General features: G+C 40.0%; 2 protein-coding genes and 1 long non-coding RNA gene across 8 annotated transcripts; 1 reads left to right on the forward strand and 2 right to left on the reverse strand.

The window, feature by feature from the left end:
• Nucleotides 1–23,070: 23,070 nt before the first annotated feature.
• On the reverse strand, nucleotides 23,071–92,647 carry LOC103280107 (uncharacterized). Of its 4 annotated transcripts, XR_001730795.2 has the most exons (5): nucleotides 92,508–92,637; nucleotides 88,656–88,716; nucleotides 81,829–81,929; nucleotides 25,535–25,631; nucleotides 23,071–25,436 (listed from the first exon to the last, which is right to left on the reverse strand). It is a non-coding gene; the product is annotated as an uncharacterized LOC103280107 (long non-coding RNA). The 4 variants fall into 4 exon arrangements; XR_507182.3 differs by lacking the exon at nucleotides 88,656–88,716 and having other exon boundaries at nucleotides 92,508–92,638; XR_010006849.1 differs by lacking the exons at nucleotides 23,071–25,436; nucleotides 25,535–25,631 and adding an exon at nucleotides 78,657–79,567 and having other exon boundaries at nucleotides 92,508–92,647.
• Nucleotides 92,648–92,659: 12 nt separating this feature from the next.
• On the forward strand, nucleotides 92,660–230,309 carry mcph1 (microcephalin 1). 3 transcript variants are annotated; one of them, XM_008118033.3, is made up of 14 exons: nucleotides 92,660–92,757; nucleotides 94,981–95,072; nucleotides 99,604–99,722; nucleotides 104,717–104,801; nucleotides 105,690–105,804; nucleotides 108,203–108,343; nucleotides 110,334–110,429; nucleotides 111,378–112,379; nucleotides 121,254–121,348; nucleotides 132,495–132,532; nucleotides 133,433–133,595; nucleotides 139,278–139,355; nucleotides 228,243–228,480; nucleotides 229,805–230,309. In XM_008118033.3, exons 1-14 carry the CDS (start codon nucleotides 92,739–92,741, stop codon nucleotides 229,864–229,866), a joined length of 2,343 nt encoding a protein of 780 aa, XP_008116240.1. In that variant the 5' UTR covers nucleotides 92,660–92,738; the 3' UTR covers nucleotides 229,867–230,309. The 3 variants fall into 3 exon arrangements, with proteins under 3 accessions (XP_008116240.1, XP_062838976.1, XP_062838983.1); XM_062982906.1 differs by having other exon boundaries at nucleotides 228,243–228,354; XM_062982913.1 differs by lacking the exons at nucleotides 132,495–132,532; nucleotides 133,433–133,595; nucleotides 139,278–139,355.
• angpt2 (angiopoietin 2) lies at nucleotides 139,554–197,779 on the reverse strand. The gene is made up of 9 exons (XM_003215442.4): nucleotides 197,017–197,779; nucleotides 168,239–168,394; nucleotides 164,443–164,564; nucleotides 161,141–161,373; nucleotides 152,308–152,438; nucleotides 149,081–149,182; nucleotides 147,920–148,086; nucleotides 142,568–142,698; nucleotides 139,554–140,447 (listed from the first exon to the last, which is right to left on the reverse strand). The coding sequence occupies exons 1-9, from the start codon at nucleotides 197,302–197,304 to the stop codon at nucleotides 140,287–140,289; spliced, it is 1,491 nt and encodes a 496-aa protein (XP_003215490.2). The 5' UTR covers nucleotides 197,305–197,779; the 3' UTR covers nucleotides 139,554–140,286.
• Nucleotides 230,310–264,178: the final 33,869 nt, after the last annotated feature.

Here is a 264,178-nt window from a genome sequence, read left to right on the forward strand (position 1 = left end):
GAATACATAAACCTTTTCTATCTTGGCTGCAATCACCCACAATGTGTAGTGGAAAGTACTCAATAAATGAGTCGAACCAAACCATTCCAGATGAACCAAGTTAATAGTCCCCACTTGACATGAATTTAACAGGCTTAGAGAAAGGAAACAGTGCATAACATTGATACTGCTCCATTGGGCAATGAGCAGAAATCACTTGCCAATTAAAAAGGCCCAATGTGGCAATGTAATAGCACAGTAATATGGCCAACCTACAAAGCTGAAGTGCATCCAAGGCTACGAAAAGTAAAACAAAACATTTTCTTGAAGTAAGTGTTATCTCCTTGTTTTTTATTGGACTACTGAATTTCCCAATAGGGTGATTATTGTTGCTTTATATATTAACACACTTAATACGGAGTGAGAGTATTGAACCTGAATACATCACCACTTGCTGATTTGTTGCTTACAAATGGCATTTTATCAGCAGCCATGATGCAAATGGCTCTTGATTTCAGCATTTTGGGCAAACTTGTGTTTCACACCCAGTACTATAAAAACAGATATAACCAACAAGATGTTACCTGTCAAATAATAGAAAATGTGCTTGTCTTGAAGCAGGTGTATGTGGTCAATTTGACCTCTCTTCCTGTTCCCAGGGATAGGTAGAGATATAGGCATACTATAAGTTTGAGAAGATTCTTTTTCTTTCCACCTAAGTTATTTAGCACAGGCAACAAGAGGTAGGAACAGAAATAAATAGTAACTCCAAAATCTAATTTAGGTCATTTACTGTTGCACAAACTCATCAGCTCTTTAAAAGAATCTTGCTTTACTCTTGTTGGGCAACAAGATATTTCCAAGAAGCCCACCCTTGATGCTGACCCATAGCAATTTGTGACTTTACACAAGGATGCAAAATTGAATTTTATCCGGGGCCAAATTCTCTCCCTTCTGGTTCCAATCTGGTCACTCACCTCCAATATTGCCTCACTTCCTGATGCTCTTTTGAGAAGGACTCTGATTAAAATTAGATGTATTTGTTGAGAGGGGGGGCTTTCTGGGTAAGATTAGAGAGTTTTTGCGTGTTTAGGGAGGCAAATGCCTGGACATTGCATTAAAAATGATGGAGGAGAAGGATTTGGACACTATTGTGGGGTTTTAGAAACTGTAAACTGGGATCCAGGGGCTTTATGCAACCTCTCAATGACTTTAAAACATGAGGATTCTTATGTAGTGTAACGACACCACCAGTTGAAGAGACGATTTGTCAGGTTCTCCTACAATTTGTAATGAATCTACAAAATCGATAACACAGCCACTAGCCTGTAATATGATGTTTATCTTCCTTTGATGTGTAGCGCAGCTTGACTCGAAAGTATAAGAAACAGAGATTTGAATTTAAGAGGAACTGTAATAAGTTTATTGAAGTATAGAAGCTTAATGGTTTCACTGTTTCTTAACTCCTAGAGGTACATTCCTTTAGTGGTTACCTTTACAACCTTTCATAAAACAACTCTTAAGAAGATTGTTCTTTCCACTAGACAAATTTTATACTTATTTACTTCAGAATTGTTCCTTCTTTTATAGATCATTCCAGGTTCTAGCCTATTCTTTCCCTCTGTTATTTCTGTTACAATAAAGACACTTACTGGGTTTTCTCTTCCCCTTTATACTCCAACCCTAACTACTAATCTAAAGAAGTCAACTTGACTTATCTAAACCACAGAGACTAAAAGCCTAAACCTTGATTCTCAACACAGTAGAATTGACTTTTCCTACGGTTCTCTGACCACAGACTGCCTATTTTTAAAATGCCTCCCTTGCCAAGTGGCAGTTGGCTCCTCCCCTTTTCCATGGCAACCCATCTCAGAATGAGCTGAGCTGGCCACCATCCCCTAGTCATGCTATTTTAAGTACTTACCTCTTTAACCACCTACCTATTAAAATTCACACTTCACCACACGTAGCTATCATAGTGTCAATAGAAACTGGATGATGTGAGCTGTGGTCAAACACATTTGCACAATGCAAGACTAGAGAAGTACTCCTTGGATGATAAAACAACATTGTGTGACATGCACATTTGGAAGTGTTATAACTTTCTCAGGAAATGAACATTTTACTTCACCCATATGTTCTTGTGATACATGCTGTGTGATCCTTCTGACAGTAATTCTTGTACAACTTGCTAAGTTTATGACTAGCCCCAGTCTTTTGGGGTATTGGTGAATGTGTACCTTTTTACTTCCTTGAGAATGCATGTACATCGCGGAGAAAGCCATTTTTTCCTGTTAACAAAGTGCTATAATAATTTATTTCTTGCCTAAAAGTGTGTGAGTCTTACAAGGGGTGGGGTATCAAAGCTTTGCTTCCCAGCTTTCTATGATGAGCTCCAACCCCATTCAAAGGCTCCTTAATTCCTTTTCCTGTTTTTTTTTTTTAATCATGTTTCCCAGCTCTGAATTACTTAGTTCATGCAGACATTAAATTCATATATTTTTGATACCTCATTATGGGGTATCAATGTCCCCCATTTTATCTTCCAAGTGAAAACTTACAAAAAGAACAATATGGCTAAACCTTAGAGGGACAAACATATAATTTGGTTTTATTAAACCAAACACATGCACACTTCTTTTTCTGTGGACCACAATACACATTGGGGTCTGCACTGGTGTGAGATCCAACTTGCTTAGTAGTTTTGCTGATGAGTACAAAAGAGTGGTTGTACTATAACAAACATGTGAGATCACGTGTGATAGACACCAGGTCAGTTGCCTTTTTAAAAATCACCTTTTATGGACTGCTATGTGGACTTCCATTCATCAAATACAGTCACACCCCTGAGGCTTCCAAGAAAGCTAGGTTTGATGGAGTGCAGCCTTCTGTTGTGAGTCAACAGTTCATTCTTAGAAAGATGGAAGAGAGCAGCCACTTTTATCATATCTTCACCATTGTACAGCTAAGGTGAGCTACAAGTGGAAAATGATTAGATGGAAATTAATGGATTTCCTATGGTAAGGCAGCAAATGTGTTGTTTGTGGTACTTATTTTAAAGTAATGCTGAACAAAAAGGCATTTAACCTTGAGCTATAAATGCTTCTGGGAAGCTCTGATCATTATGCCATTCAACATAATATTAAATGCTTAGGTATTTGCCTTGAATACACAATAAAACATAAAGGAAGATATTCAGTGAAAAAGCAGCATAGGAGGAGAAACATGACATGACTAAGCCAGTCTTCATATTACAGCTGGTGGCTTTTATGTCAGCAGAACTGTGAATCTGTTCCAGTTTTTAGTTCAAACTTCAAAAGAGTCATCCAAGGTGCTACACTTATTATCCAGGTCTGTTGGATAGCTCCCTTAAAGTTTATATTAAAACCGGTTTCACTGAAATGGAAGCCACAAGCTGCTACTGACAGTATCATAATTCTTAAATACTTTATCAGAACTTCAAACATTTCACAAATAAAAACAGACATGCAGGTGATCGAAAAATATTAGAATGTGGTCAAAATGGCAAAATTATTAATGAAGAGCAACACACAAACTAGGAGGGACTGCAGCAGTTTGCTTTAGCCTGACCCAACTGGGAATAGCAAGATTCCATATCATCTTCTCCTCTTCCAGCTACTGAGTTAATTAAGTGCAATCTACTTTTGTACATTGAACTCAGTTTGCAACAACTGAAGAAAGTTGAGGGCAAAGGGGAAAAGTAGGCAAGAGAGAATGCAGCTCTAAAAAATTATATGGCAGGGAATTACTTGGCACTGTCACTACTAATTCAGGGCAGATGGGTGGTGTGCGTTATTCAGTTATATTAGTTGCTGCACATATAGAGTAGCTTTGACAACATATGGGTGACATACATCAGCTAGATTAGCTATCATTCATAATTTAATTATGGGCAAATGAGATAGGTGTGTACTAACTAATCAGGATGGACATGTGAATACTTATAGCAGAACAAGCTGTAAGGCTCGTTGTGTTAAAGGATCAAAATGGCACTCATCTGAAATGATAGTATCTTGTAGCTGGACTAGAGAGTTTGCAACTGGTACTGGGCCACAGAGGAAGGGAGGAAGGAGGAGAGGGGGAGAGATTAAATTTAAATTAAATTTCAATTCAGTGTTGTAGTTCAGCCTGTGATTGTGTCTGATGTCAGTGGGGACGATGATGGTTTTCCTGGGCCTGTGTCTGCTGTCACTGGAATGAGGGTTTTCCTGGGCCTGAGTCAAGTGCAGACCTTGCTGAGAGGCCCAAGGAACAGAGTGCTTCTCCTGCAGATGCTCAAGGTCAAATTCCTGAGAGAGGCCCACAGCAGCCTTTCTCTGAGAAACTATCTTCTAAGGATGATTTGTCAGGTGCAGAAGTTAATGAAATTCAAGATAGAAGACAAGACTTTTGCAAACTAAGGGAAAGTTCACAAGCTCATTTTAACTCAGTTTCAGCAACGTTGAACCTTCATGACAGTCTTGTTTCCAAGTGGATTTCTAGTTTCATGTTTCAGGTTTTGCCAGGTTCCTACTCTGCATATTGGATCTTCATGCTGACTTGTTCTTTTGGATTTTGCATTTTTGTTTATACTTTTGTCCCTTGAAGTTCATTGGTTACCTATGGAAAATACTGTTTTTGGACTGAACTGTTTCTTTCAATTTAATTGCTTTGCTCACATATATTCTTCAATATACTGCTTGCTGATTTTACTATACTGGTGTGGTGTTTAAGGTCAGAGGTGTGCCTGCTCTGGATCACAACATTCAGAAACATTCTTTTGGGGTGGTATTGCAACAGATGGAGCCAAAGGCAAAAGGGTCAAGTTGAAAATACTAGAATATTTTAGGTTAACACTTATATAGTCAGCAATTAGTCTTTATAACAGGCAATGAACAAAGCTTTTGAACAAAAGATTCAGAAAACAATAAACAATGGTGACATTGGGGAAATGTTAACATTATCTTGAGAATCCCAGAGGGTCAGTTTCTTTAAGTAAAATATTCCTATTTCTACAAAACTACTGTATGTAAGAGGACTACCCTCTGCCCCAATGGGCTTTCATTTGCTTCACATAGAATCAGAATAGGCACATTTTTAGACCTCTACATTTGAGAAGACAAAAGATACATCAGGTTCTCAGATACAGTACTGTCACTGAACTGGTGGTACCACTATCAGTAGACAAGGGAACTAGATGGAACTGGGGGCATTTTATGTAAAAAACAAGTATTTATTTGTTTTCTTCATCAGTGTCATTTGCCTGAAAATGTTCAGTCCATGAACACACAATTAAAATCTAATTTTCTTTTTCTTTTTCATTAAACTAGAAGTCTTGCAGGTTTCTATAGGTAGTCACTACTAGGCTTGTGCAGTTCGGCTGGAGGGTGATCCATTTTTGGTATCCAAATTTTGTTGGATACCCAAAGCCGTTTTTGGAAGCCTCCCAAAAATCAGCTATTGGAAAAATCTGTTTTCAGCTATGCAGCCGAAAGATCCAAGAAGATCCAGTCCATTGGCGGGAATGGGGAACTTACGAGGCTCCCTTTTCCATTCCTGGCTTCCTTTCCTTCCTTTCTTTCAGGGGAGCCTGGGTTTGAGGAACAGGGTTAAGGAAGCATCCTTCCTGGGATTCTTTCCTTTCTTCCTTTCAAGGGAGTCTGGGTTTGAGCAACAGGGTTAAGAAAGCACCCTTCATGGGATCCTTTTCTTTCTTTTGAGGGAGCCTGGGTTTGAGGAATGAGGTTAAGGAAGCATGTGCTGTGTGCTCCCGAATAGAAGGGAAGCTGCACCCAGCAGCCACATGGGCTGTTTGGCCAAAAAAACTTGGAGGCTGAACCCTTACTATTACGAGCAGCCAAACAAGCCGAAAAAGCCAGATTAGCTAAACCGAATCTGTGCACAGCCTAGTCACTAGTCAAAAATGTTGGCATAGGATTCTGTTAAGTATGAACTCTATGCTATACTCAATGAACTTTATTTGAAGACAGAAAAGGTAAAACCAAAACAGTGTTGTGGGGCTACGGTTCCTTGCTAAAATGTGGACTCGTTGTTTCCATTTTCTAGACTCATTTTCTAGATCCAGAAGTGATCATTACAGATGTCATGGTATATGCATTCAGGTTGCCTGTCAACATATGGTGACCCCATGAATATCACAGGTTTTTTTTCATGCAAATAACACTCAGAGGTGGTTTTTCTGGTTCCTTCCTCTGAAACAGAACCTACATCCCCTGGTCTTCATTCTCAGTCTCCAATCCAAGAACAAATCAGAGCCTTCCAGACAGGATCTGCTGCCTTTAGTGTATTATATCAATACTGTTTCATAGAAAGATTCCACACACAGCCCCAATTGCCATTTTTAGATGCTTGGTATTAAGATTAATGTTAAATAATGATGAATAATGTTCATAAAGAGTTGTGTTTAAGGATCTGATTCTCATTGTTCTAAAATATATCTTGCTTAATGGTTTATTGATACTGTAAAATAGAAATCCCTTTTAGCTTTAGCTCTCTTCATGAAACTCTGTCATGATTGCCAGGCTTCTTAATTCATATGCTCAGTACACAGCAACCTTAAAGACCAGAACTATTGCTTTTGATTGCGTGCATCTCCCATACTCCTAGTTCTGTTTTGGAAAAAATGATTTATGATTTAAAAAGAAAGTTTGTGCGTATGCTTGATGTAATGGTCAATAATATCACTTAGGAGACACATGTGTGCATTGGGTGATATTTGGAGCCCCACTCAAATTATAAGTGAAATCATAAATACCAATTGAAGTGATGCAGGGTAAATTTATTACTATTCATCATATACTGTAAAACTAACACAAAAGATATTTGTTGAAATAATTCGGCACTGGGTGTTAAAAATAAATGTCATTCTGTTTGCCATGATAAATGATTATCCCCATCTGAGTATCTTATCATCTCTGTTTTGTGTATTTTAATATGTATTTTGTGGAAATGTGTTTTAATATGTGTGTTTTAAAGGATGTTTCAGGTGAATGTGTGTTTTACAATGTTATAAGCCACCTCAAGCCATGAGGAGAGGTGGGCAAGAAATAACAATTATTATTATTTAGCATGCCTTCTTTCATTAATGACCATTAGAAGGCAAATACAGGATTAATTTAAAGCCTGAGAGCTAAACCTTGTTATGAGAAAGAAACCCTGATGACCAGAGAGAATGCACATTGCTTTTAATGTCTATTTTGACTTTCCATACAAAGAACCACATCGGGGGGGGGGGGGGGGGGGATGATTAGCAATGCCTTACTATATATGTCTGAATGCATCAGTATAATAATAAGGAATATGTGGCTTGAACCATATCAGACATAACCAATTCCCATTGACCAGATCAGGTTGTAAAATGTAACTCTCAATCGTGCTTCTAAAGTCTCATGCATTCAATAAAAACAGGGGTTTTAATGGCATCCAGTGGGGCAGTGGTTCTCAACCTGTGAGTCTACAGATGTTTTGGCCTTCAACTCCCAGAAATCCTAACAGCTGGTAAACTTGCTGGGATTTCTGGGAATTGTAAGCCAAAACACCTGGGGACCCACAGGTTGAGAACCACTGCAATAGGGTGAGCATGTGTTCTGTTTTTGAAAGGACAGTCTACTGTCTGAAGGGCAGCCTGATTCAGATGCAGTAAAAACCAAGAATCATGAGAAGGAACACCTTCAGGAGATTTCAGAGCAACCCGTTTATACCTAGATAGCAGATTAAGCCATTTGCTCTTTTCTTCACTGTGATAAGAGATGTTTCAAATTGTCCTTAAATCTTGGTAACAAGCTTCTAAATTTGCACACTACAAATTTTCTTGCTTGACCACGTGTAACTGATGACCACATCCTTATGCTAATTGTTGCTATCTGCTGATGAACTGACTTTGACTTATGGCAATTCTATGAATGAGAGATCTCCATGTCATCCTCTGTTTGTCATGCAAATTTAGAGCTGTGGCTCCCTTAGTTTATTGTATTTCACCTGCCATTTCTCTTTTTCTTCTGCTGTCAACCTTGACAAGTTTCATGGTCCCTTTTAATGAATCCTGTTTCTTCATAAAGTGTCCAGATTATGAGACTCTCAGTTTAGTCATCTTGGTTTCTAGAAGAATTCAGGCTTGATTTGTTCTAGGATCTATTTATTTGTCTTTTAATTGTTCAGGATATCTGCACAATTCCTTCACAGAGCTACCTTTCAAGTGAGTTGGTTCTCTTCCTATCAGCATGTTTCACTGTCCAGCTTCCATAACAATACATAGAAACTGGAAAATCATGGACAATACTGACTTTGGTATTGAGTTATGTATCTTCAATGTGAAGGCCTTATCTAGTTCCTTCATATCTGCCCATCCAATTCCTAGTCATCTGATATCTTGACTACAATGATTAATGACTGGGCCAAAGTATAGGGAATGCTTCATTATATCTGTGGTCTGTCACTATCTCATGCTAGGTTTCAGGTCTCATTTTTGTTAGTGATGTTGTCTGGCTACTTCAGTGACTCGTTGTACTTAGTGTAGTGAATCTCAAATTAAATAAGCTCAATCATGGTTCCTGAACAATGTGATTCAGATTGGTTCAATTTATCCATCTCTATAATCACACTAACACACAAACACACACACACACACACACACACACACACACACATTTTACTCCTTCAGATATGAATAAATCCCAACTGCTGGCAAAAATAAAAATATTAACAGCTTATCTCCTCTGGGTCAATGACTTTACTAGGTTGTTGGCTGAAAATCATAGACTTTTAGCTCAGTTTTTAAGTTTTACATTTATTTATTTCAGACATGGGCAATGGCACAGCATTGTTAAACCTAATATTTAGCTCATTAATTTGGAAATACTAAAGTGATAGATGGATGAGGGTGGGGGGTGGGCTGACCTGCAATAAATGGATGGAAAGAGGACAAATTAACCTGAAGCTGAGAAAGAAAACCTAGGAAATGACAAGGGACATTTAAAGATCATGCTGGAAAGAACTGTGATCCCTGCAAACTCAATGCAGTTCACCAACAGCTATGTAGTACATTTTGTTGATTAGCCCATCGGCCGTATCAAAACACTTCACACACACATTTAACACATGCACATACAGCATACAACCCACAGTACAACAAAAGTTAAAATAAACAGGCTATTAACAAGGGATTAAGATCCCAATCCAGATCAAATATCCGCATCAACCCTACAGTTTACCCCCAATCGACTCCAACTATGCAGTTCTCAGCTAAGTTGCTTTATATAGAAAAGGGGCCATTTTTAATGTTATTTTAGCATTCTGGCCAGCCAACAAACTGTAGTTTTAATATAAGAATCCCAGTGTGTCTTTTGTATAATGTATGGGCTGAGGTATTGGTTTCTCTCTTTCTTATACAAGTTACAACTAAAAGTACATGTGTGAAATATTATTCCTCTGATGTTCCATAGATACCAACAGCAATGTATTATGGATAGCCAGCATGCTAGACTGCCATGCAAAACAGGCAGGATAATGGCACGTCTATCAAATGCATTATTACTGTTCCGAGTCAGACACCAGCCAATATAAAAAACTCAGTTTATTGCAAAACAACACAAAAGAGCCTAGAAAGTAACCAAAAAGGGCTCAAAACACTTTCTCTTCAGTGTGAAATAACAATGTCCAAAAAGAACTAAAAAAAACCTCAACTTGGGATATAATCCAGATTATCCTGGAAAATAATCCGGATTAAAACAAACTACGCTGAAACGGTTGGAAACTCGCTCCACCTAGTCGTTGGAGCTTGGCAAACCCAGGAGAGCAACCAGCAACAACCTGCAGCGACCAGCGGCCATACCATGCCCCAAAATGTCCTTGAAGCCAATCTGTGTCGTAAAGGAGAAGTCACAGCCATCACGTCCAGTCCGCGTCGTTAGGGAGAAGTCACAGGCATCGAGTTCCAGTCCGCGTCATTAAGAGGAAGTCACAGGCATCGAGTTCCAATCCGCGTAGTTAGGGAGAAGTCACAGACATCGAGTTCCAATCTGTGTCGTTAAGGAGAAGTCCCAATCACTGAATTCCAGTCCAAGGTCAATCACAAAGAGCCAAAGCAACGGAGGCAAGCCGGCAGCTAATGCATAAAACCAACACAGGACAATCCAGCGCAAACCCACACAATGCCAGCCCCCATTGCCACTAAAAAACCCAGGTTAACACTTACGTCCCAAAGCAGTCTTCCAAACACGTCTTCTGAAACAGAGATCCTGAAAGCGCCCAACAAACACCTTGCCGATTGCAAGGTTACATTAGCAACAAATTTATTTTTATTTACAAGTCCTCCTCTGAGCTTGAGCCAGCTAACGCCCTATCTACAGCTGAACCTTGTTGCTGAAAATCCTCATCTGAGCTGGAGTCGGCCAACGCCCCACCAATCCCTCCTGCAGCTGCTGCCCTTCTATGATCTCTCCAGCCAGTCCACCTTCTATCCAAACCCATAAACCCCTGATATCCAGCTGTATCTTCGCTGTGCCATCCCTCAAATGTACCACTGCTTGTGGGTTCCTCAAAAACATCCCAGATCTCTTGAACCCTAGTCCAATCCATCACTTCACTCCCAGAGTCCGATATCCCATCCTCCTGACTCCCAGCCCCATAATCCCCTTCAAAACCTTCAAAAGATTCATCATCAGTGGGTTCCATAAGTATTTCCCAGATTCTCTTCCTTTGTTGCTCCTCATCGGAGTCTTGCTCACGAGCAGTCTTCCTGCCTCTTCTAACACAACTAGTAGTATCTCTACTTGAAGGCTCCATCACAACAATTAGTAATGATATCTCTGGTGACCATGGTCCAAGTGGAGGAGACAGTACCTTAACTCCATGGTATTAGGCATCCCTTCTGATTGAAGTATCTTTTACCGATGGACTGTGTTCACATGCCCTTCAACAAGTCACATATGCAAACTGGATCATAAGTCATATCAGAGTGTGGTCAAGACAGCAAAAAAATTTCATGGGGAAGAGCATATAGGCTAGGATAGTTTGCAGCCATTTGTTTTTGCCTGAGCATACTGGGAGATGCAAGACTCTGCTTGCTCCTCTCCTTTCTCCCCAAGTTAATTGAACATCACCTGTTATATGTTTCACAATGAACTCAATCTGCAAGAAGTAAAGTAAGCCGAAGACAAAGTGGGGGAACAAGTGAGAGAAAGATAAAACAGGACATTTTAAAAGCATCTAAAAATATAGGATGTCAGAGAGTTTGTTGCGACTGTCCCTACAAAACTGGGATAGTTGGGAGATATGTATTTAATATTCCAGCTGTATTCCAGAGCTTTGAAGACAACAAGAACTCCCATAATAGCAGTCCAGGAGGAGGAGGTGGGGGAAAAAAGAGGAAGATAAATGGGAGGTGGAAGAAGAAAAGGTAATCCCTCCCACCAAATTCTAGTGTATCTGAACTTTTTTTCAGGGCTTCAGACAACCTACCCTAGGTACCTGTATCTGATTCAATTTCTCTGATGCTCCAGTAAACATAATACTTGCTTGGAGCTGACAAATCAACAATACCTCTGCGAAACTGCTAGAATTATAAATAATTATACAATAGGTCAAAGCCATTGCTATTTATTTAAAAATTGTCATTGCTATCATTCATCCACCACATTTACTCAATAGAGGGCTGACATTGAAGGAGATTATTAGAAAGCACTATGCCTAAGGACTGCTCTAACCTGGAACCTATCTGTGTACTTACTGGTATATGTACACTTACCTCCTGATCTATGAGGGCAAGAAGACATGGGTGACCTGCAGCCAAACTACACAAACAGTTGTGTAAGTTCAAGCCACACAATGGTTTTACTATAATTCTGAATATTAAAAGGAATAGCACAAAATATTTGGAGTACAGATGTCAAGAGTCAGACGCCAATTAACGAACAAAACAGAGTTTATTCAGGAGATAAGCCAAAAAGTAAACATAAACACAGAAGATGTCTTGAAACACTTCACTATCAATGTTTCAAGAGCAGTTCGAACAAAAATATAACTCAAAAGTATGTCTTAACAAGCCAAGCTGTTTATCCACGCAGGCATTCAAATAACACTAAAAAGACGCTTCAGTTCAGCTTAAATCCGGAACTCCAAGCAGGAAAAACAAAGCTAAACAAACTTAGTGCAAAAGGCACTTTTGGTTCCAAGCCGTTACTGTAACAGCCAGCCGGCTCTGTGGATTTAAAGGGACAGTTCCCAAAAGAAAACACCAAACTGGTCAGAAAAGAAACAAACTAGAAATGCAGTAAACTGCTTCCACGGTGCAGATAAAGCCAAGAGCTCCAAGAGGAGGGTGAAGAGACGTCGTCAGGAGGATCCAAGGTCAGGTCAGGAGGCAGCAGCGAAATCCGGAGGGCAAGCCAGTAGTCAAAAGCCGAGAGTAGTCGTCAATCAAAGGGCGAAGAAAGAAGCAAGGTCAAATTCCAATCCAGGGTCCGAAGAGGGTGCAGTCATCAAAACCAGGTCCACGAAAAGGCACAAAGAGCCAAGCAACGATGGTAACAGCAGCTAGAAATAGTAATCAGAGTGCAGTCCAGGGAAACCCACACAGTTCCATCCCTCCGTTGCAGAGCAATCCCAGATAACTTACATCAGAAGCACAGTCCCAGTCCAGTCTTCATGGATGCACAGAAATCCCAATGGCGCCTCAGCAACACCTTGCCACACGCAAAGTGAAGTGGCCAAACATTCCCATTTTATTCCCCTTCCTCTTGGGTGACCAAACACTCACACCCACACACCAGGTGTCCCAGATCTTACTCAGAGTCCGAACTCCACACAGCTAGGGCTCGTGGATCAGGAGTGCCTAATAGTTCGTCGGAGTCCCAATCATCCTTCCCATACTTAGCCCCATGAACACTTAAAGAACCATCCTCCCTTCTCCAAGCATCCCAAGTGGGATCTGCTCCTGCAGACACCCCAGGTTCAGTAGTATCCATAGGCCCCAAATCCCCAGACATCTCCGGTGGCTGTGCCCATTCAGTGCCCACTTCCCCAGCCACCACCTGTTCCTCAGCATCCATTTCTTCCCCAAACTCCCCATCTGAATCTTCCTCAGAAGATTCCCCATTGAGCTCTCTAATCCATTTCCTGCACAACTCCTCCAATGAACCCTCATCACGAGGGTTTTTTCTTCCTCTTCTAATCCCATCACCATCAACCATAATCCCCAAAGGCGCAGTCACAACAACAGAAAAATATCAAGATCCTTGAGCCTATGTTTATTGTTTGCTTGGAAGAAGAGTTCAGGAATTATTGTAAATCCCACAGAATGGCTGATACTGATAAGTGAATCGTGAAGTTAACATTCTCTGAGAACCTGATCTTTATTTTTCTCCTGTATCTCTTCCCTGTGCCTCATCCTCTCCTCCTCCCTCATTTGAAACCCTTTTTGTTTTGTTGCCGTATATCGAAGATTAGAATAAAATAGCTACTAGCACATGTATTGGTGCAAAATCTCCTCAACTCTGCCCTAAACATTTCCACTTTTAAAAGTTCTCAAACAGGGAAGGACCCTGATCAAAATTTAGGAGAAATACAGCTCCTAGTCAGTTGAATGTATCAGTTGGGTGGGCCAATGAATTTCCTCAGAATATGACAATTGCATATATTTAATCTTATTTGAAATAAAACAACTCTGTAATGTAATCAATGCCTTTTGGAGACTGGGATAGTTGGGCTGCTGGGAAACGTTAAGATCAATTTCAGACGCATTAAGGCTTCCTGTTAGCAGCAGATGTTGATAGCAAACCACTCCAAGTTTTATTCACTTGGCATTTATTTGCATGCAGTCAAAAGAGAGAGAGAAGCATTAGGAAAACAGGTGTGCAAATAAAGTTCTCATTATAAGAAGGACTTTTATTTGATTGCACAGATTAATAAACATTCTTGATCATGAAACAAACACTCTCTGATGAATGTAGAAAATGTTTAATGATAAAAACAATTAGATACAGTACAGATTTCTTATCACCAGTTCTATTTGCTTCTTGTTTGTTATGGAATATTTCATCTCGTTGGCTTATATCATTGTTTCATGCAATTGGCATGATTTTTGTGTGCTGATATAAATGGAGAGCCGTATGGTGTAGTGGTTTGAGGGTTGGGCTATGACTCTGCAGACCAGGAATCAGCCCCCTAGTTGGCCATGGAAGTCCACTAGGTGTTGCACCCTAGGCTGCATAGGCACCTCAAAGTCACACTGAAGCCCCAGAATAAAAGCGAACAAGCTGTTTATTGAAGGTTATAAGTAAGCACAAGCAAATAAAGTTCAGAGTCAACAAAATGGGTTTAAATCCACAAGAGCAATGTACTTGAAAATCTTAAAGCAAGCCTCTAAGAAAGTCACTCAAAAAACAGTCCAAACCGATATCGAACTCAGTCCCACAAAAGGCATCATGAATAGTCCAATCAAGATTCAATTCCAAGGCATGAGACAAACTAGGACCACAGGAAAGCAAGACTAGATTGCAGGTACAAACTCCAAGGTAATCCAAGATAATAGAAATCCAAACAGCAAAGTTACTGGAACATTCAACTAGATTCAAAGGCAAAACAAGGCTGGAACGTGAAGCAAAATCTACAGCTACAAGAATATACAGGAACACGAAGCAAAGATCTTTCTCTCTTGAATTGCAATGTTGCCACCTCTGCTATGGCAGAGAAGAACCAGGCATTTAAGGAAAATCCAAGGTCTTTCTTTCATGAGAAAACTCTTTCTCTCATGAGAAAACTAGTCATTAGAGCACTTCAAAAGCAGTCGTTTACTTCTAAGCAAACATTCTAGTTCCCTCCTTTGATGAGTTATCGCTCCCCTCCTGTCAAACTCATTATCTTCCTCTAAACTAGAATGTCCATTTGGCACCTGGAGATCTGGCCTTGACTGCAGGGAGGAATGTGGTTCACAATGCCTGCTTGCAACCATTCGGTCTCTGGTCCCAGAATCCACTGGGACAAACTCTGCTGCATATCAGGCCCAAACCCAGAGTCCTCTGGCAAAGCAGGTGCAGGGACAATTATTTATTTATTTATTTATTATTTAAACTTATATGCCACCACTCCCCTAGGGCTCAGGGCGGCTTACAAGAAAGGCTAAAATCTAACAATTTAAAAACATCTTTAAAATATATTTTTTTTAAATCTTAAAAACACTCCCCCAAGGCTCAGAGTGGCTTACAAAAACAAGCTAAAATCTAAGCAATTTAAAAACAGCAATAACGGAGATCAAAAGCCTGCCGAAACAGGTGTGTCTTACATGCCCTGCGGAAGACTGATAAGTCCCGCAAGGCACGAACTTCAGGCGGCAGAGTGTTCCAGAGTGATGGCACCACTGATGTAAAAGCTCTACGTCTAGTTGCTGTTAGACGCAAGGTCTTAAAACTGGGAACTTCCAATAGATCTTGGTCCTCAGAACGGAGGGATCTCTGGGGTTGGTAGGGGGTGAGGTGGTCCCTCAGGTATATTGGCCCTAGACCATGTAAGGCCTTAAAGGTAAGCACCATCACTTTGAAAGTGATCCGGTGCTCAATTGGTAACCAGTGCAGCTGTAGTAAGATTGGTGTTATATGACATCTCATCGGGGCTCCCGCAAGAAGTCGAGCAGCTGCATTTTGTACCAACTTGAGCTTCCAGATCACTGACAAAGGAAGGCCAATGTAGAGGGCATTATAGTAGTCCAGTTTTGATATGACCGTGGCCTGGATCACTGTAGCTAGGTTATCCCTTGACAGATAGGGGGCCAGCCGTCTAGGCTGCCGCAGGTGAAAGAAGGCGGTTCTACTAATGGCAGAGACCTGGGCTTCCATCGTCAGCAGAGGGTCCAAAAGGACTCCCAGACTCTTTACCAATGGTGACGGGCATAGCTCCTCGCCATCCAGGGTAGGCAACTGGATATCCCCACTGCCCGGTCGACCCAGCCATAGGATTTCCGTCTTTGCTGGATTTACCCTCAACCTGCTGGCACGCAACCATCCAGTAACAGCCTTGAGGCATTGATGAAAGTTATTGGGTACAGAGTCCGGTCGGCCTTCCATCTTCAACATAAGCTGAGTGTCATCAGCATACTGGTAGCACTCGAGCCCGAAACCTCGAACCAGCTGAGCAAGTGGTCGCATATAGATGTTAAACAACAGAGGGGAGAGAATAGCCCTTTGAGGAACCCCACAAAGTAGAGGGGACCTTTCAGAGACCAGGCCTCCCCTCTCCACTCGCTGTCCACGGTTGTGAAGAAAGGAGGCCAGCCAATTTAAAGCTGTCCCCCTGACAATTACTAAATGGGCTCCATCTCAGGCTCAGGCTGAGGTACACTAGATGACCTTGGGCAAGTCACACTCTTTCAAATTCAGAAGACGACAATGGGAAACTTCTTCTGAACAAAACTTGCCAAAAATAAAATCTTGTCATAAGTTCATGTTAGACCTGCTGTAGGTCAGAAATTACTTGAAAGCAAACAACAACAACAACAACAACAACAAGAAGTTGCCCCCTCTTATTGGCTTTGACTGGGGGTGGGGAGGTATGAAATGATATGTGCAGAGACTTTCTCAATAGGAAAGAAAGACTGCATTTCCTAAAGTGACTGAAAGAAACAAAAAAATTAATATGCACAATTACATAATGACTGAAAACTTTGCAAAAGGATGTCACAGGAGAAAAGGTTTTAAGCAAAGAACTTTGACACAGAGGAATTAAAGCAGTTGCTGCCAGAGGCTTTAGTTGTTTCTTGGGTCCTCAAATGCAAGTTTTTCAGGGAACAGGCATCCCTATCTGATTTCTATTTCACTTGAAGATGCTGTTCACAGCATTATAACACTTTGGGGACACAAGGAGAGGTATTTTTTCCCACAGAAAATTTGTCATGGAGATTAGAGCCAGATCATGAACATCCTTGAGGATACAAGAGCTTCTCTTGCTGCAGAATAAAAGAATGTAGGTAGAGGATGTTTCTTTGAAGACATGATTAATGTCATTTGGCCTTTCATCTTACTCTTCACACATAGCAGAGACGAACTGCTGGTACCCACATGCCAAAACTATATCAAATCAGATTGCTTCTAGTTTTTCTAGATATGCTTCATCTAGAGATTCATTTATATATATTTATCACAGTTCTGAGAGCCAGCCTAGCTGAGTGGTTTAAGTGCTGGGCTGTGACTTGAGAGACCAAAAGTCAAATCCCTGCTAAGCAATGGAAATACACTGGGTGACCTTTACCAAGTCACATTCAACCTCAGAGAAAGCATAAGAAAACCCTTCTGAATAAATTCCACAAAGAAAACCTAATGATCGATTTGTCTTAGGATTGGCATAAATCAGAAATGGTTTGAAGGCACGCAACAACAATTCTATGTGAAGCTGTCTTCAAGAACCTCAAGGCAGCATCTAGGTTCCCGCCTCTTCTTTTTGGTCCTCGCAAACACCCTGTGAATTAGATTTTGCTGAGAAAAACAGACTGATCTAAATTAACAAAGCAAATTTCATGCTGAATGGGAATTTTTATCAGTCATTCTGCATAGAAATGCTGGTCACTTTGCCAAATGACTTGGCCTAGATTACCTAGTGGGCAACGGTTCTCACATATTTAGGGGTGGAAATCATATGTGTCTTCTGATGATTTTGGATTACAACTCCAATAAAGCCAAGCCTACATAACAAGTAGTCACAAATACCGTGAAATTCAGTCTAACATATGGATAATTTGAACCTCTCTCTCCACTTGAAACACTTCATCTCCCTAACAGAAAAAAGGAAGAAGTGACTGATGGAGAAGTGATGATCTGGACAAACAGAATAATAATAAATCCCAAGATCTCATACCATTGTCTATATATGCACATTACATATAAATAAATAGCAAGGCAAAAGTGTCTTTTGAAGAATTTGGAAAACAGTGCATTCTGAATGTCTCATAAGTAAATCTTCATTCCTGAATGTAATATTACTGGACAGGTTCAGACATACATTAGGGAGTATCCCTTGGCCACCCACAAAGGCCCTTTACTTCAAATGCCCCCAAAACCTGCTATGGGGACATTTAAAATTCTTGACATATCCTAAATGCAGAGAAAATACTACAGGTAACCATCCTGCTTGAACAGCTGCTTTGAGTCTCCTTATGGAACGAAAAAGTGGGATATTAATAACAACAACAACAACAACAACAACAACAACTCTATGGAACTAACTCTTCAGTAACCATGCAAAGAATTATGCTGTCAAACCATCTGGTGAAGTCACTTTTCAGAAGGGGTATGTTAACAGGATCTAAGTTATTTGCATCCACTAATGCTATTTTATAGACACAAATGAATAAGCACACAGACCTGCTCATACTTGTATATGCTATTTTAGACACTTCTTAAAAATCAAAATATTGATGTGAATTAAAACCCAAGAGTTTGAGCTGTGGACAGGGAAAAAGCCAAATAAAACTAAAAGTCTATTGAAGTATTAAAGGTGATAGAAGAGAGCATGCAAAATATGTCACCAGATAATTAGCTTTACTCCAGAGTTCTTCAGACTCACTTTGAAATGCAGGTGTTCAACTCTGCCAAAACATAGTCTGCAACTTGAGTAGGAGGGAGGTGAATGCCATTGTCATATCAGGGAGATATTATACTATACATTGTGGAGGAGAAGAATTGGAAACTGAAGCAAGAAGTAGCTTATAGGAGGAGGACTAAGACTATCCAGAATGGCAAGGGGGGAGGAGAGGCAGGGGATATTATGAAGAGCTTTGGTGCACTCATACCCTGCATCAGCCATAGGAAATGCAATGGAAAGAGTTTTGTTTTGTTTTTGTTTCTTTGGCTCAGACCAGCAGCGCAACTACAAAGACATTACTAAAATCTTATTATGAAGTTATAACGGGATTTTCCAACAGCAGCACGAAAGTGTCTCTGCAAAAGATAGTAACTGATTCAAAAGTATGTCCTAAGGCAGAGGGCTCTGAGCAGCCTCACACATTGCGAATTTCATTTATTTTATATGTTTTAAATAAGCCCGTGACAGCAAAGTTAAGCTTCTCATGAGTGTGTGTTTCATCTGAGGCAGTCTTCTACTGCTTATGAACTAGTCCTTTGCGCTTCTAGCCAAGCAGCAGCTAAATTAATTTTGCTTGTACGCCATAATTTAAAAGAAAATGTGGTGAAAAGCTGATCTTGGTACTGTTTTCTATGTATGTTGAGGCTAAGCACACTGAAGAGGAAAGAAAAATAAATCAAATACTTTAGATCAAACAATATAATCAGAACAGGGAATTGTGATATCCATGTTTTAGAATTATGTTTTAGAATTATATAACAAACCAAAAGAGTCTTTCTTTTCACTAGTTCACCTTTGCCCAACTTGATGGACTTCAGTTCCAATTACTGTACTGGGTGGTGGATGATGGGAGTTGGAATCCAACACATTCACACTGGGAAAGGTTTAGAGTTTTTTGAAAGCAAGGAAACAGTCATGATTTTACTCAACACCCATTGATTTCAACGACAGCCAAATGCAGCACAGCATGGATCCAACTCTTTGAGAGAGAGAAAGAGAACTATGAATGCAAGAGATGTTGTCGTAAGGAAACACACAGCTGCTGAAGGATGAACCATGTTCCCCAGTCTGCCCAGTAAGGTGCTTTTGCCAATTGGGAAATTACTTATATTTGTGCCAAGAAAATTTGATTCAGTAAAGAAGGAGGGGGGGCCCACTTTCCTCCTTGTTATCTCTCTTACTTTCCTTTTCTATTAGAATTGAGAATAAAAATAAAATACTCCAGAAAACTGGCTTTTTCAGAAAGAAGCAAAGTGAATAACAAAGCAGGAGAACTAAGAAATCAAATAGCTTTTATTGAGGTAAAATTGTGGGCCTTTTTGAGAGGGGAAAAATTGGGAGAGGGTGAAAGTGGCACAGAAGGAAACTGGAAGGGAGGAAAAGTATTTCAAAGGCAATTTTGATGATTGCATGAATTGTCCTTCCAAATCAATTTGCAGTTTTATAAGTCAAGTAATGTAGGGCAAAGTACATGAAGCAACTTGTTAAAAATGCTGCTGGAATGCTTTCATCAGTACATATGAAGAAACAATGAAAACTAAAAAAATTATTTACACATAAGTCAGACAGTTCCTGTACTTCCACATTTGGAAGATCAAGCACTATTGGTTCATGTAACATCGGTTAATCCCTCAATAAATCCTGCTGGGACGTTACTTTGGACAAGATATAGAAGTTCATGGTTTTCTGAATGGTTTGTGTTGGAAAAGAACAACTTTCTTTCTTGATGTATTTGTTATTTGGTTCTTTATTTTTAATGCCCTATATCAGTGGTTCTCAACCTGTGGGTCCCCAGATGTACTGGCCTTCAATTCCCAGAAATCCTAACAGCTGGTAAACGGACTGGGATTTCTGGGAGTTGTAGGCCAAAACACATGGAGACCCAAAGGTTGAGAACCACTGCCCTTATATGGTAGCGGTAATGTTGCTACATAAAGGTAAAATAAAGTCTACCTTTAATTTCTTTGATATTAACATACGGATCTTAGACTAGTAACATTTTGCCTTTTTACAAGTCCACCATGTAAGAAAAGGGACCCCTCTTACTTTGAAATTCTCAACACTGGTTTGAAACAGCCTTGGGGCATTTTCAACAGCTTATTTGTGGTGAAATACCATGCCTATATTATCTTCTACAGTTTTTCTTTTAAATTATTACACAAAATACATTTGATGTCTTTGAACCACATTTCCCTCCTATATCCATGCTCAAAATGCTGGACCCGTGACTCTTTTGCAGGTTCTCTAGATTCAAAAGCCATTTATGCACTTTTTGATTTGCATGGACATGGGCTCATCTGAGTCTTGTTTTTTTATTGCTGAGCAATATCTGAGCATATTCTACATGACAGTCCAAGAAGGATGTGTTCTCTTTTCATTATTCTGCATTACCAGTCAGAACGAATAACACACACTTTTCTCCTGACTGCAAGAGATGCCTCAAAACCATGCAATAAGCCTGTACAAGCACCTAAAAATGGATTTTCTGTACAGGAAACTTGGTTTGCAGTTGTAAATGACATTTCCTGCACAGCACGGGAAGTAAGACTTCTACATAGAAAATTACCTCTTTCCGTACAAGACCAAATTTGCTATCCAAAAAGCCTTTGCTTTTGACAGAATGAAGAATGACAAATTGTGTAGATGCTCTAGTGACAAGGTATCTAATTATGACCAGCACTCTCCTCACCAGGGTTTCTTATGCATGAAAAAAAAATCATAAATATTTGCAAATACTCTTTTCATTCATACTGTCCAGCAGGAGCATCCTATGTTAGCCACCCATTAGAGTTATCTTCATTGTTTGGACTTTATTTCATCACAATCACACAGAAGCCTCCAATCTTCACTTAACAATCAGGCATTTCTTGCAATCGATTGGCATCTGACTCTTCTGTCATTGAGGAAGTAGCTGACTGGTGTTCTCACATGCACACACATCCCATGCAAGCAATCTTTGGTGTGAAGGTAATTGTCACAAAGTCCATGTTTTTAACTGTCACAACAGAGATTGTTTTTATGAGGAGGTGGGAATCTTAGCCTCCTGGGCACTAGGCAAACAAACTCCCATTGATCACCGCAACTGAACTGAAGGGGAAGGTCAGTGGGTGATTTATTACATTACTACCATGGTTACATAGCAATGTAGTGCATTAAGGATTTAGATTATTACAGTTTAAAATGAAGCTTGAATTTAAGGGTGTATTCATTAGGCATGGGCAAAATATCGAAATGATTCTTGTATCGGATTAAAATCGGATTGTTCCTGCTTTTTGAAGTGGTATCCAACTCGTGGTATCACGGCCCATCAAGCTTGTTAATTCGAGGCATTGTAGCCCTACTCTCATTATGTCTCTTATATTTTTTCATAATTTTTTTGCCCCAAAATATTTTTTAAATATTTTAAAAAAATTTTTTTAATGAAACCGAACTTGTTTGGGAGCGCAGCACAGTCAAACTTCCTTCCTTCCTTCCTTCCTTCCTTCCTTCCTTCCTTCCTTCCTTCTCTGCAGCTCTCTCTCTTTCTTTCCCCTCACTACCTTTCCGTGATTTCTTTTTTCTCTTTCTCACCCTCTCACTGTCTCTTTCTCTCCTTCTCCTCTCCCTCTCTTACATTTCCATTTTCTCCTTTCTTTCCTTCCTTCTTTCCCCTTGCCTTTGCTTTTCTCTCCTTCCTTCCCTCTCCCCTTCTCTTTATCCTTTTTTTCCTTTTCCGACATCTTTCACTTTCTCTGGTCCTTTCCACACAGCCATGCAGAATCCAGATTATCTGCTTTGAACTGGATTATATGGCAGTTTGGACTCAGATAATCCACTTTAAAGCAGACAATGTGGATTTTGGGTTGTTGTGAGTTTTCCAGGCTGCCTGGCCATGTGCCAGAAGTATTCTCTCCTGACGTTTCCCCTACATCCATGGCAGGCATCCTCAGAGGTTGTGAGCTCTGTTGGAAACTAGGTAAGTGGAGTTTATATATATATACCTGTGAAATAATGTCCAGGGTGGGAGAGAGAACTCTTGTCTGTTTGAGGCAAGTATGAATGTTGCCATTGGCCACCTTGATTAGCATTGAATGGCCTTACAGCTTCAAAGCCTGGCTGCTTCCTGCCTGTTTTTTTTTCACAACTGCGCATGCACGTCCACCATTAATGAACCAATTTAGAGCATTACAAACTTTCAGAAATATCCGAAATTTTGGAGGGAAAAAAAATCTAGTTTCTAGGAAATAGTTTCTAAAACGAAGTGCTGGCGGCCCCTACTTTAGAAGCGAGTTTAGAACCATTTTTTTCATTGATCGCTCATGCCTAGTATTCATAACAAAATCTGGGGGAAAAATTATGTTCCTGGTTTTAAAGTGTTATTTCCTGATTGTGTGGTACATAGTTTGAAAATAGTTGTTATACTTCAGAAACTTCATTTTTGTGACTGCCATAAACTATGTTGAATTGGTTCAGTGAGATATTCATTGAAAAACTATAAAAAATGTATTACAGAATGTCCCACAAAAACAAGGTTTTTACAGTTTAATAAACTTTTTCCATATTTTTATGATAGACTCAATTAGAAAATGACATTTATAACCCAGAAACAAAAATTGTGGTACATGGTTATACAACTGTACTTCCCAAATGGAGTCACAGTGGCGCAGTGGGTTAAACCCTTGTGCCGACTAGACTGCTGACCTGAAGGTTGGGTTGCTGACCTGAAGGTTGTCAGTTTGAATCTGTGAGACCAGGTGAGCTCCTGTCTGTCAGCTCTAGCTTGTGGGGACATGAGAGAAGCCTCCCAGCAGGATGGTAACACATCTGGCCGTCCCCTGGGCAATGTCTCTGTAGATGGCCAATTCTCTCACACCAGAAGCGACTTGCTGTATGTTCTCAAGTCATTTCTGACATGATAAAAAAACTTCCCAAATAATTTAATTTAAATCAGTTCATGTTCCAAGCATGAGTGCTATTGTTGCTTTTGTTTACTTCATATCATAGCTAATATAAAAAAGACTCTGTGTATGTGTGCATATATTCAGAAGGCTGTGGATGTAAACATGATTCAAATCTTGATCAACACTTCATGGAGTTGCTGTATTTTGTGACATACCTCCTTCACTATTCATGATTATGTCATGGCAACATGAAAATGAAGCATGCCAAAGAAACAGTAAAGATACTAAGCATCAGTTGTTCACGGTGAACACTTTTTCTGAAAGAGAGACTAAAGGATATATTTATTCTGCTTCACCATGCCCTGAAAATCACAATAACATAAATGTACCATCACCCAATGATGAATAATTGTTGTTCAATGATGTGTATGAGGAAATTGATGGTTTTAGGAGTATGTCCTGAAAGGGGTTGTTTTAGAGGCTTTGATGATGGAAGAATGACTGGTTTCTCAGGTGAGCTTAAACCTGCCTGTAAATAGTTCATTTTGGCAGGTGCTTTGATATGACTCTTAATGAAATGTCAACTTGATTTCAGTCACATTTTGGCTTGACGTAATGATGATCTAGTTTCTGATGGAAAACTAGACCACATCTCAAAAATTCTTGATCAAATGGATGTTGACATTTGGTATTGCTATTTTACTGGAAAACAGCTTGGAAAATTTAATTATTTGGTGTAGTGGCCTCCAGCCATGCTGAATGTGACATTCTAGACCTTCTTTCCAAAATATAACTTTTCCAAATTATGCCCAGAAACTAACTGGGAGTTCCTGCAGTACAATACAACATCAGCAACTCTTGATGTTATATTTTGATCCTTTCTACTACAGTACAAATACATATCCTGTATTTGTAAGAATCAATTACAAATGGGATAAAATAGATTTAGCAAACCGGAAAGATTTTGCTTTGGGTATTACAATAGGAAATTAACATGATCACAGTACATGATAGGCTCAGTACTACATTGTTTAAATCATTACTACCACTCAGTTCTGGCTAACTGAGATGTGTTTGATAGTGCTCAGGTTATGGATCTACCAGACAGATGCAACCCCTCTGTACTGTATTACATTTTTTATAATATAGACACTCTTCTGCTGGTCTTAATTAATGAAAAAAATTCCTTTGAAGTTCAGTACGTTAAGACACATGAACAGTTTATTGAAAAAATTGCAAAGGGAGCCTATATATCATTAGGCATACAATAAATGCCTACTACAGTGGAATCTTCTTACCTGACTGCTTCTTCTCCATTACTATACTGTGAAAAACTATTACTGAACTAATAAAATATGGATGGGTTCAGTGAATGGTCTGCATACAGACATATACTGCCATATTACTGAAGCCAACCAGACACACTGAGAATCATTAATCCACCTGATGCTTCCAACTTCTATGTAATAGAAGGATTTAGCTGTATACTGCATCCTGACATGGGGTAGGAAAATTCTGCAAAGCTGAGGGATAATTTTCAGATCATGGATTGCACTTTCTTTTGATTGGGATTTTAAAGAAAATAGTTAAGGATGTGAACCAGCATGCTTTCAGTGCTGGACCATCAATTAAATTGACCAAATAAATGACAAGGTTAGGAGTTTTAGTACTGCAATTACTGACTTTGTTTCAAGATTCAGACAAGGCATTTGTAATTTTAGGATGTTTCAAGCTTTTACCCCTGCCTTTTGTCCCTACCAGCAGAAAAGGCTTTAAAAACAATGTAGCCACCCCTCCACCTTCATAGGGGTTAGGGACACTGCCACTCAACAAAAGTTGAATACTGTGAAAGGGGAAGGGTGGCTCTGCTGTGGTCCCTGAAGGGGCTACCTGCAGTGGTTTCAGGAGGAAGAGCCAGCCTCAAACACCATTTCACTTTTCTTGCAGATTCCAACTTCTTTTCTCCTTTTCTGTGTGCTGTGTCTGTTTTGCCTGGACAAAGAAAGGTAGGTAGCAGGAAAAGCACAAATATTTAGCACATAGGAAAAAAGATAGAAATTGGCTATGCATGTGCCCACAAAGTCACTTACCTTGCAGATTCAGCTCCATTGCATCTTCCTATGTCATGAATATTTCTCTTTCCTCCAGTGCCCCTCGTCTCTTGCCCAGGTGAAACAGATATATCATCTAGGAACAAGAAAAGGAAGTAGATCTACAATATAATATATCAATCAATCAATTTATTAATGCTCTGACCAATGGTCATATGCATTTACAGAAACAACATCAAACAAACATCTATACAATATAATATAAACATGGGGGCGTGCCCTTCCTGCATGCTGCAAGATTGTTTCACTTGGTAAAAGGAAGTACAGTAGAGTTCTGGTTATCCGAGATAAAGAGGCAGGCCCAATATCGGATAACCAAACTGCCCAGATAACACGGAGGCCCGGTTTAGAGAAGCCCCGGTGCATGCTTGCTGCCTAGCAACATGCACCAGGGCTTCCCCAAACAGGCGCCGCGCGCTGGGCGAAGGGATGAGGCACTCTTTCCTCCACCCAATGCCCCATTCAGGGAGGCCGCGGTGCGTGCTTGCTGCCTAGCAACATGCACCGGGGCCTCCCCAAACGGGCACCAGGCATTGGGCGAAGGGAAGAGGCACTCTTTCCTCCACCCAGCACCCCGTTCAGGGAGGCCGCGGTGCATGCTTGCTGCCTAGCAATACGCACTGGGCCTCCCCAAATGGGCGATGGGCAAAGGGAAGAGGTACTCTTTCCTCTGCCCAGCACCCCATTCAGTGAGGCCCTGGGGCCTGGCCTGGTGAAGAAGTGAGCGAGCGAGGGAGGTCCTTTGCCACCCTCCTTCACTCGCCTGCCCTCCGTCCCTCAGCTCCTTCGCCACGCCGGGTCCAGCATCGTCAAGGCCTGGCCTGGCAAAGGAGTGAGCAAGCTAGCAAGCGAGGGAGGGCCTTTGCCGCCCTTCTTCGCTCGCCCGCCCTCCGTCCTTTGCTCACTCACCCGGCTGGGTTCCGGCAGCACCAGGACCCCAGGGGGTAAGTGAGAGAGAGAGAGAGAGAGAGAGAGAGAGGCGGGGAGGACATTTGCCTCAGATAATACAAACGCTCAGATTAGCGGGGCTCAATTAGCAGGGTTATGCTGTATTTGATGAAACATAATTGTGTGCCCAGCTCCCAAATACCCCCCTTTACTTTCTGATGGGGCTGCCTTGTGAATTTTCACACAGCAATCCCATCTTCAAGAGCCAGGTGTTGTGTGGGTAGTAATCCTGTACTTTCCCCCACTACCTTCTGAGAACAAGGTTGACACAGGAATGTTTACACAGCAGCCCCAACTTCAGGAGTAAGGGGCCATGTTACAAGCTGGCAAATAATCAAACCTTTACATGTGTAAGAGGAAGCGCAGCAGACAGAGGAACAAACAGCAGCAAAGCAAATGGGTTTGTGCTGCTTTCACTTTCGTTTCACTGCTTCATCCGTGTGGGGGGGGGGGGGGGGAAGGGAGGTGTCTGCTGTACCATGCAATATGAATGAATGCTATGGTACAAAAGCGCGAATGAGGCATATGAAACATCTGCAATGCCATGTTTCCCCATTGTTTTACTAAATTGCGGGCGGAGGGGGGAGGTGATGGAAAAGGAGAAAGAAGTGGAGATTCTGTGTTCAGTTTAAATATCTGGGAGACTTTTTTGTTTCTGTATGTGTATGTGTATGTGTGTGTGTATGTGAGAGAGAGAGAGAGGAGGGGGGAGGAGAGAGAGGTCGTTTAACATAATCATTAACAAAGAACAGAACATTTCATTTATTTACTTTTCTTTTTGTATTTATTTAAAGAGTGTGTGGACATGGAGAAAATAAGAGGTGGCCCAAAATGACATTATATGTAGTGATTGATCAGCACTAGTTGCAAGTTTGGACAAGCCTAGGTAATTAAGCTTAATAGTGCAAATCTATTTTTGCAATGTATTTAAATTCTACAGTGATTTTCTTCAGGCTGTATTTTAGGCCAATTGTTAGTTTAGTGTTCTTCATTTACTCTAATGACCCCATCACTTTGAGAGGGGAAATCATGGGTGACTGTCCATTTAAGGGTTACTACCCTTTAAGAGTAGAGAATTACCCCTCTTATATTGCCAGCAGTCCCGTTTCGAGTTTTGCCTCCCCATCACACTCACATATGGAAACTTAAGAGCTGGCAATACATTCATCACAAGGTCAGTATTAACTTTTTTGTTTTTAATCAGGAGAAGCAACAATATCCAAAAACCAAGAGATCCCTTGCTCTACACAAAGTCATTTACATTAAAAGAGACTGACATCAGTTTAAAACTACTTCTTTCCATGAGATAAAATTGTTCTACACCAAACCCCATAGGATACAAGAGACAGTAATCCAGGTTAAACCCATTTATTTCCATGGGATCATACTGCTCTGCATCAAATCTCATAGGATACAAGAGACTGCTGGTGGCAATGCAACAGGAGAGGAAACTTTTGATGGTTCCCATCCCACCTGTTTTTCAGTTGTAACCATGGGAGTGAAGCATGATCAGAAGTAGGAACTCTGAACACGATTGCTGGCCCATGTTCAGGGCTCTCTCCTTTCAGGACATTTCAGCCTCTTTTCAATCTCCATGACTCTGCATGCTTGAAAAGAGGTTGAAATGTCCGAGAGGGGGAAATTTCTCAATGTGATGAGGTTGATTGCTGGAGTTCCCTTCTTTCAGGACACTTCTGCTTTTTCAACCACTGAGGGCTATGCAAGACAGCTGGAAGTAGTTTAACTCATGTTATGAACTCAGTGCCTCTCCATGCTTGAAAATAAGCTGAAGTGTCCTACGACTGGGAAATTTCTCAATGTGATAAGGTGGTAATATTCGCAGTTCATAGTCTGTGCCAGAATCTACTCCTGGCCTTGCTTTTGCAAAGAAAATTGTGCTTCTCTGCCTTTTGCTTCCCATTATGTAGTCTGTTTGGTCTCTATATTGGTCATCAGGTGATGTCCATATATACCATTGATACTTGAAGAATGTGTTTTTGATGAATAAATTGTTGGCTTCACAAAATTCAGTCATTCTCCTGCTTCATTTCTTAAACCTGAGCTGAATTGTACAATCTTTTATTCTGATTTTGGCAAGAGAATTCACAACTTCTCTTTCCCAAGCAAGGGAATTCTCCGACTGACACTTTTACACTCATCACTCTACCCACCTTTACTTTCATCTTGTAAATTAATCCCATTTTACCAAACTTATTATTTAATCAAGTATTGTATTTTAATTTATTTTAGTAAACTGTTACAGGGATTTTAGGATAGGGATTAGTGTCTATTGTCTGTGTATTTTTGTTTTTGTATTGTATTGTTGATATGGTCAGTGGACAAATCAATAAACCGATCTATCTATCTATCCAAGCAAGGGGAACCTTTTGCAATGTCCAAAATGGAGTGTTGCATTAAGTTTTGCATTGTTTCCATTCACACTGACCCCACTTTTTCATGGAAGTACTTAATTACTGATATATACAGTATAGGGATGTTGCTTTTGAAAAGGAGTAATATTAGGATAGTCCACCCTGCTAAATTCTGTCTTTCCACTAATTTTTCCTTCTGTGCCCAAATTTCAAACATTGCAGAGAGTAAGACTTTGAAAATTGTTCATAGGTAGAACTCTTATACTTGCCTTCGATGGATTGTCACCTTGTCATGGTGAAGGGGTTTGTGTGTTCCAATGAATTTGCGGTTGTAACCACCGGAGTCGTGCACTCCTGGGGGAGGAGACACAGGGGAGATTGCAGACTGAGCACAATCTGAAGACCTCAATGACGGATCAGGAAGATGATAACATGAAACATGTTACAATGGCTGTGAAGGTGGAAGAAGGCTGCAACAGACTGAGAAGGCACCATTGTCATGTTAACCACGCCACTGGTTGAACCCTCACTCTGTGAAGAGTGTGTTGATCGGCTGTGCACCGACCTCCACACATTAAAAAAACTCATGAACAGGCGTCTTCCAAGAACTTGGAAAGCCATCATACTTGGATAATGGGGGATCGCCTAAGTAAAGTACTTGCTTTGTCATCATTCCCTTGGTATTTTGCTTGCACCCTTCTAATATATGTCTAAACTATTTCTAAAAGCCTAAGTGGAGTTTGAAATTAGTGCAATGCTAGATGTTCAAACACTGAAGGAAAATTTCACTGGGGGCAGAATTTTTGCTGGGACCCACATTTCCTCTCTATATCTACCCCCTTGTCAATATAGCTAAGACAAACTATTTTGCATTTTTAACTTAAAACTAAAATGAAATAAAATATCTTATACTAATGACTATTTAATATAAGAATTCTGCATTCCAAATACCACTTGTGGCAGTGAAAGAAAAAGCTCTTACTCCTGTTTCGCCTGTTGTGATGGTGGTTTGGAATTGTAATGACACCTCTGCAAGATCTCATGAGGAAAGGTAGAGAAAGATTGACAGAAATCTAATGACTTTTAGAGGCTCAGATAACAAATTTGAGACTTTAGGTTCTTGTACAAGCACTGTATGTTATTAAACTGAATGGACAGCCTTAATCAGTCTGGTACATCTTTAAGGGAAGCAGAAAGTGGGTGGGGATGCACTGTAAAAGTAGCATTATTAAATAGAAGTGTCTCAAGGAAAACAGCACTTTTGGGATCCTGGGGATCAAATCTAAATATAATTGGTTTAGTTGTAAGCCAGATATTGAAAACTATGCATGATTAAAATGAAATGGAAAAAGCTTTATGGACTGAAATCTCTTGAAGGGGCAGCTAAGCTTTGCAATAGAAAAAGAAAGAAAAGATATATAGTAGTTGCCATGAAAACATATATTTTTGTAATTGAAGGCAGATGAGTCAAGCTTTAGATTAAATACACAAGTTCCATGAATAAGCAAATGACAGACGGTGTTTGTTCTGCTCTGAAGATATTTCAAGGAGTTATCTCTGAAAAAAATGTACAAAGTGAATTGATAGCTGGTGACTGAAATCAATTTTGGCTATGATTTTTTTTAAAAAAAAACACACTAATTTTATACACAAACATCAAGGATCAAGCATGACAATATTTTCTGCCTAAAAATGGGCTTCAAACCTAAAGAAGCTCTTGGAGGTGCTCTTCAGATCAGAATTAACTGTAAGCAATGAAGCTGCAAATTTCCCCCCTTTTACTAATGTGTGAATCCAAGAGCACCCATTTACTAGCAGAACAGACATCATTTTGAAAAGTCGATTCCTCTTCCCTTACAACTCCTTTGTTCAACCAAAATTGGGAGATTATGTGGAGTAAATATGGGTAGAGGGGGACAGTCCTGTTGTCACTCATCTGCCATTGTCCGTTAGCCAGCCCTTTTTCTCCAAACCTAGCAACATGGCTGCCTACAAAATGGTCTCTTGCAGGACAATTCTGTAAATGTCTGTTCTGAAACTGAACTTAATTACAGGTAAGTAAGTACAGAATTGAAGCTTAAGCTGGTGATAATATGTTCAAATATTCTGTAGTACTAATGGGGATAGTGCATATAGGTGATGATATTTCTCACTTCATAAGATGAAATGAAATTGTGACTAAAGTAAATTGTTAAATGGGTGTGGCCCTGGAGAATCAAGAGACAAACACATTATTAAATAATTATTATTAACATCAGATTAAAACACATTAAAAATATTCATACCGATACAATGTGTACTGAAAATGCATAGTTTAAAATGGAGTGGGTGGGCTCTCTTCCAATGAGTCATTCCACAGTTTAGGAGCAGCCTCAAAAAGATCCTCTGGGTGATAGTTGTGACGTTTTGAAATAAATGTTCCTCGGAAGATCTGAGTGTACAGGGCTCATTGTATGGGAGAAGGCGATTGTTGTGACTCAGCTTGGAGTCTCAGAGTGACTCTGATGGCGATTGTGGGATTCAGGTTCAGAGTGTACCTGTTGTGAGAGATGAGGAGCAGGGAGGCATTCCCACAGCAGGGAATGGTGTTGATGATACCGAAGCTAGCCAGGTGCAAAGGGAGGATAACTCCCAGTTAGATAGCATGCAGACAGAGGCTGCTGCTAACGAGCTGTCTGGCCTTGACAAAACGACATCTCTGGATCGAGCTGGCTATTTGGAATTTCGGGTTCACAGGAGTGTCAGATTAGCAAACAAAAAAGAGAAATAGGTCAGAGGGCAAAGAAATGCATTCATGCTGTGCAGAGAATATTAAAGGGTGTGCTGAGTGAGAAACCTTTGTCAAAAGCAACGTCTCGTTTGAGTAAGAAGCAGCTCTTGCTTTCAGTTAAAATATAGATTAAAATATAATGAATACACTGAAAATAGCATTTAAATCTCACAATTCCTCCCCCCCTCCCCAAAAAACCTCCCATACCTCCCCAGCAGCATTACCAGCACATGCACTATTGGTTTTAGATCTTCCAATTCTAGGAAAGGGCACAACTGGCATATCAACCAAAGCTGATAATAAGCCCTCCTGGCCATCACATGTATCTGGGCTGACATTTGGAGAAATGGATCCAAGGGTACTCCTAAGCTGAAAACACTATCTTTCAAGGGGGGATATTCAGAACTGGTTGACACACTTCCAACCGTAGGTCAGGACCCTTGATGCCAAGCATCTCTGTAATATCTCGAATCAGTTTCAATTTGTTTTTGTTTTTTTCATCCAGCCAATTACCTCCTCCAAGCATCCATTCAGAGGAGACACACTTAGCAAAGCCTGTTTTTGAAAGCATATATTTGAGTGCCATCAGCATACTGACAGCACTTCGTCCATGCTTCTGGATCAAAAGAAGGCTTTTTCAGCAGTGGTCTAACTACTGTCTAGGTAAAAAATCAAGAGCAATGGCAGCAAGGGATCTGAAGCCAATGGCAAAGGCATTTTGAGTTTAAGTTTGAATTCTAAAGGAGCTGTCCAACTGCTGAGTTCAAGGTATTAGATTGTACCTTCAAAGTCTGGACTACAATCTAAAGCAGATTTATGACCTTCCTGACATCAGCTGCCAGTGCCAGAGGAGAATAAGTTACTGTCATTACACTGAGAGAAAGAAAATCAGATAAAAATAAGTGAAAAGAAAAAAATTACAATCTTTTAAGATACAACTTCAAGTATTTGAAGGGCTGTCACATAGAAAATGAAGACCTTTTTTCTGGTGCTCTAGATGGCGGAACCTAATTACAGGAAAGGGGTCAAATTACAAGAAAACAGTTCTCAAGTAAACATTAGATCCCAATAATCAAAACTATAAGGAAGAGCTTCCTAACGGCAAGAACCTTTTGATAATGAAGAAGAAGGCATCCGCTATTGATGTGACCTACTTCACAGGAGGGATTTTAGCAAACACATCTCTTGAGGGTACTTCAGCTATGGGTTTCATGTGCTGACAAAGAGTTCTCCTACATAACTCATGAAATCCCCCCCCCCCATTCCCCAGTTTATTTACAGTATTTACAGTATTTATATTCCGCCCTTCTCACCCCAAAGGGGACTCAGGGCGGATCACATTATAACACACATAGGGCAAACATTCAATGCCCATAAACACATCAAACAGAGACTGAGAGACACACGCAGAGGCAAGTTAACCATCTTCTGAGGGGATGTTCGATTCTGGCCACAGGGGGGAGCAGCTGCTTCATCATCCACACTGACGGCACTTCCTCATTCCAGGTCGTAAATTAGTTAATCTTGCCTCCCCACTTTTATAAGTGGTACCTTATCTCCTACTTGATAGATGCAACTATCTTTCGGGTTGCTAGGTCAGCAACGAGCAGGGGCTATTTTTTTTTTTTAATTGACGGGTGCTCATCCCGCCACGGGCTGGCCTCGAACTCATGACCTCATGGTCAGAGTGATTTAAGGCAGCTGCTCAACAGCTGCGCCACAGCCCGGCCCCCCGATTCTTTAAATTAACAAAGTAATACTACTTTTAAATGTGTATTAAGAATCACACTGAAGTAGGAACATACTTTCTAGAAAATCAATACTATTGTGATGGAGCTTTCTGAGTTAACCTGCTCGGAAATGAATCTAGTTTTTACCTTCAAAACCCAATATGTTTGTCAGCTAAAATAACTATGGCATGCTGAATGTAATAATCTACTGTTGGAGAAAGCATAATCCTTGGCCATAGATGCCTTTTGCTGCAGTTCTTTTTATATATCTGTAAACACACTTTACTTAAATAAGTGAGATATCTGGGGATTTGGAAGCTATCCACATGAAAAGGTAACAAAAGACAGTATCTGTGACCACATATAGAAACAGAATTTTTTTCCTTAACTCTTGGCACCTGTGATCACAGCATGTTTAACTGCTGACAAAATGGCAAGCTATAGAAAAATATAACACCCTGAAGTATTGACTTCCATCAAAGTGTCAACTTTTGCTTTCACTTCTTATTAAAAACTAAGCTAGTGCCATTGAAAATGACCTTATTAAAAGCAACCAAATTCAGCTGGGGAAAAATCCTTCCTCTTGTCACAAGTTAAACCTGTAAGTACTATACTGGAAATCCTGGTTACTGAGACTGATGCTTTCTGAAATGAATCTGGAAATAGGTGTATTCAAGTTAAAGGTGAATATATATTATAGATACTGTAAACCATCTTTTAATGAGGGCAGTCATTATTTCCCATTCCATTAAAGGTAAAACATAGCAGCCTCTACCTCTAGAGATAAAATAATACTATATAAAATAAGCTGGGAGTGACTTTGGCTAACAAATTTATTAAACACTAGCTGTGCCCGGCCACGCGTTGCTGTGGCAAAGTCTGGTGGTATGGGAAATAAAGTATTGAGGAATTGGTGGTAGTTAAGGTAAAGGGTAAAGGTTTTCCCCTGACATTAAGTCCAGTCGTGTCTGACTCTGGGGGTTGGTGCTCATCTACATTTCTAAGCTGAAGAGCCGGCGTTGTCCGTAGACTCCTCCAAGGTCATGTGGGATGACTGCATGGAGCGGCGTTACCTTCCCGCCAGAGCAGTACCTATTGATGCACTCACATTTGCATGTTTTTGAACTTCTGGGTTGGCAGCAGCTGGGGCTAACAGTGGGGGCTCTCTCCGCTCCCCCAATTCAAACCTGTGGCCTTTCGGTCCAGAAGTTCAGCAGCTCAGCGCTTTAACACACTGCGCCATCAGGGGATATTATTTCCTAAAGGTTGTGAATATACAATATTTCTGAATGGTTTATTTTTTCCTGTTGGAGGCAAGTATGAATGCTGCAATTAGGAAAATGATTAGGATGTAATGGCCTTGCAGCTTTAAAGCCTGGCTGTTTCCTCCCTGAGTGAATTTTTTGTTGGGAGGTGTTAGCTAGCCCTGATTGTTTCCTGTGTGGAATTCCCCTGTTTATTTACTGCCCTGGTTTTAGAGATTATATTGTTCTGCATTATTCTATCCCAGTAATTATTTCATATTAAAGTAGAATCTCACTTATCCAACATTCACTTATACAATGTTCTGGATTATCCAACGCAGTCTGCCTTTTCATAATCAATGTTTTTGTAGTCAGTGTTTTAAATTCATTGTGATATTTTAGTGGTAAATTTGTAAATACAGTACAGTAGTCTCTCACTTATCCAACATAAACGGGCTGGCAGAATATTGGATAAGCGAATATGTTGGATAATAAGGAGGCATTAAGGAAAAGTCTATTAAACATCAAATTAGGTTATGATTTTACAAATGAAGCACCAAAATATCATGTTAGACAACAAATTTGGCAGAAAAAGTAGTTCAATGCTATGTAGTAATGCTATGTAGTAATTACTGTATTTATGAATTTAGCACCAAAATATCACGATATATTGAAAACATTGACTACAAAAATGCATTGGATAATCCAGAACATTGGATAAGCGAGTGCTGGATAAGTGAGACTCTACTGTAATTACTACATAGCATTATTGCACATGGAACTCCTTTTTCTGTCAAATTTGTTGTATAATATGATGTTCTGGTGCTTAATTTGTATAACGATTACCTAATTTGATGTTTAATAGGCTTTTCCTTAATCCCTTCTTATTATCCAACATATTCACTTATCCTGCCGGCCTGTTTATGTTGGATAAGTGAGAGTCTACTGTTTATTGATAATCTTATATTATCTGCTTAGAACTGGATTATATGAGGCCCCTTCTTCACAGCTGTATAAAATGCCCAATGAAGTGGATTATATGGCAGTGTGGAGTCAAGATAATCCAGTGCAAAGCAGATAATATAAGATTATAAATGGGTTATATAGCTGTGTGGAAGGGCCTTGAGTCTACACTGCTATATAATCCAGTGCAAATTAGATAGCCTAAGTCTGCCTGTCCCCTAACTGAACCCTGGCTGTCCCTTGGCTTGCTAGGAGTTGGTTGCTAGGAGACGAAGTGGGCAGAGATTAGCCCTCTAAACTGGCAGCAATTGGATAAAAAAAAATTATTGCTCTCCCTCTAATTAGGACTTTGTTTTTCTTTTCTTTTTGTTGTATCAACCTGGAGGCATGGATGATGGGTTGTGTTGTCAAATTTCGAGGTTTCGGGGCCTGTACTTTTGTTGTTTTGTGAGTCGCCGTGATGCCATCACTCTTTTATATATATAGATGTTAAAATGAGAAATCTACCAAACATTTTTTTGACTTCAGCTTACTTATTGTTCAGCCCATGGTGGTTTGAAATCAAGAAGTGTACTGGACTATTACATGAGCCAACTTGTTTACTCACTGTGATCATAGCTTCCTCTAGGATGGCTCGTGGAGGATTGCTCCAAGACTGAGGTTTTTAACAAAACCTAAAGATATCCTCCGGTGATATTATTAAGTGTAATGCATTAAAACCAACCAGAGATTAAAGAAACACAATGACCTTCTGAAGAAGCTTTGCAAGTTGCAACAATACATTAACTAATGCTTGGAAACTGTAGCAAGCTACCACTGAGCTGAAGACTTTGTAACAATAATAATATTCCTCATTTTGCCAAGATCATACAAATCAGTATCTTCGAAGATGAGAGCAAAATCTGCTGACCCACATTTCTTTTTCTCAATCACCTGAAGCATGGCAAATTTTAATGGCCCATGAAATATTACTGTGGGAAAGAAAGTTAAAAAGAGAAATACACATTGGTATCATGGCTCCTTTCATTCACCCATTCCCTCCCAGATATTTTACATCTCGCCAGATCTCATGGAAGGTGACTCTTCCTCTAAGGGTTCAAATGACAGAAACACAAAAAGGATGCCATTATCAGGTTTTATGAGGCTATCAGCAACTCTTCAATCAATAAGCGACTTCAAAAGTAGCCTCTTTAAAGAAACAGCTTCTAGCTGTTAAGGTGTACCTGTTATGCATAATGCCTAAATGAGTTGGGAATTCTATGAATCGGATACGAGACTAAGGGATATATTTTCTAAACTCAAAGCATGCAGCTACAAGTGTCATTGGAGGCAATCTATAATGTCTTTCCCCTGTCACAGAGAGCACTTTCAGAATGACTTGTTCAGAAAGCTAATGGTCCCAATAGTGCAAGGAACAAAATGAATGTGCTGCTAACCCCATCAAACATTTTAACAAACACCTTGTTTAATTGGCGGCTTTGCTAGGATTAATCTTTTCAGAAAGGGGTCAGTTTTTAAATGCATTGGCACCAAGTGGCCAGCAAAAGAAGGGGACAGGTGGGTATTCTGTTCAGCATGGGGAAAAACATATTAGCACTTCCCTCTTTTTCTATAAATAGGAGCCTAGGTCTCTACAGATATTAGGTCTTAAACCATTGTTTCACAAAAGGAATGACAGATAACTTCACATATGATTGATGGCACCACTGAACTGCCTATTATCTGGTTCTAGGCTTGGATTGTCATTTCTGACAAGCTGTTCCTTTTTTAAGATGGCAAAACCTCCAGCCCTTTCTTAAGGACTATTCTTCCTGGCAAGGAAATGAGGAGAGCAAACAATTTATTAAGCCCTGTCCAAACAGATCTGCAGTCCTTCCCCTCTCTCTTTCTCTTTGTGACACATATACTTAGTAGTGACATTTATTTCAGTCTCTCCTCAATAAGCTATGCATAGGCAGCCTGAGCTCTCCATTTTGACTTCTTCATTTTCTGTTTTTTTAATTGCATTAACAGTGATATCCAGTTCCCAATGTCCAAGATCCTGCATATAAATATACAGAAACATATACAAGCAGAACACCACTCTCAAAGGCTTGCACTGATACATTTTCTTTCAACGGTAGAAGAACTTTCATCAGCAAAGGCTCAGTGAGCATTTATTTGCTGGAACACAAAGTCTGCTAACTGAACTGTTCATCTCCAAAGGATTCAGATTAAAATGTAGGTGAAAGCAGTAGAAACAGATTTTGCTAGCCTTCATGTTTTCCCAACACAGAAACTGCAAACAAAGGAATTATGTTATTGACACATTTCTCTATGCACACACACCACTTCAGTAAAATGTCTGAAGTCACCGTTACCTTCAAGCAGATTAACATTCCATTCCTAGATGCACTTACTATAGAGTAAATCTCATCACGTAGGCCTGTCTATTCAAAGAAAATAGAGATTACTTGCAATACATGGCAGCATGACTTACTGTGTTGGGAAGTTTGCAGGGTTGGGTCATCCAGAGCATTCCGCCTGCAATTATTTTACTCCAGTGGCTTGTGTCCTCCTCCTAGAGCTCCATGCTTAGCAGCTGATGATCAGTGGACTAGTTCAACCAGAGTAGTCTTCTCTCCAATTGGGTACAAAGAATTATAAGCAACTGCCTGAGCGATCTCCCAGAAGGTATTTGCTGAGTGACATCCCACCATTCCTCCCCGCATTATGGTTTGTTGTGATATTGCACTCGTGCTACTATGTCTGGTTCAAGTATCATCACAACTTTGGAGGTAGTTGACTTAGCTTTGCATCCAGGACATGAATTAGTAGTGCCCCTTGGAAATTGGTCTTATTGTGGGATTTGTGTGTGTGTGATGGAGGTACGTTTGACCCAGCCTTGGGGTAAGGCACCTTTACACCAACCGTTGGTGGCAAGAATGGTTATCACCACAGGCCTTAGGCTCAGGTAATTCCCATCCTGTCATCCCTAGGGTCCCAGCAGAGCCAGAGCATTGGGCTCATTGATTGACCAGCAGATTGGTCAATGTCTGGATCCAGGGCACATGTTATTGGGCCAACCCTATTCAGAGTTATAACCAATAAAGTTGTGACCTTTTTGTTACATATTGTATTGTGTATGTTTTTTTATATATATCACAGAGAGGAATCCACCCTGAACAAGACAGGACTGTGCTTCAAATTATTTGTGAATGTGAGGTGCCGTTGGGTATGCTAATGTTATCAGGTAAATTGGAGCAGTAAATTCTGCATATGCATGTATTATTCTGCACAGGATAATCTGTGTTTTTCCTTGAAGCACATAGCAATATTGGAAGAATCCCAAACCCAGAACTGGAGGTGGATTCTCTAGAGTGATTCAAAAGACATCTGAACCAAAGTGAGAATCTTCTGAAGCAGACTGAACTAAATCTGGGTCATTGTGAAGTTTTCTTATGAAGTCAGAGGCCAATAAGGATGTTAAACTGTAGTCTTATTCCAGTATTCAAAAAAGTACTTTCCTGAACTTATGACTGGGGGTGAGACTATGCTATAGGACTAGCCCTCTTCCTTCTCCAATTTGAGGCATTTTGTGGCTTCCATATCAATGAGAATCTGTTCTGAGATTTAGTCAAAATTCTCTTGACTCATTAAAAGCCCTATTGTCATTCATAGAAGATAGGTTGCCATTCCAAATTCACAGCAAGAGACAATCCAAAGGCCCAGTTTTAGGTATGCTCAAGAATGGCATTACAAAAAAAAAGAGTTTTGAGAACAGGGGCTGTGAATATTTTTTGCATTTTTAAATATGAAAAAGTTTGTTATAATTAAGTATTATAATAACACATTATCTCCTGACTGACATTGCAGTTTAATTACAAATTAAAAGTTTGTAATAATTAAAGCAAGGTTTCTGGGCACAGGGTTAATCATTACTCTTTTAGAAAGGAAAATATGAGTGCTCAGATCAAACATGCACTTTGATTTAGAGCCATATACCGGTAAGTGTTTATGACCAAAAGCAAAGCATAGAAACAGACAAAACTTTACTTTTGTGGGGGTGGAAGGAGAATCACGTGTTTTCTGAAATGGACTAAGATTCAGGGAATGACTGCTCCCATTCCATGCCTTCAGAGCCCCTTCTACGCTGCCATACAATCCAGATTATCAAATCAGATAATCCACATTATCTGTTTTGAACTGGATTATATGAGTCTACACTGCCATATAATCCAATTCAAAGCAGATAATCTGGATTGTATATGGCTGTGTAGAAAGGGTCTGAGGAAGACACATCTCAATATACTCATTTGTTACCTTTCCCACCAGCAGCCAGTATTCCCTAAATTGTGCAATAAAGTATGTCTATGCATTTTTAAGATAGCTGGTTTCCTTTTAATTAATATAGTTGATTTGCCATAGGATTTTCCTCACTTTGTCAGGCGGTTTTCATTTGCCTGCTTGTCTTTTTGTTTGTTTGTTGTCCATTAGAGTCTAAATTGTTTTGACCACACTACTTGCATTGTGCATACCAAATCTGGCCTCCCTGGAACCACTAACGGACAGAAACATTACTATTTCCAGTGATGAAATGCTAGAGAACTTGCATTCCTCTACCATTTATTGATAGCATAATTCCTTGCCAAATTCTCAAGCAAGTGGTTTGAGCATTGGTCAATGACCCTGGAGAACTGGATTTCATCCCCTGCTCAGCCAAGGAAATCCACTGGGGACATGGTGAGTCATATAACCTCAGCTTCAAAGAGTCCTGTGATATGGTTGCTTTAAGGTCGACATAAGTCAAAAATGGCTTAAAGGCACAGAACAACAAATATATCAGACAGGAGAATTCAAGCTCTTTCATAGGGATTAATGATTGGGCAAAAAAAGGTGCCTGCCTCTGACAATGAAAGGGTTTTAAATTGTGCAATAATGTGTGCACACACAGAGAGAGATCAGAGACATGGAGAAATAAAATATGTAAGGGGCACCTCTCGTCTCAATGCAATGATCGAAACTCATTGGCTGAAATGATTGGCACATGGGTCTTTCTAGAGTTGACAATGTTCTGGATCTCTAGATTGCCTTATGATATTGGTGTTACTCTAGAGCTCAGTTAACTCTCAATTTTCTCACTGAACAAAACAGAAGGTACGAGCAGCAGTAATGGAGCACAGCGATGCTTCTCCTGCTTTGAGTGTCAATAAGATTGTACTATGAGTGTGAGGATATAATGTGCATTGATGGGACAACAGATAAATGACAAGAGATGATGAGATATTTATTCACAGTGTGAAATTCTCAAAGAGAAAACTGTAAGAGCCACATGAGCAAAAAAAAAAAAAACAAATTTGGAGGATAACATTATTTTCTCCAAAATAAATGTAAAAGCACACCACAAGAAAAGGCAAAACTGTAATTTTGCAGTACAGTGCCAAACAAGGACCACAGGATATAGCTGTGTAGAAGTCACTTTTCTACAATTTAGTATGCTATTCTATATGCTCTTCCCTGGGAGAAAGCCCCATTAAACACAGTGGGAAGACATGTATACAATTGCAGTGTTAGTGAACTAAAGCAAAACATGGGAAAATATTGACCTCAGATGAAATTATAGGGAGGATTTACAGTAAGTGGCAAGATAATCATTAAGCTCAAGTAGGCATTTGGCTAGGTCTCCAGGACACTACCACTGAAAAATATGTGATGCAATCAGTATTTAATAGAAATAAGTCCAGAACCTTTGCTCTTATGAGTCCAGGAGCCTGTTGTTAGAGAAATATTAGCTTAATGTTGGTATAAGCTATGCTTTTGCAAAAACTTGGGATTTACTCCTACTTGTACCATGAGTCTAGCCCTTGCCTTCTTATATAGTACATAAAGCTAGAACTCATAAATCTTTTCAAGGTTATGATTTCCCCTCCAACAGGTTTCTTAACCCCCAATTAACATCTACACTAAAGAAGGCAGTGTTTGCGTTAAAAAAAAACTGGCAAAGGGCAGTGTTCCACAGTACAACCATAACTTTGAAATATGACATTTTTGGATTGCAGCTCCTACACTTTCCCTGAGAGCACAGCCACTAGCAGACTGTGGCCAGGATCCTGTAAGATGCTCTGTGAATGCAGATACGAGACCTCTCTTCCACCCCTTCCAATGAAAGTTGGGGTGTCACCATCTTTGGTGAGCCTGTGGCAATCTTGGATGGGGATCAGGATGAGGACATGCTAACTGTGTCCAGCTACATTTCTGTAACCTGGTAGCCCCGTGGTATGCACCTACACTGCAAAATTAAAACAGTTTGATAACTCTCTAACTGCAATGGCACACTGTTATGGAATCCTGGGAATTGTAGTTTGGTGATGCTCCAGCACTCTTTGGCAGAGAAAGCTAAAGACGAGGTAAAACTACAACTTCAATTATTCCATAGCATCAAGCCATGTTGCTAAGGTAGTGTCAAGCTGCATGTCAAGAGTCAGACGCCAATTAGCGAACAAAAATAGAGTTTATTCAGCAGATAAGCCAAAAAGTAATGTTAACACAGAAAAAACCTTGAAACACTTCACTATCAGTGCTTCAAGAGCAGTTCAAACAAAAATATAATTCAGCAACACAAGCAGGTAAAAACAAAGCTAAACAAACTTAGTGCAAACTGCACTTTCTGAGTCCAAGCCCTGCCAGCCGGCTCTGTAGTTTTCAAAGGAACAGTTCCCAAAAGAAAACACCAAATTGGTCAGGAAACAAACAAACAAACTAAGAATGCAGTAGACTGCTTCCACAATGTGGATAAAGCCGAAGGCTCCAAAAGGATGGTGAAAAGAAGTCGTCCGGGATTCCAAGGTCAGGTCAGGAGATAACAGCGGTGTCCAAAGAGCAAGCCAGGAGTCAAAAGCCGATAGTAGTCATCAATCACAGGGCGAAGGCAGTAGTAAGGTCAAATTCCGGTCCAAGGTCTGAAGAGGGTGCAGTCATCCAAAACAGGTCCACGATAAGACACAGCGAGAGCCAAGCTAGGTGATAACAGCAGATTCAAATCATAGTCCAAGTCCAGTCTTCATGGAAACACAGAGATCCCAATGGCGCCTCAGCAACACCTTGCCACACGCAAAGTGCAGTGGCCAAACATTCCCATTTTATTCCCCTTCCTCCTGGGTGACCAAACACTCACACTCAAACACCAGGTGTCCCAAATCTACTCAGAGTCTGAGCTCCACACAGCTAGAGCTCGTGGATCTGGAGTACCTAGCAATTCGTCGGAGTCCCAATCATCCTGCCCACACTTAGCCCCATGAACACTTAAAGAACCATCCTCCCTTCTCCAAGCATCCCAATTGGGATCAGCTCCTGCAAAAACCCCAGGTTCAGAAGTATCCATAGACCCCAAATCCCCAGACATCTCCGGTGGCTGTGCCCATTCAGTGCCCGCTTCCCCAGCCACCACCTGTTCCTCAGCATCCATCTCCCCATCTGAATCTTCCTCAGAAGATCCCCCATATAGCTCTCTAAGTCGCTTCCTGCGCAACTCCTCCAGTGAACCCTCATCACGAGGGTTTTTTCTTCCTCTTCGAATTCCATCCCCATCAACCATAATCCCCGAAGGCGCAGTCACAACACTGCATTAATTCTACAGTGAACATGGACTCCCTAGAAAAAATATGCTAATTTTAAATTCAGAAAAAAGGCTGTAATAACTTGGACAATTGGGCCTGAGTAATTTTTGAAACAAAATCATATTGACTTTCAGTATAGTGGTTTATTTGTTATAGAGAACATTTCTGAGAAAAGATGGCCTGCTTGAAAGTTTTTTTAAAGAGTTTATATTCAGCTACTGTGGTCCTTGTTTAATATTCTCCTCAAAAACCTAGTGTGCAAAGGCAAAAATCATGCATAATCTGACAAAAAAAGAGTGCCAAATTTGCATCAACATGATAGATAGAACCATGCTTTAGCATTAATTACATGTCTAATTCTGGAGGCCAGTAAATTTTTGCAATTAGACAGGATGATAATATGGTCAATGCTATCTCTTAGATAATATTAATCAGCTTAAAAGGATGGTGGTACACAACCCTAGGAGACTTAAAGCAAGCCATAACAACCAAGAGATTAAAAGAGAGCGTAACCATCAAAAGAGTAGGGACTCATATGAAAAAGTCACAGCTTTTCCATAACAACTCGAGTCTTGTGACAAGTTGAAAAGGCATCACAGAAAAAGAAGGATGATAACATTTCTGTTTTCAAGGAGGGTTCTGAGGTGTTGACCAGTAGTGGAGCCATGAATGTACTAGTTATCCTTATCGCTGCATCTCTACACTAGAAATGTGTACCACATTATTATTTCTATCCTTCTTCATTAACACATATTCTCCTTAGCAAAGATACTAATATAGGCAAGTGTTATACACAGCATACAAGTATGTCAGCTGCAGTTGCCAGATAAAATCAAGGACAAAGCTCCTGTATCTTTAACAATTGTGTAGAAAAGGGGATTTTCAGCCCTGTTGAAATTCTTCCTTCTCCACAAACATACAGAACCTCATCACACTAGAGCATCTATCTACATTAAATCCTGTGGCTTGTGTGGCTTCTGAGATTTCTAATTTAGGAAGGAACCTTTAAACTGCTCACTGGGCCTCATTAAACTGAGCCTCACTGGACAACAAACCCCAGAATTCTGCAGGAAGCAGCCACAGGATTTCAAGTGGATAGATGCTAGTGTGATGAGGTTCAAGAAGTTATAGCAAAGCTGTCCTTTATTTCCCCTGGAAGCCATAGTTGCAATTTGCTTTTATAGAAATATGCCTAATAAATTATGATTAATAGTGATATAAAAGCAATATCAATCACTGCTCCTAAGTTGCAAAACTGCATCCCTTGGAAGGTCTGCTTGGTCCCCTCCTTGCTATCTTTCTGCCAGCAAGTAAAGCACTAGTTTTTAAAATGAAGCATGTTTATTGTGTTGCAGAAACAGAGCTTTGAAGGAGGGCATGTATTTATTTTATTTGCTACATTTCTACCCTGCTCTATCTCACCCCAGAGGGGACTCAGAGCGGTTTCCTGTTTGGCAATTCACATAGCACTTTAAAAACTTGTTTATTATCTTTTTAAAATCTTTTTAATGCATTCAATTTGCTTTTTGAACTTCTGAGTTTTTAAAGCGACATTTAGTTTCTGTTTTAATTTTTTGTGCTAAGAGATTTAACTGTATTGTGCTTCTGAAAACTGTACTTCACCTTGAATCCTATGCTAGGAAAAGCTCCACATAATAAAACACACAAACAATGCCAGAATTAAACCAGGCAACAAAAGCAGTCCGGAAGGGACCTCTTTTCAGTTAATGCTGTTCCATCAATACTTCAGGTTCCCTGCATGTTCTCTCATCACCCCCACCATCCTATACTCCTAACCAATCTTTCATCAAGCTCTAAGAATTGTCCACCATGGCTTGGCGGAGGTCCAATTTAAAAAACAAAACCAAAAAAAAACCCAATAAGAGTGACTTTTGAGCTCTAGAGTTTAAAGCCCAAAGTGAAAACTTGATTACAGTGGTATTTAACACATTTACAGAAGAGAAAATCCAACTGAACATGTACTGGATTATACTGTAAATCTCCAGTTCATCTTGCTCAATGTTACCTGAAAGGTTTTAATCAAGGTGTATTATATCTTGATGGAATATATATACACACACACGCGCGCACGATATAGTATATTCCCAAAAGAAAGATATAGTCTATTTCGTTTAAGTTTACTGCAAGTACTATACAAATCTATTAAGTTCTTCCTATTTTGCCCAAGTGACATTAGTAAAAGAATGGTAGACAACACCCCAGTAAACAGTGATGCTTTTGCTTTTAGGAGAATTAAATAATAAAAGCACACACACCTGCTTCCATAAACTTAATCTAAACAGAGCGAATCAGACAAAATGCAAGGCAAAGTCAAGAAGATGCTCTCTCTCAAGAAATACAATAAATACAGGGGTCCCCACATGGGAGTGCCACCAATTTTTATGCCTCACATCTGTCACCTGCAAATGTTTCTTAGAAGATGACAAAGTGATTGGCCTGAAAAATTACAGTGCTTACTCGAGAAATATGGTGCAACTATCTTACTTCAAAAACAATCTCGCTGGGTTTTCCGATGAGGTACCTGAGCTGTTAATGAGCTACAGGAAATGCAGTATGGACAGAGGGAGCAGGGAAGATGTTTACAAATCAAGTGAAAGACTACAGAGGGATGAAAAACTTGCAAGGCTGAAGCTTTCTGAGGCACAGTGTTTGTAAGCCACATTTGTTATGCATGATATTGCTGCAATGAGTCCTTAAGGGTTGCAAGATCTGTAGTTATTTTCTAGGCAAAGTCAACCAGTCAAGTCTGTAATCAGGAACTCTTTTTTTCTTCCTCACTGCTGGTCTCCCTTGCCACTTGCTCTTGGCAGAGTTTCTCTTTTCTCAATCCAGCTGCAATTTGTGTAGTCGAGAATGCCAATGCTAATAACTCCTGTCTTGATTTTTTCCTTCCTTGTATTTTTCCCCGCCAACACATAACAGCACTTAGGTAAGGTGAATCATGATCTTATCAGTGGGGTCACTAGGGTTGGTGTCACCCAGTGTAATAATGGACCTCCTCTCATACCAGACCAGACCACAATATTGTAGCTAAAATACCAAAAAAACAGAAAATCAGAAACTAAAGAAAATGAAACCCAGAAACAAGAAAACCAACAGTGTTGTAGCGAGTGTAGGTGAAACAATGTGATTTAAAGTAGTATTGTAACTGAGCAATAATGATAGCTCTGACTGGAGTGAATACACGTTAGAAGACTCAAAAATCCTAATCCACACAGCCATTTTGGTTTTTCAGGCTCCAAAAACCAGAGAGGGCACCCACCCCCTCCCCCAAACCCCAAAATAATTTCTTAAAACTTACAAAAACTTACTGGTCTGCCATTACAGTGGTACTTCTGTCCTCCTGGCTTGATTTTCCTCTTCACCCCCCGCCCCCAAATTCTCCTGGCATGTCATTTCTTAATTCCAGATGGACTCAAGGAGTACCTTAACGGTACCCTGGTAAGATTTTTTTTTAAATTTTAAGGATAATTTTGAGAGGTTTCTGGGTGGCTGGCTGCCATCCTGGTAGTTACTGGGATTGCATCTAGATACCCTGCCTGGGAAAGCCCGGGTTTTGGTCAGCTTGTGGGAACAAAAACCCATGCCAAAGAAGATTTTTTAAACTCGCTTTGGCGTGGGTTTTACCCCTGTCTGAAAGCACCCATAGACAGTCATTTTGGTGTTATCCCCTCTCATGGGTTCACCCAGAGTGGTTCACACACCTTGCATCCTAATAATGATGCCACTGATACTTATGTCTACCTGGGGATTGTTTTTGGATAGCAAAAAAATATGGGTATTAGGTAATGAGAGAGATCATGATGCAGTGGTTTAGTGTTGAGCTAGGATTCTGGGGGAAAGGGTTCAAATATTTGCTAAGCTATACATGTCCACAGGATGCCCTTGGAGAATTCACATTCAATCAGACTCAAAGGAAAGGAAATAACAAACCTTCTTGGAGCAAATCTTACCATGAAAACTACTTGATACCTTTGCCTTTGGGTTGTCTGCTATAAGGTGGAAACAACTTGAATACACAAAACAAGTTGTGAATTTCTGAAATAAAACCCATCTATGATGTAATGACTCTCCTGGTGTTCAAAACTCAAGATTTCCCACCTGCCCCCTCCCCATGTGCATAAGTTTCATTGCCCACATAGCTCAAAGGACATCCGTACCATTAAGAAAGGTACAGACAAACCAATTATGCTTAAGAGCAGGGAATATTACTACAATCAGTGGGATTGAAGTAAACTGCCTCCAATAGACAATTTTCCTATGGATAGATTTGCTGTGATATACCAGGTAAAACAAAGCAAAAGAAAGGGATTAAATTTAAGGGCCCTTCCACACAGCCCGATATCCCAGAATATCAAGGCAGAAAATCCCACAATATCTGCTTTGAATTGGGTTATCTGAGTCCACATTCAGATAATGTGGATTTTTTTGCCTTGATATTCTGAGATATAGGGTTGTGTGGAAGGGCCCTCTGTCACTGAGGCCCCTTCCATGCAGCTGAATAAATTCCCACATTATCTGCTTTGCATTGAAATATATGGCAGCATGGATTCAGATACACCCAGTTCAAAGCAGATATTGTGGGATTTGCTGCCTTGATATTCTGGGTTATATGGCTATGTGGAAGGGTCCTGAGATGATAAGAAACAAACCAAGAACTATGAAGATGAACATGTTTGAGCCCTGGAGTCAAATCTCATTTGAAGAAATATCTCAAGTCCCTTCCACACAGCTGAATAATTATTCAGCTGTGTGGAAGGGGTTTGAGAGTGACTTACCCAATGTCAACCAGTGGCTTTCCATGGCCATGCAGGGATTCAAACCCTGCCCTCTCAGAATCCTAATCCAATGCTCAAAGCACTACACCACACTCTCATAAGAACAGAATAGATAAGACCAAAATAACTGCTCTTTGATGGTAAATCCCAGTGCACAAACGTTTAGATATTCAAAGCACATATCAATTCTAAGTGTGTGTGCACAGCAGCTTAAATATGCAGTGATTTGAAATTTAAAGACATTTAAAATAATTCCTGGTTGAGAAGATGATTGAGAGAACGCATCATTGGCCTCTTTGGCAGTTGTTGCTAGGGAGATCCAGTCCCTAACACAAGTTAAGGTCTCACACATTTATAGGAATCAAAGCTTAGTCAAAGCCTGCCACTTAATGAAGAAAGGCTGTTGGTTAGACCAAAAGAGCAAATTTTAATTCTTTTCTTCAGAATTACTGGGATGCAGCTGTTCCATATGTACTCGATTGTTTTCCTTTGTAGTTTCCTGGGGAGCTATTTTTGAAAACATCCACTTCTCCTTACCAGTATGGTAAAAAAAAATATTGTAATTCTCTTCAAACTGTTGAAATTATTTCTCAGTTTTTATCTACAGCAATTATTTTCATTTTGCATCTAACAATTAGCATGTGCGCATTGTGTGGGAAACTGTGTCTTCTTTTTTTCTGTTTTGGTGATGCATGTCCTCTTTTGGGGAAGGAGTATATAAGTAGTTATCCTACATTTCTGTTTAAAATGAGTTGGTCACTACCAATGAGCTAAAAGATTGTGGAAAAGATTATCTCTGGCAAAAGCAAAGTCATAGAATTTCCACGCTAAACTGTAAGCGTTTAATATATCCGACAATATAGGATTTTTAGTGGATTGGTTAAGGCACATGGAATACAGGAGTTCATTATAATGGCATACCTCCAAATTGTCCTAACTTGGCAAGGACAGCCACAATTAATCCTCTGCTGACCCACTTTCAAGCTGTTTTTAAATTGTTCCAGTTTCTTTCTTCAGGCCCTTCCACACCAACAGATAATCCAGTTCAAAGCAGATAATGTGGATTTTATACAGCTGTGTAGAAGGGACCTTCCTCTCGCTTTCTTCCTTTGTCCTTACCTCGGTTATTGCAAACTGAGTTCAAATGAGAAAGCACTTTGCAGTCAACTCATTATGGGAGAAAGAGGAGTGAAATCTTGCCCTTCCCAGTAGGTTCAGACAAAAGCAAACTTTGGCAGCCTCTCCTAAGTTATGTTTCCTTCATTTATAACTTTTTTGACCGCACTCTGATATTGCCTGGCTACATGTGTCTCACATTTCATCAGTGAAATGTTGGAGAGTATGAAAAGAATGAAAGGGACTTCTCACTATGCTCATCTCTGCTGTTTTTGCTGATCCTCACTCAAACCATGGATTTGGTGAATTGTATACTCATGGAAAGCTTAGTCTTCTCAACATCATTGGCCTGCCAGCAAACTAGTAAAACAAGAAGGTATTGTACTTCTTCCAATATAAATCAAAGTCTCAGGCCTACAAGAAGCCGATGTGGGAAAACCACCATCGATTTCATTGGATGCCTAGAGCCAAAACATTTGAAGTGTCTAAAAGTAAATTTGGAAATGTGTGCATCTGGCAGGTTAATCCTGCAGGTACTGTCCCGTCCCTCAAGGCTTATGAACTATTATAGAATTCTACATTTGGATCCAAGCCAAATTGGCTTCTTTTTGCTGGCAGTTATCTTCGCTGAATACATTGAACTAATGCAGAGCCATTATTCATGATCCTCTGAGAATTTTTTTCAGCCTTGTACTGCCTTAAAGGCCATCAGTAATTGCTAAAGATTGTAAATGATAGTAAGATTTATGGAATATATCCTGAAAACAGTTATTCATGTGCATATGATTACTCAGTGATTTTCAATGGGAACGTGCACAAACAGGAGCTGAGGGGATTTTCAGAAGTGATGGTTCAACTTGTAAACAAAATCCAAAAGACTTCAGAAAGAATGGATTCAGTTCAGTGCTTGATGTCCGTAGGACCAAAGCTATATCATTCCAAAGACTTCAGAAGATCTCAGCTTATGATACATGGAGGGGGTAAAGCTTATAGAAACAGTAAGTTTGACTCAACACATGGCTTCAGCTGTGTTTTTCCTTGGATAAAAAGAAAATCTCTTTTTGGTTTCAGTGATACTGAAAGGCAGCATGCTTGAATAAGTTTGGAAGTGGAGCAAAAGCCACTTAGTTCATAGAAGTTACAGAGGACAATAATAGATTACACATTCCTATTATGGAAAAGTATAAAGATTTGAAGCGAGCCAGTGTGGTTTTGTGGTTTGAGAATTGGACTATGACTCTGGAGATCGGGGTTCAATTCTGTACTTGGTAATCAAAGCCCACTGGGTGACCTTTGGCAAGTCACATACTCTCAGCCCTACAAAACCCTGTGATAGGATCACCTTAGAGTTTGAAAGCTCACACAATACATTAAGTTCACATTGATATATGTTCACATTATAAACTGTTTATTGGAAAATTAATCCTCCATGCTCCTTTCTTTCTGCTCAAATACAAAACCTGAGTTGCTAGTTACTAAGAACTAGTCCCTAGTCACCTGGAATTAATAGTCATCATTGGAATACTGATAGTATATCATTACCTTATGAAGAGAAATATCAGATGGTCTAAAAGCTGGCAAGTACTGTGCCTTGTATTCTGTTGTGGATGTTGAGGTGGAGGAAGATGAGAATGTGTTTTGAGTTACTGAGCAGCAAATACCAGCATTCAAATTTTAAAGTAATGGGGGGGAATGATCTGATTTAGTTACTTTTGAACAACAAAGAGTTACTCCTTAAAATATCTCTATAGTAGTAAGTAACAACTAACTTTGGCTTTGGAAGTATAACTAACTACTATAGCCTTGTTTAAACATTAACTATGTATATAGACAATAAAGCAAACTTATTTTCTACTATTTTGGAGACTAGGACCTAATCATATTGATGAGCCTCTCCCCTCGCTATTGTCCCATTTCACCAGTGACACAGAATCACCACTGACACAGAAAGGCATGTGTGGCGCCTTGCAGCAAACTACACACCCTCCCTTCTTCCCTTGTCATGTGGGGTATTAGTGCCCTGACCCTTCCCCTGTCAAACAAGGGAAAGTGTGGCAAGACGCCTTGGCGCGTTGTCATTTCCCCCAGCAGATGGGGGAAAGCCTGAAAATTGTGAGAGCTACCCATGATTGACAGTGGTGGCGAAAAACCTAGAATGCAATACTTCCTCACTATTTCACAGAGATGAGGCAGGGCCTTGGCCTGTGTCATCATGAGGTCCATCAAAGTCTGTTGCCGAAGAGGAGTTCCACATGGTAAGGGGGGGGAAAAAAACAAAAAAAACAGTATGATGAGGTAATAAAGATGGAGCAATAATTTCAACTGCAAGAAAGGAGGTTCTGCCAAAAATTTTGGAAGAATGTCCTGACAGTAAGAACTGTTTGACACTGGACTATGCTGGCTTGGAGCATGGTGCAGTTGTCTCCTTTTCTGGAGGGTTATGAAAATAGGCTGGAAGGTCATGTGTTAGGAGTACTTTGATTGTTTATTCCTGTATGGCAGGGGATTGGACTGTTGGCCTTTCTGGCTTCTTCCAGCTCTTTGATTCTATGATAATTAATTTTTAAAAATAAAATATCCAGCCTGCCAAAAAAAAGGGGTCCCACCTTAAGTTGATGCCAGATCATTTAGTGGGATGTCCCTATACTTTTATAGCTAGAATGGCGGGTTGAGGGGGGGCGATATACTAGTGAGCCATTTTCAGTGGCAGCTCAGGAACATATAGCTCTGCCCAGATTAAAAAGTCCAAGGAATGAAAGAGCAACTGGGAAGGAATTCAGAAGATCTTTTGGATTCTGAAATAGCACAACTATTTGCACAATTATTGTAATTTATGTTGCTGGTCACACTACAAGTGGTCACACAATCCCATTCCACCTCCCTTCTTGTTTTTCGTTTTTGCGTAAGTGAGAAAAGGAAACAGATGCTTCAATTTTAGAAAGCCTTATTTATTAAACACCTCAAAATGAAAATGGAATGAGTGAAGATAAAAGTATTCATACATTCAAGAAGGATGAAAGAAACAAAAAGATCTATCTGCAAATGATAAGTCAGTCCACTATTCATTTTAAATCCTTTTTTTAAAAAAAAATTGATAATCTAGTTAAAGAGTCCTGCATGCACTTGCTCCTTAAATACCCTTGAAGTTGAAATTAATAATTAAGTGAACTACCCTTAGCATATGGCTTTTAAACTGGATCCATATTATTTTCAGAGAGGGCAATATTGTAAATCAAAACTATACTGAAATCCTCCTTAAGCCTCAAAGAAAACACAGTTTAATTTAATAATAGTCATTGAGTAGCAAAAGTGGTTGAAAATAACTAGTTTAAGCAGTAGTTCTTTTACCTAGAAATAGTTTAAGACTTACAGGATGGGTATACATGTATAAAAACTTGCATGTGTGAAAATATTTTTAATATTCTGTTCTTTATTTCTATCCAAAAATTAATATGTTGAAAATTAATTATGTTGTTCACAAATCCTGATGATTAAAGGGGGGGAAATCCTGTAATGGGGAGTGGGGGATCAAATGATCTTTGAATTCTTCCTTCCCCTCCATTTCTTCCCACCTGGTCAGCTTCCTTCTCTCTTGTTCTTTCTTTTTCTCCCTCCTCTTTCTCTCTATTTTTATCTTGTCGTCTCTTTTAAGTCTTCTTTTCCTCCAGCATTGTCTTTGGATTCTCCTTTCCTCTGTCCTCCTTAACTAGTCTCTCTGATCTATTTCATTTATTTAAAATTTATCAATATCTTCTCTTTATATCTAATCATTATTTTTTCACTCTCCATTTGCATCTCTCTCTCTCTCTCTCTTCTTCTATTTTGTCATCATTTTCAGGTATATATTTGTTTCAGTTGTGTATCTTCAAGCAATTTCTGATTAATGGCAATTCGAAGGTGAACTTATCACTGTATTTTGTGTGTCATGTGATGAGATACGGCAGGCTCTGTCCCAGCTACGTGGATGAAGTGTTCTACAACAGAGAATTTTCCCCATATGATGAGGTCCTCGGCTCAATAATGGAAAATGGAAAGCTGATGGACAGCAAAAGAGATTTAAAGATGGTTTTAAAACTAACCATTAAAAATGTGACAAACACCAAGAACTGGGAAGACCTGGCCCTTGAGCATTGTAACTGGAGGTCAGCTGTTACCAATAGTGCTGTTGATTTTGAAGAGGCCCAAATAGAGGGCAAAGGGAGAAACATGCCAAGAGGAAAGCATGTCAAGCAAACCTTTCTAGGGACCTCCTTCCACCTGGAAATCTATGTCCTCATTGTGAAAGATTATGCAGATGCAGAACAGGTATCCTCAGTCTCCACAGTCACTTATGGGCCCACTACCAAGCTGCCCTTAGTTCAAAATTCAAACCACTACACCAAACTGGTTCATGCGTACATCCCTTGAAAGACAATCATACTCTGCCACAAGTGACCACCTATAGTAGTAGTATTTTATCCATAAGGCACTACATTACTGCCTTGGATTTCTGTTTTCTGTTTCTCCCTCCTTTCATCCCTTTCACTTTGCATGACTCTCTGCCATACAGCATGAGAAATTCTAACAGGACCAGCATCGGAATGGCATACAAAAATACAACACTCCTCTTTGTTCCAGGGAGAATTCCCTAAAATGACATGGAATTAATTTTCCAAACAAAATTAAATTGTATTTTGTTTGGAAAAAAGCTTGAAATTAATATCAATCCACTCTAGTGCAGAATTCTATTACTCCATCATCTAACCATAAGCTTGTGGAAAACCAACAAGCAAGACAAACTCAGAAGCGCACTTTGTTAGACTTGACTTCCTAGAATCTTAAAAACATTATGGCTACAGACACATTTGCTGGGGAAAATTGGGAATTAGTCAAAATAAGTAAATTTTTGAAGTTCAGAGTTAAGGTGCATTGCACCATAGAATGAATATAATTTAACACCCTTGACTTCTAGGTCTCGATGAAATGGAACCTTAGGAATTGTAGTTTGGTGAGGCACCAGAACTTTTGAACAAAGGAAAAAGGTCTTGTAAAACTACAACTCCCCTAATTCCACAGCATTGAGCTATGGCAGTTTAAGTGAAGTCAGACTGCATTAATTAGTATTGTAGATATATCCTGAATCTCCTGGGTTGAGGTTTTCTCATCCAGAACTTTGGATTTGAGATATCATGGACTGAACAAGGGGATTTTCAACTTGCATGGAAAGCATGCAGTTTATAACTTCGACTAACTAGATCAAAGTGGTGTCAAACTGCCTTAATTCTGCAGTGTAGATGTACCCTAAGACATAATGGGTGTAACAGATGTTTCCAGGATCAAGAAGCAAGCTGGCTCCAAAACTGCAAGTAATGTGTTTAAGATTGGTAACTATTAACAGCCTAATCCTACATATTTTTTTCTAATCTATATCCAGAGTGGTACACTTGGCCATCGTTACATCTAGTGGCACCAGTTTCCATATGTTAACTTACAAAGAAGTTCCAGAACTTTACCTTCAATTCCTTCTACCTGATAAAGAAAACAGCCAGTTTGTGTTGACAATTTGATATTTTTAGAAAGAAGCCTGAAGCCATAATGTTGATTGGTTTATCCAAATAGGCTTGAAGTATAGTTTGCTCAGAACTCATGCCAGAAGAAGCTTCACATAAAAAGAAGGACTTCAATTTCACTATTTGTAGTTGATATCACTGTATGCTTGTTTTATATCTGTGAGCCGCCCCGAGTCCCCCTGGGGAGACGATGGCGGGGTACAAAAATAAAATTATTATTATATTATTATTATTATAAAGAAAAAGAAGGATGCCGTTTGTTTCTCGAAATCATGACAACTGCATTGAACATTTTTTAAATGTACACATCAAGCATATACAAGAGTTTTGAAGGATTTTTTCCTAGACCACTGATGGACTCTTGAGATACTCTTGGACAGTACAGTCAGTCCTTCACATTTGCTGGGGTTAGAAGCAAAAGTCCACCATAAAAGTGAAAAATGCAAATTCAGGCAGTCCCCGAATTATAAACATCCAACTGGCAAATTAGAACATTAAGAACGGATGTGAGACAACAGGAAGTGAGAGAAATCTACCCCTCAGAAGGGAAATTCATTCCTGAAAAAGTGATCATGGGAAAAGGTGTCTCCACTGAAGCTTTCTAACCAATCCTTGTTTCCATAGCAAGCCAAATTTTTTCAAAATCCAATGATCACAGGGACAGAAAGTGAGATGAAATCTTCTGAACAGGAGCACAGATAGCAAAACAAACCTAGAGAATCTATCTTGTTCATAGTTTGGGGACTGCCTGTAAAGAAATTCAATTCTTTTGCCTGAGAGAGAATACCACAAAAGTCAAAACTGCAAATGTGAGGGACAACTGTAACTACCTTCCACCTTAGCCAGCACAGCCAATGGTAAAGAATAATGGAAATTGCAGTTCAACAACTTTTGGAGGGGCACAAGTTGCCACTTGATATCTATACTATACTGTCAAAAGCTCTTACCCCACATCCTTCCATACGTATGCACCTTTCGAGTAGACTCCACTACCATATGTGCAATGTTTTATAAATGGGTTTGTTATTGCAACATACTTACACATTAACTACAACTAATGGCAACCTTTTCATAGGGTTTTCCTGGTAAGCTTTATTCAAAGGGAGTTTGCCATTGTTTTCATCTTACGCCATGAGAGTGTGGTTTTTTCAAGGTGGTCCAGTGGGTTCCCAGGGTTGAGTGAGAATTTGAACCCAAGCCAATTACAATCCTAATCCAAATTGCTGGGCTCCTATAAAATGGCAATTTGCACTAAATGCGAAATTCTTTCTTTTCTCCTACATTAGATAAGTGACTGTCAACAGTAATAAAGAAATTATCTCACTAAAAGCCAAAAGTCTGATTTTCAAGGAAGATTCTTGCTTTCATCTATTAATTCACCCCCTCAGGTCAATAGGAAAAAATGTGTCTATTCATTTGGCTCCTAGGTACTAATCAATTGTTAATTATCTTTAACCATATCGACCTTCTCAGAGTGTTTCTACCTTATAGATTAATGAATGACATTATGGGGAACACAATATCACATTCAGAAAGGGATAGATTCATGCATTATTCACACCACATAAATAATAGGCTTTTACGGGAACTCTAAAAGATGTCCCAAAAAGCCACTAAGATGAGAGTTGCATAGGACAAGGAGCGACACTTGATATAAGAAAGAAGCCAAATGGGAGCAGGGTGGCAGAAGAGATGGAGGAAGCACAAAGGACACAGCCATCTCTCCATAAAAGTTTCATTCTAAATAATTAACAAGGGATGTACATCTCGGCTTCTTTTGGTTTTACATCCAAATATTTAAAAATTCAAATGTTTTTCCTTTGTAAGTTAAGTTACAGGAGTGTTGAACATTTTAATGGTTTTGTGTATCTCAGATCTTGTTTGTGAACATTTCTTTGGCACAAAGCACTGGGTTTTGTGCATTGTTTTTACTCTTTGTGCCAACACTGTTTGGTACAAAAAGCAACATTTTTACACAGGAAATGGGATATTCTGTGCAAAAGCCATTGCTTTCCAAACAATGTTTTTCCACAAATAATTGTAATGGCACTTGGTCATATTTCTTCAACACCAAAAATGAGAAGTATGTATGTGTTGTCGAAGGCTTTCATGGCCGGGATCACAGGGTTGTTGTATGTCTTTCGGGCTGTGTGGCCATGTTCCAGAAGCATTCTCTCCTGACGTTTTGCCCACATCTATGGCAGGCATCCTCAGAGGTTGTGAGGATGCCTGCCATAGATGTGGGCGAAACGTCAGGAGAGAATGCTTCTGGAACATGGCCACACAGCCCGAAAGACATACAACAACCCCAGAAGTATGTATGTTTGAATTCCTGTTGTAAATGGGGAAAATTGGCTTTGTCTTGGTTCAGCCATTTAAGTATGTGACAAAAAGGATAGGCTCTGCCCATCAGGCCGCTGTGGGAGGAGTTTCTCAGTGAAAATGAGGACAATGATGTTCTGAATGCTGTAGTCCCCTGCAGAACCAGAAGCCCAACTCCTGAGGAAACAGTCCTGAACTCTGTCTCAAATGAGCACAACCAACACACCCCCGCCCCATCAAATAAAGACTGAGAATCTCAGATTAAGTGTAATACTCCAAATAAGGTCTATTCTCTGGGAACAAACCAATTAAGTGAGAGCATGCCACTGCCAGAAAGAAGGCTTGCAAGGAAGCAGTGGTGGGAGCACCAAAAACCGGGGATGGGCCATCAGGGTCAGTGCAGTGCTCTCCTGACTAGTTTGCATGAACAACAACACAATGTCATGAGTAGCTTCAGTGCATGGTCATCATCATGATCAATCTGGAACCAATCTGGAGCATAATGCAGCCAGTGTAGACAAGCTCCTAGAGTGGGTTCCCAGCAGCAGTACATGAGATACTGATTAAGTAAAACTCAGTGCTGGACAAAAATATTTGATTTGGCTTGAGGATAGTCAACCCCTGGTTCTGTAAGTGTTCTAGACTCTGAACTGTACCTTATTGTGCCTTGTGCTGAATCTAATTCTTATTTATTTCTGTTGGCTATGGCTCTTTGATTGCATAACCTCAACTTTCTAAAACTCTTGGTTGCAAAGGCATGGTTCCTGCTAAAACTTAATTCTGCCTCTAGTTTTTACCTGGACTGAACTATGGTGGAAGCTTCCTAAAGTGACATAAAATCAAGTGCTGCCTATTCTGTGAGAATAATGTAATTGATTAACCAGATCACTCAGCATTTGAAAGCCCTTTAACACTCTATAAGAATTCACCCCCATTTAAGCACATGCTATTTCATAGAATCACAGCGTTGAAAGAGACCACATGGGCTATCCAGCTCAATTCTCTGCTATGCAGAATAAACACAATAAAAGCACCCCTGAGAAATGGCCATCCAGCCTCCGTTTAAAAGCCTCCAAAGAAGGAGCTTCCACCACATTGGATCACAAAGTTTTTTCTAATGTTCAGGTGAAAACTCCTTTCCTGTAATTTGAGCCCATTGCACCAAGTAGTACCATAAACTTCAGGGCAGCAGAAAACAAGTCTGCTCCTTCTTCCTTATGACATCATTTCAAATATTTAAACATGGCTATCATATCTCCTTCTCAATCTTCTCTTCTTCAGGCTAAACAGTGCCGCTTTTCATAAGGACTCATGGTCTCCAGACATTTGATTATTTTAGTTGCTCTCCTCTGGACACCTTCAAGCTTGTCGATCAGTATATATCTTAAATTGTGGTGCCCAGAATTGGACACAGTATTCCAGGCGAGGTCTGATCAAAGTAGATCTATGCACAAACTAAAAATGAGGGCCTCGGATTATAAGGGGCTTACAAAAGCAATTGTTAAATTGATAATATAGTTTGGGGCAATGTTGGAAACTACACAGTTCAGAGTTTCAAAATACCTTAATCCAGCCACATATCAGGTAATGATAAGCCAGGCCTACATTGGACACTTGATAAATTAAATCAGATTTCTTTGGGATACGAAAAGTATTAATGAGTTTTAAATCAGCTGGTAATTGTTCATGACATTTACCACTAAGAGAAAGGTGCTGTTAAAGTGCCATTGCAGTGGGAGATAGGCAGAGTCTATACATTTCATTGCTTATTGATTACAGTTATTTACATCCTACCTTTCTGGATATAGATGCTTTCAGGGTGGCTTATAAGTAGTACCATAATTAATTAGATCATAATAAGCAAAAGTGATCAGGTTATTTTTACTGTGAGATCATGAAAGATGATCATATTTGTACTGAATAGTCCAAGGTGGTGTTTCCTAGTCTTCATCCTTCTTTAAATAACTATGCTTATAATTTCTTATTTATATATTGTATTGCCTTTATAATCCCTTTAAATAATCATTGGTTTGGTCCATGGCTTATGTATTGTATTGCCTAAAGTCACTATACCCCACATTCTTCTCAACTTGTGTCATTTATTCACAAAAATGATGAGATATGTTATTTTCCCTGAAGACAGTAATATAGATCTAGATGATATAGGTATAAATTCCTCCCTTCAGGGGGCACAATAATTTCAAGGCCTTTCATTGAGGAGAGAATAGGCTTACAATGATTTTAAATAATATATGAGAATCTAAGAGGTTCCCCTTTATTTTAATATTTAATTTCCTTTTGTAAAACAATATGTAGTAGCTGGGAAACAACACATTACAGCTAGTCCCTGAATTACAAATATCTGACTTACAAAAGACGCCTAGTCAAAAATGGGGGTGAGACAAGAGAAAGTGAGAAAAATCTACATTTTGGAAGGAAAATTCACCCCTGAAAGGGTTTTCAGGGGAAAAGGTGTCTCCACTGAAGCTTTATCATCAATCATTGTTTCTACAACAGACCAATGTTTACAAAATCCAAAGATCACAAGGACAGAAAGTGCAGTAAAATCTCTTGAACAGGGGCACAGACAGCAAGACTAACACCACAGGGATGTTAACCCTTCCCTATGCTGTACAAAACTATATATGTATGTGTGTGTGTGTGTGTGTGTGTGTGTATGTGTGTGTGTGTATGTGTGTGTGTGTGTACACACACATACATAAACCATGGATACACACACATACACATATATTTGGCTGGAGTTACACTTTTAAAAGTATCTGTTCTGACTTACATACAAATTTATCTTCAGAACAAACCTACAAAAGCTATTGTTCGTAACTTGGGATTACATGTATACCATTTCCCTTTTGTTGAAAGGATCTTATAACTTACTGGCTTTCTGGATACTCACATGGTAAATAAGTTACCATTCACAACTGAATGGTTCTCTTATTCCTCAGTCCAGGTTAGATATTAAGGTGCTGTTCCATTATCCAGGTGGAAACCAAAAGGGGGCGACAAAGAGACAAGGATAGCCCATTGTATTTGGGGGGGGGGGGAGGTTGAAGGAGGAAAACCATTTCCTCCATTTTCACTGGATGTGGGGAATAACAAGAAAATGGTTTTACTCCTTCAAACCCCCTCCCCCCATAAAATGGACTAACCTTCTCTCACTAGGGCCCCTTTGGCCACCATCTGGATAATGGAACAGTACCGATGAAATATATTTGCAGATCAACAGCTGTAGTTTCCAGACAAAGTTGAACCTGGGAGCTCTGTTTCTAAAAAATTAAGCCCTGGTAGCAGGGCCATAGCCAGAAGAAAATTTGAGGGTGGTTTAAAACTTTTTTTTAGCAAATCATGAAGAGTAGTTCCATAACACAAAATAATTTAGAAATCAGGCTCCATCGATAAACTTCAGTGGACACTCAAGCCAGATAAACTTCAGTGGACAGTCATGGGGATTTGGTTAACCAGTTAAAATTCATGAGTAAACCAGATTTTTTTTAAAAAAACTGATTTTTTTTTGGGGGGGGGAGGTTTGAACCCCTAATCCACCCCCACCCCCTTTGGCTACAGCCCTGCCTGATAGGATAGCATTTCCCAGTATAATGGTTGTATTGATCTTGGTCATAAACTGTCTTTGGATGCCATCCTTGTAGGTCTTTTTGATTATTTAAAGTACCATTTATACTCATGTGTAAGTTGCCCTTATATATAAGGACAAGTTTGGGGGCCAGAATTATATATTTTGATATGACCTGTGGATAAGTCAAGGGCCATTCCATCAAGAGAGGGGAAAGTACCAGCACAGTTTCTGGAAGTCATCCATTCCTAGCCGTGAGCATTTTTCCACCCAGATGTTCAAAAAGGTCAGAAGTGGTGCTGCCACACAGAGAGTAGAAAGGGTCACTGTTTCTTTAAGACACACTTCCTTTCAGCACTCTTCTCCGAGGTAGTTCCCTTTGTGATAAGTTTAAATCCCATGAGTAGACTACCCGTGCATAAGTTGACCCAGGTTGATGGATTAATTTTTGAAGTATAGACTAGTACATGAGTGTATATATAATAGGTTTTGTATTTACACTAAGATAAATCTGATGTTCAGATCAACAGCTTGAAATTTGTGTACTTTCTCAAAATGGATTGATATGAACCCACTTAATTTTCTGAGTTATTATTAAGCCCTCACCTTACTTAATGTCGGTTCTTCACAACTAAATATAAATCTATCCATATGTTGAGTGATTTCACACATCCCTTTGAAAAAGTATATATCCTAGTGCTTAATCCAGTGTGGTTTTAAATATTCCAATTAATATTTTCCTGGCAGGACACTGAACAGTCCAAAGTGGTTTTTGTTAAAGAACTTGTCAGGTCTCAGTCCTACATTTTTGATCTTCATGTTCCTGTAACTGTTAATTATGCTTCATGAGATATATCTTAGTCTCTTGGTCTCACTTCTTAGGGCCCTTCCACACAGTCATATAATCCAGACTATCAAGACAGAAAATCTCACAATATCTGCTTTGAACTGAGTTATCTGAGTCCACACTGCCATATATTCCAGTTCAAAGCAAATAATGTGGGATTTTATTCAGCTGTGTGGAAGGCGCCTTAGTATTACTGATAAGTTTCTGTGGCTGATCTAGTTGCCAAAACTACTTTACTTGCAGTTTAACTATGGGTGTCTAATTCCTAATTTATCCCTCAAGTCCTTAATTACTTTCACTGTAGTTCTCTAAATAATGTCCATTTGATTAACATCTGTCTGCTATTATAATTTGTATAATTTGGAGAATGAATGCAGTCAAAAGTTAGTTTTCATTCAAATCATAAACCAAGCTGACTAAAGCAATCAAGTTATAATTTGATCCCATATGTATATATGTGTTTTTTAAAAAGATGGCTCTATTTTTAAAAACTTGTTTCAGATACCAGATGGCAGAATGTTCAGCTAACTATGAAAACAACACTGTGTGTTTCCTTTTTAACTGTATTTATATATTTCTTTCATATAGTATCCCTTATTCGAACTGCTTGGAACTAGAAGCATTTTGGATTTTGGATTTTTTCCCCCCAGACTTTGGAGTACCCGAATTTGTAGATGAGTACATAATGAGAGATCTTGGAGATGGAACCCAAGTCAAAACATGAAAATCAAACAATCAATCTGTACACATTGAACCATCAATAAGCCAAGGTGTCCTGATATCTGCCACCTATATGGACAATTTTGGGATATTTCAGAATTCTAGATAATGGATTTTCATCCTGTACCAATTTTTCTTTTTGGAACTCTGGAAAACATTGTATTAACTCGAGTATAACGTACTATCGAATGTAATACATATCTCAATTTTGAAGATGTGCATAATAAAAAAAGGATTTGCTGTCAAATGAAATGTGAGGCGATGATGTCCACAAAAAGCTGGGTGGGAAGTGGTGGTCTGGTCTTTCCACCAGCCTTTCGCCACGGCTTCTTCTCTTTCTTCTGTCCCCAGCTGGGATCTCTTCTTCAACAACTCAGACAAGTTTAGGTGCATGAGTCTAACATGTCATCAAATCTAATGTACACTTCAATGTTAGTGATGTAATTTAGGCAAAAATATGTTATACTCAAACTCAAGTAAATATGGTATATGGTTCTAAGTTCACAATCTGGCCCATTTTAAACCTTACAATTCTATGAGGTAGGTTAAACTGAGAGATCATGATGCCCCTAAAGTGGTTTTGTGGCACAGTAGGATTAGAACCAAAATCTCCTGAATCCTCCGCAAACACTCCATAACTGTGATCCACATTGGCTCCCACATTTCTCAACAAGAAGAAATTGTCAAGAAATGACAAGTAAGATCTCTGCCCCTCAGCTTACTGAGTTACTTAAACATCACTTTTTAAGCTGCAACTCCCAGAATCCGACCACCAGCTTTTCTCACTAAATAGAATACTATCATGCCATTAATGATAATATATTATTCCCAGGGCCATAGCCGGGGGGGATGTTTTTAGCAAATAATGAAGAGTAGTTCCATAAGGCAAAATAATTTAGATATCAGGCTCAATCAATAAACTTCAGTGGACACTCAAGACAGATAAACTTCAATGTATACACATGGGGATTTGGTTAATCAGTTAAATTCATGAGTAAATCAGTTTTTTTTAAATTTGGGGTGGGTTGAAATCCTAACCCCTACCCCCCCCCCCCCAGGCTACAGCCCTGATTTTTCCCAAGCTCTGATGACAAAGTTTTAACTGGATCATAAGGAGACATCAGGCTAGATAACATGTCCCTCTGGCCCAGCTTGGTCTTTTCTAACTTGCTATACTGTACTTCTATGTGTTGTAGGCAGTGTCATTTTCTTACTTTTTCCCCTCAAACTGGAGTTATATTGGATTTGGGACTTTATATATGTAAAGCACATATTCTACCATTAAAGTTTCTAAATGACATAGTATGTGGTCTCCTTCAAAAAGCAGTAACATAGAAATATTTTTCTCTCCCCCCCCCCCCCAAATTTTCTGTTCAGACAAGCATGGACAAGTCTCTAGTATCCTTAATATAGTAATCTATATGCTTTAATCCTGCTGAGATATGGATCTTTTTCTCAAAGTTGGAAGTGCCAAAATAAACTCCATCACAAGTTTCAACGTTCCACTAGAAGCTGAATTGCAGTCTCATGAGATCCAAGACCAAGACAAGGATTTCTATTTATAAATTGAATGTTCAATAACCTTTGCTCTGGGCTAATGATAACTGTCAGGAAGGTGGTACTTTCAAATCCCTATCAGAGTTCACGCTTCTCTTATGATAATCTAGGCAGGACTTCTTTGACCACTGGGGAAAACACTGATGAAATGGTCAGAAAACAAAGCAGGACTTAAAACATTCTTCGGGGCAGTTTAATTGAACAGAACTGCATACATTCACTTTGTTCCTGAGTTAAGATGAAAAATACAATGGCTGACAATGGCTGCTACCTATGTACTTACTCCCTGTAATGTGGCAGAAACTGATTCTTCTAGTGGAGTTAAACCTTGTTGACATAAAACATAAATGAAGAAGGGATCTGTTAATAAATAATAACAGCTCAGACATAAGTGCAGTGATGGCTAAGGGTTCATGTCAGATATTTCAAAGTAGGGTTAGCAAGAAAAAGAGAGATTTAATGACTACCTCAAACTAATATTGTTACGACTCTCACTTTAAATACACTTTTTCCATTTTGTTGTGGTTTATTCGTTCAGTCACTTCTGACTCTTCATGACCTCATGGACCAACCCACGCCAGAGCTCCCTGTCGCCTGTGGCCACCCCCAGCTCCTTCAAGGACAAGCCCGTCACTTCAAGGGTAACATCCATTCATCTTGCCCTTGTTTGGCCCCTCTTCCTTTTTCCTTCCATTTTCCCCAGCATCATTATCTTCTCTAAACTTTCCTGTCTTCTCATTATGTGTCCACAGTACTTCATCTTTGCCTCTAATATCTTTCCCTCCAGTGAGCAGTTGGGCTTTATTTCCTGGAGTATGAATCATAGAATCATAGAGTTGGAAAGACCTCATGGGCCATCTAGTCCAACCCCCTGCAAGAAGCAGGAAATTGCATTCAAAGCACCCCCAACAGATGGCCATCCAGCCTCTGCTTAAAAGTCTCCAAAGGAGCCTCCACCACAGTTTGGGGCAGAGAGTTCCACTGCTGAACAGCTCTCACAGTGAGGAAGTTTTTCCTGATGTTCAGGTGGAATTTCCTTTCCTATAGTTTAAAGCCATTGTTCCGCATCCTAGTCTCCAGGGCAGCAGAAAACAAGCTTGCTCCCTCCTCCCTATGACTTCCCTTCACGTATTTGTACATGGCTATCATGTCTCCTCTCAGCCTTCTCTTCTGCAGGCTAAACATGCCCAGCTCTTTAAGCCGCTCCTCACAGGGCTTGTTCTCCATACCCTTGATCATTTAAGTCGCCCTCCTCTGGACGCTTTCCAGTTTATCAACATCTCCCTTCAACTGCGGTGCCCAAAATTGGACACAGTGTGATTCCAGGTGTGGTCTGACCCAGGCAGAATAGAGGGGTAGCATGACTTCCCTGGATCTAGACTGATCTGATTTGATCTTCTTGCAGTCCAAGGTACTCAGAATTTTCCTCCAACACCATAGTTCAAAACTTTTTATATAAACTCCAATAATTTCTATTAGAAATATTCCTAACTATCATTGTACTAAAATAACAATTTTTGCCTTTCGTTTTTGGCTCCCCCACCTCTTACAACTGCTATTTCAATTTCTCTCATCTGACTTTACTTACTTCTACAAGTATATCACCCTTCACTTTCTCCCACCCCTCATTTACTCCCTACTTGTCTCTATCTGTGTCTGAGTGTTCTGCTAGGCAGGTCTCCATCCATTCTTCTAGCACTGTTATTGATGGAGCCATTGAGTCTGCAATGAGAAGGTGAGATTGGCAGGCAGGAGGCAAAACAAGCAAGAGACAGTTTACTAATCTCCTGACATTTAAAAAAAACTTCCTGAGCAGAAATGTTAGCTCTGAAAAAGAGGACATATCTGGGAAAAGGATATGTGGAAATTCCTTTCCAGTTCCAATCAGTTTTTTTCTAGTTGAGATCTCTGACCTTACTACTTAAAAGCAGCAATAAGTTTGCTGCTGTCCAACTGCATTGCAGAGATAACCAAAGCTTTCTGGCCATGAAACCATTACAGCTGGGTGTTTATGATTGCCTTGGCCAATTCACACAGGTATCTGCACCACTTGCTTTCTCCCCCATTTGATGACAGTATCTTCGGAGCAAGTTCACATAGGTAGAGGCTTTAATGGCTACACAATCAGTTCCTGGCCTGCATATAACTGACAGAGAAATCTTTCAGAGGTTTTCTTTACACAGCTTCAGATGCCATGCTTTTCAGTGAAGTCAATTCCTCAAGCCCTTAATCCATCCACTCCTAGATCCCATATGATCATTTGTATGAATGTATGAGGTCTTATACCTGGATAGGAATTATGTACAGAAGCAATCACGCAAAACTTTTGCGCAAAATCAGAAGACAGTTCATCTGTTCCACTATTATGAGAGAAGGGAAAACCACAATTGTGTAGATAGGAAGTGTATTTACAGTCCTACATGGTTTCTGTGTTTCATGTGGGTTTGCGAGGTTGTGAACCAAAGGAATTTGGCTATGCATGCTCCTGCAAGTGGTTGGATGGTAAGTTTATGGACTTCTTCAGAATAGTCAACTATAAGAAAATAAAGTGACCCCAGTCATGAAACCTCTTTCCAAAGATGTTTTCTAGTTTTCAAAATTTATATTATATTGTATTGAGAAGTTACCATGTCTACCCAAACAGATCCATACCAAAGTACAATAATTCTATTCTTTAATATATATGTGTGTGTGTGTATTATATGAAGTCTTCTAATCAGTACTCTATGTTGATGATCCCCAGGTCTATTTCTCCTTTCCATCTGATGACACCCAGGTCTATGACTAATTTCCATCTAAAACAGGAAGCTGTTTTAGTGCTAGACCAATGTCTACTGAGCTGTAATAGACTGGATGTGGGTAGCAAATGGAAACTCAATTTAGACAAGAGAGAAGTGTCCTAGTCAGTCAAAAGACCTGGAAGCAGGAGTTCAGCATGTGTTGGATAAGGTTACACTTCCCCTGAAATTTCCTTTGCTTGTTTGTACTCCTGAGTCTGAGTCTCAATGCCTAATTTTAATGGCCAAGTGTTTATATGCACAGCTAAAACTTGGGTGCCAGCATCACTCATTTCTGGAAACATCAGATCTGGCTACCCATGGAGCACCCTGAAAATGCCTGACTATTGAGGCACACCTGCTGAAGTCATTATGGGGCACCAGTATGATTCGCAAGGAATGATTACAGTGACCTCTTCTTCTTGCTGATCCCCCATGTACCTTATTTTGACCTAAGCAGAAAAAAAACCAGCAATGGCCAGGCATTTTAGGGAAATTCATAGCTTAATGGAGTGAAGCGGTGACACAGAGACAAGCCATCTCCTACCTTAAAAGGCTGACTGCATGGTGCATGTGTGGGAAATAGATCGAACTGCAAGGGACCCAGTCAAGTTGTTTAGGTGGCCACAAAACCCCATGACACTCCATAGTTTCCTGAAAATTCCAGAGTATCCCTCCATTTTTTTTAAAGTGTAGCAAAATCAGGGTCAAGGCTTTAAAAAACCTGAATACTTACCGGAAGTCCCTAGGCATTGTGAAGACTGACAGTGCTGGATTCAAAGTGAATACTAATAAATTAATTCATGTAGACAAGCTCTAAGTTACAGCTAAAAGGCAATCATTCCTTCATTATTAGAAATACGAGATAGGTAATTGATTACAAGAAAGTGATTATTTGTAATTAGTGACTTTGGGGTCCAAGAATGTGCATGTATGAGCCAGCCTTAGGTTTAAATGTCTTTTTGTTTAATATTTAATTGGATAAGCGATTTAATTGGATAAGCGAAAGTGTTGGATAATAAGGAGGGATTAAGGAAAAGCCTATTAAACGTTAAATTATGTTATGATTTTACAAATTAAGCACCAAAAACATCGTGTTTTACAACAAATCGGCAGAAAAAGCAGTCCAAGGGATGGTAACGTTACGTAGTAATCATTGTACAGTAGAGTCTCACTTATCCAAGCCTCGCTTACCCAAGCTTCTGGATTATCCAAGCCATTTTTGTAGTCAATGTTTTCAATGTATCATGATATTTTGGTGCTAAATTCGTAAATACAGTAATTACAACATAACATTACTGTGTATTCAACTACTTTTTCTGTCAAATTTATTGTATAAATTAGGCACATCCTGAGAAACAATTTCAGTTTTGTCATTTGAAAAAAAAAGGCCCATGCGGCAACAAACTAAGCCTGTCATCTTCTATTCATTTGTCAAACCTTGCAGCCCATCTGTATTATTCTTGTGTTTCAAGTTATAAAAGATGATTGCAACTGTCACCTAGAAATTAATTCATGCAATGCATCAGGATTGTTTGGGGCTGGTTCCCCCCCTCTATTTTTTTAACAAAGCTTTTTTGAGAATGCTAAATAAAATAAGCATAAAAGCAAGCCAAGAGGTCCCCTGCTGGGCCCAGCCGCTAACTTGGTTCATTGCCATGCTCAATTACCCACTCAAGTGCTTATTCCTTTTAGGCTGTCGCGGCTGTAACATTGCTCCTAACCAACTGGATTGCCACCATCTTTCGATTAGTGCTGGAAAGTGGACTGACCTGTTTCAGCTGCTCCCCATAGAAACCCATATTAACAAGCTCCCTTGTTACACATTTTAAAACTATAAGCATCGGAACACAGAAAAGGCAAAATTGGAAACAATATTGTACCATGAAGGGTCCTGTGCAAGTTACACGATGAGCTGGGTTTCGATTTGTGCAGGTAACACATGATGGGGGATTGGCCTACTATTTGTTCTTATTAGTTTAAGTGTGTGGGGATTTGAGGGGTTGATTTATGACAGCCTTTTCAAGGGTTTCTGTATTTGTTTCTTTTATATGCCTTTTCTTTCTTCTTTTTTCTTTTACTTTAGTGTAAATGTTATTAAACACAATAAGCATTACTATTTTATTTATTTATTTTTAAAAAACAGCTTCAATAGCCTTTTCCATTATTTTCCCAGTTTGGGACTCAAGGCAGCTTGTGTGTGTGTGTGTGTGTGTGTGTGTGTGTGTCTATGTGTGCTTTCAAGTCACTTGTTTACTTATGGCAACCCCAAGCACTTAATAGGGGGTTATGGAGAAAGGAATAATCAGAGGTAGTTTTGCCAGTTCTTTCCTCTGAAATATAGCCTACAGCATCATCCAGCATTCATTGGTGGATTCCCACTCGAATGTCGATCAGGGTAGACCCTGCTTAGTCTCCAAAATCAAACAGCATTATGTGCCTTTAGAGTACCAGGGAAGTTTTAAACAATACAAAATTAAATAAAATATTCTAAACACAAGTATTCAAAATACCATTCAAATTTCGACACGTACCAAATATCACCCTCCTCCATTGTTGCATGGGTGACTTTGCAGATGTTAGCAAAGCTCCCCAGCAATGGCCAAGAACTCTCCTGGAGCTCTATGGCCATCCAAAAGTGGTGCCAAGGGGCAATGTGGGCCTGATCAATCCCCTTTCTCCTGCACTAATGAGTGAGGGGACCAGGGGATAGCAGCATAAACCTATATACAGTAGAGTGTCACTTATCCAAGCTAAACGGGCCGGCAGAAACTTGGATAAGCGAATATCTTGGATAATAAGAAGGGATTAAGGAAAAGCCTATTAAACATCAAATTAGGTTATGATTTTACAAATTAAGCACCAAAACATCATGTTTTACAACAAATTTGACAGAAAAAGCAGTTCAATATGCAGTAATATCATGTTGTAATTACTGTATTTACGAATTTAGCACCAAAATATCACGATATATTGAAAACATTGACTACAAGAATGGCTTGGATAATCCAGAAACTTGGATAAGCGAGGCTTGGATAAGTGAGACTCTACTGTAAACAGTTAACTGCTTCGCATTGGAGCTAGTCATGCTGTCCACACTATGATGCATCCCTCAACTTTCTTAATATAAACTGGCTAACCCTGGTTTACCCAGCATTAGAAACATCCAGGAGCAACTAACTATCCACTTCAGGATTTAGGGAGAATGTAGTCCAGTCCTAAATTAGCCACAAACAAAAAACAATATTTCAAAAAAATGCTAATGAAAAGAAGAACCATTAGACAACTGATGGGCTGATCAAGTGTGCTGTTATTTGTACACATAAGGAAAGGCTCAATACATATGCTCTATCATTTTGCAGTAAGTTATTTATCTGTCCACCTATTTATCTCCAGGTCAAAGTGGATGGATATTTTGTTGTTTTCTTTCTCCACTTCCCCCACAACACACATATTGGGTTACAGTGTACAGTACATGTGCATAAGTAATCTGAGTATATGTTAATGCATTTATTAGCCCATACTACATCTGTTGTACCATCAGGTTGACCAAACATAAGATTCATCCATGATTCATCCATATGATTCCATCTATTGTAAATTAATATCCAGATCAATCAGTAACTGTATGTGGGTGTGAGGATTTTGGATTATACTTGCAAATGCAACTTGTGTTTTACAGGCATCCATCTTAACTGACAGGTGCCCTGTGGGTAGCTGCCTACAGAAGTCTCTCTGGGAGCATTCAAATGGGAATAAATGAAAGTGGCAGCAGGCTTGCTGAAAGAAGAAACACACAAGGAAGCTAGATAGAGCACGAGCAGAAGGCTGGGGAAGAGTTCCAAGCACATTCATTTACAGCTTAAATATTTTTATTTTCCTTCTGAAGAAGTATTTATTTTGAGCTTTTGAATGATTCCTCATACCATCAGTGAGGGAGGTGCAAATCTATAAAAGCTACAACCTCCCTTCACACTCCCATGCCTGGTTCTTTCACACTTTTTGTTCTTTTTTACAAGTTGAAATGGGCCCCTCTTCTATTTTTCCACCAAATGTGCACATATGTATGCACATATTTTAAAGTGTACACATGGCTTCAAAACACTGACAAAAATGTATTCCAGCAGCATGTAGTATGCTTTTGAAGTATTATGTATAAAATCACTAAAAAAAAACCTTCGTCACTTTATCCATTAGTCAATGTACATGCGGTGTGGTAACTCTAATCAGGAAAGGAACCATTCCTGAGTAAGGTAAGAGCTTAGTTGTCTTGGGAGAACCAAACAGAAGGTGCAATACTAGTGCCTTCCCTTCTCTGTGGAATGACCTTTGACTTATCTACAGTAAAATCAAAATCCATAATTTTGGCCTCAAAACCTGCCATTGACATATATAGGAGGTCGACTTATACATGAGCATATCCAACAAATGTACTTTTCTATACATGTTTTTAACATTGTTCTTTCTGCCCCAGGAGCAGTGACACTTATCCATCAACATGACAAGAACCCTGTCACACATTGGACTGAAACTAGGTTTGTCAGACATTCCTAGGGTCAATCCATTAGGTTAGATGGCCCAACTCATAACTGCTAAAACATTACACATTTTCCTAGCTACAGTTGTAAATGTCCCTTCACACAATCCAAGGAATATTAAAGTTTCTTAAGAAAAACTCCCATTTCATTTTGTTACACAAGGACTCATTCCCCAGAGCAAAACTACTTTCTCCATTAGATCTTCCTCAGGTTTGAGGTGGCCCCTCAGAAACATAATTAAATGGACTGGTCTCAAATACCATATCTATAACTGTCAAGGACAGAACGCCACAAGGTTCAAGATAACAGAGTTTATTTAATTACAGAACTCAAAAATGCCCGTAAAACACAAGGGCCAGGCAATTTTAGCCTTTAGGAGCAAAAAAGGGACAAGGAAAAAACGTACCAAAGATAAACCGGATTAAACCGAAGTTTAATCCGGGTAAAAACAAACTGCTTGCTTCAGCCTAGGGGTAAACAAAACAAAAGCCGAGGAACAAAAGATACAAAAGAATGCAACTAATTGGCAGCAGATTCCTCTCTGCTGCCAACACTGTGCTTAGAGGAACTTGCGTCGCTCCCACACACACAGCAGACAGGATTTCCAACACGAACAGATCCGCCAAGGATTGTAGCCGAAGAGTAGACCCAGTTCCTTTCCGTAGTTCAAAGCCAGAAGCAGACGTTTGTAATTTCCAAGTCCAGAAGGGGGAAGACAAGCCGTGGTCAGTTCAATCCGAGTTTTCAAAGCAGGAGATGGCGTCCGTCAAGAAGACGACGGAAGGTCAAGCTAATAAGAGTAAGCACAGGTTTGCACAAACAAATGCCCACACAATTCCTCCCGCCGTCTGACCCTGAATTCCAAAACAACTTACGTCTCAGCACAGGAAAACACACCAGTCTTCAGGAAAGCGTCCCACACAGATCCCAAGCGTTCGTCCAGATTACCTTGCCCAACGCAATTTGCAATTGCTCCCAAGCCCCATTTTATGCCAGTTACAAATCCTCATCACTGTCAGCTGTCCTCCTTAACCCGGGCGTTTCCTCATCACTTTCCTCATCAGAGCTGGAACACCTCTGACTACGCCCCACAGCATCTCCAGCTGTGGATCCCGTCCCATCCCTCCAGCTAAGCCATGGGTCTAATCCTGAAGGTCCCCATTCATCTTCTATCCCATCATGACCAGTGGCACCCAATTCCTCCCTTACCCGAGTCCAATCCATCTCATCCTCCTCCGAGGTAACCAGCCCCTCTTCCATTCTCTCCGTAAACCCCTCAAAAGACTCTTCGTCAGACGGTGCTGCAAAAATGTCTCGCAGTCTTTTTCTTTCTCGCTCCTCGAGAGTATCTGACTCTCGAGGAGTCTTACGCCCACGTCTGTCAGTAACAGAGCCATGAGGCTCAATCATAACAATAACATCCTGTTTTATACAGCTTCTTCAAAATAAGATCAAATAATACAGATATACTTTTTAAAAAACTCAGAATAAGCCCAAAATGGTTATACTGATAGGCTTTGAAGTAATTTCGGGTTCTGAACTTCAGGGAGATATTCCATGATACTAAATTAAATTGGAAGGACAAACCTTTTGGATGGAACAAGACAGTAGATAAAAAGAAGACACACATACATTCTACCAATATTACTTTCTGACCATTAGTAAAGGCATTGCATAGTTTGAGTCAAAGGCCGATTAACAAAAAGAACGTTAGCGTTACATCCATTATATACTTTTCTTGCTTTAAAAAGGAAGAATGTTTGATCTTTTATCTTATCTGGTTTTATCAAACAAAAGATTCTAATTCTAGTATTTAATTACCACATTTTGGCACCTAGACTTAAATAATAGGGTAAGGACGAAGAGACTTAGGACTCTGTGTATAGAAATTTTGACTCCCCTCATTTGTCTCATCTAAACAGTTTACATGACCCAACATCAACATCATGCCATATGATAAATTGCTTTTAGAAGTTTCTGTTTCAAAAGCAGTTTGGCATGGGATGTTCAGGCTGGGTGCTGCTTGAGAAGAGAAACATCTAAAGCTCTGTAAACCATTTGATCGATAGCACAGCTTGGTGTCCTGCTTTTTAGGCTTGTTCCAGGGGTTATTTGGAGCACTGATTCAAAAATTGTATTGGATAGACCACATCAGCCCTAGTTTCTTAGATATGGTTGAATTTATGAAATTAAATTGAATTTTTTAATCCTTTTGGTATGAAATAGATTTTGATGTAGTATAATTTTCATCTAATTTTCTTTCTTTTAAGGTTTCATCTACATAGGCACGAAAACCCAGACTATGGACTTCATCAAATGCAAGATTCCTCCCCCCCCCCCCCCCCGGCCCAGTTTCCACACACTTCTAAAATAATTCATAGATAAAGCAACACAGATCCCATCATACGATACAAGGAGACCTCAACCGCTTGTCCATGCTGCTTAATCTATGAACTGTCTCTGATGTGTAGGGAAACAAGGAGAACTGTAGATGGTTAGAAAGCATGTTCTGAGCTCCCAATGTATGTGGGAATGGGAGAAAATGGGGAAAAAACACTTGATCTGGGATTTGTCAAATTTGCACAGGTTAAATTGCTTTAGTAATGTGGAATAATGGGCATTCCTATGGGCGGTCTCCTACCAAGTATTGATGCTCCATTTTTCTCCCAAGATCTGGCTTAAGAGTGATGTCACCTGTCTCCATGAGAGAGTAAGAGTATTGGGAGGGAGAGCAAAGGAGCCCATGGAAAGAAAATGTGCCTGTCTTAAGATGACATCTGGATCCTCTAAGCAAATAGTTGAGCTGGGAGGAAGCGGCCCCGCATGATGGAGGTAAGGAAGTTTTTCTTTAAAGATGTCACACCATGCAAAAATGATGGTTTTCCCCAATTTCCCCCTGCTTCTCCCAGCTCCAATTGATGAAAACCTATGAGTTGGCTCCCAATTGTCTTCACAACATTCCTCCACTTACAGTGAGAATCACAGCTTATACCAAGTTAAACCACCTTTGCTCTAGTCAGAGGATGCTCTGGAGCATCCTGAAAATGTAGGATAGTATGAACAGCTAGATTCAGGGAAAAGAGGTGGATAGTGCCTGTTTTCCTGTGAACTCATAATGGGATACATAGGACAGCCAGAAGTTCACAGCCAGCCATAGCTGTCACATGTATCCCATTCTGGTATTAACAGAGGCACAAGGTGGACCAGAAAGAACATGGGAAGCATGACAAGGAAGTTTGCTCCCCTTCTTCCTGGTCATGCTTCTGCCTCTACAGATGTCAGCACAGGCTGTTCTCACAGAACTCTGTGGCCTTCTAGGAGAGGCTATGGGGACATGGAACATCAGGTGACAGCCAATGCAATTTCAGTTTGGCTGGACTGTGTGGACTCTGACAACCTACTGCTGCAGTGGGTTCAGAAGGGTGCATATAGTCCTGGATTTATTGACCAGTGTAGACTTGTCCTTAAAAAATCAGCATAGATGAGGTACCCAACAATCCTTTGGAGAAGCTTTAAGCTCACAACTTGTGCTGCCTCAAAAGCTCTATGGCTGTGCATGGATTGGAGTCCAAGTCATTTTAACATAAACTCTGTGTCACACCAGTTCATGGACACTAATCCAAAAGGTGCCTACTGCTTGCATCCTGCCCACTTCCCTCCCCTGCTCTCCAAAACTAGTTTAAATATGCTTTCTGGTACAAGAGATCAGAGCAAAATGTTCTTTGTTCCAGAACTTATTTTCTATATTCAAATGTTGTAAAGATAGTTATGTTCAGAAAGAACTAAACATTGCATTTATGTTCTCTTTGTTGAAATAAACATTTTGTATGTTTTTAATCCTTGAATTAAAAAATGATTCTATTCATGAATGTTGGTGGGAGGTTGGCTTCTTTTGTGATCTATAGAAGAAAAGCCTTGGTAAGCTGTGATCAAAAGAATGAAAACCTCTACAATCATTCATTTTTTAAAAAATTAATAAAACTATAAACTCAAAGAAGACAAGCCAGATGAAAAATAAAAAATACATACATTAAATAGTAATAAACCTAGCTCTGAATAGGATCTTTCATTCACTTCAGAGACTCAAAATCAGAAGTAAAATGTTATTTAAATCCAGCAGTATTACATAAATAAAGTATTCTAGTACAGATTTAAATAACAGGATTTTCAAAGGTATATCTTAGTAGTGCATATAGACTTGAAAGTCAGCTTATTCAGGCTTAGGCTATTTTTTATGAAATATCCTTAGATGTTGAATATGGCACAACCATCCTTTGGATGCCTTTAGCGCAGAAATGCATTTGTTGGGAATGAGAAAGAGAGAATGCTTTGCACAAATCATAAAGAAAGTGGTGCAAAGGACCAGAAATGTCTTGGTTTTCAGGTTTTGTTTTTAGATTTTGGAACATCTCCGAAATCTAAACCTAGTGCTTGGTTAGAATCCCTATTTCGCAGATCTTCGTGTCTCTCTCCAGCCTCACATCCTGTTCAGTCGCTATGTTCTGCTGAATCTAGGACTCAAGGCTGTAGAGATACCGAGGATCAAAGAGACTGGGGACATAAGAGGACTGATACAGGTTTCTAGAGGGAAATGCAGTATCTGTACTATACAGAAGAGCTCCAGGGAGCCAGCCAGTTGCCTTTTTCAACTTTGTGAATGAACAAGTAGGAGCTCTGCAGCCTCAAAGAAGGAATCAGGCGGCTGGCAACAAAATGTTTGGGGTTTTACCTAGACCTGCTTCGGGTGGACTGAGTGTTTTCCATAGTTCGTTTGCCCTGGCCCCATCTGTAGTAGAAACTGATACCCTTCCATCCATCATTTGTCTTCCAACTCACTCCTTTGAATGTAGCTACATTCACAGAAATTCCTAAGTCCCATCCTTATTCTTAACATGGTGTTTCTCCAATAAAGCTTATTTACTTCGCTTTACCTAATCCAGTCTCTTTGTTCTTTAATTGGACCTCACACACAGAACCCACACTCACTCTTTCATCAATCACTACAGCTATATCTCAGTTAAAACAAAATAGATATGTTCTTGGGAATTTCTTCTGTAAGAGGAAATTGTGTAGCAGAGGCAGACATAAAATAGGAAGGCTCCCTGGTTCACGGAGGAGCTGGCAGTGATGAAACGCGCGAGAAGGGGGCTAGAGTGCGTCTGGCGGAAAACTCATGACGTATCTGACCGAGCACAGGCTAGAGCCGCTATTAGGGCCTACTCCGTGGCTCTGCGGACAGCCAGGAAGATCTTCATGACTGCCCGCATAGCATCTGCAACAAATAGACCTTCGGAGTTGTTCCGGGTCATCGGGGAGCTCCTTCACCCTCCTGAGGGGGGAGGGGCACCCGAAGACTCGGCAACTCGGTGCAGCGAGTTCACGCACCATTTTGCAGATAAAGTCGCTCAGATTCGCCTTGAGTTAGACGCTAGACTTGACTTAATGCCAAATGAGGTAACTGAGGCACCTGTCTGTCCGAATTTGTGGGATTCATTTCAGCTTGTTCGCCTGGATGACATGGACAGGATCCTTGGAACTGTGAGGGCGACCACTTGTGCCATGGATCCTTGCCCCTCTTGGCTTATTAAATTGGCTGGAGGAGGATTGGGAGATTAGTTTGTGAGTATAATCAATGCTTTGTTGGCTCAAGGCAAATTTCCATCTGCCCTAAAACAAGCTATAGTGAGGCCAGTCTTAAAGAAAGCCTCTCTTGATTCAACCATCTTAAATAACTACAGACCAATTTCAAATCTTCCTTTCCAGGGCAAGGTCCTGGAGCGGGTGGTTGCTTCTCAGCTCCAGGAGTTCCTGGATGACACCGATTTTCTGGACCCGTCACAATCCGGCTTTAGATCTGGGTACAGTACTGAGACGGCTTTGGTTGCCTTGGTGGGTACAGTACTGAGTACAGTACTGAGACAGCTTTGGTTGCCTCCGCAGGGAACTGGACAGGGGGAGTGTGACCCTGCTGGTTCTCTTGGACATCTCAGCGCCTTTCGATACCATTGACCATGGTATCCTTCTGGGATGGCTCTCGGGGATGGGCCTTGGAAGCATGGCTTTGTCGTGGCTTCACTCCTTCCTGGAGGGCCACTCCCAGTTGGTGAAGCTGGAGGACACCGGAGTTTTGGAGTCTGGTGCCATCTCTACGCAGGTGACACCCAACTCTACTACTCTTTTCCACCGAATTCCAATGAAGCCCCTCGGATACTGGACCAGTGCTTGGCCGCTGTGATGGGCTGGATGAGGGAGAATAAGCTGAATCTTAATCCTGACAAGACAGAGGTCCTCCTGGTCAGTTGTACGTCCGATCAGGGTATTGGGTGGCAACCTGTGCTTGACGGGGTCGCACTCCCCCTGAAGGCGCAGGTCCGCAGCTTGGGGTCCTTCTGGACTCAACACTGACACTTGATGCTCAGGTGTCGGCGGTGGCTGGGAGGGCCTTTGCACAATTAAAACTTGTGCACCAGCTGCGACCTTACCTTGTGAAGTCTGATCTGGCTACAGTGGTCCATGCCTTAGTTATCTCTAGGTTGGATTATTGCAATGCACTCTACATGGGGCTGCCCTTGAAAACGGCCCGAAAACTTCAGTTAGTCCAGCGTTCGGCAGCCAGGCTTCTAACTGGAGCAAATTACAGGGAGCGGTCAACCCTCCTGCTTAAGGAGCTCCATTGGCTGCCGTTCACCTTCCGGACCCAATTCAAGGTGCAGGTGATCACCTACAAAGCCCTAAACGGTTTGGGACCTGCCTACCTTTGTGACCGCATATCCCTCTATGAACCCACACGATCTCTTCATTCGCCGGGGGAGGCCCTCCTCTCACTTCCGCCGCCGTCACAAGCGCGGTTGGTGGGGATGAGGGAGAGGGCCTTCTCTGTGGTGGCCCCCCGGCTCTGGAATGCACTTTCAAGGGAAATTCGGCTAGCTGCCACCTTGGAAGGGGTTAGGAAAAGCCTGAAAACTTGGCTGTTCACACAGGCTTTTGAGTAAGTACCACCCTCTGAATGTTAAATTCTTGTATAAATGTTTATCCTTGATCGGTTTCATCCGCATGGATAATTTCTCTATATAGCCTCAGGGTTCAACTCACTTTTGGGTTCTCCCCCACGTTCTTATAGCACTTTTAACTTCCTCTATGTTTACAAATCTCACTTAGTGCACTTTGATCAGCCCATCCTTATGTTTTATTGCTGCGTTTTAACTTTGTCTTATTAATGGTTGATTTTAATCGTATGTTTTAATTTTTCATTTGTGCGTTTTCAGTATTTGATGTTTTATGTATGTATACTTGTTTTGTATTTGTAAGCCGCCCTGAGTCCCTGCTAGGAGATAGAGGCAGGGTACAAGAATAAAATTATTATATTATCTGCCTTTGTATTGAAGGGACACAAGGGGCCTGATTTAATTTGATTCAACCTGATTCATAAATAGCAATGGTATTCAGAATAGTTTGATTAAATAAATAGTCTTCTTAATAATTAGAAGATGTCAGTAAGAAATGTTTGTCACAACCACCACCAAATGGCCAGCAATAAAACAAGCCGATTGCCTTCCTGGGGATGCAAAGGAAATCAATTGACCAGGAACTCACACATGCAGGCAGGGCAATAAAACTTTAGAAACAGTCCTAGACGTGAGGATCAGAGACGGTGTTTTGTTTCAGTTTGATTTTGATAGATAGACATTTATTGTTTGTTGTTTTGATAAATGTCAGGATGAAACAAGATGAAAGAGCAAGGATGTTTGTGAAATGAATTGTACCTGGAAGATTATAAATACCCCATGTGAAATCTCAGTCGGTGTGCCACTCCTTTTCATGATGGTCACCCACAACTCTATTTACAAATAAATCTGTGTATTTCTATCTCCTTAGCCTCCTAGTTCCTTTATTGGAAAGGCGATACTAGGGTGTTCTGCAAGGTTTGCCTTCTTTCAAAAGGGGTATCACATCTGAGCCTCAACAGTATAAGTAAATAAAAACCTTCCAGAGCATCCAGTGTTGACTTTTTATTGTACAAACCTTGACTTTTTTCAAGGTTTTCATTTTAGTGTTCTAATGTATGCACCCACACAATTTTTCTAACTTTCTGGAGGCATCTGGTATGGCTCACCTCCTTTCTCCTTTATATTAGGATTAGCTAGAGGAGAATCCAGTTTCTTCCTAGCTCAAACTTTTACTACATGATATGTTAAAGAGATTCTGTTGCAAGACAACACTGAATTTTTTTAAAAAAAAATTGTGAGCCACTTTAAATCCCAATTTCTGAGAAGGAGGCGAGTATGATTATGATAATGTCAGTTTTTCTTTAACCTTCCTTCACTGTTTACCTATTAGAGATGAAGCAAAAAAATAAACACCTCCCAGCTAGACAGAGAATGAGAAATAAGTAAGGAATGGACGGGAACAAAAAAGTTTTGTAAAATGGAGCTCCTTTCTTAGGAGCTTTGTTAAGTATGCCTAAATTTAAAGAAAAAGAGCACCATGTCCTGTGTAGATAAGTTTCCTGGCATGCTTGATATGCTAGGAAAAAAATTCTGTTGAGGTCTTGGAAAGCAACTTCTTTCTTCTGTCACCTAATGGAAGAGGTAGAATATCATCAAAGCCTGGGCTTTTTCATTCTTGTTCAGTTTTTTTATCAGCTCAGTGATATTCTTATAATCACAGAAGCAGAAGTTTGGAAAGGGTTCCACTGATGCCCTTCCAGCCCTATGATATTATAGTACTAATCGGCAATTGGAAATATCGTATTTTGGACTCCTAAAAGGATAGTGGAATTGCAATCTTGAAAACATGATTATATATTATTTCTCAAGCAATGTACTTAAATTAATGCATGTTGTATCAGAACCTGCTAATAACATAGTACAAAATGCTGGCAACAGGACTGCAGAGAACATAGTCAGAAGGAAACGAAATCCAGAAAGTACTGACAGTAACAATTACATTATAAAGACTAACAATTTCCCAAGCAGTTTGTTTGCAAATACTTGCATATCATTTGTACAGCAAAATTCCAAGCAGTGTAGATCAATAAAATTTAAAGCATACACAGTACACAATACAAACCAATAATTGCTTTTAAAGTTCAAGAAACAAATGTCTGATTGGACAAAATAGCAAAGGTGTACTCAGAAAAAAGGGTATTCTTAACATGCATTAAAAAATTTGGGCAGTCAGAGTGTGTCAGAGTCCTGATGGAAGTCACATCATGCAGTAGGTGGCGTAACAATGATTGTCCTCCTCCATGTGACTGCTGAGTGGACAGTTGCCAATAACAGAAAAATGTGTAGTCGATGAGCCAATTAGCATATGTGGTATGGGGAAAAAAACATTATCACAGCCGCCAGTGATATACTGGAACTTCCTAATGAATTGTAACTCAGCAATTTCTCTAATACATCTGCATGTATCAGAATGTAGAAAATCTGTCAGTATGACCTCAGTAGTGCAAAATCCACTGCACCAGCAATTAAATTAGATAGTTGGGCTTAGGCAGCTAACTCATTAGCTGAAATCCTAGACTCCTTGTAGTTGAGTTTTGACACTGAACAACATGGGACCAGCAGTTTGTCTTCTCAATCTTTTCTAAGCACGTTTAACAAACCTGCCAGTCATTATGTTATGCATGGAAATCAGCCAACACTGAACTGCACTGCTATTTGCCTCGTGCTCAGGACTGGCAACAGCCAGAAAAAATGTCCATGGAGATTTGCTGAGCTGCCTCAATTATGTCAGCCTCCTGCCTCCCAGCTTGCTCCATTCAAAACTAAAAAGTAAATAAGGGCTCTACATATATAGTGAAAGGGTGTATGTATACTGTGTGGGTGCCAGTATTAATACATATAAGGAAACACCCTATGTGTGAACAAGCTTATGTATGTACGTTCTGCATTTGCAGTGTGTGCCATATGTGACATCTTGTTATACCAGCAGAAGAAAATCTGCTCAACAGGTATGTCGAAGAACAGGTGGCCTCTCTTTGAACATTTAGCCATGAGGGGAAGTCATATGAACCTCTTTCTTTATTCCCAGTTACTTTAAGGTACACAGCATCCAACCTACCTCCCATTTTATGCTGACCTCAAGAAAAGTCCATGCCATGACTACAACTGTGACCAGAATATCTCCAGCTTTTCTTCCATTAACTTTGTTGAACTATCTGCTGCTACCACACTATTGTTGCAATTTCCACAACAAACATGTATGCAACATGAGATTTCCTAAACGGGTCAATACAAAAGATCTTCCTCAAGAAAATAGCAACTTTAGAGGAAATCTTTCCAATGGACTGTAGCAGATAATGGGAGGTTTGGATTTCTTTCTCCCCCTTCAGCTTCTGGTATCTCAATCATTAGCAGCTCCCCAGTGTAAGCTATTTGTATGTTTTTCATTAAAAGGGAATTTAAATGGAAAGACACATTGAACATCACACCTTGTTAGGGATATAATTATCTCCATGTCAATCCATCAAGAAAGAGGCACACTTGGAAATACCAATAAATCTCTGCAAGTCAATCTTTTGGATCTGAAACTAAGTATTCCATCCAACATTGAATGCTACCATAGTTTCTCAGCACTGTCCAATAGTAATCATTCATTTTGGGAAGAAGCAGAATACAACTTTCTCCCTTGGAGATGGGTAGAAGGGATTAAAAACAGGGATCCTATTTTTCCCATTTACTATTAATGATTTTGAGAGGTCAACTTCTCCTAGTTTATTATTTTCATCTAAAAGAAAGAAATATTTAATAGCTAACTCCTTCAAAAGAATTGACTTCAGTGATACAATCTTCAAAATTCAACATCTGCTGTGTGGGGGGAAAGTGGTAAATACCTTTCTTTTCCAATGCTTGTTTGGATTTCTTCTATTTTCTTCTATTACATGTCATGCAATGTTCTGCGTTTGGTTCCAGTGGTATCTTGTTAGTAAAAGCTCTGTAAATAAAGAATAACATTTCTCAATAGTTGGATCTTCAAGTGAGACAGATATTGGACAAAAGGGATATTTTGGCTCAGAATTTAGGGACAGGTAGACTAGCTTTCACCTGCCCCTAAAATGGCTTTTTGGTCAAGACAGAAGCAGCCTTCGAGATTTAAAGGATCCATCCAAAGTTCTAAAAGCAATACCCCAAAAAGGTTGGGAACCCCATATAACTCCTTCAATGCCTCGATCCAAACAGATCCACTATATTCCTGTCAAAGAAAGACTAGGTGCCTCTAAGAGGGCAGGGTATTACTTCTTACCTTATTCAAAGTGACTGAGTTATCTCTAATTGGTGTAAGATGATGTACAGCTGTGACTCAAACAAGAAATCCCTGGATTTATCATTGTTTATATAATGCTCAGGTGGGAGCCAAAAGCAATTCCCCCAGGAATGGAAACCTGGGGACCCACAGGTTGAGAACCACTGCTTTAACCCTAGGCAAACTGCCCACCATCTGGCCTTTCAAGGCTCCTGCTTCAAACTATCTTCAAGGAACTGGAGACAATAGATTCTTAGTTGCAGGTTCACCTGGTGGAGCTGCTACCATGGAAGTGACAAATCTAATCTTGATTTCATTACTGTTATTCCCAGAGCCAGCCCAAATTAAAAAGGACACTTTCTAAGAGACCGTCCCTCTAATCACAGTTTTGCAAAGGCCTCCTTTCCAGTATCATCAATTGTAGATTGTTTACCAGTTATATCTATATACTTAGCTATGCAAAGAAGAATCTTCAGGAAATGAAAGGGTCTTCGCTCTGCAAATATGACAATCACTTAGAAGATCAACATCAATACTGCTCAAACTCTTCCCCAAATGTATAAATGAGCCGTCCTTAAGATCCTAAATAAAGTGATCCTCTCCAATCTGTTGGACTGCAACTCCCAGCATTCTTTACTATTGGCTATGCTGTCTATGGCATATAGGAATTGCATATCCTCAACATCCGGAGGACCACGTGATTTGCACTCCTGGTCTAAACAAATTAAACTTGAAATCAAAGGGTCGAAATACAGCTGCATATTTTTAAAAATGCGTTATTATATATGTTACAAACACAGAGTGAGAGAAAAAGTTTACTCTTCTTAGCAAGCAAAAGTGATTCCCAAAGTGGGCGGTACCGCCCCCTGGTGGGCACTGCAGCGATCCAGGGGGACAGTGATGGCATATATTAGGACACGGGGCGGGGCCAGGAGAGGGGCGGGGCCTCTTCCCAAGTGCCGGAGACAGGGCTGAGCACCTGACGCGCCTGTCAGGACACGGGGCGGAGCTAGAGGAGTGGCCGTGGCTTCTTCCCAAGAGCCCGAGACAGGGCTGAGAATCTATATCTCTCTGGAGCCACTTGTTAGGACACAGAGGGTGGAGCTAGGGAAGGGGGCGGGCCTCCTTCCAAGAGCACAAGACAGAGCTGAGCCTCTGTATACTTCCCTTGAGGCGCTTGTTAGTACACGGGGGCGGGGTATAGAGGTTCAGTCCCATCAGGCACTTGGGAAGAGGCCCCACCCCCTCCTCTAGCCCCACACCGTGTCCTGGCAGGCGCCGCAGGACAGGGATAGCTCAGCCCTGCCTCAGAGCTCGTAACTCCGCCCATCTCAGTCTTGGCCGCCCATTTGTGGCCCCACCCACCTCCCCCTCCCAGCCCTGCATCTTGGACTAGGGGAGAGGCTCAGCCCTGCCCTCTTCAGCAGGAGCCATGCCCACCCCTCTAAGCCACGCCCCCCTTTCCAGGGGGCGCTGAGTAATATTTTTTCTGGAAAGGGGGCAATAGGCCAAATAAGTTTGAGAACCACTGCCTTAAAACATTGTATTTTTAAAACGATGCCACATTTGCATGGCTGTTTGCATGAAGATGATAAAAAGTATCATCAAGGTTCACAGCTTCATTCATTTTAATCTTAGAGAGACAGGGAGGGAGGGAGAAACTTCAGTTTTTCCATATGAGTCATTTTGGCCACCTCTGAATTTGCTAAACAAGATCTTTATCTCTGTTGGCCAGATAACCTACTTTTGAGGTGGGGTGGGGAGGGCACAAAAGCAGTGTGCTATAACATGAAAGAAAACAATTAGAAAAACTGCTAGCTGCATATCCTTTTAAGTTTCTAGGTGACTTTTCCAACTCACATTAGATCAGAAGACAATGTAAGAAGTAGAGGCAAAGGGCAGCTCTTTTACAGCACCATTGGATTTGTCTGCACAGTTAATGACACTCTGCCTAATTTTGTAGTCAGTAAAAATAGAAAGTTTTGGGAGAAGGAGCAGGGTGGGGATGGTGAAAATAATGTAGAACTTGAAATAAAAGTTATGTCTTATGCCAGGAGTAAAAATCAATGGGCCCACTAGGTACTGAAGTAACTCCCAGCCACCCCAGTTAGGGCCAATGTTGAGGAATCTTGAGAGTAACACCATTTTGAAGGCCGAAATATTGCCTAATTCTTGTCTTTTACCTTAGAAGCCTTTTACCTTAGAAGACCAAGATGGTGATAAAAATGAAGAAATCGCACTCAAGGATGAATGCATGTATCACAGGACTGAGACCAGTAATGAAAATAATTTCTGGCATAAAACCTACTTGACAAACTCCAGTCTTTCTCCCAGCTGGATTTCTTTCCCAACACTCAGGTTGACTTTGGAACAACTTGAAGGGTGAAATGGAGAGAAGCTTGGAATGTTGTTTTGCTCATGTGAGATCCTAGACATACATCTTTGAGTCTAGGTTTTTCAAGCAAAAGACTCAATTCTCTCAAAAATGTCCTTATGTGTACTGCATTCCCTAGAAGTTGTATTCCGAACAATATCTGTTCATACATACAAGAGAATGCATATTTTCCAAAATATTTGAATTAGAAGCATATTTGCACAGCCACTCGTAGGATGAAAGAGTAATAAATTAATTCATAAAGCTGGGACTCTAAAGCTATTTCCCATGCTAAATGTAGAGCCGTAAATATGCATGTAGTGACATCTGGGAAAGTGGCTGAAAACTCAGCTGTCATGTAAACCAGATTCTATTACATTGGGAGCTTTTTGGAGTTTTTTACAGCGGCACAATTTCACTGAAGGCCAAAATACAGGTGATTAAATATCACTAAGGGAAGCAATTAGGCATATGCACAACTCAGATGCAAAAAAAAAAGTGACCTTTGTCTTTTATCCTGAAAAAAATGTAGCCCCCTCTTGTTGCTGCTGTGCATTCATTTCTGGTAGGTTAGCCTTCGCATTCTCCTATCCCAGGGACAGAGGCCCTGCTTCCCTCTAGAGACACCACTGAATTAAATCCCCTAGCATTCCTCATCACTGGCTATGCTAAAGGTGTGTATACATTACAGAATTAATGCAGTTTGACACAACTGTTACTGTCATGGCTCAATGCAATGGAACATGGGAGCTGCCATTTGGGTAGGCACACTTTGGAAGAGAAGGATTTTCCACAATGTTTCCAAACTACACTCTCCATGATTCCAAAGCACTGAGCCATGACAGTATAAGTGGTGTTCAATTGCATTATTTCCACACTGTAAAAATATTACTGAGTGCGAAGACTTCTGCAATTGGAGTCTAGCAAGATCTAAAGGCTTCCCTGCCCTACCTAAATGGTATTCTTCCTCATTCTTCATAAATGCAGAAACATGGAGAATTATGTTGACTCTTGGGAAATGCTATGCCAAAAAGGTGTATTATTACAGTATTAAGGCTATGACGCTCTTCCATTATCTACAATCCATGTACTAAATAAATAAATAAAGCTATAGCAGAAAGAGATGGTTTGTTAAATGATCGGGGAACAAGAGAAAGGAAAACTGGGGCACTAAATTCAGAGAAGTATAATTACCATGTGTGTGCCTTCCCTCCCCCTGCACCCATTGCCATTGAAAAGTCACACATAGTCCAGTTGCATTTTTAAAGGTTAGTAATACCCCAAACCGATCATACCTTGAATTTTAGCCTTTAAACATCACTATTTTACATTGCACTGTATTGCATAAGACCCTGTCAGAATGACCCAGAGAGAATTGAATAGAAGTGTAAGGTTGCCCAATTCATGCTTGCAGGTTTTTCTTACCTCTTTAAGGTGATCTATGAGATGAATAAAGTATACTTACTCGTAATAAATATCAGTGATCGTTACAGATACACACATGGGTCCACATCATACTTACAGCCACTCACAGAAATACTGAAATAAAAGCCCTTTTCCTCTCCAACAGTAAAGCAAATGAAAGTAGCATTTTCTCATTTGAATTGTGTTGTTTTATAAAATTAGACTTTAAAAGGCAAGGGATTTCTCACTGATGTGCAACATTCATGCGAGGAAATAGGAAGCATAAAGTAGGATACTACACTACAGGCGGTCCTCATATATAAATCAGTTACATACTTCTGGCAAAACCAGAATGGAATTGTAGATCTTTTTTAGCACAAAGTAAATCTCTGCAATTCTTGCCTTGTGGCGCCACCTATTGTATATATAGGTAACTTACACATAAATGATGCTTGCAGCAACTGGAAATGAGACATTTGTGAAAACAGGCCACTTACTATCTGTCTCTTGTCTCACTTTACATAAAGAATGAGTCCATTGCATTTTAATTCCACTGAAGTTCTCCATTTCAGATAGGAATGTTGTTGCTCCAAATTTTGGTAAATTCTTCAAAAATAAACAGAAACAAAATGCTTTCTCCCATTTGCAATTCAATAGGAAGAACTGCTCCCAGCATAGGAAAACCATACTTGCCATATAGCTGTTAAAGATAGGGAGCCTCTCAAGAAAACAAAGGAAGTGGCAATCCTGATAACTGGAAATTGATAGAAAGTCAGACTTTAAGAACTAAAACAGGCATGGGCAAACTTTGGCTCTCCAGGTGTTTTGGACTTCAACTCCCACAATTCCTAACAGCTGACAAGCTGGCTAGGATTTCTGGGAGTTGAAGTCCAAAACACCTGGAGGGCTGAAGATTGCCCATGCCCAAACTAAAAGCTCGAACAGCCTTAACATATGAATCTGTCTGTTTTTGGTTTTTGTCAGCAATCAAATTTTCAATCTTTTGGTAGATTCTTTTGAGGAAAAAAACCCCATCCATCTTTATTTGTCAACAATCAAATTAAATAGGTGTACTCCAGATTAAATTACCCAATAAGACATCTTGGGTAATTCAATCTGGAGTAGACTCATTAAATCAGTTGTTCACTATTAAGTCAGCACATAGTTTGGAAATTGCTTGGAAAGTGCAGAAGGTCCAAAAGGATGTGGCTGCTGAAACAGCTTCACTACCAAATTGACCTTTCTATTTAGGAAGAGGGTTTTGCTTATAGTTTGTGACAAAAATAATCTGTTTTACTACGTTTAGTTCAGTTTTTAAATACTTTTCTCAGGGATACTCATAAAAATACCCCATTTCCATCCATTTTGTTCTATTCAGGCTTTTACTCACTCTTGGTGCCATGTACACGTTTGCCTCACCTGGGCTGCTCCTGTTAATAACCCCATCCGCCTGACTTTCATTCTTTATTATCCTCTTCTTTTTCTCACCTTGACCTAACTGCACATTTAAAGTACTGATGGCTTTGTATTTAATATGTACAGACAGTCCTGGAGTTACAAACATCCAACTTACAAAAGATTCAAAGTTAAGAACGCAGATAAGATAACAAAAAGTGAGAGAAATATATGCCTAGGAAGGGAAATTTACTCCAGAAAGAGTTATCATGGGGGAAGGTTGTCTCCACTGAAGCTTTATCACAAATCTTTGTTTCCATAACAAGCCATTTTTTTCAAAAATGAGGAGAAATCTTCTGAACAGGGGAACAGGCAGCAAAACAAACACCACAGGGGTGTTAACCCTTCCCAATGCTATACAAAGCTTATGCTTGTGTGTGTGTGTGTGTGTGTGTATATATATATATATATATATATATATATATATATATATATATATAAATAAAAGCTTTGGATGGAGATGCAAAGGAGAAAGGCATGACAATGCAGCAAAGCAAATGAAGCTGGGAAAAGGATAGGGTGTAGGAAGTACAGTAGAAGGTTTAAAACGAGATACATAGCAGCATGAAGTAAGAGAAAGGAGGAAGGACAAGTCATGTAAGTGAGTAAGAAAAGGAAGGAGGTATGGCAAAGATGCTGAGTGAGAGTAGGGAAGGGGAAAGAGGGAACGGATTGTGAGAATTGCAGTGGGTGAATGAAAGAAGACATAATGTGAGAGAAGGTGGACAAAAGGGTGGAGGGATAGTCCAAGATGAGACAAGGGCTCCATCAGCACAGATCATTTAATGCACTTCAAAACTAGCTTCAAACTACAGTGGCCAGACAATAAATCCCCATAAAAGCATGTGAAAACAGCTCCCCATTAGCATAAGGGCTCTGTGGTTTGTGTCATCACCATCTCAAACTAGTTTCGGGATTTGCTATGTAATCAGCTATATAGCGAAACCACTTTCTTCAACACCGATTTGGAACTGCATTAAATGGTCAGTGTAGATGTGCCCAAGGAGATGGGAAATGCAAACACTGGAGTGCAAGAATCAAGAGAGCGGCATGGCAGAGGTACATAGTAAGGTAAAGAGAGAGAGATGTTCATGGAGAGGCAGGCACAGTGAAGTGATGAGGTGAGGCAAGAGAGGAAAGAGGTGCAGTGCAAGATTGAAATACGCAAGAAAAAGAGGTACAACCTGAAGCGGAGTGCAAAGAGAGATGTCCATTTCGCAAATGTTTCTTTACTTTCCACTGCAACTTTAAAAGATAACAATAGCCCAAAGTCATTAACTGTTCCAAGCCAAATACTATAAAGTTTACTTACCCTATATACTCATGTATAGACCTAGAATTTTTAGCCCAAAATCAACAAACTGTTGACTTATCCATAGATATTGACCTTACTGTACTACACCTTAATTCTTATCTGAGTAGCAAAAGTGAGAGATTAGTCCCAGGAAGACCCAGAACAATCTAAATGAAGTATTATGTCCTCTATTTTCTGCCACAGCACTGCTTCTGTCTTTTTGAATGCCTGGGCAGGGAAATGGCAGGGGAAACCAAGGGACTTGGCACTTGTGTTTTCCTCCACAAAAAGGGCACTCAACTCCACAAATCATATCAAAATCCTGAATTTTGCCCCCCCCCCCCAATCTGCCCTTGATTCCCAGAAGAGTTCTAATGGTACTCTTGGTACTAAGGATGATACATGGTGATAAGAATGCATATTAATATTGACAATATTTTAAAGAATGATCAAGAACCCTGATCAGTCATGGAAACTCAGGGCCCGTCTACACTGCCATATAATCCAGTTCAAAGCAGATAATCTGGAATCAGATACTAAATAATATGGTGGTGTAGACCCCAGCCTCACTGAGGCTCCATTTACACTGTCAGCATGCCACTGAACTGCATTGAATTGGATTATACGAATCTATACTGCTATATAATGCAGTTCAATGGCATTCTGAAACTGGCTTATATGGCAATATAGGCATCTTCTACACTGCCATAAAAATCCATACTATCTGCTTTGAACTGGGTCACATGGCAATGTAGAACCATACAATACAATTCAAAGCAGATAATGTGGATTATCTGATTTGATAATCTGGATTACATGGCAGTGTAGAAGGAACCATAGATGGGGCCTGAGGCATCATCTATGGCCCCATCAACACTATCATATCATCCAGTTTCTGAATCCAGATTATTGGTTTTGAACTGGAATTTATAGCAGCATAGACTCATATAATCCGTTCAAAGCAGATAATCTGGATTCAGAAACTACATTTTGGCCCCTTCTACACTGCTATATAATCTAGATTATTAAAGGGGATAATCCATATTATTTGAGTTGAACTGGATTATATGACTCTACACTGCCATATAATCCAGTGCAAATGGGACCTACATGGCGGTGTCGATCAAGCCTACACTAACCATTTAGTGCAGTCCATAACTGGCCTCAAACTGCTGCAGCCAGACAACAAACCCCCAGAAAAGTGCTGAAGAGTTTTTGTCATCACCATCCAGGTCTCATGCTGGTCAGTGCTGATGACTTCTGAGTGACACTTTCTCAACTTCAAAGGAAAAAAGGTTGATAAGCAAGCCATGCCAAGAAACCCCAGTGACAGGTTTGCCTTTGCAACAACTTGTAGTTACACAATAACCAGCACAAAGCTCAGAGGCCTTTCTGATTTAAGAGTTCTCTGCCCTTAATTCATTTATTGATCTTTTTAGCTAGCTGTTTACTGCGACACTTTTAGTGGATCAGTGTTCTCTGGCTGAAACAAACACAGCATTCCTTATTAAACATGAACTTCACTCCTTATTAAGCTTTGCGTGCTTGAGGAACAGATAAGGAGCTCTGCATGTAGCAGGGACAGAGGAGAAAAATGCAGACCAGTGACATTGTTTCACAAGTTGTAAGATCATGTGTTGTCATAGGCTTTCATGGCCGGAATTTCTCGGTTGCTGTGTTTTCCGGGCTGTATGGCCATGTTCCAGAAGCCTGTTCCTGACGTTTCGCCCACATCTATGGCAGGCATCCTCAGAGGTTGAGAGGTCTGTTGGAAACTAGGCAATGGGGTTAATATATCTGTGGAAGGTCCAGGGTGGGAGAAAGAAGTCTTGTCTGCCTGAGGTAAGTGTGAATATTTCAATTGGCCAGCTTGATTAGCATTGAATAGCCTGGCAGATTCAAAGCCTGGCTGTTTCCTGCCTGCTTCCAGACAAGTTTCCAGACAAGAAACAATCAGGACCAGTTAACACTTCCCAAAAAAGGAATCCCCCAGGCAGGAAACAGCCATACAACCCAGAAAACTCACAGCCATCCTGAGATCTCATGCTTTGAGGTGGGCATTCCCGACTGGACAGCCTCCAATAATACTCGGTTCCCATTATGGGCTTTGTAGTCCATCTTGATAATTATCCATTTGAGGGAAAGGCAATCTCAGTGGTTTGCCTTTTCTTTGAAAGACCAAGCATTTAAACAGTTCTTTCAGTGCTGATATAGAAGGTCCAAATGGTGTTACTGGGGATCCGAAGTCCTTTTAACCAAACTATGTTATTTTAGGATGCATCTACATCAGGCATGGGCAAACTTTGGCCCTCCAAGTGTTTTGACCTTCAACTCTCACAATTCCTAACAGCCAGTAGGAATTGTGGGAAATGAAGTCCAAAACACCTGGAGAGCTGAAGTTTGCCCATGCCTGATCCACATCGTGGAATTGATGCAGTTTGACCTCGCTTGAACTGCCATGGCTCAATGCTGTGAAATATTGGGAGATGGAAATTTTACAGGGTCTTCGCTTTCTCTGCTTTACCACAGATCCCATCGCATTGAGCCATTAAAGGTATCAAACTGCATCAATCCTACAGTGCAGATGCACCCTTAAGAATCTCCAATCTGGGTTGATGGGAGTTTTCCAGGCTGTATGGCCATGTTCCAGAAGCACCGTCTCCTGACGTTTCGCCCATATCTATGGCAGTCATCCTCAGAGGTTGTGAAGTCTGTTAGAAACTAGGCAAGTGGAGTCCAGGGTGGGAGAAAGAACTCTTATCTGTTTGAGCCAGGTGTGAATGCTGCAGTTAATCACCTTGATTAGCATTGAATGGCCTTGCAGCTTTTAAGCCTGGCTGCTTCCTGTTGGGGGAATCCTTTGTTGGGAGGTGTTAGCTGGCCCTGATTGTTTCTTGTCTGGAATCCCCCTGCTTTCTGAGTATTCCTTATTTACTGTCCTGATTTTATAGTTTTTAATAGTGGTAGCCAGATTTTGTTCATTTTCACGGTCTCTTCCTTTCTGCTTGTGGATTTCAATGGCTTCTCTGTGTATTCTGACATGGTGGTTTTTAGAGTGGTTCTGTGTTCTCAAATAATACACTGTGTCCAGGTTAGTTCATCAAGTGCTTTGCTATGGCCGACTTCCCTGGCTGAATTAGTCTGCAGTGCCTTTCATGAACCAACCTGGGCATAGTATATTATTTGAGAACACAGAAATGCTAAACCATTCTAACCACCACCATGTCAGACTACACTAAGCCACTGAAATCCACAAGCATGTGGACAATTTCAACAGAAAGGTGGCACAAAATCTGGCTACCAGTATTAAAAATAACTCCAAAATCAGGACAGTAAATAAAGAGCAACACTCTGAAACCGGAGGATTTCAGACATGAAACAATCTGAGCCAGCTAACACATCCCAACAAAGGATACCTCCAGGCAGGAAGCGGCCAGGCTTAGCAGCTGCAAGGCTATTCAATGCTAATCAAGCTGGCCAAATGCAACATTTACACTTGCTTCCAACAGACACGAGTTATTTTTCCCACCTTGGACATTCCACAGATATACAAACGTCAGGAAAGAACAGGCTTCTGGAACATGATCAAACAGCCCGGAAGACTCACAGCAACCCAGTGATTCCGGCCATGAAAGCCTTCGCCAACACAATTTCCATTCGGCTTGGTCGAACGGCCAGGAATTCTGGGTGATGAACTCCACAAGCACTCAGAGATGAAAATTTAGGGAATCATTGGCTGCACCTGCACTGGAAGGTTGATGCAGTTTCGCGCAGTTGGAACTCTGTGCCATGCCAGACACATCTACAGCTGCGACCATAGAGGCAGGCATGCTCCTTTTTGTACCTCTATGGTGCTCGCTCGGCGAGAGCGGAAGAGGGCAGGGGAAGGAAGCCGTCGCCCGGGGACGCGCACGTGACCGGAAGCCACTGGTTTAAACAGTGGCGCGCGGCACACGACGGCAGTCCCGTTGCTATGGAAGCTCTGCTGGCAGGTACGGGACCGGTTCTCAAGGGCAAGGAAGGGCAGGGCAAGGAGAGGGAAGAGGAGGAGGAGGAGGAGGAGGAGTGCTCCCAGACCGGATTCCATCCAGAGCTCGCCAGAAACATATAAAATAGATGAGAAATCGCCCTGGTTACATGCAGGCCACATGGAGGAAACCATGAAAATGAGCAATATCTGGCTACCAGTATTTTAAAAACTCTAAAATCAGGACAGTAAATAAAGAACAACACTCTGAAAACAGGGGAATTCCAGACAGGAAGCAATTAGGGCCAGCTCCCTACAAAGGATTCCCAGACAGGAAGCAGCCAGGCTTTGAAGCTGCAAGGCCATTCAGTGCTAATCAAGGCGTTGAATTGCAACATTCATACTTGCCTGAAGCAGACAAGAGTACTTTCTCCCATCCTGGACCTTCCACAGATACATAAACTCCACTTGATTAGTTTCTAACAGACCTCACAACCTCTGAGGATGCCTGCCATAGATGTGGGCAAAATGTCAGGAAAGATTGCATTTGGAACATGGCCATACAGCCCAGAAAACTCACATCAACCCAGGCCACATTTCAATCCCTTGTTGAATTCACAACTTGGACTTCTTCTCCCAGAATTTTCCAGCAAGTAATTTTTAAAGGGAGGGGGGACTTCCAAACATCCTAGACTGCATTTAATAGCTACTTCTGTATTTGTTCAATTCAAAGTTCATTCAAGCAGCATAAATACCTCAAAGATATCAGATCTTATCTGCCCAGCTCAGTTCTTGGATTTTTTTATTGAGTCACAAGTGACTTGAGAACATATTGCAAGTCGCTTCTGGTTGAGAGAATTGGCCATCTACAGAGACATTGCCCAGGGCATGCCTGAATGTGTTACCATCCTGCTGGGAGGCTTCTCTCATGTCCCCGCAAGTTAGAGCTGACAGACGGGAGCTCACCCTGTCTCACGGATTCGAACCGGCAACCTTCAGGTCAGCAGTCCAGCTGGCACAAGGGTTTAACCCATTGCGCCACTGTGGCTCCTTGGATGAAAGACCACCAATGAAGGCTCTGTTTCAGAGGAAAAAACACGCTAAACCACCTTTGATTATTCAGGTTTTTTAAAATAAAAAACTATGGAAGGCAAGCTGAAAGCATAAAGCATGCATATGGGCCCATTCATCTTTGCATTATCATCATAAGAAATAAATGTACTGTAGACATAAAAACAATGGAAAATGGAAAGATCAACACTTTACACACCTTTTAATTACTTTTTTCCAGCAGTAATACATTACAATATCAGATATTTACTTCAAGGCAGTTTCAACTGAGTGCTGTAGATAATTTTAAAAATAATGTTAATAACTACAGAATATAGCTTACTTATAATAATTTTGTATTTGATACCTGCATTGCTACTGCACTGTCTTTTAGAGAAAGTAACATATTACCTTGCTTCCCTATATGACACATAAAATCTTTCCATCTGTAAAATGCGAATCATAGTGGCATGCATTGCAGTTGTTCAGATGCAAAATGAACACTAGGAAAGCACAACCATCCCGGCAAGAAACAACCTGTCTACAGCTGGAAACTTTGTAAAAGCACAGTGTTGGTACTACGAGTTATGCAAACAGAATTAGAGGGGAAAGTTTAGGTATGTTTATGAAAGAAATTTAGGGTTATATTTTGAATGCTATGTGCTGAAAATAGAAAATTGTAGCTTAATTGCCTTACATTGATCCTGTAATATTTCCATGGCAGAAATGGCTCTATATGACACTAGGTAACAGCCAGTCGCTTTAAAATTGAAGTCTAAGACCCCTGCTATATCCCAGGATCTGATCCCAGATTATCTTCTTATCCCACTTTATCTAGCAGTGGAGATTCATATAATCCAGTTTAAATCAGATAATCTGGGATCAGATCCTGGGATGTAGGGCAGTGTGAAAAGGGCCTAAGGGACACTAAACTGACAGCCAGGTACAGGTTGGCTGTTAAGGTGAATTTTAAGGAAACAAAGTAGTAGCAGAGTTTCAGATATGTGTATCATCTCATACATGTTAGTTTAGATGTTGAAAATCAACATTTCTAAAACTGAGAAGGCATCCCTGAACACAGAGACAGTTTAAGGACTGTAAACAAACCATAACAGAAATTATTGCAAATTTGACAGTCTAAAGTAAATATTGACCTTTTTCTCCCACCATGCAAATTTATATTTTCTTTGTTTCTTAGGTGTTACAGCATATGTTGAAGTATGGTCCTCCAGCAGAACAGAAAACTATTCACAAGCTTTTACCCAACAACTTCTTGAAATGGGGGCAAAAGTGGGTAATATTTTGCAAAGGAAGTTTATTGATTTATTTTAAACTGCAGTTTGCTTGCATTGTAATTCTGGTTTCACAGTTTTTTTTGTAAATTACCACCTTGGGATTTTAGACCATCAGTGATTCAGGCTTTATGCAAAAATCTATGAATCAGTACACTATAATTAGATAATATGTCTGTTCTAAGTGAATATTTTTATATAATTGTGTGATTGCAATTTTGTCAGTCTGTTTGAAATAGGGTTGTTGTAAGTTTTCCGGGCTGTATGACCATGTTCTAGAAGTATTCTCTCCTGACGTTTCGCCCACATCTATGGCAGGCATCCTCAGAGGTTTTGAGGTATGGAGAAACTAAGCTGGTAAACTGGCTGGGATTTCTAGAACAATTCCCTCATATGCTTCCTTTGGAAGTTATCATAAAGTTGTGCCTGAAAATTCAGCCAACTCATAGAAAACATATATCTCCAGGAATAGTTAGGTCCTCCAGTGCAACTCTAATAAAATGCTGTATACTTATTCTCTTATGATGTTCTTTGCTACCTTGAGATTTTTCATCTGTGAACTTTTATAAAAATAATTGCAAAAACATAAATTTTATAAAATTAAACTAAACTAAAATATTCAGTCCATGGTTAACTTTGTTCCTCATGTACAAGTTAGGCAAGCCAAACATTGGAGGAGGCAAAAGGACATTGATTTCTTTCCCATCTATATTCAAAAGGCTGGATCTACACCATAGAATTAATGCAGTTTGACACCACTTTAACTCACATGTCTCAAAGTCATGTCAGTTATGGGAATTGTAATTTTATAAGATCTTTAGCCTTCTCTGCCAAGGTTTATATATATCTGTGGGAAGTCCAGGGTGAGGGAAGGACTCTTGTCAGTTGGAGGCCAGTGTAAATGTTGCAGATAATCACCCTAATTTGCATTTAATGGCTACATCTACTACCTACTTTCTGCCTGGGGGCATTCTTTGTTAACTGCCCCTAGTGCCCATGTCTCAGGATGTTGCTTCTTATTTACTGTTCAGATTTTTGAGTTTTTTAATAGTGGTAGCCAGATTTTGTTCATTTTCATTGTTTCCTCCTTTCTGTTGAAGTTGTCCACATGTTTGTGAATTTCAATGGCTTCTCTGTGTAGTCTGACATGATAGTTGTTGGAGTGGTCAAGCACTGGAATAGCTTCCAGAATGACTATCATTCAGAGATAGAATCAGGAATGTTTTCTTTTCCTAGAAATACCAAATTTTGATTTGTTGGTTTCAATATTTCATATTTTCAATCTCTTTGTTTACAATTCTGCTGTCCTCAGGGATTGCCCCATCTATAATCCAAACTTCTTTTTTCTCAATAACTTATATCTGGCTTATTGGAAGCTAATGGTTTATTAGTATGGACAACAACTTGTTATCATTTGTGGACTTTTCTAATATAAACATTGCAATATCAGCACATGTACAAATGCATGAAGCCATTTTTTGTGAAGTCTTAAGCATGACTCCTAATACTGGCTAAGTAAATACAGCATTTTAATGTAATTTCACTTACGTTTCTCTGTTTTCATATTCTTTTGTTGTTTATCTCTTCATTTCTTTTCTTGTCATTTATTGCATCACCACATTTTCTAAATTGAAAAAAGTCTTCTCATTCTTGATAAAGCATCATCAGTACAGCTGTTCAATGATAATATAACATTGGGTATTCATTAATATTCAGTGAAAATATGTAAAAGGTGTTAGCTGTTTTTTAAAATCATAATTCCACAGATTCCATGCCCTCTTTTACTTTCATTGCTGCTGAGCTGTGAAGAGGTTCATCTCAGCTGTGAAACAAAGGGCTGTTGCTCATTGTCCCCAGGGATCTCATGTCAAGATCATTCAACATGTAGAAGTAAAGACAGTATCAATCCCCCAAGGCTTTGTATTCAGAACAGCTGTCTTGGCGATTAGAATTCAGCCAAAATGTACAAAAGAAAACATTCCTGCTGAGGAGCATGCACAGGTTGTGAATTCTATCTATTTGTGAAATCCAAACATGGTTATAACATTGCAGGCATTATTATGCAATAGTCAAATCACTTTATTAAGCAACTTTAAAAATAATCTTAAACTTTTTGAAATATGAGAATTTTCCCCTTCAAATCATTTATTTTAAATTATAGAGTGGCTTTATTCATTTATTTTCAGTAGCTTTAGTAGCAGCAGCTCTGGATTGAGAGGATAGGATCATGATTAAATATCTACTGAAATAGATCCAGAGTCATGGATTTTATCATAAATTGTTATTATATTTTGTTGTTTAGAGGGTCACTGTTAACTAATTATTTTAAAAATATTTTCTCACTTTTCAACCCAAAAAAAAGTATTCACATTAGACATAAAATATTACTTTAAGGCATGCATGTCAAAGTCATTTTCACCAAGGGCCACATCAGACGTATAGTTGCCTTCAAAGGGCTGGTTGTAATTAGTTATATAAATGTAACTATGTTGCGCTGGCATTGAAAGCCTCATGGGCTACATAAAAAGACGTGGGCCAGATTTGGCTTGTGGGGCTTGTGTTTGACACATGTGCTTTAAGTTAATATTGTCAGTTTCTCATTGGACTGTTACTATTTCCATCAGCTTTCATCTTAATCACTTGTGAGTTGTAAGTTGGGTATTTAATTGCCTGCTTGCATCCTTCTTAGGCTTTTCTTCTGATGGTTGCAGGCCTTTCAGGGTCCAAGAACAGGAGGGGATGGAAGGCATGTCCAGTAGGTGTCAAGAGTCAGACGCCAGTTAACAAACAAAACAGAGTTTATTCAGAAGATAAGCCAAAAGTAACATAAACACAGAGGGTGTCCTTGAAACACTTCACTTATCAGTGTTTCAAGAGTAGTTCGGACAAAAATATAACTCAAAAACAAGCCAAGCTATTTTTCCATGCTGGCATTCAATAAAAACTAAAAGACGCTTCAGTTCAGCTTTAGAGAACAAATTGAGTTGACTGCTAGAAAATATGCAAAATAAACAAAGACTTGAAACCTTCCCGAAGCTGCAAAGTATAACTGAAAGTGCAAAAGCCTCTTTTGGCTCCAAACAGTTTCTGAAACAGCCAGCCGGCTCTGCGGATTTAAAGGGACAGCTCCCAAAAGAAAAACACCAAACTGGTTTGAAAACAAAACAAACTAGAAGTGCAGTAAACTGCTTCCACGGTGCAGATAAAGCCGAGAGCTTCAAAGGGATGATGAATAGCCGTCGTCAGGAGAATCCAAGGTCAGGTCAGGAGGCAGCAGCAAATTCCGAAGGGCAAACCAGTAGTCAGAAGCCGGGAGTAGTCGTCAGTCAGAGGGCGAAGACAGAAGCCAGGTCAAATTCAATCCAGAGTCCAAAGAGGGTGCAGTCATCCAAACCAGGTCCACGAAAAGGCACAAAGAGCCAAGCAACGATGGTATCAGCAGATCCGAATCACAGTCCAAGTCCAGTCTTCGCGAAAGCACAGAGATCCCAATGGCGCCTCAGCAACACCTTGCCACACGCAAAGTGCAGTGGCCAAACATTCCCATTTTATTCCCCTTCCTCTTGGGTGACCAAACACTCACACCCAAACACCAGGTGTCCCAAATCTACTCAGAGTCCGAACTCCACACAGCTAGGGCTCGTGGATCAGGAGTGCCTAACAATTCGTCGGAGTCCCAATCATCCGTCCCACACTTAGCCCCATGAACACTTAAAGAACCATCCTCCCTTCTCCAAGCATCCCAAGTGGGATCTGCTCCTGCAGAAACCCCAGGTTCAGCAGTATCCATAGGCCCCAAATCCCCAGACATCTCCGGTGGCTGTGCCCATTCAGTGCCCACTTCCCCAGCCACCACCTGTTCCTCAGCATCCATTTCCCCAAACTCCCCATCTGAATCTTCCTCAGAAGATCCCCCATTAAGCTCTCTAAGTCGCTTCCTGCGCAACTCCTCCAGTGAACCCTCATCACGACAAGGGTTTTTTCTTCCTCTTCGAATCCCATCACCATCAACCATAATCCCCGAAGGCGCAGTCACAACAGTAGGTCAGCGGATGAGGAATGACACTGAGATGTCACAGTATATGCCTGTATGCTGCTTACTCATTCCTTTGAGGAATGTAAGCATTAATTTCATTGTCTCTGTAAATCTGTGACTAGAAATATTGCAAGATCCAAAATACTTTAGATATGTGGGATCTGAGCAGCCAAACGCCCTTGAATTTTAAGGCATTTTCCCAATAGTGTTTCTACTTAAGTCATTTATATAAATGAAGAAATAAGATAACAGGGTTGATTATTTTAGGCAATGTTGCTGACAGAGGATGCCAGTGAACTTGGAGATTTCCATCGGACTGCGTACAACTTGCCGGGGAAGAATAGTAATTGTAACATTGTTTTGAAAGCTGTAGATACTTTGACAAAGGAATAAACATGTATTATTTTTAGTATATCCAATGACCTTAGTTTTGAGGAAGAGTTTCTAGGTAACCTCTTAACGTTCTTTATGTTCTTTCCTTTATGTTCTGTAGGTTTCCAAGCATTTCAACAAGCAAGTGACTCATGTAATTTTTAAAGATGGGTTCTCGTCTACATGGAATAGAGCACAAAAGGCTGGGATTAAATTGGTGTCAGTACTTTGGGTTGAAAAGTAAGTCTTAATACATTCTTGAAATGTGCCAGAAAAGATCATGTTGAAAGATGTTAGTGCCATCAACATGAATATTTTATATTTGAATAAAATAATTACAGGCGAAAACAGCTGGCCACAGTTATGTCAGATTCCAAACTGAGTATCCCAAAGGAGGCTTATATTATAGATTGCACATAATTCAGAGGTAGAACATATGCTTTGCAAGTGACATGTCCTAAATTCAATTTTTATGATATTGCTATTAAAAGTATGCTTAAACATTATGGCTGCATGACACATCAGAGACCTGCTGTCTGTTTGTTACAGTGGTGGACATAATTGACAGTAGGAAGATAGAAGGAAATAGTGGTCTACCAGCGTGTAACAACAATAAAGGAAAAGACAAACCAGATATTGAAAGAAATATGTAAGTGGTTACAAATAAAATCCAACTAATTCTTAACAAACTGCCCACATAACTGATAAATGAATCAACATTAAGTACATTTTATAACTATTCAGAAAGTTATTTTGATCATCATTTCCAGACGGAACATGTGTGCCACCTACAAAATTAAATAGCTGATCTCTTTTAATTTGTTTTATATTGTATTCCATGAATGGCCATGGAGCCCCCGGTGGCGCAATGACCAAAACTGCAGACCGAAAGGTTGGTGGTTCGAATCTGGGGAGCGGGGTGAGCTCCCATCTGTCAGCTCTAGCTTCCCATGCAGGGGCATGAGAGAAGCCTCCTACAGGGTGGTAAAACATCAAACAACCGGACGTCCCTTGGACAACGTCCTTGCAGACAGCTAATTCTCTCATACCAGAAGAAACTTGTAGTTTCTCAAGTCACTCCTGACACGCACAAAAAAAATTAGCAAAATATTATCAAAATGCTGATAACTATGACACTGATAAAGAAGTCTTCATTATAGAGATTTACAACAAATATGCAAGGGAAATGACAGTTGTCTGACCTATACTGTCCTTCCAAAATATTTAAACTTTGAAATTTCATCTCACGGCACAGCTAACAAATCAGACCAGTATTTTCATGACAAATACAGTAGAGTCTCACTTATCCAACACTCGCTTATCCAACGTTCTGGATTATCCAACGCATTTTTGTAGTAATGTTTTCAATATATCGTGATATTTTGGTGCTAAATTCGTAAATACAGTAATTACTACATAGCATTAATGTGTAATGAACTACTTTTTCTGTCAAATTTGTTGTATAACATGATGTTTTGGTGCTTAATTTGTAAAATCATAACCTAATTTGATGTTTAATAGGCTTTTTCTTAATCTCTCCTTATTATCCAACATATTCACTTATCCAACATTCTGCCGGCCCGTTTATATTGGATAAGCGAGACTACTGTACATTTTCACCCCCATAATTGAAAGAAATGCCAAATATTGAGGATGTTAATATAATTTGTGCTTTACAACAGTGATCACTAGGTGTCGCTAAAATCATGCAGTTCTTCTGAAAGGAACACTTAGTGTCGATATTTGTTGTGGAACTCCTTTTCTTGCACTGACATCTGGGACATTTGCACATGCACTCTCAGTACTCAAGTGGTAGTGTCTAAGACTATCACACATTCATCAATATCCTAGAAATTGCATTTCAGGCTATATGTAACCAAATGTTTCATCATGGAATGTGCTCTTCCTCAGTGTTCAAGCTAGCTAGTCCTGCTCTTTTCTAATATACCCCAAAATTGTCTGTATGGGTGTCTGAGATAGTGGCACGAAACAAAGTTTTTTCTATGAAATAAACTTTACATTGAACCCACAGAAAGCAAAGGTGAAATTATCTCAATCACCCATGTGAACAATTTTGGGGTATTGGTACTTGTATCAGGCTGTTTTTAAGATGTGTATACTGTATTATCGGTGAATTTGGGTCTCATCTTCAAGATACCTCATTATGTACATATATGCATTAAAACAAAAAACAAAACCTGAAATCCCAAACACTTCTGGTCCTAAACAAAATATGTTAGCTAAGGGATATTCAGTTATACTTCATTCTGTTTCTTGTCCCTTTATCCATCCCTCCACCCTCTGCTTCCAATAGCTATGGAACCTGAGCAGATTTAATCTATGGTAATCTAGTTTAGGAGGTTTCTACCTGCTTAATTCATGTTTTTTTCTACAAATGCATTCTTCTGCTTTCTAAAATCTTGCATTCTCCCAAGTTTGCTAATATTCCTTCTTTCTTGGCATAGTTATTTTTATTGTGCAGTAATTACAGTTTATGGTTTGCTATTAGGATATACAGACAGATTTGCACAAAAACTTTACAGTCCAGAGTGCTTTGGTTCAATATACCAGTTATCCATTTTCCCTTCTAGGAGAATGGTCTCATGCCCATTGGGTTATTCTCAGTGTTCTAAATATTTTTTTTCTGTTTACACATTTTTTTCTGAGTGTGTTGACTGTTGCAGCTTTTTGACTGGTACCATTTTGACTACATTCCCCCAGGGAATGAATTTGCTACTAGGATTTATGATAATTAATAGTAAACCATCTCCAGGAAAGGTTAGTCTCCAGTGTCATGCTTGTCATTAAAATATGTTAGAAGAAATGGAATGGTACTTAAAGTGGAGGTACCTGGATCAATGTTCATCACATAGCAACTGTGGCAAATTTCTAAGAAAGAGAGACAGAAAGACACTTGTATCCAATAAGGTCAAATTTAGCTGAAGAGGGAAAATATAGTTCCTTGAACATATACAGAAAAACACTATTTTAAGGTAACACAACAAAGCTAGCATTAGAGAACTGTTAGATCAAATGCGAGGAATGAAGTGTTTGGGTCTTGTGATGTCAGCGGGGAGAGGGATCCTCTTTACTGTATACCATGCAGCTGTGGACAAGTCTCCATAGGGGCTGCCAATTGCAGCATTGACCACACACCAATCAAGGAACATGAAAGGCACTGCAGACTAGTCCAACCAGAGAAGTCAGCCATAGAAGAGCACTTGAGGAACCAATCTAGGCACAGCATATTATTTGAGAACATAGAAATGCTGGACCACTCTAACAACCACCATGTCAGACTACACAGTGAAGCCATTGAAATCCACAAGCATGTGGACAATTTCAACAGAAAGAAGGAAACCATGAATATGAACAAAATTTGGCTCCCAGCATTAAAAAACTCTAAAATCAGGACAGTAAATAAAGAACAACACTCTAAAAACAGGGGAACTCTAGACATAAATCAAACAGGGCCAGCTAACACCTCCCAAAAAGTATTCCTCCCAGGCAGAAAACAGCCAAACCTTGAAGTTGAAAGGCTTTTCAGTGCTGATCAAGGTGGCCAGTTGAAACATTCACACCTGCCTCAAACAGACAAGAGTTCTTTCTCTCACCCAGAACATTCCACAGATATATAAACCCCATTTGACTAGTTTCCAACAAACCTCACTACCTCTGAGGATTCCTGCCATAGATATGGGTGAAATGTTAGGAAAGAATGCTTCTGGAACATGGTGATACAGCCCGGAAAACTCATAGCAACCTAGTGATTGGGTCTTGTTTCAGACAAAATTCAGTTTACAAAATTGTAGGTTGTTCCTTAAAATTATGCATTAAAAGCGTCTTGATTTTATGCCAAGCCTACCTAGGTGTGTGTTTAGGAAATAGTAAAGTCATCGAATCTACAGTGAGTTCCTGGTATTCCTAGGTTCCAGGACCACCACCCCCATCCCCAGAATGTAAAAAATGTGCATGTTCAAGTCTCTATTAAAAATAGGGTAGGGCATTAGTGAAGGTAATAGCATGGTAGGCAAGATAGTCTGAAGAAGGTCAGGGTTGTTGTCATTTCCACAGCTGTCCTGCAACCTTTTTAATCAAAACATATAAGCCTCATCTTGCATTTGCAGTCTCATTACCGGATTTCTGTACTTTGCAGAGAGGTTGAGAATATGAGGCTATATGTCCCGATGAAAAATGTCTTATGTCAGGAGCGGAGGTGCAGGAAAGCCCTGCCAGTTTTTGTTTTAAGAAAGAACCCCACTGCCTCAAAGGCAGAATTGAACAGCTGATATTTTCCTCACCATGAATCCATATGCATAATATTGTGTATGCAATGGATTGAATCAATTGTGAGCCCACAGGTACGGTGGGGCCCACTGTGTAATGATGTTGTGTGCAAACATTTTTTTACATTTTTATATAAGACATAATGAGTTAGCAGAATTCATCGGGAAGAAGCCATGACTAGGAAAGAATAATAGGTTTCATTGCTATTCAGTTTATTTGCTTTCTTTTACATTCTACCACATGCATTTTTCTCCCAAAAGTTGTTTTGGTTGTTTTACTCGATTGTGCATGTCATAGAGGGTTGTGATTTCTTGGCATGCATATGGAATACTCCCTTCAGTGTTTGGAAAAAGTTTCTGTAAGCATCTGGATAATTCTGTATGCTTGAGTTTTCAGGGTTTGGAAAATGAGCCAGAGATCTATCAGATTTAGAACTGGCTTGGTATATGCTACTAAAATTCTAATACTTTCACAAAAAAGTTGGGGACATGAAGGGTTTTGCTTCTCAGAATGTAAAACAAAGTGATTGACCTGAATGACATTTAAGACTTTGCTTTGCTTGGATTCTGGCTGCCAGCAAAACTCAGGAATGTGACCTTTGTCCTTAAAGATTCTCTGTTTCTTCCCTATCTTGTGTCTAAATTATTAGCTCTTTACAGTTTTGTGCTCTATCTTAATTCAGATGAATCAAAATAGAAACTGTGGCATTTCAAATGTGACTTTTACAAGCAAACAAGCGGCTTATTTGATAACCTTCTGTTTTTTGTACAAGATATGCTCCATAGAGATTTTGGATATTGTAGGGAAAACAGATGAGAACTGATCTGAAGATAGTTCACTTCAACTATCAGAATGAGCAGGAGTAATTTGCAATATCAATTTGTTCTCAAGTACAGCAATAAATCCAACTAAACCACTGCATTTAATAACATTTTTATTCTCTTCAGATGCCGAGAAACTGGTTCTCATGTTGATGAGTCATTGTACCCAGCCAAAAATAGTAATGAAGGATTACCTTTGTTTATTAAAAAGGTGTGTATGTCACTTGAAATCTGTAATTCTTCTTGGTCTTTAGTGGACTCAGATTTGTTGTTACAAATGTCTATTAATTCATCTCAAGGTCCTCTGTAAACAAATCCCAACCTATGTATTAGAGATTTGAACCCAACTCCTTTTTGAAACTAGGAATTTTACAAATGCAATCCAAATACTAGTAGCATGTAGTATAAACACCAGATTCTTGTTGGTATTTTTAACCACAGCATACCCAGGGAATCACTTGTTGAATGGTTGAGTAAGTACACATATAATGAATTCATTGGGTCTGTTCTGGTTGAGACTTGCAATAGTATTCAATTCAAAACGCATAAGCACAATTAGGTATGGTAATATCTGCCCTTTATTTCTATTTGTTTTTCCAAATTGACGCCCTTTTTCTCCTATCTTTGAAAAGTTCAGTACGTTTCTGTTTCTGAACAACTGTATACCTTGCAGGTTTCTTATAGTGCTGCTAACCCCACCTCTCTGAAAATGAGAAATGATTGTCTTTCAAAAATTTAAAATTGCTTGCCTGCAAAGGCCCTTTAAAAATAAAGGAGGTCCATCACACTCATTTTCCCTTAGCTGAAGAAGGGAAGTATGTGGGAAACAATTGTGGAAAAGGCTGAAGGTCATCTATTTATTTCTCCGGATTATCAAATCAATTGATGGTTTAACACTTTATGTTTTTCTGATTGACTTTATTTACTAATAAATATTCAAAATTCAATTTGGGAATTAATATGTATCTCCTGATTTTTTGTAGAACTTTTATAATTAATCAAATTGATGGTTAACAAATCTGGTTCTTAGATCATGTGCCAAATGTGGATTGTTATTGAAAGATAAATAGATCGGTGTCATAAATCTTTTTTTTTTTAGCATAAATGCATGCAGCCCAAAGATTTTACTGAAAAATCTCCGCAAAATGATAGGAAACTACAGAAAAGGTTGGAAATTATGGCTAAAGAATTAGCAGTACAGAAAGCAACAATAGGCAAGTATATGATTTGTTCACATTGTTAATTTTTGAAACCATTCACACAAAAATGCTGGGGGATTGCGAACCTTGACAATAGAATTAAGATACCATTCTGCAATTGTGTTTCCAAACTAATATTGGTTTGTGTAAACATCTGTGAAATTTTTAAAAGGAGATAACTGTGGATAGATAAAAGGAAGAGAACAAAAAGAACTTTATTCTATCTTTTTTCTCTTTTCATTGATTGATTCCTTCTGGAGGGAGGCGTTCAAAAAAATGGAAAGAGAGCACTTACATTTTTCTGTGCAGATATTTCCCAAATCCTCCTTTGTAAGGACCTCCCTTTTGTTCCCACAGTTCAATAGAGGGATAGATTAGGGATCAAACAGTTCTTTCATTCCATTTGGTTGGGCCAGGAGAATGCTCAGTAAAATGAGTTCCTGATCTGCTGAGGATTCTTTGGAGGCAGCAAAAAGCACATCACCACTACCATGTGAAGAACCACCTTTGAACCTCTCACCCCTCCAATATAGTTCTGAGTCAGAACAAAACACCCTTCTATCCTAACCTCTGACCCCTCCCCAATTTAGGTTTCTTGTCTTTTCATACTGAGGAATACACTGGAGTACTATTGAATTTGAAGCCGTATGTACTCCTAAGGTTGCTTAAAATTGGCTTCCTTTAAATGCAGTACTTAATAAGAGTGACATCACAGTTGAACAGAACAGGACATTGACCAGGGGATGAACTTTGGCAATCCACAGTTCACAAACAGAAGTGCCACCCACTTACCATTTTTGGTTAGTTTTGTGGCCAGATTTATGTGATATATATCCCAAACATTGCTCTGTAGGAGATGTTGAGTATCAATGTTGCACTAAGAATGTTCTAGAGCAGAGGTTCTTAATGTGGGGCCATTGAGAAAAGTGAGACTTTTTTTGGGTAAGGAGTACAATATCTAAAAAGTTTCCACAGCTTTGAGGTAAAGTCAAATTTTTCATAACATTTTCTATTTCATATTTCGTAGAATCAGGTTTCAGTTGTGTGAATTAGTTACTCAGCCTAATAGGTTTAGCATAATGGACAGGAATGATCTTTGGTTATCCCTCAGAGCAATAGAACCATATACAAAAAAAGCTTGTTTCTGGTCATCACAAAGGTTACATTAATCAAGAATTACTTAAAGTATAAACTTTATTGTTTTTTCTATACATTAAAACAAATAAAATAAAACTTGTTCTGTTTACAAACAAAATGTTTAAAAACCTACTTTGCCACCAGGAGGATGGGGGGGGGGGGGCACAGGGAGGAAACAAGGTCAGAAAGGGGCCACGGTCCAAAAATGGTTGGGGAACATTGGTCTAGATCAGGCCTCTTCAACCTGTAGCCCTCTAGGTGTTTGGGATTCCAGCTCCCAGAAGTATCCCTAGGCAGCTTGTCCAGTGGTCAGGAATTATGGGAGCTATACATTAGCCAGCAATCTAATGGATCTAATTTAGTGTCCTGGTCCTCCTCTTCTCCAAACGCTAAAGTGCTTATGTGCATTTTCGAGCGTTTTTTAAAGGAGAGAAGGGTGGGGGCCATTTTTATTTCTTAAGGGAGGAAGTTCCAGAGATGGGGAACAATCATGGAGAAGACCCCCCTCTCTTGTTCCCACCAGCCACACTTGAGACGCGTGGGGCCGAGAGCAGGGCCTCCTCCAAACACCGCAGCGCTCATGATGACATAGTAGGAGATGCAATCAGACAAATAGCCTGGACCTGAACCAACGACCAGCACTTTGTATTTAGCCTGGAGGCAGACTGGCAGCCAGTGGAGCTGCTGCAGCATGGGAGTCATCCTGTCACGATATGGCGCTCCAGTTAGCAATCTGTTAGAAATTTCCTCTTGAAAAAGATCCTATGATCCCTTTAGGCATGGTGGGAGCTGTACCAAAATGATTAAGGGGGGGGTCGGGGTCTCCTAGGGCTTTTTAGGCCCAGAAGAGGCCCCTTTTCACACAAAAAATAAACTATGTCAGCATCCAGTTTACTTCCAAGTAGAAAAATGCCTTTCCTGGGCCTCAAATAACCCACATAAGGCTAAAAATATGGTGTCATTGTCTAAGCATTCTAGGCAGCATGTCTTTGAGTGTCCCCACCCCCCTTCTCCCTTGCCAGCCTTCACAGAATGAGGAAGTATGGCCTGACTGAGTCTTTGCCCTCCTCTCTATTGCGAGGATAGTGCAGAGTTCCCCCAGGAGAACCAGTAAGAGTGGCTACCTCCTCAGGCCACCCTGAGGGGTGCATGTGGCCCATGGGCCATATGTTATGCAAGTCTATCTTAAGCAATCTCTGGAACAAATTTGTCTGCTGTTGATATGGAGAATCTTTTTAAAAACCTATCAGTTTATACTTTAATCCATATTTTGCAGAAATTGATACACCAGTTTTAGTATTTGAAGACAATGGTTCGTTAGCCTACAGCCCAGCAAGTAAAATAAGGAATCAGTGCAGTGCAATGGAGAAGAGAATAAAGGATATGAAGGAGAAACGGGAAAACCTGTCCCTTACAGGTATGATGAAAAATGTAGTTTGCAATTTGCAAAATAGCCAAAGTAATTTATCTCTTTATTGCTGACAGTTTCTTTGCATTGCCACAACTCTGTCTCCTTCCTTTCCAAATATTTGGTTTTATTGGTGTTTAAAGCCTGTGGTCTCCTTTCTTATGCCAGTTTTGTTGAACAGTCATCTTTGCTCTTCAGTTTGTTAATGCATATCTTTTAGACCTTTAAAGATATTTATATGTTGTTCACCATGAATCCTGCCAAAGGCATACAATCTGAAATATATGTGTATGCACACACATCACACAAAGGGAATGGAAGAATAATAACATATAAAACTACAATGCAATTGCAAAACAAATTATCCAGATATATGCAAAAAAAACCCCAATATAATAGAAATCGAATTGACCAATACATATAATCAAAATATACAAGATTATAAAAAATACTGTACTTAGCAAAAATCCCAAAAGGTTTGAAAAACAAGACAGTTCTTAATTGAGATTTTAAAATAGCAATGGAAAAAGCAGTTCACAAATGTTCAGGGAAGCAAAGCCAAGACTCTGCTACAGCAAGTGAAAAAGGACAAAGCTGAGCCAAAGAAGAAATTCTTGGTTAGGTAAAAAGTCTAGAATTCATAGTTTGCTAATCACAATCAGGCCAGTAAGAATAAACAAGGAATGAAAGATAGGAGCTATGTTGTGTAGGTTTTTTGATGTTAAAACAAGAAGTTTGTACTGAATCCTAGAAGGAATGAATGACTAATGAAGATATATCAAAAATGAGGGACTATGATCAAAACAACAGACCAAAAAATTACCTTAGCAGCAGAATGTTGAAGCAAAACCAGAGGACTAAGGTAATATAATGAGCAACCATTATATGCTACAACTTCATTGTGAGGAACAAAAGGCAAAGGACTAAAAAATAAATGCAGACATTATTATCAGTGGTGGAGAATGACTGTTGTAAATTTTTCAGAGGAAAAGTAAGTACCTCTGTCTTTGCCATGTTAAGTTTTAGGTGGCAACAAAGCATCCATGCTAAAATAGCTGGACAATATGCTGTAATACAGTGTTCAATGTCAGAGTTGAGAAATACAGCTCATTATCATGATCAAAAAACTGATATTGAAAACCATTCAAAGTGGTGAGGTAGCCTAAAGATAGTTTATTAAAAAACAACAACTCTGTGGAACCACAGGGGAAAATACATGATTTCCAGGTACCACATTAAATGACCAGTTTGAGAAATAAGATGTGAACCCAATGGCTCTAGGTCATGACATAAATACAACAAAAGTGCATGAACAACTGAAAAGGCTGCAGTGAAATCAAGGAGAATAAGGACTGACTATAAGCATTTTAATTTGGCCTAACTAAGATAATCTGTGTTTTCCTTAAGAACTGTCTCTAGGGCAATTTCCAAGATTTTCAGGGGTCTATTGCAAAAAATTTGAGAAAGAAAGATTTCAGTTTGCATGAACAGTATGTTCCAAAACTTTCTAGAAGAAAGGCTACCATGAATTAGATAGACAGGAGGCACCAATTGAAGGCTTATGAAGAATTGGAGAAGCAATAGCAGAACCAGTTGAAAGCAACAGAGCAATAATATGGAGAAGAGAGGGGGAAATGGCAGGGACAGCAGTTATTAACAAGAGAAGCAAAAGGACCAAGAAAGCAAGTAGATGAATTTAAAGACATGAACATTTTGGATACTTTATCTGACAAGGCAGAGAGGAAAGTAGAAAATATAGAAGAAAGATGCAGTTTATCCATTAAATAATGAAGTGTCAAGCCCAAATCAACATGTATCAACGTATTAGTTTAACTTGAAGTTCATCTATCCAATGTCATATATCTAAAAGTCCAATATCTTCTGGAGATCCCCAGATTCATCACTCTTTATTTAAAAGTGAAAACCAATTTTGTCTTTTTGTATTATTTAATAAATAATGGCTAATATTTTGTCTCTGTTCCCGTCCTCATCCCCCCAGCTTCACAAATGTCTCAAGTGTCTAATCCCAGTTCTGTTCCAACATTGCAAGAACAGAGTCCTTTTAGTACCAGTGCAACTTGTGAATTGTTATCAGGTAAATATATATATATATTTACACCCCATGCTTTATATTTTGAAACATAAATACTAACAATAAGTATTTAAATATAATATCTGAAGTGAAATCTATACCGTATGTGACATCATAGATGATTTTGGAATATGCCGTAAACTATGCCTTAGCCCAAGGAAATGGAATGTGAACCTTCTTGTCATTTCAGTTCAAGAGCATATTCTCCATCACATACAAAACAAGCAAATTTAACAGAAAATCAGATACTTATAGATCCCATTAAAATGTGTACTGTTTTACTGCTTAAATGCATGTGAGTTCAGTGAAACTTAGGGATGCCCATGTTTTCCTGAATATTATTCTATATCTTTAGTTGCAAACAGTTGCTGTATACATGTAACATGTTCATCAAAACTAAAGTCATTACAACCAATGTCCCACATAGACTTAGTTTCTCTGTTGGGCAGGGGCACATTTATTCTGTTACTATTGACAGCTATATAGATTCTTTTTCACCATGTGTGCCTATGGGATACTGTTATGGTGAAAAAGCATTATACAGATAATTGTGGTTTCTTGGGGATTGCTTAATTGTAGTCACTTGCACCGCCAGTCTTTACTAAAGACATACTTACAGCCATCCCTTTTTACTTGGTGGGCGGGGAGCTAATTGACTGTTGTTTAATGGATGAATGCAAGGCCCTGGCAATCATTGTGCAACTGTGGGATCCATTTTATTTATGCTGGCATAAGATTGTACCACATTTGGAAATGTATAGAATCTTGCTCTGCATTTCTGTTTAGTACAGTGTTGTTCACTGTATTAAAATCAGCTTGACTCTTAAACTAGTAATAATTGATATATTATTGAAAAGTGTTGTCTTTAATTTTATGTCACTTTTAAGTGGTTAAATTACTGGTGGGATTTTTTATTTAAATTGTTGTTTTTGGGTTTTGTTTTGTTTTTAGGAGAGAGTAATCACATTTTAAGCCCAGGTTTAGCCGACGTGTTGGAAAATATTGATACAAAGGGACCTGTGAAAGAGTCAAGTGAATTAATATGTGAAGTTGACAGTACTGCAGATATTTCCACTGCTGCATTATGGAACTCTCCGCTGTCTGCAGATGACTTCAAACATACAAGCAGAAAACAACCCAATGGAAAACATTTGAAAAGAGAACTAATTCTCCGTAACAGCTTGGAAGATGAGTGGCTTGTTGAAAAGGCAAGCTGTGAAATGACCTCTACACAAAAACACAGTGGGAGGAATGATTGTGTTAGAATGCTAATTGGAAATCACCTTTCTCAGCCAAATAATTTGGATTATAGTGTTTCTTTAGAAAGAACAACCCATTCGAAAGATACAGAAGAAACCAGCAGGAACAACTTAAATTCAGAAATCAACGTTCCTTCCACTAATCCAGTTCTTTCTCCAATAGTAACTGGTTGTTCTTCAAAAGAACAAAAGAAATCCAGAAGGAGATCAAGTCTTAGACGGAGCACCACAGCTTTAAGTAAGAAAGATTCTTGTAATGACTTTTTGCAAGCATTGCTTAGTCCTGTTCAGGCCAACAAAGACCAAGACACTTCTTTTGAAGATTATTTTTCACCATCTAACTTTAATAAGACTAAAGTAAGGTTGAGCCTTCCTTTTTCATGCCTGCAGAAATCACAGAGTCCTGATGAAACAGTTTGCAAAAACAGTTCATCAAAAAGTGAACCAGAGGAAATCTTTAAAAAGCATAGTAAAATCAGTGCAATTCACAGCAGAAAGAGAAAAAGAATGACTGAAATGAATGAGTGTGTGTCAAGTACAGACTGCGTGCTACCTATAATGCCTCAAAATAAAGAATATTCAACTCTAAATTATATGTCAGAGAACGAAAAAGGAGACACAAGTGAAACAGACTCTCTTCTGAATCTCAGCATTCAGGGAAAAAAATCTGTAAATAGATGTTTTCCCCAAACTGGTAAGTTGCTCTTGGAAAATAATACTGAGCTACTTCAAGGCACTTGAAGACAGGCATTCTAAAGGATAGTTAGGAATGACAAGGAAGGAAAACGTGTGAGCATTGTCAGTGTTATTATTGGAGGGGGGGGGGGAACGTATCCAAGATATTGTTTCTGAGACCAAGATAAGAAATTTTCATGCACAATTGGATAGTGGCAGGCTTTTAAATGCTCACTATTCCATAAATGTATTTCTAACCTAATTGATTGATCAATGAATACTCTCAAGTTTTCAGAATCATAGAACAAATCTTATGTTCATATTTTTAAAATGGTTAAAAGCAAATCAGAAGACATTAAAGATGGATATTCCCAAGAACTATGTAACTTGAAAATTCATATCCCTGTAAATCTTATATGAAAAATAAAAGGAATCTCATATTGTATATTTGCATAAACAACTATGACATTCTGATACTGGACTAACTTTACATGAGTAAATGCTGTTTGAGAACGTTGACATAAAACACAAGAATCTCTGTTGGCCATTTGTTAACAATGATGTTATGTTCAAACTCACAGAAGCAGGTTAATATTCTGCAGTGAAACTTGCATATAAGATTTTACATTGAAAGTTTATGTGGTTCTGTAAGTTGATGGAACACAGAATGTTTTATGTAAAACCAAATTCTTTTATGGAAAATTTGATTAGTTATTTAATTATGTGACATGCTATTGTGAAAGCGTATATTTTATCTATGGAAGATTTTGTTAAAGTTTAGACCATGCCCAACGAAGAGGGTTAGATAAAGCAGGACTCTTAACAAAGTAATTCACATAATATTGAATGAACCTCTGTAATATCAATATGAAGGTGAATGCTGTGGGTTTTGTTTGGTTTTTTTTCTTTCCCATTTCTCTATTGCAGAGTATTATACCTATAATATTTGTTCTAGTGTGAAGCAAGCTGTATTTTTTTTTTAAAAAAATTATGTCTTCTTTAGATTAAGTCACAACTGTTAGCTCCAGGCCTTGGTGATGTTTTAACTCAGCGTGGTTGACAGCTATACCTTTTTTATTTTTAAAGCTGAAAGCTGTTCACTGTGCTTCTGCGAATCATAATTTTTGAATACCCAGCATTTCAAAGACAAAAAAGTTTAGTCATTTAGTACAGCTAGGTCTACACTAAATGCCTACAATTCTAAGCACATTTATTTTATGGCTTGATTGCATAGATACATTTACTCAGAAGAAAGCAAGACTTTAGACAACATTTTTGAATGGCAGAGATTTTTTATCTGAAAATGGGTAATTTAAGTTAAAAAATGGAGTTGGGGCATGGGTGGAGGAGGTTAGAAGAGTCTGTGGCAGTCCCAAGGAGAGCGCTAAAAATCCCCCAACTCATGCTGCTACATGATTCACACTTTAGAGGCTCTTGTTAAGTGCATGATTTGAGATGTAAAACCCTGATAAAGAAGAAGGGGTTTTACTTAGCTGCATGGAAATGATGGCTGCTAACAGGACTATTCATTGCACAGTACTTTGGCCCAAAGACCTTTCTAAGACACTTCTCTTAAGCCTTATTCATATGTATCATTGGTCTGTTTCTTATACAAGCAAAAGAATGTTGATTCAGATTCCTTTTCCATCAAATGTTTACATTTTTTGTGTTCCTAAATCTTGTAAAATAAAATTGTTGAACATTTCTACTTGTTTTTTATAGCACACCATGTTTTTCTCTAGTTAATGGCTGTCTTGAATTTTAAAAATGTAGATAAATCCAAAGTTATTGAAGCTGTATGCTACTGTACTATAGGGTGTGTATAGGTAACCTTTCTTTGAATCATTTGGGGCCCAATGAAGAAACATCTGTTAAGTCATTTTGAGCAGGTGCTTGTGTTGATCAACAAACTTGCTCTTATACTTTCGCAGAATAGCAATGTTAAGTAATAATATCAAACTAGCAGCATCCTTTTATAAAAGGTCCTGTCATGTTGATAAAAAGAGTACCATTCTTAAATTATTATGCTTAGAGTAATCTATTGCTTTAGAGAGAGTCTTATAGATGGTAGTCTCTTTAACATCTCCCATTCATCAGCAATTTCCAAATCAACTATCCAAAAACTTGTAAACTAAGGTTCAATAATATCTCAGTGAAGGACCTCTGTATACCACTTTTACTCAAATTTAATGCTCACCTTTTCAGGCTTAATGACCTCCCCAAACTTAGGGTGCGCATAAGGGTGTGTCATAGAGTAATCTTAGTGCTGAACCAAAGCCAACGGGGAAAGTGCTCCAGGAGCTGCACCTGGAGCTCCTATTTGAGGGATTTTATCTCATTTAATGGTCATGGCTCAACGCTGTGCAATCCTGGGATTTGTAGTTTGGTGAGGCATCAGCATTCTTTGGCAGAGGTGGCTCAAAGGTTTGTCAAACGACTGCCCCCATGATTCCATAGCATTGAACCATGATATTCTACAGCACAGATGTATCCCAAGGTTTTCCTTTCCATTGCTGGAAGCTTTGGTGCTCTAACAATTTTGTTTTTTAAGAAGGAATCCTAAGCAGGCAGCAACTGTAATGTGCATGCTTTTTGCCAAAAAGACCAAGAATGCACTTTTTTGTTGCTGCACATTAGATTAACCAGAAAATACTTTTTTTGTTTTGTTTTTGTATCAGGGTTTTGGAAATTGAGGTTTGCTTTTAGATTCAATGGCACATTAGACTTGAGTAAATACGGGTATGATTTGGAACTAGAACTAGAAATTTTTCAGGATTTGTAGTTCTAATCTGTAGTTTTTAAGTACAGTAGAGTCTCACTTATCCAATACATCGTGATATTTTGGTGCTAAATTCGTAAATACAGTAATTACTACATAGCATTACTGCATATTGAACTACTTTTTCTGTCAAATTTGTTGTATAACATGATGTTTTGGTGCTTAATTTGTAAAATCATAACCTAATTTGATGTTTAATAGGCTTTTCCTTAATCCCTCCTTATTATCCAACATATTTGCTTATCCAACGTTCTGCCGGCCCGTTTATGTTGGATAAGTGAGACTCTACTGTACTTTAAAGAGTTGTAATGTCAGACCTTGGAGAGGTTGTCGTTTTGGGCTACAACCTTCAGAATCCCCCAGCCAGCGTGAAAATCACAGTCCAAAAATAACTCATCTGAGCTCTGTATAATATTGTTAAACCATCCAAGCTGCATGATTGATCTGTCATGCTTTCACATAATACTGTACTTTTTCCTATTTAAATATCCCTAAAATGAGTTGCATCTTAGAATCACAGGCGAAACTTATGTATTTCCAGGCCCGGCCCAACACGGCACGCTGGCCACGCCCCCGCGTTGGGCGCCACCTTCCCAGGGGCGCTATTGGGCCCCTGGGAGGCGGGGCCACACCTGGCGGAGGCGGGGCCGTGTGACGCGGAGGCGGGGCCAGGTCTGGCCCCGCCTCCTGCGGGGCGCGCCATGGCACAGCCAGGCCAGGGCGCACCCCGCGGGAGGCGGGACCGGCCACGCCTCCCACAGCGCGCGCCCGCTGCAGCGGGAGTCCTTTCAGGCTTCGGCCTGGAAGAACTCCTGCCGCAGCTTGGCATGGCTGCCCGGCGTGGGAGGCGGGGTTAGGGTGCGGGAGGCGGGGCCAGTCCTGGCCACACCTCCTGCGGCGCAGGGGAGGGGGCGCAAAAAAATATTTGCGTACCCCTTTGAATTTCCTCGGGCCGGTCCTGTGTATTTCTAGTAATGTTTGTCATGGTTTGCAAAAGCACTGTGTTTGTGTGTGTTAACTGGAAAATGAAGCACATGAAGCTGATTGGCTGAGCCTGCAAAAACCTGGGGATTGATTTGATACTGTTTCTGTTCTGCTGCTACAGAACCAGTTTGGACAAGTTTTCAGTGCTGATTGAGTACTGCTGGATGGCCTTGCTATTTTGAGGCCTGTTGCTGCTGAGAAAAGAGGGAGAAGAACCAGGACTGTATTCTCTGAAGTGGTTTTGTGGACCAAGAAAGGACTGTTTATGACTGTAGACTTCTGTAAGTGATTAGAAGGACCATTGTAAATACTGGTTTTTTTTTAATCTCTTAGAATTAGTAAAGTTCCTGTATTTTTGTTCTGCAAACCTGATTGGCATGTTATTGTTCTGCGGGTAACTGGATCATGGGCATACGTAAGAGCTTCCATTTATCAGCATCAATCCGTAATAGGTTATGGGCCCAGACTTACGGCCTGTCTGATCCAGTTTCACACCTGCTTGTGTTAGTGCCACTGCAGAGACTATTTTTTAAAAGACTGTAGCTGTGATTTTGTGAAGCTGTGCTTTGGCAAGAGGAATTGGAAGATGGAAGTTAATCTTGCAGCTTTTCCCATGGCCAGGCTTGGGGCCGATCACTACTCCACCTGGAAACTGAGGATGGAAAGTTATCTGAGGAGTAAATCCTTGTGGGAATGCACAGTGGCTCTGGTACAGGAACAGGCTTCAGAGGAACAACGCAGAGCAGATGAGAAAGCAAGATCAACCCTCATTTTGAGTGTGGTTGATGACCAGTTAATCCACATTGGCAGCCACAACAGCCCATGAGATTTGGGTGAGGCTGAGAAGTCCATGCTTCAAGTTCAGCAGCGTCAGTCGCTATTCTTGCAAGGAAATTATACAGAACACGTTTGCAAAAGAATGGAAATTTGAAGGAACTTTTGCAAACACTGCAGACTTTATTTTTGCAGCTGGGGCAAGAGAGGATATTATCTCACAGGAGAACAAGTGCGATTCTTCTGATGGCATTGTTAACTCATTAGAATCGCTTCCACAGAGCCAGCTAAATCTGCAGTTTATCTGTGCAAGACTAGCAGCCGACTAGGAGAGGAGAAAGGATTGTGGCCTGGAGTTTCAGGGGAGGCGATCAACAGGAGCAGCTGCAGCAGTTACTGAAGAAGAGATGGAGAGTCTACATGGTCAAGAGGTACCTCAACCGCAGATCTCCTGGACATCTCAAAAGAGACTGTCCTAAGCAACAGAAGAGGAAGATGAACTAGAGGAGGGGTTCATCACACGTCAAGATGGTGCAGTCCCAAGGAAGCAGAGAAGATGAGGACATTTTTCTTATTGACTCTGGATGCTCTCAGCATGTTGTGAATATTGAGAGAGCTAATTTCTAATTTTGTCAAACCTGAATGTGCTAAAGTTTCCCTTGCAGATGGTGTTTGTTACCATGTTGAGGGGCAGGGAGATGTTTATGTTAAGCATTCAGGTAGAACATTGAAAAATGCATTATTTGTTCCAGAGATTGAATATAACCTGTCAGTGAGTTCACTGGATAAGGAGGGGTATTATTAAAATATCTCTGGGGGTGAGGTTAAAATCTTAAAAGGGAAGAAACTTTGTGGGACTGGAAAGTTACAAGGAGATTTGTATGTGTTAACTCCAAGAGGTAGTCAAAGTGAGGTTAACATGATTAGTAAGAATACTCCCATTCACCAAGGGTGCATACATGAATTGCACAGGGCATTGGGACATCCAAGTTTTAAGGTGTACAAAATGCAGGAATTTGGTGAAGTTGCAAATTTAAAGGATTGCCAGAAATTCTTAGATTGCAACATTTGCAAGAAGACTAAAGCCCAGTCTGCACCAATCTGCAAAAAGAGCTTGAGGAGCCCAAGCTGGTTCATGCAGATCTGATTGGACCATTTAAGCCTAGTAAAGGAGGGGCAGTTTTCTGTTTATGTATTTTAAATGACTATTCCAATTTTGCTTGGAATTTTGTTTTAAAGCAGAAACGTGAAGTTTTTGGCATATTCAAAAACTGGGTAGCCTACGTTAAAAGGCAATTTAATGCTGGGATTAAGGCATTGCAGACTTACAGAGTGGAGAGTTTACCTCTCCACTCTGTAAGTCTGCAAGTTAAATATGAGCCTACAATGTGATGCGGCTGCCAAAAAAGCCAACAGGATTCTGGCCTGCATAAATAGGGGTATAGCATCTAGATCCAGGGAAGTCATGCTACCCCTCTATTCTGCCTTGGTCAGGCCACACCTGGAATACTGTGTCCAATTCTGGGCACCACAGTTGAAGAGAGATGTTGACAAGCTGGAAAGCGTCCAGAGGAGGGCAACTAAAATGATCAAGGGTCTGGAGAACAAGCCCTATGAGGAGTGGCTTAAAGAACTAGGCATGTTTAGCCTGCAGAAGAGAAGGCTGAGAGGAGACCTGATAGCCATGTACAAATACGTGAAGGGAAGTCATAGGGAGAAGGGAGCAAGCTTGTTTTCTGCTGCCCTGGAGACTAGGATGCAGAACAATGGCTTCAAGCTACAGGAAAGGAGATTCTGCCTGAACATCAGGAAGAACTTCCTCACTGTGAGAGCTGTTGGGCAGTGGAACTCTCTCCTGTGTGGAGGCTCCTTTTTGGAGGCTTTTAAGCAGAGGCTGGATGGCCATCTGTCGGGGGTGCTTTGAATGCGATTTCCTGCTTCTTGGCAGGGTGTTGGACTGGATGGCCCATGAGGTCTCTTCCAACTCTACTATTCTATGATTCTCTCACAATCTGGAAAATTTTCTCAAGAAGGAGCATAAAGCACAGGTTGACATGCGGGTATCAGAGCCAGAGAATGTAAAGATTGAATGTTATGTGAAACAAATCCAAATTGTTAAAGACTCTATACTAGAAGACTCAGGCCAACCTCAGGATCTTTGGGGAGAGGCAACACTGACTGCAGGATATTTGATAAATAGGCTGTGGTCAGAGGCAAAGCAAAACACTCCTTATTTACTTTATCAAAAGAAACCACCTCTAGGGCATTTGAGGACTTTTGGTTTAGAGGCATGGGTTCATATACCCAAGGCAAAAAGGAGAAAAGGGCAGGATAAGGCCCAGACGCTGACTATGGTTGGTTATGCACGGGGGCAAAAGCCTGGAGATTCCTAGACAAGGATGGCAGGATTGTAATTTCCACGTCTGCTAATTTTGCAAGAAGTCAGAACTGGTAAAGGTACATGCAAACAGTGAGGTTTTCTTACCTGTTGTTAGTAAGGGAACTCATGAGGATAGCAAACAGCAAGAACAGAGGACTCCTGTTGTTAAGCAATATAAGTCTAGGGAATCTGATGTGCAGTCATCTGAGGATGAAATAAAGAAAAAGCCAACAGTGCAGGAGGATGGCGAGTTGCCTAGCACTAATCAGGATGTGGACCTAAGACCAAAAGGTTCATAAAAAAGCCTGAAAGATACAGGATTTAATGTGTTGTCGAAGGCTTTCATGGCCAGGATCACAGGGTTGTTGTATGTCTTTCGGGCTGTGTGGCCATGTTCCAGAAGTATTCTCTCCTAACGTTTCGCCCACATCTATGGCAGGCATCCTCAGAGGTTGTGAGGTATGGAGAAACTAGGCAAAGAAAGGAAAATATATATATATATCTGTGGAGAGTCCAGGGTGTAGCAAGAGTCCTTTGTCACTGGGAAGCCAGCATTAATGTTTCAGTTAATCACCCTAATTAGCATTGGAAAGGTTTTGTTTCTTGCCTGGGGGGGCATCCTTTGTTCAGTCATTAGCCGTCCTTGGGGCTCCTCTGCCCTCAGAGTGTTGGTTCCCATCTACTGTTTTGATTTTAGAGTTTTTTTTAATACTGGTAGCCAGATTTTGTTCATTTTCATGGTTTCCTCCCTTCTGTTGAAGTTGTCCACATGCTTGTGGATTTCAATGGCTTCTCTGTGTAGTCCGACATGATAGTTGTTGGAGTGGTCCAGCATTTCTGTGTTCTCAGATAATATACTGTGTCCAGGCTGGTTCATCAAGTGCTCTGCTATGGCTGATTTCTCTGGTTGAATTAGACTGCAGTGCCTTTCATGTTCTTTGACTCTTGTTTGGGCGCTGCGTTTGGTGGTCCCTATGTAGACTTGTCCACAGCTGCATGGTATCCGGTAGACTCCTGCAGAGGAGAGAGGATCCCTCTTGTCTTTCGCTGACCGTAGCATTTGTTGGATTTTCTTTGTGGGTTTATAGATAGTTTGTAGGTTGTGCTTCTTCTTCAGTTTGCCTATGCGGTCAGTGGTTGTATGGTAAGAACACCTTTCCTCTGGGTGAATCTTTGTCTTTACTCTCATGGCTTGTTCTTGGCCTTGCAGCTCTTCTGATGTCTGTGGTGGAGTATCCATTGGCCTGTAGAGCCCAGTTTAGGTGAGGTTCGCAGATTCTTTGTGCACGGTCTGTCAGGGCTTTGATTGTGCTTCTCTTTTGACTTGGGTGATGGTTGGAGTTTTTATGAAGGTATCTATCCGTGTGTGTAGGTTTTCTGTAAACTGTGTGGCCCAATTGTTGATTGGGTTTGCAGATGACCAGAAATTGCAGTTTTTCTTCCTTTTTTTTCCCATGGTGAATTGGATGTTTGGGTGAATGCTGTTAAGGTGGTCCAGGAACTTGCTGAGTTCTTCCTCTCCATGGCTCCAAATTGTGAAGGTGTCATCTGTGTATCTGAACCAAACAGTTGGCTTTTTGGCCATGCTTCACAACCTCTAAGGATGCTTGCCATAGATGTGGGCGAAACATCAGGAGAGAATACTTCTGGAACATGGCCACACAGCCCGAAAGACATACAACAACCCAGTATTGATACAGTTTTTGAAGATACTTGGGTTTCATGGTTTTGGATAGACAACTCAGACAGAGGCACACACTTTTTATTACAGAAATAAAGGAGGACATAAAGATTATGAACAGATCTCTCCATGCATCTTGAAACAGAGTTATTAGTCACATTTTGAAAAATGTTTTATGTTGAGAAAATCTCAGACTATAGATAAATGTCTACTCCTTTAACTGTTACCTTTTGTAGCGTACTGCATCGTATTTTCCTCCTATTGCAAATTAATTCTGAATGGATTTGACTTTTAGGTGATGACAAGGTTTCCAACTTCAAAAATGATTCTTGTGAACTTTGGCATGACCTGATGAGTGAGAAAGTAAAGAATACGGTAAAAATCACAAAGGTGAGTCCATTCAGATTTGCCTTGATCTGATGAGAATCAAAACTGTGGAAGTTCATATCATTTCTTCCCCGACCCCTAGTTCAGCAGCATCTATACCAGGACTGAACAGCACATTGTCTTCATGTAGCAATCTTCCTGAGCTTGTAGTTCTCCTTTAAGGCAAAAGGCGCCTTCCCCCTTCCCAAATGGTGTGGGGCCTTTGGGGTTAATTTTGTTTAGTGATTTGTTTTTGGGTTTTTTTGGCGGGGGGGAGGGCAATAATATGTAGTTCCGGCCACTTCTGGTTTTATTTTATTTTTTGCTGGGATTTCTCATAACACATTTGGAGAGGCAGGTTTCACACCTAGACCTCCAAAGCTTGCCCACCCATAGCGTAGCAGATTTGTTTATTTAATTCATTCATTTATAGCCCAAACTTTTCCCCAATAAGAGGATTTAAAACAGTAGTTAGCAAGTACAAATTCAAAATGATAGCAGCTGTGCCACTTTCGTGAGAGTTAGGAACATAGTCCTGCCATGAAAGGAGAAAAAATGTGGGGTTTTTTTTTAACTTCCTTTTCATTAAACATTTCCAAATAAAAGTAAAAATAAAATGTTTAGGGAATAAATGGGCCAGTATTTCTGTGATCCTGGGAGGAGTGGAGGCTACCCATCAAGGTGGAAGGAGGCTGCCTTGCTCTTCTGCCTTTTCTCACACCAAGAGTATCTCATAAAAATAAGGCAGGGACAATGAATAAAGAAGGGGGAGCCCTCCTTTCTTCATTGTCCCTGCCTTATTTTTATGAGATACTCGTGGTTCAATGTTGGAGTCCCCAAAAAATTGACAACAGTAAAGGGTTTCTGAATGCCACTCATTTATACAAATCTGTTAGCAACAACATACAGTGTTTACAGTGGACTCTGCAGAAGATGATCTGGCTGAGTCCACAAAAAGGAAAATCAGCCTGTTTAGCAGGCTTTGCACACGCCAATTTCTGATCAATATATGTTTGGTTTTTATGCATATTTTATATACCTTGGGTCATGTAAACATTTCTCAGGTGGAAAGCGGTCACAAGTGGAAATGTTTTAAAAGCCATGATCTAAAACAAGGTGTCTGTTCTGCCCCCATGCTTAACTAAAAGAACTGGAAGGCACCATAGTACGAAGGAAAGATTGGAGACTGTATTTGGTAAATCAAAATACTTTATTAATAGACAAAACTGATCTCTTTTCCTCTTGTTGCCACTATAAAGTCCCTTGAGAGGAAAGAAAGCTTTAAGTCTATGCGGTTCTGGATAGATATTGCCACACAGTATAAAGTCTTGTCATGACTGGATTCTTTGTAGCTTTGAGGTGACTTTAATACAATGTTTTCGTGATTTTATTGCTGTATTCTATGGCCTTTTAATCTGCTCTAAATACAGTTCTGACATGACGTGAATTTCTGTGCTCCTTTTAGCTTCCACTCTTCCTTCCAGTGCTTCACCAACTGACAAAATCTAACTGACAAAAAATAACTTCCATTTCCAGGTTGGCAGGAGCCAAGGCTAAGCTTCGCCCCTTTAGAATCTTAAAGGAACAGGGCAGCAGGTGATGCTTGCCTCCTCATGGCATGACACTACCCACCTAAAACTTATTAATACGTTTTACCTCTTATTAATAACAAATTGGGGCCCCTGGTGGCACAGTGTGTTAAAGCGCTGAGCTACTGAACTTGCGGACCAAAAGGTGCCAGGTTCAAATCCCGGGAGCGGAATGAGCGCCCGCTGTTAGCACCAGCTCCTGCCAACCTAGCAGTTCGAAAACATGCCAATTTGAGTAGAGCAGTAGGTACCGCTCCGGCGGGATGGTAATGGCTCTCCATGCAGTCATGCCAGCCACATGACCTTGGAGGTGTCTACGGACAACGCTCTTCGGCTTAGAAATGGAGATGAGCACCAACCCCCAGAGTCAGTCACGACTGGACTTAACGTCAGGGGAAAACCTTTACCTTTACCTAATAACAAATTAATAACATACAAAATATAAACTAATCTAAAACAGACTATAACTGTTCTAACTTGTAGATTCAGCATCCCTTTGTCTTCAGTGTTTCATCCTTCAGCTCTCCTACAGTCTCTAGATACATCTAGATGAAATGGCAGGACGAAGTATGTTGTTGGCCTTTCAGAGTCCCACACTTCTATGTCCTTGTGACCCTCCTTCATGTGGACTAAATCCTCTTCGGTCAAAGCTTACCTTTAATTCTGGAACATGGAAGGCAAACCTGTCCTCTGCGACACTGCAACACTCCCCTGAATGGGTACAAGCTCTTGTCTCAACTCCAGCACCTTCACTCTGCTGGGTGCTCTACCGAAGGCTCAGACGATCCTGGCACTGCTGCTTCACCCCATTTAACTGTTGCTGCAGTTTGGTTACCATTGCTGCTATCTCCCTTAGCTCCCCCTCAGAATATGAAGGCTTTATTTGAAGATCAGCAACCTGCTGTTCTTTGACCAATAGATTTTCACTAGACAACTGTTCCTGCTCTTTTAGCCGACCATGGGCTTCTTCAAGTTGATACTCTGTTTCCGGAAGTTTCTGAATTTCTTGCTCATGTACATCATCTTGTCGGGGTCCTTTGGCAAGCTCAGATCTTAATTGATTGGTGGTAGCCTGTGAGGTCATATATTCTGCTTGCAAATGATTACACACATCTGAGCCATCAGGGTGGAAGTTTGTATGACTCACTACCATTTGTGATAATGTAGGATCACTTCTAGTGTTCTTGTGGCTATCTGTATTATGCTCACTGTCCTTTTGAAGTTCTGCTTGGCTATGATTTAGACAATTAAGACTCTTTGCGACCAGCCATCCATTCTTCTTTAGTAATCTTTGCTGGTGGGGCAAAAATGTCAACATCAACATTGGTGGGTGGTTGCACTATTGGAGATGTCATTGTCTCATCTATAGCTTGCTGTACAGACACTTGAACCTCTGGATGGTCAGAAGGTATATCTGATTATGTTCTTTGAGTTGAGGAAATGGTTTTAAGTGCAGTCTGCAATGTGGATGTATCTTCAATTTCATCTTTTATGACAGACCTTGAAGCACTAGGCTGCACGGAACTTTTATTATCAGTATGATTGCTTTCTTCATATTAGACAATATAAGACTTGTCTGCTGGTTCTGGAGTACTAACACTGTTTGCATGTGAGAAAAAACCTATAAGAAGTTCCTCCTGTTGATTATTTTCTTTATAGGTAAAGACTTTTTGCCCATGTTTCTTTTATTGGATGAGGCAACTTGTCAACAGCCTCATGTTGTATCAGATGTTGATCTAGATATGCACATTGTGGTTGCTCTAGATTTTCCTCTTCTAAGAACAAGGGTGCAACCCAGTTACCTTTTTTATCCTGGATGCACTTTTTTTCCATTACATCTAGGAGATGCTTGTTTTCTTTGGACAAAGCTATTAGGTTGTCATGATCTGTAGTCCGAAATACTGAAGACTCTGAACCCTCGGTATTTCGGAAACGTATCTGGATGTGATTTAGACAATCTAACATCTGTGTAGGACAGGGGTCCCCAAACTTTTTAAACGGGGGGCCAGTTCACGGTCCCTCAGATCATTGGAGGGCCAGATTAAAGTTTTTCTTTAAATTATGAACAAATTCCTATGCACACTGCATATATCTTATTTTGAAGTAAAAAACAAACAAAAAGGAACAAATAAAGCCTCAATGTTAATAATAATCATCATCATCATCATCATCATAAAAATAATGAGGGTTGGAAGAAACCCCTTGGGCCATCTACTCCAACCCCCTTCTGTTTTTGTGCACCACACCATAATCAAAGCACCCCTGACAGATATCCATCCAATAATAATAATAATAATAATAATAATAATAATAATAATAATACTGCAATTAACATGGTTGGAATTAACATGGTCCTTCGGCCATCTAATCCAACCCCCCTTCTGCTTTTGTGCACCAAAACATAAAGGACCCCTGACCAACAACAACAACCACCGTTGGAAGAGATTGCTAGCCTTCAAGAAAAATGAATCCACAACAGGGCTGAAGAGTATTCTTTCAATTATTCACATTGGAATGACTGAGGAGGGAGAGAGGCACATGCGGACTCCCTGCTTGTCTTGCCTTGTCTCCCTGCTTGTCTCCTCAGCGGCGGCAGGGGGTGGGGAGGTGCATGCGAGATGAGGAAAAGGTGTTGTGATGACTCATGGGCCTTGTAGTCCTGTTCCTAGTACTATTGTGGCAGACGAAGAGGAAAACATGGGATTTCCGCTGTTTCTGCCAGAATCGGAGCCTCTCCACCTGGAGGATGTTTGTCCTCAAGGATGTGGCCAAACAGGCCTTGGGCAGAATTCCCCCCCGTTTTCCCGGAGGGACAATTATAATAGAGATAGGGGAGCCAGGGAGGCAAATCGCCGGAGCCTGAGAATCGCTGCCAAACAATTAGCTGATTAGGTCTGCTTCCCTTGGGAAATTCTAAGGAGTCATGCATCTGGACAGAGTTGGGTTTCGCTTCTCGTTCTCTAGGGAAAGTGTTCTGTCGGCGGGAAAACAAGACCCAATATAGGTGCTGCTCACAAGGGGAACTTTGCGGAGTCAATCGTTCAGCTTGAGGAGTGAGATCGTGTGTGGACTTCGTAACCCCAATTCCTTGTTTCCCGGATCAAGTTTCCAGCCTTGCCTTGTTTTCACGGACTTCCTTGGACTCTGTTCATGTTTCGTGTTTGCCTCGTTCCAAGCCTTTGATCTAGCCAAGAATCAAGTTATTTTCTAGCCTAGTTGTCAAGCTTCATTGGACCTTAAAGACTCTGTCATTCCCCACACTATTGCTCGGCAAAGTGTGTGTTTCGGTCAAGTGGATTATAACTTTGGACTCTAATATCTTATATTGGACAATACATTTCTGGACTATATTTGACCTCATCTGGAAGGTCTGCTTCTGAACTTTATTCTTCACTTGTTTTTATTGACTTTATATATTTCTATAATAAAGATATTAGATAGATTCTGGCCTCTGTGTAAGGTTATTGGTGCTCTGCAGCCTGGGTCCTGACAGGTGTGCGCTTTCCTCTCCTCCCTCACCCGGCACGCACCTTTCCCGCTGCATTCCTCAGTGGCAGGGGCGGGAAAGATGCCCACGGGGCAAGGGAGGAAAGGCGAAGGCCTTTTACTTGCCCCGTGTGCATCTTCCTCGGCGGCAGCAGAGGGAAAGCTGCTCGCGGGGCTAGGAAAAGGCATGTACCTTTCTCTCCTCCCTCTCCCAGCACGCACCTTTCCCACTGCCTTCCTTAGTGGCAGCGGTGGGAAAGCTGCCCACAGGATGAGGGAGGAAAGGTGCAAGCCTTTTACTCCCCCCCCTGTGCATCTTTCTTAGCGGCAGCAGCGGGAAAGCTGCCCACGGGGCGAGGAAAAGGCATGCGCCTTTCTCTCCTCTCTCGCCCAGCACACACCTTTCCCGCTGCCTTCTTTGGTGGTGGTGGCAGGAAAGCTGCCCGTGGGGCGAGGGAGGAAAGGCACAGGCCTTTTACTCACCCCCTGTGCATCTTCCTCGGCAGCAGCAGCGGGAAAGCTGCCCGTGGGACAAGGGAGGAAAGGCGCAGGCCTTTTACTCCCCCCCTGTGCATCTTCCTTAGCGGCAGCAGCGGGAAAGCTGCCCACGGGACTAGGAAAAGACGTGCGACTTTCTCTCCTCTCTCACCCAGCACGCACCTTTCCCGCTGCCTTCCTCGGTGATGGCGGTGGGAATGCTGCCCACGGGGCAAGGGAGGAAAGGCGCAGGCCTTTTACTCGCCCCATGTGCACATTCCTTGGTGGCGGCGGCGGGAAAGATGCGTGCGGGCCGGATAAATGGCTCCAATGGGCCGCATGTGGCCCGCGGGCCGTAGTTTGGGGACCCCTGGTGTAGGACATCCATTTGGCATAAGCTTGTGCAAAAGGTTTGAGCATGAGAAGGCATCCTTTTGTAGTTTAAGCATACTGAACCTAGGATAGTCCAGCCTATCTCTAGCTCTTGAACAATTAATGCTCCTAGTCAACCTTTTATTTGCTTTTTAACTCAAAACAAGTCTAGACAATCTATGCCAATAAGCAAAATAATCTTTGCGCTAAGGTCAAATCTTGGTAACTTATGTGCTGTGGATATTAGATGTGCATGACTCATAGCAGTTTCTTTTGTAGAGATTTGCCTTTCATCTTTAGGTATATTTTGGCATTCTAAGAATGTTGGTAACCTAATTTTTTTCATGCCATCAGTAGTCTGGAGCATGAATCCAGATGCTACTCTCCCCACCATGACCTGATCTCTCCCACAAGTAGTCATAACGTATTCTACATCGTTTGATTGAATTTTAAAGATGTTAAAGAATTCAGGTGTTGCTAGGGAGGTATCACTTTGGGAATATAAGGTAACTTATATGCGTCTAACTTGATCTGGAGAGTTCTCAGGATAGGCATCTATCAAGCAGATAGGATGACACATAGCTAAAGATTGCAGTTCGCTCTTTTTCTGCTTCTCCACACAAAGCTGTGCAAGTTGATGTTGCTATCTTAATCTCCTTAGATTGTGGTGTTTCTACAAGAATGTGTTCTGACTTTTCAGAGTTCTTTCCTTTCTGCTGAGTTGTTGTTTCACGGTGTAGTGCAGAGCAGTGTTTTTCACTAAAGCATTCTTGACATTTCACCTTACTTCTGCAGTCTTTAGCTATGTGGTTTGTAAAACCACATTTAAAACAAAGCCTTTGATCTCTGGTGAAGGTTAAACTTTCTTCATAAGGCTTACTCCTGAACTCTTTGTAGTTATTTAGATTATGTGCTATCTGGTATACTGGACATATTACACCTGCTGATGTCTTTGGGTAATCTTCAACTGTTTTTACCTTGGTTTCAGTTTTTCTAACCATGACTTGTGGTTTGCTTTTGATTTCTATGAAATGTTTCTTATCCTTTTTGATATAAAAGAGGAAACCCCGTTTGCAAATCATTCTTCTCTCTAGCTGATCTTAAGAGAAACCTTACAAGATGTGCAAATGGTGGGTATTTCCGTTGATGAGCTTCTTTATAAGAGAAAGCTTCTCTACCCCATGCCTCCTTCAATGGAAAGGGTAGCTTATCAATAATCTCTTGTTGTGTTAAATATTGATCCAAACATGCAAGCCCTGGTGATTCTGGATTTTTCTTAGCTGCTTCCAATTCTTCAGGCAAATCTGCATTATCACATAATTTCTCATTTTGTAAATGCAGGGAATGATCTAAGCTTTTGCAAGAGCAACATTTCTATTTGTGTAGATGATCCATAACGTTCATTGAGACAGTCCCATACCCGATTTAAAGCTGCATGTGGGTTGTTTATGTTTGCTGCATAAATTCTCTTCACCTGTATGGAAGAAGTGGGTTCCAACCAGGCCATCAATAAATTTAAATCTTCCTCTACAGGTAATTTTAGTTGCTTGAGAGCTGACTGAAAGGTATTCTTCCACAACATGTAATCTTCTGGCTTATCAGAGAATTTCTGAATGCCTGTCTGCTAAGTCCCTTCTTGGGTTTCTATAGAAGGTGTTATTTAAAACATCAAGTAGGACTGAGGGCTGCTGTGGAATTGGTTCAGAGTTAGTTTGGATCTGGGGGTTCTCTGGAACCTAACTAGATGTTTTGGGATTGAGACTGAATGCAGCCATTGGCATCGTGCAGTTTGACTGTATCGAGTCCTGTGTGCCTACTGGAAGACTTTGCTCTAACTTGGTTTGAGATATATCATGCAATGAAACTGCTGCTTAACTTGTTACTTCTGCGTATGGCAAATAATGTTCTTTGGGTGCAGAAACCTCTGTGATTTCTGGTTGTGACACAAAAGGAGGATTTGCCACTGCACTTTCTGTTACCATAGGAGGGGCTGCGATATTGACAATTTGGGTGTTTAAATAAGAATCCACTTTTGCTACAGGATCTTCTGTTGTAACATCTGGAGGGGATGCATTTCCTAAGAGATCTTGTTCTAGGACTGAAGCTTTTACTTGTAACACCTCAGCCTTTGCAACCTGTGGTAATGTTGCTTAGAGCAGCTTCTGTTTTTACTTGACATCCTGCCTGCTTGGCGGCAGCTGTGGCCTCAATTTCTGCCTTCTTGGCAGTGGCTGCGGCTTCCATTTCTGCCTTCTTGGCAGTGTCTGCGGCATCCAGCTCCGCTTTCTTGATGGTAATTGCAGCTTCCATTTCTGCTTCTTCTGCAAAAATTTGTCTTTTCTTAAGAAATTCTATTTGTTTGGATGCGGCAGCTGCTTCGGCCCTAGCATTTATGACCAGACTAAGGGATTGGCCAGAGGAACCACTATGAACAGACGTCCCTCTCATTCTTTCTGTTCTGGGATGTGTGAGATGATCTCGATTTGCCTGCTAATGTACACACAGACCTGTTTGACTTTGTATCTGTGCCTTTACCAGACATATGTAACCCTTGTTCTTCATCAACAGTTTCTATAAGGGAGGCAGGGTCTGCTTCTGCCTGACCTAATATTTTGTTAGATAAATCATTCATTATGGTTTCAAATTCTTTCTCTCTTCTCTTTCCAATAACATTTCTTCCTTATTACTTAAAGATTCTGATGTTTTAATGTGCTCAAGCAAAGATATGTTATCTGAATGTTATCCACTCACAGCATTGATGTTGTAATCTTTCCTTACAATTTAATATTTCTCTCTGCTGCCTGAAGCGATGGCTTGCTTGACTCATGTCTAAAATCCTCTGCCATGACTTCTGATATTTGGGTTTTAAAGAATTTGGTTTGTCTTGCCAAAAGGCCATCACCTTTGAAGTAGGCTTGGTTATTCTGCTCTTTTGTGAGGAAGAAGCAGACATCTTTAAGTCTCCTGAAATTTGTATCACTTTACTTATATTAGACTGAAATACTTTTGGACAGAAAGGGCTGAATATCCTATTCTCCGTTACTTTGGATTATAGGTCCTTATTCTCCTGTTGCTGTCCCTTATTAATAGACTCTTGAAAATAAAGTGATCACTAACTTTTAAAGGTTCTCAGTCCTTTTACTGAGACTGTAAACCTTCTACTTAGACTTAAAAATAACTATTGTGGCTCTGAAAGCCATATTTTCCTCAGATAAGGCTTCCCTCAAGAATTGTTCCCACAAAATGGCACCCTCTAGTGACTGCACTCTCTGCAGTCAAAACGGCTGCTGAACTGCTTCTCCTTCTGAGGTAGTTTTCACTTCTCCTCAGGAAGGTCAAAAGAACAAAATTGCTATTCGGGAAGCTCAAAGGAAAGAAATTCACTGCTGCTCGGGAAGCTTAAAAAAAAAGAAATGTACTGTTAATTGGGAAGCTCAAGGGAAAGAAATTCTGCCTCCATGCTTAACTAAAAGAACTGGAAGGCACCATAGCACGAAGGAAAGATCGGAGACTGTATTTGGTAAATCAAAATATTTTATCAATAGACAAAACTGATCTCTTTTCCTCTTGTTGCCACTATAAAGTCCCTTGAGAGGAAAGAAAGCTTTAAGTCTATGCAGTTCTGGATAGATATTGCCACAAAGTATAAAGTCTTGTCATGACTGGATTCTTTGTAGCTTTGAGGTGACTTTAATACAATGTTGTCGTGACTTTCTCTATTGCTGTATTCTATGGTCTTTTAATCTGATCTGAATACAGTTCCGACATGACGTAAATTTCTGTGTTCCTTTTAGCTTCCACTCTTCCTTCCAGTGCTTCACCAACTGATAAAATCTAACTGACAAAAATAACTTCCATTTCCAGGTTGACAGGAGCCAAGGCTAAGCTCCACCCCTTTAGAATCTTAAAGGAACAGGGCAGCAGGTGATGCTTGCCTCCTCGTGGCATGACAGTGTCCAATCCCAAAAGAACCTTTCTTAGCACAAAACAATGCTTTTTGTTCTTTCAGGTGCTGATGTTCTAATGAATTTAGTGTAGCATCACCAATTTTGCAAACAATGGGGCAAGCATCCTGTCCACAGGGTGCAAGTATCCCTGCTATAACATAACAATATTGCTCAATGAGCCTGGGGGGGGGGGGGGTGATATCTGTAATAACCCACCAAAAACAAATTTTGTTTGATCATGAATGATTTGGGGAATGGGTGCATCATTTACATAGGTAATGGAATAAAGTTCCCACTAGGGCATTTACAGTTAAACATAAAATACTGGCAAGTTTAAGCTAAATACGCTCAGAAGCTATTATTAGGCAATTAATTGCAGTAATTTTACAGTGAAGGTGCTTCTTTTGTCATCAGCAGTCTTGTTCAAATCTTACACACCCAGAGCTGAGGCTTCATCTTTGAAGCAGCTCATCTGCAATGTGTTATTCCTCTTTCCTTTCTTTTTACTGAGTTATTATTATTATTGTAATTGGCAATGTGTCATGTCATCTCCTAATATAAAATATGATAACCTCACTTTAGCCATTTTTAATAAGAGTTCAGACTCAGCTTCCTCTCAGGCCCATTTATGTATTGTATGGATCTTCTCTCAGACCCGTCTGTTAAGGTGAAGACGGTTTTATTTAGGCTGGCCTTTCAATCTTATTTATGTTGTTGTGTGTAAAGCAATTTTCTGTAAATCTCATTTATTGAAATTATTTAAAACAAAACAATTGTTTAAACAGCCCTGATTACTGATATTTGATTCCTTGATGGAATATATTGATTGGATCTGTAACTGTGTCCATTTTAAATGAACTGTTTTTAGTATTTTTCTTATGATGTTGTTTTATTATGTTTGCTATGTTCAAGCTGTGTATGATGTTTCTGACAATTGACTGTTTTTGCACACATGTTGGAAAAAGCCCTCTTGAGGAGATGGAGCAGTATATAAATAAAGTTTTGATTATTTATTTATTTTTATTATTAAAGCAATAAAGCTTTGGTTGTCAAATCCCTCCATTCAGAAAGCTCAAGGCTCAGTCTTTTTGGCAAGATAGATGGCTAGCTGAAGTCTGGTTAAATAAAACAAAATCAAATCCAATTATTGTTGGATACAATTGCTACAGCCTTTGTAGGCCGCATAATGTAAACCTGCATAAAAAAGTGTAAATATTTAGCTCTTTGGTGAAACTACACATTTGTGGGGAAATGGAAATGTGAATGATTCTCTCTTATCTTCCTTCTTTACGTCTCTAGCCATTAAGAACATTAGTCATGACAAGCATGTCATCTGAGTAAGTATTGCATTTAATGACGGCATTCTGATCTGTATAAATCTTGGAACTGAATATGTAGTCTGCACTGTTGTGAACCATATTAACAATTCTTTGTAAATCCTAGTCCAAAAGCCACATGTTGGTTTTTATGATTAGAAAGAGTAAGGTAAAGAAGGGACTATGTGAAAATTTTGGAGTGAGAGGCATAAATATATAACCATTAAAATTATATTGGAAGATACAATTTTTCCTTTTAACTTTCTTTTTGCATCTCTCCTCATATCCTTGAATTTTTATTTTATAGTATTTTAGTTTATCATATTTCATATTTCTCATATTGCTTCCGATCTTGGTAATTTTAATATATTTTAAAACTCTTAATAAAAGTCATTATATACAAAAACAGTAGGACTGTATCCTGTTAGGGTGACTTGGTTCCTATAGTCTTCCCCAAAATTGCTTCAGAAAATTAGGGGATCCACAGACTCTGAATTGCTCAAGAGAGGAACATTTTAAAACATCACTACCATCACTTTTCTGTGGATGATAACCTTTGCTAAATCAAAGAGCATTCCGTCAATGCAAACATGTTGGTTGAATCCAGCCCATTAACTGCATGAAGGAGAGCCTAACTGTTTTGAAAGGACAGCTCCAAACCTGTGCATATTTGCTTATTTACCCTGCTGTATAGGAATTATCATCTGGCAGTTGTGCTGAGATGAGACAGCCCTCGGTATATTGATCAAATGTAGAGCTCTTTCTTCTTTCAGAATGTATAGGACTGTGTGATTAATTTAATATCTAATATTGCTTAATGTATAATAGTATGTTTAGTACTTAAATACATGTAATTCTGAGAAAATCCTGCATAGAAACACTAAGATAGCATTATCATATCTTCTCCTTCTCTCCTTAAAGGAAGCAGATTGTACTTATTCAAGTGGTGAAAAAGTTGGGAAGTTTTCTGTTTTCAGATGAAGTGTGCAAAAATACAAGTCATGTGATTGTAGGGAGCCCACGTCGTACCTTAAATGTGCTCATGGGGATTGCTCAGGGCTGTTGGATTGTCTCTTATGAATGGGTAAGTAAGACCGATGACCACCTATATGCTTCATTACGAATTATATAATTTTAGATTAGTTGAAAAAGAACAAACAATCCACTTCAATGCAAAATGTCTAGAGAACATTTATTATCTGGACAACTTGAGTCAGTTCAAGTGAATTTATAGTTGAAGTCGAAGGAATGCATATATTTATCAAATGCCTATTTATTTCAAGTCAACTTATCAATGGATTGCAAATACTTTAACAAATTTTGAAGCAGATTTATACGGGAATAGCTATCCAAGTCAAAATGACAACTTGAGTCTTCTAAATAGGTAGTCTGCATGCATAGGAAAACTTTTCATGTGTCTTAGAGAGAAAAAAAGCATTCTTAATGGCATTCGGCCAGCCTGTACATAATCTTCTTAGGTGATATCATGACAAATAAATGAAATATTACTGTTTGAAATGAGGTAACTTGAAAAGTAGGGTTATGCAATAACTGCAAGTCATGGAAATTTAAAAATGCAGAAAGATTAACGATGGATATCGTTAAAAATAAAAAATTAAAAATGTAGTAAGATGTAGCATGTTATTTTAATGAAAGCAAGCAGGCCCTTTAGAGTAGATCTGCAAAAGAAAAGCACATTCTTGCTATGTTTATTTTGAAGGCTTTTTAAGAAAAAGAATCAAGAGTTATATTTCCGCAGAATAGTCATAGGTTGAGTGATTATTTTGTCTATAAAAGGAGTTGTTTGCACATAGGGCACAGCTAACTTTTTACTCTTGCTAATTTTGGAAATCAAAAGGAAGTGAAATTAAGGATAGTTACTTGGTTGTAAAAACCCAGAAAATCAAGCCAAAAAATCAAAGTATTAATTTGAATGAGAATAAACTCACCGAATCAATAGGACTTAACCACGGACCCAGCAAGACTTGTGTAAATCATACCATTCATTAAAAACATTTACTCTAGCTAGGATGCTTAATTCATTATGATCTGTCATTTCAAAACTATGACAGTTTATTAAGGCTACTGTTAAAAATTGCTTTGGAGAGAATCCAGAAAAACACCTTTTCAAAAAGACATTTCTATTTTTCTATGAAAGCTCGGTTTTTAGTTTCAGTTTTTTCTATCCAAATACAATGCTGAAATCCCCCCCCCCCCCAGCATTCCAGAGCTGATTTGTAGATGTGTATTCCTTAGATGTCACCAGTTGATTCATAACAACCATGTGGATTTTATAAGGTTTTCTTAGGCAAGGAATATTTAGAAGTGGTGTCGTCACTTCCTCTGAAATGTAGCCCATAGCACCAGATATTCTTTTATGCTCTCCCATCCAAGTACTAACCAGGATAGAACCTGCTTAGCTTCAAAGTTCAGACACAGCCTGATACCTTTAGGATATTTTGGGCCTAGGAGCAGATTTTCCAAAAGCAAATGTAATTCCTATATGTGATTTTACTGGATCACATCAAGTGCTAGATTTTTTTGCTGTAAACATCTTGGTCCAGATACATTGAATGGCCTTGGATACACATGCACACACAATGCATCCATATGTTTTATTCTTTAAGGTTTTAAGCTTACTATGTTGGACTGTTGCAGCATAATATGCACCCATGCCAAATGTAAAAATAAATTCCTCCAATATGTGTGTATATCTCTGCTTCCATTGCTACTACAAAAATGTAATAAAGAAAAATAAAATTAGAAGACACTTAAATCTCCCTATCCAGAGATTTCTAAGAATCAAGTAAGCGGTGCTACAGAAACATGAGGACTTCAATGCTATAGACATTATTCATAATGTATAGAACTATATAATTGTGGTCAAACAGGACTACAAGTGCAGCTAATATGGGTATTGCCTTACCTGGATGTAGTTCTTTAAATGACAGATTTTCTGTAAATGATCTTAGAACATTTTTAAAGCATGGGAAACATGTGCAGAATGAGAGAACAGGACAAGAGTGAAGTAAAATAAAAGAAGGGTAAATTTGCAGTGGGTAAATTTAGAGCCAGTGTAGTATAGGGGTTTGAATATTGGACTACAACTCTGAGAGACTGTATGCCCCAGAAATTCACTGGATGACCACAAGGAGGTCCACATGCCCTTGGCTTTAGAGGAAAGCAATGGGCACAATCCTCTTTGAATAAAATCTTCCTAGAAACCCTTAAAGAAGGGTTATCATAAGGCAAGGTTGACTGGAAGGCATATAACAACAAATCCATAAAAAAATTACCGTATATACTTGAGTAGAAGCTGACCCGAATATAAGCCGAGGCAACTAATTTTGCCACAAGAAAACTGGGAAAACATTGACTCAAGTATAAGCCGAGGGTGGTAAATTTCAGAAATAAAAATAGATACCAATAAAATTACATTCATTGAGGCATCAGTAGGTTAAATGTTTTTGAATATTTACATAAAGCTCAAATTTAAGATAAGACTGTCCAAGTCTGATCAAATCATTATTGTCATCTTCAATGTAAATGTGCTTATATATCCTTTTAATAATAATAGAGTAAAATAATACATGTAATAATAATAATAATAATAATAATAATAATAATAATAATAATACAGGAAAATAATACATGTAATAATAAATAGAGTAAAATAATAAATGTAATAATAATAAGATCAGGGTGAAATAATAAATGTATTAATAATAAAAATAGAGTAAAATAAATGTAATAGTAGCAACAATAATAGAGAAAAATAATAAATGTAATAATATCAATAAAAATAGAGAAAAATAACAAATGTACCATATATTCTCGAGTATAAGCTGACCCAAATATAAGCCAACCCAGGACCCTCACCCGAGTATAAGCCGAGGGGGGCTTTTTCAGTCCTAAAAAGGGGCTGAAAAACTAGGCTTATACTCGAATATATACAGAAGTTAAAATGGACAGTCCACTTAGGATAGTTTAGCAATTGAAAATCACAATCTTGTCATGTTTATTTTTTGGCAGCAAAATATTTATTTTCTCAATAATCAGGTTTTAATTCCAGGCAGTCCCCTAAGTTACAAACATGATAAGTTTTGTAGATTTGTTCTTAAGTTGAATTTGTTTGTAAATCTGAACAGGTACATTTTTAAGTGTAACTCCAGCCAAATGCCTGCCTGTCTGTCTGTCTGTCTGTCTATTTATCTATTTTTGTATAGCATAGGAAAGGATTAACAACCCTGTTGGTATTTGTTTGGCTGTCCGTGCCCCTGTTTAGAAGATTTCGCCTCACTTTCTGTCCCTGTGATATCTGGATTTTGAATAATTTGGCATGTTGTGGAAACAAAGATTGGTGATGAAGCTTCAGTTGACACACCTTTTCCCCATGACTCTTTCCCAAGTGAATTTCCCTTCTTATGGGTAGGTTTTTCTCACTTCCTGTTGTCTTACCCCAGTTCTTAACTATGAGTAGTTTGTAAGTCAGATGTTTGTAACTCGGGGACTGCCTGTAGTACTTTTAAAAAACCTAAGTGTAGGATGAGTTTACGTCATTTTGATGCCTGCATCCAAACAGCAAACTACACCTTTCCACTTCCCCCAGAGTCTCACTGCATGATGCTCGATGCCAGACATATTATTTTGGCCGATAAGGCCAAATGGCGAAAGAAGAACAGAAACACATGGCAAATAAGAAGCGGAGGGGAAAGTGGCCCGGCACATACCTGCAACATCACTTACCCCTGTGAATCTGGTTACTCCTCTTCCTGTAGTGCTGGAGAAGAATTTTATGGTTGCCATGAACTGCTTAAAAGAAAAATACATAAGTCCTAGAGCAAATCTAGTGTGAACTCTCCCTAGAAACTAACAGATTGTCACGCTTTTGCTATATCATGACTCACTAAAAAAGACAATAGTGTCCAATAACGTCGAAGGTAGTAAGGAAGAGGAAGACCGTGTTCCAGAGGCATGGACTCAGGCAGGGAAGCAAGGATGGTGAATCTGCAAGACCTGTGCAAGATTGATGGGATCTGGACAATTGGAGATCTCTCATTCATGGGATTACCATAAATCAAAGTCCACTTTACAGCAGTTAACAACAACATTATGTGTCTCATTTACCAGGCAATAACAGTGTTAAGCATTTTATTGGTAAAAAAAAAATAATTAGGTGCTTTCTGAAGCTGCTACTTATTTTAAATAGTGCCTATTGGAGGAAATGACACATTTAAGGAGGTTACTGTAGAGGATATCAGATTGTTCCTGTGGAAAAAGTCATTGAACAGTTTTAAGCTACTCTTGTTTTGATCTTTTGTTACAATTCCTTTTGTAATGGGTCCTTCCGGGAAAGGACCTGTTAAATCATTGTTATAAACATACCAGCTGCTGACCACTGGCTGATTTAACAATGAATAGTTCTGATTTGTATTGCCTCTCCATTCATTTCACACATATCTTTCCCACCTGCATCAAAAACATCTCACTACCTACAATGAAGTAAAATTAAAGTGCAGACTGTCCCTGAGTTACAAACATCCAACTTAACAAATTACTCCTTATTCAGGATGGGGGTGAGACAACAGGAAGTGAAAGAAATCTACCCTTCAGAAGGGAAATTCACTCCTGAAAAAGTTATTTTGTGGGGGAGGGGAGCCTCTCACTGAAGCTTTGTCACCAATCCCTGTTTCTACCACAAACCAAATTATTCAAAATCCAATTATCACAGGGACAGAAAGTATGGTAAAGTGGGGACTGTCTGCAATTGCCTCTTTATATGGACCTGGGAAATGACATCATCTTGTCCTTTGCCTCAGCACAGTATCTTGGATCAGCCCTGCAAATTGCTACAAAAAAATTGTGCAAAAAACATACTGATACCGAAACATATGTTATCGCAATTGTTTTTCCTTTGAAGTACATTTTTCTCTGGAGTAACATATCCTGAAGTTACTTCATTTTAGACTTCTGAGGCAAGCGGGTGGCACTTCATGTCATGCAGAGCAGGCTTTCTGGTTTCCATCTTTTCTGTAGCTATTGGATCGTTCAGTACCTTAAACCAACTGGAACTTTGCCCATTCCAACCTAAGCAGGTAGTGTTTGCATAGGTTCAAGAGGCTACAATGTGAAACAGAATCTCACTCACTCTTCATCCTATACGGGCACAAGGCACATTAATTCATTTCCTGAATGAATGCAGCTGCAACGTACCACTGTGTACTTGCTTCAATAAAATAAGCATAATTCCTTCTTCGGATTTTCAGAGTGCCCCATGAAGCCTTCCAAGATAAACCTTTGCAATGTGTTAGGACTTCTGTGTGACCCTTTGGACATGGCATTTTTTCTCATTCCACACATTATATTTGAGTTGTGGTCTTGAAAAAAAATCCTGATTGCCATACAGCAATTTTCTGAAAACAGAGCTATTTGTTTAATCCAAAATTCAAAAAAAAGCCATGGTTATGTCACACTTGAAACAGCTTTTTGTATCCAGAAACCAACGTGGAAATCTTTGTTCATTAGGTCTAAATCACACAGCTTACACATTGTTTAACTGAGTTGTTCACTTTTAAAAAATATTAAAGCCAACTAAAATATATGTTGTACAATGTTTTCTTTGCCATTGCATGTATGTAATCAAACTATTCCAAAGAGGGCATGGTAGTGAATTACTCAGCTTCCAATCTATTTTTTGTAATACATTCCATAAGTCCTGTTATACTGCCTTTGAACCACTATAGCTTTTTGCCCCTTTACTTTGTAGGTGCTGTGGTCTCTAGAATATGGTTACTGGATTTCTGAAGAACCGTATGAGCTCTCAGTAGATTTTCCTGCAGCTCCTGTAAGTAATAAAAGCTTATTTTTAAGCTCCTCGGATTAATGCTCATTGGTAAAGGAATCTGCAGACTTCAAGCTTGTAATCAGTAGCTATTTTTTTGCTGGGAAAAGCTCTTTGGGTTTTTTTAAATGCATACAAAACATTGAAGAATTATAATTACCAGGTATTATTTTAGCATAAACAAATTGAGAAAGGAAAAAGTGCAATTTCTTTTCTTTTTTAACAAATTATATTGCCATCACATGATAAAACTCTTATCAGTTGTAGGGATTCCATCATAAAACACTGATAGAAAACCAGGATATTTTAAGAGCTAAAAAATGTGATTATTATACACAATACTGGACTTTTAAAGAAGACATATAAAGTGTCGAAATATATATATTTATATTTTACAAAAGCTTATTAAATATACTAGCCTGTGCTACCAAATATCCCTGAATGTGTGATGACTAATAATAAGATTCTGAATACAGGAGTTAATTACAAAACACCACATTATCTACATACTTACAACTATGGCAAGAGAAAAGAGTAGGCTAGAGTTTACATTGGAGTGTCTTCATTTTAGAGTTTGGCAAGAAAGCATAAAATCTTACTTCTTAAGCTTAGTAATTTTATTTGATGCACTTAGATGTGCTTCATAGTTCCAGTTATGCACACATGCTATAAATGTTCAAGACATTGTTGTCCTTAAACTTGGGAAATATCCATCTATTGCCTTCGTTTTGCCAAATCATTATTCCATAATATATCTCTAGCTGCTGAACTTCTGTTGCTTTTCATTCAGGACTGAAGTCAATTCCTGCAGTGTACTTATGCGTTTTGTCTAGGCAGGATGAGCAGTCTCTGGCTATTTGAAGTTTGAATATTTGCCAGGTGGACGTATGTTGTATTTCTTCACTAAGCATTTTATACAAAGTGCAATTTCTTATTAGAAATCTGCTGGTCGGATCATCATAACTGTGGCCTTGAGAGAATAGCCTGCTCCTTTCCAGTAGTACCACTTAATTCCTTTAAATCTGTTTGTGTTCTGTCGCATTGGAAAGTACACTCCATTCAGATTGGACGGACCACATGCATCAAACCACCATCCTGTTTTAAAAAAAAATTTAAACAATTATTTTAAAAGAAGGGATATTTAGTTGTGCACAGCATATTTCATATTTGTCATAATTGTCTCAGTGTAAGATATTAATTCATCATCTTCCTAACAATAGCTGTTCATAGGGTGAACAAAAAACGCCTGTTTTATCTAAGGCATTTTGGAAATGTTGAAGTACAGATCTCAAAATTATCCAGCCAGTATGGCATCTTTTACAGCATTGCCATGGCATCAGTGATATCTTTATTGCTATCCTTCTGTGCTGGTCCTTCTAATTAATTCCACATGAAATGCCATAATTCCTGTATAGTCTACAGATTTTGGTAGAATTATTCCATACACGGGGCATTCCCTAATGTCTCCATCTGATGCTATGTGAAACAGCTTACGCTTGTGTGGCGATAAATACTAAAAAGAATAAAGTAACAAATGCATAAAACAAATTTTTAAAAGTGGATTTTAAAATACATTTCAAATGTCAACCCAAAATAAAACAGGGCCTGTGATTTTAACTTGTAGCCCACAACTGGTTTATGTCAAATATATATGAAAGGATCAAGACTCAGTCTACGAAAGCTTATCCTACCAATTTCTTTCTCCAGGTTAGATGCCGAGGGCTGGTCATTTTTATATTGCAAACTAACACTGCAGTATCTTTGAATTCTAGTACCCAATGCTGTTGTTAACAGGCTATAGACTTTTCAATGTCAAAATTAGAAGTCTATAGCCTGTTAACAACAGCATTAATGCTAATGTGAGTCTGACAAATAATAATTTGGTACGTATATCTTTTGTATTAATGAAAAGCCACAAGGATTCAGAAAGATAAAGATGGTAACTCTTCTTTGACTATATGTATTTTCTTCAGAGTGTTAATGAATCCTTACAGCTCCAGCATGGAAGCAGTGCTACAGGTGCATTAGTTGAGGTTCCTCATTGAGGTTATTCAGCTAGGAGGAGCATGGGTCTAGCTTCTTTGGCTGAATCTACATTGACCATACAATACAGTTTGAAACTGCATTATAGTAGAACCTCTACTTAAAAGCATCCCAACTTAAGAGTGATTTGAGTTAAGAGCTGTCGCTCAGCCTGGTTGTGCTTTGACATAAGAGCTAGCATGGGAGGGAGTGCTAGCGCGAGAGTACAGGGCTTTAGGGCTTCAAGGAGTACCTCGTGCTCTTGTCCACTTTGGGATATTGCTGTCCTCTTTACTCTTGTCCACTTTGAGGAACTTTGGGTTGTTGATTTTTTGTGGTTTTTATTCCTGGTATGTTTGGCTTCATGAAGAGAGGGAAGGAGAAGGAGCTAGAGAGGGAGGGAGGCTGGAATGAGTACAGTATGCTTCTGCCTCTTTGCTTTGTGATTCCTTGCCACAACTTTGTGCTACTACTATTTAAAAGTTGATCTTTTTTATTGTTCCATGTAAATGTGCAGGTTTTGTCTTGCTGTTGCACTGGCCAATAGACATTTTGTTGCCTCAAATGTACCTTCTTGCCACAACATTGTGCTTCTACCATTTTAAAGTTGATCTTTTTATTTTTCCATGTGACTGTGCATTTATACATTATTTGTTATTTATAAAGTAAATTTTTTATTTAAAACCATGTAACAAACATGGAGGGGATTTGGGGGGCCAATACGGATGAATAGCATTTCAATGCATTTGAATGGGAAAATTCATTTTGAGATAAGATTTAAGCTTTCTTCCCCAAAATGCTTAGATATCATCTTGAAACCCCTTTGAACCATGTTTCTTGGTTCTCATGCTAGGTTTGAATTAGGCTTGGGGCAAAAGAAGGGGAGGTATTCCTTACTAGACTTTGTTTCTTCTCCCACCTTTTTTCACATCTTCTTTGATTAAAGCTATATGTGGAAGGGTGCATTATAGCAGTTCTAATGTCTGAAGTCGTTATTCTAGTGCTGTGAATGATCTCACATCTGATTTAACAAACCACTCTTATTCCAAACTGCAAAATGTGAAAAATGTAAGTAGCTGTTCTCTTTAAACTTGCTTTCAACATCCACCCGCTGATTGCATTACAGATTGATGAGGTGCCAATAGAAATAGGAAAGGTGTGAAAATAGGAAGAGTAGAAAATGCTACTCTTACCTCCTGTTAACATTTGTGAACATTTGCAGATACATTTGTCATTGTCTGCATCCTTTGTGCTAAAACCATTTCCTGGCTGGCTTATGCTGCTTATTTTGCCGGCTGTGCCCGTAAGTCCTTTAAGGTTGATCCTGTAGGAAAGCAAACACATGCTGAAGCAGTTGTTGTGGTTGTGCAGTACAGAGGAAGTGTTTTCCAAGAAATATCCTGTTCGGTTCTCTGGCTAATGATCCACTCTGTGTCTTTTGAACAATATTTGCCAGGGACTTGTTGTCGACAGAATATGTTGTTCTGAAAAAGGAATAACCTGTTTGCTCCCAAGTTACTATACCAGAAGGTGCGGGGGGCGGGGGGATGTTTTTAAATTAAAATGGATTCTTAAAGTGAAGACAAACTTTAACTGTTGATTACCTGTGTTCCAGGATCATAATGTCAAAACAATAGATAGAAAATATGTGTATAAGAAAGACACCAGTTCATAATATTTTTGGAATCTGTCAGAGTCACAGCTTGGATAAGATTATTGCATTGGATGTTTGTGTAATGGAAATGTTATTTTTTAAATTTATGCCCATCACCATCTGTAATGAGGAGGGAGGCAGAAAATGCAAATTGCATAGTTCATCTTCCTTGATTTTACTTGCTTCAGTCTTGGTTATTATTATCCATGCTTTTTTTCCCCATAAACGGTTCTAATATTTAATTGCTCACAATAAAGCATTTCAGTGAGGAGAAAATGTAGCCCTGATCATACAATATGCTTTGAATATGGACTTCTGATTTAAGTACAGAAAATATTTCCATTCTCTTGTAGAAGACAACTTCCCTCTTTCACCCATTCTACAGAAGCCATGTACTTCTGCAGAGAGGTGCACATGCATTATTTAATAAATGTACATTTCTCAGGAGAATGGCAGTGCTTGGCTCTTCATATGTTAGACTGCAGTTCCAACAGCCTCAGCAATCATAGTGGATCAGATTGGATTGTGGGAGCTGTAGTCTAAATCAGATGAAGGATCAAGGGTTCTTCACCCTGTCTTGTATTATCCATGCAGCTAAGATTGAAAATTAGAAGAGAGGGTATTACTCTATCACCATACACTTTTATATATGTAGACTTATGGTCCTCATTCAGTACATCCTGCTCTTTGGATAAGGAAAATGGCATTGTTAACTGAAGTAAAATGTCTTTGTCAATCCTCATTTTAATTCATCTGTATCAATATTTTAGTGTTTTGGTTGGCATTTCTCCTTCTGCTTTGTATTTCAGGGTTTTGAAATGATAAACAGAATTTGTTCCTAACTAATGTTTCAGTATAACTGAACAGTTAGCTTAACTGTGAAAATATATCTGTTTCATCAGTCAAGCATGTTTTTAAACACACTCTTTCATGGCTCAAAAAACTTGGTTGCATTTCAAAAGGAATAATATTTGCAGATAGCCATTTTTTGTCTGCAGAAATTATTTTTTAATAATATAAATGGACAAGAGTAATGACCCGTTCTGCAAAGGTTACCTTTATAAACATTATAAAGCCTTAATTTTTAAAATTTGAATCCCTATTACAGAGCCCAACTATTTCCAGATGAGGAAATATTTGGTTTGGAGTCAGAATGATTTTTTGCTTCCTCATCGTGAAAGATCTACAACTTTCCGTACGTTATTGCTGTGACCCACAAAATGCTCAACAGATCACTCCTAAGTGGAGGGACTGAAATGTTAGGTCTGCCCACCAACACACATGCACACACTAATTCCAAAGCCCGGCTGGCTCACAGGGTGTGAGAGGTTTGTCATTTGCCTTTCATGTTCAGTTCAAAATCTTCCCTGGTGATTAAGTTTCAGATAGCAGGAGAGATGAGTTACACCAGCCTATGTGAAAGATGGCACCTGATCCAAGTTCATGTCCAGTCACTAAAGGATCCTTGGATCTTTCAGTTCCAAGAATGTTAAAAGTTTAGAAGCCAACAGGAAACAGAAAGTTACTTGGGAAGCCAAGAGAGAGATGAGTTACACCAGCCTATGGGAAAGATGGCACCTGATCCAAGATCATGTCCAGTCACTAAAGCAAGGGTCCCCAAACTTTTTAAACAGGGGGCCGGTTCACGATCCTTCAGACCGTTGGAGGGCCGGATTATAGTTGGCCACCGAGCAATCATCATCATCATCATCATCATCATCATCATCATCATCATCATCATCATCATCATCATTCCAGCATATCTATCTTGTTTGCTGTGTCATACAATAAAATAATAACAACAACAACAACAATAAAAAAGAGGGTTGGAAGAGACCCTTTGGGCCATTGAGTACAATCCCCTTCTGCCTTTGTGCACCGAAAGCACAAGCAAAACACCCCTGACAGATGGCCATCCAGCCTCAATTTTTATTATTATTATTATTATTATTATTATTATTATTATTATTATTATTATTATTAATAAAGAGGGTTGGAAGAGACCCTTTGGGCCATTGAGTCCAATCCCCTTCTGCCTTTGTGCATCAAAAGCACTAGCAAAGCACCCCTGACAGATGGCCACCCAGCCTCAATGTTAATAATAATAATAATAATAATAATAATAATAATAATAATAATAATAATAATAATAATAATGTGATTTTGGGATACGAAATCCAGCATATCTATCTTGTTTGCTGTGTCATAAAATATAATAATAATAATAATAATAATAATAATAATAATAATAATAATAATAATAAGGGTTGTAAGAGAAGAAGAGACCCCTTGGGTCATTTAGTCTAACCCCCTTCTGCCCTTGTGCCATGGGGGCCGGATAAATGGCTTCGATGGGCCGCATCCGGCCCCCGGGCCTTAGTTTGGGGACCCCTGCACTAAAGGATCTTTGGATCTTTCAGTTTCAAGAATGTTAAAGGTTTAGAAACCAAAAGGAAACAGAAAGTTACTTGGGAAGCCAAGAGCTCAAACACTGTTTCCATCCTAAATACCTTGGTGTCAACTTAGATCGAACACTAACATACAGGAAACACTGCATGAACACCAAGCACAAAGTAGCTGCACGCAACAACATCTTGCAGAAACTTACTGGCAGTGCATAGGGTGCAGACCCACAATTAATAAGAACATCAGCCCTGGCCTTGTCTTTCTCAACTGCTGAGTACGCCTGTCCTGTCTGGCACAAGTCTGCCCATGCTAAGCAGGTGGACATAGCACTTAACGAAACATGCAGAATAATCATAGGATGCCTTAAACCTACACCTGTTGATAAACTCTACAAGTTAGCTGGCATTGCCCCTCCTGACGTGTAATGGGAAGTTGCTGCTAACTGTGAGAGAAATAAGGTTGAACATTGTGAAAGCCACCCACTGCATGACTATCAGCCTCCTCTCACTAGACTCAAATCAAGGAAGGGCTTCATGAGAACCACCACTCCTCTTGATGTTCCTCCAGCAACAGCAAGAGTGTCCCTCTGGGCAGCTAAACCAGGCAATTCCAACTGGATGGCTCCCCATGAGGGTCTACCTCCAGGGACAAACCAAGAATTGGCAACTTGGAAGTCCCTAAACAGACTCAGAAGCGAAGTGGGTAGATAAAAAGACAACCTGGTAAGATGGCACTACCTGGAGGAATCCTCCACCTTGTGACTGTGGAGCAGAACAAACAACTCCGCATATGTATGCTTGCCCACAATTTCCTGCCTCATGTACGAAGGAGGAGTTGTTTAAAGCTACGGACAATGTGGTCGCTGTTGCCCGCTTTTGGTCTAAAACTATTTAGCTGCTTGTGATTTCCTTTATTTCATCACTTTTACATTTATTTATTATGCAATGCTTTTGACACAAAATAAATAAGTTCCAAGAATAATTGGAACATGATTTGAGGACTCAGCACCTAATTCTGCCAATGATAACATTATTGGCAATGGATATACACCCAGATAATAGGCATGAACAGGATGGGACTCTTCACCATTGGCTGAAAGTTGCCCATTTAAGTGACTTCACAGCCAGCACAGAATTGTGATCTGAGTGTTGCAACACAAGAGTCAATTCTCTGCTCAGAAACCCATTAGGCAGGTCACATACTCCCAACCTGAGAAACCCCTATGATAGATTTACCTTGGGAGTCACCATAAGTCAGAAAAGATCTGAAGGCAAGAATAACAACAAATCTTCCTGAAAGGGGGGCAGCAAATAGCCGTACTCCTATCTTTTCCCCCATTAGTTTCAAGAGAAAAGGAAATTTAAGATCACTACAGTGATAATTTTTATATTTGTAAAATATTAGCTAAGAGATTTCATGGCAAGCTGGAGTCATCTCACCTAACATAATCAGAACCCAACAAAAGAAATTAATGATGTTTCTTCTTTGGAAAGCAGTGCACATCCCCTTCTACAATCTATCCTGTGAAAATATGATTAATACGTAGTAGTCCTAAAAATCAGGATTGATGTGAGCAATTAACATGAAATAATATTCTTAATTTGTTTTTATTGTAAAAACAAGTGTAAATTCTCTGCTTATCAGGAGTATGGAAAGGGACCAGTATCCTACAATACTCTAGAGTGCCATGTAACAGTGCTGGTGCTCAGTCAAAATGTGAAATGTGCATTCGTGATATATGAGTTAAAAATGGGCACTCCTGGTAGGTTGTTGTAACTAAAGTCCATAAATACTTGCACCAAATATAATATATTTGAAAGTGTTACTAAGGTCTTTTTCCTCTCTTCAACAGAGTAATAATATTGATTTCCCCCGGAAATCTATAGGAAGGAAAGGAGGCTGCTTAGTTCTTCCCCCATGACAATTATTGTTGAGGACTGCAGTTGTGCATGTGCATACTGCAAAGTAATTTTGGTGATGGGGCTTCAGACATTCTATTATCTAAAGTGGAACAGTTCTTGTTCCAAAGTTAAGTTGTATGGTACTGAAGATCAGGAAAATGCATATTCTGCCATTATCTCTTTCTTGTTTCTTTCAGTAAAAATGCAGTAATTCCAAATTAAATAACTTATAATTTACTGGCTTTTTGTGATGTCAGAATCTGCTGAGTAGGCATGATTCCTACATGTAGAATACTGTTCTATATATTTTAGTTAAACTGGGGTGCACATAACTTAAGAATTCTCTAAGAGAACAGCTCCCTCTTTACATTTCTAGAATTCTTCCTTCCACATAAGCATACAGTGGTCTATAATCCAGGAGGCGGAAGATAAAGCTGCACTTCATGTTTTATGCATATTCATTCATCTCTCTCTCTCTCTCTCTCTCTCTCTCTCTCTCTCTGATAGACACATACACACAAACACACATAAAATTACTATATTATTGTCTAAGAACCCTTACACTTATTTCAGTATTGATTTACCTGTATTTTTGTTCTTCATTTGCTAGATAAAAATGTTCGTATAAGGAATATGCCTCATTTCCTTCCCAGTCTTTCAAGTATATTTTAAGAGCATACTGCTTCTGGTTGGTTAGTTGATACACCAACTCATTTCCCAGCCAGTGTTCTGCAGAAGGATTCCCAAATCCCTGTAATGCAAACAGAAAACTTGGATTAGTTTAATCTTTTTTTCATCTCTATGTCTTTTCCGTAAGACAAAACACATTTAAAAAGTATGACGGCCATCAAGTTGCCGTCTCAGGGGCATTACTATAGTTTCTGGATTTTTCCCAATTTTTGAGAAGGAGAGTTCAAACAAATACAAATTTAAGAGCAGAAGAAATAGCAGGTAGAAATAGCCATAATTTGAAAAACACTGTCAATTAAAGAAGTGTATGTTGACAACCAGCATAAATGTTGATTTAAAGAATGCAAAAAATCTGTCACATCGGTTTCTCTAAAAACAGGTAAAAAATATACTAGTTTTACCCTAAGAAACCACTGTTATTAATATTAACAATCCTAGTCCTAACAGGACTGATTTTCCTTAGCATCCAAAATTGGATGGTAGGGTATGGTGATGCTCCCTGAGAAAAAAAAGGGAATAAAATCTGATTTTGGGAATCTCCATCTTTACTCAATCTGCACGTTTGTTCTAAATTCAAATATTCCAAAATATAACTAAAGCAATTTTAAAAATTCAGTGTAGAGTAATCACTGAGACCTCCTAAAACATTACTACTGGGGAATACACACACACACACAGTATTATATAGGTTAAAGAAGTGTAGGTCATTACATGGGTTATATACAATGATCCCTGGCTTCGATTTCTTTGCTTCTCAAATGAAAATAATTATGTGTGGGGGGACGGACGCAATTTCAAGGGATGACATCAGTAAAATGAAGAGAAATCTGACAGAGTTTTGTCAAGATTGTTCAGAAATGTATGAGAATTTGAATTCATAAAGAATAAAGAATGTAATTTGTTATGTACTTGTGTTAGGGATGGGAGATCTCCTCTCTCACCTCCCCCATTGTTTGAACCACAGTACCCACAATTCCTTTTCATTGCCCTGTTGCAGCATTGGGCACTTGAAGTCCAGACTTCCCCCATCCCTCCATAATGTTGCTCTGTCTTACCGTTTTGTACTCTTCCCAGGTTCGGTCAAAGTCTACACTGCCGTCTGAGCGCCGCTGAATTATTGTCCAGCCTCCTCCACTGTTTTCCATATCACAATATGCCTATTAAAATGCAGCAAACGAAGAATTTACTTTCACTTCATTATTTTGGTTGTATCTAATATTTTGGGAAATATACAACAAATGTGCATAGATGTGTATTATGCATAAATGTGCATAATATTTTGGGAAATATACAACAAATGTGCATAGACCAGAATTTTCACTGAGGCCCCTTCCACACAGCTGAATAAAATCCCACATTATCTGCTTTGAACTAGAATATATGGCTGTGTGGAAAGGCCCTGAAAAGTAGGAAGACGATAAAATGAAACCAGCATTACTTGCTTACAGACAGTAAGATATCTGCTGGTTGTTTCTTTGGAAGTTTGAGTGGCACTAATTTTAAGCTGATCAATTTCTTTAAATTTAATAGAATCAAACATCTGTTTAGTGAAGAAGATCCTTGAGCTCATTCTCAGGGAGGCAATTAGAGCCTGTTTATCTAACTACTCTGTGTTATAAGTAAAATATATTCCAGAAGTGATTACAAATATCTTAAGCCTCTTTCCAGCAGGTCTTGTCACTTGCTGCCAATTTTTAGTTTCCAAAACATTTCTGTTTTTGTTTCTGAAGTCTTTTCCCTGTTGTCCTGAGGGGGACCTACAGATAGCTGAAAATAAGGAAGCATCATTCATGGACAGAAGCCTGTATAATCAAAGCTTGGATTCAAAATACAATAAAGGGGAGCATATCTAATCATAATGAAACATTCAAGAAATTAATTTATTTAACTGAACAAGGTAGATTTGAACATTTTAACTACTAGAAGGCATAATTTAACTATCAAAGGAAGGATCATTTTTCAAATTGATGTTGCCATGAAATGTTAAACTGCTACCACATAATTCACAAACTTATTTAATTCCACAGGCTTGTTTTTAGAAATATGCTATAAATAGATTCCACAAAATATGAAACGAAAGCCATAATTTAAAGAACCACATATCCAGAGAGACTTTGGGTATCATTGTCACCAGCAGAGCTCAGAGCAAACAGCTTATTAAATTGATGGTGTTTGTGATGTGGCGTTATGTATGGCAACAGAGGGACAATGTCCCATTGGCCTGCCTAGAGCAATTTCTCAGAAAGTTCCATGTAAAATTTAAATATAGTGTGGAATTGAATTGCCATCTCTTTTTTATTTTACAAAAAGGGGAAATGAGATTTTCAAAAGCATTAGCTGATAAATCTGGGATGAAATAGTAAACAAGTCAGTGTTATGTTACACTTTCTAATCAAGACTTTGTAAAGGAAAAAACAAGATCAGTAGTGTACATTATTCAGGCAGTGTTTATACAGCTCCGGAGAGGCCAGAGCGGGCATTGACAGGAAAAGACCAAAACACAGTCTGGCAAATAAACAATAATTCTGTTTCTCTGCTCAGAACATAATATAAAACAACATAAATTAATAGCTTAAATATATGGCAATTTGAAAGAATAATTAGGAAGCCTAGCCCTCTCTGACAAAAATGTAATCAGCATTTCCTTTATAAGTAATGGTTATAATTCTGTGGCTTCCAGATGAAGAGAGAAATCCACGAGGATTGCATCTGCAAAACTTCAATTTTACAGGGGTGCTAGATAGGGCTCCATAGAAATTGCATTGAAATGAACTCTGCAATAATAGTCTTTGATGGATTGCACTCCTAAGGCTGCGATAATCCATTACATTTCTCCTTCAGCAAATAGCATTATGAGGAAGTCTAAGCATTATAATCGCTGTACTCTATCTGGCAGGTCTGGAAATAAAAATAGTATCATCAGTCATGCTGCCTAAATGCCTGCCTAACAGTGACCTATGTTTGGGGGCATGTTCTTTAAAACATACAGTATGTGACTCTTTTTTACCAGAGAACAGTAAAATTGTGGTTGGTAAAAATCAGAGGACAGTTTGAAATATAGCTGGTAGATTCTCATTGGGTGGTTTGACAGATACTTTTTATCGTGTCAGAAGCAACTTGAGAAACTAGAAGTCACTTTTGGTGTGAGAGAACTGGCTGTCTGCAGAGACGTTGCCCAGGGGACGCCTGTGGGAGGCTTCTTTAATGCCCCTGCATGGGAAGCTGGAGCTGACAGATGGGAGCTCACCCTGTCTCGCAGAGTCAAACTGCCAACCTTCAGGTCAGCAGTTCAGCGGCTCCTTTTTGACAGATACTGAAGAAGAGGGGGGAACTGCTTCAACTGTAAAGTTAGACGTTGCTGTTTAGTGATATGGATGTTGTGATTACCTACTGTGTAAACAAGCTAAAGGAATTTCTCTGCTAACACTCCTTGATGTTCTTTTAATTAGTTTATTCTTCAATGACTTGGTTTGGAAATGTTTGTTCCTGGAGCCATGGTAGAGGGAATAATTTGTAAAAGGAATGGGAGACTGTGGAAGTATGTAGTCCATTTTGAGTCCCTAAACTAAGGGAGGGCAACATACCACCTTCTATATCTTGTTGGACTGCAGCTTCTACTAGCCCCAAGTAGTACAGCCTAGGTAGCATAGTTAGAAATGTTTCAAATGTGGCCCATACTTTGCTTATCTTTGTCCTAAAGAATGACTGATGGTTATCTCTACATCATAATTATAAGTACCCTCTGATATGGAGTGGGCAAAGTAGAAAATATTTGTTCCAATTTCCATTATTTGATAGGCAGGATTCTAACCAAGCTTTTACATTAATACAATCATTTTCTTGTTGCCATTTAACCTGAATGACTATTTACACTTTCTGCTTGCCAAACTATTTGCCAAACATCTTGTTCTAACATGGAAGCAGATTTATAGCTAGTTAGTAAAATAACATAGATTATGTTTGCTGGATTTCATTTCTTAATGCATCTTTGATAGGATGCTGTCTTACCTAATGTATATGAAATGAAAAGTAATGACTGTAATGCTCTCACCTTCAGGTGCTCTAAATGACCCTGGGAGCTTGTGAAAAATTAATACATTTGATCAAAACCAATTAGGCAAATCTGTGTGCATAATGATAGTTTTTAAAGGACCTGTTGGTGTTACCATAATAATTTACACAAAGATAGATTATGAAAAAGAATTTCCGTTCTTCTTTAAGGAGGTTTTTCATCTTGAAAAGTATCTTTTTCTATCTAAACCTAGAGAAGAAAATGTAATACCTTTTTCTCCTCTCCTGTATTAGGCACTGTTAATGTATAGATGCCGCTGGTTGTAAGTCCTGATTTGAAGGCTTCAGTACAGTCCTTGAAATTGATCTGTTCATCTCCAGCCACCAAAGCATTCTTGGATGCTGGGGGGGAAAAACATGAAGACCTGTTGGTTGAATTCAGGATCTCTCTTTTTCTGACAGAAGACTGCTCATCCATCCATTATTCATCACACTCCCTTAGAACTCATAATACTCCATAGTTTCCCCAGGCCTATATGATATTTTCAAGTGGTTGGAAGAACTCCTACAAGCGGGACTCCCCTTCAGCCATCCCAGTTGTACATTCTTAGTGAGAACTACCCAGTAAAATGATCATTGTGGTAGAAACAAATCTCCCAGATTGTCAAGACCCAGGCTGCAGAGCACCAATAACCATGCGCAGAGACCAGAATCTATCTAATATCTTTATTAAGGAAATATATAAAGTCAATAAAAACAAGTGAAGAATATAGTTCAGAAGTAGACCTTTCAGGAAAGGCCAAATATAGTCCAGGAAAATGATGTCCAATATGTGATATTAGAGTCCAAAGTTATAATCCATAAACCGAAACACACACTTTGCCAAGCAATAGTGTGGGGAGATGACAAGGTCTTTTAGTCCATAGAAGCTTGACAACTAGGCTAGAGAACAAACTAGATTCTTGGCAAAACAAGACTTGATACGAGGCAAAACAAGAAGCAAGAACAAGGTCCGTGGCAAACGCGAAACAAGGCAGGCTTGAACTTGATCCGGGAAACAAGGAACTGGAGTCCACACACGATCTCACTCCTCGAGCTGACGAATTGACTCCGCAAGATTTCCTTCGCGGCAAAACACCTAAATAGGGTCTCGTTTCCCGCCAGAAGAACACTTTCCCTGGAGAACTAGAAGTGAAACCCAGCTCTGTCCAGATGCATGACTCCTTAGAATTTCCCAAGGGAAGCAAACCTAATCAGCTAATTGTTTGGCTGCGATTCTGGCACTCCGGCGATTCGCCTCCCTAGTTCCTCTATCTCTATTATAATTGTCTCTCCGGGAAAACGGGGGAGAATTCTGCCCAAGGCTTGTTTGGCTGACTTCTTGAGGGCAAACATCCTCCAAGTGCAGGGGCTCCGATTCTGGCTGAACCGGTGGAAATCCCATGTTTTCCTCTTCGTCTGCCACAATAGTACTAGGAACGGGACTACAAGGCCCATGAGACATCACACTGATCTGACCATTCTTAAACCATTCCATTCCTCAGCGCATTCATGAATCATTTTCTCTCAGCTTTGCAAAGTGTTTACCGTTCAGGCAGGGTTGATATATTTTGTTGGCTTAAAATGCAAGCATGCTTCCAGGCTGCTAATTGTTTTTCCACACTTCTTTGATAGTTGACAGGTTTAGAAGTGTCCCCCTTGACTCTGGCAATTGTTCAGGATTTGTTTTTTCCAGTTGGTGCCAAAGGCAGCAGGGTTTGTTTACTTGTTTGTGCACTGCTATCAGCAGAAACATGCACCGTTTTGGAAATGTTCTTAAGAGACTATTTTTAGGCCTGTCAGGCCATATTGAGCGCCTTGAAAGAAAAAAAAATCTTTTGAAGTGTTATTAAATATTTGTAGATACAAATAGGACCAGCAACAAAAAGTTACAATGCATTCTGCTACTGTCAGTTACCAGCAACATTCTACTTTCAGGATACTCCATTATATTTTTGTTTTTATCTCCTGCCTGCCTGTAGTATTAGTAAGCATTCTGTCCCTCCTGGGCTTTTTAAGACGTTGTCCTGAGTTTTAGTTCACTACCAACTTTCTAAAGGTTGTTGTTGTTTTTACTTCTTCACTCATATAGATTCAATGTGGAGATTCTACATGAGGAGTTCCAGCTCTCCTCAGAGAATGAATCTGCCATTAATATGTCAGATTACCATGATTTATTTATTAGTATACATCTTCTCAAGTTAATCTTTGAATAATGACAAAAGATTTTCCTTTTCAGCTTCTAAGAGTGTTGGGTCAATTTATTTCTGTGCAAGAGAAATTTCTCACATTCTCAAAATTAGAGGAATGGGAAGTGTTTTTGTTGGCATCTTTGTTGCTGGTATTATCAGTGCCAAGACCTTCTGACTCCTCCCAGGGTTAATTTAATTCTGATGCAAGAGGAGAACTAGAATTATGTTTGGCAGGTCTTGTTCATCTATTATTACATTGTTACCAGACCAGAGATCATTGTGGCCCCTCTGAGTAACCCAATCTGCACTATATGGTAGACAGGCAGTTCCCATGTTAGGTTCTGTAGGCTTGTTGAATTTGTTTGTAAGTCAAAACAGGTATATTTTAAGTGTAAGAATGTATATATATTATTTAGCTTTGGATGGCATGGGGAAGAGTTAACACCCCTGCGGTGTTTGTTTTGCTGTCTGTGCTCCAATTCAGATATTGCCTCACTTTCTGTCCCTGTGATAAATGGATTTTGAAAAATTGGGCTTGTTCTGGAAACAAGGATTGCTTATATAGCTTTTGTGGAGCCCCCTTTTCCCATGAAAACTTTTCCAAGAATGAATTTCCCTTCCTAGGGGTAGATTTCTCTCACTATCCATAGATAGGTAGATAGATAGGTAGATAGATAGATAGATAGATAGATAGATAGATAGATAGATAGGGCTGTAATTACACTGAAATATTGTAGCACATTTCTTCTTCGAGTTCTCTGTGAATGCACACTGGTGAAGTATACTGCGCCTGCGCAGGCTCTAACGGAAACTTTCCAAGCTTTACATTTTCAATTTTTGGCGGTAACCACGCCCATTCCTCCCTAGCATATATAAGGCGCTCTGGCTCCGCACTCCCCAGTTCCTTTTTTTCCGCCGCAGCAGCTCGTCGGAACTTCATCCATTTCAAGATTCAGAAGATAATATTCAAGATGCCAGTGCCTCATCTCTAAGGAGAGGCATGTTTTTTGCCTTCTCTGGCACAGGCAAACTTAAACTACGTATCCTGCTTCAAAGTGAAACTCCCCTCGAGCTTCGGATTTTTCTCACGCAACATCCTCGTTGGGCCCGTACAGCCAGAGGCTTTTCCGGAAGGCCTTGCCATATCCTAGCCTCCCTCTCCCTCTCCTTGGGAGCGGCCGTTGCTGAAAGCCTCTGCCGCCCCGTTCTTATCGGGCTCCGGTCAAGCTGACAATAAGCCTCCCCCTCCCCTTTCGTGGGAGCGACGGTTGCTGAAAGCCTCTGCCGCCCCGTTCTTATCGGGCTCCGGTCAAGCTGACAATATGCCTCCCCCTCCCCTTTCGTGGGAGCGACGGTTGCTAAACGCCTCTGCCGCCACGTTTTTAAACGGGCCCCGGCCAAGCTGGCAGTAAATCTAAAATGTTGCCTCCTTACCGGCTGGAAAACTTCGGCAGGAGCTAAGAGGCTGGAAAAAACAAGGACAGCCAGGCTAGGCTTCCCAAGCCATCTCCTCGCATGATTGTCCTTCCTTGGCTGGGCGGGCTCTTTTCACAGCTGCCCTCGCCCTCCCCGGAAGAGTTGTTGGCACAAATATAAAGGCAATCCTCTCCTCTTCGGAGAAATGCCTTGGATCTGGCTGCCTTGGCAGTCGCCAAGCTCCATCTACTGGCTCCAGAAAATCACTGCAGCCATGCCAACCCAACCTTTCACCGTCGACAAGACACAAAACTTGGATGGCTCAAGCCCGGCCTCAATGCTCCTCGGTGTCGACCAGGATGTCTTTTCTCGAACCCGGCGCACAGGTGAGCGGCTCCGAGGCAATGGTCTTCTCTCCATTCTCCTTATCAATGGAGAGACCGCCCAATATCTCCAGCCTCCCTAAGACTCTGAGATGCCTGGAAAAGGGCCATAGATTATTATCCATAGCCCTTGCCCCTCTTCTATGCTCCTTTGAGAGGAGTACGATCTGGGCCTCCCTCACTAAGGGTGATTCTGCCTCTAAATACTGCCGATGTGTGGATCTATCTTGAACTATACCTGACAAACAGCCTAAAAAGGATCAAGCTACACTGTTATTCTAATGCCACAACACCGCCTCCGGCGGGTGTTTGTCATCACAATCCCATCCCTGGCATTTGTCTTCTCTTGCGACAGACCGAGTTTTTCCTTACCGCCCTCACGGCCGATCCTGAATCGGCTCCCGAGGAGAGAAGCACCACGGTATCTACCATAGGCTCTACCATCCAGCACGAGTCACTCTGCTATAATGGATAGATTGTCGTATTACAACTCGACTACCTCGGGTTCGAATCCCAGTTCGGCCAGGTCTCCATGCATCCTGCAGTGTTCGATCAACTCCATAGACTGCTATATACAGAGGTTTCTCGCTACCTGGAGACTCATTCTCCACGCCCCCCGATGCCGAGAAAAGGAAATTCTTCGACATCATTAGTCTTTCCGACATGGAAGACCCTCGGTACCGCTAGCCTATAGGACTCGGCATAAGCCCAGTCCCGCCGATGACAGTGATATCTTAGTCTCAAAACACATAGCTAAAAATACATCCAGCAGTCGGGCCCGTCAGTAGCCCCGATACTTCTACCTAAGCTGAGTCCATCAGTTCAACATTAAAAATGTTGCACCATAATCATATAGCCATTTATCATGGAATTATATTTGCAACAAGTCTCACGGACATCTAGTCTGACCCCCTGTCAAAGGGCAAGACAGAGAGATCCAAAGCCCTAATCTAACAGCACCTCTTCTGAGAGAACTTAGTGCACATCCATCTTTCAATCAGCCCAAAACCCACCAACAACACTCCGCCGACACCGATGTCGGAATCAATAAGGCGCTCGGGACCCAGCCTCCTGGACCATATGCTGTTCTCGCTACTCTCATCAACGCAATATATTGAGACGCCACTAGCTATCTAACACCCGGAGAAGCAGCCCCAGAGCCGATTGCTTCTGACGTGATTCTTTCGCTCCAGAAGGCCCTCCTCTGGATCCTAACAGCTGCCCCGCATGGGCCTACTCCCGAAACCTCCTCTCGGGCTCGAAAAAGTATTTTTCAAAACAACAATTGGTCTCCCTCCCTCCATAGGGAAGGGCCTGACAGTTATATCCTTCCCATCCTCTAGATCAGAGGGAAAATTTCCACTGCTCTTCTCCGCAAGGACGAGATTTTTTCCCTCTACACTATTCCTCTTACACTGATGGTAGATCCAATGCCTCCCATCCTAATATTAGCCTCAATCCCGCTTACTACTGCCATCCCTATAGCTCTTGTTCAGGCTGACGCCTTACTGGCACCCCCTATGGCTGCTATATGGGACCTCCTCCGTCGTCTCTCAAACTCTCCTAGATCCCCTCACTTCCCTAGGGCAATCAATCTAATCTCTGATGCCTACCCTTCAGGGAACACCCGAAAGAGGAGATATTCTAGACCAAGGAAATTCCCCTCTCCGGCTAAAATAATAATAAAAAAAAAACACTTTTCCCCTGACATCGAGTCTGGCCTTTTCCAGCTCTCAGGGTTGCTTTCCGTCTCCACTTATCGGTCAAGGAGCCGGCGCTGTCCGTTGACACCTCCAGGGTCATGTGACCGACAAACCCCTATGGTCCATCATTTCCTCTCCGCCTAAGCGGTGCCTATTCACCTACTCACATTCGTATGTTTTGTTTTGTTTTTTTTTCAACTGCTATGCCGACAGCGGCTCGACCTAACAACGGTCGCTCACTCCGCTCCCCGGATTCAAACCCTGGACCTTTTGGTCTATAGCTTCAGTGGCCCAGCACTTTCACACACTGTGCCACCAGGCACTCCAAGATGAAGCTGGTACCTTCTCTAACATACGACTCACGGCTCCTCGGCTGCCAGGAGACTATAATGTAATAAAATGAAATAAAACAGACCCAAAAAAAAATAAAAATAAATAAGGGATAAAGACCACTATCAGCAAAGAACATGGAATGCTAATCCCAACTCCGATCTCGTGAGTGCCACCCATCACTACACCGATTTAAAGTTTCCTACGTCTCCTCTCGACAAGAACAGCTTAATGTCCGAAACTATACAGTCAACTCTCCGGCATGCCTCCTCACGTTTTTACCCACTATGGGTCATACATGGGAGGCTTAAACCCTCTTGGTTTTAGGTACTCCTTACCTTTATTTCCAACATTTATTTATTTCCAACATTTATATCCCGCCCTTCTCACCCGAAGGGACCTTTACTCCGCCTCGGGATCCAAAGCCTTCATAAAGTGTCCCATGATGGGGTCCTAACTCTGTCACTGACTGCCGAGACCCAAAATCACTTACCAGACTATACATAAAACCATTCCGCAACCGCTCCTTCCACTCGCGGACGCGCCTGACTCCGATCCCAGGACTGCCCGCTGAAGGGCATACCGACGCTGATGACTGACCCATGCTTGATCAGGGTCCTCTCCTGACTTCTTACACAGCCTCTCGTTATGTGGCTATGTTAGTCTCCAAACCGTACCATCTACGCATTAGATATGTGGATAACCATATCCCACAGTCCTGATCCACACTTCTCCTGCTCGGTCGACACTAGTTCTTTCCGAACAGCAGTCTATCCTAGTTGGCACTACTCGCTCTACTCTTCCGTTTTCCTCATATCTCCTCTGGTCACGGCTAACCTCCAGATATGCCCAACTTTAAATTGCCTTGGGCCCACCATAAAACCCTTTCCAACCACATGCCTGACACTAAATCAGAGCTCAACTATTGGAGTCACCAGACATTTCGCAGATTGCGATTCCCTGCTTGTTCTTCAGACTGTACGAATCCGAAATATGTCCAATCGAACCCTTTGTACCAAAGGGCTTTTTGTTTTTGATTCATCAGCAGGCGGCTCCCGCCCTTTTACACGAGTCAAATACTAGCCAACCCTTTACTGTTACGCCCATGGGCTAGTACAAGCATGAGAGCCACCATGCATGTTTTTTCTTCGGACCCGAGAGATCTCCTTACACCCGACCTCTACTTTCCTCACCCTTGGTCTTCTGTCCGCCTCGGCGTCCACAGACTTTGCTCTCTCGTCGCTGGATACATGCTTCTTATCCATCTTCCAGACTCCTCGCTACCCCAAACCTCAGTTTGATATACTTTTCGAGTCACATCTCTCGTGACCGTCACCTCAGCCTACCACCCCTCAGAGTTAGGGGCCTGACGGGTGGATGATCTTTGTTTTTCCCCCTTTTTTTCTGTCTTCCACAAGACACCTTACAGCCCTCGACATGGCTACTGCTTCCTTTTCTCCCACGGTACCGTCATACTCCGCACATGCCAACGCATAGCATGTCCGGTGTTTGTTCTCAGCCCTCGCGTTGCCTATTACTACGTTTTTCTACATCTTCTCGATGGTTGGAGAGCCATCCTCTTCCACAACCAGACGACCCAGTCGATGAAATGTCTTCCCAAATTCTTCACCGCCAATGTCCATACAAACCGGGCATGCTCGGTTCCGACCCAGCTATACTTCCCCATGGAATTACATTGGCCAGGAGCTTCGACCGCCACCTACCAGGCCGTTCCCCACCTCCTTCAGTCGCATCTCGCTTGACCAGAGACCTCCCATCCCTTATGGCCACCCTCCAGAGCACTTCGCTGGCCTCCAGATGCAGGGCGTCCATTTGCACCATCTTGATGACCTTCTCTTCGCAAGTTATAGACTCAAGATGGCATCCCAACCACATGTGGTTCTCCATCAATCTGTGCTGGGCTCCAATTTTCCCTGAGATACCCCTTTTTCCTTATATCCGACTAATTCGGCTTTCAGCCTGATGGTGTTGTTTTCCTTTCTCTGACATAAATATGTCTAGTAGTTCATCCTACTACCAAAAGTTTGTTGACTTGCTGAATGCCAACGACACCTGTGGACTTCCGATCACTACTGACACTTCCCAGCAGTAAGTTGCTGGACAGCTCTATATGACAGCCTATGACTTGATATCTTCTTCATGGCCGTGAACGACCTAACTTGTTAGGTGGCTACCTCCAGCTATGAGTGTCTCTCATATGAAACATTCCTTTGCTGATAAACTGGCGCTCTCGTAAGACTTACTTGGCTCTTTTCTCGTTAATATATACAGTTGAAACAAATTGCTGGGCTTGCTTACTGGTGTCGGTTTGATGCTTGCCCGACCTTCCATAACCTCAGCTTGCTAGTCTCCACCAGTGTGCATTCACAGAGAACTCGAAGAAGAAAGATAGGTTGCTTACCTGTAACCATGTTTCTTCGAGTGATTCTCTGTGAATCCACACTAACCCGCCCGTCCTCCCCTCAACATCAAACCTCCCCCTTTCTACCGACTACTGCGGCTCAGGAACTGGGGAGTGCGGAGCCAGAGCGCCTTATATATGCTAGGGAGGAATGGGCGTGGTTACCGCCAAAAATTGAAAATGTAAAGCTTGGAAAGTTTCCGTTAGAGCCTGCGCAGGTGCAGTATACTTCACCAGTGTGGATTCACAGAGAATCACTCGAAGAAACATGGTTACAGGTAAGCAACCTATCTTTCTCTCAGATCCAGTTGTCTCACCCCCGTTCTTAACTATGAGTTGTTTGTAACCTGGAGACCACCTGTACAATCTTAATACCCAGACACAAAAGTAGGCATGTCAGTTCTCACAGTCTTGCTGAACTCAGGGCAGCTGTGGTTCTTTTTCTTTATACCCAGAGGGGTATATGATAATACTGGCCTAAGGCTATGCATGTCTGATCTAATTACACTTTATATGTTAAGAAAACAGTTGCCCTAATTTGAAGGATGTTCCAGGGTAAATATGGAAATACAAAAAGGACATTTTCTCACTAACAATTCGAGTGTCCAGCTTCACTTACGATTTGGTGTAGAAACAATGGAAAACAGGTTCTGCACAGTCTCCCTCAAATCATGCTGCTGTTTTTGCAGAAGAGAGTTGTTAGCTGTGGCAGTGACCAGCTGTTGCTGCAGTTCTTCAATGATGGAGTTCTGCCTGGAAACTAGCGACTGGAGCTTATCTTTTTCGACTTTTATTGACTGTAGCTGGACTGTGTGCTTGTCTTCCATTTCAAGGACTTTTTTTTCTAAAAAGCTAACAAATACAAAATTGATCCAGTTAAGGAACAGTGGATTGTCCAGCGTATGGCTTTGTCTGAGGTTATTTGATATGAAAAAAAATCTGAGCTTGATGAGACTCTCATTTTTTTTCTCCCCATGGGCAAAATAACATCTGATCCAGGATATAATTTGATTATGTGAATGCAGGATCTATCTAACTACTTGATTTGTCACCAACCCAGGAATAGTGTTTTTTCCACTGCAGCACCAGTGAGCTTTCCAAAACTGTACATTTGCTGTGTGAAGAAAAAAAGAGATCTCCACTCAGACAGTCCAAATTCTGCACATCAGTGTGTGTTGAATTTACCTTAAATCTGATCTAGACATTAAAGGAGTCATCCAAGGTACTGAATCAATTTTGAGAATAAATTTCAGCATCATAGATAAGTCCTATAAAGTTTGAAATAAAACTCTGGGTCCATTCCCCACACCACTGACATAGACCTCTGGCTGCACCTATTCTGCATAGGTGATACAAAGTAACCCAATCTGCATGATTTTTATTTGTATCATTTACAGTTTTACAAACATTATTCTGATTTTGGTCTCGGGACAAGGTAGAAATCCATACAAGGCACTGAATACCAACCTGAAGCCTTGGGATCACATTCAGCTATTTATTTTTTATTCAGCAGGCATTGGCCATATGCATATACACAATATACTTCCTATCTTGTAAATACAGACAGATCTTCAAGATGCTGAATGCATCATTCAATACCAAGCTCAGCACTCCAGCAGAATTGCTGTAAATGTGTAATCCTAGTTGTGGAACTCCCTCCCTAGTGAGATTAGATCAGCCCCTTCCCTACTGTCATTTCGCAAACAAGTGAAAATTTGTCTTTGGCAGCAAGTATTTGGCCCAGCATAATTATCTGTGTATTATAGTTGAAATTGGCATTGGATTGATGAATATGATTATCTGATTATCTGGCTTCGGATCTATGCACAACAGTCATCTAATGTTTACATAAGTTGTTTTAATGTTGTTTTAAATGGTTATATAATTGCTTTTAATTGTTGTTGTTGTTGTTGTTGTTCAGGCATGGAATAATGCCACTCATGTAAGCCACTCTGACTGCTTCATCACACTAGAGCATGAATCCACTTTAAATCCGGTTTCTTCTGCCTGCAGAATTCTGAGGTTTGTAGTTTAGTGAGGCCCAGGACTTTCTGGCTGAGCTGTTTAAAGCCCCTCTCTAAAGTGGATTTAAAGTGGATCCAAGCTCTAGTGTGATGAGTTCCCTTCAGGGTGAGAAGGGCGGGATATAAATATTGTAAATAAATAAATAGTTGTACCGCTTTCTCATAACTCCAATACAGCCTGGATCAAATAGGTTTTCAACTGTTAAGCATCTTGTAGTAGTGCCTTCTTTAATGTAAACATCACCTCTGGGATTATCTTCTAATGAATTATAAACCACATTTTGTATAGAGTTAATGGGTGAAATCCAATCCTATTATTTCACTGATGCATTTGTTTCTGTCATCTTTAAAACTAGGAAATTTCCAGAGCTTGAGGATGGGTAGGTGGGGAAAATTTAGGTATGAGAGGAGAAGAGTGATCATCACACTAGCAAGCATCCACTAGTACTATCTTTAATGTGAATTTTGGTAGCTTCCTGTTTTAATTCTTATTACGCTTGAAAAACTCCTTGTTACACTTTGTTCAGAGATAAACTTCATTTTACTTTTATTAACTTTGAAAGAATCTCATATGGCATATACTTCACTATATACTTGTTCAACAATAGTATCTATTTCAGTAAGTGGCAAATGGAAAATAATGAATTTCCATCATTATTTCTATGCTTGATGCAACAAATGACATGGCAATCCTGAACTCATATTTACTTTGCTCCTCTTGGGTATAATATTTTGTTTGCATAAAACAAACCTTTCAGGAACATACACAAATACAGCAGGAGAGTGAAGACAAATGTGAAAACATGCCCTTTCCCCCTGGTGTTAATGTTTCCAAGAACTGAGGGACCTTATTTCAGCAAAGGCTTCCTACTGAATATACAGTTTTTGTATTCAACCTTGCAGTATATGATGATAAGTAAAGCTTGGGGACCATATAATTTGACACTTGCTTGATCTTTGTTTTAGAAAACAGCTTATTTATCTCCATAATATAGCTGCTGACATATCAGCCTCTCACTATGAAGATTATGAACTGCAAAGCACCACAGATGAACTAATTCCGCATTCATTACTTGATCACTTGCATTGTAGCAAATTGCATTCCAGTTTGGAGAGCAATAATGTTGATTTCTCTTGCATGTGGAACTAGTCAACTATAGGTCAAGCTCAAAGCTTGTTGAGTAAAAGAAGGTCACAACTTCCTTCTCTTCTCTTCTGGACTAATGTGATCCCGGCTCAGTAAGAAATGTTAACAGTTCTTCTGGCCAGCTGTCACTCAACTCTTCTGGGCAAACAAAAAGAATTCAAGAACTTTTGATGTTTCTGTTAGACTCACAACTGATCCAAAAAGGAACATTTACCAAATATTTATCTTTTTGGTAGTTTAACAAAAATAATATTAAAATTGCTGTGGCATTCAGTGCAACTAGATGGACAGATTTTGACTGGCAATGAAATGAGCTTGCACCATTGTTTCCCTTAGTACATTTTTATTATTATACTAGTCCCAAATGTTTCTCCATAAATAGTTTGGATGTAAGCAATATAACTTATTTGAATGTAAACAAGTGGAAGGGAACTGAGGTCTCAGTTCAGCACATGGCTCATTTCATGTCTTCTCAGGATCCTGGTTTCATGTATGCTGCACATACTACACTTGAGCAGTTGCTTCCTATTAAAAATAGCTTTGCACAGCTTTTTTTTACAGAGTTCCCAAATTCCATGTATACACATTATATTTCCTAGCATTTTTCCATTTTAGTCCATTGCCAAAGTATGTTTTTGTGAAAAAATGTCAGAAGTTAACACAACCAAATTACAAACTTATGTAGTTTTACAATTGGTTAAATGACAACTAGTATCTCCAAGAGTTTTGGCACACCGGAAATCTTCGTACCTGTTTTTTTCTTGCAGTTTACCAATCTCACTGGTCTGATCTGAAATCTGCATTTCAAGTTTGTTGGTTGAAAGTGAATGTTTTAGAAGTTGAAGTTCAAGTCTTGATGTTTGATTCAATACCTACATTTTGAGAAAATAAATGTTGAATCCCATTTAAACATTTGGAATAATAAGAAGGTAATAATATGCTTATTTATTAAAGAATTCTATGGGTTGCAACTTAAGTTGTTCTCAGGACTTACCAATCATATCTATACATACAGCCTCCTAAATATGGCAGCATTTTGTGACTACAGGGATACATTCACAAGTTTCGAGTATAACGTGGAGTGGAGTATGTCTACATCATCATATCCGGTGATATTAAAATCATTGCTTTTATTCCATAAAATTACTGAATCTTTTTTTAAGTCCCCTGTATTATTGGAAAGTGTGTGTTGTCTTATTTTGTTATTCATGCCATAGTTTCAGTTTTAGGCTGACGTGACTTGCATCTGCATCTCAGGTGCATTCCTTTTAACTCTCAAGTATGACATCTGCTTTTAAGAATGAGGAAAGAAAACTGTCATGTGGGGTGCTGCTTTCCGTTCCATTCTACCCTATCTTCTTTAATCTGTAACACTTCCCCATTGTGTTTTAAAACAACTGCTTTGATTCATCAAAATTTGGCTACAGTTGGCAGGAGGAATTTACTCATATCCTTCATATTGGACATGATTCAGGACATGATTTCACACTTAAACATATTTCCAAATTGTTCCTAAAGAGTTATTTTTAAGGAAGATTTTAATGATGCCCTTTATCTTATATTTCAAAATGCATGGAACAACATTGAAAAAAGATTAAAACTTAAATTGGGATAGGAAAAATTATTTTAAAAGCTTGGGTAAATAAAACAATTGCTGGGAACCATACAGGGTTTTTTTCTGCACAGGGAAACTGTTATGAGAAGGGTGCTGCATAATAGGATTCTCATGTTCAAGAATCGTATTTCTAATTGAGCACACTAATACCTTACTCCAACAGAAGAAACACATATAGAAATACTTTGGCAGGATAATTTAAAAAACAGTTGAACTGATATGAAAATTCAGGTACTTCGATTCCAAACCATCTATTGTATTTTCAGGTGGTTTATTGTTTAAATTAGTGTTGGAGATGGAAACTCTCTACAGCAATAATAGACCACTTGTCAAATGAGCTGTGTGCTACCAAAAGAGTTTTTCTTCCTTCCTTCAAAATAAAAGTCTTGAAAGCTATGACAGCTATATAAAGGTTCTTCAATACGTCTTGTAAATAATGTAAGGAGTTTTGAAATGAATTTATTTTTTCAGGATATTCTCTTGTTTGCTTTGTAAAAGTAATTGCTTGTGGTTGCTAAGAAAACCACTCTTTTGGATGAATTTGACTAGAGATCTATAGTGAGCCCCCCCCTCCCCCACGCAGCATGAGTATGGGAACATCTCTGTTCCCCTTAAAGAACCACAATTGATTTGGGACTTGGACATCAACTTGAAAACATGTGACAATTTATTTTTCTTTGTAGCTTCCTGTTCTTCCTTAATCTTTCGCCCACTCAGTTCAGTGTTTTCATTTATCCTGCAGTTCAATCGGAACTATTGAAATGTTAAAGCTTATCCTAGTTTCCTTTCAGATTGCTGTCTTACATAGGAGTGCATAATTTCAGCCTCTCCAGGTACATCTACATCAGGCATGGGAAAAATTTGGCCTTCCGGGTGTTTTGGACTTCAACTCCCACAATTCCTAACAGCCTATCGGCTGAGTAGTGCTGAGCCAAAACATGTCTGTGTCTCTCCACCCCCTACCCTTTCAGTTATCTTCCTATCCATATCTCTCTAAATCCCTTTCCCCATTTCTTCCTATCCATCTCTCCAAACTCTTTTTCCATTTTCTTCCTATCCGTATCTCTCCAAACCTCTTTTCCTTTTTCATCCTATCAGTCTCTCCACCCCCTTTACTTTTTCTTCCACTTTTTATCCGATTGCTGCCTCCTGCAAAATTTTGGGATTTGTAGTTTAGTGAGGCCCAGGACCTCCCTGGCCGAGCAGTTTAAAGGTCCCTCCCTAAACTATAACTCCAGAATTCTGCAGGAGGCAGCAATCGGACATAAAGTGGATAGATGCTCTAGTGTGGTGAGGTCCAATATCTCCTTTGTCTTCCCTGTATCTCTCCACCTTTCATTCATGTCTAACACCTCTTTTAATTGGCCTGGCTCAATGCTGTGCAATGTTGGGATTTCTAGTTTGGTGAAAGCCCTGCAGTAGCATTTTTTGGCAGAGAAAGCTACAAGCCTTGTAAAACTACAGCTCCCAGTATTCCATAACAATGGGCAGTTAAAATGGTATCAAACTGCATTCATTCCATAGCATAACTGCACCCCAAGGAAACTGGGGCAGAATAAACAAGAGAGGCTCCTGGAGGGAACGGTTATCTGTTTTTTCCTTCCATTGCTTGGGAAATTTGTTTTTTTAAAAAATAGGGATTATAATCACACAGGAACTGTAATATGTACCTTTTTTGGCCAAATCACAATAAGTGCACTCTTTGCTGGACATGTTCCGACTTACAAATGAATTCAACTTTAAAACAAAAAGACTGTAACATGGAGACTGCCTGTATTGGAACCTCGCTGCCTATTGCAGGTCAGGTGGCCAGGGAGGTGGCCTCTCCCACCTGCAAAGCCCTACTGGAAGCAGCCCTGTGCTCTCCAATCCTCTCCCAGCCCACCGCTAGGAACAAAGGTTGCCTGGTGAGTCAAGAATCCTAATGAGAACAGCTAAGCCTTCTCCCTTGCAATGACTGTTCTCATTAGAACAATTCCTTCTGTGAAGTCCCAGGTAACAAACTTGGCTGGAATCTCCTTCAGTAAGACAGTGGATCCAGTTCAAACAGAAGAATCAGAACTACATAATGGGGAAAACTGCTGTCCAAGGTACTGAACCAATTTTGAAAATAGGTTTCAGCATCATAGGTAAATCCTGTTTTATTTGAAATAGAACCCTGGGTTCATTCACAACAACACTGACATAAAAGACTGGCCTCCCCCATTCTGCATAAATGACACAAATTAACCTAATGGGCATGATTTTTATTTGTATCATTTTGCATACATTAATCTGATGTGTACACTAGGTGAAGCTGGAAGAATTCTATCGCTTCCCTTGGCACATACAGAACTATTTACAACTCCTTTTTGTATCAGTAAATCCAGATCATCCCATGCTTGATTCTGAGGGTTTGCCTTAAAATGTTAAGTAGTTATTTTATTAGTGTTTGTTTTTTTAATTCTTGCACATATTTACATATTGTTACACATAAATGTACTTTATTATTTTACAAATCATATACTGTTAAAAATAGAAATTTTCATGAGTTTTCATGAGATACATTGTGCCCCCATACATTTCATTATTACAATATATGTTTGTATGTGTCCTTTTCTCTTGTAAGGGCTTGGTTTAATCTCCAGTTTGCTAGTAAATTACTGTCAATTACTGTTTTGCAAAATGATTCATGTCAAAAAAGCATGTCACCAACATGAAAAGTTTGGAAGCTCTGCAGTACAGAAATGGAATCATCAACACCATTTGTTTATTTCTTGAAGCTTTTGCATGGCAAAAAATGGTTGTGTGTGTGTGTGTGTGTGTGTGTGTGTGTGTGTGTGTGTATAACATTTAATCATTAAGCCACCTCAAACTACACTGAGAGATAATTTTTGAATTATTACAAACCACAGCAAGACAAATAGGTTAATCAAACAAACTGTTACTTACATGTGCTTCAACATCTGTTAATTTCCGGGTTTGTTCTGCTGTTTGATTTAAAAGGTTTGTGCCTATTTCAATCATTACCGCTGTCTGGTTTTGCACTGCATTCTGCTGGATTTCTACCATTTCTTTTTTCATGTTATCTTGGATATAATTTTCAAGCTGTGTGATAGAAGAAGAAAAAAGATGTTTATGTTTGTGTACTGTTTTGTATCTTCCTTTTTCACAATTCTGCATAGATTGCTAAGCTTTCTTCACATTTAGAGCATTTCCCTCCATAATTTTTATAAAATACTTCATAGGCAAGAGAATTATGGTATAAGTCACAGATTAGCACTAAAGACTCCTGAACTACATTTGGTATCCTGACAGGATCCATCTGTACCAATGAAGAGGCAGAAGGGATGGGGAAAAGAGCAGTTGCTGTGACTGCAGGATTTGCCAGCAATTTACCAGTGGGTAACAGTGGCTTACTCCCTCTTCACAGTCAGCCTTAAAAACATTTACAAAACAAAGCTATATGTTTATTAGGGCTTTATCCAGAAATAAAAACCAGTATGTTCTATATATATCGATATATGCTAATTTATTAAAAACTATTAACATTTTTCATTATATCAAATCCTGAGTAGTATCCAAAAATATAGAAATTAGTGGGATGAGCAGAAACAAAGACTTACCACAATTGATTTATAAGTAGTAAAATCCTTATAAAGCATACATAAGGACAAAATACATCTGTTTACACTTGTTGTCAGATGACAATAGTGTTACACTGAATTGCCAACTAATTCCCAGTTTTTGCCCCAATGCTAGCAAGATGCAGTCATGAAAACTATTTGCTAACTATTTAAGGCAAACAATTGGCATAAAGCATACTGAGTACATTTTAGATAGCAAAGAAAGTGGGATAATGATCACATGGGAGTCGAGGCTCTTCTGGACTCTTGGACCAGTTCTTAAAAATGCTTCATGTGCTTATGTTCCAAGTAGCCAGGAACATACTTAGTCCTAATCATTTTATATGGCTTTTAAACCACATCATTGGATGTGTTGCAATAGCAAATTCCCAAATTAGTGTAGTGTTTACATCTTATTTTCTTTTTTGGTTATTTAATATGTAATGTTTCTTTTACTTTAGTAGTACAGTAGAGTCTCACTTATCCAAGCCTCGCTTATCCAAGCCTCTGGATAATCCAAGCCATTTTTGTAGTCAATGTTTTCAATATATCATGATATTTTGGTGCTAAATTTGTAAATACACTAATTACAACATAACATTACTGCGTATTGAACTACTTTTTCTGTCAAATTTGTTGTATAACATGAAGTTTTGGTGCTTAATTTGTAAAATCATAACCTAATTTGATGTTTAATAGGCTTTTCCTTATCCCTCCTTATTATCCAAGATATTCGCTTATCCAAGCTTCTGCCGGCCCGTTTAGCTTGGATAAGTGAGACTCTACTGTACTTGTTTTTACTATTCTAATGTAGCACAAAATAAATGGCGTATTTTTGACATTAATATTAAAATCTGAAATGTGTACAGAAGGTCTTTTTTGAAAAGAAAATAATAGTGTTAGTAACCAGCTAGGGAAATGACACCATTAGATATGTCTGTTTTGTCCTATTTATGTTTTTTTTGCAGAAAGATAGTACTGCTTTTTAAGTGCCTATCAAGACTAGAACTTTCCTTTGTCTCCAGATATTAAATATCTAAATGAAAATGGAAGCATCTTGACCTTAGGATGCACAGAAATAAACAAGCAAGTGTAGCACACACCTTTCTTTCACTACCTAGGATCTAGGTAGGGAATATAGCTTGCTGAAAGTAGAAACTGTTAAAATAATGGTCATCTCCAGTGTAAGATTAAATGCCGTACTAAACATTATCATCTTTGGCTTTGAAGGCAGGGTTAGATTATGAAATATGTCACATTAAGATAGTCAACCTGACACAAGGTTGCCATGGAAAGTTTGACAAGTTTTGAACTGACCATAATCATTTCCTTAAAATTACATGACAAACCTTTTATCAGAAGCTTGTGTCAGGTAGGCTATTTTAAGTAAATACAATGTGAAATAGAAAGGATAGATTCTTGATGGTGAAGAAGTAAGTTCAGGTGGAGGCTGGTGTGAGAACGGATGCAAAGATATATTCATTCTTATTTCATCTGTGCAGTGTTGAAGAGTGCATTTTTAGCATGTTCTGGACATGCTGTCAACAGCCATGAGAACTTGGCTTCGTGGCTACTTCCCACCTTTGTCGCCTCCAGGGGCACTGCACTGGTGTTAGCAAACAGTGGAAATTTTATTTAGAGATGAGAGCAGCCTATACAAAGGCTGAAGTGTTTAATCGCCTTCCTGGACCAAGAGTTCAAATACGTAAGAATATCTCATACCTACTTGTTAGAGATTAGACAATAAGTCTGGTATGCCATAACAATGTTGTTTGTACATTGTTGCTCAACTTTCAAACAAAACATTAAAAACCAAAGGGTGAGAAACAATGTCTCCCTTCAAAGAATGCCAAAATAATGGTTTCAAAATTATCTTGAGGCACGTTCTCATAACCATTCCAGCATGAGCAGCCAATAGTATATTCCAAGACTTTTGTCAATGGTTGTTTTGTTTGAATTTTAAATATCGCCTATATTAGTAATTGGCAAATGTGATACCTTTCTTTAGGTTCCAAATTCTCTGAATACTGATTCTCCCAACCCTCTCATTCTGTTTCTATCTTAGTTCTAAGTACTAAGACCTCTACTGGCCTCACAAACCTTTTTTTCTACAGCTGGATGCTATTCCACCTCTCATCATTAAATCCCCTTAAAACAGTGGTTCGCAACCTGTGGTCCCCAGATGTTTTTGGCCTTCAACTCCCAGAAATCCTAACAGCTGGTAAACTGGCTGAGAATTCTGGGAGTTGTAGGCCAAAAAATCTGGGGGCACCAGGTTGAGAACCACTGCCTTAAACTAAAACTAATATTTAGCAAAGACTTGATCAAATCTTTCCTTTTATTCCTAATTTATAGAGCCTCCGGTGGCGTAATGGGTTAAAGCCTTGTAACCTGAAGGTTGGGTTGCTGACCTGAAGGCTGCCAGGTTCCAATCCCACCCGGGGAGAGCACGGATGAGCTCCCTCTATCAGCTCCAGCTCCATGTGGGGACATAAGAGAAACCTCCCACAAGGATGGTAAAAACATCAAAACATCTGGGCATCCCCTGGGCAACGTCCTTGCAGACGGCCAATTCTCTCACACCAGAAGCGACTCAGGTTGCTCCTGACACGAAAAAAAATTCCTAATTTGAAAGAATTATGACTGGATCTTTGCTGATATTCATGGGCAATGTCTCTTTTTGCATCACCTTTCCACATGGTCTTTATTTCTTGTTCTTTGGTTATAAATCTCATTTAGACAAGTGTCATATGTATAATGTTCAAGTGCTTCACAGTGTATAAAACTATCTGAAAAACTGATAAAATACCCTTAAGGGGAATTTCATGAGTTTTATATTTTATTTTGTTTAAACTGCCTTTAAAAGTGGGCACCATCAACATCTATCATCATCGCTATCATCAATATTTTAGTAATAAACTTTTTCCACTGGACATTAAAACTTCTAATATAGTTAATTTTCTTCATCTTGCTACTCATTCCAAAGCCCAGTCTCATAGCAGATGCCTGCATAACATATTTATAAAGCATATTTTACCAGAAGTTCGGACATTTACATTTTGGACTGTAATGCCCAGGAAAGGTGACAAAAATGAGCTTCAATGAGACTCTGGATCACACAGCCCTTTCCTACAGTTTGACTACAATAGGTCCGAAAGCTTAGCTTGTTGTGTTGTCTGAATGCTAAATAATGGTTTGACAAGCTAGATAACTGATGGCCATTTAAATATTGTTAGATAGTGGTTCTCATCAGTCGTAGCATAACTGGTGGCAATAGGTTATAGGAGTTACAGACCAACAGCCATCAGGTGCCCACCCTTGAACCTAATCATTGTTTGGTAATATAAGAAGGTACTTTAGTGAGCCATGGTTTCACACTGCCCACTCATAGTTAAGAGTAGCATCTGAATATAACCAGTGATCAAACTTGTTTGACACCATTTCAAAAGCTTAACTAACTGAGCATCTCTTGACCTGTGGAAAATCAGTTGTATATATTAAGAGACAACATGGGTGCTCTTCTTTAAGAAGGAAACCAGATGCATGTTTTCTAAGAGGGTAATGATTCTGCCGTTGTAAAATGAGAGAGAGAAACAGACTGCCTGCAGTTTGTAAGGGAATAGAAAGAAACACAAGTTTTAGCACATACCATTCCTTGTGCATCAGTTTGGTACTACATTATTAATCATTTTAAAGTAAAAAAACAACTAGCCAATTCCTATTTGAAACGAAGACCTCACTGGTCCTTGTTTACATCTGTTTTTGTAGGGCAAGTCAGATGCTAGACTGACAAATTGGTTGTGCCTTTCTGAAGATGTTTTAATTACTCCTCATCTGTGTGATTTATAATTCCACCCTGATGAAGAAGAACTAAGACTTTAAGAGGTCTTCATTTTATTTTCTTTAGTGCTCTTTTAAAAATATAATTACGCATCCGTGTTCTTGGCAGCAGCAGTTAAATGCAGTGCTCCTCATTTTTTGCCAGCTAAGTGCCACCCATTATAAATGGCACAAGTAAATTTTACAAGACATGATGTAGATCACTGTGTGGAAGAAAATTGCCTGGAATGTTTATCAAATTTAATGTTAAAAACATTTTGTAGCCTAGAGACAAGAAGGCCAGAATCCAAAGGACTTGGACACATACACACTGTAGTTCTTTACCCTGTATAGGAATAGCAGATCTCCTATTCCCATATCACACACCCCTCCATGACTGAGCTGTATTTGAAGCCAGCTCTACTTGCTCTGAATCTACTATTCAAACCATCATATTCTGCAGGTTTTCGGTAGAGGAAAGAAGGACAAATGAGAACTGGAGTTAGGGCAACAGAAAATCCTGCCACAGTTTCTCCTGCTGCATCTAGATTATATCTTAGTACAGGCAGTTCCCAAGTTACAAACATCTGACTTACAAATGATTCATAGTTAAGAATGGGGGTGAGACAATAGGAAGTGGGAGAAATCTACCTCTAGGAAGGAAAATTCACTTCTGGAAGAGTTATCATGGGGAAAAGGTGTCTCCACTGAAGCTTTCTCACCAATCCTTGCTTCCACAACAAGCCAAAATGTTCAAAATCCAGTTATCACAAGGAAAGAAAGTAAGACGAAATCTTCTGAAGAGGGGCACAGGGATGTTAATCACCACAGGGATGTTAATTACACTTTTAAAATGTACCTGTTCCAACTTGCATACAAATTCAACATAAGAACAAACCTACAGAACATATCTTCTTCATAACTTGGGGACTGCCTGTATAAGAACAGTACATACATCTATAATTCCTGCCCAGGTGAAAAATAGGCGCTCCATGCAGTCATGCCGGCCACATAACCTTGAAGCTGTCTACGGACAACGCCGGCTCTTCGGCTAAGAAATGGAGATGAGCACCAACCCCCAGAGTCAGACATGACTGGACTTAATGTCAGGGGAAACCTTCACCTTTACTAACAAACCACAGTGGAAGACAGCAGTGACATCACCACCTGCTTTTGAAAGTACAGAACAGAGTTTTAAAAACCTATGTGTCACTATATGATACATTTGGAAAAACAAGTGCCCAAAACTATAACAGGAATATCAAAATTAGTGGAGCTGTTTTGTTTCATTGACAGCCTAAGTGTCTCTAAAATATTATTTTGGTGAATTTAGGAGATGGAGAGAAGGACGTTTCCATGCATGGGTGTTTTTGTGAAATAAACAGGAATGAATATGTTGCAAAATCATAACATACTGTAAATGTGATTAGCTACGGGGTTTTTTAAGGAGCTTGGAATAGTAAATATATTTGAGCTTATTGCTTTTCCTATATTTACTGGGTTTAATATTACCATGAGGAAATTCTGGTTCAGGCTATTTTGGATAAAAGTAGAAATGAAAACAGGATTGCCTAGGTGACTTAAGGTCACCTGATGTTTTGTTTTTCCTTTTCTAAAGGAAAACACATTTCCTGCAGCTTCCTTTTTTCATCATGCAATACAGACTATTGAAGATACACAAGTAGTTTACTAAACCACCCCTTCGTCAGTGGAATATGTAAGGAAATAACAAAAATCTGATTATATTTTGTCTATGAGATTGACATATGTTTGATGCGAGACAAAGATGCGAGTCTTTGTGCCATCCTCATGAAGACCATATGTAGCAGTTCAGTTGAAAAAGAAGGAGCCTCCGGTGGCCTAGGGGATAAAAGCCTTGTGACTTGAAGGTTGGTTTGCTGACTTGAAAGCTGCCAGGTTCGAATCCTACCCAGGGAGACTGCGGATGAGCTCCCTCTATCAGCTCCATGCGGGGACATGAGAGAAGCCTCTCACAAGGATGGTAAAAACATCAAAACATCCGGGCATCCCCTAGGCAACATCCTTGCAGACAGCCAATTCTCTCACTCCAGAAGCAACTCCGGTTGCTCCTGACACAGAAAAAAAAAGTTGAAAAAGAGAGTTAAAAGTGTTGTTTTTTTTCCTCATCCCTCCACCATCACAGAGTGGTTTGGTGGGGAGGTGTGCTTTATTTTTCACCTTTATATCCTTTTATACTGTTTATAATCTTTATAATGTTAATATAATGTGTTTTAATTTTCTATAAAATGTGTGGGGTTTTTTAGCTGATTCTTTCTGTGACTTTCTGCCCTAGATCCCAGTTGGGAGAAAGAACATATATAAATTAATTAAATTTTTCCCCATATTCAATATGTCTTTCTCATAATTAGTAAATAAACAAATCTAAACTTGTTAACTTTTCCTTTATAAAAAAAATAATTTTGGCTAAGCAAAAAAATTCTTCAAATAGGAAACTATGAAAATTTTCCCAATATATCTGGCTTGGTTTTAATCAGGATATGAAGACAAACCAAGCTGCATTTTCTTGGCAAAGGAGAAGTACCGGTATGATAATGACAATTTGTAACCCATTCTGGGGTCACATTTACTTATTGATTGTTTTGAGTCAGTTTGACATTTGCAGATCACATGGAGATCTGTTATAAATATACTGTATATAATAGGATCCGAAGATAACATTTAGAAAATACAGCGAGGTGGAGCTGCCCAAAGCATTCTAGTTCCTTTTCTTGCTGATCTTTTCCTCCATTACGTAATTCCCTTGGCTTCATGTGAGACACCTATCCCTCAATTCCTTGAGATTGTTCCTGGTGTGTTATGACTGGTAGTTCTTACATCCCCTCATTCATTTATTTATAACTGAAATGTTAATCTGTGCTATTGCTGGAGTGGCAGCAGATTGAGTATGTAGGACTGGAGTAACATAGATCCAGGAAATTCCCACTATGGTCCTGGGTACATCATTATACAGAAACACCTCTGCAACCACAGAACCCATACCCACGGTTTTTAGGAATTTGCTAGGTCCTCCAGGCGATTCAATAGCACACTTCCCCAGGAAATTACCATAGACTTCCATTGGAGTATTCTCTCCAATACATATCTATAGTACGATGGGCTCAGAAGTAAGGTAATTCAATGGTGTTCAACTGCATCTGTGGATTCATGCGGTGTCACCAGGAATATATCCCCCACGGATATGGGCATCTTACTGTCTTTCAGCCTAATATGGCTTATAAGATTGTTGTAAGGATAAAATGGAGAGGAGAATCAAAACTACATGTGCTGCCTTGAGGTCTCCAGAGAGAAACTTGGAAGGTTACTGTTCATTTGGATGAGAAAGCATTACTTGGAGAGCAATTGTATGCTCTGCATGCAGACACTAGTTTACCCTCATAAGAAGACCACCCTTTCTAGAAAGTAGAAAATTCATGATTAGCATCCCTCCTTTGGGGCTTATGAACCCAAAGCTGATATGGGAATGATTAGCATTGCTATGCTAAGGAAAATGAGAAGAATGAGTTGCTGTCTTGAACACACCCACCTAGAAATATCTCCACTGAAAATAAAGGGAGCTTCCGCCATGTATAAGTATGGTCAGATGTGGCAGTATTTACAGTGTAGTTTTTTTTTCCTTCAAAATATGGAGTGGTGGATAGTTTCAAAATTTATACTGAAAGAAAAGACTGAGGCTTGCTATGGGGGTGGGGGGTGGGACTGTCACTACTATCTTTTCCCATGGCTTTATCTCAAGGCATTTTTTTAAAAAATGCTACTTGTATCCATTCCTCCAATCCAAAGATGAGTGAGTGAAAGCATCTCCATGACATACAATTAAAACTATCTGAAAGAATATGTCTCCTCACATGTGTTTGACTGAATTTTCTGATCTTTGTGGCAGGGGGTCTTTTTTTAGCGCCTCGTCATTACAGACAGGTGAAGGGAGGACATTGGAGAGGGAGCCTTCTTGGTAGCTGCTCCCAGCCTCCCACCAAATGTTTGCTTTTTTGCTGATAGGCAAATACTATTTTATTTAGGCAGGTTGTGGCTCTTAACTCATATGGGAAAACTAGGTGTCCATTTGGTCATGCAACTACTATTTAAGAAATGTCATTGATCTGTTGTGAACTTCACTGTAATTAGAATTCTCCCCTATTTGCACAATTACGGCATATTGTACAGACATTGGGTTGCTAGGTCTCAGGGCACCTGCCAAATTCTCAGTTACATTCCATCTTCTCATCTGCAGCTGGTTGGATCAGTGCAAATATCAACATGTGTTGCACTCATGCCGTATTAATACATCAAAAAGCAAGTATCAGGAGAATTAGCTGTGAAAAATTGTTGGTGGAGCATGCACTTGTGACATTTGAAGTAAGGGACCAGAACTGCAAATCATGAGCCTTCTTTTGTATAAGTCATGGTAACAGCAGCGCAGTTGGGGACGGCATTCCCTGAGGTCTAGGAATGAGCCTTCCTAAAGCCCCAGAATTTGCACAGGACCTAGAAAAATTCCCTATATTATGTGTACTATAAGTAAAGCTATTATGGTGCAACCATAATAGAAATTTTTCCTACTGGCCAAATTTTGCTGCCCATCCAACGTTTTAAAAAGGATATCCCCCAACATTTCTGGTTGCCATGTTGCCCATTTTGAGCTAATTTGGGGCTCATTGCCCTCCTGCCTGTTTTCAAAATCAGCCTTTGCACAAAGAGTTCAAGCCTGCCTCCCAACCCTTGCTTTTCTCTTGTCCGTTATATCACAAGGATTCATCTCCTGCGATATCATAAAGACCTACAACCTGGCCCAAGGTACTGCCCCTGAAATGTCAGAGTGGAATGGTGCTGATCTGGACACCCTCCGCTGCCATCATAAATTCCAATTACTTTAGTGGCTGTGACCTAAATCCAGTTGCAAGTAAAGTAGATCCACCAAATCAGTGTTTACCTGGTATGCAGTTTCTATTGATTGAATGGAACTGCGAACTGGATTAGGCCTATGTTCCTATGGACGTCAAAGTATATTTGAAATGTCCACTAGTAATTCATCTTGAATCTTGTTTCAATGGTTTAACTAGTTTGATCTGAAGGGAAACATTATATTTTAGTAATTATTTTTGGTGGTTTTCAACTGCGATCACAGAAAAATCACTTTGTATTTTGCAAGAAATTCCAGCTATATGTTATTTTTAAAAAGGAGAGAAAGATTAATCCTTACAAATCCTTATTAATTTGTTCTCAAATTAATCATTTAACATAACTAACCATAAGCAAAAAATATGCAAAATTTGGGAAGGTAACCATCCATATTACTTGTTTGTAATGGCCTCATTAGCTACTGTACTAGGAAGACTACTGAGATAATGTTTTAGCTGAAATTTGTGCAGTCAATGCTCATTATTTTCTTAAAACTCCTTTCCTCAATAATTTGAGCACTGACTAGTATACTTTGCAATTTGTTGTCATTCTAACTTTGTTCAATATAGCCAAAAATTGGCAGAGTCATGCATTCAAATTACATTTTTAGCATAAGATAAGCATTTGTTTGTTTTTAAATCCCTCATAATGTAAGAAAGAGATGAATATGCTCTTTCATATAGTTAAAACATCTCAGTCTGTAATGAGGATTTGTGTCCTATGTATTTACAGGCAAATGAAATGGCAAGTTCATAACTCCAGGCTGGAAAAGAGTCAATTTAAAACTGGTTTACTGCCCTTTTTATTTTGGGCAGGAAGTCCCTGTAGACTTCTGTTGTTTGTCAAGAAAAACAATCCTCTTGAGAATGCAGATGGGAATGCCTGAGAAGCCTACAGTATTAGTTTTATACGCAGCCTGCTGAGAGCAATTCTGTCAGTCCAGACCTCCAGCTATGCTTTCTTATCCCCTTTTCCTGTCAACAAACGAAAAAGGTGAAAGTAACTAAATGAAGACTAACTAGATATTGAGAAAGAGGGAAATGCTCACAGGAACACACACACACACACACACACACACACACACACACACACACACACACTTGAACATGCATATGTACACACACATACACCCCAGCCTGAAAATTTAAATGATAGCCCCTTGAAGTTGGGAACCAAAACTTCTGGGCAAGAAATCATCTGTATGAAAACCATTCACATGCAAAATAACGGAAAGTTACAGTTCTTGAAGTCAAACACACCAACTATTTTTGACTGGTTAAAAAACATTACAGTGCCATTCTATGCTTCAGTTGCTTAGAAAGCTATAACTCAATGTGGCACTTTATTAGGAGAACTCTTGAGAGAACTAAGGGAAACAGAAATTACTATGTGGTGCAAAAGTAAAAGCAGAATGCAAAGGTGGGTTGTGACTTTTATTTGGAGCATTAAAACATAACCAAGGTACCTGATATAAACTAGAAATGTTAGTCAAAACACAGGACCAACTTATCCATGGTTCAGCGTGAGGAGTACTGCACCTCAACTCTTTTGTTTTTCTAAAGGAACCACCCCCTTCCCTGAACAGTGGAGAAAAGTAAGAGCGTAGACCATCCTGAGTGAATATAAAAGAAACAGCAACCCGCTGTTCTCTCTATTGGTTGGTTCTATGGCTTCCAGTGCAAATCTGTGGTTTGTTTCTGTTGGCTGTAAACCATAAAATTGTGATAGAAGACCTAGAAATGCTGGAGAGGTGTTCTCTCTAGGCATTTTTAGACCCTCCAGTGCACTTCTATGATATGCTTGTATAGCTATACAAAAATCATTCATTTTGTAGGGTTTGCAATTTCATATTTCCATGGTACATCCCCCACAAATATGGCAATCATTCCATACAGTAAAAGGCCAATGAAGATGATGTATGAGGTATGAATAAATATACAGCAAGCTCTGTGTTTACTTAAAAGTAAGCCTCATGATTTAATATAGTTAATATATTTATGTGACCTCAAACTTACTCTGATTTATGGGAACCTTACCCTAAGGATATTTGCCATTGCCTTCTTCTGATGCTGAGAGAATATGTCTTGCCCACATTCACCCAGTGGGCTTTGATCCCTGGTTAGAGTTCAAACCCTGATTTCCAGGAGTCCTAATTCAACATTCAAACCAAGATACTCCATGCTTGTCTAATTCCAAGTATTTCATCATAATTGGTGCAATACAACAAAAGCTTATTTTCATACTGTGTTGTGATGTCCACACTGCTGGGGAAGTAGACATATTTATGAGACTTAAATACCGTATTTCTCATATCACAATCCGTGGGTAATAAGATACATTTATTTTCATGAATAATAAATAGTTCTCAGAAGCATGGGCACATTTCTTCATATGTATCAGTATGGGTGGGATCATTACTGAAAAACAGTGACAGCCATTTACTGATCATAGGCGTAAAACTGCTCATGCTGAAAGGCATAATCATGCTAACATCTACCAGATTTGTCAGCCATTCATGTTTCACTGAAATCATAGGGCTTAGAAACCTGGTTCTTACATTCCCTTAAAAATATAGTCACCACACAGCAACTTTTCTGACTGCTAATTTCCGATGCTATGCATTTTTTCTTGAAGAAATTCTGCATGGGCCTGCATAGTCAAATATGTGCCAATCCAGATATCAGAATTAAAACACTGAAATTTGAACACTGAAATAAAGAGATGGAAAAAAATTCTGCTATGACATTTACACAGCAATGGTGATCTTGTGAATTTAGTCTTAGTTTCACTAACCATCACAAGAATTATAATCCTAGCCCAGGTCTGAATATATACTCAGCTACTTGTGCTTATGGAGCCCCGGTGGCAAAGTGCGTTAAAGCACTGAGCTGCTGAACTTGCAGACCAAAAGGTCCCAGGTTCAAACAGCGGGAGCGGCGGGAGCGGCTGCTGTTAGCTCCAGCTCCTGCCAACCTAGCAGTTCGAAAACTTGCCAATGTGAATAGATCAGTAGGTACCACTCCAGTGGGAAGGTAACGGCGCTCCATGCAGTCATGCCGGCCACATGACCTTGGAGCTGTCTATGGACAACGCCGGCTCTTCAGTTTAGAAATGGAGATGAGCACCAACCTCCAGAGTCAGACATGACAGGACTTAACGTCAGGGGAAACCTTTACCTTTACGTACTTGTGCTTACACAGGTCCTGCAGTGAGTACAGAGATACAATGCAGGAATACAAAAGCATATTCTAACATACCTCTACAGTATCCATGCAAAGAATAATGACCCCCTTGTAGTTTCCCATCATTCCACATACACTGTATTTGGAATATTCCCTTTTAAATTCTACCTTCAAACTAAATATGTGTGAGTATCCAGAAGTTTTGCACTGCTGTTATGCCTGCTTCGATGTTTAACATTTTCCTGCATTCCATGGATTGAATGCTTGATGAGCTTCCTTAAATGTAGATTGGATTCCATTACTAACAGTTTTGTGCACTTGAGATCTTTCTAGTATTGCAAGTTGTTACGTGCAGAGATTTCTCTTCGCAGCATGAAAAAAGGGATTTTCAAGGAGATTGGTTTGTCTGCATTCACAAAGGAAAATTTCCCACTTTAGATGACCAGTGAAGAATAATGTTGTGAAGGCTTTCCTGTGATAGAAAACACACCCACATGCAGAACACACACTAAGCTAAAGTTTGCCTTTCTAATGCCTTTTCTATTATTTATTTTTATAACTGTTGGGGTTTTTATTTTATTTAGTACGTCATTTGTACCAGAAGTACAGCCTATTCTATAACTCAAGGTTTTGGTTTTGTATGGCATAAAAAGGAATCCTGAATGCTTTGTATTAAAATTTCTCCCATAAAAAGGATATTAAAGTCACTTTCTTATTTTTGAGAGTGGGCACAATATCAGATTGTAATGTAATGCCAGCATCAGAGACTCCGTCAAGGGGGAAATTGTTTATGTTTCAATTTGCCAAACTATCAGCATCCACACACAAAAATATTCTGGATTTTGCATTCCCATGCCCTGCTGGTTCAGCTTCTTTTTTAGGACTCCTAAGAAACTTGTTAACTGTTACAACATAAGTAGGAAATCAATTGACATATACAAGTCATGGTACAGAGAAGATGACTTATAAGGCCTATCAAATAAATGGCATACAGTCTTGATGTCAGTGACATGAGAATTCTTTAGTTCTTTTTTTAAAGGAGAGCCAATAATAGGATGTGTTCAGAAGCATGTGTTCAGAAGTGTTATACAAGCCTTGAGAATACATTGGCAGAATTTACTAGTAGTCACTGGGATTCCCCTAATGTTTTTAATATCATATGAAATTCTGTTATTTTGGTTAGGAAGAATGCTAAGATGCATTACAGTACAGTGGGTTGTTGTGAGTTTTCCGGGCTGAATGGGCATGTTCCAGAAGCATGCTGTCTTGATGTTTCACCCACATCTGTGACAGGCATCCTCAGAGATTGTGAGGTCTGTTGGAAACTAGGAAAGTGGGGTTTATATATCTGTGAAATGTTCAGGGTGGGAGAAAGAACTCCTGTCTGCATTTCCCCACATTCTAATACTACTTAGCATGCTTCACTTTTCTCTGCTTATAATAGAATAAAAGGTGCATCTTTTATTTGCTGTTTTTCAGAAAGAAATTATCAGTATCTCAATATATGTAGTGTATTTGAAAAGAGAGAAATGTGATGAATTGATTTTCTAGCTGACTGTTTTTTCATGTATATTTAAGTGGTTAGTTTAAGTGGATAAGCTAGGGGCTACATTGGGAAGTAATAAGCCATTTGAGTAGATTGAAGGCGACTTCACAGAAGATCTAGAATAGTTATTAGTGATCCCATATGTAATTCATAAAAGTGATGACCATGCTTGTGAATGCTGAGAAACTACACCATTGTCAGATAACGCAATCTGCTTCCAACATTTTCCGCATTATGTGTGAAATGACTGCATGTTTGTCCCTCCAGTTAGTTGGCAATTCCTTGACTGTTGCAACAAACTACTGATGGAATTTATTGAAAACATAGTGCCCTACAAAAGCCTTCACTTACTCTCCTCTTTTTCTGATGCTTGTCTGTTTTTTCTTACTTAATATTCTATTGGATGGCCAATGTGTGTCTTATATTCTTGTTTTCTCTCTCACCATCCCATCTTTCTCTTGTTATTCATCCAAGTATGTACGTAGTACACTCTCGTTGCTCCATTTTGATTACAGAGCTAGAAGAAGTAATATCCCTTTATTTTGTCTTTTTCCTTTTAAACTTTTCCCTTCCCTCCACCACTCCCTTAGTTTTAAAGTGTAAAACAGTAGGAGTTACCTATTAGTTCAGTTCAATAAAGTGCCATATATACTGATGTTAGGGAACATGCTCTTTTGATCATCCAAACAGTCCTGCATGCAAACAGAGGACATTATGTACAGTGTGCCCTTGGTATGTACTGGAGTTTGGTTCCTGTGGATACCAAAACCTGTGGATGCTCAAGCTGCGTTGTACAAAATGGCATAGTATAATGGTGTACTTCATTTTTTTTAAAAACAGCAAAATTAAGGTTTGCTTTTTGGAATTTTCTTTTGTTTGTAAGGAAGAAGATAATTTCAGGCCATGTATAGCGGAATCCATGGGTGCAGAATTCATGGATATGAAGGGCCAACTACATACATAAATCAGAGGTACTTGATGGTATCATTTTTAAAACCTGTATGAACACTTACCAATACTCTGACAAAGATAGTATAGTAGCTCAGTTTACATTGTCTTGGAAGAAAAAAAATGGTCATGGTTACATGGAACAGTAAACCCGAGATCCACAGGAACCTTGCTTTGCCATGGTTGAGTAACATGTTGAAAAATGCATCTTGTTAATTCCCGCTTGAAGTGATAGCTACCAACCAAGCAATAAAGCTTTCTTCTACTTGTATTATTTGTTTATAATGTTATATGAACTTCGATACAGCTGCCACTGTACTTTGATTTGTTTTGCCCCCCCACAAAAATAGAGATGGAATCCATGAACGGGAGCGATTTGGTAGAATAAACCAACATAGTTTGCCCTTGTTTAAATCACATTTCCTGTGGTCCTGTGGCTTATTGTATCATGTAAGCTCTGTCACTATGCTGTGCAAAAACCTTGAATTAGCAGTCTGATGACTTTGAGGAAAGATAGGCAGGCAAGCAATTTGATGGAGAGGGAAGAGCACATTATTTGTGAGAGAGTGTGCCCTGATTCCCTGGGGTGGATCAAGGAGGAAATTGGCATCCTCCACCCCATCCATGAGCACAGAGAAATAGTTTCTGTTCATGTCAAGCCACAAGGTTTAATTGTTGATGCAAACTGCCATCTGTTAATGCATCACAGGTTATAACTTGCCTTCAGAGATAATTTTATTTGTCTCCGGATCCCAGCTGTGAAACGCCTCACATTTTATTGCTGACTACTTTTTTTGTGGAAAGCAACTGAGTTGGCTTTGCTTTCATGCTAGATTTATATAGCAATAAAGGGACTACTCTGATTTCCCAAGCATGCTGCTTGTGTTTTAGCTTCCAGAGTACCTATCTGCTGGTTGCCAAGCATTGGTCCCAACAAAAATAATATTGCAGTTGAAGGTAATTGGTCTCAAAATAATGTGTTTTGGATGGATATAAATGTCTCTGCTTGTAACTGAGCACAGCGTTTGGTTTTCTTGATAACCATTTGAAAAAGTTCATATTTATAATTTTAAACAGCTTGCAAAGGCATAATATGGCTCTACAAAAAGATAATTATCCAGTAGGCAGAACTGTCTTAGATATTTACAGTGTTTTCTACTACAGATAGCCATCTGTTTTTAAATAAAAATATTATGTGCTGGTGATTGTTGTAGTATCTTACATGTACTAAGATACATGAGTTGCTAAAGATGAAACTGAACTGCATTTAAAGTGATAGTTAGGACACACTTGCTTTCTGCACAAATTGGTGGATTATGGTTTTGTTTTTTTTGTTTTGTTTTGCTTCTAATTACCTACATACAGACACATACAGTTGGCTCTCAGCACATGGATTCTACATCCATGGATTCAACGATCCATGACTTGAAAATATATTTTTAAAGTTCCAAAAAGCAAACCTTGATTTTACCATATTATATGTATATAACTGAACTTAAGCACCCATGGATTTTGGCATCCATGAGGGGTACAAACACCAGCAGATAAAGAGGACTCAATGTGCACACACATACTGTACTGTATTTGGAGGATTAATCTGTGGCTGCAATCTATATATATAAAAGAGTGATGGCATCACGGCAATTCACAAAACAACAAAAGTACAGGCCCCCCAACCTCAAAATTTGACAACACAACCCATCATCCACGCCTCAAGGTTGATACAACAAAAAGAAAAGAAAAATAAAGTCCTAATTAGAGGGAGAGCAATAATTTTTTTTATCCAATTGCCAGTTTAGAGGGCTAATCTCTGCCCACTTGGTTGCCTAGCAACCAAGGGACAGCCAGGTTTCAGTTAGGGGACAGGCCGATTTAGGCCTCACTTAGACTTCTTCCACAGATTATCTAATTTGCACTGGATTATATGGCAGTGTAGACTCAAGGCCCTTCCACACAGCTATATAACCCATTTATAATCTTATATTATCTGCTTTGCACTGGATTATCTTGATTCCACACTACCATATAATCCACTTCAGTGTGCATTTTATACAGCTGTGAAGAAGGGGCCTCAGATAATCCAGTTCTGAGCAGATAATATAAGATTAGAAATATACAGTAGAGTCTCACTTATCCAACGTAAACAGGCCGGCAGGATAAGTGAATATGTTGGATAATAAGAAGGGATTCAGGAAAAGCCAATTAAACATCAAATTAGTTAATCGTTATACAAATTAAGCACCAAAACATCATATTATACAACAAATTTGACAGAAAAAGTAGTTCCATGCGCAGTAATGCTATGTAGTATTTACAGTAGAGTCTCGCTTATCCAACAATCGCTTATCCAACGTTCTGGATTATCCAACGCATTTTTGTAGTCAATGCTTTCAATATATCGTGATATTTTGGTGCTAAATTCATAAATACAGTAATTACTATATAGCATTACTGTGTACTGAACTACTTTTTCTGACAAATTTGTTGCCTAACATGATGTTTTGGTGCTTAATTTGTAAAATCATAACTTAATTTGATGTTTAATAGGGTTATCCTTAATTCCTCATTATCCAACATATTCACTTATCCAACGTTCTGCCGGCCCGTTTATGTTGGATAAGTGAGACTCTACTGTACTGTATTTACAAATTTACCACTAAAATATCACAATGAATTTAAAACACTGACTACAAAAACATTGATTATGAAAAGGCAGACTGCGTTGGATAATCCAGAACATTGTATAAGCGAATGTTGGATAAGTGAGATTCTTCTTTAATATGAAATAATTACTGGGATAGAATAATGCAGAACAATATAATCTCTAAAACCAGGACAGTAAATAAACAGGGGAATTCCACACAGGAAAAAATCAGGGCCAGCTAACACCTCCCAACAAAGTATTCCCATCATCAAAGTCTGGCAAATCCTGTTTTCTCAGGGCCACAGACAGTAGAAGCACATAAAATATCGCAAACAACACCACTCTGAAAACAAGGGAATTCCAAACAGGAAAGAATCAGGGCCAGCTAACACCTCCCAACAAAGTATTCCCATCATCAAAGTCTGGAAAATCCTCTGTTTTCTCAGGGCCACAGACAGTAGAAGCACATAAAATATCGCAAACAACACCACTCTGAAAACAAGGGAATTCCAGACAGGAAACAATCAGGGCCAGCTAACACCTCCCAACAAAGTATTCCCATCATCAAAGTCTGGAAAATCCTCTGTTTTCTCAGGGCCACAGACAGTAGAAGCACATAAAATATCGCAAACAACACCACTCTGAAAACAAGGGAATTCCAGACAGGAAACAATCAGGGCCAGCTAACACCTCCCAACAAAAAATTCACTCAGGGAGGAAACAGCCAGGCTTTAAAGCTGCAAGGCCATTACATCCTAATCATTTTTCCTAATTGCAGCATTCATACTTGCCTCCAACAAACAAAAAAAACCAATCAGAAATATTGTATATTCACAACCTTTAGGAAATAATATCCCCTGATGGCGCAGCGTGTTAAAGCGCTGAGCTGCTGAACTTCTGGACCGAAAGGCCACAGGTTTGAATTGGGGGAGTGGAGAGAGCCCCCACTGTTAGCCCCAGCTTCTGCCAACCCAGAAGTTCGAAAACATGCAAATGTGAGTGCATCAATAGGTACTGCTCCGGCGGGAAGGTAACGTTGCTCCATGTAGTCATCCCACATGACCTTGGAGGAGTCTACGGACAACGCCGGCTCTTCGGCTTAGAAATGGAGATGAGCACCAACCTCCAGAGTAAGACACGACTGGACTTAATCTCTGGGGAAAACCTTTACCCTTGACCTTAACTACCACCAATTCCTCAATACTTTATTTCCCATACCACCAGACTTCGCCACAGCAACGCGTGGCCGGGCACAGCTAGTCTATATATATAAAAGACAAATGGTGTCCTCCCCTGCCACTAAACAACAAAAGTACAAGCCCCAGAACCTAGAAATTTGGCAGCACAATCCACCATCCTTGCCCTTACGTTCCGACAACAAAAAGAAAAGAAAAATAAAGTCCTAATTAGAGGGAGAGGAATAATTGTCTTTAGCCAATTGCTGCCAGTTAGAAGACTAAGCCCCGCCCACTTGGTCGCCTAGCAACCTACTCAGGCCTCACTCTCTCTTCCACACTGCCTATAAAATACAGATTATCTAATTTGCACTGGATTATATTGCATTGTAGACTCAAGGCCCTTCCACACAGCTATATAACCAATTTATAATCTTATATTATCTGCTTTGAACTGGATTATCTTGGGTCCACACTGCCATATAATCCACTTCAGTGTGCATTTTATTCAGCTCTGTAGAAGGAGCCTCATATAATCCAGTTCTAAGCAGATAATATAAGATTAGAAATATACAGTAAAGTCTCACTTATCCAACATAAACACCCTGGCAGAACATTGGATAACTGAATATGTTGGATAATAAGAAGGGATTCAGGAAAAGCCTATTAAACCTCCCATTCCCTCATGACCCTATCTGCTGCCAAACTGCCATCCATGTCTATGCCAGGCATCCACAGAGATTATGAGATCTGTTTGAAAACAGACAAGTGGGATGTTTATTTCTATCTCAGCAATGATATCCAGGATGGGACAACTCTGATCTGTCTCAGGCGACTGAATATTCCCCTTGGCCACCTTGATTACCATTGAATGCCCTTGCACCTTCAAGGCCTGCCTGCTTCCTGCTTCAGAGAGGAATCCTTTGTTGGGAGATGTTAGCTGGCCCTCAGTACATCATGTCTGGAATTCCCTGATTGCTCAGTGCTGTTCTTTAGTTAACTGTTCTGATTTCACAGATTTTTTTAATACTGGGAGCCACATTTTGTTCATTCCAGGCAGGCAGGAACCATCCAGGCTTTGAAGCTACAAGGCTATTCAGTGCCAATTTCAACATTCACACTTGCCCAAAGCAGACAACAGTTCATTCTTCCACCCTGGTCATTCCACAGATATATAAACCCCTCTTCCTTTCGTTACAACACATTTCACAACCTCTGAGGATGCCTGCGAAACATCGGGAGAGAATACATTTGGAACATGACCAGGCAGACCACAGAACTCAGAGCAACCCAATACAAAGAGAAACAAAAATAATAAAATAAATACAAAAAACAAAATAAAATAATACAATTAAAAAAACATAAATAAAAATAATATAATCAATTAATAAAATATAATACATACAAATAATAAAATAAAATAATAAAAACACAAATAATAATGAAAGAATAAAAATAAAATAAATACAAATAATACAATAATAATAAAAAAACACTAAAAATAATTAAAAACACTAAAAATTAATACAATAAAATACTATAATAACACAAAATAACTAACAATAATACAAGAAAATAATAAAATATATTAAATAAAAAAGATAAGTTACAATAAAATTAATTAAAAAATACAAATAACATCAAATAAAAATTCCACAACAATTTTTAACCAATACCACCACCACTTTGCCACAGCAACGTGTGGCTGGGCACAGCTAGTGATACATAAGTGAGATGACGTCACCTAAATTCTCTCCATATTCCCTCACTTATCGCAGGTGTTACGTTCCAGGATCACCCATGAAAAGTGAAAATCTGTGAAGTAGGGACGCTATATTTGTGTTTTTTACAATCTCACTCGGGAAGTAGCGTCTCTGCCCCCTCCACTCCTCTCAAGCACGTGCATGCGCGCTGCCGCGGGTGCTGCTGCCGCGGGTGCCGTTGCCTTGTAAGGCAAAAACGAAGCTGCTTCAGCCTCCTTTTCTCTCCCTTTGGCTTCTCCTTCCTTCCTTCCTTCCTTCCTTCCTTCCTTCCTTCCTTCCTTCCTTCCTTCCTTCCTTCTTCGGCTTCTCCTTAGGAAGGAAAAGGAGGCGGTGCCATGTTCCCCTCCCTCTTTCTTCCCGCCTCCTTCTCCTCTCACTGCCGCTTGGGCTCCTTCTCCACCCCACCCTGCCGCCTGCACCCGACAGAGACCACCACCACTGTAAATAATTTTTTAAGACAATTTTTCCAATAATGTAGCCCCAAGCATCATACAAGATATATAACAATCAGCAGCTTGAATTGAGCTCAGAACTAAAGTGGAAGCGCAAGTGTTTAGGACATACAATAATCTTTCACCACATCAGTCAAGAATGCATTATTTTGAGTATATGGAGAAAACTGGAGAAAAATCTGGAGAATGATGCTTTGGCAACATAATTCATATCCTGCTTGTAACAAGTTGATTTAAGTAATGTGTAAGAAATCTGCAACATGTCCTCTGTGTATTGAAAAGGAACATCCACTCCTGGCGATTTTCCTCTGTAAAGAATTGAGCTGGTCTGTCACATAGGTTTTTATACATCTACTGGACTAGCCTACATCCTTCAGATGAAGTGGAAGGCATTATCCTTTACTATTGGTAAAGTAAAATTAAATCCCCACTCCATTTGGCTTCTTTACATGGAATGGCAGGAAGAACTGTCTCAAACAGGAGAATGTTAGCCCTGTAAATTAACTAGAGGGAGGCTTTCACATTCCAGAGATCTCCAATATCTGTTAATGGCGGCACATGAAACTCTTCCAAGGATATATGTGTTTTAACTTATCGACTCAGCTTTTAATATTTGCACAGATTACTTATTTGATTATGTTTTTACTGATTTATTATTGTTTATCTTGTTTACTTTTGTTATATCACTTGGTTATTTATTATGTATGTCTGGCATCAAATGGCTGCCATTTTTGTTGTGAACCATCCCAATTCCCTTGCGGGGAGATGGGGCAGGGATACAAATGGTTATTTATTATTATTATTATTAGTATTATTATTATTATTATATATGGCAAGTTATGTATTATCTCCATGACAATATTAAAGGATTTGGAAAGGTCAGTATATCTTCCTTTGCCTGATTTACCTCAAATTTCCAAAGCAAATAAAGTTTACCAAGTGAAATAAGCATATCCAGAACCAATGTTAGTAATTGATAGTATATAAATATTATTAAAATTTAATAAATATTCTGCCTGAGATGCTAAAATATATGCATCGGTTATTTGTGATTTCACTATATGCTACCGTATGGATTTAATTAGAAGCCTTTGCATTTCATAACCTAAAAATCCTGTTTAAATTAAACCCCAGGCAAACACAGTGAGCTCTCTTTAAAAGATTGTGTCCTGAACTCTGGGGTAGTAATTCTAGGATCTAGCTGAGGACCACTACCTGAGGACCACTTCTATGCAATCAGGTATAGTGCCTTGTTGATCTGTTTGAAAAGAATCAACCACAGAGCCTTGACAATAGAATAAAGTCTGTTTGTGTGCCACTGTACAAATTTAAATGTGGATAGGGGAGTACCCGAACTACAGCTCCCAGGATCACTCATTCAAACTGGTTATGCTAGCGGAGGCATTCTGAGTGTTGCAGTCCATTAGCTTTTCTAGCAGGCTCTGCACCTATTATCCTATTCAGGCCAGCTGTTCCCAATATTTTGGGTATCACTGAACTGAATAAGCAAATATTAAACATGTATAAACAATATCTGATCTTGAATGAGGCCAGGGTTCCATCTAAGTGCATTGTGTGAGAGTGGTTCTCTAAGGTCTTCTCCTGCCCTTGGGAAAGCCTTGGGAAACAGCAGGGATTAAGAAAGGAATGTGTTAGTAAAGGATATACTTTATCATCAACCTAAGGTTTCCATTGACTGCATATTATGTAAGAATGAACTGATCTGATGTTTTTCATTTTTACATGTGACTTTTTTTAAAAAGTTGCGTCCTTCACATGATAAAGAGTTGTATAATGTGTAATTATTTTGTATTCCACTCCCCCCTTTTTTTCTTTTCTTTTTGGTAACTGCTTATACTAACAAGAAAAGTGCTGAACCTCTTGCACAGAATCAAAAACCTATTTGATGGCTGACAAATTGTTGAGGAGTTGTATCATCAAAAGTGACAGCCTTATTGCTCTCACAAAAATGAAAAGTTGGACAGTTGAGAAATTTTTAGTGAGGTACCACGACCCGTCAAGATGCCCTTTTTGGTTAACAATAAGAAAGAAAAAAACATTATTCTTTATACCCCTGCTGTTACCCGACCATGGTAAAATATTTTCTGATATCTGTACAAACCAGTATAATAAGTTCTAATGACACCCCTTTTCTCTATGCTTTAGTGATTTCTGATAGCATGGTTGGAAGGGTTTCCAGTTCTCCTGCCCTACTGGAATCAGAGGAACCTAAAAATTTATTTATTTATTTATTTATTTATTTATTTACAGTATTTATATTCCACCCTTCTCACCCCGAAGGGGACTCAGGGCGGATCACATTACACATATAAGGAAACATTCAATGCCTTAACATAGAACAAAGACAGAGACAAACGCAGGCTCCGAGCTGGCCTCGAACTCATGACCTCTTGGTCAGAGTGATTTGTTGCAGCTGGCTGCAGCCGGCTGCTCACCAGCCTGCACCACAGCCCAGGCCCAAATGACATTTTTAAAGCCTTCCAACTTTCTCCAGAGTTTTCCTCCAGTACGTCCAGTTAAGCTATCTTCCAAGGTTCAGGTTCTCTCATAGATACCAAAATCCATGGATGCTCAAATTCTGTTATATACAATGACATAGTAAAGTGGTGCTCCTTATATGAAATGGCAAACAACTCTAATAAGTGTCGGAGAAAGCCCGAGAATCCTTGAAATTGTGGGGGACTACAACAAGATATTAAAGTGGTACAAAAAAGTGATCTTGTTTTATTGTTTTATTGCTGTTATTGTATTGTTGTCAGGCATTGCCCCATGTAAGCCGCTCCGAGTCCCTTCGGGGAGATGGGGCGGGATATAAAAATAAAGTTGTTATTATTATTATTATTATTATTATTATTATTATTATTATTATTACAACTGCAAGATGGCCAAACTGCCAAGGAATAAAGGATCTACAAATCATATAGTGCAGACATATGCGCTATGAATGCTTTGCATTACAAATGCACACAGACTGTGGTGTACTATCAACCTCCATCCATAAGAGCACCAAGAAGATAGTTGGCACACTGTGCATTTGATGAAACCACATACATTTCTGTTAATCTCCCATAAATCATAGAAATAAGTGAGTCATCCCAGAGTATCAGAGTTTTCATCCTGTTAATGCTTGTCATCTCAACCAAAGACCCAATTCAGGCATTGGGGGAGGTCTATGCCGTCTCCAGTAGCTACATTGTTATTATGTGCCTTCAAATCATTTCTGATTGGTGATCACCCTATGGTTAATCTAACATGACATTCCACTGGTAGAATTTGTTCAGAATTTGCTGAAGCTGAGAGAATGTGATGTGTCCAAGGTGGGTTTCCATGGCTAAGTCAGGATTAAACCTGGTCTCTCCATGTCCTGGTCTAATACCCAGACCACTACACCATACCAGTTTCCCCAATACACAACACTGGTTGTCCCCCTCCTCAGTATACCAAACGAAATTGTTGTTTTTTCTTTTTGAAGTAATATACAGCTATTAAACTAATAATGTATATGTAAGAGAGTGTGTATAATTTAACCCTTAGGAGCAAGAAGTAAAGAACAGGAGATCCTATAGTTTCCTAGAGTGTCTATACTTTATGAGGAAGCATTTTCTTAATAATAGAATGACACTTTAATCATGCTGAGCAGTACGTTACAAGGAAGTTTTTTTCCATTTAAAATTATTTCTGCATACATCTAAAGGCACTCTACTCTGCATGGCATAATGATTATACAGAAAAGGTAAAACACAAGTATCTAGGAAGAAGGACTACCACTGAGTCAACTGTGTTTGCTGTGGGAAGAAGTTGGCAATCCGATACTCTCCAGATGTTTTGGACTATGGCTCCTCTAATCTCCAATAATTGGCCATATTGACTAAGTTATATGAGTTTCAGTCCAAAACATCTGGGAGGCACCAGGTGGCTTACCCTTGCTTTGAAGCTTCTGAGAGAGAATGAGCTGTCACAGACAGCTACTGTATTTTCTGTGCTGTTAAATCAACAGAATATCTTGCAACCCCCTCATCTCATTTAAAACTAAACACACAGACAGTGTGGCCTTTGGTCGGCTTTGCAGCACTCTGTGAATTTCGTGCCTTCTGTTCCCAACAATCAATACAGATTATAAGAGCAGCTTATAGAATTTGATAGTAATAAATGTTATATTAATGGGTTGAGATCTTGGAAAAGGAAATTGGACAACGATTAAGTAGATATGGGAAAGAAAATTGTAAATAAATTATGTAGAAGACAGTGAGAAATAATATATCCCCTGCCTTGGTACTCTGGTAAGTATTGGTACCATATTTGAGGAATCTGGAAGGTATTTTCCAAATTTTGAAAAATGTGTGTGAGTAAATGTGTATACATGTGTGTGCATGAATATAAAATGCAACATTTATGAGAGAGTAGATGCAAAGATTGGTCTATTCTTGACACAATTTTATATGCATAAAACTTGACCTATCAATTGTTATATTGTATATTTATTAGTTTTAGACTACTGGTATACTGGGAAAATAATTATAAGCAATATTATATGTTTGTCTATAGTTGTCAGTGAAGACTGGTTCTCAATGAACCTGTGCAATTCTGTCTTTCATTGTGTTGGGTTCCAGAGTCCCTAGCCTCTGTGATTTCCACACTCTTTCATTCAGTTAGGTATCCATTCAAAAACATAACATTTCCTCTGATGAGTGATTAAAGATGGGAAGTGTAATACTGTTTGAGGATGTAGAATACACTTGGCACAAAGCTTTTCTGGATAACTAAAGAGAATTGCATGTTGACAGTATTATTTCAGTCACATGTCAGACAGAAGTGTTTATTTTCCTCGCCTGAAACTAGAATTCATATTGAGTGTGTAGGACACCTTCTAAATGAGAAAGGAATAGGAATCTAATCTGTCAGATATAACAAAGGTGTTCTTCAAGGTTGTGATTTTTAACATATGAATTAAATGAACTGTTCAGTTACAAAGTAATGTTGGAAGGCACAAAAATGTTATCAATATAATGATTAATTAATAAAAAAATATTTTTAGTAAACAGAGTTAACCCCCTAAAGATTTTCCTTTTTGTTGCTTTCATTGAGCAGGTATCATTTTGAAAAATACATTTTGAATACAGACCTACTGAGAATAGACATTATAGCTGTATCTGCACTGCTGAATTAATAGAATCATAGAATCATAGAATAGTAGAATTGGAAGAGACCTCACAAGCCATCCAGTCCAACCCCCTGCCAAGAAGCAGTAAATCTCATTTAAAGCACCCCCAACAGATGGCCATCCAGCTTCTGCTTAAAAGCCTCCAAAGAAGGAGCCTCCACCACACTATGGGGCAGAGAGTTCCACTGCCGAACAGCTCTCACAGTGAGGAAGTTCTTCCTGATGTTCAGGTGGAATCTCCTTTCCTGTAGTTTGAAACCATTGTTCCACATCCTAGTCTGCAGGGCAGCAGAAAACAAGCTTGTTCTCTCCTCCCTATGACTTCCCCTCAATGCAATGGAATTGTGGGAGTTGTAGTTTTATAAGGTATTTAGCCTTCTCTGCCAAATAACTAGTGCTTCGCTGAACTACAAATCCCAGGAATCTATAGCATTGAGCCATGGCAATTAAAGTAATATTATTTATAATTATTCACTTTATTTATACCTCACCTTTCTCCCAATGGGGACTCAAGGCGGCTAGCAATCCCAGTATCAAACTGCATTAATTCTACAGTGTCAGTATCCTAAAACAGCATAAGCACCAAGCGTGAAAGAACTGGCAACCCAAACATAAAGCTATACCAATTGATAAAGTTCAGTTGATAAAATATAGACATAATTAAATGTTTGATTTATATTTGATTATGTTTTAGTACAATATGTTATTGGGTTTATTTGTTTCTTTTTGGCCATGTTAATAAACCTTTCGATCATCAAATAAATCTATTAACCTAAATGATAACTTAATTTCTTCAGCTTCATTTCTTTATTTCTATGATCTCTTGTCCTTATATATGTTTATTCTGAACAGCCTAATAACCTAAATAAATCTTCAGGTTTTCCAATACTGCCTTAAATGCTGAGGTTACTGTTTGAACCCATTTCAGACATCATATGATATGTTTAAACGGCCAGCTGGCTTAACAAAAAATATGAAAATGTGTTCCTAGATACATGGCTGAAAGAAACAAGTTCCAATTATGATGGACTGGGAGTGTGGAGGGAGACATATTAATCTATAGTCCCTGTCTCAATAAACAGTTGGTTGAAAAGTTCACAGGCTTATACAAGATTATATGTTTAACCCTCATTCAGACAGGCAGGATTTAGTCCCCTAGAGTCATGATTTGTTGCAGCAATAATAGTTTTAAGGTACAGACAGCTACTCAAAACAGACAATCCATCTATTGAGTACTGTGTTTTCTGACTATTGTTTGTTTATTGTAGAATACCACTATTCCTTAGCAAATTTATTAGGGAATTTATGCCATGCAGTTCAAGGAGGCCTACTTTTAAATGAATCTGCCTACATTTTCAGCCACGTGTTTCTTTCTTAGAATGTAGTTGTTGGATCAGGAGACACTGTTAAGACACCTGGCACTTTAGTTGGACTTTGTTTTCAATTAGTCCTGGTGGCTTATTTAAGATGACATTTTCATATTTACTTGAAAATAAAGCCCATTGAATTCAGTATGGCTCAGAATAAACATATATGATGGAGCTCTAAATGAATAATAGCGCTAAAAATAATCTTCTTTGGGTTATTTTCTGTGCAAGCAGCTTATTTTGTTCCTATAATTAACCCTTTCTGATATTTATATATCCAACCATTTATAGTGCAGAAATTACACTGAGACCTTAAGAAAATGTTATCTGTTCACATCCCTCTATGCAACCGTATTAATAATCAGGTCTAGTTTTCTTAAATTCTACTCTTTGTTCTATAGCTAGAAATCATAAATTCACTTACAGCAATAATTGAAATTGGTTTGTTTTGTTTTTTTTTTGGTTTTTTTACAAATCTATTCTATAATCCACTGGCTACTTATTCCCAAATGCTGTTACTGAAATGCCAAGAGAATTAGAATCCCTCAAAACAGTATACAGTGGGTATCTGGTCTTTCTGCTAATGCCTTTACTGCTTTTTAGACTGTAGTCAACACTCCTAAACAAATTTAAACTGGAAGGAAATTCCGTTGGAATTTATGTGTCTGGGAATGTGATGCCAAATATGAATCAGAGTTTAAGTCTTTAGATGCAGAGTTTAAGCATAACTTTCTAAGAAGATAATATAGGGAGGAATAAAATAGCTACTATTCTTTAAAAAACACTTGAAAACTTTCTCTAAAAAGTAGAATACAATGTTTTGGAATAAGTCATCAATGAATCACTTTAACTCGTTCAAGAAAGCAGCATCCAATGCTGAATTTTTCACATGGCTCTAAAAAGCATGCCACCTCTCTTCATAGTTTTCAGTAAAGTCATTTGCATTGAATAACATGTCCTGAAATGCATTCTACCCTCCCTACAAAAACATTAGGAAAAGATATTGATATTTTCTGTAGTAAAGCCAGAGCTTTCATAAAGGATAGCAGTTAGGCTCTTGTTGCTTTTTTGTTTGTTTGTTTTGTTACCTTCATTAGCCATTGAGTGTTGTTTTCCAGGATGTTTTCAAGAAGCTGAAGCCTTTGTACGGAATCATCATAATCTAAGGGTGCATCCCTCTGGACTGCATTTGAGACATAGGAAGTTGAAGCCGATCGACAGTTGTCCATCTCAGGCAGGAGAAAAGTATAGCTACACAATCCATGTTGGACTTGATATTGTTTCTTGCCTAGGGTCTCTATGCTTTTCCGAAATGAGTTGTATCCTGAAACTAGAAGAAGACTGCAGCTCACAGAAAAACAAACAGGCAGCCACATTTTCTCTTGTCTAATAGTCAGCAGGGTGGGTGTTGTTAAACAGCTCAGGTTATCTAGATTGCCCCTTGCAACCGTCTGTCAGTACCTCACTGACATGGGTAAGTCTGGGCAAAGAATCCCAAGTTCTCCTTATATCCCAAACGTGGTTAAAAAGTTGCAGACTGTTCCATGCAGATCTCTCTCAGCTGCTGTCAGATCCGTAACCCAGGTTTAGCCATCGAGAAGTATTTTCCCCCTCCTTATACAGCGCTCCTCTCTCTTTACTCAAATGTCTTGATAAGAGGACATAAGCATGTGCAGTTGAAAAGCTTCCTCCCTCTTTGGGCATCCGTGTTCTTCCTGGTGAGGGTCCTGTTGTGAAGGCAGTGTGCCTGTTCAGAGCATGCTGTTTTATCCATTGAGCTGCAGGAAACGGAGAGGGAGGGGGGAGAGATCAGCTGCAGGAACACGCTGGATTTCCAAAGCACCTCCCCACTTCAGGGTCCCTCACAGTCCCTGGAAATCTCCTCTTGTGTGGATCTTAGTTTGGTGCTGCATGTGTATATTTTTCATTTTCAATACTTTAAAGGCATGGTCACAGGCATGTCTTTGCTTCCTTTTGGAGAGATGGGGAAATTCCCTTTTCCCCTCATGATTTACTTAACATGTGGCTGGGGAAGCTATTTCAGCTCAAAGACTGAATTTGTTCTTGACAAGCAAGACAGCAGGGTGCATACCTTACTGTCATGTATAGACACTTGCATACTATGGATCTCACCTGTCACTTTTTACCCAGTTTTCCCAAAGTCTGTCAGTAGCAGCTAATGGCACAGTAATATGACTAGCTTGATTAATTCTCCCTGTGTTTTGATCCAGACTTTACATGATTCCCTTAACCTGTCTTGTTGGCGCAGGGGGGACTCTGCATGCTGGTTAGCATCTTTGTAGTTCAAACTAAAACCCAGGCAAATCCACCCCCCACCCCTCACTGGCATGGAAGCCATCAGTCATCACTGTAGTCTTTGAGATGCCAGCTAAGTCCAGAACTGATTTTGCCCATCACTGGCTTTATCCACCCATCCCATTTCCCAATCCAGGAAAGCAATGACCTTGGAGACATGGCTCAGGACCTATTCCCCTATCCCTTTTTCTCTTCTAAGATCCTGTGGCTTAAGAGAGTGAGGAACCTCACCTGACATCTTTGCATAGTGAGGCCAGGCAAGCCTCATGCCAGCAATCCATCTGACATTTTCACTTCATACTAAGAATATTCACTGAACATATCCATAACAGCAACAAAATTACTTTCAGTCCATACCATATATTTCAATGAGGCTAGTGTGCAGAATAATGTTGGAGTCTGGACTGGTACCAATGTCATTCCCCTTGTATGCCCACATGCATTCCCTAAAACCTGTGAATATAGCTAATATTGCCCTGTGCAGTGTGCAGCACTTCATATCCATGAATCCTATATCCAAGAATTCAACCATCTATGCTTTGAAAATATAAAATCCAAAAAGCAAAGCTTGATTTTTCCATTTTATATCAAGTGCACCATTTTACTGTGTCATTGTATATATTGGGTATCCTTGGGGGTGGGATCCTGGAAGTAAACCCCAGTGAATACCAATGGCTCACTGTATTAGCTTTCAGTGGAACTTTGACTTGAACGTATTACTGGAAATCACAACTAAATACTCATCTCACACACTCAGGTTTATATATGTGGTACCAACTTAGACAAATATAAATGTACAATTTGGTAACTACCAGCATGAAGGCATCATATCTGTATAGAAGAGATGGCTAGAGTACAATATGACTCCCATATCTGCAGTGAATAGTTTCCAGATTTCACATGGATACCTGAAAATACAGGTAAATAGCAAACCCTGTTATTTGTATTGAGACAAACAGTGGAGTTACTGAGAAGAGGTTGTTACTTGTACTGAAAGCCTAGGATGCAGAACAATGGCTTCAAACTTCAGGAAAGGAGATTCCACCTGAACATAAGAAAGAACTTCCTGACTGTGAGAGCTGTTCAGCAGTGGAACTCTCAGCCCCGGAGTGTGGTGGAGACTCTTTCTTTGAAGGCTTTTAAACAGAGGCTGGATGGCCGCCTGTCAGGGGTGCTTTGAATGCAATTTTCCTGCTTCTTGGCAGGGGGTTAGACTGAATGGCCCATGAGGTCTCTTCCAACTCTATGATTCTTTGATTCTAAGTTAATAAATTAAATCATGGATAAGTGAAACTGCAAATACAGGGGTCATATTGAGATCTTTCTTTTTATCTATCATGATGAGTTTGCCTAAGCTAGTATTCAAATTGAAGTGCATGCTCCTATTAGAAAAGGAGGGACCATTTTCCCATATCAAATTAAGTTTATATGATGCGTACGCTGTCATGCTGTCTACATTGTTGTATGCAGAAAATCTCAGATCCAGATTGTGGCATTTTCAGTTTTAAAGAATCATGCAGCAAGTAATGGCAAAAACTGCTGCTCAGAATGGTTGCTGAAAATCAGAGTAGATTGTACAGTGTTACAGTGATTTTGCCCCCCAACTGGACAAATAGCCTGACATGGAATGAGACAATTTCCTAAAGTAGGTAATTGTGAAATATGCTTCTTTCCAGCTGGCCAAACTGTTACTAGTAGAAATTTAAAAATGGTAACTATCTATCTATCCTTCTAAGTGAAGAGAAAATTGTTTGACCACATTTCATTAAAAATTATGCTTACATTCTTAGGAATCCTAAAAATTCTTGTCCAAAAAGGAAGCAAGATTAGTCTAACTCAATTTGTCATGTTTTGCTTGGCTGAGTGGGTTGATTTTTTTTGTGTGGTGAAGGCCTTGTTTTGTGGATTTGTCAAGCCAACCATGCATTAGCCTTCTGTTCTTGGTGCACTTTCTCATCATCAATGGCATGGTCAGAAGCCTGAGGAGGAGGGATCGTGGTTGGAATCTCCCATACTATCCTGCTAATTTTACCACAGGATGTTGACATGGCAAGAGTTGGGCGCCAAAAAGAGATTCTTGGCTTGTTCTCCGTGATCTAGAAGGTCTTCCACTCCCACATTGCTATTTGAGATCTTTCCGAGGTTCACATAGTTCCCAAACTGTGCTGTTTCACTGATAAACCCACATAGTGAGTCTAACATAAAATAGACATAATTATAGTCCCTGTTCCTCTCAGAGCAGTCAACACAGCCACAAAACCTTGACCCCACTAAATGTCTCTCCTCCATCAAGCCCCCAGAAAAGCTGGAGAACATGAAACTTGCTAACTCTTTTGTGCCATTTAAGCTATTCTTGATAAATGGGTTATTTGTGGGGGCATTTCGCCCTGACGGCTGACTACCACCATCTTTTGTACAGCCATTTCAGTGCATGCCAAATAATAGACTCAATATATATAAATATTTGTATGCATATGTGTGTGTGTGTGTGTGTGTGTGTGTGGCCATATTAACTCTGTAACTGCAGTTTTTTTTTCTTATTTGAGATAATCTGGAGTCTATATGATGATACCCAGTTGTGTATAGAACATTTTCACTTTTATTATGTCTTCTAAAGTGAAAAATAGATTTTGAAATCTTCTAAAAAGTCCAAAAAAGTTAAATGCATACATGTGTGCTATCTTATTGGTGTACAGTGGAGCCTTGGTGTCCACTGGGGGCTGATTTCAGGACCCCCCATGGATAATAAAATCCATGGATACTCAAATTCTATTATAGAATCATAGAATAGTAGAATTGGAAGAGATCTCATGGGCCATCCAGTCCAACCCCCTGCCAAGAAGCAGGAAATCGCATTCAAAGCACCCCCGACAGATAGCCATCCAGCCTCTGCTTAAAAGCCTCCAAAGAAGGAGCCTCCACCACAGTCCGGGGCAGAGATTTCCACTGCCGAACAGCCCTCACAGTGAGGAAGTTTTTCCTGATGTTCAGGTGGAATCTCCTTTCCTGTAGTTTGAAGCCATTGTTCCGCGTCCTAGTCTGCAGGGCAGCAGAAAACAAGCTTGCTCCCTCCTCCCTATGACTTCCCCTCACATATTTATGCATGGCTATCATGTCTCCTCTCAGCCTTCTCTTCTGCAGGCTAAACATGCCCAGTTCTTTAAGCCGCTCCTCATAGGGCTTGTTCTCCAGACCCTTGATCATTTTAGTTGCCCTCCTCTGGACACCTTCCAGCTTGTCAACATCTCCCTTCGATTGCGGTGCCCAGAATTGGACACAGTATTCCAGGTGTGGTCTGACCAAGGCAGAATAGAGGGGGAGCATGACTTCCCTGGATCTAGATGCTATACCCCTATTGATGCAGGCCAAAATCCCATTGGCTTTCTTAGCAGCCGCATCACATTGCTGGCTCATGTTTAACTTGTTGTCTACAAGGACTCCAAGATCTTTTTCACATGTATTGCTCTCTAGCCAGGCGTCCCCCATTCTGTATCTTTGTATTCCATTTTTTCTGCCGAAGTGGAGTATCTTGCATTTATCCCTGTTGAACTTCATTTTGTTAGTTTCGGCCCATCTCTCTAGTCTGTTAAGATCATTTTGAATTCTGCTCCTTTCTCCTGGGGTGTTGGCTATCCCTCCCAGTTTGGTGTCATCTGCAAACTTGATGATCGCGCCTTCTAACCCTTCGTCTAAGTCGTTAATAAAGATGTTGAACAGAACCGGGCCCAGTTGAACAGAACCGGGCCCTGTGGCACTCCACTCATGACTTCTTCCCAAGATGAAGACGACGCATTGGTGAGCACCCTTTGGGTTCATTTGCTTAGCCAATTACAGATCCACCTAACTGTAGTTTTGTCTAGCCCACATTTTACTAGTTTGTTTGCCAGAAGGTTGTGAGGGACTTTGTCGAAGGCCTTACTGAAATCTAGGTACGCTACATCCACGGCATTCCCTGTATCGACCCAACTCGTAACTCAAAAAAGAGATCAGATTAGTCTGGCATGACTTGTTTTTGGTAAATCCGTGTTGATTATTAGCAATGACTGCATTTGTTTCTAAGTGTTTGCAGACCACTTCCTTAATGATCTTTTCCAGAATCTTGCCTGGTATCTACGTGAGGCTGACCGGACGGTAATTGTTTGGGTCGTTCTTTTTTCCCTTCTTGAAGACAGGGACCACATTTGCCCTCCTCCAATCTTCTGGGACTTCTCCTGTTCTCCTAGAACTCTCGAAGATAATTGCCAGTGGTTCTGAAATAACCTCAGCTAGTTCCTTCAATACTCTTGGATGTAGCTGATCTGGCCCTGGGGACTTGAATTCGTTTAGAGAGGCCAGGTGTTCCTGGACAACTTGTTTCCCTATTTGGGGTTGGATTTCTCCGAATCCTTCGTCCATTTCATGTTGCTGAGGTCAAAGATGGCTTTCTTTTTGTGAGAAGACCGAGGCAAAGAAGGCATTAAGCAGTTCTGCCTTTTCCTTGTCCCCTGTCGCCATCACCCTATCTTCTCCTCGCAGAGGCCCTATCGCCTCCTTGTTCTTCATTTTTCTACCAACATAAGCAAAAAAGCCCTTTTTGTTGTTTTTAATGTCCCTGGCAAGCCTGAGCTCATTTTGCGCTTTAGCCTTGTGAACATTTTCCCTACAGGAGTTGGCTATACGTTTGAATTCTTCTTTGGTGATTTCTCCCATTTTCCACTTCTTGTGCATGTCTCTTTTGAGTCTTAGCCCGGTTAGAAGTTCTTTGGACATCCATTCTGGCTTCTTTGCACTTGTCATGTTTTTTTTTTCTTTGTTGGCACTGTTTGCATTTGTGCCTTGAGTATTTCACTTTTAAAAGCTCCCATCCATCCTTAACTCCCTTGTCTTTTTTTTATATTGTTGTCCATGGAATGCTGCTCAGTAATTCCTTCATTTTTTGGAAGTCAGCTCTCTTAAAGTCCAGAATGCGTGTTTGACTTGTCTTAGTTTCAGCCTTCCTTTGTATTGCAAACTGCAGGAGCACATGGTCACTTGCCCTTAAGGATCCGTCTTCCACATTTGTTAAGATTAGATCAAGAGTTGCTGATCCCCTTGTTGTCTCTTCTACCTTTTGGACCATTATACCATATATACAATGGTGTAATAAAGTAGAGTTTCATATATAAAATAACTAGATTAAGTTTGCTTGGAGGGGTTACTTTCAAGCGTAGATTGTATATCATGTTTGCCTTCCCTATGAAATCTCATGTAATAAGAAATATTCTGCAGATGGAAGCCCAATAGTGCAACAGGCCTTTCCTTCTCTTTCACCTCCAACTGCCAGTGCCTAGTATCCCTCTGTGCCAACCACAAATATGCTCTGGAGGATTGCCAAGGCATTCAGAACAGATTTTGAGGGCAAAAGGAAGAATTGATCCCTTGTCAAGCTTTGGAAATAATTATGTCAACAGAATTATATTGCTGAACGCAAGTTATAGTACGCAACCAGGAATGCAGAAGGTGTCTTATGTTACAAATATGGTTTTGCAGTCAATGTACTTTTACTGGGTGGTCCCTGTGGGATCTTTAAAAAGAAGCAATTGATCACAATCCTTTTTTCTCTTGGTCACTAATGCCTTCTTATCTTCTTTTTAAATGCTTTTGTTGCAAGTACCTTAGAGGCTTATATTCAAGCAAAAGGGCAGGATATAAGTATTTTAAATAAATAAAACAAGAAGAATGCAAATCTTTTCTTAGATTGTTTGCCCTTGGGAACAAAAGTATTAACATTCAGAAAAATTAAACCGGAAAATATGCAATGAACTCTCCTTGAACCATTGGAAAGAGTGGGATATAAATCAAATAATTTTTGAGCCACTTTTTTTTTCATATGTTTATATTTGGGGTTTTTCCAGCCTTTCATTTCCATCTGCTCTTGTAGTCATAACCACGCCTTGGGAGAGGGAGATTTTGGGTCATTTAATTGCATCATATTAATTCTATTCTATTCTGTTTTGTATTATTCCCCATGTTATTTGCTTTTCCATCTTTGTCTTTGTTGGATTCCTCAAACTGAATTGTTATTATGTTTTGATTATTTGCTTTTGATGGATTATATACTTGTTGACATAAAAAAGCAAAGCTAGCTCAGTTAAATTTATCTTTTTTAACAACAGTAACAGGACTCAGTTCACTCAGCATAACTCACCTTATCAAGGAGGAGGTAGAAAGATAGACTTTGCCAGATGTTGTGTTTCTGGTAATTATCTTTCCTGGGAAACAATAATTTCCCCTTCCTCAGGCAATTTCTCTTTAAATGAATGAATAAATAAATGCACACATCATATTGCTTTTCTCCTTTAAAAGACATCACCGTACCCCATAGGCATTAAAAAATTTGGTACCAGCTGTATGGCTATTTTCAGCGAGTAGGTAGTGGTATGCTATTGAGAGATTTTTCACTCCAGAAGCTGGGGAACTTAAACACATGAGAAGTAATATAAAATTGTACAGATCCTCAATATTTTTCTTTGCAAGACCATCTCATTGATTTCACATGAACTTCAATTTCAATAATCTAGCTTGGAAACATTGTAGTACTGGAGCCCAATGAGTATGGGGCAGTAAAGAATTCATGAAAACATAGGCCTTTGTGTTATATTCTCCAGATTGTCATATTCATTGGGATGGGAATTTAGACCTACCCCTTTCCCTTACATCAGTGGTTCCCAACCTTTTTTTGACCATGGCCCACTTTGACCAGGGCTCACTTTGACCAGGACCCACTTAACCAGGGACCACTTTGACCAGGGACCACTCTCCAACATTAGTACCAAAAGGGTTACGAAACAGTTTTTGGTCAACTTTAGATTCAGTTTGGTTATTTGGGGTGCTGATTCAGAAAATTGCATTGGATAGACTACATCAGCTCTAGTTTCTGAAACAACATATGCCATCAAGTAGTTGCTATCTGTTTGCCCACAGAAAACCACGTGGTCTATCTAATGCAATGGTCAGCTCTGCGGAAAGGGGTGAAATAAAATTAATAAAATAAATAAAGAGGAAGAAGGTTTGTGGACCAGATTTTTGCTCTTGCAGCCCACTGCTGGGCCACGGCCCACAGGTTGAGAACCACGGCCTTACATCAACAGAGTCTTATATCTATTAGGCTTTTACACAGACTCCTGTGTGGATAATTAGAGATAATCTATATAAATGTTTCATTCTTCCTCCAGTATCACTCCTCACATAATGAGCTACATCCATTTGCCCCTCTAGAAATCTAGCTATGGACAGTGACAACTTCCATTGGCAGAAAGTAACTGCCTTGCAATCCCTGAATTGGTGTTTAGGTATCACTTATACCACGATCTATAGTACTGTGGTTACCTTGTAGCAAAATTAATCACCTTCTGCTGTGCTTTCCTAAGAGAAAGGGTGCAGATTTTTTTTCAGCTCGGCTGCTAGAAATAGTAATTTGAATCCCAATCAGGTAAGAAGACAAGTCAATGTAGGTGATAATGCTCTGTACAGTCAATAGGAAAGAATAGATCTGCTTTCCCTGCTGGCTGTCTCCCTCCTTTACACAATTTTCCCCAGAAAAAGCTTATGGCTTCCATATGGAGGTATCAGTGAATTTGCTCCAAGTTTTTAGGTTAGAGTTGCAAAACAGATTCAGCACATTTCATAGCAGCTTTAAAGTTTGGACTAAGAAACTTGTCACACTGATGAGGTCCCCCGTATCGATTCACCAGCCTCCATAGTGAATTGATGGGGCAATCCTGGTGCCTTGCACCCCCTCCCAGGCAGCAGCAACATTTCCCATCACACGTGGGGATATGTCGCTGCACAGCTTGTCCCTGCAGTAGCCCTGTTGTTCCAAATGGAACACAGGAAGGCTCCCCTTTTGGCGCCACAGCGTCCTACTACAATGCCACCCCAGTTGACCTACAGCTCCTTGCTGGAAGTGAGGCTACATTGTGTGATGGGCGGCATGGGGCTCTGTCACTCAACCGGGGTGGCAGAGTCCTAGAACGCTAAAAATCCCTCATGTGATGGGTCCTAGAACCCAGAGTGGATTCTGCATCCCACTAAGATGAAAGCCATTTTGCAAGGGTTCTGCCAACTGTTTCTAAGTTTCAGCCCAAAAGATGTGGAATAAAAGAATAATAGAGTTAGAAGAGACCACATGGGCCATCCAGTCCAACTCCCAGCCATGCAGGAAAAGTACAATCAAAGCACCCTGACAGATGGCCATCCAGCCTCTGTTTAAAAGCCTCCAAAGAAGGAGCCTCCTCCACAGCCCAAGGCAGAGAGTTCCACTGATGAACAGCTTTTAATTCATACAGCTCTCTGTATTAATTATAAAAGGGCAAGAAGTCAAGCTGCATTCCTGTTTAGCTGGTTGATGAGCTTTTGAGTTATACTATCAATTTTACCTATCTCTAGGAAGAAAAAAAGAAAGAAACGTACAATCTTTCTCATGTGGACTTTCTTGCTCAAAGAGTAGAAAGACATAACATAATAAAGACCATGTGAAAGTTTTAAAACACAAGCCAGTTTTGGAGTCATGTACATGGGAAACATTTCTAGGAAATCCCCCTTTAAAATAACTTAGCCAAATATCCAAATATTTTTTAAAGGACTTATTTGGGAAAGGGGGAAATAGGGGGAAACAAGACATAAGCTCATTCACATTGCTCAATTATAGGACTATGATTCTATTTCCCATCCTATGGATTCATGGTACATATTTGTAGTTTTAGAACTCTTTAACACCTATTAAACCACAAATTCCAGGGTTCCATAAGAAGTAACCATGGTAATTGAAATGGAGTATAGCACTATATTATGTGTAGTATGACTTTTCCAGTTACACATAAAGAATTCCAAATAAAATTTGTAAATTTGATCAACTAGATACATGTTCCCAAGTCAAACATAAGATTATATGGAGTTAATTGCAGAAAGGATGGTCTGGGAAAAGTAGTTTAGAGACCTATTGCATGAGGCAGATAGATCACAGTTGCTTCAAGACAATAGCTCCTTTGGTTGAGGCCTATTAACATTTTTGCTCATTTGGAATATTTTATTTAATTAACATAAAAGAAATGCATTAATGACCTCCTTTCCCACTTCTGTAATGCTGTGATTTCCTGTGCAAAAGTTCAATTGTGCATTTATTCGCATTTTTTGTGATCAGGGAGTGGCCAGTGGACATGTTTTGCATGGGGATACATCAAGGGAGAAGGAAACAGGTGGACATTACAATATGAATGTTTTTTCCATTGGCAAAGTAACAGGTGAAAACTTTTTTCTCTCTATAGCAGTGGTACTCAACCTTTTCTTCACTGTGGACCCCTTTTAAAAAATGTTTTAAATACCTTTTGTGGACATGAACCCACAAGACTTGACTCAAGATGTAAGGCACTAGAGTGCATCTAAAATGCTTTCCTCCATTTCTTTGTCCCTTTCTTCCTATCAGTCCATGTGTGTTCTCTTTTCTGTGTCTTTCTCTTGTGCTTTTTATACCAATAATAATAATAATAATAATAATAATAATAATAATAATAATAATAATAATAATATACTTTATTTATATTCCGCTCTATCTTCCTGAGGAGACTCAGAGCGGATTACATGTACATATATGGCAAACATTCAATGCTATTATACAATTGACAAAGACAGACAGTAAATAAACAGAGGCAAGCCTTCCCTCTTTTGATCTCTGGCATCCAGCTGTGCCCGACTCGGCCATGGGGAGATGCTGTTGTTTCATTTTCCACGCCGAGGAGCCAGACATCCATGGACACCTTCCTGTCGGGTTTTGCTGGCATGTTTTTCAGGGCGCCTTTTACCTCCTCACCAAAGCAATACCTATTTATCTACGTACGTTGTTGTTTTCGAACTGCTAGGTAAACAGAAGCTGGGCTGATGGTGGGAGCTCATCCTGACCCCCAACTTTGAACTACCAACCTTCTGATTGGCAGCATCTTCTATAGCTGGCAGTTTAACTTGCTGTGCTAGCCGCAGCTGTGCAAGAAAGGGTGTCACTCTTTTGTATTAATAATTTATACATATTGTATACCTTTTAATTCCAAAAAAAAATAGCAATACAATCATCTGCACCTCTACGTTAAAAAAAGTTCTGTTATATTAAATAAACTTATACTAAGGTAGAAAATTGTAGCCTAAAACATTTAGCAGAAAAATGTCCTGCAGCATTGTGAAATACAGTAATGAACACACATACATATTCCAGTATCTAGAACAGGACAATACATATATAAACAAAAAAGAATGAACATTCCAAGCATTGCTTTTATCCTTCTCTAATTATTCATATATCAGTATTTTGAATGGGAGAACAACATTTATTTAGCTGTTCAGACTATTTAGATTTGAATTATTTAGATTTGGAGTAGGTATTTGAACAACATAATGATTTTAATTAAAAATGCATTTTTAAAATGTCCGTTTGAGAATTGTATGGCCAAAATGGTGCACATTCAGGTTCCATTGATCTCAGTGAAGGGGGTGCTTAATTTTGTAACTGAAACCAATTATGGTTTCCAATGGTCAGTTTTCATTCAACTGTTTCAGGTCTTCAAAAAATAAAATCTACATTATAGTTCCTTTTTCTTCTCTTTAGCAAAAAGACACATTTATGCAACTGTTTCTTCATTCTGGTAACTGAAAATTTTAATGTAACTTTCAACTGTTGCTCATGATGGTAGACGTTGCTGTCACTAACATGTTTGGGGACACATCAACAGATTTTGCCTTAATTGTTAGGCTTGAAGACCCTTTCGGTTTTTGTCAAAGCTGAGAAACTACAGCTACCTTCCAATATGAAGTTAGAGATTTTAGGTGCAGTTTATATATAGGGGTTTCTCAAAGAGTTCCCATTGTCTATAATGGGAAACAGATTTTACAGCAGATAGTTTTCATTTAGAAGTTATCTGAAATTGATTTCACAATTTAATTCTCACCTAAATTACAAACATTCCCTAAAATGTTGTCTTTTCTTCCCCTTAAAACTGAGGTTTCAGAAAGAAAGGAAACATGTATCATTTTCCTCAGGCAAAGTTTCCTAGTTGACTTCTTTAAACATTTTAATCATTTAACGTTTATTCTGTCTTCCATACAACTAGAACATTCCCATTTTAAGCTGGTATCAATGTATAAATACATGTTACCTCAACTTTTGGAGTCATATGACTCATTCAATATTGATGTCAGAGCGAATGAAAAGGAAGTGAGAAACTGGGTAAAAGGAATAAACATCCATTTTAGAGCAAAAGGATGCTTATGGCACGAGTAAAGTAATTAGTTCCTGACATCTGTTTCCCTCATAGAAAAGGGCAGTCACATGTTAAGTGTTTTCTAAAAGCAAGAAATTGTGGTAGGAAATGTGGACTCTAATGCATGTCAGTGTGATTTTCCCAATGGATAGGGTTTCTATATGGTACTGGCCTGTATTCATGGACTGCAAACCCCCTCTGAGCTAACCTTGCCAAGAAAAGGTCTACCTTAGGATGGCCATAAATTGGAAATGACTTGAAGACACACAACAACAGAAAGTACTTGCCTAGGTAAAATCCCAAATGCCAGATATGAGGTGTCTACATTCACTAAGGATTTTCTTGTCCTCTTTACCCACTGCAGTACTTTATGAACTCTGCGAAGCTACCCTTGAAGATAATAGAATGGGGCAACATTAAATTTACAGCAGAGGGTTGCAACTGAAAGGAGAACTGGAAAACATCCTAGACATATATAAAGGATCTTGGGATCCTAGCTGATCTGTCAAAGAGTACCATATTCCATAATTCTGTACTTGTTTTCCTGGCTACAATATGTATTGCTTTAACCTTCATCTGCCACTGAGGCACTGTTACATATCAAACAGTCACTGCAATGCTTAAGTTTCATACAACCAACACTCTTGTTTTCAGGCATCCTAGAATTTAATACTATACAGATTTTGTGTTCTAGGTCTGCTTCGCAAATGATACACCATTGTATCATTTGTATCATTCTTGATCTGAGTATTAGGAATTACTCTCTTACGAATTAGTGAGGAGCAAAATTCCACTCCAAGACTATGCTTTCAAATATAGTTTCCAGGACTTCCAAATTCTTGAAGTGTGAGAGTACATCCTTTCTTTACTATCTTGAATCAGTCTATGAGCGATTATATAAAATACTATAGGTGAAGCATCCCTGTTCGTGTAACTTCACTTTCTAAGCAAGCTTATATTCATTTAATACAGTTAATGCTGAAAGAAGGGAAATCAGAATTGTTGGGTGCCTACAGCAACTCTAAGGTGATTCTATTGAAAAGGTTTTCTTAGCAAGATTTGTTCAAAGTGTGTGTGTGTGTGTGTGTGTGTGTGTGTGTTGGAGGGTGCTTTTTCCTTCCTCTGAGGTGGCTTGACCAAGGTCATCAACTAAGTTTCCATGGCCAAGTGTGGATTCAAACTCTGGTCTCCAGAGCCCTAATCCAATACTCCAACCACTACATCACATTGGTTCTCAAAATCAGAATAAACCTCCTAAAGACAAAATATATTTTTTGAAATATATTTTATCCAAATACATGCTTTATCCAAATATATCACAAAACATGATAAAGGAAATTTCTGAATGAGCATGAACATTCTTATATAAATAAGAACTTGGGCAGGGAAGGGAGATTCAACACCTTCCCTGAAACTCAGTACTCATGCCAAATACCAGTAGTCCTCTAGAATAAATTTAGTACCAATGTATGACATTGTTTGACAAATCATAGTTTGTAATCCAGGGCTTCAGATCGCTCACTTCCATTTACACTGGCTGTCCTTCTTGGAGAAATACAAGGCTGAAAAACAGAAAACCAATTAAAGTTTTTTAAAAATGGGTGATTATATTTGGCATATTTATGCCATCCATCCAAATTAATCCAGATTCTGAACATGCCTCAAAAGGACTCTATACCTGGATGCAACCAGAATACAAATATTAGCACTGATGCTTGCCTCTGTCTAAAAAAGAGTTGTAGTGGGCACACCACCATGTAAGGAAGTATGAGTTTTGTATTCATGTTTGTTGTGTTTAACTATGTGCTTGTGGTTTGGTTGGATAGGTGTGAGACGGCAGCAGCCATTTAGTGGCTCTCCTCTGAGGCAGTTGCCATGGAGATGTGGGCGGAACCATCTGCCGAGGGGAGGAGAAGTGAAGAGGTTTTTAAAAGTGAAGCCTCAGTCTGTGCTCTGATGAGGCACAGGGAAGATTGATTCCAGGTTGATGGGATCAAGGAGACTCAATTGTTCATTTTGAGTCGGTTTCAAATAAATTTGGTGACTTATTTAATGTAGTCTGTGTCCTGGAAAGGCACAGAGATTCTGTGATAGTATATCACAGGGGTGACTGTGGTTTAAAGTCACTGGATAGTCCAAGTTTCAGACTTTGGGAACCAATCCCAGCTGGACTCACAGAGATCCGTTGAAGTAACAGTTTAGAAAAGAGCAGAGGAAGAAGTTTTAACTACTTTAAGTAAAAGAAGTGATACTTTAGAGAGTTTGATTCATCTCATTCTAGTAACTGTTAATAAGAATACCTCTAAGTGAAATATCTTTTGTAACCACCAAGCTTGTGCCTGAATAAACTTGATATTGTTCTTTTTACTCTACTCAACAGCACGGCCCGAAAGGGCAGTGTGAAGAGATCTTTAAACACATTGCCCAAAAAGGACACATATATTACCTGCTCATATAGCTGGTTAGTGGAGCCAAGTGGCCTCATTGCTTTTTCTGCTAAAGTGACCAGATTGCTGCTCTTATTAATGCAGCCCAAATAATTTCTATTATGATACAAGGTGATAAGAAAGTTATTCTGCTATATTTTGTCAACCATGACTGTTTCATACATGCCAAGTGAAACAAGTTTCACATATACCAACTGATCCCTAGTGGCAAATACTTGGTGAACAGAATTTTTTGAGCCAATTCCCAATCAAACCATGATAGGTGGAAATATGGATAAGTAGACATAGATATGGTCTCCATAATGTTTCCATAATGCATTCAAGAATGCTTCCCTTGACTAGGGGTTGCACTTTATATGTGTATTCTGTGTTTTCTTTTTCTTTTTCTTTTTATAAAGATTGGAGTATTGCAGGTAGCGATGTGGCATTTTATGTAGTATTTTGGACATATGGGAGTTAAAATTCATGTCCCCATATAGACCCTCAATAAGTATGCCTATTGTCTGTGTACAGTTTAATTACAATATGGTACCAATAAACAATGTATTTAGCAGAGAGAGTTTGGGTGAACACCACAGGATGGCTGGAATGTAAGGAAGAGGCCATGTCATGGTATTTGACCCAGTGCAAATCCAGCTGTTTTTGAGATGGGTCTATGATTCCTGCCAAAGTTTGTACATTCTTATTTCTTTTCTTTTTGGCTGTCTCAAATAATTTTTAATATTCAAAGCCTGAAAGGGCAAGATACTTTGGCCAGCGTTCTTTTAGATACAGAACTGGAAAGTTACACTAAATCATTTCAAATAGTTCTGACATGTTGGATTTATTATATATTTAATGTGTATATAGAAAGTTATAAAAATGTGAAATGTCTATTAACATAATTTCTATTGAATTGTTTAAAATTGTTTCTTCTGGATAATTAACCATTTGTTGTGCAGCTTGTTCTCATTTCTGACTTACGGCAATCTAAAACAACTGTCTCACTGGGACTTTTTAAAGCAAGATTTGATCAGATGGTATTTGTCATCTATGGATTTCCATGGCTAAGCCTCAGTTTTAATCTTGTCTTCTGGGCTCAAATCACTCCATAACACTGGTTCATCACCATGCTCCCATTCTGTTATTTAATCATAGAATTGTACAGTTGTGATTTGGAAACTTTTCCAAAGGTTATGTACGTAGTCCAACGTCCTACCAACCCATGGCAGAAGCCTTACAACCTCTGACCAACAAAGAATACGCCATAATCTTCTAAAGTAGTCAGTTCTTCTGCCAGGATGTTCTGCTTAATATTTAATCAGAATTACCTTTGTTGTAATTTAAACCCATTGGTTTGGGGGCTTACCCTTTGGGGCATTAGAAAAGACGTTTTCTCTATCTTCCATGTAATAGCCCTTTTGATACTTAAAGCTTATTATAGATTATTTATGAATGTCACCCAGTTGGCCAGCTTTTAACTTGTCAAAGCATATGATATCTGGAGATATGAAACACAGAAGTGCATGCAAATAAGATCAAAACAAGAGGTCTTGTAAAATAATTTATTTGAAAAGGTACAGTACAGCACAACCATGCTAGCACTGGTTAATTTCACCTATAGTGGATTTGGATGAATAATTTGCACCCATGGAAGATGAACGTATGGCCTAGTTGACATTATGAACCAGCAGAAAGCACCGATGATGTGGCTAATGTTGAGCAATCACCACAGTGTTTGGTTTTTCCAATCAAATATTTAACAGCACTCCATGTGATGATAAAGATGATTATGATGATGATATGTTTTATATTTTAGTAACTTCTCTGCAAGGCTTGTTGCATGTTACAACAGAGTTAAAATACATTAGATAAATACATGACAATAGATACAATCAAAATCTATTTAAAACATATAGATTTAAAAACTTAGACAAGATTAAAACACAGCAAAATCAATCATAGCTATACAAAACCAATTTAAAATTCATAAATTAAAATTGACTGAGTAAACCTGCCAGAAGAGATGGATCTTTAATTTTTGCTGTTGTTGTTTATAGTTGTGGGCGCGTATACAAAAATCCCGTTGTCCATGACTTCAAGAGTGTATCTGCCCTTCTGCATGCATGCCTCCATCTATGTGGAGAAAAAACACCTTAATTTCATATTCTTTTCAGAGATTAAGAGTTCTGTCATGAAATAATTCTCTAATTTGCAGGATACTAATTTGCAGGCTGAGAGACCATTTTCCCTCAAATATGTGATGACTCGGATAATAATCAGCTTGCACATCTGTTATACAATAATAGATTTCATTTGAGGAAATTATACTTCTCAGCCTCTTTTTTCTACAGTGTTTACTTAAATTCGAATTATCTTCAAATACTATACCAGTGTGTGCTAAAGATTTGGATGCAAAATACATTACACTGAGAACTTATTTATTTGCCATGTGAAATAGATAAGACATTTTTATTTAGTTAATACTGTATAAGCGACAATTTACTGCAGCTTTAGACAGAACAGCTGAAGAAACAGATCTTCATTTATAGCCATCTTAAATCATAAAACAGAAAAAAACATAGTTTGTCAGTATTAGGCAGTTGTTTGAACATCTTTATTGGCTCTTGATTAATATTAATTTAATACACTCTATCGAGTAATTAAGAAGTCAAAAATTTGCTTTGCCTACTATATGGACAAATTTGATTTTTCTTTCTGTGCATGTGGGAGGGAATGTTCCTGTAAGTTCATGTGTCTTGTTTTTAGCTCATGCTTTACATTTGTAATTCCTTTCAATAAATATTTCTGTGCTGTCACTTATAAGCAGAGAACTCAGGGTAGAGCCAAGAATGTTAGATTTGAACATTAACTGACAATATTAACTGTTAGAAATTTGAAAATTAGTTCACTAGCATAAGCACCAATAACTAAATTGATTTAATTTGCTAAATTATCAATAATTAACTCATGGTGAAAATGTTAATAGGTGGCCAGATTATAGCATTTATAGTAATGGCATGAAGATTGTCCTGTAATTAACCCTAGGAGAACATGTTTTATTTATGGTTTCTTCAGGGGGGGCTTGTTTTTCTTTAAAAGTACCTACCTCCAATTTAAAATTTCCCTTCCAAACGGAATACAAAATCCATAATAGGGGTGTTGCCTAAGAATGGCAGGAGACAAGCAAATTTGAGAACTATCATGTTGGGAAAGGTTGTTCCCAGTATGGGAACTCACCTGACAGCTTCATTAGTTCAGCTTGGCATTCCCCTGTAGAGCTCCTTTCTTTCACATACTCTTCCCTCACTCTTCAAATGCGCTGCTTTCTAAAGGTTAATAAGGAATGGCTCTTTTCAATTAGCAATAAGGGCCTCATCAGATGAGATAAATTTAGCATCTTAGGATGCTTTTGCCCTACTGTAGGGATGGAGCCCCACACCAGCCATTACACAATGTCATGTGAATTCTGGCAGAGGCCCAGCTGTTGCACCCCTGGGCAGCATAGGCACCTCAAAACCACACTGGAGCTCCAGAATATAAACATGCAAGCTGTTTATTGAAGATTATATGCAAGCAATAGCACATTAAATTTCAGAGTCAATAAAATGGGTTTAAATCCACAAGAACAAAGTACTTGATAAACTTGAAGCAAGAGTCTATGAAAATTACTCAAAGAACGTAGTCCAAACTGGATATCAAAGTAAGTCTCACGAAAGAGCTCACTAATAGTCCAAACAAGAGTTTCTAGGATTAATCCAAGGCATGAATCAAACTGGAAACACAGGAAAGTACACTAGAAAGCAGGAACAAGACTCCAAATTTAGTCCAAGGTACAGAGTCCAAGCTGATCACACAACAAGGGTCTTGGCTGGAACACAAGGCAACGGTCTTGGCTGGAACACAATCCAAACTGCAAAATCAACTGGAAACACAAGAAAAAGCAAGGCTGGAACTTGAATCAAAATACAAGGCCACAGACATACACACGGAGCAAAGATCTTCTTGAATTAGCAACGCTACCACCTCTGGCTGTGTAAGAGAAAGCAAGGCTTCTTATGGGAAATTCAAGTTCCCATACCGTGAGAAGGTAGCTCATTATTTTGTTTCAAAAGCTGACGCCTACTCCTCTTAATACACTCCTTTTCTTTTCTCAACTGAGTTATAGCTCTCCTCCTGTCAAGATCATTATTCCTCCCCACTTTATCAGTTCCTACATCCAAACTAGAATGTCCATCTGGCACCTGGAGATCCAACCTTGACTGCTGTGAGGAATGCAGTTTAAACTGCCTACTTACAACCATTCTGTCTCTGGTCCCAGAGTCTACTGGGACAAACTCTTGCTGAATCTCAGGCCCAAACCCAGAGTCCTCTGGCAAGGCAGGTGGGGGAACAACTCTGGCTGCACCTCTGACAAGGCAGGTACAGGGACAATAACAGGCTGAATGGGGCCAACCTCATGCTCATCTGACAGCTCAGATGGAGGCTGGGCTACAACACCAGCCCCCAATCGGGGTGGAAGCGCAAGAGTACATGTAGTGCTGGCTCCACTGGATCCTCCACATGGGTCCTCCACAGATTGACAGCGTTTTCCATGTTTGATGAGGAAAGCATCACCGAGAGGGAGCTGTACGTAGGGTGAAAGAGTTGTCCCGCTGCCCCTCTCTTTTCATCGTGATGGCAGGCAAAGCAGAACATTTCTCCTGGCCTTTCTGATGAGGTCCTAAGTGGATAATTCTGAAGATCTTGATTTTATGAATCAAGAGTAGAGAAGTCGGCATGCCACCAAATTTAGCCCCATGTGAGGAGGTTGTTAGACTGTGGAGAACAGTATTCAAATCCCCACTCAGCCATGGAAACCTATTGGATTATCTTGGGCAAGTCACACTCTCTCAGAGAAAAGCAGGAGCCAGCCCCTCCTATACAAATGTTTTCATGAAAACCACATGATAGATGGAAGAGGACAATCCCAGATAGAAGGAGTACACCACTCCACAATCAATAGTATGCCCTTCCTATTACTACTTCTTATGAAACGACTCTCCACCAAAATTTTACTGCTTTTGTATTGATAAATACAAAATTTTGCTTCTTCTTCATGGTATCTGTGAATCACATGAAAGATTTTATCTGCACAGTACATCATTCAGAACAGATGAGCAACTTCTGTGCATACTTACAAGAACATTAATCCTTTTTTTCTAGAAGTGGTATTGCACAGTGATTCTTTAATATAGCCATTGGTTTTTTTGTGTGTTATCATTCAAATCCAGAGAACATACATCTAAAATGAGAGTTCTAAAATTAATAAAAGTTTAGTTCCTGAAAGTGTTAGATAGTTATACTGCTGTACATTGCAAAACAAATATATCTGCATGTACTTCCTTTTTTCACATTTTCAAATTTATCTTTTCAAAGAGCTAGATAACAAGGATGGAAAACTACTTCCGTCATCTAACTGTTGAAAGAAATATGAAAAAATCAGCCATTACTGAAAAATAAAGCACGGTTCCTAAAAGCATCCAGTTTTTATTCCTAAATATTACCAAGGGACCCAATAAAGTGTTTCAGAGTCCTTTCATTGTGCTTTACCAGAGGGACTACTTACACGGATGCATTCAGTTGTGCTAGTGAGTTCTTTTGCTCTTTTTTGTAATTGATTTACCCTGCTATTTAAGTTAAAATAAATCTGCAGATCTGAAGGATTGTATTAAGAAAACTTTAGGTATTTTGCTTCACACAAAGTGTTTGTTTTTCCATAGTTTTAATAAATGTGGTGATGTTGATTCTGGAATGGGTCAGATGCTGTTGGATGTACTATAACTCTGCATCCCTAGCAATGCTCACTGCTGAGGAAGGCTGAGAATTGTAGTTGGAAATGGTTTCCATTGCTGCTATAGTTGAACTATGGCTAAAAAGACTTGTTGAGAAGTGGCAGAGGGATGGTAATAATGAACCTTTTTTTTCTTGCATTAACATTGAAAAATACCATTTTGTTCCATGCATGTTGTGTGTTGATTCAATACATTTTGGTATCTCTTCCTGGCATTTTGAATCTTCTTAGTCCTGGAATAAATAAACTGTCACCTAAATATTTAAAATGACACGTTTTGCTTCAGTTCTTTTTAATGTGACCTTCCAAAGAACAGCTGGAAAAACCACAGATTTTTTTTAACCCAAGTCTGGGGATGAGTAGGTGAATTATTGTCCACAAAAAATCCAGTGATAATGGCATCCCCCAGAGGTTGTAATGAACCGGACACAATAATAGGCCTTGCCTCGTGGCCTATTCACCTCTACCTTCCTTCTCCTCTTGCTATTGTTTCCCACTCAACTGAAATTTAGACAATAAGCCCCATGGAGCAGAGACCTGTCGCTGGCACATTCAGCTCTGTCAGCCAGTACATGGCATTTTATAAGAAATAATAAATCAGTCCTCTCACTAACACAGTGTTCTTGGAGCATTTCTATTCCTCGAGAACATGCAGAAGGCAAAAAAAAGAGATGCTATCCTTTTCAGAGCCAGGAAAGTAACTTAACAGCACAGTGTTCTTTCAAATGTTTGCGGAGTCTGTGATGAATGATGCTTGTTTTCCTCCATTTCTTTAATTAAAGTGTTTTTACGTTTGCCAAAAAAAAAAAATTGGAATGTGGTCAAAAAAACTGAAATTATAGGAACAGGGCTTGATGCAATATCTTATTTGTATAGAAAACACTATGTTTGTTTTTTTATATATTAAAACAGGAAGTTCAGCAGTCCGTTTGCAGCAGAAACAAAAAAGTTTTCAGGTGTTAATTGAGTCATCTGCTGTTAACTGCAATCACATTCACCCAATTTGTTTTTCAAGTTTAGTTTAGCTTAATTTTGAATTTGAAAATTATGCACAATTTTAACTCTTTAATATGGATGTGTGAACCCAAGAGCAGTCAATTTCAGTACCTCAGCACTGTAAGCATCATGCTGTGTAGATCCTAGAAGAGGTTTATTTTAGAAAATACAATCAAATTCTACAGGATCCATGGTTTTCTGCAAATCTATCAAAATGCAGCTTTAAGTCAAAGTTCAGAGCAATGTTAGCTAGCAGCTCCATGTCAATGGGATAGTATATCTGCTCTCATTTTTAATCTGAACTTCAAAAGTGCTGTACAACCATGAATCCTATACTTCAAATATAGCAATCACTATGGACATTTGAAATGAAACTCAGAGTAGATTCCCTAGCCAACTGACATAAGAGTCTCCAGTCACCAGTGGTTTGCAGTCGGCTCTCTGTTTTTGTTGAAACTTTAGGTTCTAATCTTGAAATGGAAACCTGTAGGAAGATGAGTCCACTATCTTTGATGTTAGTGCATTAAACAAAGCTTCTAAGATCTTAAACCAGAACGGGGACCTGTGTTCGACAGGCCATGCATGTCTCTCAGAACCATCGCATCTCCAACCTGATTCCTTTCCGTCTGCACCTCTGATCTTCCTCCACATTCTCCCACTGTGTATGTATATTATGTGGATAGGAATAATAGTGTGCATATGTGTGTTCTTGTGGCAATATTAATGGTAATTTATGGGGCTTGGACAATCATATTGTGGGCCTGCCTACTTTGAGATGTGACCTGTTTAACTTCTGGCACACAGCCATATTTGCTTGCGTGGAAAGCATTCAGCCTCGGGCCAATGAGGTTCCCCACCCATGACCTAAAGGATGAAAGTGGGACACAGTCTTTTTCAAAACTTATTTGTAGATTCCCAGGAGATTTTTGTTCCCTTCCCATCACTTAACTCCAGTGGCTGAAGCAGAAAGGATGCTTGAATTTGACTTTATTTTATTTTTTATAAATTTGGCACAGCGCAAGGTACTGTAGGGCGTCTTAATGGCATCTAAAATTAAAGAATAAAGAATGTACTCTGCCTGTGCTTTTAATAATTGTAGTTTGTTTTAGATAGAACAGAGGGTCTAGCATAATACATATTTTTGGTTAATAAAATAAAGAGTGACTCTTAATGTAGTACTTCATTTATGATGAACTAACAACATTGTTTGGGAAAGAAATCTTTAGGGAGCATGTTTGCCAGGCTTTTGCTTTCAGCAGAACCTCTGACACTGTTATTATTGGAATAAAAGCTCTTTCTATGCATCTGAGCATTAAACATTCAGAAGTTGCCTTGTATAGTCCAAGCAAGGCAGAATTGGACCCTAACATTAAGAAATGGTACTCTCGTGAATGAGCACAACAGCCAAAGGGAAATGGAAAATTGATTCCATCAACTCTAGAGGTTTGGTGATTCCCGTCCACATCTGAAACAAGAATTCTTTATGCTTCTTATAACACCTTGTATCCAAAGGTTTCCTGGTTGGTACATCCTAATAGACCAGGTAGCAGACGACATGCAGACCTCAGCCTGAGATTCCAGCAGGATTGCTGGAATCCTGCTGGACAATACATACCTAGATGAACAGACAACCTGGCCTGGCAAAACGTAGATTTGTCCCAAAGAAATATCATTAGATTTGCAACAGTGTGCCAGTTTTCAAAACAGGAAAAATTGAAGGTATGCTATGGAGACCCAGACCTTGATGTCGTAAGTCTTGCCTGTAATATTACTTTTTCTGATAACTCGGGCGCAACAACTTCCCTCTTTAAATAGTGATGGGTAATGTTTCTCTTTCTTCTTCTTGTAATGAGTAACATATAAAAGGTAAAGATTTCCCCTTGACATTAAGTCTAGTCGAGCCTGACTGTAGGGGGTGGTGCTCGTGCATCTCAATTTCTAAGCCGAAGAGCCAGTGTTGTCTGTAGACGCCTCCTAGGTCATGTGGCCAGCATGACTGCATGGAGCGCCATTACCTTCCTGCTGAAGGTACTACTCACATTTGATCTACTCACATTTGAATGTTTTCAAACTGCTAGGTTGGCAGAAGCTGGGGCTAACAACAGGAGCTCACTTCGCCCCACAGATTTGAATTGTTGACCTTCCGGTCAGCAAGTTCTGCAGCTTTGCAGTTTAACCCGCTGCAGCATTGCGGCCCCATATACTCTACTTGTATTACTTCTACTTGTTACTAGCAGAGCATTTTGAAGGGACTTTTACTTGAATCTGTGGTCATTTTCTTGATGTTTTAGAATGATAGATGGATTGTTCACATCTACATAAGTAAGAAAAAGTAACATGTAACAATATCACTACCTTTAGTTAGTCAGTTTGCAAATCATAATGAATAATGACAAAGAGTTTGTTTTAAAAAATGTGTTGAATAACATTAACATTTTACCACCAGATCCAGTTAATGTACACACTGAATATATAGTGCATGAAGCAGGATTAGACTTGGAGGGAGGTGTGAACAGTTTTCACAGGAAGGAAGGAAGATGCATCAACAGTTTAAAATACGCAGATGATACCATGTTTCTAGCGAAAATATTGCAAAGGCTTTGAGCGGTTACTGAAGAAAGTCCAAATAAGAAAATGAAAAAACGAGGTTACAGTTGAACATCAAGAAAACAAACAAAAAACAAACCCTTAAAGCAGACAATTTTCCTTACTTTGGTTCAGTATACTATCAGGCCAGTGTACCCAAAAAGCCATAATCACCTCAAACTTGGTATTATCAGACCAGAAAATTTCAGGTCATTTCTGCTTCTTTTAGCCTTTAGTATGATTTAAGATAACTTGTTAATTACTTCAGAACTTCCAAGAAACTCTGGTGTACACTCCTCCCCCCTCTTGTGTCGTTGAAATGTGGACAGTGCATCTCCCTCTAAGAACCACTGCGGAGATTAAGATCTTCCAGGGAGGCCCTGCTCTCGGTTCCGCCACTGTCACAGGCGCAATTGGCGGGGACGAGAGACAGGGCCTTCTCGGTGATTGCCCCCCATCTATGGAACTCCCTCCCTAGTGAGATTAGATCAGCCTCCTCCCTCCTGTCCTTCTGAAAGATGGTAAAGAGCTGGCTTTGCAACCAAGCCTTTGGGGCAGTGTAATGAGGCAATAATAGGAAATCTGGCGCATGGTGTCCTGATTTGGTTTAAATAGCTGATTTTTAAGTAGACGTAACTGATTTAAATGTTTAATGTTTTTAATGTTTTAATTTTTGTTTAGATTTATAATTATTTTATGTCTTAGCATGGAATACTTGCCGTATATATGTTGTGCTCCACCCTGAGTCCCCTTTGGGATGAGAAGGGTGGAATATAAATGTTTTAAATAAAATTTAAAAAAATTAAAAATCAGGTTGGATTTGGGGTGATCCATCTGGATGATAGCCAATAAACTGAAGCTGATTCTCCATGCTCAGTGTTGGTGGAGGTTTTGTGGACTAGTGGTTCCTATGTGGACGCTTTGTGGACTGGTGGTTCTTATATGGAGGCTTTGTGATTAGTGGTTCTTATATGTATTTATTACATAAGCAACCTACCCAGCTCACCCTAAAAGAGCAAGTGAGTCACTTGGAAATAGCTGTCATTGAAAACCCAGATGGACTCTGATGCAGTTACGGATTCATTATAGATCTGTAACTGTTCTGCATTAAGTAAGACAATCATGGCACTTTACCATACTCATAAATGTTTGTCCCAGCCCACTTTTAACAGCCAGCATCAACATTGAGCATCTTGTTCAAGGAGGATATTTCCAGCCCTCTTCCAGTAAATAGTGAAGCTAAAATGAGGAAATCTGACAGGATCCTGTCTGTATTTGTTGCAGCCTCCAATACTAATGTGAGGAGGCTAGAAACATTGTCCTTGCACACCAAACGGCAACTGAACAATACCTCTACGCTCAGTATGGCAGAGTTTGAACAGGAGACTACTTCATTATGCATTTGTAATATTTGAAAAAAATGTGATTACGTTTCACATATTTCTAAAAGGCTATGTTTTTAAACTTTTAGAATCACTTTTATTGTTTGCATTTTTAAAAAATGGTCAAGTTGATAGTTCCCCACCCCCCACCCCCCGATGGCTATTGGGTGTGTGTTATCACATACATATGAGCTTATAGTACTCTGTTTCTCTTCAGATCCTATATATTTTGTGTCAGTTGTGTCACACTGTGCCATTATGAAGGATGTGGTTTTTTTGCTGTTAATCGGCAACTCTCTTTCTATCCTATCCTGGGCATATCTTTGTTGGGACCATTACTCACAAAATTTGGAATACAATATAGATGTGAGGAAAAAGTAATAATGCAATATGGAGTGAGAGCCAGAACAATTCTCAGATCACTAGACATGTAATCACCAGTCTGTATTAAAGTCAAATCGTTTGGAATGTGAATTAATTTACTCTTTATTTTAAAAATTAGGGGTGGGGGAGTTAACAGCAATAAGATTATTAATAAAATGTGCTTAGTGGGGTTTTTTAAATGTATTTTATACACATTGTTTGGTATTTCAGATACATTTAGAATGTGAACACAAACAATTCTTCTGATAGAAATGTTGTTTGCCTCACAGGAAAAAGTCATTCAAACATCATCAAGTATGAATTTGAATATTTGCCAGACAGTAGATTTATCTGCCAAACATTTTCACAGGATATTCCCACTGGAATATTGTCTTTCAGACAATTATTGAATCTTAGCTTTTCTTATCCGTGTGTGAGAGAAGTAAGGCTTATACCAGTTCACATTGTTAAGTCACATTTTAGTCGCATTGTCTGAATTTTAGTTTCCTCTTCTTTCTTGGATGTAGGATATACTTGAACAGGGAAGAGAGCACAACCCTGTCTGTGTTTTCTTGGAAGTACAATCCACTGAACTCAATATAACTTATCACACAAGTGTGTATGGGATTTCTGTCTTCATGTAGCCCATTGGCCTTTCAACTGGAAATGAACACACAATGGAAGCAAAACTTGCAGAAGTTCCTTTTTGGACTACACCTTCCAGAATTCCACAACCAGCAAGGTCAATGACTTGCAGGTAGAGGACACTGAAGGTCGAAGTCCAAAAAGCAACTTCTCTGAAAGGAAGTAGGATAGCATTGCACACACAAACCAACCCATATCTTATTTGTGATGACACCCTACAAAGTGGAAATGGGGAACTTCTGGATTGCTTTGCATTGGCTTCACAAACTCAAAAGAGGACTGGATAAGATCTGTCTTGCCAGTGGAGAGTGACATTCTTAAAACAGTTATTTTCACCTACACTCAGTTGTGTTTTTTGGACTATGGTTTCTTTTCCTTGGCCCTCCTGGGGGAAACTCACAGGGACTGTGGGCCAAAACACTTGAAGGGCCAAAGTTTACTCTTCCTTGCATAAATGTGCATGGAATCCTTGTTTGTGAGGCTATGTATGACATAACTACCAATGGCCTAACAGCCCATCCTAGGTTCACATGTGAGCTTGGGTGTCAACTTCATTGATGCAATAGAGTTTGAATACACATACGTTTTAGCCATTTTTGTAAAAAATGTGACTGGGGAATACATCTCAGTGAATCCACTTGTATTTTGGTCTTAGGTCCAATTTTAAAGGGCTTTGGGGAACATTTTTGAAATCCCAATCATGCAGCCCCCAAGTATATTTGAATATACAGTACAGTTTGATATCACTAAAAGACTTGGGTCTTTTAATTTTGGTGTGTAGTGATTTCTGACTTTTATTTTGAAAGATATAGAATAGAAGGCCCACCCCCACGCTCTAGTTTTCTTGTCAACTTAAGCATATTTTCAGAATAATAAGAAAAGACGCTGTAAAAATGAAACGACTCTTTTATTACAACCACAGCAAATAAAGACTTTCAGAAACAAGGTTGAACAAGCAGGAATTCCACAGATCTTTTAAAACATTTCTTCCAAAATGTGTAAAACAGCAGGATCACAATCAAGTTAAACTGTATGTATGTTCCTTGTGGCAATGTAAGGCTCTTGCTGGGTTTTGAACATAAACAGAGTTTGTCAGTTCTAATCAGCTTCAGATTGGGACTTTTAGAGCTTCAGGCTAGCAAAAGCGACAGGACAATTTTAGCACAACATCTCTTGAAATCTAATTTGATTATTAATTTTAGATAAAGTTATGCTAGATTAAAGTCTCCTGCAGATTGTTTTTTCTTCTTTTGGTTTTCCATGATTAGCCTAAACAGGAGATTACTTGCTGTCTAATAAGAGGGAAATATTTTTTTAGTACTTAAAAAGTTTGAATTATATAGTGAAGTGGTTCTAGCATTTTAAAAATCATATATAATACCAATGTTTATGTGAACATTTAACTGTTGAGCTGAAACACTTTATCTTTTCCTGATAAATATGTTGCAGTTTATTAAAGTCAGTATACTGTATAGAAAATACATACTATTGCTTAACTATGACTGAAAAATCGAGCTTACATGCTTTCTCTGTCATCATCTCTTAGGTATAATTCCTATTTTGTTCCTAGCATTAACTATCCTTGAGTCTTACTTTTTACTCTGACAATAGCACAATTAATATAGATTTCTATTAATATTACAGTAATGTTATTAATTTTCTCCGGGTCAATGTATATGTAGAGTATCTCCCTTTCTTTATCCTTATAACCTCTCACTGTTACTAAGAGTGACAAGCCTATGCTCAGCCAGGAAACTTCATGAATGTGGAGGGACTTAAACCAAGACTAACATTAAATGCAGTACTGTATTAAATCCTCATCAATACCACAGTATTGTCCATACTCTTCTGCTTGTTTTCTGTCTCTTTAAAGATCAAACATACGTAGCAGATTTTTAAATTTCTCCCCACTAACCTGATATTAATTTGAATATCTCAAGTATTTAGCTACAGTTTTAATAAAATCCAAGAAATACCTGTTTAATGTGCCCTAATAACTGATGCCTCTGTAACTCCATGAAGAGGGAGAAAAAGGTTCATTCCATTCTGAAAATCTAGTACATATGTTCAGCACATTATATTATGTCAGCATAGTCTTATGGAATTATAGGATGAATCTAAAAGGATCCCTAAATCACTGGATGATACAGATTTTCCTGTATTAGATATATCATAAGCTATTTAGATCCTATTACGAGGGTTATCCAGAAAGTAGATTACGTTTTGGAATTAAAAATGAACAAAGTATAGGAGAAAACATTTACCATATGCAGTTGAAAGCCACACCCAAATACAACTTCTCAACATAGTCACCATTCAAATCTAGGCATTTATCATACCCTGTTTCCCCTAAAATAAGACATCCCCAGAAAATAAGACCTAGTAGAGGTTTTGCTGAATTGCTAAATATAAGGCCTCCCCCGAAAGTAAGACCTAGCAAAGTTTTTGTTTGGAAGCATGCCCGCCTAACAGAACACCAGAGCATTCAGGATCAGTAAATGTACGTACCATAAAGTGTTGTACATGGAAATATTGGTAGTAACAAGAAATTATTTATAGGATTCACAGTTTGTCTGGTTATGCTGGTTTATGATGACAACTACTGTACAGTATATAATAAATGTTCATTTTTTTGTTCAACAATAAATGTGAATTCTTCTTCATGGAAGAATAAGACATCCCCTGAAAATAAGACCTAGAGTGTCAGGACCCAGGCTGCAGAACACCAATAACCATGCGCAGAGGCCAGACTCTATCTAATATCTTTATTAAAGAAATATATAAAAACAATAAAAACAAGTGAAGAATATAGTTCAGAAGCAGACCTTTCAGATGAGGTCAAATATAGTCCAGAAATGTATTGTCCAATATAAGATATTAGAGTTCAAAGTTTTAATCCACTTGACCGAAACACACACTTTGCCAAGCAATCATGTGGGGAAATGACAGAGTCTTTAAAGTCCAATGTAGCTTGACAACAAGGCTGGAAAATAAACTTGATTCTAGGCTAGATCAAAGACTTGAAACGAGGCAAACATGAAGCATGAAACAAAGTCCGTGGCAAAACGTGAAACAAGGCAGGCTTGAAACTTGATCCGGGAAGCAAGGAACTGGGGTTACGAAGTCCACACACGATCTCTCTCCTCAAGCTGATCAATTGACTCCGCAAAGTTCCTCTTGCGACAAACACCTTTATTGGGTCTCGTTTTCCCGCCAACAGAACACTTTCCCTAGAGAACGAGAAGCGAAACCCAACTCTGTCCAGATGCATGACTCCTTAGAATTTCCCAAGGGAAGCAGACCTAATCAGCTAGTTGTTTGGCAGCAATTCTCAGGCTCCGGCGATTAGCCTCTCTGACTCCTCTATCTCTAGTATAATTGTCCCTCCGGGAAAACGGGGGGGAGTTCTGCCCAAGGCCTGTTTGGCTGAATTCTTGAGGGCAAACATCCTCCAGGTGGAGAGGCTCCGGCTCTGGCTGAACCGGCGAAAATCCCATGTTTTCCTCTTCGTCTGCCACAATAGTACTAGGAACAGGACTACAAGGCCCATGAGTCATCACATAGAGCATCTTTGGGAGCAAAAATTAATATAAGACACTGTCTTATTTTCGGGGAAACACGGTAGCAATGAATGAACTTGACAAATCCTTCCCCACAAAATTCTGCTGCTTGCATCCTCAACCAACCGGTCACCCCTTCCTGCAGCTGCGATCCAGGACGAGTGTGGGGGAAAGTTGAGCACGGGGATTTTGCTTTTTCATGGGGACGTCTGGCCCCACACGGCGGGTCGCACATGTGAAGTTCTGGAGTCTTCTGGGTGGGAGTTGTTTCCTCATCCGCCATGCAAAATCCCCGCGCTCAACTTTCCCCCACGCTCGTCCTGGATCGCAGCTGTGGGAAGGGGTGACCGGCTGGTTGAGGACGCAAGTGGCAGAGTTTTGTCGGGAAGGAGTTGCCAAACTCATTCATCACTATGATAAGTGCCTAGATTTGAATAGTGACTATGTTGAGAAGTGGTATTTGGGTGTGGCTTTCAACTGCATATGGTAAATGTTTTCTCCTATACTTTGTTCATTTTTAATTCCAAAATGTAATCAACTTTCTGGATAACCCTCATATCTTTGTAGTTGTTACACTGGTTTAGCAGAATCTTAATGTCAATATGCCCTTGATTCATTGCACTTGATTCAGTTTTTACTGTTTCAAGATTGAAGTAGCAGTGATGAAATTTTATTCAATGGAATTTATATTCTGGTTGTCTATTCCTAGAATAATAGAGGTGGAGTAGCAGACCCAAATCAAGATACATAAAGCCAGCCAAATTATTCCAGCACAAAATTTCTCAAAATAGCAATTATCAAGCAACCAACAATTTGCTTGTGGAGGACAACCCAAATCTGGTGCTTCTACCAGGCACATTGATTTCACTAACACTTGATGACGCTCTGGTGCAAACATCAAAACATAATAATGTGACGTTCCCCCTCCCCTTCTTTAATACAGATCTGCCGATTTCAGCGCTATCTACCAAACAGGAAAGATCACCAGAAACTTTTTTCAGATCAGCCCATAATGTTCATCTCAAGTACAAGTCAACCTCCCTGCAAGAAACTCTGTAAGTTAGTCGAGCTTTGTGGAGGAAAAGTGTGTAAAACAATCCGTGATGCTAAAATCTGTATCGGCAAATGCAAGATAGGCCAGCACAATGACATACATTGTTTATCAGAAAAATGGATTCTAGGTAAGAAACCATATATTTACTTTCTAGCTTAAAACTATTGTACCCAATTCTTGAAATAAATATATTTGTCATGGCTTATAATTTTTCCTATTCCTAGGATTAGGAAAAAAAAATCCTGTTGTCATATCCATTTATCACCTGAATTCATTCAAAGATTTCACCATTTAATGCATGCATGATAAAGGGATGCTCATAGGGGCTTACTCAGAGAGATTGTTGTGTAATTTTGTTGTCTGAACAGTGACAGCTGTACCAAGTACATGTACATTACTTCCCTTCGACAAAACCCTTTGGTATAGAGAGAATTTATGAGTGAGGCTTGTACTTAGAAGTAGAGTCATCCTTAGGTAATTTTCATGAGTAGGCAATAAGAATTTTGCCCCCCCCCCCCGAATGTTGGCGCCCCCTCCCCCCCCCAAATTTTGGCGGGGCCGAGCAGCAGGGAGGGGAGGATCAGGGCCTTCCGGGGCTTCCGCTCCTGGGACCTGCGACCCCCGCAGACTTACAGCGAGGTGCAGCGCTTGGCGCTGGAGGAGCTGATCGCAGGCGGGCAGGCAGCTTTCCAAGCTTTCCTGTGGCAGGAAAAGCGGGCGCCGCTTCTCTTCTCTGCAAAGCGCCGAGGAATGCCTTCCTTCTTGCTGGGAAGGCATTCCTGGGCACTTTGCAGAGGAGAGAAGCCATGGGGCCAGTCCTCAATGGCACCCCCTACAAGATGGCACCACAGGCAAGTGCCTAGTTGGCCTGGTGGTTGAACCACCTCTGCTTAGAAGAGGTAAGGGAGCAGTTAGTATGCTCCCATCAACTTATATTAATTCAACACATTGTTAGAATTGGGGAATAAAGCTTCAGTGGTTTCATGATCCAGAGTAAAAGAAGATCCAGTTTTCTATTTGATTTTATGCAGAGACTGGGAAGAGATGCACACATCCAAAAGCTGCTCCTAATTTCACCATATATCAAAATATTGTCTGAGCTTTAGTGACATTCCTGTGATCAACAGGATAATTTTTTTCTAAACAGTCTGCTAAAAATCAATGTCTAGACTTTTCTTATTAAAAATCATAGTCTTAATGTTGTATATTTTCAGTTTTATACTAAACTACATCTCAGATGGATGAATTAAGTGAACTGAAACTTAGCACTGCTTGTCACTTTTTGGCACTTTAGGACACTTTTTCTTGTCTGAACAATGTAGGAATATGCTGTTTTTATACTATGATAGAATGTCACTTTTTTACATATTAGAGCAAATGATACATGCTCAGATGTAAAGATCTGTTGATTCTGTGTTCATTCTAAATAATATTTTTCATTTTCCATCCAGATTCAATAACCCAGCACAAGATCTGTCCCCTGGAAAACTACATATTTCACAATAAATTTTAGTAGCTATAGGATTATTAATTAATGTCACAATCTTTGAAATTCATCTAGCAAACTGAACATTGCAAGCTTCACTTCGTCAATGGAACATTATTTAAAAAGTTGAAAAATACAAGCTTTACAAATATGACTCCAGGAACTTCCAATATTGAGACGTAAGAGAACGAACATAAGTCACATGTTTAGTTTTGCATACTGTAGAGTCCAAGGCAGGGAAGAGTTAGTGAGCATTACATAGAGAATCCTATTGTGTTAAAACCAGCATTTTAATTCAGTGAATGTTACATAGGACTGCAAATAACCTTTATCTGGTTGCTCATGAAGTCAAGGCCTAGAAATTATGATGACAAATAAGATGAAAACTTTCAGCTTTAAAAATATTTGTGTTCTTTATAAAATCTCAGCCATTACCTTTGGACAAATGTTCAATAAAGATGTCAATAGAAGACTGTCTGCTACCTTTCATGGACAACCATATGAACCCTTGACTGGGGAACAACTTGTTGCTGAGACAACAATATATCATAGGCTAAAACAGAAATATTTTAATCAAAATTGACATGTGAACACATGGTTCCAAGTAAACAAAAGAATATGATGTTTAAAATGTTACCAAAGTCTTTTAGCCCTCATAAATGTTTTTACACACAAAAACCGCTGTCATCACTGATTTATGTAACCAAACAGTCTAAACTGGTTTTGTCATAAATTCTCTTGAAATGAATTTTAAGTTGTGAACAGGGCAACCTCTTGGGACAACTGTTCATTTTTATTAGGCACATGTGTAACAATTTTTATAGTGAGAGATTAATAAAGATATTTACATCAAATGTATTTATAGATGACAGCCTGGAAGCCATTGCTTTCGTAAAAATATGTCCCACTTGGCAAATACGGGGTTTTGTCAATACAGATTCATCATTAAACATACTTGATTTAGCTATTAGCATGAAAATTTGTCCTGGGGTATCAATACTTATTGGAGCATATGCACTATGGCATGTTTTGTTTTATACCACTTCATCACACTAGAGTTTGGATTCACTTTAAATCCACTTTAGGGAGGGGCCTTTAAACAGCTCAGCCAGACAAGTCCTGGGCCTCACCAAACTACAAACCCCAGAATTCTGCAGGAGGCAGAAACCGGATTTAAAGTGGATAAATGCTCAAGTGTGATTTACAAAAAGGCCTCTGAACAACCCACCACAGGCAGAAATATATCCTCTTCCTCTTGAGGCAGTTTCACTCACTGCATAGCTAAAGATCAGGTTTGCCACCAGTTCTACACTCAACCAGATGTTTTATCTTTATAATATACGAGTTTTCAGACCTGTTCTGTTTCATTAAGAGACATAAAAGTTACTTTCAGATCTAGATCATTGAAATATAAAGGCCAGTGAGGCAATTTCTGAACATTCTGTGAATGAGGTATTATGGAAAGTTAGCCTGTTGACAGGCATAATCCTCTCAAAGACTGGAGATGATTTAATGGTCTTTTCTGTAGAACAGTGATTCCCAACTCATGGGCCGTGGCCCAGCAGTGAGCCGCGAGAATGAAAATCCGGTCTGTGAACCTCCTTCCTCTTTATTTTATTTCCACTCCTTTCTGCAGAGCTGACCACTGCATTGGATAGACCACATCAGCTCTAGATTATTAAATATGGTTTTCTGTGGGCGAGCAGATGGTTACTACTAGATGACATATGTTCTGTATCAGAAACTACAGCTGATGTGATCTATCCAATACAATTTTCTGAATCAGCACCCCAAATAACCCAACTAAATCTAAAGTTGACCAAAAACTGATTCGTAATCCTTTTGGTACTAATGTTGGAGAGTGGGCCCTGGTCAAAGTGGGCCCTGGTCAAGGGAGCCTTGGTAAAAAAAAAAAGGTTGTGAACCACTGCTATAGAAGAAACAGCAAATCAAGAGAGATAATCATTCTTGCATGTTTTTCAAGCACATGTCAAATCTGATGGGGAAAATTATTAAGAGCCTAGCCTGTCCTTTAGATGACAAAAGATGTTCGCCTGCTCCCCAAAGCTATGACTCTTCATAAGGTAAGTATGGCTCTGGCAGAGTCAACAAAACCAAATGCATTAAGCAACACCATTTTTATCTTTTTCAAGTAGTTTGCCATAGGCCAGTTGACATGCAGAATTTCCTGTTTGCAGGCATAGATGGTGTAGGGCCTTGGCTTACTTATCGGAAATTATAACTATAGTCATATTCCAACATAGTTTGTACAACATGCTCTTTCTCCCTTAAAAGAGTAGAGTAGATCTGTTCCTCAGTAGAAGCCACTTACAGAAAGCAGGTCTTCTAGATAGTATTGTAATTATAAGATAGTCTCCCCAAAGGGAAGATTATCCACCCATGAATTCACTGGTTTTTGAAATTGAAACTGAATCCAGACAAGACAAAGGTCCTCCTGGTCAGTCGGAAGGCCAAACAGGGTATAGGGTTACAACCTGTGCTGGATGGGGTCACACTCCCCCTAAAGGCACAGGTTTGCAGTCTGGGGGTGATCATAGATTCATCATTGAGCCTGGAGCCTCAGGTCTCAGCGGTGGCTAGGGGAGCCTTTGCACAGTTAATACTCGTGCGCCAGCTGTGCCCATAGCTTGGGAAGCCGGACTTGGCCACGGTGGTCCACGATCTTGTTACATCCCATCTAGACTACTGCAACGCACTCTACGTGGGGCTGCCTTTGAAGACTGTTTGGAAGCTTCAATTAGTCCAACGGGAGGCAGCCCGGTTAATAACCAGAGCAGCGTACAGGGAGCGCACTATTCCTCTGTTACGCCAACTCCACTGGCTGCTGATCAGCTACCAAGCACAATTCAAAGTGCTGGCTTTAACCTATAAAGCTCTAAATGGTTCCAGCCCAGCTTATCTGTCCGAACGTGCTTCTCGCCACGACCCACCTCGAAGTTTAAGATCTTCAGGTGAGGCCCTGCTCTCGCTCCCGCCAGCCTCACAGGTGCTGCTGGCGGGGACGAGAGACAGGGCCTTTTCAGTGGTGGCTCCCCGCCTATGGAACGCCCTCCCCATTGAAGTCAGGGTGGCTCCCTCCCTCTTATCCTTTCGTAGGAAAGTTAAGACCTGGTTGTGGGACCAGGCCTTCAAACAACACTAGCAGCATTAAGTATTCTAATGTGTGCTGGAATTCAATTTGATAGACTCGTATTTTTAGATCTGATTGCGCCTATCTGCTATTTAGTATTGTATTTTATGAATGTTGCTGTAATTAATTAGTTAACTATTTTAATTGATTTGTATTGTATTTTATATTTTTATATACATGTGTTTTATTTGTAAGCTGCCCTGAGTCCCCTTTTGGGTGAGAAGGGCGGGATAAAAATGTTGTAATAAATAAATAAAATAAATAAACATTCCCAAATGTCAATATTTTCTTGCGTTTGGACAAGAAATGGACTGTGTCTCTTGGAAGATACAAGGGATTATCTCTCTCCTTTCTTTCCTGGCCTTTTCTGATACAGACCTTGGAACTAATCATTATTTGTATCAAATGATTAATTCCCTTTTCCATACCAATGACAGTATAATTATATTGCATTACCATTACAAATTGAGGGTTAGCTTTGTCCTTTTGTGATGTAATTGTACCTTTTTTATTGTTTTATGGACTATGGCATCATTACAATGAAGGAAAAATACCACATTATTTATTCAGAGGACAGCTTACTATGTGCCATATGCTGCTGAATAAAAAAAATTCCACTTTTAAAAAGAACAGCTAATTAGTTTTAATTAATTTTGAGAAAATATAATGAAAAGTAATTAATAAAGTGTTGAATTATAAAGGTATTGAATTTTAAAAGGTAATAATAATGTTGATTGAGCTTTGTTTGTTTTGTTGAAGAGGAACTTGCCTATCCTTTTCAACCATTCTTTATTACCAATCTGAGAAATCCTATTCTACAGTTACATTAATGGGTTATAGGCATTTTAGTCTGATCTTATTGTTATACTGAATTCCTTTTCAATCACTTAGCAGGTAGTAACATTAGTCATGAGATTGTCTGGAGGTGCTTGTTGGCAAAGATGAAAACTAGTGATAAGTGGGTGGAGCTGAGATCTTATTTATTGCATAGAGCCTTCCATTATATAGATCTCAAGGTAGCATATATTGTATAATCAACCCTTCATATCCACAGATTCAATTTATCCATGGCTAAAAAATATTGTTGAAAAATCTCAAAATGGAAAACTTGATCTTTGCCATTTTATATTTTATTATGTCATTGTATGTAAAGGGACTTGAGCATCCATGGATGTTGATAACCATGTGGGTCCTTGGACCAAATTGGTAAATACCAAAGGCCCACTGTATTGTAGATAACCAGTAAGTTAATGACTATACAGGTGTCAGAAAATCTGAATAGCTTTCCTAGGGCGTAAATTGATTTCATGGTGGATGCTTTCATGTCCTTCTCTTGTTTAGGAGCAAACACTTTGAAGGTCTTGTTTACAAGCAAATACTTGTCAAACCCTTAAGATGTTTGCATTGTGTAACAGCATTTTTTGGATTCCTGTATCCTGTGATCAGATGTTGTTATATTATTTGAAGTCAGGAAGCTGTTAAATCTCATTCCAGTTTCCCACTGAATGACTAAAACACAGACAGGGAATGAGTTATCCCCCTTCAGATGTGATTGGACTGCAACTTCTATTGTCTCATGCCGTTATTGGTGTGGACTAAGCTAATGGGAATTGCAATCCAACAACATCTGAAGTGTTGTTTTCCTATCCCTGGCCAAATCATTTTGACTGAACATAAGCTTTTCAAGCAAATTCTTTATGTAGCCTGGCACAAAATTGCCTTGTGGGATAGCATATTTTCAGCAACATCAATTTGTAGTGAATGGTATTTTGGAACATCTCCTTTTCTTTCCATTTCCCTGGACCTGCCCATAAGTGTTTTGGGGCAAGGTATAGGCTGAATGGGGGTGTTTTAAGTACCTTCCTATCTTTAGTATGAACAATCCCTAGAAAATGTAAACAAATGTGCCCACCTGATTTTTTTTATCTGTAGTCTTGCATTACAACTTTTAAACACTTAAAGCAGCATCTTATGTGACGCAAGAGCAGTGTCTGAGCTTCTAACATTGAGATATCCCTTAGGAGTGCTGAAATCATTATTATGGGGAGAGGGAAACTATCAATTCCCTCCTCTAGTTTTAAGAAGATAATCATGTCAATCAGGAAAAAAAGCAGTGGGCCACTCCATGTACTTTTTAACTACAGTCCTCATCAGCTTATATAGTCAGTGGTATAGAATTATTGGAATTGAGATTGCCCACCTTGACTATGGGACTAATTTTTTTAGCGCTGAAGAAAGCAAGTAACGTATCTATCACTTCCTGGAATGCAAACTACTCCTGCACTAGCAGAATCCTGGACATATTTATTGCAAGGAAATTCTCCCACCTTTGTCCAGGCTATTTCCTCCCAGTTTAAACCACTTTTAAGCTGGTGTTCATTTGATATTTAGATGTAAATATCCTGTGTCCTGTTCAGCACGGGAGACATGATATCATATTTTTAATCTGTAAACATCAGTATTTCCTCAGTTGTCTCAAAACAAAATGAGCTCTTTACTTTCTTTTTTCTGCATGATTTGTTCCAAAAGTATGATGATGATGTCCAGCTATATTTCTCTTTTCCACCTAATTCCAAGGAATTTGTTCCTATGCTAAAGCAGTTTCTGAAATCAGTAATGGACTTGGGTAAGGGGGAACAAACTGAAGTTTAATCCAAACCAGTTAGAAATGCTCCAGTTAGAAAGATCACAGACCTGAGATTCAGCTTGTGCTAGATGGGGTCACTCTCATCCCTGAAGACACATGTTTTCAATTTGGATGTACTCCTGGATTCAGGCCTGAACCAGAAACCAGCCAAAGTGCCTCCAAACAATTAAAGCTAGTGCACCAGCTGTGCCCAGTCCAGAGAGTGTCTGGTCTGGCCATGTCTGGTCTGTTTATGTGACATAAACAATGTACAGCAATATAGTCTGTGGGGGAGACACTTTTGAAAACTGCCAAGAAATTTTAGTTGGACCAAAGAGCCAAATTATCAACCAGGATTAGTAGGGAGCATACAACTCTCTTACTGCAATAGTTCCAGATGGCTGCTGGTCCATTTCCCAGGACAATCCAAAGTGCTGGTTATGACCTATGCAACCTACATGGCTAAGATCCAGCCTATGTGGAGAACCTACTTTGTCTCTATGATTTTCAAAGGTATGAACACATACTTACATTTCTTATGGAATTCTGCTAATTATCATTATCATCATACCTTTTTCATACAACATGCTTTGAACAGAACATTCTCCTAACAGTGGATTCAGCAGCTTTTTAGATTAGATCAGTATCCTAAGATTGCCAAGCAGAGTCTTTGTTGAGTTTTCCTTCCCTTATCCAGTCATACTGCCATCAAATTTGATAGCAGGACAGGGATCATCATTATCATCATTTAATTACTTATTAATCGCCCTCCATCCAAGATGCTCTAGGCGATTTACAAGCTAAATTATAAAGGATAAAAATACATACATACAAATATTGATAAAATTAACATAGATCAAAAGCTCTAGTAAAAAGCCAGGTCTTAAGTGCTAGGGTAAAAGGCCCTAACTCACACATGGCTAAGCTAAGATGGCGGCGTGGCAGCAACAGCCTTGACGGGCTCTGTGGCTAGAAGATCCAAATTGCCACAAAAAGGCTCGCCTATTTTGCTTCCTATCTCCCCAAACCCTGTTTAATACCTGAGGGTTGGGGTGCTGGCGTTGGCAAGAGCCTACGGTGTCGGGCTGAGCAGCGAGAGGCTGTGGGAAGAGAAGGAAGACCGGGAGGTAGTCGAGCGGTCGCCATTTCACCATTCCGCTGTTTCTCTCCCTCTCCGTGATTCTCCATGGCCTCTTGGTTGGAGCTGTTGCAGCCTCTCGGCCCCGCTGAATCGGCGGGGGGGGGGGAGGGGGACTATAAGATTGGGCGTTTGCCCTTTTGTTTTCGGCTTCTCCCATCCCTAGCGTTGGAGGAGATCCTCCGGAGGGCTTCTGGCGGGCCAAGGCGGCTCCGTTTGGCCCAAACGACCTCCAAGCGGCCCCTGAACTGGATGACCCCGGGCCGGGAGATCTTTTTTTCAGCGTTGTTATCTTGTCATATTGGGAGGTAGGCCATCCAGGGACCTATTCTTATTCTTAGGGTAAGGTCCTTTGATGTCTGTCCCCTCTCCGCCTGTGACCTCCGTGTGGCTCCTTCCCCCCCCCCCCCCCCGCTGCTGCTGCTGTATTAAGGGGCTGCAAGTGTGTCTCCGAGAGGAGGAGGAGAGGAAGAAGAAGGAGATCAGGAACGACTCTTGTAGCCACCATTGTTCAGCTTGTGGCGCTTTCTCTCCCCTCCCTGGCCCTTTTTGGACTGAGGCCCTGGGTTAATCACCCTCAACAACTTGTGGAGACTTGGTCTAAACATCATCGGGAGGGACCTCTGGAGGAAGCAGGAGGTATTGACTTATGGAGCCCTCTTATTAGGAAAGAAGCTTCTGTGCTGCTTGCTGCATTACATCCAGCCGCCAGACTGCTTATAAGGACTATACCATCGTTCCCATATTGTCCCATACTTTGCTAGTAGTTCCTGCGGCAGCCAAGTGTACAATTACGGCCTGGAGCCTCCTCCTCAACCGGGCGGAGTTTCCACACAAGACTAAAGGCACATTCCATCTTCTGGTCCCTGCTATTCAGTGAGTCAGCTTGCCAATCCACTCAGTCTGCTGACCCACTTAGGCCAGCAGGGCCTGTGCATTGTTTTCCCACCCAACCATCACTGAACTGCTCCAGCACCGCATTCCATCTAGAAATGCACTGTTAGCACTTTATTGATGATCATCTGGACTGAGCACTTTATCTAGCCATCATAATTGATTGTTATGAATTTTCCATGCTGCTATGAATTGTGTTCAGCCGTGTTAACTCAGAGCTACAAGTTGAGGGTTGGGGTGGGTTGCCTAAGAAGCTAGGGGAGGGTGTGCCTTATTCACCTTCAGAACAGCTGTAGTCTTACCGGGGATGTTGAAGCACAAAGTCACCTTATTATTGGAAGAACTGTATAACGCTGTAGTAAGAGCTAAAGCTTCTGGCACTTTAATGGTGATTTTATTGTTATCCCTTAGCTTGTTGATCTACCTCCCTCACCCTATTGATTCTATTAGAACAATCTATGAACTAGATTCCCCTCCACCTTTAGCACTTTGCACTTTTGGGAAATTAAAGAACTTTATATTACACTTTACGCTAGTAACTCCCAAGTGGGGGGAATGGGGAGATGAAAGAGCTACATCCAAAGGAGAGTGGAGTGAGATACAATTTAAGCAGGGATCTGGCTTATATTTGAAAGCTAGTGCCAGCCCAATGACGGAAGAAGGGGAGAGGGGCCATGGAGGGGGGGAGGATGTCCACTAGCCGAGGGGCCCCCATAGAGGTAATCCAGGGGAGGGGGAGATACGGGAAAGGGAGGCCAAAACTGATTCGGCCTAGGGAGAGGAAGAGATTTCTTGTAGATTTAAAACGGCCTCCTGATATGGTAAACTTGGATACCCAGGTTGGTGGTTCATCCGGATTAAAGGTGGTGCTGTTGAACGCCAGGTCTGTAAATGGAAAAACAGCAATCATCCAAGACCTCATCTTGGATGAACGGGCAGACCTGGCGTGCATAACGGAGACCTGGTTGGATGACCGGGTGGGGTCAATCTCACCCAGCTTTGTCCTCCCGGGTATGCCGTGCAGCACCAACCAAGATCCGGAGGACAGGGAGGCGGTGTTGCACTGGTCTATAAGGAGTCTATCCCCCTGATCAGGTGCCCCATCCCGCAGTCAACCTTGTTTGAATGTGTCCACCTGAGGGTGAGTGACCGGGACAGATTGGGGATTCTGTTAGTGTACCGCCCACCCCGCTGCACTACAGTCTCCCTACCTGAGCTAGCGGGGGTGGACTCGGGCCTGGCATTGGAGTCCCAGCGGCTTTTAGTGCTGGGGGACTTCAATGTCCATGCTGAGACCATCCTGACTGGTGCGGCTCAGGACTTCATGGCCTCCATGGCAACAATGGGGCTGTCCCAATTGGTATCTGGTCCCATCCACAGAGCGGGGCACACACTTGACTTGGTTTTCTGCCAGGGATGGGAGGAAGGTGGCGGTGTGGAGGAGCTTACCATCGCTCCTTTGCCATGGACCGACCATCACCTGATCAGGTTTAGGCTGAATGCACCACCTAACCTCCGCAGGGGTGGGGGACCTATAAAAATGGTCCGCCCCCGGAGGCTTATGGATCCAGATGGATTCCTGACGGCTCTTGGGGAGGTTCCCGCCACCTCGGTTGGTGATCCTGTTGATGCCCTGGTCTCTCTCTGGAATAGGGAAATGACTAGGGCAGTAGACACTATTGCTCCGGAACGTCCCCTCTCGAGTAACCGAGCTAAACCAGCTCCTTGGTTTACTGAGGAGTTGGCAGCGATGAAGCGAAAAAAGAGGGAATTAGAGCGCGTGTGGCGTTCAGAGTGGAACGAATCAGACCGAACACGGCTGTGTCTCTACCTCAGGGCATATGCCGCGGCAATAGATGCTGCAAAGAATGCTTTCTTGGCAGCTAATATTGCATCTGCAAAGAACCGTCTGGCGGAGCTGTTCCGGGTTGTCAGAGGCTTGTTAAATCCCGTCACTCAAGACGGGATTCCTGACAACTCGGCAGCCCGCTGCGAAGCATTTGCTCGGTTCTTTGCGGACAAAGTCGCTCTGATCCGCTCTGGCTTTGACACCATATTAATGGCAGTCTCCGAGGATGTAACACGAGCACCTGCTTGTCCTATTTTGTTGGATTCTTTTCAATTGGTTCAGCCTGAGGATGTGGACAAGGTGCTTGGAGAGGTGAGGGCTACCACATGCATCCTAGACCCCTGCCCATCCTGGCTGATAAAGGAAGCCAGAGGGGGGTTGGCCGAGTGGGTGAAGGTGGTGGTGAATGCCTCCCTTCAGGAAGGCATTTTTCCAGCAAGCCTCAAATTGACTGTGATCAAACCGCTGTTGAAGAAGCCATCACTGGACCCCACTCAATTGGAGAACTTTCGGCCTATTTTCAATCTCCCCTTTTTGGGCAAGGTCATGGAACGTGTGGTGGCCGCACAACTCCAGGCATTCTTGGTTGACACTGATTTTCTGGATCCGGCGCAGTCTGGCTTCAGGCCGGGGCATGGTACCGAGACAGCCTTGGTCGCCTTAGTCGATGATCTACGCCGGGAACTGGACAGGGGGAGTGTGTCCCTGCTGGTTCTGCTGGACCTCTCAGTGGCCTTCGATACCGTCAATCACGGTATCCTTCTGGGGCGCCTTGCCGGGATGGGGCTTGGAGGTACTGTTCTGCAGTGGCTCCGGTCCTTCCTGGAGGGTCGGTCCCAGATGGTGTCCTTGGGGGACACCTGCTCGGCCCCACAACCATTGACTTGTGGAGTCCCGCAGGGGTCAGTACTGTCCCCCATGTTGTTCAACATATACATGAAGCCGCTGGGAGAGATCATCCGGGGTTTCGGCATGCGGTGTCATCTGTACGCAGATGATGTCCAGCTCTGTCACTCCTTCCCACCTGTCACTAAGGAGGCTGTCCAGGTCCTGAACCGGTGTCTGGCCGCTGTGTCGGACTGGATGAGGGCTAACAAATTGAAATTGAATCCAGACAAGACAGAGGTCCTCCTGGTCAGTCGTAAGGCTGAACAGGGAATAGGGTTACAGCCTGTGTTGAACGGGGTCGCACTCCCCCTGAAGACACAGGTTCGCAGTCTGGGGGTTCTCCTGGACTCGTCTCTGAGCCTGGAACCCCAGGTCTCGGCGGTGGCCAGGGGAGCCTTTGCACAACTCAGACTTGTGCGCCAGCTGCGCCCGTTCCTTGGGAGGTCTGACTTGGCCACGGTGGTCCACGCTCTGGTTACAGCTCGTTTGGACTACTGCAACGCTCTCTACGTGGGGCTGCCTTTGAAGACGGCCCGGAAGCTTCAATTAGTACAACGAGTGGCAGCCAGGCTTATAACTGGAGCGGCGTACAGGGAGCACACCACTCCTCTGTTGCGTCAGCTCCACTGGCTGCCAATATGCTACCGAGTCCAATTCAAAGTGCTGGTTTTGGCCTACAAAGCCCTAAACGGTTCCGGTCCAACTTTCCTATCCGAACGTATCTCCTCCTATGAGCCCATGAGAACTTTAAGATAGTCTGGGGAGGCCCTGCTCTCGGTCCCACCTGCCTCACAAGTGCGGCTAGTGGGAACGAGGGACAGGGCCTTCTCGGTGGTGGCTCCTCGGCTGTGGAACTCCCTCCCCAGTGACATCCGGCAGGCTCCATCCCTTCTGAGTTTTAGAAAAAAGGTAAAGACCTGGCTTTGCGAACAAGCGTTTAATGAATGAATTATGATGGCTTTAACTCGGTCCGGACTAAGGTTTACGTGCAAGGTTTATGTGGACGAATGGATTAAGTATTTTATTATCCTGTTTTAAATGTATTTATTGGATTGTTTTAAATTGATTGTTTTAATTGCTATGTTTTATTTTTCTACTGTATTGTGAGCCGCCCTGAGTCCCTTCGGGTGAGAAGGGCGGCATATAAATGATGGAAATAAATAAATAAATAAATAAATATAGGGCGGCAAGGCATTCCATAAGGCAGGGGCAGAAATAGAAAAAGCTCTGCGTCTGCTCCTTTCCAAGTGCACTTCTCTAGGACCCAGTATATAAAGTAAGTCGCGTTGGGATGGTCGTTGCGACCTCCAATGATGGGAGAAGGAGAGACGGTCCCTAAGGTACGATGGGCCCTGGCCATAAAGAATTTTAAAGGTCAGAACTAGCATCTTATATAGACCACGGTAATCAGTTGGAAGCCAATGCAAATGCTGCAGCACTGGTGTTATATGGCATTTCATGGGTGTTCTTGTGAGTAGCCTGGCTGCCGCATTCTGAATAATACGGAGCTTTCGGGTCATAGACATCGGAAGGCCAACATACAGGGCGTCCAGTCTAGACGTGACCGTGGCATGGATGACTGTTGCCAGAGCCTCATCAGATAGATAGGGTGCCAATTGCCTCACTTGTCGTAGGTGGAAAAAGACCTGTTTGCTGGCAGCAGCGACCTGAGCTTCCATTGTCAGCTGCAAATCCAAAATGACACCCAAGCTCTTAACGGTAGGCGAAGGAGATAGGGCAGCACCATCGAAGGTGGGTAGTAAATGGGTCAGACCAAACGAGCAGCCATGCCAGAGAATCTCAGTCTTTGCCGGGTTCACCTTCAGTCTACTAGCACGTAGCCAGTTCGACAGAGCCTCCAGACATAAGGTGAAATTGTCTGGTATTGACGTTGCTCCAGGCTCCAAGCTCAGAAGGAGTTGAGTGTCGTCCGCATATTGATAGCAGTCTAGGCTGAAACTCCGAGCCAAACTAGCAAGGGGTCTAACGTAGATGTTGAAGAGAAGAGGGGAGAGAATTGCACCTTGGGGTACCCCACATAGAAGGGGAGATCTGTCAGAGACTTGATCCATATACTCCACACATTGGCTCCGGTTTCGGAGAAATGAGTTGAACCAATTGAGGGCCTGACTGCGAACTCCGGACATGGCAAGACAGTGAATAATTAGATCGTAGTCAACGGTGTCAAACGCTGCAGTAAGGTTGAGAAGTACCAGTAGTGCTGATCCGCCGCTATCAGACTGGCAACGAAGTTCATCTGTAATGGCAACCAGGAGTGCCTCTGTCCCATGGCCAGGGCGGAAACCTGACTGGAAAGGGTCCAGGCGGGCTGTATCATCCAAAAATTGTTGCAGTTGTCCCAGTACAGCCCACTCTATCATCTTACCTAAGAATGGAAGGTTAGAGACAGGACGATAATTGGCAAGGGTCATGGGATCCAAGCTAGGCTTCTTTAGCAAGGGACGAACCCTTGCCTCCTTTAGGTTGTCCAGGAAGACCCCCTGTTCAAGAGAGCCATTGATTATATTACTCAACAGATCGAGTAGACCTTCCAGGCAGCTCTTCACCAGCCAAGAGGGGCACGGATCAAGGGAACAGGTGGTTGGTTTTGCAACAGCCAGGATTCTAGCGACATCTTCCCTGTCAAGCGGAGTAAATCGGTCAAAGATAGGCCCACTAAGCGGCCACAAAGTCTCGAGCTCGCTCAAAGTATCAACTGTAGGGGGCAGTTCCTGCCGAAGCACAGTGATTTTATCAGTGAAAAACTTCTGGAATGCCTCTGCTGTAAGAGCCGTGGTTGCTGGGTTTTGGACTAAGGGAGCCGGACTGGTCAAAGCACGAACGATTTTGAATAATTGTGCTGGGCGCGATCTAGCAGAGGCTATTAAGGAGGAATTGTAAGATTTTTTAGCATCCTTGACAGCTGATTCGTAGGACCTGCGAAAAGCCTTGAAAGCAGACACTGACACCTCGTCGGGTTTCCGTCACCATTGGCGTTCCAGCCGCTTTTGTGCTTGCTTCGTCGTCCGTAGCTCATTAGTGTACCAAGGGGAGCAATTCTGGCAAGGGCGAAGGAGGCGTCTGGGGGCAATCTCATCCAAGGCAGCCAACAAACTGACATTCCAGTTGTTGACTAGCTCATTGAGAGTGACGCACACAGTTCCCAGGCCATTAAGGGCATTCAAGAACCTAGCAGGTTCCATGAGTCTCCTAGACCGAGCAAAGATTGGTTTGGCAAGATGGGAGGAGGAGATGGAATCTCAATCCGGGCCTTCAGGACAGCTGATCAGACCAGGGAACATCAATTACCATGGATAGAGATGTTCGTACTCCAATATTAAAAATCAAGTCTAGAGTGTGACCGGCCTAATGAGTAGGGCGAGTCTCGAGTAATGAGAGCCCCAGAGCTTCAAAGGTTGGTACTAGGTCCTTAGTCACTGATGAAGATGACAGTGCCTCGACATGTACATTAAAGTCACCCAGAACAATAAGTCTGGGGAACTTCAAGACTCTTCATAGAAATCCTATGAAGAAATGTGAAATATTCTATTTCCTGTTGGTCTGGGATAGGATTACCATTGCCTGCTCACAGATCCATTGTCTTCTCTATTTCACAGAGACCTTGATAAAGTATTTCCTTATTAATCTCTCCGCCAACTTGGCCATGGTCTCTTAGAGAATTCTGCACATTTTAATCTAAAAAATAATTTACCAAACAAATCCCCAGTGCCATCAAGAAGAAGAAAACAGGCAAACAAGCTAATGCTGACAAAATTCAGTTACTAGTCTGGACTAGATTAGTCCTGTGAAAGCAATGGAATTTATATAATTTATCTCTTGGCAGCCTAATTCTAGTTGGGCTGCCAACTTTAGGATACTCCTATAACTTGCACATTTTGTATTGACTAGAGCGGTGGTTCCCAAACTTATTTGGCCTGCCACCCCCTTTCCAGAAAAAATATGACTCAGCGCCCCCTGGAAGGGGGCATGGCTTAGAGGGGTGGGCGTGGCTCCTGCTCAAGAGGGCGGGGCTGAGCCTCTCCCCTAGTCCAAGATGCAAGGCTGCGAGGGGAGGTGGGCGGGGCCACAAATGGGCGGCCAGGACTGGGATGGGTGGAGTTACGATCTCTGAGGCAGGGTTGAGCTTCTATCCCTGTCCTGCGGCACCTACCAGGACACCGGGGGGGGGGGCTAGAGGAGGGGGCGGGGCCTCTTCCCAAGTGCCTGATGGGGCTGAACCTCTATACCCCGCCCCCATGTTCTAACAAGCACCTTCTAATAAGAGCCCTGTCTCACGCTCTTGGAAAGAGGCCCCGCCACCACCACTAGCCCCGCACTTTAGTCCTCAGGAGAGGCTCAGCCCTGCCTCGGGCTTTTGGAAGGAGGCCCCACTCCTTTCCCTAGCTCCACCCTCTGTTTCCCAACAAGTGCCTCAGGAGAGGTATAGATTCCCTGCCCTGTCTCGGGCTCTTGGGAAGAAGCCATGCCCACTCCTCTAGCTCCACCCCCTGTGTGTCCTAACAGGCGCCTCAGATGCTCAACCCTGTCTCTGGCACTTGGAAAGAGGCCCCGCTCCTCCTCTGGCCTAATAGGTGCCATCACCACCCCCTGGATCAGGGGGCGGTAGCGCCCACTTTGGGAATTATTGGACTAGAGGAAGAGAGAGCATGGAGGGGGCAATGGCAAGAGGGCAAGCAAAAGGACTGGAGGGCTAGAATCAGTAGTTCTTGCTGAATTTTAGGACCAGACATGGTGATATCAGTCCTGGGCAATGGACTCCAGGAGGGGTTTCAGGATGTGATTCCTATATGACCAATTTCTTTAAAGAAATTGGCAACTGCAGATTCCAGTCATAACCATGGAGCTATGCCCCATGTTGGCAGATCTAGAACAAGGTCACTGCACAGTTCATGGAGCTCATGAAAGTGACAAAGGGAGAAATGTGAAATCAACATGATTGTGTGAACCTGCCATTCCATAGTGCCTCCCCACTTACAACATCTTATTTTAATTGTGCACAGGAACTGCTAATTGCAGAGTTATAGGGCAATTTTATTGCAGATAATTGATATTTTCTCTGATATTACCCAGAGAAAATATATCTGAAAGCAGCATCTGGTCTGGGAAACAACGATATTGTTTTGTTCCCATTAAATTCCTTCTCTTATTTTAAATGTTTAATACCTTTCAGTTTCCCTTTGAAAAATCCAGGTGGCAAAAAGAAGTCTTTTGAAGACTTCTGGAAGGAAATCCTTAGAATTGGCCTTTAATTTGGTATTGTATTAATTTATTTATTTATTTACAACATTTTTACCCCGCCTTTCTCACCCGAGGGGACTCAAGGCAGCTTACAACACCCGGCATTCAATGCCAAACAATCAATAAAATTAACAACACATTTAAAACCATTAACAGTAATCAATAAAAATACATTATACAAACATTAAAAAGCATTAAAAACATATAAATTACTTAATTCCATTCTTCCAAGAACCTTGTACATAGACCTTAATTCAGACCGTGTCAATATTTGCTTACTCATTGAATGCTTGCGCACAAGGCCATGTCTTTACGTTCTTCCTGAAGCCCAGAAGGGTCGGGGCCTGCCGGATGTTACTGGGGAGGGCATTCCACAGCCGAGGAGCCACCACTGAGAAGGCCCTGTCCCTTGTTCCCACCAGCCACGCCTGAGAGGCAAGTGTGACCGAGAGCAGGGCCTCTCCTGATGATCTTAGCGTTCTTGATGATTCATAGGAGGAGATACGTTCGGACAGGTAAGCTGGACCAGAACCGTTTAGGGTTTTGTAGGTCAAAACCAGCACTTTGAATTGGGCTCGGTAGCATATCGGTAGCCAGTGGAACTGGCATAACAGTGGAGTAGTATGCTCCCTGTATGTCGCCCCAGTTAACAATCTGGCTGCTGCCCGTTGTACTAATTGGAGCTTCCCGGCCGTCTTCAAAGGCAGCCCCACGTAGAGCGCATTGCAGTAATCCAAACGGTATGTAACCAGAGCGTGGACCACTGTGGCCAAGTCAGACCTCCCAAGGAATGGGCGCAGCTAGCGCACAAGTCTCAGTTGTGCAAATGCTCCCCTGGCCACCGCCGAGACCTCTGGCTCCAGGCTCAACGATGAGTCCAGGACACCCAGACTGCGAACCTGTGTCTTCAGGGGGAGTGCGACCCCGCTCAACACAAGCTGTAACCCTATTCCCTGTTCAGCCTTACGACTGACCAGGAGGACCTCTGTCTTGTCTGGATTCAATTGATTCTTTGGTCCCTCAAGCATGCAGCGCTTTCTTAATAAGGGGAAGAGCCCTAGGGTATGTCTACATTGTAGAATTAATGCAGTTTGACACCACTTTATATGCCATCGGGCAATGCTAGAGAATCATGGCTTTTAGGCTTCTCTGACATAGAGTACTGATGCCTCACTAAACTAGCTCCAAATGTGTGATGCAAACATGTATCCTTCCTACATAGATTCAGAAAAAGAGATGATTACTTGAGAAAGATCTGTATAATTGGCCCTGAATTGTTAGAGATTATAGCAGCACTATAGGATGAAATCAAAGAACAGCTCCTGCACATCTAAGGAGCATGAGATGAAACAAATACATCCCTTTCCCATGACCCCATCACAACCTTATGAAACTGGTAAGAACCCAGGAATCAGGTGTACATACATTCAGCCACAGACACATATTGCACACAGCTGTTGAATGTGCGCAGGCTTCCTGTCCAAACACCTATATGGAGTCCCTTTGCTTCAGACATCTGGTAGTGCTTTTGTATTTCTGTTATATCGCTGCTTAGTGGTATAAGCCAGGCTCAATTGATTTTTTTTCTAAGTTATTTTTCTTCATTTCTATATGCCTGTCTTGATATTTTCTTAAATGAAGCTTATCGTTCTTAACTAACTGATAAAAGTGCAGAAATGAGCACAGCTCCATCTTTTCACCAAAGGCATTCCTATAAATAGGCACATAATGTCTGGGATCTCCACAGCTTAAGTGCTACTATAAATAGTTTTTCACATTTTCCCACTTCATGCTTTTGAAAAGAACATTCCCCACTTCCTTTCTTGGAGAACCCTTGGGAATTGTGCTGGAGCACCATTGCTCAGAAATATGTATGTTAGAAGAGTTATAGAAACAGAGTTAACAAATTTGGTAACAGCCTCTACAGAATCTATTGAATGCACAGAAAGGCCCCATATCCCAGGATTCCATCCCAAGTTTTCTGCTTTAAACTGGAATATATGAGTACGCACTGCCAGATAATCTGGGATAAACAGAAAAGCTGGGATCAGATCCTAGCATAAAGGGTCTGTCTGGAAGGGCCCTGAGTTAACACAATCCAAGTTACTATACATACCAAAGTGTCTAAAACAATGACTTCTCTTCAGTTTGGTTCAGGAAGAGTTTTCTAAACTCCCTTTTTATTTAGGAATTTCAGTTGCCGAACTTCATGAAAATCAGTGGTTGAATTTTGGGAATTAAAGTAAGTAAAGCAGACATTAAAAACCATATATCCACATTGTAGAGTTAATAGTTTTCTTGGTGTAATAACTTTCTCCACCTCACAATATTTGTGTGTTCAATTTTTTTTCTTAAAAATAGACTTCTTAGATAAAGTGACACATAAATTGCTTTGTGATTGATTTCCAATGAGATATATCAACTGACTAACCTTTTAGCACACCCTGCTGGCTAAGAAAGTAAGGATGAAGGACAAAAAGGATATACAGGCAATCTCCAAGTTACAAACAAGATATAGGTTCTGTAGGTTTGTTCTTAAGTTGAATTTGTGTATGCAAGTTGGAACAGATACCATATAGATAGAGATAGATAGATAGATAGATAGATAGATAGATAGATAGATAGATAGATAGATAGATAGATAGACAGACAGACAGATAGATCGAGTATAGGGAGTTTGTTTAGCTGTGTTCAGAAGATTTCACCTAACTTCCTGTCCCTGTGACAATTGGATTCTCCAAAATTTGGCTTCTTGTGGAAACAAGGATTGATGATAAAGCTTTTCTCCATGATAACTCTTTCAGCAGTAAATGCCCCTCTACATTTTATGGATTATTCATTGAATATAGAGTGTTTATTAATCGGCCAGTTATTCACTGAGCATTGGTCAGCCTTTCAAGAGAAATATGTCTCCATGAAATCAGTGAGTCAATCAAAGTGAATCACCTATTCCATTTGTGGTGAACTTGTATCCGGTTGCTCTTAACTATCACATGACAATCAAGGAATTCTCAATGCTCTGCTAAAGCTATCAGTGAGCTTCCCGTTATAACTTTCCATTAGTATACAAAATGATGGGGGTGGTGATTCAGAGCTGCTCTCATTGTCCACTGGCAATCCTGGATCATGCCTTTCTAAATCCAGTGTGTATATGAGAAAGTCACTCTAAAGATCATTGCAACTGGCTGAATGCGCATTAACGGATATCACGTACAGATCTTGCACTCTCATTTATAAAATTGAGTGCAGACATCCAGCAGCACAACAGGGGTGGGCAAATGTGAATGTGCCGGGGCTGCATGAGACCCCAGCAGATCTTGGAAGACTACATACACCTGCTCAGCTCCTCCCAAACAAAACATTCTGACTCAAAATGGCTCCTGGGGGCAAGGATTGCAATTCCCACCATGTTCTGGGTGTTTCCTAGGCCATCTTAGACCTAGGTGAAGATTTTTTATTAACAGGAAGTGAGTCACTCTAATAAGCAGTAGTGTGTAATAATACACATCTTTAAATCCTTGAAATTGTAACTTCAAAACTTGATTTCCAAGGTTTCAACTGTTTGCACTGAAGTGCTTTGCATTCAGTATATAGAATGGGCCCTTGATATGCATTGGGAATTGGTTCCAGGACACTAATTCCCATGAATGCCAAAATCAATGGAAGCTCAGATCTCCTTACATATGTTGCCATAATAAAATTGTGTCCTTCATATAAAATGGGTGGTTTAATCTGTGGATGGAGAATTCATGGATACAGATGATCAATTATATAACTCAGCAGAAGAGCGTCAGCAGAAGGAGGAGGAAATATTTCCCTTCTCAATGGGCTTGGGCAAAAGCAAATCTGTTGCAGCCTCTCCTAGCATGTGGATTCTGCCTCGGTAACATTTGTCATATTTATTACAATCTGATGTTTCTTGTTTGTACAAATCCCAGTTTTCTACTTGTAATGCTGGAAATTTGTTAAGGCACATTCATTGTCTTAAGACAATGCTGGGGATGTTCCATCCACGGACTGCAAATGTGAAGTAATCTTACTGAAAACAAGGCATGGCTTGGTCCAAACTAAAGAACCGCAGGTAGCTAAAACCCTAGTACTTTCCTGCTCTGCAGTTCTGGTTTAGTGAAGAAAGCAGAGTAGAAACTTAGTAGAAATCAGAATTTCTACTGCTCAGTGTCTTTCCAAATTAAAATCCTCAATAATTCTTGGTTATAAGTCACAGCAGTTTAACTGCTGTAAAATGATATCAATCAGACTGTTATATACCAATCAATATATTAAACCTGTTATATGCCAGTCAAATGGGTACATAGACAATTATATAGAAGATATGCTGAAGAACTTAATCTTTATCATGCCATTTCCCGTTACATTGCCTCTCAAGAAAGAAGAAATAATGATTTTAAAGCCTATTAATGATTGCTGTCTGATAATGGTTCTAAACTAATGTATCCATCCTGAAACACTATATTCTGCCAAAGTGCAGCAAACACGGAATTGGCATTCATGGGAATGAAATACCATTGTTCTGGTCAGTTAGAAAAAGGCTCATGGCTGCATTGTGAGAGCTTCAGCAAAAAGAGTTGCAGTGACCGACCTTAAGATCAACATAACTGTTTTCTGAATCTGTCAAATTGAATACAGAGCGGCTAGGCTATTAAAAATAAAATATTAAGCCCTTCATGCTGGCTTTACAAAATAAAAGTCATAATTTGGTCATGACCCTTTCGTGGTAAGAGGATTGTTTAGACAGATAAAAATGTTGCTTGGAATCTAAACAGGAAGCCACAAAGAGCAAAAGAAAAAAAAAGAAAAAAAAGGGAGCAGGGGAATGGAGGCCAGAGAGATGGATCCCAAAGATAGCAGGCAGAGAGTCTAATTGTGACCCCTCTTATTTAAAACCAAAGGAAGCTGAGGCTATTTAAATGATGGTAATAATGATTTCAATGGGAGAGGAAAAAAGAAATTGTGTCATGAGTCTAATCTTTGCAGATATATCCCTGTACCAATTTAACACGTGTCCTGGGCTATGTGAGGAATGCATGAAGCTGGGGATAATAGCAAACCCTACTTTTTCATGGTCAAGGTCAAAATAACCCCTCTTATTCATCTGCTGTCCCATGGGGTGCATCTACACCAGGGGTCCCCAAACTACGACCCGGGGGCCACATGCGGCCCATCGAAGCCATTTATCCGGCCCCCACAGTAGCATCTCCCTCCTCCTGCACCGAGGAAGGCACATGCGGCGCAAGGGAGAAGGGAAAGGTGTGCTCCTTTCCTGCCTCCTCTCTTGCCCGGTGCACTCATTCCAAAGCTTTGCTTGCTTATAATGGTATTTTAATTATCATTTAATTAATAATTAATTATTAAGGGGTACTTTGCTAGTACTTTTGGTGCGCCAAGGCAGAAGCGGGCTGGACTAAATGGCCCAAGGGGTCTCTTCCAACCCTCTATTATTATTATTATTATTATTATTATTATTATTATTATTATTGACACAAAGACACAGTATAAAACAGCAAATGAGATATATATGCTGGATTTCGTATCACAAAATCACAAGTCAAACACTTCCCAAGCATTTAGGACTGTGTGATATTTATTATTATTATTATTATTATTATTATAGTAGAGTCTCACTTATCCAAGCTAAACGGGCCGGCAGAAGCTTGGATAAGCGAATATCTTGGATAATAAGGAGGGATTAAGGAAAAGCCTATTAAACATCAAATTAGGTGATGATTTTACAAATTAAGCACCAAAACTTCATGTTATACAACAAATTTGACAGAAAAAGTAGTTTAATGCGCAGTAATGCTATGTTGTAATTACTGTATTTATGAATTTAGCACCAAAATATCACAAAATATTGAAAACATTGACTACAAAAATGGCTTGGATTATCCAGAGGCTTGGATAAGCGAGGCTTGGATAAGTTAGACTCTACTGTATTATCATCATCAACATTGAGGCAGGGTGGCCATCTGTCAGGGGTGCTTTGCTTGTGCTTTTGATGCACAAAGGCAGAAAGGGGTTGGACTAAATGGCCCAAGGGGTCTCTTCCAACCCTCTTTATCATTTTTATTATGATTATGATTATTAACACTGAGGCTGTATTTGTTCCCGTTTTGTTTTTTTACTTCAAAATAAGATATGTGCAGTGTTCATAGGTTTTTTAGTCCAGCCCTCCAATGGTCTGAGGGACCGTGAACTGGCCCCCTGTTTAAAAAGTTTGGGGACCCCTGATCTACACTATACAATCAATGCAGATTGAAACCACTTTAATTGTCATGGTTTAAAGCTATGGAATTAACCGTTTGGTGAGGCACTACCTTTGGTAGAGAAGGGTAAAGGCCTTACAAAACGACAACTCCCAGAACTCCATACCATTGGACTATGGCAGTTTAAGTAAGGTCAAACTTCATGGGTGCACCTCCAGTGTAGATGCACCCATGGAGGGGAGAGTATCTGTCTCAGCAGGGTAAAGGAACAGAATAGATGAGAAAGGACTGCAGCTGACAAAAGCAACCATGAGTCACATAGGTAAGTTAAACTGCAGGTACTAGTCCCATCAATAGAGGAGTTGTATCTTATTGTGCATTTGTCCAAAGCTGAAGATACTGCTTACGGATAATAAAGGCACCTCTCTTGCTGCCAACCAGTCTCCCTGCCCTTGATTTTATTGATTGATTGATTTTATATATATATTTAAACCTGATAGACAGGCTTGCTGCAAGGTGAAGCACCAGTCTCTAACAATGTGTAGGCTCCATAGGCATTCCTGGAAAATAAAAACAGTGGGTGACTATAATCAAGCCTATTGTTTGGAAGAATGTACAACTGCAAAAAGAAAAATGCTAAGTTGGTGATGACGATGATTTGTTATGCACATGTCAGGGGAAAGGGCAAAGCAGCAACACTCATCTTGTCCTGTCCCCACCATGTGATAGAGGAGGGAGGGAGGCCGTGCGGGGCACCACAAGTTGCTATTTTGCCCCAGGGGCTGTGTGAAGAGGTCCCTACTCAAAAATACAGCGTTCTCTCAAGCTGCTTTTACACCAGGCAGGTTACTCTGGTGTAAATCTGCACTGGAGCAACACTGGATCCATCATGTATGTGCTGAATCTGAGGCTCATGTCCAGGCATGTTGGGTCCATGTTGGCTTTGCTGGGCCTTGTCCCCTGCCTCCTCCTCCCAGGGTCGCACAATCCTGGGACTGGGAGGAGGAGGAGGCAGGGGAGGGAGTGTGCATGCATCCCTCGGAGGGATGCATGTGCGCACGCACACACACCCCTGCGCTTCTCCTGCCAGGATCGTGCGACCCTGGGAGGAGAAGGCGGGGAAGTGAGTGCACATGCATCCCTCCGAGGGATGCATGTGCACGCACACCCTCGTGCCTCCTCCTTTCCCGCAATGCTCACCTGTTGCAGCCACTGACTGTTTGGGCTTTGGCGGTTCCTCCCCCTCTCCTCTCCTTCCCACACTTCCACGTGTGCAGTGGGCACTCAAGCAGACTGGTAAGCCCTCAGCTGGGAAGGGGGGGAGGAAGACAATCCCTCCTCCGGCCGCAAATATACAAGCAGGCCTCCCCCCCCCCTCCTTTCCAGCCGGTTGCTTACCAGGCTGCTGTGGGTGCCCACGCGTATTGGGGGGAGGTCAGGAGAGGGGTGGAAGCACCAAAGCAGGAACAGCTGCTGCATGAGGTGAAGATCGCAACAACTCTGGAAGGAGGAGGCGGGGGTGTGCACGCGTGTGCGCACGCGCAGTGACGCCTTGACTGCGCCCCTGGGCCAACGGTGCCTTCCGCGGCCACGTAGTCCACATATAGCTTGGACCACCCCTGCATATTAGACACTTTTTAAACATCTTAATCGTCTAATTGTCTGGGGCACATGTTTTTAGTGTAATCTTAGTGTAATTTATGTATTAATGTAATTATGTTTTATTTAAATATTTGTATTTGTTTTTATTATCATATTTCTAATTTTATTTTCTCATTAGTTATAAGTTTTCAATATTATTATTCTGATTTCTGTGAATCTGACTTCAGGATTTAATGTTTCCCTTTTTTGTATGTAAATCGCCCTGAGTCCCCTTAGGGAGAGAGGGCAGTCTAAAAAAATTAAGTGTTGTTGTTGTTGAATCATTTTCAGGTTATGTTAAAATCTAACAGGGAAGTGGTAATGAAAGTGCCTCAGTTCTCATCTCTGCTGCTCTTCCTTTCACATTACCTCTGTCATCTCCTTTTCATCCAGTGGAAAAACTGCCAACTCTGTGCTGTTCATTTCCCTCATTTATGAGGAAGTAACTTATGAGGAAGTTGCTACAGGTCTTCATGATAAACCCATGGAGAAGCTGCATTTCTCCTTCACAAGCGAGGAAAATGAATGGTGCAGAGTTGTTGATTCTTCCCTTCAGAGGACAAGGAGATGACACAGGCAATCCAGAGACAAACCACCTCAGCATACCTTTGGCAGCGGCTCTCAGTGGTGCTCCAGTTTTCCGCTGGGCATCAGGAAGCCACCGCTACACGTCCTGCTTCGCAAGCTCCTCTGGCAGTTCTACACACAGAGGAAAGTGGTGGACATATGGAACATGAGGCTTCCCCCATTGAAGGAATGGCAAGACAGGAAGGAGGGTGCCATGCCGGTTCCACTCTCCATCCACAGAGCTGGCACAACATTGTGTGATTAGACCCGGCCAGCTACATGAGCGTTTGCTGCCAAATCTAGCCCCGTATGATGGGGTCGTAAGAGATAGGAAGAGTGGCAGAGGCAAGAGCTAAGGCACTTCTTTTCCCTGGTAAAGAACTATAACACACCACCAGACTGAGAGGAGGCCTGGAAATCAAGTTTAATCTACTTTGCAGCTGGCTCCAAGGAAAAGGTGTCCTCTCACAAATCCTGATTGAGGCACTAAAAACCTATCTGTGGCCCAAAGAGGTTTCACTTATTTTAAATTAGCCTCTAAGGAAGATCATCTTAACTAGTAGGGCTCTCCCCTTCTACTTTTTGCAAGATAATTTTATTCTTTTTGCCTATCACAACAAACAATTTGGAGTCATACAAAGCAGGACATTTTGTTCCAAAGCTAGGAGAGGCTGCAGCACTTTTCTGTTGCCTGGGTCCACTGGTAAGGGCAAGACCTTGTCCCAACTGTTTTCTTCTTTCAACTTGGTGAATTGAACCTTTACTCTTTGAATTCAGTTTGCCACAGCTAAAGTAAACCCAGGCTTACTAGGTCATCACCACTGTATTCCCCAAGGCTTCAGGGCCAAACTCTGAGACCAGAGAGTGAACCCATCAGATGAGGAGTTATGTTGTCAAAGAGGAGGAAGAGGGAAGAGTTGGTATATGGACTACAATTGTTTCATGGTCGGCTGATTTTAGAAATTGCCCTAAAAGCAATATGATTAAATGAGCTGAGCATTTTGAAAATTTGGTTAACCAGGGACCATTTATCAAACACAACTATACGTAGCACTATGATTGTACTTTGACTGTCATGGTGCATCCTATGAAATCATAAGCATGAGAGCCCTCTGGCTGAGAATCCTAAGTACCCCTCCCTTAGGGTACATCAATGCTGTAGAATTACTGTGGTTTGAAACTACTTTAACTGCCATGGCTCAATGCTATGGAATCCTGGGAGTTGTAGTTTCATAACACAAAGCCTCTGCCAGAGCATGCTAGTACCTCAACAAACTACAATTCCCGGGATGCCATAGCATTGAGGCACTGAAGTTAAAGTGGTGCCAAACTGTATTAATTCCAGTGTGGATGCACCCTTTCTTAGCTAGGGTATACGTCCGGATGAAGGTCGGCCCTGACTCAGTTATTCTTAAGCTTTGGAGAACTGGAAAGAGCAGAGCTGCTTTACGTGCTTCCCTACTCCACTGAGTTAAAATAGCCAAGTGTATGACATGCTAATCAGTTCCTAAAGCAGCTGCTTCTTCTGCTAAAAATAGCTGGGTTGGGGCCCAAGGGGCTCCCTGGGCTTCACTAAGGCAAGAATACCTGACCATGTCAATGTAGAAAAATGCAGCACAGGGGTCAGACAATATGACTTTTGCAATGAGCCAAAGCCTGTGGTATAGTTTAGCTGATTGTTTGATGTATGATCTATGTGTCATGTAAGCAGTCGTTGCACACCAATATGTGACAACATTTACAGTTCACTTCTCAAATGTCACTGTGGGAGGGAATGCAATGTACCAGATGCAAAGGTTAAATAAACATTGAATGTGTAGTTTCCAAAGTGGGTAGTCTAGGATAGCAAAGACTACTAGAAGTCCCATGACAACTTAAATGACTTGTAACATGAGTTTTCATTTCGTTTGCTGGCTTCCAGAATTTCAAGGATATATACAGTGCAAATGATGGCAGCAAGTGAGGTCAGCTAGAGAGCAATCAAATGCAGGAATTAACAACAGTGGCAGTTATATTATTAACAAAACATTTGCTGCTCATACCACAAATATGCTGGTGCTAGGTAAGCCAATTCACACAGGTAGTGTGATGAGAAACCAGTATCGCAGTTCAAAGCTCTGCTGAAAGACTTCCATAATGAACTGTTATTGAGTGATCTCTCACTCTAATTTTCCTTTCATATGCCTTTTCACTATCATGCCTATTTTAAGATCAGTGACAGATGAGGCAAATAATCCAATATTTGCTGGGGAAAAGGCTCATAAATCTAAAACAGTGTTTCCCAAACTTTGGTCCCCCAGCTGTTTGGAACTTCACCTCCCCAAATGGTGACAGGGAGTTGAAGTTGAAACAATTTCTAGCATCAGAATTTCTAACTGGGAAATCCCAATTTGCTTCAGATTAATTAGTCATGCCAGACTAATCTAATCTCTTTTTTCGACAGAGTTACGAGTTGGGTCAATACAGGGAACGCCGTAGAGGTAGCATACCTAGATTTCAGTAAGGCCTTCGCCAAAGTCCCCCATGACCTTCTGGCAAACAAACTAGTAAAATGTGGGCTAGACAAAACTACAGTTAGGTGGATCTGTAATTGGCTAAGCGAATGAACCCAAAGGGTGCTCACCAATGCGTCGTCTTCATCATAGAAAGAAGTGACAAGTGGAGTGCCGCAGGGTTCCTTCCTGGGCCCAGTTTTGTTCAACATCTTTATTAATGACTTAGACGAAGGGTTAGAAGGCACGATCATCACGTTTGCAAATGACACTGAACTGGGAGGGATAGCTAACACTCCAGAAAACAAGAGCAGAATTCAAAACGATCTTAACAGACTAGAGAAACTAAGACATGAAGTTCAACAGGGACAAATGCAAAATACTTCACTTGGCAGAAAAAAATGGAATGCAAAGATACAGAATGGGGGACTCCTGGCTCGACAGCAGTACATGAGAAAAAGATCTTGGAGTCCTCGTGGACAACAAGTTAAACATGAGCCAGCAATGCGATGCGGCTGCTAAAAAAGTCAACGGGATCATGGCCTGCATAAATAGGGGTATAGCATCTAGATCCAGGGGAGTCATGCTACCCCTCTATTCTGCCTTGGTCAGACCACACCTGGAATACTGTGTCCAATTCTGGGCACCGCAATTGAAGGGAGATGTTGACAAGCTGGAAAGTGTCCAGAGGAGGGCAACTAAAATGATCAAGGGTCTGGAGAACAATCCCTATGAGGAGCGGCTTAAAGAACTGGGCATGTTTAGCCTGCAGAAGAGAAGGCTGAGAGGAGACATGATAGCCATGTACAAATACGTGAGGGGAAGTCATAGGGAGGAGGGAGCAAGCTTGTTTTCTGCTGCCCTGCAGACTAGGACACGGAACAATGGCTTCAAACTACAGGAGAGGAGATTCCACCTGAACATCAGGAAGAACTTCCTCACTGAGAGCTGTTTGGCAGTGGAACTCTCTCCCCCGGACTGTGGTGGAGGCTCCTTCTTTGGAGGCTTTTAAGCAGAGGCTGGATGGCCATCTGTCGGGGGAATGCGATTTCCTGCTTCTTAGCAGGGGGTTGGACTGGATGGCCCATGAGGTCTCTTCCAACTCCTCTATGATTCTATAGTGTTTACCTCAGGCATCATTTGGATGCCTCAGATAAACCTGAGACAGGTCTGCATTTTGGGCCTGTCTAGATGGCCCCCAGGTGAGTCATCACTGGGTTACACCTTGCTTAATGCCTCTGCACAAGGTACAGTACTTAAGAGGGCATAATACCCTGATATCTCTATAAACCACCAAAAGGATGCTAGACGAAATACATTATTGTTAATTTTATAAGGGCTGGGGAGAGTTTTTTTCCTCTCTTCTCCAAAGTCTTTAAAAGGTACTGCTGGAAATAATAATCCAAAGGTTATACTAGGTATCACAGGCCAGGAAATATATCAAAAAGCTGGAACATGTTTAGAGGAGGATGACTAAAATGGTCTGATGCCTGGAAAACATGCCCTTTGGAAACAAATTAGTGAGTTGGACAGGATTAGCATGGAGAAGATTGAAAGCTGACATGAAAGCAATCTTGAAATATCTGTAAAAGATGAAGCCAGCTTGTTTTCCAATACTCCAGAAAGGAATACAAACATTAGGTGGAACTTGACAACTATCATTGTGATTCAAGGATGGAGTAAACTTTCTCAGAGTGCAGCCAACTTTCCTTCTTTGTTCTTTGATCAGAAATTGCCTTAATTATTGTTGGCTTTCATGCACATTTCTGCATTGCAGGGGTTGGACTGATGGCCGTTGAGGTACCTTTATATTAATCTAATGAGTTTGTGGTGTTAACAGTGCTTCTACAGCAGGGGAAAGGAAAGCCACATGCAACTTCTGACCCCAGCTAAGAGTCCCAAATTGCTCTTTTCTGGGAAAAGAAAAAATGAATGGCTTCTCATTGATGGCAATGAGAAGGAGCAACAACTCACTTTTTTTAGTACATCACAGGGTAACTCTACACTGTTTACATCACACCACTTTTTCCAAAACCATGGCGAAATATCTAGATACTACGTGTTTCCTATTTCCCCAGGCACTGTGACATTTTGGTGAGGAATTGGTGTGCAGTTTAACAGCATTTCAACTGCCATGTGACTTGTAGTTTTGCTAAACTTTAATAAATTTTTATTAGGAGCCCCCAGATGGCGTAGTGGACTAAGTGACTTGAAGGTTGGGTTGCTGACCTGAAAGCTGCCAGGTTCGAATCCCACCTGGGGAGAGTGTGGATGAGCTCCCTCTATCAGCTCCAGCTCCATGCGGGGACATGAGAGAAGCCTCCCACAAGGATGGTAAAAACATCAAAAAAAACATCCGGGTGTCCCCTGGGCAATGTCCTTGCAGACGGCCAATTCTCTCACTCCAGAAGCAACTCCGGTTGCTCCTGACACGAAAAAAAAATTTATTTAGAGAAGCAACAGCGTACTCTTAAGTGGATTTTTAAAGCAGCACTCCTTAGTTTCTGATCTGTCCTTGATAAAGTGGACTCTAATTCACCAAAGTTTATGTCATTGTTTAAACAATGAAGTGTCAAATTAGATTTATAGTCTTCATTGTTAGTGTTATGAAAGTACTTCTGTTCCTCAAGTATTTTTCTGATATCTCAGTTCTTTTAAAGAATTCTTTCCCATGGCAAGCAATTTGATCTTTGACCACTTTTAAGTGAGCCAAACAGATATTTCAGTCTGCATTAAATGATCATAGTACATTTAATCTTTTGCAAGTTATGGCTTTACAGTACTATATTTTTATTTGTACTTAGAGGATATTATAATACTACTATTTTGGTTAATTGTATGTGAATTCGTTGTGCGTTATCTTTTTATTATTTTATTTTGTGAACACCATTAAAGGTTTTATGATAGTGTAAACATATCCTTTCTCCAGACTCTCTGTTCTCCATAGATCTCTTGTTACCTTCATTTCCATTTTATTGCTATTAAATGGCTGATTTCCATAATACTCAATATGTTTGTGCAGGTTATTTATCATAGCTAAAATGGCTTTCTCAACAGGTGTGACTCCACAAACAAACATGTTTCATTTTCTTCTCTCCACTGCTATCTCAAGCTAGAGGAAAGGTAGTCCCTTTTAGGAGTATTTAATAGATGAAGAATTAAACTAGGAAACAATTTTCTGGTAAATGATAAGGGAACAGCCAAGTGTTCCTCAGTATTATGGGGACACAGCATTTTAAGTACAATAAGTACTTTGATATTTTATAAATGCTCTTTGTTACCATCAATAGATAAAAGCCCGAAGTAAATGTGCTCCTGCAGAAGACACCATGTGTCTTAATAGACTTGCATCCCACAAACAGTTTCTCATGGCCTTGATTTGGTTATATAGTGTCAAATAATTTAACAAGTAAATACCAGAATTCTGCTTTTCCAGGATAATAAAAGTGGAAAACTTTACCAGCTGCAAGTTGTGACTGTCATTCAGATATGACAGAAAAGGAAAACTGGAGGCCACCCTTGTTCAAATCCTTGCTTAGTTGTGAATCTCGATGCGGACTGTAGTTATAAGGCAAGTAACAGAAACTTCTGTTTTTAAAAATCCACACTGCGGCTTCAAAAATACAATTTAATGTACTTCTGACACTTCTGAAATTGCAGTCTTGGTATGCGTTATTTGCATTCAGAAGTCTCAGGTTTCAGAAGTGCCTCATACAACTTTAAGGCAGACTGTGCCATTGGGAAAGCAGCGCAAAGTGTGCATACAATTGGATCTCATCTATTTTCCATCCCAAGGTATCGCAGAGGCAGGTGAAATTTACATTTCCAGAGTTTCCTCTCATGGTTGGTTTATTATTTATCAAATTTGCATTGTGTCTTACCCAGGCATGAAGGGCAATAGGGCAATACATGTGGATTTCACCTATCTTGCTTCTCAACTAATGGTGGAAATAATGCAGTCTAACTCCCGTGGTTCAATGCTATGGAATGACGGTTGTTGTTGTTTGGTGAGACAGCAGTACTCTTTGGCTGAGAAGGCTAAATATCTACAAATCCCATGATTCCATAACACAGTGGTGCTAAACTGCATTATTTCCACAGTATAGATGTGCCCTAAGTAATGTAGATTAGGTTTACTGATGAGGAACTGGAAAATATAGATTTTCAAACATATATTGTATGCACATTAGAAGCAATGAAATGTAGAAAAGTCAGACTCTCTCTGTGTTAGATTTTTAGGGATGCACAAGCTGGCAGGACAGGGAGGAGAAGGGGGGCCTGTTATACATTCCAGTGTGAGATAGTTCCTGGTACACTGATGGAGGAGAGTGAACTTCCCTCCCTCTTAACAGATCTCGGCATCTGTAACTTGCTACAGGCTGGTTAGAGTGCTTAGATAGGAAAACAGAGCAAGGAGCTATCATTTCTACAGTGTAAAACATGGCATATAGTTGTCAATATTACATGGCTGCTTGGTGGACACTTCATTGCCTTTTCTGGAAGTGACAGTTTCCCACTGGCATATTTTCATTCCATTATTTCTCTGATATCCTTTTGTAATTGTATCATCCCTTTCTTTTTAATTGTTTCTTGCAAAATGGAAAATATCCCTTGCTTCTACTGCAGAACAAAATGCTAAGCAGAGTTTTATCCCAGTGGTTCTGAAAAAGCCCTGCCAAACTTAGGGGAGGGCTGTGTGCCCCATTATACCATCTATGAGCGATTGTGGGTTTATACCTTCTGAAGATTTTGATCCTGCCTTTAACACAAATGCCTCAAGGGACATCATTCAACATACTGCAATAACACTATGTAAAAAAAATTGGACAGTCTTCTGTTCCTGGTTTAATTTTGTTTCCTGTTTAATTTTGCAGTACTTACTTTGAAAGTAGTTGTTCTACTCCAGAAACCTCATTTTTATGGCTGTCACAAACTATGCTGAATTGATTGAAACTCTATGAGATATTCATTGAAAATCTGTAGCAAAATGTGCTGCAGGATGTCCACAAAAACAAAGTTATTGCAGTTCAATAAACTTTTTCCATATTTTTATGATAGGACCAATTAGGAAATGACATTATAACCCAGGAACAAAAATCACATTACATGGTGTAAAAGAAAACAGACAAAGCCCACACAATCCAGTAGCCCTTACTCTTCTAGTTAAATGAATGATTCTGCAACTCCAGAACAGCTGGAGGTCAGACCTGGATGGTAAGAGAACTTATTCTCTGCAGCTGTTTTTTTTTCTGTTTAATGCTAGGAAACTGGCTGGCTTTCCTTTTGTTGAGATTTTCTTCTAGAAGGCAAAGGACACAAACTCACAGTAGCTCACGGTCCCCTGGAAATAGATTGAAAAAGTGCTCTTTCTGATTCTAGGACCTAAACAACACACACAATAATTGTCAGTAAAAGAAATAAGGAGTAGGAAAAGTTGGAAAAGACAAATTTCTAGATTTCTTTCATATAACAATTCAAGGCAGAGACCAGTGTGGTTTGAGCACTAGACTCTTTTGAGAGACCAGAATTTGAATCTTCACTCAGGCATGGAAACTCATTTGGTCATCATGGGCAAGTCTCACTCTCTTAGTTTCAGAGGGAAGCAAACCCCTTCGGATGAAAATGTGATAAGACAACCTCATGATAGGTTCACCTTAGGGTCACCATAAACTGGGAATGAATTGAAGGTACATAACAGCAAGTCTAAGGAAATAGTGTAACACAGTGATAAGGAAATTGATATTTCAATGGAGAGGAACTTGGAGTACACATTTGAGATGCAGAAGTTCCCAGATTTAGTCTGTGGTACATCAAGTTAGAACAAATATATATTACCGTGTTTTAGTAATTAGCTTTCCCAAAGGAGTTGTAGGTCTGCTGCCAGGTTACAACACTGAGTCAGACCCTTGGGGTGCATCTACACCATAGAATTAATGTAGTTTGACCCCACTTTAAATGTGATGGCTCAAAGCTATGAAATCCCCAGTTTGGTGAGGCCCCTTTTCCAGATAAGGCTAAAGACTTTGTAAAACTACAGGATTCCATAGCATTGAACTAGAGCAGTTAAAGTGATGCCAACTGCAGTAATTCTACGGTGTCAGTGCCCCCCTTGATATCTTTGGACCAAGAGTGAAGAACGTCTTTTTGCCCAAGGTCTGAGTTCTTGCAATGGACTTGCCTGCTACAGAAAAGTAAGCCAAAAGAAAGTCAGGCAAGATGAGTGGAAAGAATACAGCCACAGCGTAGTGGCTAAATGGATCAAATTTCTGACTTTTTGTTTTAATGCCATGGTTCACCTCTCTACTCCTTATCACCAAAGCAATTCAATCCTGGGATAAAACTTAACACCTCCACCTGACTGCTTTAAAGGCACAAAACGCGCTAGAGTTCTGTTTGAAAGAAGACACTTGGCCTTGTAATGCATAGCCTGTCTACGAGTGCATCGAATTAACACACGAAGACACCACTGTAACTAACTGCCCTGGCTCAATGTGATGGAATCATGGGAGTTGTAATTCTACAAGGGCTTTAGCCTTCTCTGCCAAAAAGAGCTGGTGCCTCACCAAACTACAATGCTAAGGATTCCACAGCATTGAGCCAGGGCAGTTAAAAGTGGTACCAATCTGCATTAAATGTGTGGACCCTAGGTCTCCCTAGAATTCAGTCCCATTGGGTTCAAATAGAGCTTCTCCTAAGAAAGTAGGCACAATTTCAGTTTCTTCAAAAGAATCCGTTTTTCATTACCAGCTCACGCCCACAGGGACATACAAAAAAAAGCTTTTATGCTTGATAAGACCATTCATGAAGTAGATTTTTATTGGAGGGTGTGTTTTATGGCCTGATGTAGCTGATGGGCTCAGTGCAGTTTATAGCATTTTTTGTTTTCAAAATGCTGACACACCTTATCTCAGGTGAATCATACTCTAAGCGACTGAACTCTTTAGCAAACAAAAAAGCAGCCAAATTGTGTGACTGACCAGTTTTAAAGGCACACGCAAAGCTGCATAAAGTCGATCCTTCATATCTATGGAGTTTGCACCTACAGGTTCCACCATCCATGGCTTGAAAATATTCCCCCCAAATTTTACAAAGTGAGCCTTGTTTTTGCCATTGTATACAAAGGATGCCATTTTACTATGCCACTGTATATAATGGGATTTGTGTATCCACAGATTTTGGTATTCACTGGAATCCTGGACTAAACCCCAGCAGATACCAAGGCCCCACCATCTATAAACAGTCCCTACGTTCCAAACAAGATAGGTTCTGTAGGTTTGTTCCTTAGCTGAATTTGCTTGTAAGTCAGAACAGGTACATTTTAAAGTGAAACTCCCTATTGTATCCATATAGCATAAGAAACTATAGATAGCATAAGAAAGGATATACACACCTGTGCCATTTGTTTTGCTGTCTGTGGCCTGTTCAGAAGATTTCACTCTACCTTCTGTGCCTGTGATCATTGGATTTTGTTCCATATACTTAGTTCCAGCAGTCACATAATAAATGACCATCAAAGGGCATATGTCATGTGAAATAACATGACAAAGGGGAAAAGATGTCTCCATCAATCCTTGTTTCTGCAACAAACCGATTTTTAAAAAAATCCTATT

This window comes from Anolis carolinensis, chromosome 1 (assembly GCF_035594765.1).
Source record: "Anolis carolinensis isolate JA03-04 chromosome 1, rAnoCar3.1.pri, whole genome shotgun sequence".
Classification (NCBI taxonomy): domain Eukaryota; kingdom Metazoa; phylum Chordata; class Lepidosauria; order Squamata; family Dactyloidae; genus Anolis; species Anolis carolinensis.

Bases quoted from the DNA above. Each gene is read 5' to 3' on its own strand.
- mcph1 (XM_008118033.3), top strand. The intron at 108,344-110,333 runs GTATGATGAAAA...TCATCCCCCCAG, and splicing joins GGAAAACCTGTCCCTTACAG to CTTCACAAATGTCTCAAGTG. The intron at 139,356-228,242 runs GTAAGTAATAAA...TCTTTAATACAG, and splicing joins TAGATTTTCCTGCAGCTCCT to ATCTGCCGATTTCAGCGCTA.
- angpt2 (XM_003215442.4), bottom strand. From the start codon at position 197,304: ATGTGGCTGCCTGTTTGTTTTTCTGTGAGCTGCAGTCTTCTTCTAGTT. The intron at 164,565-168,238 runs GTAAGTAACAGT...CTCAAAATGTAG, and splicing joins TAACAGATGTTGAAGCACAT to GTATTGAATCAAACATCAAG. The intron at 161,374-164,442 runs GTACGAAGATTT...TGTATTTGTTAG, and splicing joins AAACTGCAAGAAAAAAACAG to CTTTTTAGAAAAAAAAGTCC.